Source organism: Carettochelys insculpta, chromosome 11, assembly GCF_033958435.1.
Source record: "Carettochelys insculpta isolate YL-2023 chromosome 11, ASM3395843v1, whole genome shotgun sequence".
NCBI classification, from domain to species: Eukaryota; Metazoa; Chordata; order Testudines; family Carettochelyidae; genus Carettochelys; species Carettochelys insculpta.
In genome coordinates, this window is record NC_134147.1 from 38,128,894 (window position 1) to 38,417,251 (window position 288,358).

The 288,358-nt window shown below is 41.3% G+C and overlaps 1 protein-coding gene across 1 annotated transcript; it reads left to right on the forward strand.

Annotated features, from left to right (window-relative positions):
* Window positions 1-50,654: 50,654 nt before the first annotated feature.
* CNTN3 (contactin 3) lies at window positions 50,655-211,880 on the forward strand. The gene is made up of 20 exons (XM_075004942.1): window positions 50,655-50,768; window positions 113,048-113,143; window positions 143,458-143,661; window positions 144,022-144,124; window positions 145,683-145,867; window positions 156,555-156,691; window positions 157,689-157,818; window positions 159,140-159,290; window positions 176,922-177,049; window positions 177,910-178,085; window positions 188,683-188,800; window positions 189,669-189,827; window positions 189,925-190,074; window positions 191,751-191,821; window positions 192,602-192,836; window positions 193,027-193,142; window positions 199,033-199,219; window positions 204,644-204,756; window positions 207,794-207,962; window positions 209,819-211,880. Exons 1-20 carry the CDS (start codon window positions 50,714-50,716, stop codon window positions 209,920-209,922), a joined length of 2,787 nt encoding a protein of 928 aa, XP_074861043.1. The 5' UTR covers window positions 50,655-50,713; the 3' UTR covers window positions 209,923-211,880.
* The last annotated feature ends 76,478 nt before the right edge of the window (window positions 211,881-288,358 follow it).

Sequence of the window (288,358 nt, forward strand, 5' to 3'; positions counted from 1 at the left end):
ACATTTCCTATCACCCATGCCTTTGAGACAAGATTGAAAAATGTTGGATTTGTTTAATCTTGAAAAGACTGAGGGGAGACATAACAACCATATTCAGATACAAAAAAGTTTGTTACAGGAGGAGGGTGGAAAAAATGTTCTCTTTAAACTCTGAGGATAGGAAAAGAAACATTGAGTTTAAATTGCTCCAAGGGAGGTTTAGATCAGACATCAGGAAAAAATTCCTAACTGTCAGAGTGGTTAAGCACTGGAACAAATTGCCTAAGGAGGTTGGGAATTGCCATCACTGGAGATTTTTAAAAGCAGTCTGCACAAATGCCTGTCAGGAATTCTTTCTCCTGCCTTGAGTTCAGGGGATTGGGTGAGGTGACCTCTTGAGTTCCCTTCTAGTCCTATGGCTCTGTGAGTAACACAGTGTTTTCAGAGGGACTTGACAGGTTAAAGACTGATGGGTTGCACAGAGACTTTGAAAGTCACTAAGTTGATCTAATTAATGACTGTGGACTGGAAACACCGGGACAACCTTTTTTAAATAACGGTTCAGAGGATTTATGTAGCTTTTCTGTTAATTACGGAACATGACTGATCCCAAATAAGAAGCTCATAGATAAAACTTAGAACAGATAGAAGAGTCAGCAATGTGGTTATTTTTTAACTTTCAGAAATAAAGGTGCAGATTATTATTATTATTATAATATTTTTTTAAGAAAAGTATGGCTGAAAAAATCTGTGCATGTTGAGCTTCTTTAGTCTGGCACTCAGTGTGGCAACACATGTAATCCAGTATGATTTTAGATAGCCGGACTTATTATGAGAATTTTCAAGTTTCCCAGAGTGCCATAAAGTTTGTTCAGCCACCAGTCCTGGCTGTTTAGTGTTCTGTGTTGTTGTTTAGCTTTAATTCACCCTTAAATGTCTTCTCAGAGCCCACTAAGCAGTGGACGTGTTGGTAATGTTGCTAGACAATATTAAACTCCTGTGGTCTGGCAAATTGCTTCGGCACTCATCTGGTTCCAAGGATGCCTGACTAGGGAGGTTCAACATGTAGTACCATTTAATGTTTTGAGCAATATACTGTATTGTTTAAAAAAAAAAAAAGATAGAGAGAAACAAAAATTACCATAGTCTAAAGAAACACAGCTCACATAAGAAACTTTTGTCCTATCCACAATGCGCAAGGGTAGTGCTCTTTAAATCTCACAGGTTTAAAAATAAATTACTGATGTAATTGATGTAGTGAGTTGTATCCACTCCACTAATTATGATTCTTATGTTATTAAGTTTAGACTAAGTCAGAAAGCATGCTGAACTACAATCTGAAAGAAGTCACCTTATGTACAGCTGGATAATGGTTCATGGAGATACGTACATTTAATTCAGTAGGAGTATAGAATGTGAATGGCCAGAAATGACTTTCAGCCTCCAGGCTATGTGTTTCCAGTGTCTGGTATCATCATACTTCACAGTCAGTGGGATAACTTGCTACATGAACGCAAGAAAACAGTCGACTGCAGGATGAGATGCAATAGATGCATGAATGAGTGATTCACATAAAAAAAGCGATGTGGCTGGAGCTGAACAGTGTGTGTGGGGGTGGGGGTCTTGACCTTTGCTTCTGGTGGAAGACTTCACTGTGGTGAAAGAAAAAAAAACCAGTTTGGAAATAATGCCTCATGCTCAGTCAGTCTAATTTTATGTCCATATTGAGAATGAGCTTTGTTGTGTGTACCAATGTGGAAGTGATGTGTGACACACAACTCGTTCTGCACATAGGCAACATGTGGTGGGTGTGGGTTGAGGGGTGAAGAGCATGGAAGGAGGCTTGTGGCTGGAGTTGAGGGTTTGGATGTGTGTGCCGGGGGGATGAAGACTCTGGCTGGGAGTGTGGGCTGTGGGGAGGGACCAGAGATGCAGTGTCTGGTGTGCAGGATGAGGCTCAGGACTAGAGAGATGTGGTGGGAGTTGAGTACTCCAGATGGGGGTGTGGGTTCTAGGGTGGGGCTGGGGATGAGGGGCTTGGAGGAGGGAGAAGGGACTATCCTGAGCCCCTTCTTGCTGCAGAAGCTCAGGTCCAGGTAAGACAGGCCTACTCATGGCTCCAGCAGCTCCAGCAAGGGCTGGCTGGGGTAGTGTGGCACTCCATGACCCTGGCATGCCCAGGCTAAGTTGAATGGGGGCTGGGAAAGGGGCACTTCTCCCCACACCATGGCAGGTCTGTACAGGTTGGGCTGGGACCAGGAGGAGGGGTGTCTTTCCTAGGGCCATGACCAGGCCTCCCGATGGTGGGGTGGGAAGGTGGGAAAGGAGGGAAGTTGCACAGGGGCCTGGTGTTTCAAAGGGGCCTAGAGCTCTGTCTGCTACTTTGGCTAGAGGGGCAGTGCTGCGGTCTGGGTGACGCTAAGGGCTAACTGCCTTAGGCCATGTCCCTTCCGGACTTGGCCCCTTCCCTTCCAGGAGTGCAGAGCTGAGCTCCCCTCCCACTTACCCTGGGACCTGAGCTGGCTGTTGGACCCACTCGTCATGACAAGTTTGGGGCAACACTGCAATGGGGCCAGAAGGCAGAGGCACCTCTTTCTTCCATAGTCCTGAGCCCACATGTGGGATATAATAAGCAGCTGCACAGCTTAGAGGGAATTTAGCTATGCTCCCATTCTTCTTCATGAGTTAGGCTCCTTGGCTGGACTCCCTTGGTGCATCACAATGGCCCAGCAATTGCAGAGAGCTTCTTCTGACTCTGCTGAGTGAATTAGGTGCTGACTATCTCCTGGCAGCACCTTTTGTGCTGGAGAGCAAACCTCCTGTCTGCGCACTCACCTCTTGCACATTGGTGCACTGGAGCCCCACACTTCCTACACCTCCCCTTCCTTCCCAGCACTGGAAGCACCACGAATCCACTTATTCACATGCTGGCCTTGCTTCTCCTCCTCCTCCTCCTCCATACCAGAGCTCGAACACCATGAACCAGCTGTCAGTTATGAGCAGCCAGATGCCCGGGCGATAAGAAGAACACATTGAGGTGCACTGCATCTCCAAGAGTTTCATGAGTGACCAGTCACTGACATGACAGTTATGTGTGTTATTCCTTATCAAACTTGGCCACTTTTTGCATGTCCTATCCTGTAGACCTACCCCTCGCAACCCCAGTGTGCACAGGGAATAAAGATCCTCTTGTTCTCAGTCCATGCATTGTTGTTATGCTAACAAACACAGAATAGAGATAGCAATTAATGGTAAACATAGCCCTGGTCTAAAGGCCTGATAATACTGTGGGGGGGAGGGACAAGGTCATCTAGATTATTACAGTCTCCTTGAATAGCAATCAAAGCTGTAGGAATGAGTGCAAGGGTTCCCTGAATTCCCTTCTTCCCCACTCCCACGCTAGGACATCTGGGACAGGAGGATATGGAACTTGATGAAGAAGGCAGGTAGTTCATCACGGGGTGCAGAAGGACCCTGTGGTGTAACTGCCTTCCCTGTAGCTCAACCAGAACCCTCAATGTGTCTGTTTGCTCCCCTCTCCCGTGTTATGTTCCCATTCCCTGCATACTCTGCTGTTGTTCTGTTCCCTGTATAAGCCCGCTGAGAATGTATGCCTCCATGCGGTGAGCTGTGCCCTATCAATCTGGGAGAATCACATTAGCATCTAAATCATATCTTCTCCTGTCCGGTATTTTGCCTTTTGACCTGTGATAGCCTTTGTGCTCGAGTGGAAGGAGGTCCCACAAGAAGGTTGCAGCTGTAAGTTAAAAAGCCCCACAAGGGTAGCCTTACAGAAGCCAGAGTGTTGAGACAGTTAACTTTCACAGCAAGTGAAGCACTTCACAGCAGAAAACACATATGTGACCTTATAGCTCATATTTTGTCTTCTAAGTGCATACCCGTAAGGTGAAACGCATAGTAGAACTCTGGGCAGCAGATTTCAGTTTGTGGGCAGGCATGGTAAGTGAAAGGGTGGGAGAGGTCTGGTGCTGCTGCTGCTTTAAAAAAAAACATGAAAAAGGAGCTGCAAACTCAAGCCACCATGCCAAACACCAGTCTTGATGTTGCTTGACTGTTACTGTGTTTGCCTTTGCAAAGCAGGGGCCTGGGGCTTGGGGTGCAGAGACACAGGATATTCACCCACCTCCGGAACACAAACGGTTCCTTCTAGCCAAGTGCAAGCAGGGCACACGCAGGGTTGCGTCTTGCTGGGATTCCTTCAGGGCTACTACTTGCAAAACGTCCCCCATTTCACATAGGTAGCCATGTGTGATGTCAGTCTCTTGAGGGTAAGACAGCAGGAATGGAAGCAGTTGCTGCAGGAATCTGGTAAGGAGCAGGACTTTTTGCTGCTATGCTGTGTGCTGCAATGATGCCAGATCACTTAATACTGGGATGATATGGGGAAGTGTCTTACTGTGGAGGATGGAATAAGGCAGCCCTCCCTAGAAACCTTCCGCAGAGGGTTGCAGAATATCTCCAGGAGAGTTTTACAGACACATCCCTGGAGGATTCCTGGTCCATTCTCATGCAGGTAACCAGGCTTTTCTGGGGAGCAACTTCTTCATAGTCGGATTGGCCACCACTGTCCCCCAATTGTCAGCTCAGACTGAACATTAAACACAATTACATTTAATCCCCATCATGTGATTACAAATGTTCAATCAGCAGAAGTGACTTCCCTGCACCAGGGGTCCAGAAACAATACGTCCTGGGAGGGATTGGCTCCAGAATTAGGAAAATGTCCTGGTCATTGGAGAGAATAGATCCTCCACTTGCTTGTTGCTCTCTCCACCTCCACATTGTTGCCTAACGCTGTCTGTCACTTGTGAGATGTCCCTGGGTTGTGTTGGGGTTACTGATGAGATGGCCCCTAGAATCCCATGCAGCTCCTCATTGAAATGGCGTATCTGTGGTTCTGACCCGAAGTAACTGTTGAGCTCTCTTGTCTGCCTTGTCTTCTGGTACACATGTGTGAGCTTGTTTGTTTTCACATGTACTGTTGTGTATTCCTGGTGTAGTCTTTCTTCCCCATGTCCTGTGTATTTCTGGTAAATATGTCAGCATTTCTTCTGCTGGTTGGGAGCTCTACCTGCACAGATGCTTTTCCCTCTACAGCAGTCGGTTCCAGTGTGTCCTGCATGCTGCGTGCATGTGGCTCTGAGTATGCATGGTCAGCTGTGCTGATGAGTTTGCTACATGGATCAAACCAAAAATGAAATTCAAAAGTTCCCAGGATTTTTCCAGTGTGCTTGGCTGGTACACAGTGGAGCTGAAAATGTTGTCCAGACTGGTCACATTGGAGAATTCTGGGACACCTTCTAGAGGCTAATGTTATTGAATTGCGCAGCGCTGCATCTCCACTGCCCCAAAGTAGACTTAGGAGAGTCTACTCTAGCGCTGCGCCTCTTGTTGAAGAGGTGTGCGGAAGTCAATTTTAAAAGCCATTTAGATCAACAGAAGGTTTTAGGTAGTATAGATACATGCATTAGTAACTCGTTCTAATGTGGCTCATTTTGACGTAATACCATAGTGTAGAGCAGGTCTTCATGGCTCTTCATTTGGTTCAAATGTTTCTGAACTTGTCATGATGTGTTGAAACCCGTACGTAACTTGTTTGTATGAACTCTTGTTTTCACACTTGGATGCTATGTTCTGCACTAACTTTTCAGAACGTTTCTGTAGAAAATATATAGAATTATTCTTGTTTTGTTGTTTAAGGGGTTAATGAAGCTAGACTGATACAACAGATAATTTTTTAGAGTTTAGTAGGGGGTTGATTCAAAATTCAGAAGAATTTACAAGATTATCTACTGAAGTAGTGCAGGCGTTTTTATGATGCCAGAAGCCCATGTTTCCAATCACGGGAACCACTTAAAGTTTCTGAATAAATAAAGCCAATCTGTAAGAATTAGTGGCATTCAAAAATATGCAATTATTCACAGTTCCTTTTCATGCTTAAAAGCTAATGCATATTCCTAAATGCATCAGTAGCTCTTGAGTGTTTAAAACAACTTAAATTCAGGATTTTTATTTTTCATTTGTTTGAGATGACAAACACAAGACATTAGCCATTACGTTAACCACAACCTTAAAAAAACCCAGCAACAGTCTGTTTACATGTGTTGGTTTGTAGCAGAACTTTAGAATCCTATGGTTAGTATAAAGGTGGATCTTTTTCTGCTCCAGTCAACTCATTTTCAGCCAGTTCCAAATCTGTAGAGTGGGATATTCCAATATGAGGCAATGTATTTATATATTAAAGCAGGGGTTATTAAACATCTTCTGCACAATTTACCTTGTATCTATGCTTGCTCCATTCACATAACAGTAGATTCTATTGGGTACAAGTGCTGTAACTTGCTTCAGTGAAAAGGATGAAGACCCTTTGCCATTAACTGTACATGCTCTTGCTTCGCTAGTCAATGGATAGGATTTTGTCTTTCTAAAAGCATTGAAGGAAAAGAGTGAGGTGTTTAGAGCCACAACAGGAAGCAAAGCCCCAAGAAGTTTGAAAGCTTAGCATAACGAATGATACTTACAGAGTAACTGGGCCTCTGTAGTCTTCCAAACACCCTCAAACCTTCTCTTTTTCCCTCTGGCAAGGTATTTTCCTAAGGATGCTTTGTACTGACCATTTGATGCCAAGGTGTGGTCATGAGTTGGTGCCAGACTGCTACAAGCAAATAACCCTAGAGAAAGAAAAAGTTAACTTTGCTTTCTGTAATCTGCTGTGTATTTTTAAATTATTATTTACAGCAAACTCACCTCAGCTTTCTTAATAAGGAGTGCTGATTCCACAGGATCCCATCCAAGATTGCATTATGAATAGTGCTGTACAGTAATTCAAACCACAAATCTCATTAGTCAGACCTAGGCTTGAAAGAATTAGATTTGTATCACTAACTGTCGGTAAATGATGAGTTTTACAGTACACTTACAAAATGACAGATATTGCCATGGAGAAATCAGATATACTGATAGGTGTGATAGGGTATCTTACCAGCAGGCATGGAGAGCTGGGGACTAAGCCAGCCTGAGTTGAATCAGGTGGCACCTGGGTAAAAAGTGTAGGAATTTGCAACACCATGGGGGAAGCCAAAGAAATTGCAACTGGGTCTGTAGATGCAGTGGGGAGTAAGCAGGGGAGAACTCTGCAGTCAGGAAGGCCTGCCCAAACTGGGAAGAGATTATGAATGCATCTACACTGCAATTAAACACTTGCAGTTGGGTTCTGTTGAATTACTCTGGCCAGGCTCCCAGGATGAAATGTCAACACTAGTAATGAAGAAGGGTCCCAGATTCCTGACTATAACCTCACCCCGAGCATCCACACTGCAGTTAAACAGACCCATAACCCAATCCCTTTGATCGTAAGGCAGTTGGCATGGGTTAACTGTGGGTGTTTCATTGCAGCAGAGACATAACTTATAAATGCCAACTGGGAGGAAAGTTCTGTGAGTTTGTGTTTTGTTATTTTGGATTAATCAGAAGAGAAACATTTCAGGGTTGAGGCCTGGAGGGTTCACATGTACTGGTGGATTCAATAAATTGGACTCCAAGAGCGGATTTGCTGGAATTATCTTTTGAATAGCAAGAGAGTTATTAAAAGGAGCCTCAATTAGGGAAAAGCAGAGCAGGGCAATGAAAAGGCACCCCTGGCCAGAAGGGGGCATTGGAAGTCAGCTACATGATATTAAAATAGGCAAAGGAAGAAAAGCACTTCTTGAGATCTCATTAGAATTGAATTTAAGGATGTTCACTTTGTATATTTTGACCTGTGATTTTGACAGTTTGTGTTATAACAGTGACAAAAGCTTTTGAGTCTGAGTCTGCTCTCAGTAAGACATTGACCCTTTCTTCCCCAATCTTTTCTTACATTAGTAGAAAATTCAAGATAATAGAATTGAAAAAAAGCATACATTAAATATGGATGTTATCCATCAAAATTACATACAAAAATTAAATTGTTCCAAGCCTAGTTATACCGCATTACTGAAAGTTATACTATGAGTGGCTCGGAATTGCATTAAGCCCATTGATATATCTCATAGCGTGCTAGCTAACCAAAATATATGAAGCATTTTAAATGCACTGTTTTTCATTCTTTTTAAAATAGCAATGTTCAAGCAGTATCTGTACAGGATAGGCTTCAGATCAGCACGTATTACTATGAAAAGAGTTCTTACTATGTGAGTTTAGCAATTGGTGAAATTGATATTCTTTCCAGATATTCTATAATCCTGTTTATTTCTTCTGGCAGTTGGTTTTGCTTTCCTTAATGTAATTCTTAAAGTGACTAATGTTGAAATGACTAATGTGGACTTACATAAATAAGCAGGTGAAGTAGGAGTGAAATAACATATGGGGTCTCACGTACTCTTTTTGGAAAGAAAGGTTCTCTGTGATGTGTATCTTTTGATTGTGCATCTTCTTCTTGAAGAATAGTCAATGCTGACTTTTTTTTTTTCCCCAACACCGTATATCCTTTACATTTCTCAACTGCTGTTTGAGGAGAGTGTTGCATTTTGTGGCTGCACATTTGTAGTCGGTAGATTTATAACAGCTTGTCACAGCTTGTAAAACCTTTTTGCAAATGAAGTCTGAATGCCAATGCAGTGCCAGTAATTTTCCCATTATCCCAGTGGGCCAGTATGCTTCGTGATACATTGTAATTTTAAGAAAGAAGTTGAGACTAGAGTACGGTTTTTATGCTACATCTGCATAGCAAGCCAAAAAATGTAATGGAATGCCATTTCTGCTTATTCTACTGTAGATCTATTTCAACATTGCCTGGTAGGCGAGGGAGCCAGTACATCTCCCTCCTTATCACAGCATAAATTGACTCAAATAGAGGCTTTTCCTCCATCTTTTTGAATGTTTTAAAAAAAAGTATCTCATTCAGTTTTTTTCATTTACAATAATATAGAAAATTAGGAATTCTGTGAAATCAAAATTCTATTTGATACAACTTGAGTAAAGCGTATGCAACTTTTCTTGGGTATTATACTGCAAAAGTGGTCTTAGATGTATGTATAGATCACCTGTTTAAGTCAGCGTGAATCTTTGTGAGAAACACACTTGAAATGCATTTTTAAGTTTTTAACTCAAACACACGGTATTCGTTTTCAAACTACATTACCGCGTTTGTGATTTTTTCGGGAGTGTATTTTCAGTCCAGTAGAGCCTGACACTTCTAAAGCAATGTTACGGCCACACCTATTTAGCTCTTTTGTGAAATTACAATATAATCAATCACAACTGCTTATAGTTGTAAATCTCTTTGCAGTAAGTCACTGAAAATCATCAAATAGCTTTTCACAGTCTGACTTCACATAAAGCATGGCCAGGGTACCTTTTTGTTATATGAGAGGTCAAAGCAGTTGTTTGCTGTGTTTTACACTACTTGACTGCTTAAGGACCAATCCAGTTTAATCCAATCTAAAGCAGGTCAGTAGATGATGAATTTTGTTTTGCTTTCAAGGATGCTGATTTCCACAGTTCATTGACAATAATCTATGCAGCCTAGGATTTGAACGGTTTCCATTTGTTGAATGTTATTTATTTTGGAATTCAAGAGTAAAATGAGATAGAAAATGTCATATAAATTCAGTATTTCATGGGGGAACTTTTTTCACATGGAAATCAAGAAGTCAATTTTTTATGAGTCCCACACGCACATAGTTTACTTCCCTGGTGTATCCCAGGCCAGAAACAGCTTTGTTATCCAAGTGTGGTAGGGTGAGGACAAGACACAACAGAATGCTAATATTTTTTCAGTGCTGTGTCTCTTTCCTTCCTTTTTCTCTTCACCCTCCTGAACTTGATGTTCCTTTTCCTCTTTACTGAGGAGTGGAGCAGAGCAGTGAATGAGATATTTCATCTTACAGGATATTTTTATGGCAAGTCATGGGGGTCTGAAATCGGGAATTTTAATGAATAATGTGAACCACAGTGGAACTGAACCTAGCATTCTGTTCTTCTTTGGAAAACAGTTTATTTTCATGTTTCTGCATACTTTGCAAATTTGGATCTTTTAAAAACTAATCATAGGGAGGAGGTAATGTTGCTTACTGTATAAATTAACACATTACTGCTGCAGGTTTTAGTTTGAGATTTTTCAGTATTCTTTATGGAGTCCTGAGCCGGTTACATTAGGAAAGATGCTCATTTCAGGTTATGCATCTGAGCTGCCATCTTTCTGGCATACGTAAATCACTTCAGATCCATGTTGGTTGGCTGCATAGAGGGATGTCTGAACATAAGTGATGCCTTTCTTCCAATTTCTCCAGGGCCCAAATGTGCTGACAGTGAACCATCATCAGCTGCCACTTAGCAAGGGATAGTTAAAAATGAATCTCATTACTTTTGTAACCCAGTCTTGCTCAGTGTGACTTTCTATTCCTGTCTAGTTACTGTGCCACATTTAGCTCAAAACGAGGAGCAAACTCATTAAAATCTGACAGAGCTTTAAATTTTAGCTCAGCAGAGGTTTGGGGTAATCTATCCAGTCATCTTAGGTTTGATCCTTGCTGCTGACAACCCATCCAAGATCATTATTTTAACATTTTGTTAATACTGTAGAATGTTATATTTCTACAACCCTTCCCGAAAACAAAAACAAAAACCACTCTAACAACTCAAGGCTAGGTCATGAAGTCCTTACTGATGGACTTGGATGGGATTACTTCCTTGAGTAAGTGATTGTCAGTGTCATGGGAAGAAAGCTGAATTCTTATGATCTCAGTTGCATTTTGGTGCTTTACTGTGGCTTTTTCTATTGGACTGTCTGTACTTGGACCATGTCATGGTATAGAATCTACCATTATTACAATAAAAATCCCAAAACCCACTTCCAAAAATTGTATCTAGCTGCAATAAAATGGGGCGTTTTAAAATTAAAAGTGACTTGGGGAGCTTTGTTAGAATATCATCTTGACAACTAATGTCTTTCTAAGTGTGAGTAGTGCTTCCTGAGTACTTTGGATATTACCTCCATTCATCTACTCTCTGTGCTCTCATCTATTGTAAAACTCTAAGGTACTTTTTAGAATAAGATTAGAAATTACAGATATGGGGAAACTAGAAGATGATATAATGAACAGCTGGTGCTTTTTATTTCCTGCTAATGTTGCGAACTGCAGCTCAGCAAAAGGACAAGATGAGGGCTCGCAAGCAGTCAGGGAGCTATTTTGAGAAGAGCTGAACTTTGCTGTGACTTCTTGACTTCACCTGGTCTTCCTTACTATTCAGGGAGCTAGATAACAAGCTGGAGGGATAGTAGAATGTTGACTTTTTGGGTTGAGTGCTCAATCTGCTGGGATGGATATGAGTACTTGGAGGCATTATATTTCTGGTGGAAGGGCTTCCTTTTCCTAGACCTGGTATTTTATAGTTGAATAACCTCTACTCATTTTATGGAATGTCATGGGAGCCGTCTGGCTTCATCTCAAAAGCACCCCTGTGTAAAGTAATTAAAAGTAACTAAAAACTACCAGCTGTATCTGGTAAAGTGGGCTCCAGCCCATGAAAGCTTATGTCCAAATAAATTTGTTAGTCTTTAAAGTGCCACACGACTCCTCCATAGTGTTTTCTCTGACAGCGTAATCCTGGAAGAGATTTAAAAAGGAGAGAGTACTAAGTTTGGAAACGATTCTGATTCAGTGTAAGTAAATGAGGGTATGGATGATTTCAGACAGTTCAGGACATGGCTTTCCTTTGATTTTTGCATTAAGAATATATTAATTTTTTGAAGCCTGGCTTACACTGAAGGATAGTATGTTTGTGTCAATATTATGGGGAATTTATTCAAGGAGTTTTAATTTAAAATAAGAACGACCTTTCCAGGCATAGATTACATACAATGTAAAGTGTGGGTCTGAGACACAAGTTGAGCCCTTGGACTTTATCCATCCGGCTCTTTAGAAAATGTTCTGTCCATGAAATACCATTCATCTTTTATTAGTGCTGGCACCAATATTTTTCTTTCCCATCTGTCCTCATTTGTGCTTCTGTTGACTAAATAGGAAAAGTGTGATTTTTTTTCTTTTTTTTTATTAATTTTAAGTGCAAATGAATGAATGTAAATGAATTTACTCCAAAAGGTGCTATGTGAAAAGAGCGCATTTTCTACTCAACTCCCTCCCCTTCAGAAGGTTGGATTGTTTGTAAGTTTTATATAATCTTAAGAAATTGTACATTGTATTTCTAGGGCTATTGCTTGGAAATGCATAATAGTTATGTTTTATGTGAGGTTTGAAAGTGCTTTGGTATTAGTTTACCAATCTGTGTGATAGGAGGCTACTGCTCAGATAATCTTGAATGGTTTCAAGGTCACAGAACAAGTCAATAATAGAGTGGGATAGAACTGATGTCCTCTTCTAACCATGCTTTTCCCCCAGAACTACATGGCCATATATTGACCTGTTTTTCAGACGTGCTACTCACCTGTAGTTTCCTTAATCCTGGTGGAAGCACAGGATGTAAAAGACCTTTGGAAATGAGGCCGGCACATGAGTAAAGTCAGTCACGCTTGGATTTTTATGAAAAGTGTTAATCTCAGGTTAACAAACTAAAAAGCATTGTGGCCTAGTGATTACAGCATAGGAGAGGGAATCAATACCAAACTCAGGTATAGAATCCTGGACTCCAATCTTGCCCTTGGTGTTCATTTTTCTCATCTATAAATGTCAATACTTGCCTATGTGCAGCTTCATCCTTAGTTTGTAGAATACTCCAGATCATCAGCTCCTCAAGTGCAAAATATTGGTATTCCCTTATACCCTCCATGTCTTTGCTGTTTACGTAATAAAAACAAATAGCACTAAAGCTAAAGTGACAAATAATATCATGTATCTTCATGGGAAAAATGTTTTAAAAGAGCATTCTAATCCATCACATTAGCCCGGATCATCTAATGAAAGAAAGCCGATGTAACTGAGCATTCTGATTGCATTTTGGGCTATGGTTAATGACCACAGATGACATTGATTTCATAAAGCAATTGGAAATGAAGTCTGGGATATGAATGTTTTTAAATTAAGAGAGCATAACTGACTGGGTGGGAGCACACGGGTCATAATGATTGCAAATGGGCCGAAGTCAGTTTGTGTATGAATGAATGAGTGCACAGAGGCTGCTGAGAGTTAGTAAATATGAATAACTTAAGGAGGTACCAAGTGCTTCTGTATGACAAAACATCCATATCCCAGGGAATGTGTGAACCATCTGATAAGCGATTTTCTCGATTTCTGTTAATACAACAAAACCTGCTGAAGACTGATGCTGAGACAAATATGTATCCTAGTCAGTAGGAAGATGTTAATATTCAGCTCTTAAACAGAAACCTTCATCCAGAGCTCGCAGAATTTACAAAGGAGGGCAAGTGGTGGTCCCTTTGTACAAATAAGGAAAGAGAGCTGGAAGTTAATGCAGATGGTCAGTGGCAGAGCCAGTAGCAAAACTTGCTACTGGCCAACACATAGCCCACTAGGCGAGTGTTTCCCAATTTTATTTGGTCAACGAACCCTTTTAAACTCGAAAGTATTTTGCAGAACCCCATTCCCAGGCTCTGCCCTCACATCTCTAGGCTTTAACTGCCTCAGCCCCCAAATCTGCCTCATATCCCCAAGCTTTGCCTCCTATCCCCAGGCTTAAGCCATCTCAGCCCTGAACCTGCCCCCTCCCATCCTCAGGATTAACTCAGTTCAGCCCCAGACTAGCCCCTGGGACTAACCCATCTGTGGTGCTGGCTGGGGAGCCTATGCTAGGTGGCCACATGTGCCCAGTGGAAGGAAGGCTGGCATGGAAGTGTTCCGTTGGCAGGGGTGAGCCAAGCCAACATTGGAGGGATGTGGCCACTCAAGTAGCTGGGTGAGTGAGGGGCTCTGTGCATCTTCCTGCTGCTGCAGAATAATGGAACTAAATTCAGTTGGTGTAAAGGACAGATCCCTCCTACCACCTTTAGTTCTACTGTTTCTGTGACGGCAGGGCAGGGAGCTGCAGAAGAGTCAGCTGTTGTAATGGAACTTTCTTGTAGAACCCTTGTTTTCACTTTGTGGAACCCCGGGGTTCCATGGACCAGCATTTGGGAAATACTGCAAAAGACTATGTGCTCTCCCTGCAGAAGTGTGAGCGTTCGCATGGAGAGAGAGCTTTCCAGCGAGCTTCTGGATGTTCCTGAGATTAAGAAACTGTTTCAAGATCACTTGTTCCATTTTGTTCCTCTGAGGCACTGATGATTATCCTTTGGTGCTTTATTGCACTGCACTGCAGCCTTCTGTCCCTTTGAAGAAGAATATAACCTTTCTCCCACTCTCCTCGCTTCGTGACCCCCAGCAGGAGCCACATGCTGAAACATGCTTGTGGGTGTGTATCAGTGCTTCTCGATAATGAATGTCAACCTTTTTTGAGAAATTTCCAGTCCTGGAGAGATGAAGCCTGACCATATTTTAAATGGAAAAATACTGATTTGATTTCTCACCTGGACAGAACCAATAGATTTCTATAACATTATTTCACCTGGCTTTTTTAATTTGATGTAAATAATCAAACAAGACTCTCCCTGCAGTAGTTATCAGCTCTGTGGTTAGATTTTCAACTTCCACCTCTCATATCTTGTGTTTGGGGTGCTTTTCTCCCTCTTTGAAACTCTGGATCCAGCAATAACTTTCTCGGGGAATGCAGGTAAGGTGGGTGGGTGTGTGTGTTGCCTACAGGACACTTGTTCCGTGAAGCAAACTATTTTACCCCATTGCCTTTTAAGTATGAGCCTGAAACTGCTTGTACACCTCTGCTGCGCTGCTTTCCTTTCCTGTTTGCTCTTCCTGTAGTCCCCAGTTAATATAGATCAGCACATCCTACAGAGCATTTTAATACCCAGTACCATGATGTTTGTTTCACCGACCAGGTCACTTACCTTATTTATACCATTGTTGCAAATCAGTGTACTTTGATTAATAATATGTAGCGGCTCTCATCCTTTATGGGTAGAATGGACAGCACTTGGAATTCTATACAGCACACAGCTGACTCTCTGGCTTCAAGTCTTAGGCATCTCTGGCAATATTTCTAGTACTATAGTTAAGAGCTCTCCTCTTGCCTGAAGGAGGATCACCATAGGGTTAACATATTTTTTTTTCCTGTCATTCTCTTGCCCACCCAGACACTCACTGTGCAGCACTGATTTTTCTTGGTTTTATAAAGCTCTAAGGACTGAGAATTTGGATGCGTCAAGTGTGAGTAAGTTCACCAGTGAAACTTGCAGAACATGGGATTTTCATGTTCCACAGTTAACAAAGTTGCCACAAGCTCCTTAGCAGGAGCTAAGCAGTTTGATGAGCTTACTGACTGCACCATTCTTTGCACCAAACTGTTAAGCTTCTTGACCTTACAATCACGGGCTCTTTCAGCAGCAGATACTCAATTTTCATATTGAGATGTTTGCATTGGTAATCAGAGAAACCTGCTGCACTCAGCCACGATACAAGAATTTAAAAATCAATAAATCAGTCTCACCATATATTTGATTAGATGCTGCATGGTCACATGGTTGGTCACTGGTACTCAAGCAACCTGTCCTATCATGCGGTCTTTCACAGGTCAGCTGTAAAGTAGGGTGGCCTGTGAGTGTGAAGCACTGTACTCTAGTTCCATAAGTTTTGAAGGTTGACAATGAGCACAACCGTATACCTCTAAGAGGTAACATTTGGTTAAGAAAATAAGCAATTGGATTATTTTTGCTTGGGTTGGAATCTCCATCCACCTTACTCTCTCTCTCTCTCGTAAGAGAATTGAATGATGGTTTGTGCTATGGGAGGCCCTGCCCGAAGGTGGAGGGCTCTAGAGGTAGGAAGTAGCTTAGGGGAAAAATTAAACTCATTGTAGAGAACACTGCTAGTGTCGCCTCCCACAGGGCCTTGGGCTAGGAGCTAGTGGAGAGGGAGGTTCTGTTAGATCCTCTTGAGGACTTATACCAAAATGTTGTCAGGCATTGTGGGAGGGAAGCTGAAGCTGAATATTGCTGGCTTCAGGTGAGGAACAGATGTGCCTGTGACTGAGGGGCAAGGGTCAGAAGTTAGAGGCACTAACCACCTGGCCAGCTGAACATCCTATCATAAGCCATCTAACCTTTTGCTCCCCAACATCTCCCACAGGCCATGTCTACAGTACCTCATAAGATGGACTCACTCAAGGTTAATCTTCTGGGGTTCAATTTTGCTCATCTGATAGGGACATGTAAAAATGACCTATCAAGTCAGTATTGACCCCCTGTACTCCTCCTGAGAGGCGAGGAGTTAAGGGAGGTCAGTGGGGGAGAGCCTTCTGTGAGGACAGCCAAATAAGTTAATTATAGGTACGGCGATACTAGCTATGCAATTGTTGTAGCTAAAATTGGGCATCTGCCGTCAATTTACTTCCTGTAGTGTAGGCATAGCCCCAGTCTCCCGATACATGTCTTAATAAATTAAAATTAATGACAATAAATCTGCCATTCACCTTGCCTCCTTAAACCTTAAATGTAATTTCCCAAATCTCCTCCAAACTCATTAGGTCCAAGATTTCCTTAGATACTAAGCCCTTCTCCAGCCCTGAACAATATTAAGTGACATGTCCTAGAAGATTAGGCAAGGTGGTAATTAACACATCAGCATGTGTTGATTTCAGTATAATCTTAGCTGTGGAGTAATATTACATTGGGGAACCAAACTGTGGAGTACTTAATTTTACTTGCACAAAAGGGATTCATTGCTAATTACAAGGAGGTGTTATACGACTATGTAACAACAAAATAAATAGGAATTATAAATGGATTTTACTTAGGAAACAGCATCTGAGTTAACCCCGCCCCCATGAATTATTGCTGTTTCTGTCCTGATCTTGACGAGATGCTTTTCTCCTTTCTCTTTCACTGGCAGCTGGAGTATTCAGGAATTATTTTAGCACTGTATCTGTCCTGTACAGATTGTCATCTTGAACATAGCACCTTTCCACCTTGTTCATCTCTGAAGCCTGTTGGAATTTCTACACTGGATCAAATCAGGATCCTTTCTCCTGTAGTAGCTAGTACCAACTGCTTGGGGAGTGGGGGAGTGAAAGAAATACCATAAGAGTCACTAATGACATAACCTGCCCTCAGGAGAGATTCTTCCTAACCTCTCAGAAAGTAGAGGTTGGCTTCTGGATGGAAGTATGAGTATTTATATTCTCCAGCCAGGAAACAGTCAGCAGCCCCACCCTACCCTTAACTTTCCAGTGCGCCCTGCTGGCTCCCTCTTCCTGTGTCCAGAGAGTATGAGAGTATATGCTCTGTGGCCAGCAGCTGCGTCTGTATGTGCTAGTGAGGGAAAAGGTCAGTAGTGTGTGTATGTGGGCAGGGACCGGAAGTGGCAGACGTGGGGCAATTAGCCCTTTTTTAAAAAATAAGTTGGGACACCTTTCTGGTGCCTGAAATATGGGGCTGTCCTGCCCAAAACAGGACGGATGTTTACCCTATGTATATCTTTATATATCCTCCTGTTTGCTTCCCTTCTAAAGCAAACTGTTCTGATCCTTCCAATTTTCCATGCCTTGGGTTCCTCTGACTCCAAGAAATACACACCCTTTTGATTAAATGCCCAAGAGGGGACCAACCATAGCAGTCTTGAAGTTTTGCAGATTTCTATAGCCTAAGTACATGCGCTCTTACAGTGATAACTGGCACCTGCGAGGCAGACTTTGGAAATCTCTATCAAGTCCTGCAAATTCATTCCAGGTGAGGATAGCTTTTTTTTTCCCCCCAAACCCTCATTAGATATGCAAGAGACTGACAAAGTTCTGAGAGCCTTGAAAGAATTAAGGCAATTTTCTGTGTGCCTGAGGCCTTCTAGAATACCATGTTTGTTGCTTGAGTCTGGCTGCCTGCCAGTTCACGTAACCAAACTGAATTGATTTATATTAGTTTTTCATTTTCGAATATTTATTTGTCTTTTATTATGACCACATACAATATGGGCCCCTCTTTTCCTTTATCTTTTGTACTGAGTGAGCAATGTTAATGGCATTCCAAGTACTAAAGCAATTTACATGCCTTTCAGCCCCAAATAGCAGGCGTCTGACTATTCCAATTGCTTAGACAATTTAAATCACTTCTCCTGACCAAGAAATATAAAGACAATCTAAAAATGTCTGAAGAAAGCGTCTTTCTTTTTTCTGTCATCTGAAGGAGAAATGCTTTCTGACAAAGAGCCTGATTCTTGTGACAATGACAGAAAGATGTAATGCAGAAGGTCTCAATTATTTTTGTAGGCACATTGAAAAACTGTTAAAATTTGCTTTTCCTAAGTCTTAAATTAGGGTACAGAATGATAAATCCCATCTTGTGTTCTATGTTCTACCATGCAACCTCTTATTTCAAACACTTGGTCTAACACCAGTGTTAAATACGCAGGTTTACTAGGGAAAATGTATTCAGAATATGGCTGATAAAGCTACCATATGGTAGGTTTGGTTGTACACACAAATGATGCCAAGTTATCTTCCCCATAGAGGGAATTATGTCTGTTTTGGTCCTTAAGTATAGTGGGGTATTTAATGGTGACTTAATATATCAGTGTGGCATAGAATTTAGAATTGTTGATTACTGAATTAAAGTTATGGTCTTCTTGCCCTTTGTTTGATGTGAAAGTCCTAACTGGCCGAAGTCTTCCCCCACCCTGACAGGGCAAAAAGCTTTTAACCCAATGATAAATGTTTTTCATCCTGAGTGCTTCAAAGAATGTAGCTGATCCTCCACTCCTTAGTTTAACATGTACAAATCATTTCTGCATGTAGTCAACTAAAGAAGCAATCGCTGTCCACAGAGAGGGTTATGTGTGTGTTTTGTTTTATTTGTGTTTTAGTGTTTTTTTTGTTTTTTTTTTTTTAAGAATTGTGGAATCCATTTTAGGATAATTTCTGGACAGATTATCTGGCATTTTCCACTTCCTTTTGGCCTACCACCAGCTGCTCAGTTTTTGATTAAAAATGAGTGTTAGTGGCACATAAGTACATTCAGAAAGCACAGACTGAGTGGTATTGCTGGGTGGGATGAGTAATCACAGAAGAAGAATCTGTCTCTTTCCAAATATTCCACAGTCTGGAATTTATAGTCAGCAAAGACCTTGCTACGTCTGCCCATCAGACACATACAGGAAAAGTGTTCTCTTCCCCTAAGATTAGAAGATAAAAGTAGCTTTGAGGGAAGAAAAATGAAACCTGCTTTGCATAGAAGTGCTTCATCCAGGTAGGTTAAAATATCTATCGATACTTCAAACTTACTTTAGCGACCCTGAGTAACTTCAGAAAAGGAATCTCATTGGAATGAAATAAAATTCTTCAACCTTGAAAGCTAGATTCAGATTTATATTTCTGCGTTGTTTCTTACATAGCCAAGTACAGTTACCATGTACCAAATACCAAGTACCAAAATACCATGCAGTGTGGTGGCTGAGTGGAACTTCTGGGACTCTCATTTGCTGCCATAACAAATGACCCTCATTTGCTGCCATAACAAATGGATGTGGACTTTAAAGTTATTATTCTGAGCACTTTACAAAGCAAATAATAATCCCAGCTTTTCCAGCCTTCTTGCCTTTGAGTACCTCTGCCAACAAGAGATTTTCTAATGCACATTAACAGATTTAATTTTTTGTTTCAGTGTCTTCGTCTTGGGCGTTCTTCACTAGAATAGCGGCATACCTCTCAAATGTTATCTCCATATTTTCAGTTTACTTCTCATCTTCTTGAAGTTATTAAAGCAAAGCCTTCAAAGCATCAAGTCTAGCCTATGTTTGCTTTGTCACACAAAACTTTGTACTGATATTTAAAACATTCTCGTGAAGTAATTTTCAACAGTGCTTGAACCATCGCTTTCTTTCCTCTCTGCACTATGAAACCAAAGCCTTTCTGACGTGGAAAATTAAGGTGTGCTTAGGAATTGGGTTAGTTGACTTGGGACTACCACTTAGCATTTAATGTAGTCAAAGATAGCAGTGTTTTTAAAATGTGTGTATTGGTTGTTGTTAACAATAGAGGGACATATATTTGAAAATTGTAACCCTTCATTTAGTTTAGACACTCCAGAGATGACCACCTAGCTCAGCAGTCAGCAACCCCCAGCATAGTTACCAAGACAGGCATGGGAGCCAATTTTCATTGGCAAGTGAGGCAGGAGTTCAGCCCCACCCCTCCTCCCCCATGCCGCTGGGAGCTTGCTCAAAGCCATGCTGCCTGTGGATTAACAAAGGAGCAACTAATGCTACCAACCACCACCTAAATGGTAAAGCTCTGCATCTTAATTTATTTATTAACGAAGCTGTTGTAAGTAAGACTATTAGTGACTTTAAAAAGTATCGCCCACCCTTGGAGTGTACATAGAGGTCAAAAGGTCAAATTTTGGCACTCCACCTCAGAAAGGTTGCTAACCCCTGACCTAGATTGTGGGGGAGAATTTAAGAAGAATATTAATAATAATAATCTATCCCAGGTTTGTGGCCTATGTCATCTTATTAAACTTCCTGTTGAAAAGCATCAGTAACAATAACACATTAGAACCAGTGGTGGTTCTGGGAAACTCCAAATGAGGCAATTTCTAAAGCCTTCCATGAAAAAAAAAATTCTCTATTTATCCACCATAAGGGTTTGGGTGAAGATCCACCGTGAACTGTGATATAAAGCTGCATCTCAAAGAATACTTTTCAACGATGAAGCATGGTTAAAAAGGCAGTAAGGAGAGATGGAGCATTGAGAATGAGAAATGGCAAATTGTGGTGTGGTGGGGAGGGGGAATGTAAACGCCAGCAAGGAATAGCAACATTATTCTGTTTCTGAAATCACATGACTATGTGATGAGCTGCCTCAACATTAACCATGAAACGGTCAATTTCTGTTATATGGTTCTCTGGAATGTTCAGCTAATTGACTGAACATCTGTAGCTGCTTTAGAATATTCTCAGATGGGTATTAGTCTGCCTGGTAGCTCAGTTTAAGTGTCTTTTCTTTTATGTATTCATTTTGAGGGTTTAAGTCCTCTGCCGTTTTAATCGTGTTTAACTGAAACTGAGAATTCAAGTTCTGGGCAATGTAATTTTCTTTCCTTTTTCACTCTTATTAAAACAAAAAAGGCCATGGTTATATGTCTATTTTATTTGAAGCAGAGGAGAGAAAACCTCAAGATTTTATAACTTAAAATTGAAATTTCCTCAGCAGTGATGAGCAATAAGCCCTCTTGGTGCTTTTCTAAAAACAAAAAAGAAACAAACAGTTGAAACTGGCTTGAGAGATCCAGATCTGTGGAGTCGTTTCAGCATTGCTTTCCATTCTCATCAGTATTCTCTATAACAGAAAATTATCTGCCTATGTATGAAACTTGATTGAGTGAGATGATCAGAGGCAGGGGTGGATTAAAGCTAACCACGTCTGCATTCACTAGTATTCAATTTAGCGCTAGACTGATGGATTTCTAAGACCAACAGATCCTGCCTCCTTCCTGGCTCTCTCCCCAGACTATAGGTGCATTAAAATGAAATGAATATGGTATGGCTGCTGACTTTCTGCAAAGGAGTATTGCTTCTGCTGTTTGGGCTTCACGTGCCTCAATCAGTGGAACCTGCATAGACTATAGGCCAGTTCTCTCAAGAATCTCATTATTGGTGGCCCAATCAATGCTGGGACCAATGAATGCTAAGATTTTTCTGAGACCTCAGGGGTGGAAAGTGTTCAATCCGTGCTTCTGCTTGGAGTACAAAACCCAACTTTCACAACCATAAAAGATTAAGGTCAGAAGTGCTGGTAAACAGACACTATTGTGTTCATGGTGAGCAAATTTTTCTTTCAGAAATGTGAGGTAAGCTTGATAAACTTAACCTGCATGGGAACTTGATATTAGAATAAGCAACATTTCTGTTAAGTGAACTAGTAAGAATTGAGTTGAGGTAGCAGAAATGATTCACACTCTCTAGAGCTTCATTAAGGACCTAGATTTTAAAGTGTAATGTTGGTTCCTTATGATGTGACAACTGTTTTCTTGATACTAGTTACCATGCCAAACTTGGTGTTTGCATCAGTAAACTTGTTCATTATAACTTACAGTTCGTGAGGTGACTTAGAGGCAAATGCTACATCATCAATGCGAAGGAGATCCTGAATAGTCATCTGTGTGATACGCCTTCTGCTCTGGGATTATTTGATGTTAAAAAAGCTGCTATCCAGCGTCAGCTCAGTTGGCATTCCAGGCATACTGATGAAGAATAGAGAAAAAGATGCCAAATTCACTGGGCACAGAGGCAACTTTTCTTCTTACCAGTGTCAATATTAAACTCAGATGAGGGTTCCTTTTCATACTGGATGGTTGCTTTCATCTTCTTGTGAAACTCCTTGAAGAGGGAGAACGCCTTTTGTGGACAGCCAATTTCCAGCGGTTTTTATAGGTACCATTCCTGCTTACCATGTTGAAGGCTTCTTGTAGGTCAACTAGGCTACGTCTACACGTGCCCCAAACTTTGAAATGGCCACGCAAATGGCCATTTCGAAGTTTACTAATGAAGCACGGAAATGCATATTCAGCGCTTCATTAGCATGCGGGCGGCAGCGGCGCTTCGAAATTGATGCTCCTTGCCACTGTGCGGCGTGTCCAGATGGGGCTTCTTTTCGAAAGGACGCCGCCTACTTCGAAGTCCCCTTATTCCCATCAGCGCATGTGTAGACACGGCCCAAATGTTACATGCTAAGGCACATGTTTGCCATTTTTTTTCCTGTTAACGAGCACAGTGTGAAGGAGATGTCAGTCATTCAATGTCCAGTTCTGGACCCCCACTGGCTCTCAGGATAGACTTTCTCAGCAAGGATTTGTTTTTTTGTTTTTTTTTTTTTCTTCAAACATCTTGCCAGCCACACTGAGGAAGCGGTCCCTCAGTAATTGTTGCAGTCTGCTCTGTCCCTTTTCTTTTTCAATACAATAATTATTTTTGCATTTTTCAGATATTTCTTAATCCCATTTTTATCTCTGTTCTCATGAAGCCTCAAGGACTGGTGACATGGATCTGCTCCTATGAAAAGGAGCTCTCTGAATGGCCTGGGTACTGAGGGGAAGTAACCAAGAAAGTCTAGGAGCAGGGGCTTAATTCTGATAGCATAAGAATTTAAAAAAAAATACATTCCCACTATGTCTTATGATGACCACCTCCACTCGGATCCTATTGAAAATAAAAAAGGCACTCCACTCACTACCAAAGGTGTAGAAGAGAGCTTTATAGTACACCTTGAGAATATGATAGTGCACTGAAAACTCACAAGTAGTAAATAACACAGTGACTGTTTGATGAGTTGTTGGTTTTATGCTTAAAAGGTCAACAAATACTTGCTCAGCTGCAGAACAAGTACAGCAAATTTGTACCCCTATAGCCCCTTTGTCAGTGTAGGCATCAAGACAAGATCCTGAGTGTGATGAAATGTGCACCCCATGCCAGCCAGGATAGGGTTAATGAGGGCCTGAGAAGCCATTAGGTTATCTGGTATGGCCTGTGACTAAGCTTAATGGAGAGTGAAATCCAGCTGGGGAAGAGCTGAGCCAACATGATAAAGACAAGGTTCTGAAGGACGACTGCAGCCAATCCCTCAGAGGAGGGTGACCATCAAGGACCAGGAAGAAGTCCAGGGTGTGAGTGAGCCCCAGGATTCTGCCCTAACTAAGGAGTGTAACAAGAACCTAAGAGGGGATGAGGTAGACACAGGGAATAGAGTAGGGTACAGTGTTCCCTGTGAGTTGAGTGCCTGGGCGGGTGCCCAGGAGAGATTCAGGTACCACCCAGCTGATTAGCAGAGGGCCCACAGATGGCAGCATGTGTTTGTGTTAGTGGTACACATCCCCATGTGCCTCGGTGCTCATAAAAATATTATTCTGCTCTGTATGGAAAAAAATAAAAGGGAACACTCTCCTAAGTAAAACCCTGAAGAAGGCAAGGGAAGAGATAGCAGCTAGATAGGAAGGAACCTGGGGTGACAAGGGCAGTGACTGAGCGGACCTAGATTGCTGGTCATAGGATCCCTGGAACCTAGAGTAGTAGTGGGTTGGGATTCCCCTACCAGCAAATCCAGCATCATCTGTGAAAAGCTGAATAGTCAGCTGAGTGATATGCCTTCTGCTTTGGCAGTATCTGATGTTTAAAATGTGCCATCCAGTCTTGTATCAATTAGTATGTCAGGGTCAATAATTTCAGAAGGTGACACTGGACCTGGACTTGGAAATAGTGGAGAGCTTGTCCCGTATGACATTACCACCTGTGGGTTGGGACAGGGAACTCTTTCATGATCTGTCTGGAGGGCCGAGTGGCACAGTGTGTGCACATGGGTGGGGAAAGTGGGGAGGTATCACAGTGTGAGTAACCAGTGACAGATAAGGCGAGAAGTAGTTCCCAGACTTAAGCACAAGGAGGTGCACTGGCAGTGAATAGACCCTTTCTCACTGAGCAGGGTCTTTCCCTGTTTCCTGCTTGTAACATATGTTATTTACTTGGGTTTCTGCATTAGGGCTATATATGGGGGGAAAAAGAGGGTATTTCCATGTGAGCCTGATGGAAAAAATGGTCACTCCTTCCTGCTTTATTTACACTGGTTGGGTAGCCCAGGATATGTTCAGATGCAGTCCGATGTATGTAGTTCATGGTGTTTGATATTGAAAGAGGGAGAGAGAGAGAGAGAGAGACACGAAATGGAGAGGCCCCCAAACCCGTCCTTAAAATGTATGCCATCTCAGCCTAAAAGATAGCAAGGGGTCTGTGGCTATAGTGTTCATTGATACTGCAGTTGCTTCCGTCTTGTCCTCGCCCTCTTTCTTCCTCTGTCTCCCACACCTCAGTTGGTCACACCCAGTAACTTCTGGGCAACCAGCATGCTGTCTGGCCTTGGCCAAAGAATTCAAGCTAAAGTTATGCTCTCCCTCTCACCCCTGGCACATACTGTGAGATATAAAACTAGCCTGCCTTTTCTCTGGCATCAGTGCAGCTATGTTGTGATTTTTTGACAGAAGACTCAAGCTTTCCTTGGGTTTGGGTAGCGTTTTGCAGTTTGGAAGCCTTGCCATAAGAAAGGGAATGGGCAAGAAAATCAATTGATGGGGGAATGGGCTAGACATTGGGAAGGGGGAGAAGTAGTAGAAAGAAGAGTCCCTGTTGGAAGCAACATCCTAGTAAAGGTAATTTGGCAGATCTCATTCTTACAGCCCACTTTCTAGGGCAAAGTCAGTAACCAAAATAGCAAGAAGAGCCATTTTTTTCAATTTGGTAAAAAACTCAATAATTCAGGAGCCTCAATGCATGTGAATATGAGATGGTCCTTGATAAATAACATGAAACCGTACCTTTTGTAACCCCTGTTTTAAAGAACAGCACACACGCCATTATTCATAATGTGATACGTTTACTGCAGGACATTCACAAACTTTTCCCATGTTCTATTATTCACGCTTTATGTGTGGGTTTTGTACCACTATCTTCCAGACTTTCACTCCCAAACCGTCTCTCTCTCTGGAGGACGCTAGGGGGACTTATCCAACATTTCAAGATCACGTACTGTTTGCTATTGAGATATTTGTTCATTTTTGGGCTTTTAGGCGTTCACTGTTCTTTGGAAATAATCAAGTTTTTTTTTTTTTGCCTTTTTTTCCCCACTTTGCAATGATGCATCAGGATCCACAAAGAAGTCCTTAAAAAGCTGCATGTGGTTCTGGAGCTGCAGGTTGCAGACCCGTGTCCTAGGTCTAAAAGGTAGCATCACCTCTTTCATACAGCGAGCCATATTGTATAATTGGGATTATTAAAGCTTTTTGGGGAGGGTTACAAAATACTTGTAATGAGTGCCTTTTTTGTTTTTATTTATAAAAAAGAAAAGAAAAAGGAGCCAATACTCAGCTGCTCCCCTCTCCCCCAACAGCCAATCCCATGGCTGGGGATGCTCGGGTGCCAGTACTCAATAAAGAGCACAAAAAGAACACTGCTTGTAATTATCACCCATCATAATGATTCCCGTGTTACTGGCGCAAAAGGAAGGAGATGACTTAATTCCCATTGCTTGTTTGTGTACTCTGAAGTATAACTCAGGAAAACTACCTATTTTTGTACAGTGGAAAGAAACATCTGCATTAAAATGTGTTAAATCTTTTAAAATGTATAGTCTGGAGACCTTTCTTATTTAAAAGCAGTCAAATTCAAATGGTCAAGGAGAGCCTGGAGGGCCCTTTCTGGCATTCTGGCTGGAGAAGTGTAATTGAAGAATTTCTGTGCTTTCACCCTCAAATCATTGCCATGGAATTGGGATTCTTTTTTTCCCTCATTGGAGGATGAGAAACAAGTGTGAAATGCTTGGTTTTATTAGGAAATTATGGTTTTTTGGGAAATGATTAATACAATATGAAGGTCACATTTTATGTTTGGTGAGCTGCTTCAGTTAACTAGAGAAGATGTATTCATGCATTGAGGGTTTCTTGTGCCTATTATTTGAATTATGACATCCTTGTCATGTGTAATTAAATGCTAGCAATGTGATCTTCTTCGATGATTAACTCAACATTAGTATTAGTGTGTTGGGGAGGATCTTTCTTCAAGTATAAGTGTGTGTTTAATATCAATTTCTTATTAAGATCAGGTTATTTAATTTAACCAGATTGAAATAATCAAATATTTTGATTCAACAAATGTGCTGGTTTTGTGCACCTGAACTGACAGATCATTAAATGCAAAACATCAATAACTATGCTATAGTATATGTTTGTCTTCTAGTTTTAAACTAGGGTTTGGTTTGTAGATTTTATGGTGAGCATACTAGGAAAATCCTTATGTAGTTGCTTAAAATATAGTACGTGTCACGTCTTTGTTTTTTCTTTAAAGAGGCACAAATACAAAAAATTGTCAGCAATTTTTTTCTAGTACATACAAAACTCAACCTGAAGATGGTATAAAATAGCGTGGCTCCATTGGCTTGAAAGAGCCATATGGGTTTACACCACCTGAAGGCCTAGCCGCCTGTGTGTATTTAATTTTTGATCATGATGTACACAAGTGTAAAGTTTCTTTGTTACGAGTTTGGAATGCCTCATGTGCCTTCCAAGAAGAGAAGTCATGACTGACAAATCTAGATGGTCCACACAGGTGTTGATGACATCTTTTTCCTCCACCCATCACCATCTTGCATGTTATGTGTCTTATCGAAACTATTTTAATAGAATTCTGTGAAAATAATTGAATTTTTATTGTTTGAGCCTATTTTTCATGGGCCTCCAGCTCTAATGCCATGTACTTTAGGTATCATGGGTAAATTTCTCAGCTGGTATAAGTCAATGTAATTTCCTTCTGTTAGGAGCAACACTGCCTTCACCAGCTGAGGCTCTGGTGCCATGCATCTATCTGTTGTATGGGTCTGGAGAGAGGGAAAAATATACCTAAAACATTTTACTGAATTCTGATTAAACAACTGTTGTATGAATGGTTGAGTGACTGCAAAATTTCATATCAGCAAATGAGGGTTTTTGGTTTTCCAATTATATAAATCTTCTTTGTTTTTAGGCTATATGGTTTTCCTGTTGTTGGAACTTAAAGCTCTCATAGATTCAAGACTGAATATTATGGATTTGTACCTTAGGTCAATGTATTTTAGGAAGAAATTCTGCTTCTTTGGAGGGAGTTGAGGAGACAGATTGAGATAATTTTGTTAAGAAATTTGAACTAGGTTGTGTTGTGGAGAGCTATGGAATTATTGAAAATATAGCTCCTTCCCAAATTAAGGTGAGGACTGAGTTACTGACAAATTGCTTTAGGTAGTCCTTGAGGCAGGTCAGTTTAAAAAAAAAAAAAAGAGAAAAACCTAATTAGCTTTCTAAGGGATTGTCCACCAGGAGAGGAATAGGATCTTAATTCAGGCTGGGGACAAGAAAAGATATACAAATTAACTTCATTCCAGACAAAGAATATCAAAGGGAGATTATGTATGCAATGGAAATTTTATGCATTTTGAATTGGCAACTATGCAAATAAAGCAACTTTTGAAATGCCAGATTACAGGAGATTGGAACCCAAACTGTCTGACCAAGGAAGCAAATAAAATACTAATAAAAGGAAAAATGCTACTCTCCAAATGTTAATCCAAGGGATGCTTGTATGGCTACATCAGGTGTACTGAAGAGTATAATTGACAGACATCCATTCTACTTTCAGAGATGAAAGCTCACTGACATCACAGGCTGACATTCCAAGTCTATAATGCTGAAGGTTAGCAAGGATTTTGGCAGCCTGAGAGAGAGTGAACACTAATGGGAGAAGCCTCATGTTTACTGATTTCATTTCTGTAACTTTAGGTAAGAGGACTGTCCGGGATGATGCTACATGTGATGTAGTTCAGCTGTGATTTGATTGTTGATTTTCTGCTTCTCTAATTTAGCATTTTTCTCTGGTCTTAGTCTGTTTCTAGGTTAAGCTGTTGTATTCTGCCCTCCAAAATGACAAAAAAAAGGCTTCTGGGGATAGTACCATGCTGTGGCACTCAGTCAAAAGCAGTACTTCATCAGTGTTATCAAAAGGCGGTGTGAAATTGGTAAATTGCATAGGGAATGCCTGAGGGGCAGGCGTTATGGGAATAGAGGACTGAAAGTAACTGAAGTTGTAGTTTGTGGTGGCTGTTATTTTGGAAAAAAAATAAGTCTCTTTGATGTTGTTCTGAGGTCTGGTATGTTGATAGTAAGCCCACAGGATAGGGTTTAGTGTGAAAGGGAAGGGTTATGTGGGTGTTACTGGATCAGAGAACCCTTGCTGGGAGGCTGCTAGGTGAAGGGCTTGCTGCCCATTGACAGGGTGGCTGATAGCTCTGTGCTGGAGAGGCCAGGGGCTTGTTCCCCTCTTTCTGGCTCTCTTGCCATGGCTGGAGCCAGCCACCAAGGGTCCAATGGCTGGGACTGTGGCCATATGGGGTTGGGGCTACCAGCATCAGCCCAGCAGGTAGGGGGGCTGCTAGGCCTGGAGATGGAGTCCAAGGCAGGGGACTTCCCTTCATCTGGCAAATTCCCTCCTTCCAGAAAGGCCAGGTCCCAGCGGTGCCAGATGAGGGAGGTGTAACTTGTAGTTGTGATTCTCTAGCACCACAATTCAGTTATACTGACACCCATCTCATTTAAAACTTTTCCACCAGCTGAGTTAGTCTTCCATATCTTCGTTTTTGGGCAGGGGAGGCAGTGTATGGCAGGAAGGTCTCTAATACTGTTGCAGAATCCTTAAGACTCCTAGTGAATCTACTCACCGGGGTCTATTACTGGAGTCCGTATTTGAGGTTTGATGGCCAGCAATGTGCAGAACATGAAACTGTGTGATCACGACGGTCCCTTCTGGCTTTAAAGTCTGAGTTTGATTGTTTGGACACTTCCTGAGAAATGGTCAGTGCCATCCTGTCTTACCTTGATTTCATGATGATGCTGTGAATCAAAAAGCCTCCTGCCTTCATTCCCTCAGGGGAGAAGGCAGAGGTGAAGGAGATACCCTATCACTTAAAGTGAACTCAGAGCAAATCACAGAGCTGTGTGTTCCAGTCAGCTCTTGCTGACTATTGTTTACATTTAGTAATCTTCAAAGCACTGACAATCCTGGATTCAGATTTCTACATTAGCAAGCGCTACAGTCATTTGATTCACCCATTTTGCAAGTAAAATAACTGAGAGCTTATGCAAGGTCACAGCAAGTGGAGCTGAAAATAGAATTCAGGTTTCCAACATGAGAGGTCTTTTCCTCTCTGGGGCATTGCTCTTCAGAAGAATCATGCTAATTTAGGTGCTTGTATGAGGACTGCGCTAACACTCTGTCTCTCTAGTGGTTAGGAAGCAGACAGAGATTTATGATTCCGCTATGACTGTTCTGCTGCCAGACACAGTTCTTTAGTTTATGTGGTACAGACTGATAGCTTTGCAGATGACTGTCCATGGCCAGATGTTGTGTATGCCTATGTTGTGTCTGCATTCTGCTCCCAGAGAGCCAGTTATCCTAATGTCCATTATTCCACTTCTGCCTCTTAAAGAGTCCTGTAACGTACAAGCAAAGTGTGTGTTGTATCTCTTTGTATGGGCTGGTGCACATAGGATAATGGAGCGAAGAACTGATTTTTCTGTTCACTGGTAATTCTGAAATATGGAAGACTTTTTTTTTTAACGTTAGGTTGAATTAAATGTTTTTCCCCAGAACAGTTTTCTTGTTCAGCTGAAACAAAATTGTGACAGTGACCTGTATTTATATGATGTTTTATGTCATCAAATCTGCATTTTTCTCTGAAATAAAGTTGGCTGAAAGTCTTTGCCGAACTCTCAACAGCATGCTTTCCCCCATTGGCTACTTTTAGGCTACGTCTATACTACAAGATAAATTCAAATTTATTAAAATTGATTTTATAATACCTTTTTTTAAATTCAGTTTTGAGTATCTTCACTTTCCACAGGCTCCCAACAAATTAGACACATAGCTTCCAGACTGAAATCACCAAACATTGACTGTTGCTGCGGTGCATTGTGGGAATCTATCCCACAGTTCCCTCCATCCTGCATTCTGACCCAGGAGCCAGGTGCAACAGCGCTGTCAGTTTTCCTGGTCCCCGCAGCTTGGGGGACCCAGGAAACTGACAGTGGAGCAACCCTGCTCAGTTTCTCAGCTCCCACTAGTAGCAGGGAGCTGGGAGTCAGGTGCAGTGGGATACAAACAGGACACTTGTGGAGGCTAATACATCCAAATGAAAGACATGGAGCTTCCACACTAGCCTTTATTCAACATTTTAAACTCAAGATTGATGCTATATCTGTCTGTTAATATCGACATTTTGTTATCAGTATTAGGGCAGACTAAATTGAGCTAATGACATTTATAGTGAACACAGTGATATTTTAATGTTGCGCTAACTCCTTTAAATTCGATTGTATCTCATAGTGTAGACATAGCCTTATAGTTATTGTGAATGGGGCCTCGGCTGCAGCTCTATAACCTGTAGGTACAGACTCTGCTGGAGACCCATGTGTGACTGGCATATACAAGGTAGTGTAAGCAACCAGGAAAAATTTTAATTTTTGGAAAGATTTGTGTATTTTGATCTTTGGTTTATAGATGTTGCTTCAAAAACAGGGTGGGGCACCTTAAAGTGTTTGAACAATAGCAATCAGTAAGATATTTTGCCTGTGTGCAAGGCGTGGAAGACCCTGCTTGTATAAATGCCAACAAGCTCTGAATCTGAAATAATAAGATGCTAACTTTAGAAAGAAAGATTCCTTTAAGAAGTGTTTACTTATTGGGCTGTAGCTGCCATAAGGAAATCATAACTTTTCACCGACAGGATACTTGTTAGAATCTACAAATCCCATATGGGTTAAATATTGTTCCCATGCAATAGATTAGTGGTGGTCTCATATAATATGAGTATGAAGGATTTGAGCTCCTTCCTCCCAATCACATCACAAAGCTTTACACATGATTGTAAACACTTCTGGGAAATAGACACTCTTATTTTATGTGTGTCGAGTATGTAGCACAGTGGAGTTCTGAGGTCTGTTGGGTCCTCTGATCAGAACTTTTGCATTAGGATCAGAATTGTCTTACCCCTGGATACAGTGGCATTGAATAGTTTAGATCAGTGTTTCTTAAACTGCTTTCTGTGGAACACTGCTGTTCCATGAACAGCTCACAGGTGTGCTGCAAGCATTTGGAAAATACACTGATGGTCTATATTTTCCGTTATTCCAACCAGATAAAATGTTACTTATTCATTGCTGTGATACCTGATTACATTACTGTGTGTTGGTTTTGCTGTATATGTTGCTGGTGTTTGGTGTTTTGAAGAAAATTTTCATAAGTATTCCTCATAAAAAATGTTATTGTTTTGGTCTTCTGTGGTCTCAAAAAGTTTAAGGAACACTGGTTTAGGTAGCAGGGGTGCTAAGAGCCACTGAACCAAACTTTATGTGGTATGATAGAAACCCCTTTTTATGAGGCAAGATGGTGCAGCAGTTCCCCTAATCGCAGCACCTCTTCATGGGTATTCTGCCAGAAGGTAACAAAATGTTGGAAGTGGGCAGGGAAGTTCAAAATCAGAAAACATTTTTTTAAAAAAACCTCATAATTTAATCTGTCTTTTAAAATAATTATTTTGGCCAATCTCATGGTATTTTTATTTGTTTGTTTTTTGTATCCAGCACGCGATTTTGAGGTTGGCAATCTTGCAGCGTAGGCCTGGGTGTTCTGTGGTACTGGTTTGGCTTATTCTGCTGTGACTGGTTGATTTCTGCTTTCTGTGATCAGTAAAAGAAGTAGTATGAGACTACCTGCTCAGTTATTCTGCAAAAAGCACAACACTTCATATCAGTTGTGAGACATTCCGAGCTTTCCTTTGTCTAGAGCAAGGGGCTTTTTCTTGCTAAGTCGACAAGTTTCTAATACTGCTACGTGCAACATGGCTTTCCTCCTAGGAAGGACACAAGGAAGGAAGACAGTATTTCAGATTTTCAGGTTAATGCTCTTTCCTTTTTTCCTGATGAAACTGCAGTGTAATTTTGGCAGCCAAGAAGTGAAAAGAACTTTTTTACTTTGAAAGAGGAAGTAAGATAGATTCTGATTGTGACACAGAACACCGTTATGTAGATCTACGGAAATAAACTCGTTAGTGGACCTGTGGCTTCCTAGGATTTGGCAGTAGACCCCAAGAGCAGGAAGAATAAAATGTGGCTTCCCCTTGTTTCAAAAGAGTGGGTTTTTCTACTTGAGCTTAAAAAGGAACATCTTAGCTACCATCTCTGCAGCAGCCTTTGTATGTGTGCATTTGATGTATGTGTGCATTTTTTTTCAAATTAACTCTTCGACAAGTTTGACTTTTTACCAATCTCCTCTTTTTTTATTCTAACTTGTTGGAACACTTTCAGGTGAACATGTGTGAAATACTTTTCATGATCTGTTTTCTGTGGCTCTTTGATTAATTACTCATTGTGTCTGGCATATACATATTTCCACTTTGACAGCGACCCATTGAAAACTACTCTTTGGCCACTTCCACACAGGCCACTTCCTTCGAAAGTGGCATGCTAATACATGGAGCGAAAGATGCTAATGAGGCACGGATGCAAATTTCCCATGCCTCATTAGCATAACGTTACGTGATTTGGAATCCAGAAGTAGGACTTCCTTCCAGAAGCACCCACCGGGGGCTACACTTCTACACAGCATTTTGGAGTCCGGAAGAATGGTCTTCCGGACTCCAAATCGTGTGACGTTAAGCTAATGAGGCACTAGGAATTTGCACCCACACCACATTAGCATCTTTTGCTCCATGTAGTAGCATGCCACTTCCTGTGTAGAAACAGCCTCTGAGATATTCTCATTAAGAAGGTCTGGTTGAGCAGAACGAGCCACTTCACACCCCTCTGTGCCTCAAAATCTGCAGATAAATGTAGTGTTCTTTCCCTCTATCCTTTCTTGGATCATCCTGTGCTGGGATTCTGGATATAGGAAAGGGAGTTGCTGCTGACTAGTTTCAGATAATACTTGCACATAATGTTATTGGCTATGTATGTCTACACTATAGTGATCCTTTGAAAGAAGTTCTTCCAGAAGATCTCTTCCGAAAAAACTATTTTTGAAAGCACGTCCACACAAAAAAGTGTATCAGAAAAATCAGTCCACTCTTTTGGTGGAGAGTGTCCACACAGCTCCCGCTCTTTCGAAAGAACAGGACAGGGACTGAAAAATCTGGCACCATCAGAAATGCTGTTTTAAAAAAAGGGCCCCTGGGGTATCTACAGACTTTTTTTTTCCTGAAAAAAATCTTTGGAAAAAGGTACTCTTCCTCATCTGGGAGAGGAAGAGGGCCACTGGAAAAAGTGCTGCTTTCTTCTCATTTAATACTGAAAGAATGCATTTTGGGTTTAGACACTTTGTGGGATTTTTCATAAAAGCCCTGGCTTTTTTGAAAAAACTCACTAGTGTGGACGTAGCCATAATGGCCTGATATTGCTGTTTAAATGGCAGCTTTTCAAAATACCCCAGATCTGCATGCTTATTCTTGACATTTGCCCTAAAATTTCATATGCTTCCTGGAAGTTTAGGGTGGAGAGTTAGTGATCCTAATATGGGATCATTTTGAGCAAGGAGCTGATGCGATTTTATCCTCTTCCCACCCCTCCAAATGGGGAAAAAAACCAAACAAACAGCATTTCTTAAAGTTCAAAGATTTTTATCTTCATTTTATTATTATTAGTGCTAGTATTTTTCACACACCGGGGGCTCAACCCTTGATTCTATCACCTGATGATAGCCATGTGTAACATTTTCTGAGGTACCACATGGCAACATTGCCCTTGAGGAAGTAATTTTGGAACTGTTATTAAAGGAAAGTTATGCTTTCAGAACTAACCCATGTAAAAGGGGCTTTGGGTCTTTTCAGTGAATAGTTAATACAACAGCAGACTTGTTGGGAAATGCAACCCGGAAAAAGGAGGGTATATCGTGACATCAGTCCTTTGCAGACACTAGAGAAAATGCAAGAGCCACTGATGCTCTGTCGTGACAACTGTAGGAACTCACCAAACTGGTATTACACAGCTGGTCCCGGTTCATAGGTTCAAAGAACTAATCTCTGTGGATGGATTAATGAGAGCCTCAAGGGCAGGGGAGGGATGGGCTATTTGGGACTGGATAGACCCAGAGCAGTTAGATACCTTGCAGAAGACAGCTGGACACACCTAGCTGGGTGTATTGATAATAGCTAGGTGCATTGACCTTTTATTTTTTGAAATTTTTTTCTTCATTTGTTTGAAGATGTTGCTACTGTTAAGATTAAACAATACTTTGAATTGTAAGCCAGTTTTTGTTCACTGTATTCACCACTTCCAGCTCACAGAGAGCCCCCCCAAAAAAGTATGGAAAATTAATCCAGTAGGAACTGTTGGGGGAAGCATGGTTTGTGCACAGAGTACTGAAGCCTAGCATTCAATCTAAGCAAGGCGCTGGGGGGGCGGGAAACAGCTGTGCCACCCCAGTATAGCAGAGATACAACACATAATACCTGTTGGTGTCAGAGAGCAGCTAGCCCAGTAATGACTACATTGTGAACAGAGAAATTCTTATATAAAGAGAGTGGAAATTAATGACTATTCTTTTGATTTTGGGGGGGTGTAAGGACCAAATAAGGATTGGGACTGCCATTTTACTAGGTACTCTACAAACTGATAACTTCCAGCATGACAGAGCTCACCCTCTAAGGTCTGGACTGCACACAACAGGTGAATAATAGAGAAGGCAGACATGAGCCGTGTTATCAGCAGTGACAGCAGAGTGCATATTAAACAGCCAATAACAAAACAATAGGGTGAGAGAAGTTCTAATATATTTTGTTTAATTTTTACCGTTTTTGTTTTTAAATAAATCCAATTTTGCTGGTACAAAGATCTTTTCTGATTTGCATTTTGATTGCCACTGCTAATGACACAGGAAGGATGATTTTACTCCTGTTTTGTCCTTGTCATTTTTGAAGACTCTTTTTAAAATTCCCTCCTCCCCTTGTTATGTTTACTGTTTGACTTCATCAAAATGATCTGTCTGCCAGCAGGGAGCCCTGCTGAGACAGGCTGGCTGAGTAAGCCACAGGCAACCCCACAACTGCTACCTGCTGAGGCTGCCTGCTAATGAGTGAGTCTGTGATGTGGCTGTGGAGTAGAAATCTAATGAGACCCCAAAGGAACCAGAGCAGCCAGTATTTCTTCCTCACACACCCCTTTTCTTTTTGAGTAAGCCAGTCTGTTACCTGGTATGCTATTAGTGGTAGACGCCCTCATACTGTTGAGATTATAATTAGGTTAATTGTTACTGAATTCTTGCATTTCAGCTGTACAACGTATTTCCATTTCTTTTTGTAGTAGGTATGGCTACATCTACATCAGAGGGGTCCTTTGAAAGAAGTTCTTTTGGAACCACACACAAAAAAGCAGGTTGAAAAATCAATCCGCTCGTTTGACAGAGGGGGCCACACCCCCACACTTTCAAAAGAACAGGCCAGGAAATGCTGCAGATGGAATTTTCTTTTTTCCAAAGACTCTTTTGGAAAAAGGCGGGCTTCCTCATCCGAGACCAGATGAGGGCTGCTGGAAAATGTGCTGCATTCTTCTGATTTAATATCAAAAGAATACATTTTGTTTGTAGACGCGTCACAGGAATTTTCAAAAGAGCCCTGGCTTTTTCGAAAAATTCACTAGTGTAGATGTAGCCTATGTGAGCTTTGCAATATTTGGCTATCAGTGATTCACAGTCATGCTGGAATGGCATAATGAGTGGGGTTCTGTAATATGTAGCTCTGTTTAATAGCTTCATTGTTGATGTAGATAATGGCAGAGAGAGCACGCTTTTATAAAGTATGTGAATTGTACCAAGCTGGGAGGGGTTGCATGTGCTGTGGAAGATAAGATTAAGGTTCAAAATGATCTGGACAAAGTGGAAAAATGGTCTTAGGTAAATATGATAAAATTCAGTGAGGACAAATGTGAAGTACTCTGTTCAGGAAGGAAAAATCCGTTTCAAACACAAAATGGAAAATGACTACAAAGGAAGGAATATTGTGGAAAACGTTGTGGCCATAGTGGACCAGAAGCTTAGATATGAGTCAACATTGTAACACACTTTTTTTTTTTTTTAAAGCAAACATCACTCTGGGATGTATTAGAAGAAGTGTCATAACCAAGACAGGGAAAGTAATTCTTCTGCTAAACTCACCGCTAATTATGCCTCAAATGGAGTAATGTGTCCAGTTCTGGGTGCCACACTTCAGGAAGGACATGGAGAAATTGGAGAAGGTCCAGAGAAGAACAATAAAAATGATTAAAGATCAAGAAAACATGACCTATGAGAGAAGACTAAAAGAGCTGTGTTTGTTTAGTTTGGAAAAGAGAAGACTGAGAAGGGGATATGATAAACGTTTTCAAGTATAGGCAAGGTTTTTACAAAGAGGAGAAAAATTGTTTTCCTTAACTTCTGAGGATAGGACAAAAAGCAACAGAGTTGCAACAAGGGAAATTTAGGCTGGACATTGGAAAAAGCTTCCTAACTTTCAGAGTAGTTAAGCCCTGGAGTAAATTGCCTAGGGTGCTTGTGGAATTTCTGTCTTGGATATTTTTAAGAGCAATTTAAGCAAACACCTGCCAGGTATGGTCTATATCATGAGTCAGCAAACTTTCCAAGGTGGAGTGCTGAAATTTGACCTTTTGACCTCTATGTATGGTCTGAGTCCCAGTGATCCTTTTTAAAGTCACTAATAATCCTACTTCCAGCAGCTTCATTAAGATGTAGAGCTTTACAGTTTAGGCAGTGCTAGGTGGCATTAGTTTGTCTTCTGTTAATCCACAGATGTCATGGCTTTGAGCAAGCTCCTGGCTGCATGGGGAAAGAGGGTGGGGCTGAGCTCCTACATTGCGTACCGATGAAAATAGGCTCATGTACCACTCTGGGGTGGCTGGGTACAGGTGGGCTTGGGTTTAGGTTCCCCTTATTGGGGTCTTATAGTAATTTTTGTTATCAGAAGGGGCTCACAATGCAGTGAAGTTAGAGACGCCGATGTCTTAGATAATACTCAGTTGTGCCAAGAGTGCAGGGGAACAGACTTAGACGAACTCTCAGATCCCTTCCAGTGCTATGATTCTTTGGAAAAATATCCCACTAATTTGTTTTCAAGCCTTTCCTATTATAAACACTGTAAATACCTTTATCTCCAGATTTGCCTACTTAGGGATGAATGTTGATGCATAGTGTTGAAAACATACATAAAATATTTTCCTTCAACCAACAGAACACCCTTTAGAGCATTCACTCTGCACCATTTTATGATCTAACATAGTCTGTCCATTGAAAATGTTAGTGCAGTCCACCCTCTCCCCCAATAAAAAAAAAGAAGCAGAGATTGCTGACATAGTTCTTTTAATGTGTACGCCTGAGCCAATCCCTCATCTTTTTGCTAATTTCCCCAAATTCCATCTTTATCTCCAATTAAAACTAAGTGCACTGATATCTCCAAGGTATGCCAGCTGAGAAGCCAGCCCAGTATAAATAACTTGGGTTAGAGATAACTGAATGTGGTTGAAAGATTAGTTTACAAATGATTGGGTAAACAGCAAGGTGGGAGAAGGAATTATTTAGGATGGTGCAAGAAGCCGTTAGAAATAGAAGTTTCTTGATAAAGTCATGAAATCAAAAGTCTGGACTGAATACAGGGAAAATACTATAACACAGATTAAATCTAATCTTGAACTCTCATCCAGCAACATGTGTAATCCAGCAAGATTTTAGTTAGCCAGACAATCACTTATTATGTATGTAGCAAGTTTTCTGTGGTCGCAGTGAAACAACTAAAGAACAGCAAGAGTCCTGGAAACAATAAGATCATGAGAGAAATGGTCAAATATGGCAGAGAAAGTATGATTCAGGAAATACACTGGCTATGTAATATAGTGTGGAAAGAAGGGAAGGCACCTAAGGAATGGACAAGATCCATGCTAGTGAGAATACACAAGAGAGGAAGCATGTTGGAGTGCAAGGACTACAGAACAACTGCACTAACAGGTCATTTATGCAAGGTGCTGCTACTGACAGAGAGGCTGATATCATAGCTAAAAGAACATCTATTGGAAGAGCAAGTGGGATTCAGGAAAGATAGACGTACCATACAACACACATCAGCACTAAGATTGATAGCGGAAAAAGCCTGATGAAAGAACATCTACAATTGCTTCATTGATTTTCAGAAAGCATTTGACAGTATAGATCAGAAAGTGACTTGGGCAGTGTTGAATAGCAGACTGATAACAGTGTTTGACGGTAACAACAATGCATAGCCAGTGGTGAGAACATAACAGAGAGTTGGGAAGTTGGTTTAGAATGAGCAGAGATATGAGAAAAGGAAATCTGATATTGCTGAGTATCTTCATCTCGCACCTAAAGAGAGAACGATGGACAAGATCAAAGAAGAGGTAGAAAGGATATCCGTGCACAGGATGAGAATTAGCAACTTGAGGTTCAGGGATGATACAGTTATTGAGGAAGGTGAACAGAAGCTTGCAAGAATGGTGCAGGTGCTAAAAGAGGAAGAAAAGTGGTATGGACTGATTAAGAATATTGATAGAATGAAAACAATGGTATTTGGAGGTAAAGGAATGGGAAGGAAGATCAGTGTAGATGGGATCAACTTAGAGAATGTAGAGAAGCTCACGTATGTGAGGAGCAGCAGGATGCATGATCTAGACCATAAGAAGGAAATAACGACTAAAATAGTGAAAAGAAGAGTGAGTTTGAAGGTGATGGATAAGATCTGGAAAAGCAAAACAATTAGCTGAGGAATGAAACTGAGCATCTTGAAAATGTGTGTGTTCAACAGCATGTTGCACAGATGTGAGACATTGGTGATAACAAAAGATTCGAAAAGAAGGATATTGACATTTGAGAGGAGTTGTTATAGAAAGATCATGAGCATAGGATAGAAGCAGAAGGTCACCAGCAAGGAATTACACAGGAAGGTACAGCCAAAAGAGAACCTATTGCAGAAGGTTATACAATGTAAGTTACAGCTATTTGAGCATATCTGCAGAATGAACAATGAGTAAAAAGTCAAGACCTAGGTATTTGACATAATGGACAGTTCGAATAGGAGAGGCAGACCCCACAGAGAATGGGTAGATGATAGAGTAGATTGGTGCAGAGCTAGTCTACAGAAATTAAGCCACTCCACATGGGACTGGAAAAGGTGGAAGGACATAGTGAGGGAGGCATCAGGCACCAACTGGCGCTGAACCCATGGTTGTTGATGATGATGATGGTAAAGTTTGTTTATAGCAACCAGTTTTGACTCTGTGTTTTGTGCTGTTATTTAGCTCTAATTTACTCCTAAATGTCTTCTAAGAGCCCAGTGAGCACTGAAAGTGTTGGTAATATGTTAGACAGTAATGATCTCCTGTGGTCCGGAAACTTCTCTCATCTGGCATGGGTCAGGTCCCAAGAGTGATAGACAAAAGAGATTCAACCTGCAGTGAGATGTTTCACTGGAATATCTCAGACTGCATCATCTGAGACACTTAAATCTAGAAAAGACAGAGAAGGGGAAAATATCTTGTGAATAATTGTTCACTGGTCGTGGTGTGGGCTAGGCCTGTACTTTCAGGTTGATATAGAGATGCTCTGTCTATTTAAAATGTGTTGTCTCCCCAAAACACAGGATTTGCTTCTCTTCCTTTTATCAGACTTTATGGAATGAAAGCTGAAATTAAGAGCAGAAATCTAGGTTCATATTTGTAAAGTAAATTCTTGCAGATTCAATTGCTTTTCATCTACAAGTCAGAGTACTTTTTCTCTTTGAATCTACCTTCTTGACAAAGTATTTTCCGAAGTGGTTGAGGTGGGGAAGGGGTGGTTCTTTTTTTTTTTTTTTTCCCAATAAACTTCGATGTATTTTAGCCAGAGAAAATTTCAGGACATCATACCTAAAAATAAATCACCTCCTACTTCAAATTTCTGACAGACACCTGGCATTCAGTCCTGGAATCTCATTCTCGTATTGCCCTATGTATATCATTTTATCATTAGCTTGTGAGTTCATCTCATAATTTATCAAGATGAGATTCTAATAATCTCTTCCCTTTGCAAAGACATGCTGACCTCTAGTGTCACTCTCTCAATTTATTTTCTGCTTTGTGATTTGTGATCAATGTAGAAAAAAATCAGTTCTTGTTCAGTGTATCCCTCTTGAGTTCCTGATTAATTTAGACAGGGACTCTACAAATTTCTTCAGCACAAGCTGAAAGTTTAAGTTGAATCTGTCAGCCAGATCTGATATATCAAATAAAAACCCAACTATAAGAAAGTGCTGAGTTTATATTTGGTCTTATTTTTTGGCATCCAAAGTCACACATTGAGACCCTGAACTAAATTGCTTGTTTCACCTTGAATCTCCCTTTGTTCTTTCTCTCAAACTTTTTATAAGCTTCAGCACACAAATAGTTTAGGTAAAATTCATGTACTTATAGCTACTTACCTACTTAACTACTTCCATGCAGTAAGGTCAGAGGCTGATGGTCTGTCTACTCTTTTCATCCTAGTGCAGTACCGGAGTTAAAGGGAGAGTGCTTAGAGATCAATTTATTGTGTCTAAATCAGGCATGATAAATCAACCACTGGTGGACTGATGGCTGTATTGATCAACAGGATATCTGTCTCTCTGAGGTGTACCCATGTTACTATAGTGTCACAAATAATAAACTGTCCTGTGGCACCTGAGGAGAGACTAACAAATTTATTAGGTCATGAGCTTTTGTGGGTTAAAACCACTTCCTTTTCCACCTCTTTTTTTCCTCTCAGGAAGTAGGTTTTCCCCATGAAAGCTGATGACCTAATAAATTTGTCAGTCCGTAAGGTGCTATGGGACTGCTTGTTGTGTCTGAACCAAGTGATTCAGTAGAACACAGTAGATCAGATAAATGAGTAGCAGAGTCATCAGTTTGTCAAGATATAGTTCAGCTTAGGTGAAGTGAGAGACAAATGATTCTATAGAGTGTCTGTCATTCAGATGCAATGCAAAATAAAGTGAGATTCTGAAAGAACTATTATAGAAATATTTTAATGTTGGTCAGAAATACAGAAAATGTTAAAATCACATTTAAACACATGGGAGTATTTCACCAGAAAGATCAGAACATCCAATGTCAAGACAAAGGTTATTCAGGCATAGAATTCTTTATTCTATGTAAAGGAATAAAAGCTGGGTTATCAAGTGTTCTGAGAAGCCAGCTGGATGTTGTCAAGGCAGAGTTCATTGATCAAATAGTTAAATAGAGGAGAGAAAAATGAGCCCAAGTACAAGAGATGACATTAAATTATCACTAGAAAAGAAGAGAACAGATGCAGAATAGATTTAAAAGTAAACAAATTAAATGTCATGAATGCTTCCGTAAACAGTGAACAACATACAGGACAAAATCAAATAGAAAGAAAAATAAAAATGAATGTTTGATGCTTGTGGTAGTTTTCAGCCAGTAAAACACTAAAGGTGATAGGTGACGTCTTGGCTCCATTGAAATCAATGCGTATTTTGTTACTGACTTCATTTTTGCACAGAATTTTGCACAACACATTGCTCTTGTTATATACTATTCTTCTGGGTGGCAGTAGGAAAACAGTCTGTGTGACTGGCCAAATAGGACACAGAAAACCTGACCCATTGATAGTGACATAAAAGATCCAACAAAATTACTAGACAAGAAAACAGAGGAAAAAGAGACTCACACAGTAAGTTGTGTGCTTAATTGAGTTTCGGTCTGAAGATCCTGTACTACATCAGGCAAGATGCAAAGAACAGACCAAAGATGTCAGGGGGAGTCTGGTCATTTAGCTTTATTCTTTAACACCTGCTGCCTGTCCAGCTGATGACTGGGGCATGAAGTTTGATTAATGTGGCTTGACAGGACATAGTTTTACATCAGTCTTGAACACACCAGCTCCAAAAGCATTTGGCATCTTACAGTAATTTCTCACAGAGGAAGCATTTCTGGAAATTGTTGCATTGCTGGCTCAAGTTTGTATGTCTCTTCAGTTGCACAAACAGCTCTGGGAGAACTTAGGTTAATTATCTGATTTAAAAAAAAAAAGGCTGAGTAAGAGAAGATGGCTTGAGGGGAGAAAAGTGTGTTAATCTTACAGTTCTGGTTATATACTAAACTTTAAAAGCCTGAGGAAAAAGTTCATGGAAGTGGAAGACGTACATGTAGAACTCTGGAAAAGACAGCATAGATGATCTTTCTCAAGTGCAATTTTGAAAAATCTTGGAATGCTGATCTTAGAGAGGGCTGGCCTGTAGAGGCTGAAGAGTTCATTTTGGTTGTAAGTTGTTGATTTTTAAAATTTTATATGCCTTCATAGCTCTGTCTGTGCATACACAGATGCAGCAGCAAATGCGGAGATATTTCTCAAAGTGTCAACATTATTCTGCATAACATGTAAACACAACTACAGCTGTGATAGCATGTGTCTTACTAAAACTAGGGAGGGAATATGGTGTGCTTGAATGACCTCCTAACTTCAAGCCACTAACCCCTTACGATCCTGATTCAGGAAAACAGCCCAATTTTGGACAACAGCTAGATGTGTGCTAAAATTCTATTGAAGTCAGTTGGACTTCAATATGTGCTTTACTTTCAGCCCCTGCTTCGGTGCTTTTCTGAATTGAGGCTTACATAAACAACCAGTTAACATGTGGTTTGAACCGGGATGCGAATTTTCTGGGTTATTATAGGGGCTCTTTTGCATGTTTGGCTTAATCTAATTCTTGACTCCTCCCTCTCCCCTGCCCCTCTACTCTCTGATTTGCTCACCTTGATAATTTTTTTCTGATTTGTCTACCTTGATTACTATTTTAGGTTCTCTGTGCCTTAAATATTGAGTCTGTTCTGGTGTGGCAATGGTCTGAAGAAATGGGTTTGTCCCACGAAAGCTCAAAAGCTCGCCTAATAAATTATTTTGTTAGTCTTTAAAGTGCTACTTTACTGCTGGTTTTTTTCGATATTTTGGAGCATAAGCTTTCATGGGCAAATACCTGCTTCATCAGATGCACTAGAATACTTTTCTTCCCTTCTTGCTATTCATCTGAGGGGGGAAGAAAAAAAGATAGCTTTTGATATGATGCTGGGTTGTGGTTGACCTCTATCCACATGGAGCCCATGTATGGCCAGCTACAGCAGTAATCCCTAAAGGAAGTACAAGGGTGTTTCCTTCTCCAAGGTTTAGAGATGAGTAGAGCTGTACAGGGAATGTTTGGGAGGTGTAATAATGTTTGAAGTATATCCTTTGATTGTGGGAGGTCTTGCATGCTATTTAGGGTTTCATATAAGATGTGACCGCTAGTTGACAAGGCTGGAGCTTGAGTGACGTGGAAGCCAGTTTGTTCTTGTATAGTAGCTGCTTTCTTCAGTTAATGCCTCCTGCTTAAGATGATTTTTTCTGACAGGAAATGGCTCCATCTCCCTCCACACTGACCTGTAGAGAGGATTATGTGACTGATTATAGCAGGCTGTGCTGCACACCTCTAATAGAGGCTAGAGGTACAAGCTTTCCTCGAACAATCCCTGCATGGGTCAGTGAACACTTCAATGCAGTGGGCCATTCTGTCAAATACCTGGGAATTTGTACCCAAGAACAAAAAGAATTTAAAAACAGATTACAACGAGAAATTTGTGAATTGGAATTCATATTCAAATTCGACATATTAGCACATGGTATAAACAGAGACATCAATTACCTCATGCATTACAAGGACTGCTTTCCTTCCTTTGTTGCTTGTAATTATCTCAGGCAGGACACTTAACATCCCCTCACCTTCCTCCTTCAGTCACATGTACTTGATTTGTCAGTTTTTATTCCTTTTTTCCCCACTGTACTTATAAATGTCAGTCTGTATTGGAAATGAAATTGATCTGATGAAGTGGGTCTGTCCCAGGAAAGCTCATCACCAAGTAAATCATTTTGTAAGTCTTTAAACTGCTACATTTCAGCTGTTTTGTTTTGTTGGAGTACAGACTAACACAGTTACCTCTCTGTTACTATTCAGTCCCTGCATGGGGTAGTTCTGCCACTGTCTCCAACTCAGAGCTATAACTTAAAAGTTCTAATATAGTCTACATTGTTATATTGTTCCTACAAATTAACATGTAGCTATGGGATTTGCATGCTTTAGTATGCAGAACAAGAGTGGACTGACTTGGTGAATTTAGTAGATTCTTGAACATCTTTGTTTCTGTCTGAAAACTGCTATTTTGGTGAAAGGGAGAAGGAGTTTCAAAAGATTTTTGCCGTGTTGCCTCATTTGACAAAAGATCTTACTGGACGATTATTGTGAAAGAGAAATGGGTGCACATCTGATACATCCATATAAAATTATTTTATTAGGAGACAGGGAATTATGTGGCAAGAAGTTGTACCGTGCTACAGTATTAAGTGCAACATTTTGAACAGGAGAAACAATAGAAAAGAGAATTTATAGGTAAAACAGAGATGACCAAACTTTAAAAAGAAATGCTTCTGGACAGACATACAGATGAAACAGAGCATAAACTTTCCTTTTAGGTCTGAAAGGTTAATTAGGTGACATGTTACCATGCTTCCTATGGGTTTAGGATGAGTCATCCTTTTAATTCTAAAACAACAAGAAGTCCTGTGGCACATTATAGACTAAAAGATATTTTGGTGTATAAGCTTTCATGGGCAATGACCTGCCTTTTAATTCTAATTTCAGATTCCTAATCTTCTCAAAAAACTGCCTTGGGGACCGAATGAATTTTTTCATACTTTGCGCTGTCTAGAAGCATTTTTAAAAAAGTTCTAAAATCCACGTGTAAGGCTGATGCACCTAGGTCGTCAGCAGGAGAGAATGAACCAGGAGAATACGAACCTGTGACCTTAGAGGCTAAAGCCCTGTGCTGTACCACATGAGCTAAAAGCTAAAAGCCATCTGCTTCTCAGCTAAGCAGACTCCCTTGTCAGTGGTCTAGTGCCTCTGGGGTTGCAAATGAAACCATTTCTGACACATGGCTTTAGCCCCTAAGGTCACAGGTTCGTACTCTCCTGCTAACAACCTCGGTCCATTGGCCTTATATATAAAATCAGTCCCAGGAGCCTTTTGCACAGTTTTCTAGCAATGTCTTGACCATGCAGTCCTGGGTGAACAACAGGCTTTTGATGTAACTCTCTGTTTCCCAAACATCACAAGTAATTCACAACATGGATTAACATTAGGTAATTTGTCCATTAAGCAGTTTACCACAAATGTTAGAGACATATAGACAATGATGTTGTGGTACCGATGATTTGTAACTAGCCATAGAGATAGATAAGAGCTGTCTGTTTACATGGCTTAACATTTAACAAAATATAAGTGAACATATAGAATTAGCATCACTGCTAATTTTCTAACACTGGTTTGCAATTCAAAATTTTAGCCTATCTAGCATGGAATGGCCTAATTACCATTCACAGGCTTTGTAGCGTATCTCCAAAGATTGATTCTGGGTCATTTTAGCCTGCAACCCACTTAAGCCTTTATATTGACATCTTACTTGGCAACCTTTGTAAAAGATTTGTTGTGGTTATACAACAGTAGTAGCAACAATGATTTGCATGGTCATGTTTTAATTGAATAATATTGCAAGGGGCTTCTTTTGCAACCTAGTATTTCCAACAGTATTTGTTTTTTAATGATGAGACCTTGGGATTTCTTCTTTAGACATGAAAACTAGTAAAAAGTGTGGCAAATTCTCTTGCCACACGAAATTGCTTCAGGGTTTTGGCTCGTACAAAAATATGCTTGTCATGCAGTTGTCACATCAGTAGAATTTAAGCAAACCTTAATCCCTTGGCTCATTTTTACTGGAGATTGCTCTAAGTCAAGTCAGTTCAAAACATTTGAGCTGTTTCCCATTCTGCACTTCAGATTCCTTTCATGTCATTGCAATTATGAATGTATTTCAAATTATTAAGTACTCCTTCACTGGCATAAATTCAGTATGTCATGGTATGTGTCAAGTATAGAAAAGTATAGCCACAACAGAACAGGAAGGGCTAAAGCAGTGTGACTGGGATTTTGTGATTTGGTCACCAGTTTTTCAGTTTGCTTGACATCTAGAAAGATGTGATTGTCAGCAGATACATTGAATTTAATGAATACTTTAAAGGCATCCATTGAAAGTATGATGTGACTACACTGTTGCACCAGAAGAACAAAATGTTTGTTTTTCTTTTAAAGAAATATTTATTTTCTTGTCTTTTTATCTGTAAATAGTAATGCTGGAATGGATCATATCTTTGTTAGTGAACATTTATATGGTACTTCAGTGGTAGAAAGAGGTGGGTTTTTTTAGGTCAAATACTTCTTGTTTCTCCATTGGATAAATTGCTTCCTCATACTTTAGCCCACCCTACGTATGCAATCTAGAATAGTTTAGATCAGTGGCTCTCAAACTGTGATCCATGGATGAGAGGTGGTCCACATTCTGGGAACATTCCCAACTTCCAGCATCTAAATTGCTTTAAGAACCATGAAAATGCATTAAATATTCTACTAAAATAGTGCAACATTCTGGTACTTTCACTGATTTTTCAACAGCACCTTGCGCTGTATGTAACATCACTGGGACAACTTGTGGAGTAAGTTGCTTTCAACGTAAGAGCATGAGAATTTAGCTTGAACTACGTAACAGTCAGTGAACTTCAATGGTGGGCAGCCAGTGGCTCGTTGGGATTTTGTGTGTGGACCGTGAGACATTTTCTTTACCCTTGCAGGGTTGTTGGATTCTGTTGCTTTCTATCCACGTAGGTTTTTCCCCACTGGTACTACTGAAGTGACATGTATGTGAGGCAAGGGCATGTGAAGTGAGGTGCATGCTGATTCCACACTATGTTGACTGTGAGAGCTGTGCTCTCCCTCTGCATCCAATCAAATCATCACTACAGTTCAGTGGGCATGCCCTACAAATTCTAGGTGTGCAAACACAGCAAAACTACCCTATCCCTGGAGCACATCTTGGTTACAACAATCTTGTCACCCAATGACACGAAGGAGGGTCTCTCGTGAAGCCTATGCACTAGCCTAGGTTGTCCATCACTGTTCTAGTTGGTACACAGATGTGAATGGGAGGACAAGGATCACATACAGGAGGATCATTGTTCTACAAGTCTGTTTGGGGCTTTGCACACCCTTGCTGGAGAATTATTTATTAGGCTCTAACTAAGCTTTTTCATTGGTGGTGCTGCTAGCCCTGCAGATTATTGAGGTTGTTCAACATTTCTTACTTGACATTTTCAGCTGCTTACGTAGCTTTGCCCAAATTCTAGCTATTTGGGTTGAAATTTCCCATGCCAGATGTCAGCCTTAGGCTGAATTGTTTTGGAACATTTCAGCCAAAATGCTTCGGCTGTTTTTGGGAACAGGGGTAGGAGAAAATAGTTTGTTTTGCCATTTACAAATCTGTTGGGATTTTTTCTTTGGTGCCCTGTAGTGCCATATGCTTTTGAGCAGGAACTTGAAATGTGGTGGGTGTATGTGGAGGGGAGTAGCCTTTGTATCAGAGATGCTCTTTTTGGTGTTTCTGTGACAATCCACCCATACAGGGCTAAGTTATGAGCTTTAGGAGAAAAAAACACCATTAGTACCTGCTCAGCACTCCTGCTCTTGGCTAGTTTGAGGCTGGGAGCTACAACTGAAAGAAAGGAGCTTTATCTGGTATACAGTCAATGCCATCTCCCCCTGCTTTAGTCCAGGTCCTGAAAACTGCCAGACTCAAATGCAGTGAGCACAAGAGCAGGTCAATGAGTGGGAGCTGAAGGGAGATGAGTAGACTGGAATAAGAATCCTGGTGAAACTGGGGATGGGAGGAAAAGTAGAGAGAAACTGGAACTGGGAGGGGTGGTGGTAAAGCTGACACAGAGAGGCAGGGGGACTGAAGCCAGTTAAGTAAACAGTGGGGAGGACTGGGGGTCAGTTGCAGGGAATTAAGGATGCGTGAAATTGGCAGAGGAGCTGTAGGAAGAGGAAGTGACTGTGACTGGCTGCAGCAAGGAGAGTCTGGGGACAAGAAGCCATCTGGATATGGGAGGGGACAGGCTTGGAACTGGTTAGATGAGGAGACTAGGACTGGGTTAAAAAGCCAGAGGAAGACAAGAGAAAAGCTAGGGACAGGTTAGAGGGGAGTAGAGTGCAGGGGTGAAGCTGGGGAAGAAGGAAGGCAGAAAGGTCTGTGAACACTAAGCTAGTGTGCTGCAGAATGTATATGAGAACTCAAGAGTCCTGAGTCTTGCCATTTGTCTTTTTTCAGCCATAGGCGAGGTGTCCTGTTCCCCTTTGGTGGTGGTCCACATAGAAGGTGTTACCATACTCCTCTGTCAATTATTCTGCTGGATTAAGTAGCAAATGTCTACAGACTGGATCTAAAATTCCAACCCTGGTAGTACTCCACATGGATATGGCGCCACAGGATGGAATTTCTTATTGTTCAGTTTGCTACTTTTTGGGAACCTAGGAAAATACTATGTTAAAACAACGTTAGGGTTGCAAAGCCAAGGACTCAAGATCGTTCTTTCTCTTCTGACCATTTGCTGCATCATTCAGTACACTTTCCCACTTCAGCATCAAATAAAACAGGCCTTACAGACAAGTCTCCATTACAAAACCCTGGCTCATACCTAAAGCATTTTCATCCTCTCCCCTGAACGAGTAATGAATCCTGTAGAAAAAGTCAATAAAGGGATTTCAAGACTGTGTCATAATATGTGCACATAAGTGGACTGAATCATGGTTGCACTGGCAACCTAATATTTTAGTGCTTGACTTGGTGACATTTTTTATTTAATGTCCATCTTGAACACAACAAAATGTTGCTTATTGCTGCAAACAATTTTTCCAAATGTGAGCAGAGTATAAACTGATGGGCTATTGTCTGCCAGAGTGTACAGGCATCCTAAAACTGTTTTTCTGAGACTTGTAAACTGCCCTGCTCATCTCAAATAGAGTGGAGGTACTGAAAACTGATGAAGATGCTGTTAAATGTGACTTGTAATCCCAAGCTACCTGGTGCCACAATCTTTCTCAATTGCTAAATCTCCAGTTCCCCTTCCACAACCTTTTCTGTGCAGTTATCTATACTCAGTGCAAATTTCTACAACATGAACACAAAGCATTTGTGTTAGTCCTTCTGTTACAATGGTTGCCAGTATAACAGTGACAAGTGGAATAAAAGCTATGCATGTAACTGCAGTTTAGACACTGATTCACTTTCATTGCTATTTGCCTCTCATGCGTGCATTTCATACTTTGAAAAAGTAGTGCTTCAGATCTCACTGCTAGTGAAATCAGCACCAGTCAGTGTAGGGTTCTTTTCTTTAACTCTCCTGGGCTCTTCTGAGTGACAGTGAATCAGGCAGAGCTGAGGATACCAAAGGTGATACCAACCTGCGGGCAAAGAGTTGTGCTGGCTAATTTTCCCATGTCTATCCTGACAAAAATAGCAGAAGGTGAGGAACAAAGTAGCACAAGGAAAGAAAGGGGTGGAAGCAAATTGGTAGTGGGTGGATGTGAGAGTCCTGAAACCACTTCTAAAGTGAGCACATTTCCATTCAGTTGTGCCTGGAGCTGGGCACTTCTGCTGTTTTTTTGTTTTGTTTTGTTTTTTCCCCCACCTGTGTAATCTATCTGTCCAGTTTTCATCCCCAATCCAGCAAAGCAACTGAAGCACATGGTGAACTCTGTGCAAGAGTAGTCTTACTGAATCGGACTGGGAGGGGAAACTATGCATGGGTTTAACTGCTTGTCTGGATTGGGGCCTTATTGCATCTGTATTACTTTTATATTAGCATGCTATTTATGTGAATGTGAGGGGGAACAAAATCACATGCTTACACGTGTGCCTTTCTTGATTTCCAATCAACTGTGCTGTATTACACTTCTAATTATAGGTTTGTGCGCATCTATGCCTCATGATTGAGCCCTAAATAGAAAAGAGAATAATTTCTAAGGATTTCACTGACTGTCAATCTGTCATTATTAAAACAGTGCTTTCATCATACTGCATATGTGTGTATTGTTTTAACAGATTAATGGTTTTGCGTGGGAAAACTGCAGCTGGATAAGATTTACTAACCTTTGGAAACTGAAGATGGTGCTGCTGTGGAAACAGTTGTTCCTGCTTTCGTTCATTGGCTGCTTTGCAGGTAAGGAAATATGATCATCTTTCACTTGTAAGTCAGAACTGTACTTTGGTCACTTGTTGAAGGAAAAGAACATGTTGAGAGTTCCGAGCTAAGCTATGCAGAAGTCAAACATGCCCTGCAGAATTTAATATATGTGCGGTATTCTAAAGCAACTGCTCTGTTCATTTTTACATTGATCCACATTATTCAAACAAGTTAAAAAAAGTTGCTGTAATTGCAGATGCTGCTGGTTATGTTTATATTATAGCTATGGTAATATTTGATTTAAAAAAACCTGTGAGTTTTAAATTTACATGAGAAGTGTTGCAATTCAGTATATTACCCAGACAGACTGCGTCAGCTTTTGTTACAATGCTTCAGAATTGGTTTGTTCACAGAGGATACTATGACATGCTCACCATGCCAGTTCACAACGTCCAAGCTGGCTTTTTTCCACTCTGGCAGCCACTAGTTCAACTAATGACTGAAACTTTTGAAGCCTTCCAGTTCTGCTCTCCTGACGTTCTGTCATTTTATTCTTTGTTTCATTGAGGTCAGTGGCTGCTGCAGCTCTTCGTTTTGCTTTGTGGTCTTGTGTTCTCTGTGTGGTCTTGTTTACATTCTCTCATATTCTCAGAAGGTGGAAAGGAAAAAAGAATACCCCCCTTCTTTTTGCTGGGGTGGGGAGTCCGCTGTAGCTACATCCTGGTAACCATGGTGACTTTGTTGCCCGTTTGACTTCACTGGGGCTGCAGAAACAAGAGTGAGCCCATGGTGCACAGATATGGCAAGCCACCCTCCCATCCAACACATGTTTTTCATCCAACTGTTGTTGTGTCGGTCTCTTTTTATTGCTCTAATATGAGTGGTTATCCCAAAGGAGTTGTGTTGTTGTGAGCCATCTCATTCGATAAGGCTGTTGGATGCACTCAAATCTGCAATGAGAGAAAAGACAAATTCCTTTTCAATACATCACTTGACGTGTCAAGGGAGAGCGCACAGGTAACAGACTGACTACAGAAGTAGAGAAGAGACCTGAATGGCAGGGGACTATTTTTCAGCAAGCATATTCCTGCCCTGTTGAAAACCTAAACTGATGGTCTCTCTCATAGGCTCTTGCATCTTGACACACAAATGTGGATTGAGAGACATTTGTCTTGCTAAGCCAGGCCTCTAAAGATGATCCCTCTGAAGAGCAAAATCTGGTGTTTTACTCTGTATTGATGTCTGTCAAAGTGAAGGAGGAAAAGCAATCTATTATTTCTGAAGTGGTTTACTAGTTGCAGAAATAATGTCTGCAGGCAAAATTCGTACATCAGGAACAAAAAGTTCCTGCAGGAGAAATGCAGTTGTTTTTTCTTTAAAACATGAAAGGCTGCTCAAACCACAAAATAGATAAACAGACTATGGGCCAAATTCTAGATTACAACCAAAGAGGGATATTTGTTCTCTACAAAAGCACTAGTGAAAGATTTGTGTTGTGGCTGGTGGTGATGTTAACTGCAGTTCAGAAGGGTGTGCTGGATCTGAGGCAATGGCACATATAGATAAACGGGAGGCTCTGCAGAGCAGAAGACTGAGACTCAGCAGATCCATGTTCTAACACCCGACCCTACTGCAGATGTGCAGGTTGCTCTCTCTGGGCTGCTACTATCAGGAAAACGGTGCATTTAAAGTATTGGAGAGGCAGCCATGTTAGTCTGTATCTTCGAGAACAACAAGAAGTCCTGCGGCACCTTATAGACTAACACCTATTGTGGAGCATAAGCTTTCATGGGCAAAGACTCGCTTCATCTATCTGTTAGTCTATAAGGTGCCACAGGACTTATTGGTGCATTTAAACATTCTCTATTCTCCTTGTGCTGTGTTTTGTCAAAAATGTTGAATTAAAAATTTGGGGTGTTAACTAATAAATTTTTTGTGGCAAGAGGGATTCTTTCTTTTTCTTTTTTTGGTGTGTGGAAAATTTTAACTTTTTAAATTAAAAACCACTTCATTTGTAGGTTTTCTCCCCCACAGGGATGGATGGGGAGGTAGGGCAAAAACCTTTCTGACTAGGTCTTTCCTAACTGTATTATCTGCTAGGAATTGTCTGAGCAATGTTTGTTTAATTATTTTAAGGCTGTAAATATAATTTAAAAGAAGATGAGTTTGTGTCACCAACATGTCCACTCATTCCGAGATTTTTACCTTTGCCACATTTGTGGAATTACTACAGCTTGGAACTCCTAAATCCAGCACTTTCTGGTCACTGGACCAGAGAGCTGGGCAGGAGGGTGCATCCCATGTCCTCTGTCAGCCTGGGGTGCAGGGGGCTGTAGCAGAGCCTGAGTCTCCCCCAGCAGCCCTGTGGAGGTGGAGAGGCAGGCATACAAGGCTTGATGTCCCCAGCAGCCCCACAAGGCAAGATCCAGATTCCTTGGCAACTCTGCAGGGGCGGTGTTGCCTGTACAAATTTCTTTGTCCCTTACACATTCCTGGGACAGATGGACAGACACACCTTTACCCAATCCTGAGGGCTCAAGGTGTGACCCTGCTAATTTAAATTCCCACGCTTACCCAATTCCTAGGGCTCAGGGTGTAATTCCCTGCAGGTATGCAGGATCTGTGCCACTGAAAAAGACTTACATAGTAATATTCTTGTTCTGTATTCATTTACCATTACTAAGAAAACAGAATACACGCAAAGCTCTCAGTGTCATGCTCACCAGGCCTCATCAAGGCAGTCAAGCTTCCCCTGTTAGGACAATATCAGTTTCTCTGGATGCTGGTTGCTGCAGTTCAGGGTCTGGCGGTTCTGGTGTTGGGTGTGACTCCACCCAGGTTTTTCCCTTCTTCATGCTGTTCTTTTTTCCTTCTTTCCTCCTTCCTTTTTCCTGGACTCCAGTTTAAGTAGTGAAGCTTGAGTCCTGCTTAGCTGTACCTTGACCAATTATCCTAGTATGATTTTACGAACCAGTCGTAGCCTACTGTAACGGAATTACCTAACCAATCAGACCTTGCCACCTTAATTTGATTTACACCTAGGAGAATTTATTGTACAGTAGACAGAAGCAATTACAAACCAGACAGAGATCATCCACAAAAGCTTATGCTCCAAAATATCTGTTAATCTATAAGGTGCCACAGGACTACTTCTTGTTTTTGAAGATACAGAGTAATGCGGCTACCTCACTCATACAGAAAACAGTAGAAGAGTGAAGAGAATCATCATAGAATGATGATTCCACAACCTCAGTTACTGATAAGTAGTTTCTTGGCAGGCAAAATGCTGTCAACTTAGTTTTGTCTCAACCCATCTTGAGATCTGTTTTCTTTATCTGGTGACAGTGGTTGGTATTAGGAAGTGGTATCCTTCTTAACAACCTGGTGTGCCACTGTTGTATGTGACTGCTAGGTTTACAGTTAATGGTGGCTTCTGCTCTTTTATTCTGGATGTAGAGGAAGTCTTCAGGCCTTTCACTATATTTACAGGAGGGGCAGCCATGCATGGCTTTAGCTGTGTCCCCAGCACTGGACTGGAGGTGGCTTCCTCCAGCAGCCTGCTGGAGCTAGATCTGCCTTGCCCTGTCAGCCCTGAAGCGGGCTGGAGCTGCATCTTCAACACAGGCCGGAGCCAGCTTCCCCTAGCACTCATGGGGCATGGGCTGTAGCCTGGCAGCAGCCTCAGTATGGGGTCCCAGGCAACAGCAGCAAGTAGGGGATCAGCCCAGTGGAGGGGGGTGGTGGTTAGAGGGCCCATGGAGGGACCCTTCCCCAATCCAGGAAGTGGAACCTGTAGTAGGGTCAAATGCAATAGCACATGCTGAATTTTTGTAAAAAAACCTACAATATGCATGGATAATCAATAACTTGTCCAATAGGGCTAACATCCAAAGATGTCTAATAGGGCTAACATTGAAAGATGTTAGAGATTCTCTGTCTAACAGAACGTTAATGTTCAACGGCGGAACACTATCTGTTAAGTCATATACAAAGTAAATGAAGATTACAGTTGCCTTGTTTACAAAATATTGACTAGATAAAGAAACAAGTCAGTACCAAAAGCTTCAAAATGATTAGCAGTTTCAGTATGTTTCTGAGGTGTCCTATTGTTGGGTTTGAGCCACGTGCTGTCAGTGGATACTGATCTTGTTTTTTCATTAGGAATAGTTTCTTATGCAAATACAAGCAGCGCGTAAATGTCTTTACTGCTGTAAATTACACTCCCTCTGTAACAGAAACATCTAGCGTTAATAGCATAATGAATGAATTCATGTTACTTACAACAGTGCTGTGACTACTGGTGCTTTCAGGTCAATTGAGTCAGAATTTTTTTTTCAGTAGTTCCCAGGCTGGAGTCAATTTTAGTTTTAAAATCCTTGTGCTGTACTGCTTCTACCTGTGCTTCCCCTCATGTGGTATTAGGGATGCTTACGCGGCTTGATTTGTAATGCTAATTAAATGATGATTAATTTTGATGATTATTTTTTTTTCTTTTTACATCCTACTTTTCAGGGCTGTAAATGGTCTTGGATTCAGGAGGGAACTGAGATGATTTAAGAGTTCCAGAGGGATCTGTTGCATTCTTTTTTTATTAATGTTGTGCGATAGAAAGTAGTATGTGGAAAAGCACTGTGCAGGTGCGAACAGCTGTCATGTTGAATATGATTAAAGTTCATCCATGTTTAAATATCATTTTTTATCTAAATGAATACTTTGTGCTCCATAGTAATACTGCCAGGTTGTGATTGGTACATATTATGTCACTGACTCTGTGAATTTATGAATAGGCAGTATTAAAGGTCATAGACTTGCCCTATGACACATGCTATATAGATAGTCCCTTTAAATAATTGGATATTACATTGAAAGATACTGTGTGCTATCATCCCAAACTTAGGGTAGAAACAAAGGGGAAAGATAATTAATATACTACAAGCTCTGCCAATTAATGGCCACTCAGATGCTCCCCTGTACTGGGAGAATGCTTGGAAAATTTCAGGGCGTTACATTATGATCCATATGTATATGTATATGTAATATAGAGGTTGATATATTAAACAGCACATCTAAAAGTTCAGAGAATTGTCTGTCCCTTCAGAGAATCAGTCCCTTGCTGATATACACAAGTGTGCCCAAATGTAGCTTTTGTAGATCAAGCATTTATTTAAATATGTTGTAAGGGAAAGGTTACTCATTAACAGATTAGATGAAAGTTAACATTTCAGAACAACGCCCAGAAGCATTATAAAGAGGGAAGCAGCAATTTCACAAAGAGAGTGTGTGTGTGTGTGTGTGTGTGCATGTTTTAAAGCGCCTGAGTGGAATCTTAAACCATATGGCCAAGATCAATGTCTTGACATTGTTTGACACAGAGAATGGGGTTCACTGCAAGTCTCTGAACTCGTATAACATTATGGGCCAAGTTTTGTCTGGTTCTTGTACAGATGTTTAGTTGAGAGGGCGTTGCACAAGAGGCTCACCCAGTGTCAATTACACCTTCCTGCCCCTTAGTGGAACATAGGGTGTGCTTCCTCCTAGCATCTCTTGGGGATGCTTCAGGGAAAAAGTGGGTCTATCACATCATGCTGAAAGAGGAGAGTATATTTCTCTATGTTAAGCAATATCGAGCATATACTTCTCTATCCTAAGGTATATACATCTCTATCCTCTATGTGTGCATTTTACTCTGTCTCCTGGAGAAGAAATGTTGCTGTGCTTCTTCTGGGTTAAAACAAGTCATTTTCATTCTAGTGCAGATGTTCAGGGCTGTAGTAATGATACAGAAAGAGCTTGAGTCAATAATATTCTCATTATTCTGAGGCTGATTGCAATGCTGTGGAAAGCACCAACATTGCCTTTAGGCCAAGATGTTTAAAAGTGAGTAATTTGTGTCTGCTTCAGGTTTTTGCCAACAGGCATGAGACAACTTCAGGGGCTCCCATTTTCAGGAAATTCTGGAAATTAAGTCCTTCTGAGGTGATTGGAGGTGGATGCCACAGAAACTGTGACACCCAAGTGAGCTTTATTCCTAAAATTTTTGTCTTTATCATCCAAAGCTGGTAATGGGAAATTCAGTTGGCCTGCAGCACTCTTTGTTAAGGAGTTTATTTGGCTTCACGCAGCTTCAAGATGCTGAGAAAACCTGGTAAGTAACTGGTGCAAGTGAGCACTCTGGTAAGCATGGACCTTGATGCCTAATCCTCTGGAACTGTTACTTTAGCTTCCTCACACTACACACTGAGCTTTTTAGCCCTAGAAATGACTTCATTTGGAGAAGTTCGTGACCTCCTGATGAACAAATAGAAGTATGTCTGCTAAAGAACTTTTTGCTCTTTATAACATATGTTATTTCATGTCATCTTAGCCCTTTGGGTTATCTTGCAAAGTGGCTTACATTTGAAAGCCAATCTTGGTTTTGCAGTTTATGGAGAACTGTAATTCTCAGAATTCAGCATAAGCTGCAAGGTAATTTGTTCTAACCCAAGTTACATAGCATTCTGAGTCCAAATGGTTGTATCTACTTGCATATTGAATATAGAAATCAATATTCTAGCTCTGTACAAGGTGAATTGCAATAAAAGACACTATGGGAGGAACAAGCCAAAACATGCTATTTATAAGCTGATTTCCCAAATAAAACAATAGCTGGCAGAGTTTATACCAACTACGATGGAACCTCCTGTGTTATTTCACACAACAGTATCCTAGCCACAGACTGCAACGTTTGGTTGTTAATCAAGTCAGTTTTTTGGTCTGAAATATTTAATTGACAATTTATGATGATTGATGTAATGCCAATGAATAAACACCATTAGTATTTTGAGGGTGCAAGTGATTTAATTTGGAGAATATTACCTCTTTTGTGGACTCTAATTGTAGCTAATGCTTTTTACAATTTATTCATCTTCAAAAACATTTTAGGGTATTAATTTACTGTCAACTTTAGCAGCATTAAACACTGATATAAAAACTATTGGATTTTTAAAGCCACTCAGTTCTTTTTGTTTATGCTAGTTCCTAGCTCAAAAGGCACATGAATAAAATTGATGACAGATAAAATGAACTCTTTAATTTTCTATTAGTAATTGTCTAGGGTGTGATAAAAAGACTTTGAATTTGAAAAGCAAGTGCTTATTTAACTTTAACCGTTTGGTAATGACAATTAAAAAAGCACCCAGTTCCCTTCAAATCCTGATCCTGCCCACACTTGTGGCAGACAGTGTTCCCTGTAAGCTGTGTGCTTGTGTGGTCACTCGGGAAGGATTCAAATGCCACCCTAGCAATTGGCAGAGCACCTGCAGCTAGGGTTTTTGTTTCTACTGGTGGTGCCCATTAACGCATGCCTCGGAGCACAGAATTTCGCACACGGGTGGGAAAGAGAGAAAACTGATGGCAGATGGTTGTGTTCCATTCAGATTAGTGGCACACAATGGAATTTGTGTTCTCCAGTTACATTTGCTGAGATTCATCCCTAATTTAATTCTGTGGCTGCAATTGTTAAATCAACAGAGTTGCTGCAAGAGTGGTCTTAGCCCCTCACATCTAAGTCACAGTGATGCAAAATTGACACAGCTTGCCTCAGTGGTGTTGGCAGCTGAGCTGCACAGGTGAGAGGAGTCACATCTGAACTATGGCACTGACTCAGGAGATCTATGTTTAGTTGTTAGTTCTACCTGGTAGAGTTTACTCAATCCCTGATTTAGTGCCCAGTCGGCAAGAGGATAACATTTTTTTTTCTTTCTCCCTCCCTTTGTCTGCGTTGTCTCTTTAGGTACAAGCTCTTCTGAGCAGAGACTGTGGCTTGGTCTACACTAGGCTGGTAAGTTGATTGCAGATGTGCAATTCTAGCTACATCAGTAGTGTAGCTAGAATTGACCTATCTGCAATCATCTTACCTGGACCTCTTCACAGAAGGGGATGGGAGGGTGAAACTCTTCTTTCCACTTCGCTTACTCTTTGCAGTGTCAAGACATTCAGGGTCAACTGCTTACCCCAGATAGTTTGATTCCATGCAGCTGGTATAGATGCATAAAATCAAACTTCAGAAGATCAACCCTGACCAGGTCGATCTTCTGTGTAGTCTAGACGTACCCCCCGCCTTTTTTTTTAAAACTGTCCTACGTGCAGTGGGGCCTGAAATCCTGGCTGAGGGCTCTGGGTGCTACCATAATGCAAACCTCAGTGCAGGAGATTGCTAAATAATGATTGAGGATATATTTGTACAGAACAATTAGTGACCATACCATTTCACAGACCTGTGAGAAAATGGGGCCCTGAAATAATGTCATAAACTAATGCAAATTGCTGTCTGGATAAAGATGGGGGGAAAGAGGGAACGGTATTCAATGTGATACGTAATCCTTTTCCTTCCTCTTCTTCCTCTAGAGCTATTGCCTACAGCAATTTGCTAATCCATCATGCAGCACAATGTGGGTGGTGAGGTCAGCCGTGGAGCATGTCCTGCATGAGTAGGTCAATTGGATGAGGCTGGGGCTGGGATGGTGGGGAGGCGGAATTGGTGGTGCATCTCTCTGGCTCATAGGTGTGCTGCTTGTACATTGCCACATCACCGAGTGTGTGAGGGTGAGGTCACAGGGTTCTGAACCCCCATCTACAGTCAGATGTGAGACTCAGCCAGCAGGCAGAACAGAAAGTTTATTAGGCCACAGGGACATAGCGTAGAAGATACTTGTAAGCACAGAAAGCAGAAGCAGTCAATACAATCCATTTTGAAGAGAGAGGCCAGAGCCAGGGCCCTGGCCCTCTACCTGCCTCCCAAGCCAGCTGAGACTGCCTCACTTCCATCAGTCCAATTCCAAACAAAACAGAACCCCCTCACTTCCAGCCTTTGTCGTGCTTTCTGAGCAAAAGGTATCACCTGGCTACACCCCTTTCCAGGCTCATATTATCAAGGGCATGGCCATTGTGCATGTGCAAGAAGTACTGCACTTGAAGCTATCATATCTTCTAGGTATTGGTATAGTGCCCAGGGAAACTGAGGTGCACACATAGGGTTACGTCTGGACAGCAGAAAACCTAAGAAGTATACCAAGGGGAATAAAATCCCCACATGATCACACATCTTATCCTAGGTGACCTGATGGAGTGGGTCTGCTGGAAGTTTGCCAATAGAATCACCAGACCTAAAGTTGTTAAACAGCTATTATCACTAGTACTGTATTTGTTTATCATCAGTATTTTTGAGACCTGAGGCAGAGCCAGGAATAATTTGGAAGAGGAGAATTCAGGATTCCTTGCAATAACAGAACTCAACTCCATACAGCAGCTTGAGTGGCTGTGTTATTTCCACCAACAGCCTTTTATTTGAATTGTTTGAGAAGATTTGGTAGCCTGTAAAGTGAACTTCTAACAGTCTTTGACATAGGCTGGGTCTACACTTGCCCCCAACTTCAAAGGGGGCATGGTAATCAGGGGCATGGGAGATTACTAATGAAGTGCTGCAGTGAATACACAGCACTTCATTAGGCTAATTTTTCCCTGCAGCAACTTCAAAGCGTCAGACTTCGAAGTACTGCCATGAGTGTACATCATGCTGGCACTTCAAAGTTTGATGCTTCGAAGTTGCTGCAGGTGAAAATTAGCCTAATGAAGTGCTGCATGTTCACCGCAGCACTTTATTAGTAATCCCCCATTGCCCTGATTACCATGCCCCCTTCCAGTTGGGGGCAAGTGTAGACAAGCCCACAATGTTGCAATTCACACCCAGATTTTAATAAGTATGTGTTTATAAGTATCAAGCAAATGATTAAGCACATTTAAAAATATTGCTTTAATTATCATGAAGAAAGAGCTGGGGGGAATCTGAACTTGTTAGCGGAAGAAACAGTTTTTTCATTTTTTCAAGATTTGTTTGCAGTTTAACTGTGTGGTAGAATCTGTTCTAAAGAAATGAAGATGGCCTTGATCTTGGTTTTGTAATCTTGATATTCTTTGTTTGTGGGGATAAATTTATTTCAGATTAACTCTGTTACTGCACTACCCTTAGTCTTGAATTGCATTTGGTTTATCCCGTTTAAATCTTGACAATTTATCCAAGTTGAGTAGTGAGAATGCCTGAGTGAGAGTAGAAGAGTCCTTGGCGCACATTTTTTTAAATAGATAGATATATCAATATCTCATTGGTTGAGTATTTATTTGCAGCTTATCTAAGGGAGGAGAGACATTTAGGGCAGCTATTTAGGGCATTAAAAAAAACAGGGCAAACATTTCCAATGATAAGTGAGTAAAACGTGAAGAGAAGGAGACAAGAAGGAGAGAATGCAGGAGTGGTGAGGCTTCTAGCCTGTGTGCAGGTCAATTCTGTACTCCACCACAACCTTCCTGTGTAACCTTGGGTAAGTCACTTTAGTCTCTCTGTAGAACAATTCTTTTTCTGTGACATGGGAATAACAGCACTGCCTCATAGAGGTGGTGTGAAGGTAAATATACGTGAAGGTCGTGAGGTGCTCAAATACTACAGTGATGAGGACCGTGAAAGTATCTAAGACTGAGAAATGAAATAGGACAGGTTTGAAGAAACACCCATGTTTGTGCAGAGAGTACCAGATTCACTGACATTTTTTACCTTGCCACCTAGCTATCTTGCGTCCCCGGTGAGGGACTATGGGGGAGGTTCACTTTCATTTGTTTTTAAATACGGGTACTTGACAACATAGGCATGGTAAGCAGGGGTTCTGCAGTACCCCCAAATTTCACATCCATCTTCCACCCAGGTGCTCACCATGCAGATGACTTACTGCTGGCTTCTCCAGCCCTGGGTCCTTGCTTCAAGGCAGCACTTTGAGGGTCCCGCTGGCTATACTGGATTTGGTGCCCCTCTCCTGGGGTTCCACCATCCAACATCCCCTTGGGCTCTGCAGCTTGCAGTCCCTAAAGTCCAGACCACTGGCCTTGCAGGCTCCAGGTTCCCATCACCAGCCCAGAGCGCTGCAGCTGCCTCCAGCCGTGGCTAGGATGCCAACTGTCCTGGACCAGATGCACTGGACACCATTTTGCAGCAATAGCATGTGGTCCATCTGGTGTGAGAGAAGTGGCAACTGTGGGTGTGACCCAGCTGGGGGCGGTGAATGATGTGAACAGGTGTGGGGGGGGGGGCCCTGCTCAGCCCTGTCACTCTAAAAAAAAAAAAAATAGCTCCAGTGCCTCTGTTTGACCCCTCACCACTGTTGTGTGTGACAGCTGACTTTCTCTTCTCCTCTTTCTGGCTCATGGCTTCACATCCCTATTCTGTCTCACTTCAGAACAAATGTGGAGGAGTGGGCACAAGGTGAAATAAAGGGGAGGGAAGAAAGCCATTCAACCTAGCTTTAGCTTGCACAGGAGGAAAAGATTGGAAGCCTGTTTGGAGGGATTAAAGGCTGGGAAGAAGGATGTGGGGGAGACAGGGAGGAAGTTCCAGAAAGAGAAGCTAGAAGACGGTGAAGGGAAGACTTTTTACAAACAAACCACTGTCCTGCCAGCATGCCTTATCTCGGAGAAAGAGGAGCAGTTTCAAGGAGTCCAATAGCTAGCTCTGTCTCCAGTTAGTTGCTGCCATAGGTAGCATGGTAATGTAGGCACATCAGGTGAAATCCTGACCCCACTGAAAAGGTCTTGTTGACTTCAGTAGGTTTGAGATTTCACCCATCTCTCCAGGAAACTGCGCTCAGAACATGGAACTATTCAATTGGACTTCTAGCCATTGCTAACCTGGACTAAATTTGACCCAAGGAGGTGTAATTGAAAGGATCTGTCCCCCATTTACAATCTCTTGAGTATTCAACTCATCTTTTTGAGGATACTTTGATTGCCAGAACTTCAAGCATTTATTTTTGCTTCAGTTAAAGACTCCTTTTTTAAGGTTATTAGAATTTTTGTAAAAGGCCTCTGTAGGAGACCTCGTTCAGTTTAATGGTTCTAGGACAACTATACAGTGAATCCCATGCAAAAGACCACCCATACTAAACAGTGTCTGTTTGAAGAGACCAACTCAAACATATTGAACACTGTTTTACTTCATGCATCTGTTTGCCTACCCCCAGCTTGACAAAGTGTTGTTCACCAGGCCCTACATTACTGAGGTATTTTCTGGTAACTAAGGTTGTCATTACCGGATACAATCAAGCATTTTGTGACTCTAGGCAGTTTTGTGATTCGTTATCTGTACACGCTCTATAAATGGTTAGCATTCCTTCTTCATACTTTTTTGATGTTCTAGTTATTTACCTATTAACCTTCCGTTCCACTCTCTGAAGTGCTGCACGCTGTTAGCTGAATTCTGGGTAGGATTCAATAGCCTGTCACTTAATTGGAAGGAACAACTGCAGCCAAAAGCACAGTTATTGCATTTAGAGAATGTAAAATAGCCTGAATACAGAGACCATATGCTGCTCTAATAAAACCTGAGTACCTAGTAGAACAACAGTGTTATGAGAAATCTTTTGTGCAGTATGAGTTAAACTACAGTAATGATGGCCTAACTTGTACAGGTTGAACCTTTCTCATCCAGCACCCTTAGACCCGATCATTGCTGCATGAGACAATTTGCCATACCATGGGAGGTCAATATTGTCTAGCACATTACCAATGTTTCTACTGCTTACTGGACTCTTCGATGACAGTTGGGGAGAATTAGAGCACAGAACATGGAGAGCCAGGATTTGTGGCTGAAAAAAAAAAAAAAAACTTTATCGGGCACTTGGCTGCACCCATAATAAGTGATTGTCTGGCTAGCTAAAAATTATGCCAGATTATGGATGTTGCTGGTCGAGAGAGTGCTGGATTAGAGACATTCAACCTGTACAATTACAAAGAGAAACATGCTTAAAAGAAGTTGACCTGCATCAGCTCTGGCCGAGATTGTGGGATGCAGCATAGCTTGCCATGGGCAGATCATCTCATTGCATAGGGATCTTCAGAGTGGGATAGAGCTGGCATTAAATTTCCTACAACGTTCTCTTTGCTTCACCCAGTGTAATGGTTTGGCCAGGACTTACCTATACCCACTGATTCCCCTCTGCTTTAATAGCTCATGGTCCTGTTGGCAGCTGACGTACTTTAGAACAGCTTTTTGACTGCACAGAATTGTCTTGGGGGATGACCCAGGATCAGAACAGTTCAAAAAGCACTTTTATGATTCCTTCTCTAAGCTGCACTATATATTTCTCTACCTTAGTCAGGGTACTGGGCCATAGCCTCTAAATATTGGTTAAATTAATGAGTTTGTACATTTTCTTTGCACTACATTTCTGTGTTTGGTAAGTTTCATGTGTACCTCTCTGACATGTGGGGTCTGGCATGATTAGGTTAGTTTCCCTTATTGTCCATCAAAGTCATGTTAGAAGGATCACCAGGCCCATATAACAGCATTCATGGAAGCAGAAAGATGAACCCTATTTGGTTTTTTTGCATGAATATTCAGAGAAGTAAAAAGAACCACACATCTTGAATTTTGCAGCAGAAGGCCATTGTGCTCTCCATAACTGCAGACATAAACAAGGGTATTCTCAGCTCTCATTTTAATTTTGTTAGACGTAGGAGAAATGAAATAAAACCTGGTTTTGAAATGAAAACTTTGAGTAGATGGACTTCACATTTCTGGGCTTTTCTCAGTTTGTGGCACAGGTATCTGTGCTTTACTAAACCTGTCAGAGAAACACTAAAAGTAGAATCATCTTGAGTGCCTGTCATGACTTTCACCCTTTGTAATGCACCTGACACTAATGAAAAAGATGCTTATCAATATGGAATTGGATTCCAAGAGCTCCGTTTTCCTGTCAGATAACAGCGTGCTTAATTAACTATGGGAAAGTTTTATCACCTGTTACAGGCTGTTTTCCTCATGGGTGACATATAAATCAAAGTTGGACTCTGTTTAGATGAGAGATGCTGCAGTTCAACTACAGCTACTGGACCTGAAGCAAGAATTAATTTATGGGGGTTCTACAGCTTGCATTATGCAGGAGCTCAGACCAGGTAATCACAAGGGTTTCCTTTTGGCCTTAGAATCTATGAACATCTGATCCGTCCATACAGATCAGTGACAAGTGGAACAGTTTGTTCAAACTGAGAACATCTTAAACATCGTCCTCTACCACTTTAAATGTCTTTGCCATTATGCAAGGACTTGTCTGTGGATAAACTAGGCTGTTGTGGTGATCCATTTGTGTGTTTGGCCGCAATCTGTCGATGGATGTTTTGTTGGAAGATGTCTTCTGACAGTAACTTCTTTTGACAGATCGCTGTAGAGCAGACATAGCTTAAATGTTCTTCTTGATTTGTAAATGAATTTCTAACCTTACAGTTAGAAATGTAAGTCCAAGATACATCAAAAGAGAAATGTTTTTTTTTGTTTTGATCTTTTAATGTATTTAACAGTGTCTGCTAAAATAAGTGGTGACCTTTTGCAAATTGCAGAAATCCACATAATGGACTCTTCAAAGAATTGTTGTACTGTAGTTCTGTAGTAGGCTTCAAAGGTGACAATATAAAAAGGTGGTAATATAAAAGGCAGTAATTAAGCAAAGAAATTCTGTGAAGAATCCCATAGGCATTCTGGGCTTCAGCGCCGACAATATGGTGTTAATTGTGATAATGCCAACATATCTGTTTTGTCAAGGGTCAGACCTCTTACATGAGTTCTATACTTGCCTTCCCACTGCTCCCATTGGCTCTGAACAGGAGTCCACAGCCAATGAAAGCTGTGATTGCCCAATACCTGCAGAGGTGCATGTGTGTATGGTGGTGATGGGATGCCGCTTATTGTCCACTCCATCAGTGAAAAGGACTGGACTAGGTAATTCCTCTAGGTCTCTTCCAGTTGTATGCTTCTAAAGAGATTGTAATCACACTTGTTGCAAATAGCCGCAGAAAGACGAGTAAAGACTGAGGGCAACAACTATATAATGGCATAACTTCCAATCATGAAATGTTTGTGGTGGTGTTCCATATACAGGGAGTGAAGTTATCTTTGTATTCTAGATAAGAATGTGAAGGGAGGGAAACAGATGTCTAAAGAGACATTAGCAAAATGTGCCAAGTAACAGGCTTTGCACAACAGATCTGATGTTATTGTTGACATCATTAGTGACATGATGCACCTAGACTTGAGGAAATTCATCATTTTTGAAAGTACAGTAAAGCAGCAAAAGTCGCAGTAGTGCCAAGAGTACCCTGATGGGATGCTTGATTCTGAAGAGGAAGCAATCTTCTTAATTGCCGCCCACTTGCTGAAATGGCCCCAAGGTTCCAGTGGGTGGATAGACTTTGACACCACTTCAGGCAGTGTTTATGGACAGATGCTGCTGTGTACAGATGGAGCGCTGAAGACTTGCTAGAGGAGCTGGAGAGTGCATTTTTAACTCTTCCTTCTGCAGTCCTGCTGTGTGTTTAACAAACTGATTTGAAAAGGAGCTGACAGCTGTGTCAGTACAATACATATGATGCAAACAACATCATCTAGCTGTTTCGTTCATGTTTCCCTTTACAGTTTTTGCCATGTGGCTTATTTAAGACTTACTGGTTTTTACCCAAGTACAAGTATCTGTGCTTTGGCAGTTTGCTACCTTGGTACAGCCTACATCCTTGATTCTGAATGAAGTTGGTGCAAGAAATTTGTGCATGTGTTGCTTGTACAATATCCATTATAGTAGGACTCCAGTTTTTGTTTGGTGAACTTAGGTGTCATTAGGTGCTACCATGAAAATACCTAAATGTTGACATGGCTTCCAAGGTGTGAGGATGGGGGTTAGTAGAGTCCACTGATGACAAATCTAGACTAGGACAAAAGGTTCAGGGGGAGTTGTGTTACTTAACGCATTTTAAGAGACTGGTTGTATATTCCTACCCTAGAAAAGGCAAATTAAGTTTTTAATGTTTATCTGTTAGCAGTTAGTATCCAGTTGCCTTACAGTAACTCACAAGAGTGAGTACCATCCTCCAGGCAAACTGTCAAGAAACAGGGCCCAAAAACCCAAATGGTTCTGTGTCCCAGGTTTAGATTTCACCAACCAATTCTCATGTGTAAACTCCTTAGGCATTACAATAGCCTTAACATTAGGCAGGCATCAGTCTGTCTTTTTAATTTATTTTCTATCCTGCCCTAAAAAAAAAAAGCCTCTCCCATCCCCCGGAAAAGAAAACAGTTAGCTCTAATCCAGTTACTTCCAGATCTGAAAGCCTGAGTCTCCATCATTAGAGCTAATGAACCACAGTGGTTTGAATTCTAGATCATTTAACAATGGCCACTGCTTTCTCTGTAGCTAGGGATTAAATGGGAGAACCTCTAGACTTAAAAACAGTATTTCTTCTGCCTGAGTACAGGGGGAGATGCTGTAGCTAGTGGCAGGAACAAGCAGATCTTTATGGATCAGGCACAGAGGACAAACTCTGACCAATGGATTTTAGTGGGTCCTTGAATAAGTACTGACTCAGGCTGTATCTACACTATGAGATAAATTCAAATTTAATTCAGTTAGCTCAATTTTACCATGTGACTGTCTTCACTGTAAAGCCCACTAGACCATTTTTGGGTGCACTAATCTCAAGATTACAAAATTGCAGTTAACTGACAGGTAGAGTGTCAAGCTCGAATTCAGAAGTTTGATTAAATGGCGGTATGGAAGTGCATGTCTTACAATCAAATTTATTAGCCTCCAGAGGTGTCCTGTATGTAACCCATAATGCCCCTCTCACTGCTACACTCTGGCCACTGCTCTCCAGTACCAGGAAGAGCCTGACTTTTTCCAAGTGGGAGCAGCGAGCCTTTAGCTGTGGGCTTATGTTAGTTTATGACAGTCTGAGAAATAGCTTCTTTCCTTATATGCTGTTAGCAGGGTGAGTGCATCTACCCATTGAAACAGCCCCTGCAAGGAGTTCGCAACTGTCACTATACTTGCTATTTTTTGTGCGCTGCCTGGCACTAGCCCCTGCCCCACTGTACTATGTGTCAACAAGGCTGTGCGGGGGTCGTGTTTGCAGAACATGCTAAGAAACTTCTTCTCAGTGACTTACTCAGTGATTTGTGTGAGAACCCCCTTCCCTCCACCACAGGTGCCGCACAGTCTGGGTCTTTCCCACACTCAGGCACATCATGTTGGCAGCCCCCAACCCAACCCAATAAAAGGATGTGCCTACTGTTTGGTGCTGGCAATGCTGCCAGTTGTGCATGAAAGAGAGGGCTCTGCTGCTGCCTTGGGAAAAGAACAGCTCAAACTGGTCATCCAGCAACACCCCTCTCCCCTTGACCCGTACCTGGGGTTGCTGGTGCCACAGGAGAAAAGTCTCCCCTGGTGGCCAAGGGGCTCACTGCTGATGGAGGAGAATACATCAACTGATCATCCAGCCTGCCCCACATCCCTGGCCCATACCTGTGCTTGCTGCCGCTGGGGGAAAACCAACAACTCTTTTTTCTGTGATGATTGGAAGGTGGGATAGATGGCCAGTTGAGAATGCAGTTGCTGAACCCGTCTTGGCAATGGAATGTTTGGGTAAACCAAAAATTCTTTCTTGTAATTTTGAGTGTCTTCTGCATTCTTTCCAATGAATTGACATATTTTCAAGGATCGGGAGGGGAATGATGAAAATGCAACAGGGGAACAAGACATCAAGACAAGCGAGCATACCCAGAATGCTACGGGATGAGGGAACTTGGGGATAGCTTCCCATAATGCACTGCTGCAACAGTTGATGTTAGCCAATATATGTGTGGCAGCAAAGACTCAAGTTTGTGGGGAGCAAGGTGTGAAGTGAGGATGGTCAAAATGAAACTTATAGATTTGAAAATTAGAAAAGTCTATATAAATAAATTTGAATGTATCTCGTCGTGTAGAGGCAGCCTCAGAGGGAAAACCAGAACCAGAGTGCTGAAATAACTGTCATTTCAGTTAGGGAAATAAAACATGCTAACCAGTTGGTAGGATAAATTTGCAAGTTTTATTTTCTCTAGTAGCAAGTGAGATTAATTTGTTCTGCTTGCTTGGTTTCTTGTCATTTATTAATATTTATATGGCACTTTAAAATGTGTTTGGCTGTTTGATAGAACAAATACAAACTCAGACCCTGCCCAAAGGAACTTAGTCTAATTTTAGGTCTTGAGTCAATAAGTAATGATTTAAAAAAAGAAAAAACACTGTGGGAGAGAAGGAGAAGAAGGAGGTACACTTACTAAGTAAATACTGCAGGGGTGTTTAGTACCTGAACATGAAAACTGTGAAGATAAAACTGGAGGCACACTGCATGCATAGTAAAAGCTAAAATGCGAACAGATTTCATAATTACCTTGAGAATAGTATTAACACTGAACTATACAGGTTGAACTTCTCTAATCCGGAACTCTGTAGTCTGGCAACATCTGTAGCATGGCATGATTTTAGTTAGCTGGATGACCACTTATCATGGGCATAGCCAAGTTTCCCATGATCCCATAAAGTTAGTTTACAGCCATCAGTCCTGGCTCTCCATATTCTTTGTTGGTATTTAGCTGTAATTTACCCCAAATGCCTTCTAAGAGCCCAGCAAACAGTGGAAGTGTTGGTAATTGTTACACAATATTGACCTCCTTTATTCTGGCAAATTCTCTCGTCCGGCACCAGTCAGGTCCCAAGGATGTTGGACAAGAAAGGTTCAACCTGTCTTACCTACTTCATGTAGTTAACAAGCATTTCTTCTTCGTCACTGATTGGTTGCTGGTGGTGACCTGTGGCTTTCCCTCTCAAGTTTGTAACTTAATAGGAAGTCTGAGTGAGGGAGAGTGAGCGCGTCTGTTGTGCTGGGAGGTTTTTGTTGGTCTGTACAGTTGATGAATGAGGCGCATGTAGGGCAATGTGGTGGGTGGGGAGGAGCTGTGTGGGTTTGGAGGTATTTCATGAGGTGGTGGATTTCATGTTGATTTGTTTGGGATGTGGGGGTTTTGTGTTGATTTGTGGAAGAGGAAAAAACAAAACAAAATACTTTTTTCCCCTGTCTCATACCTCTCTGAGTGAAAGGGCTTATTTCACTCTTTAAACCAGTGGTTTCCAAACTTTTCGGCGTCCTGCCTCCCACCTTTTGATTTTTGAGAAACCCTCACACCCTCCGCCTCTTCTTTACCATCATCCAACCCCGCTTTTAACAAAACATTCAATTTATAATTTAAAATAAACATAAAAGCTTGATATAAAAATGTTATTTAAAATTAAAAATAAGCACAAATAATTATCCTTGGCCTCTTGTGGGTGCCTGGTGCAGCCCCAGCTGGCCAGGTGCCTAAGTCCCATGCCAGCCTTCTGAGTTGCCTGCATCAGCCGCTTGCCCGCCTGAGACCTGCACTACCAGAACTTCCTGCTCGAGCCCCACACTGCCAGAGCTGGCTACCCACTTGCCCACCAGCCACTGGGGCCAGATGTCCACCAGCCCGCTGGCCGCTTGAGACCTGCGCTGCTGGGATCAGCCTCCCACCCACCAGCCACCGACCCCACCCATGGGCCAGCCACCCAAGCTGCCTGCCCCAGCCCCAGGCTGCCAGAGCCAGCCACCCACCTGCCATCCTGAGCTGCCTGAGCCTCATGCTGCTGGGGCAGCCACCCACCCACCAGCCCAAGCTGTCCACGTCCCATGCTGCTGGGGCCAGCCATCCAACGGCTCTGCCAGGGCGGCCACCTGAGCCCCACAAGCTGGCCGGCCACCCTGCAAGCCCTGCGAGCTGCCCACCCGAGCCCCTCCCTGCCCTCCTACAAAGCCAGGCACCCCCAACCCCCAGTCTAACCCCATCCTCCTCCCCTCAACCCACACTCATTCTCATTTGCAGAAAGCAGCTAGCTCAACTTGGGTCTTTGCTGTCTGCCCGCTTTTAATAGCAGCTGCATCAGGTCACCATGTAAAATGTCAGGGGCTGAGAGCCGAAAGCAAAGGCTGTATCTTTCTTCAAGTGGGTGGATGATGGGGGTCTGGGTCTCTTCGTGCCCCCACCCTGGAATTTCTTCACACACACCCAGTTTGGGAAGCCATGCTTTAAACAAATGTTACCTTTTAGTGAGTTGCCGAACACAGAAAATATCCACCCAAATGACAGGTTTGAGAAAGTAATGGCTATTGTGAAAGAAGAGGATTATAATAGAAGCTGATTCTTGTAACCTTTGCTAGGGAGCTCGGTACTGACACCCATTTTGAACACATTGCAGGAAACAACCTAAGTAGAATCCCACTATAAGCCATAAAATAAAAAAATCCTGTTATAGCACTTGAAAGATATGGATGAATAGAGAGGTTTATAATGACGATTAATGCAATTTTCTCAGTAAGCTTCACAGTACCTTTATTGGTTTCCAACTTCTGAACACACAGGCATCTTATAATAATAGGAAGGCAGGTGAAAGATTTTTCTCTTTATGAGTAAATAGGCGTATTGATTGTTTTTTATTTATTTATTTCCCCCACACTGTGTGTACTGTGAAATTCTTTCTGGGAAGGATGGAATGGAGAAACAAAGTCCCATAACTTCTTCCTTCCTGCTGATGTCACTATTAATTCAGTTGACAAGGACAGCATAAATAGTTTTCTTCAAAAGATAAGTGTGCCGAAGAAGGAGCTGAGCTGAGGGACTCTAGGATAAACATTTAAGGAGAGACAATATAGTGGAGATAATTGCACTTCTCCTACCACATCACATTATAGTATGAAGCTGAGGAACAAATACCTCATGTTTTGTAATGAAATAATCATTGATTTCCCAAGCTAAAAACTACAACCCCCTGTATAAGGGCATGTTCAGTTCGCTGGAAGGTTACAAACTCAAATTGAAACTTAGAGTTCGTGTCAAGTAGTTTGAAAACCTTGAAATATATGGTGCTATGACATGTGCTGCTGTTGCTGGAATTTTCTAACATCATGTTAAGTAAGAAAGTTTAGGAATTGGCAGCAGAGAGGAATACAGTTCTTGAGCTGACCATGATAAAGACAATTATGTTGTTTAGAAAATTACAAGGCAGAAGAGCAGCCTGCTTTTATGTACCTTCACCCTGATGTCATAGTACAGTATACAGGTAGCTAAAACGAAGGATGTATATTTCACAGGAAGCTTGAATATTTAAAAATTTGTATTTGAGCAGATGGGGGGGCTTAATAGCATGATTTCAACATGAACTTTCAATCATATCAATGAACCTTTTTTGAGTAATTTAGTCACTCTATTGCTACATCTACACTAGAGTTTTTTTCAAAAAAGCTGGGGCTCTTTCAAAAAGTCCCACAGAGTCTACGCACAAAATGTGTTCTTTCGATATTAAATTGTAAGAACATAGTGCTTTTTTCTGGCAGCCCTCTTCCAGATGAGGAAGAGCACTTTTTTTTGACAGATTCTTTTGGGAGAAAAGCCCTGCATAAAAGCCCTGGGGGTCCTTTTTTTCTTTGAAAGAGCACTCCTCATGGCACTGGATTTATTTGACCCCTGTCCTGCTCTTTCAAAAGTGTGGATGCTCTCCATCGAAAGAGCAGATTGATTTTTTTCGATCCACTTTTTTGTTTGTGAGGGCACTCTTTCGAAAGAAGTTTTTTCAGAAGAGACCTTCTGGAAGAACTTCTTTTGAAGGATTGCTGTTGTGTAGACGCCTATCTGGTCTTCTTGTGCTTGCTTGTAACATTAATTGTTGAAAGCAATTATGCTATTTTCCATCAACATTAGTTGATATATAGGCTTTTTTATTCTCTTGAAAACTTTGAAATGCTTTTTTACAATTAAGTGTCTAAATAGAGTAAATTTGTAGTCTTAATTATCGCAGGAATATCTTTTCAAGATCTTGCTGTGGAGGTTCCTGGGTAGTTAACACTTTTGTCTGTAACTATTCTTATGTAGTTTTATACAAAATTCATCAGTCTGTAGCTTAAACCATCTTTTCTAGCCTTTGGAGTAGAGGAAAAGTACCCCGATTAGGCAGAGATTTGATTTGCAATTTATCTCTTATTTCCTTTGTTCCCACGAATCTAGAATTCATTTGCAGACTAAATTTTGCTTAGGATTGTTCTCATTGCGCTAAAGCAGTGGTTATGTATTGATGTGTTTGCTAATTGGAGTTTACCGCTCCACAAAGCTATGCTATTATGGCATTGGATACCCATGAAATACTGTTTTCGTGTGAGTCAAAGAATGCATGTGAAATTATTTGTTTCTCCTGCATGCACTGCAAATTCTCAATGGAAACCTTTTCCTCTCCGCAGAATATTATTTCTGTTTAGCAAAATAATGCAAGAGCTGAGGTTCCCATCTCTATATTTCATTGGCAGCTGTTATAAAAATTGTGTAGTGATGCCATTATAATTTATCTGCCACAGTTTGGTCTTTGATTTGATTTTATCATAGGATCTTGTAAAGCTTGTGCTTGCATACTATATCTTGTCACCTTTGGGTATTCAAAATTATTTTAGGAGTAGATTTCTAGATTTGTTCTAAAATGTTTTACACCTTTTATTTAAAATGACATTCTGAAACCAGGCTAACATATTTTTAAAGGTTGGGTGTTCATAATTGTGTCAGCTGAAATCTACCATACAGCGACAGTTTTATTTGTTAATGTCATGATCTGCTGGTGGTTCAAGAGCTTGAAACTCATGATGGATTGTTTCATTTGCAGTAAGTATAGAATGGTGGATTGAAAAGCAGAAAACAGTAGCTATAGAATGGTGGATTGAAAAGCAAGTACAAGAGTGTAATTTTACAAGTGATTGTAAGACCCAGATGAATTAGCAAAGCCAGCAGCACATTTTAAGATCATATGCTTGAGATATCACTCTGTGCTGAAGAATATTCTTGAGCTGGTACCTGACAAGCTGAAACTTTAGTCTGGGTCTACACTAGATATTAAAGGCAATTGTAGATACACAATTCTTCCTATGGCAATTGCGTAGCTGGAATCGATTTATCTTCAATCATCTTACCTGGTCGTCCACACAGAGTGAGGTTGATGGGAGAAATTTTCCCGTCAACCTCCCTTACTACTCATGATATTGAGGAGTATGGGGTCAACTGCCTGCCATAGCTAGTTCAGTTTTGTGCATCCCTACCAGGCACGTGAATTCAAATCCCAGAAGATTGACCCAGACCTGGTCGATCTTCCATGTAGTATGCACATTCTCTCAGTGAAATGCAAGTTGTTCTCCTTGTACACAGAGATTCAGCTGTGCATTGTTCGGTCTCAGTCATGTTTGAATGTACTTCTTAGCCACAGAAAATGGTGCCATATAAGACAGTGCAGTACAAACGGCCATAGCTAGCTAGATAAGATGGCCAGCAGTGGCTTCTAGTCTTTTTTAGAATACTGTTTTCCCACCTCATGCACATTTATGTTAACAGGCTGGTGAGTTTCACTATTGCTATTTACTGTGGGCAGCAGCAAAACAAATCGGTATCTGTTGCTACCCTGGAAGTTATTTGGCCAAGGCAGCAACAGACACTGGATGTATCCACAGATGAAGATGTTGCAGGGTGCGTGTGGAAAGTGCAGGTCCTTAAAGCTCAAGATGATGTGCTATGAAGGAGCAGGGGAAGAGAGTGAAAGGAATTCTCTGTGCTGGCAGCCAGAGGTGAAGGGTGATGGTGATGAAGGACTTAAGTTTAATGAGGCACCTACTAGCCAGAGGCTGGTATGGAAAACAGTCGACTGAGCACAGTCCAGGGACAGCACAGTATTGTATCTAACACTGATGGAACAAGACAAGTATCCATCTGGGGTGTCACTGTAGTATCTTTTCTCCATAATGAATGCAATCCGTATTCATTAGTTTCCTTATGGCCTTGGTCACAAAGCCACACAATGTCCTTGATTGCATCTGGTTATGTGTGAGGTAGTCGATACAGCCTGTGTAGCAAGACAGCTTCCTCTTTGTTACACATCTTAGGGGGCACAATAGTTTTCTTTGTTCTAGCATTTCTCTGAAATAAATTATGCATCAGAAGTCGCTATTGATTCAATACGCGTGAGATTAACTGATGAGGTAAATACTGCCCTATTTGGGGGATACCTGAAACGATAAATGTAAATGTAAGAAACATTCAGATTTGTGCTTCCTGCAGTATAATAGAGAATGCTGGTGGCAGCTCCCACTGAGTGTAATTTAGTTCCTTTTTATAACCAACAGAACCCTTTTTCCTTTCTCCCCCATGAACAGGTTGTTTCTTCATGGTAAGAACCTGTTAATAAAAAAAAAACAAAAAAAACAAAGAACTGTGGGTGGTTGGTGCTATCGCTTACCTAAAATTATATGCAAATTGTTATGCTAAAACTAAGTTTCCATTAAGAATTAAGCTGTGCAGAGAGAGCTTTTCTTTATCGTGGAGCATGGCAGTCCATCAGGTGAATAATATACTTTTCTGTGTATTATAAATACAGAAACACCCTTTACATAAATATGATGATAGTGAGTTTGGCAGCATATTATTGGCTCAGGTGATGTTCTATGTAGTGAAAGAAGTTATAAATCTGAAATAAATGTGGCTTGTTGGAGCTACACAAGGAGCATCCTGTCTCAGAAAATCCATTAGGAATGAAGAACGGTGATGTTCTCATTACATTACAGGAGTCCAGCTGGTAGCATGGTCATTGGGTAGAAATTCCAGGCTGCTGTAGCAAAATTGAAAATACATTTGTTCCAGATGCTCCCCTTTCTCATTCCACTAAAATGCCCACACCACCACCGACCAAAATCACAATACACATTCCACAACGGATGCCAACTTTTCTTATTCTAAGTGTAGGGGAATCGTGTGGAATCTGATACCATTGTGCGGTAACTCTTGGAAAATGCTGACTTTTTAACCACTGATCTTTGTCAGAAAGCCCTCTCTGTTTCCTTGTGGTTCTCTGTTCAAAGGGAAACCTGAAAAGTCCTGAAAAGTCTCTATTTCTGCTTCTTGTTGGCAGTCTAATTTTAAAACAAAATACCTCTGAAGTTGCTTAATACTTTCACTTTAGCATGATGAATTCTCCACTTTCCCTTTCATGAGTGACACCTCTGTCTGATTTCATGAAGTTTTAAATAGAATAATTTTGGCTAGTGGCAAGTTTTATGTTACCTGGGACTGCTGCACTACAAGAACATGTAGATAGTTTATTCCTCCAATAAGTTTTGTGCTTGAAATGGCATTGGGAAACAAAGTTGTGGACAGGTGTTTAAACCATGCTTTTCTTCACTGCAGTTTAAAGCACCTCTAAATGTAGACAGTGCATAAACCCAACATATTACTGCAACGCATCATAGAAGTTGGGGTACACCCATTTCATAATAGCCACTAAAGGCAGAGCCTTACACAAGATATGTGTATGCTTTGGCTTTGAATAGGCATGGTGGCGATCATCTGCAGCACTGGGGTTTGATGGATAAGACAGTAGGTTGGGAAGAAGGACTTCAGTTTTATTTCTGGGATTGATTCAATATGTGATTTCAGAGGTGTCTTATGTACATTATATTCATTTTGTCTCTATTTTTAAGGCCTCGTGGTTCGAGGGAAATCCAGCTATGGGTTGGGGGCAGGGAGGGGTTAAGGCCAAATGTTCACCAAAATAGATAGTTCCATGATTATCTTCTGGGAGGTTTCCTCTGAAGTTCTTTGTACTGTCCATGGTTTCAGGGTGGATACTGAACTAGATAATCTGATCTAGTGTGACCATTTTTATGATCTCCTGAGATATATTTAGTCACCATTTCCCTGCTTTTCCACTGAGGTGATTTATATGTCCCTCTGTGTGAAGCATTTCTTGGGATGAGTGGGTGGAAAGCACTATCTAAGTGAAAATATAGATTTGACAAAGCACCATTGTTCATAATATTAATTATGGTAAACACAAAGTTAGTGTCCATTTCCTGGGGAAATGATGAAGTTCAAGAGCCTGAAAAGAGAAACTATATCTTTGTGGTTGGTGAGTATTTCAGAGAGGGCCAGGTGTAGTGAAGATGAAGATGGAACACTAAATCACCTGGCAAATATGCAGGAAAACCAAGCCCAAAACAAATACAGCTTGTCCTATATTGTAAGCTCTTATTTTTATTTCGATAGCACTTAGGAGCCTAAGGTATGAATTTGTGTTGGTGGCTATAAGACTACCCAGAGCTAACCTAGAGGGAGAAGAAGATTGGTCCAAGGGATGGAGCCTTATGGAACCCAGACAGAAAGCTGGATGGGGGCATGAAGGGGATCCTTCAAAGGAGACACTGAAGAAGCAAATGGAGAGGTAGCAAGAAAACCATGAGAAGACAGAGTCACAGAAGGCAGAGTGTGTACATGTTCAGCAGAATCAAAGACAGATGACAGGCCCAGAAAAATAAGGATGGAGTAATAGTTCAGACTATTGGTTAGGAATAAGTCATTAGAGACTTGAACAAGAAACCCATGAACCTGGCTCTGACTCTTGATAGTCTATAATTAATGTGATTAGAAGACGTACCTGCTTTTCCATTTTCTGAGCAATTTAATTAGATAGCTCTGTTCTTTAATTCAAGCTGCTTTGTGTTGTAACTCACTATTTTCATTCTGGTTTGATTATGTATGGGATAATATTGTTCTTTAACTGTGAACAAAACAACATCATTTTCCTTGATGGCTCTGATGATTTTTAAAAAAAAAAAAATTGTGTAGCAAAGGGCAATCCTTCATCTCATTACAGGTATGGTACCCATATGAATATTCAAGCAAATAAAGACCTGTTCATATTTTCCCAAATGATTAGCACAACCAGAACTCCTTATTGATACAATGAATCAAGCTTCTATATTATTAAACAGAATACAGCAAACTCTCAAGTTTCTGCAGCTTCCGTGTAACTCAAATTTTTGTGCAGAGTCAAGGGGAGGTGGGACCTAGCTGTAGCTTGTAGGAGCCAGGAAATTGACCAGCCCACCAGCTAGCTGGTAGCTAGCTGGTCAGTTTCCTGGGACCTGCAAGTAGTGGGGAGCTGGGAACCAGGCAGCAGCCTTGTTCCTGGCTCCCCTCCACTTGCAGAGAGGGGACACTGATCAGGGCAGCAATCTTGGAGCCAGGCAACTAACCAGCTGCTGTCTGGTTGCCAGCTCCCCACCATTCCAGGGACCAGGAAAACGCTCCTGTTAGGAATGGCACCCAGACTCACGACTGCTGCTCCAGACAGGAGTAGTTTCCCACTCCTGTCGGGGCAGAACTTACATTAACCTGAGGCAGGCACAACTTGGTTTCTGCATTCAAATAATTTTGTGGCTCCTGATGTTGTTTCCTCTCCAGATCCAAAAAAAAAAAAAATCATGTTAACTGAGAGGAGAAGATAACTTGGTGTTTTGAGTGTTGACCTTGTAAACTCAGGGTTCTGAGTTCAATCCCTGAGGAGGCCATTTAGGTGTTTGGGGAAAATAAATTTAAAAAAAAACCAAATCTGTCTGGGATGGTTCTTGTTCCTGCCAAGAGGGCAGGAGACTGGACTCAATTACTTTTCAAGGTCTCTTCTTGTTCTATGAGATATGTATGGGTAACTTTTAAGAACTTTTTAATAATCTTCTAACAAGCAAAATGGCCTTTCAAACATCTGCACCTTGGCAGGAAAAAAAGACCTTTTTCTGAGTAAGTGCTAATTGCTGTCATGGAAAAGAAAACAAAATACGATTTTAACATGACAGATTAAGAACGAAATATTCAGTTCCTATCCCTTAGTTTTTTGCAAAACTTTAAAAAGGTCAAAAGTTGCAGCAGCAGTGATGTCCGTGAAAAAGAGATGTGGATGGAGTATGGGTGTGATCCAAGTGAGTCACTCTAGTTATTTGGACTGTTTTAATCTAATAGAGGTGAGGAGATTTACTGACAAATATGATGAAGTGGTGCTAAGAGGATGAGGCAGAAGCAAGGAAGTTTGGTGGTTTAGGGTAGCCTCCAAAAGCACAGTCCAAAGAAACTATTGTACCAGCCTCTCTAATACAGCACTCTCATGAGGCAGCAACTGTGCTCTGTCATGATTTTCATTAGCCAGATGATCACTTATCATGGACATGGCCAAGTTTCCTGTGGTCCCATAAACTTTGTTTACAGCCACTAGTCCTGGCTCTTAGTCTTCTGTGGTGTTATTTAGCCCTAATTTACCCCAAAATGCTTTCTAAGAGCCCAGTACACAGTGAACTGTTGGTAACATGCTACGTAATATTGACCTACAGCGGTCTGGCAGATTCTCTGGTTCAGCACCAGTCAGGTCCCATGGGTGCTCGATGAGAGGTTAAACCTGTATTGCAGAAGGAATGAGACTAGGGGTTGAGACACCTGGGTTTCCATTCTGACTATGTTCAAGTCATTTGCCATCATTGCACATGTTATGGAAACAGAGTTGCATGCCTTTGTGCAGCACCTGGGATCTACCTGAAAATGGCTATACAAGTAACAAGAACTATTATAGTATGATAAGATGAGATGCTACCTTAGGATTGCCCTACATACACATGCAGGGCTATTCATGTCTGTTATCTGAAGTGTTCTGCTAGATGTGCAAAGCATGAAGCACTGGCCTAGTTCAAAGAACAATTTTTGTTTAGTGGGGTCAATAAAGCAGAAGTCTAAAAGGTCTTGAAAATTTCAAAAGCCCTCAACCTCAAGATGGGGAATGCAGCAATGTCATACTATCCCTTGTGTGCCAAAACTGGTGCCTTATACTTAAGGGGTACAGTTGCAAATACAGTAAACTCATTCATGTCCTGTGTTCTATCATCCAGAACACTCAAATAACCGGTATTTTAACCATAAGTAAATTTTAGTTACATTTTCCATAAGGGCAGTATACTGACAGTAAATAGAAATAAATACAATATAAGTTTACAGTGTACAATACTGCTGTTGTTGGTAAATAAAATACTCTCCATTCATTTTTATTTGTTTCTTAAGATCTAATCTTGTCTTTCTTTAGTGTTATGAATTGCTAGGTATACCTCTCTGTTATCCAGAATATTTGGATATCTGGCAAACTCCCAGTTCCAGGGCTTCTGGATATGAGTTTACTGTAATTCATTTCACCTGCCTTGTGCTCTGCAGCAAAGGGAAAATGACAGCACAGAAGAAAAATGCAGCGTCAGACACAGTCCATTTGTCTTTGACAGTTGCTGTGCCATGAAGGCATCCAAAATATAAATGATGGCCTTTTCCCCATTAAATCCAATATAAAAGTATTTTATAAAGGCAAAAACATCTTATTACAAATATTTTATTCCACTTTCTTATAATTGCAGTTAGAATTCTGGAATCAACGGCAATTTACGGAGGAGTTTGATGTAAGATTATGATTAAGATTGCCTTGGTGCGTCAGAGATGGCTGCTAAATGGATTATTCTGGCAAATTAGCATTTTAATACCATAAAATCTGCACTAATTGGTCAAGATGCAAAGCTGGAATTATTCATAATAATAGACAATTAGGGCCTGTTTCTTCAAGATACCTTTTACTCCAATCTGGCAATTAAAAGGTGTCTTGAAGTAGAAAAACAGGTTACACTCTCAAGGTGCGTCTGCACTAGCCAGCTACTTCAAAGTAGCTGGCACAACGTCGAAATAGTATGCTTCACGTCTACACGTGCTGTGAGCTATTTCGATGTTGAAATCGACGTTAGGCGGCAAGACGTCGAAATCGCTATTCCTATCCGAAGGTGGGAATGGCACCCTACTTTGTCTTTCAACGTCGAAGTAGGACGTGTGTAGACGATCTGCATCCCGTTGCGTTGAAGTATTGGGGTCCTCCATGGCGGCCATCAGTGGAGGGGTTGAGAGATGCTTTGTCCAGCCCCTTCCGGGGTCTGTGGTCGCCGCATGCAGCAGCCCTTAGCCCAGGGCTTCTGGCTGCTGCTGCTGCTGCTGCTGCTGCAGCTGGGGGTCCATGCTGCGTGCACAGGGTCTGCAACCGGTTGTCGGCTCTGTGACTCTCGTGCTGTGCAGGGCGTGTGTGTCTGGGAGGGGCTCTTTAAGGGAGCGGCTTGGGGCTTAGCTGGCCCCTTATTTCAATGGGGAGCGCTTGTGTGTGTGGACATTCCACATTTCCTTCCAGGGCGGCTCCTTTCGATGTTCTCCACTGCTACTTCAATGTTGAACGTCGATGGCACCAGCCCTGGAGGATGTGTAGATGATACGCATCAAAGTAGCCTATTTTGATGTTCTGACGTCGAAATAGGCTACTTTGACGTAGTGTGCTAGTGTAGACGTAGCCTCAGTATGGTACCTTTACCTCACTGAGATGATGTGAAGGTGCTAAAGTGTAAATGACAACAGACATTTCAAATGGCATCAGCTCTTTTTGTAATCAGCTGTCCATGTCAGTCTCCTCTCTTTTTTAATACAGAACTATTTCTAGAGATTGTTCCATAAGAAGAGGAATTCTGTCACTTGGATCTTTACAGTGGTTTCAGTTACTTTTTCAATCACTCTTTCTAAGTTTACTTTGGAAGAAGTCATATGGCTGGGTGTATAGCGAGTCAAGCCCACCCTGGATGTGTAACAAGAACAAAAAAGCTTTCCTTGAGTTTTCCTGATCAAGAAGGAAAGTCCAACATTCATCCTTTGATGTTAGAAGCATACCACTGTTATCTTTGTACTGGCTGATTAAAAACAAGAAAGATACAGCTTTTAGCATTCCCCTCTGCACCATCTACTGAGGAAATTCCAGCAAGTTCTGATAAGAATACCATGTTGTTTTAGATGAACTAGAAGCATTAATAGTGGCTTGAATTTATTTTTCATCCACTGTCTATGGGTAGCTCATTTTATGTGTTAGATTTAAAACTAATCAGAATGACAATTGCTGATTGTAGCTGTGGGATAACGAATTCATATTCAGCTGCTTATTAGATTGTGGCAAATATGTCAGATAGAAAACTTGAGCTTAAATACTACACAATTAAAAAAATGCAGTAATCACAGCCGTTTATCTCAAAGCTCCATCAGAACAGCCTAACCCCATTCAAGTCCATGCCAGTCTTCTCATTGATTTCTGTGGAACCAGGATTATACAAGTGAGAATTACTGTAGCATTGGAAAATATTACCACCTGATCTTGTTCTTCCTCCAATTATGGAATCATGTTTTGTAAGTGCAATGCCATTTTGCATTTTTTGATAAATTAAATCTAAATAGAAAATAAAATATACTGAAAGAGAGAAAAAGAACATTGGGGGAAAAAGCAGTTGTTCCTAATCATAACCTTATCTGCTGAAGTGACAGTTTCAATTCCATTTGAGTCCTCTCCAGTTGTCAGGTTTATTTTTAATGTTGGATTAAGTCGCATTTTTTGTCATTCCCATAGCAACCCAATCTTTCTGATGTAAATCTGCTTGTCTCTTCTTTTATTATCTTCCCAAGCCTATGCATGGATAGCATACACAAGTGATGAAGAGCGTGGTCTGGTGAGAAGAGGACAGAGATTTTTCTGTAAGAGGAAATAGTGTGTTTATAACCACAAGAAAGGCTGTTCTCCATGGGTGTTTGTTTATTCCATTGTTCTCTCAGCAGAGTTGCTCTCAAAAGTTAGAACATTCTACCTGTTTTAGTATGGAGCAACATTTAAAGCTGTTCCAAAGAGTTTGGGAGGCCAAGAACCCCTACAGAGAACACAATACAAACTTAATAGCCTGTAAAAATGGCTTTTATAAGTTATTTCTTTGTCAGCTTGAATGAAAAGATGTCTTAATTGGCCATAGAAGTGCTGCTGATGAAATGCAGAGGCACTCAGGTGAAACTTACCTTTTGTGAGTTTTAATCGATTAGCCTTCTTGCCAGACACTCTTATGTGGACATGACTGTTTTGTATTCCTTCCTCCCCAACTCATGCCCAGAAGGCTGTATTCAGTGGTGAATTAGGGCATAGTCTCGGCAGAACTCCAGAGGATGCTAAAGGAAGGCATCTTGCATAGAACACTGCATGAAGCTGAAAAGCATTTCTGTGTGTTTGGAAAAGTTGTACGAGTCTCCAGGCTGGTCAACTTTCGGTTTCTCTCGTGTGCTTTGAAATAGAGGGGGGCTGAGGTGCAAACTATGGATCCAGTTCCAACTCCTTCCGGTACTCTGGTCTGATACTTTCACTTTGAAGTAGTCTGGAGAGAGAACCAACTGCAAGGTATTTGGACCCTGCTTCTGAGCTGCTTCTCTCAGAAAGCACAGACCAGGATGGAGGCATCAGGTAGCTTCTAATAACGTCTAATAACTTCTGAACTAAGACCACAAGTATGACCACAGAATTAGTCTGCACTAGAAAGGCTTAGCCAATAGTTATACCAGTATAGCTATACTGACAAGGCCCCCTAATGGAGCAGCAGATTGTACTGGCATAGGAAGATATTTTGCTGGTATAGCTAAATCATTATCTCAAATGACATAAACTCTGACAGAAAATAATTTGTGGCCTACCTGCTCTCCACAGGCTGTTTTACTGGCATACCTGTTCGTCATAAGTGTTTTTTTTTCCTTCATATCCCTGATGGGTATTGTGGTGGTGACAATATTTTAGTGTTGTCTTGGCCCTCAGGTAGCAGTTCTGGCATTGTGCTTTGGCCATATCTCTTCCCAACCCTGCCATTTCACTCCAGTGGGGCTGTGCAGGTGTGAGCACTGCTAGAGCTGCTGTCTAGTCCCAGGGCCACCTGAAGAACTCCCCTGCACTGGAGGAATTCCTGTCCAAGATGCACCCAGCTGCTTTCTGATCTCAGTATACCACTAGAGTGCCATAAAGAGATTGGAACGTCACCCAAGATCAGGACTTCGGAGTGCAAAAACTGCCTCCAAAATTAGGTGGGGTTCATATTTTTGGCTGGTTGTCTTCCTGTTTTTAAGGAATTAAGATCAAGTTCTGACAAGCAGATACTGTGTGTGATTTCTAGGAATCTTGTTTTGTTTCTCAAATTAAATTTTGTTTCATTGGCTTTAGAGATGTGTGATGTGGGAATTAGCACATTTGGAAGTTGTGTATCTGTAAACATGTTGGCTATGTCTATACTTGCATTCTTCTTTCAAAAGAGGAATGCAAATGAAGGAAATCAGAAATGCAAATGAAGCACTGATTTACATAGATTGTGCTTCATTTGCATAATCTTTTTTGAAATATTTTTTTCGAAGAAAAAGGCGGTGTAGGTGTGGCTCTTTAAAAAATAAACCTCGTTTTCGAAAGAATCCTTATTCCTAATTTTTTTAGGAATAAGGCTTCTTTTGAAAAGAGGGTTTATTTTCAAAAAAGCCACGTCTACACTGCTTTTTTTTCTTTCAAAAGAATCTCATTAAAAAAAGATTATGCAAATGAGCACGATATGTAAATAAGTGATTCATTTGCATTTCTGATTTCCTTCATTTGCATTCCTCTTTTGAAAGAGGAATGCAAATGTAGAAGTCACCACCGTTCTGGAGACATAATGGAATTTGAACTTCTATCCTAACTTCTGTTGGTCACTGCTTGCAATAAACCAGAGTTGTAGTCGGGTTACTGTGGTATCCATGTTTGAATTAAAGAACAATTGTCTCCGCTAAATGAAGTTTTATTTACACATTTTCCAGGTACATGATTTTGTTTGCTGTCTGGTATCGCCAAAGAATCAAATTAGACAACCTTTGTGTTATGTGCATAATAGCTGCTCTATCTCTGAGAGGAGAATGTAATATTTATAAAAAGCACAGAGTACACAATATTGTTTTAGTTGTTGAATGTGCTCTATGTAAGTATGATCATGATGAAGCAGGTTTCTGAAGCATAACTTTCCCTTTCTCTCGATATAAATGTTGTGTGTATACCTAAATTTACCACTCAGTTCCTGAGAAGTTTAAAGACACCAGAAGCTGTGGTTGTGTGTGCAGTTGGTTTTTGTGGGACTTGTCATCCCTTGTTAATATGAGCTGTAGCCTTCTCAGTGGATTGATGTATTGATTAATCTCTTATACTACAATGGTCAATAAAGGTTTGGTCCCCTGAGGTCTACAGCATCAGGCATATTGGTATCAGTATCATTAGAAGGAGAGTACTACTAAAAATACACAAAAAAATTGCCTTGTATTGACCGATCCAGAAAGCCAATAAGCAATTGCAAACACTGAAATAAACGTTGACGTATACACTGAAATATAGTAGCAGATGTATTGAAGTGTTTACAAATGTGTTTGGCAACACTCTCTGCTTGTGATGGGGGGACCCCAAAAGTGTTAGTCATTGTTGTCCTCATCAATATCGTCTTCGTCATCTTCTGGCTGTCTTCCTGTGTGTTTCCAACCCTTCCCAGTATACAAGCTGAACAGAAGCACAGCAGACAGACAGGGCTGCCCATTGTCCTGTCTGTCGAGAGAAGGTCCCCCACAGCATCCACACAGCTTTTTTTTGTTGACAACCTGTTGACAAAAGGCACTCTTCCTCAGATGGGAGGGGCAGAAGGTTGTTGGCGGAAGTGCCAACTTTTGTCAATATACTGTAGACAAAACTCATTTTGTGTCTGGATGCTCCACTGGTTTTGTCAGCAAAACTTGCTAGTGTAACTGAAGTCTTACTCTAATTTTGATGTCCTAAAGATAGGTTAAGAAACCATGTTCTCTCTGCTTTCTGTGGACTCAAGAGTCCACACTACTTGTATGAGTCAGTATGGTGTCCCTGGCCAGAATTTCTCTCTTATCAGTCTGGTGTTGCTGCACCGTGTTTCTTATACCAAATGTGCTAGGATTTGAGTGGTCAAACAGGAAATATCTGCGATTTTTCAGGATCAAAGTAATTGCATACGTGTGTGATGTACTGCCAATGAGTTAATAAGAGGATTGCTCAGTACATTCTGCCTTGAGCTGGACACAAAATGATAATTTCTCCTTAAAAAATTGAAAGAAGAAAACAATTTTCTAGCATTTTTGAAAGTTTTCAAAAATGAAAATAATCAGTTTTTCATGGGAAATCTGGAAAACTTTCAAAGCAATACAAATTTTTCATTTAGAAAAACAGGCCGGTTTGCTTTCAGTTTGTTCGGTCCACTTCATGCCATTCCAGTTCTTTCTGCAGTGATCTGTATGTAACAAAGTGAGTGTATGCAGCGACAGAGCCATAAGGCTCTGGGGAAAGCAATGATAATGCAGGAGGGAGACATTCATTCAGTGTGTTAAGCTGTTTGTGAGAATTAACCATTCACTGCCCCCCAAAAAATGGGACTGAAGTGTCATTTACACTAAGGCCACTTTACACTGCCAGAGCAGTATAGAGGGGCTGAAAGTGAGAGTTAGTCACTCACTTTGACCTTGCATTAATGAAGGCAGTGAACATATCGTAATTAATGAGGTGAAAGCCTAGGGGGCAGAAGGCAGTTGGTAGTTTTAACTCAGGTTAGCAGCTCAGGCTAAACCTGTCACCTTAACTTCACCTGGTACCTTTTGTTAAAAATACACTTCCTTGTCTTTGCTCAGATTTTACTGTATCAGCTACCGTACATGAAGAACACCTTTTCCCCCAGTGAAGACATGACCATTAAAGCCACTGCAGAGTGCTAGAGCAGTAGAAAGGGGCCACAATTTAAAGAGAGTCAGGCCAATGACAATACAGCCTGGTTTAATTTGTAGTGGGGTTGTAGTGAGGAAAGCATGCTGTGGAAGAATGTGACGCACTCCAGTCCATTTTAAAGTATTTTGTTCCTCAGAAGAGCCAATGAAGCCTGTAGTAGCAGTGGTAGTAGTAAGCCTCTTCCAGTCCTACATCTTGGAGCATAGGCCATTGAAAATTATTCTCCAACATCCCCTGCCCTGGGTGATCCTTTCCAGTTCTGACTAAGCGTATTCTGTCTTTTTAGTGTCTGCCTTCAGGTCTCTATGCTAGGTGTTTCTTGGGTACCCTCTTTTTCTTTTTCCATGTGGCTTCCAACTTAAGGCTTACCTTCTGATGTAGGTGGCTGGTTTTCTAAGGGTATGTCCAATCCATCACCATCTTCTTTTCCTGATTTCTTCTTCAGCAGGAAGTTGGTGAGTCAGTTGCCACAGGTCTTGATTGTTGATGGTGTATGGCCAGTGGATCCGGAGGATTTTACAGAGGCAGTTATTGGTAAATGTCTAGATTTTTTTGACATTGAAACCTAGGAATGGATTAATACCCAAAGATACTGTAGCTAACCCAGGGAAACAAATTCAACTTCCATTTTATTGCCAGAATGTCATGATTAGATGCTTTTGTGCCCATCTGACACACTACAGATAAATTTAAGACTGTCATTCAGTGTGCACTATAGCTATATTAATATATTTAGGGTCTGCTCCAAAAATACATTGAAGTTAGCGGGAGTCTTTACTTTGAATTCAGTAGTCTTTGGAGCACAGTTACCAATCCCAAAGCCAACTATTTTTAAATGTTAAAATTTTAGCGACAGGGCACAAACTCATCACCATTGCATATTCCTCCGTGTTAGGCACTCTCTTGCAATTTAAAAGTGGCTGTTAGGGATTTGCTTATAACTTCTACAATATTTGCTTTAAATCTTTTTTCCCCAACATGAAAAATTTTGCAGAAAGCATGAATCTTACCAAACGTTGTGTCTGCATAAACAGTTGTGTCTTTAACTGTTGCTGTGGTTAATTATTTATTGAATTATAATAGGAGCTAATATATAATAGGCAGTGTTCCCTGTGTGAAATCAATCCATCCATGTGTGGGTTAAATTTTGTTTTGTGCACCAAGGCTTGTGAAAATGTGAACTACCAACAGAAACATGTGCTGCCGGTTGAGAGAGGCTGCAAGAGCTCTGCTAATCAGCTGGACAAGATCTGAATAGCTCCTGGGTGGCTGCCCAAACACTCAGCTTACAGGGAACGCTGATGATAGGTTATTCCAAACCAAAATAAGTTCTAATGTAGGAAGAGCTCAGACTGACTTTTATTGATAGGTCTACTCTTGTCTTTTGCTTTCCTTATACGTGGCAGGTTTAGGTTCCTGATTTAAAGCATGTCATGCTTTGCTTTATTGCCTGGGTGTTTGTTACCTTTCAGACTACTCTGTACCCACACAGACATTTTAATACCCAAGGCAGAACTTGCAAAACTGTTTGGTTAAATTGGATTGGTCACGTTTTATTTTTATGAACAATGCATAACATAAATGTTAATAGGATTTCCAGCACTGTGAAAGGAAAAGGAGAGCTACTCATACAGACTCTGAATTGCCCGGGGTGTCATTCCCTAAACAAGTGAGCTCTCAGTGCCTATGACAGAAGATGCAATACCTCGTGTTTATTTTCCTCTGTGTTATTACCTGGTTCAGTGTCGTGTACTAAGACGTTTTCGTTCTATTTTATGAACCAGTATTTTTTCAGTTAAATTGTAGATGATAATGTACTTCTGAGGCTTAGGCCACCCTACATGGAGCAATTTGGCATACACTGGAGATCAGTCATTACAGACTGCATCTGTCATTTAAGATTTCTATTTAGGTGCCAACAGAAAGCTCTGAAATCCAATAGGGTTTTAGTGTGTTAATATTCTTATATATATGTCTCAGTCTATTCACTCCTCCTCAATAATGTTGTCTTTAAACTTGTTTTTTGAGCAGAATACAAAGTGAGCAAATGTGTATTTCTGAGTATTTCCCCCTCCCCAAGCTTCTGCTTTGGCATGATTAGATGCTGAAATTTTCTAGCCTGTGCAGTTGTTGGGTCATGTGTAACCCCCTAGTGCATCGCCATTTATTCACCCACTGGAGAGTGTGCACATTGGGTCCACCATGGTACATTAAAGGTTTACCAAAGCCTGCCATGGCTGTAATCTCTTTGACCTGTCAGTAAACTAAAAGTCATCATAGGAGTTTGCTTTCATTCAAGTGTAATGCTATTACCACTGAAGTGGGCAGAATACAATTCTTTAAAGCTCTTGTCTCATTCCCTTCTGATCTAAAGAGGTTAATGTGCTCAAATCATCCCTCATTTTGTTTTTTCCATTCTCTGCAAGAGGCGTAAAGAGAGAAAAAGAAATGCGTTGAATAAGCTGTTGCCATCAGCCTGGGGAGAGAAAGGGGAATGGAGAAAATGACTGCTGCTGGGGTGTAAGGCCTGTTTCTTACCTTCCCCATACCTCTATAGGTAATCATGACTCCTCGATTCAGTACCAGAGGAGTGATCTGAATCAGTGTTCCTTAAGCTTTTTAGCTGTGTCTTTATTATTTCAGATAAGCTATTCTGGAAGAGATCTTGAATAGTTTATTTTGAAATAGCACATCTAAGCCGTGTCTATACTAGCCAAAAACTTCGAAATGGCCATGCAAATGGCCATTTTGAAGTTTACTAATGAAGCGCTGAAATACATATTCAGCGCTTCATTAGCATGCGTGTGGCCGCGGCACTTTGAAATTGACGCGACTCACCGCTGCGCAGCTCGTCCAGACGGGGCTCCTTTTTTGAAAGCACCCCACCTACTTCGAAGTCTCCTTATTCCTATGAGCAGATGGGAATAAGGGGACTTCGAAGTAGGTGGGATCCTTTCGAAAAGGAGCCCTGTCTGGACAAGCCGCGTCAATTTTGAAGTGCGGCGGCCACCTGCATGCTAATGAGGCACTGAATATGTATTTCAGCACTTCATTAGTAGACTTCGAAATGGCCATTTACAAGGCCATTTCGAAGTTTTTGGCTAGTGTAGACATAGCCCTATACACAAAATGCATATCAAAATAGTGCTCGGCTATTTTGAAATGGAGCGTTCACACACAATACAGTCTATTTCAGTTTACAGCCCCTGGAAGAACTGTAACTTATTTTGAAATAGCCCCTATTGCCAGTCTACACAGCCCCTACTTCAAACTATTTATTACAGAGTAGGTGGTATGCCTCACAGAATGAGGTTTACAGAATTCAAAATAAGCCGTCCGCTATTTTGAAATTATTTACTGTGTAGGCACTCAAAGTTATTTCAGACTAGTGGCCTTTATTCTGAAATAAGTTGACTGTGTAGACATACCCTTTGAGACCACGAAACACCAAACAATAGTATTTTTTTATGTGGAACACCTATGAAAATGTTCTTCAAAAAATTGCCATCAGAACAATACAATAAAATAAACAGCGACATATACCGCAAGAATAAAATTAAGTAATTTAATCAGATATCGTAGCAATGAAGAAGTAACAAAGTAACATCGTATTGGGTTTTAAGAAATAACAGAAAATATTTACCGTCAGTGTGTATTTCCAAACGCTCATGGCACACCTGTGAGTAGTTCACGGAACATCAGTGTTCCATGTAACATAGTTTACAAAATGCTAATCTAGGTCTTCCCTCTCCTTTCCATTATGAACTATCAAAGCAAAGCTTGGCTTAAAGTATTGTGCATATTAGTGTTCATTAAGCCATGTTTATGCAGAGGAGTTCCTAATCACATCTGTGTGTGTATATAAAATATTCTACTTATTACTTTAAAGATGTGAGAGCTCTGCCTTGCATGCACAGCTATCTGACTTGCAACTGTAGTTAGCAGAAAGATCTCTGATCCTGTAAGCACGCTAATCTTTAATCCTGTAAGCGATGCTTAGAAAGGCCTGGTGCAATTGGCAGTCTAAGGCACATGACTTTTATATGCTTCTCCTTTGTACACATTCATTACTCACCCTTCCAGGAGCAGCTTTTACCAGAAACAGAACTTCTTGCATTGCTTCTTGCTAAAATTACTGCTGTCTTGGGACCTGGGAAATCTGATGAGAAATTGAGAGACTGGCGAGAATAAGAAAGTTTATAGCCAATGGGCGAGAATTGGCCTCTCGGGCCATCTACCAAACTCCTTGCATGAAAGCAGCTAGCCTCTTGGTCTAGTGCGTTTGCTCTTTATGAACTGGTGTTCCTTATTTTACACTGTTGTTCTTTTCCACATGCTTATTTATTGCTTCATCATATTATATGGTTTACTCAGTAACGAAGTTAATCTAAGGAGTCCGTAATTCCTTGGACTTTTCTTTATAAGATTGTCTCTGGGGTGCAGTCGCTTTTCCACCTACCTCTTTCCTCTTTGAATTCTCACACGTAATTGCTAGCAACCTTGCAGATTTCCGCACTCATTTCTAGGCGTTAGATCTGTTTCTGCTCCTTTTAGATTTATGAATATCTAATTTTACCAGGTGTTTTTTCTTCATTCCTTATCAATCATTTGCCTCACTTTGAACAAATAATCAATTCCATTCCTTTTCAAAACAACATCTTTCTCATTATCTCTTTTTATTAGCAAGTGGAACAAAATAGTTGTGCAGCTATTCCTGAAGTACTCACTCCTTAATTAACACACACACACTCTCCACATATTTTATTTTACTGCATGTACTTATGAAGATGTTTCTCATTATTCCTTTACCCTTGTAGTTAACTCAATTTATTTTCTTCCTTAGTTTTAATACTACAGAGTGTGCTTTATTTATAGCATGTGCTCTTAGCTTCATTTTAACTCTTCTTTTCTCTTTCATTGTGTAGCTACGATAACCCTTCTTGAAATTACGTTATCCTGTTCTTGATTTTCCTGGTTTTTTTTTTTTGTAGGTTTTTTTTTTTGGGGCGGGGGGAGTGGGGGAGGAGAGGATACAGTGGAATTAATATTCTTTGGAATTGTCTATCTCATGATACTGTCTTGTCTCTACTTATTTCTGCCCATAAGATACTTCCAATTCACATGACCTGATTTTGTTTAAGTGTATGACTGATTGAAGTAGAGAATCCTCTGTGTGACAGTTTATCACAAGCTTGTTTCTTGATATTGTAAAGTGAATTGAGAGTAACCTGTCTCCTGGCTATTATTTCCTCCTAAATCCCTTGGGGGCAATACTAAGTCAATTTGTCTTCTGTTTGTTAGGCTCCCATCATTGTCAAGCTATAAAATTCAAACTAAAAATACTTTCCATAAGTCTTCCCTAACAGAAATCTCTCTGATATAAAATTTCTTATGAGTCTAAACTCTGAAGACTCTGATGCCTTGTGAGCTATTTCATTAATACGTCATCTTTTCCATCTATTTAGGGTGCCTCAGAAGGGTAGCCATGTTTGTCTGTTGTGTCGCAAAAACAAGCAATCTTGTAACACCTTAAGGACTAACAGTTGTATTTATTAGTACTTTTTGAGATCTTAATTCACAGAAGCAATTCAAAAACAAAACTAATTACTGTTTCATGCTTTTGACTTAGGTATTTTGGAAGGTGGGAAGTTGACTAGTTAGACACAGTAATTGTCTTTTTTTTTTCCCCTCCCTGTCTCTTCATGGGCAAAGTCAGTTCCCAGACTACTGCACTAGGTAATGCAGTATAGGAAGGAGGTGTGGAAAGAGCAGGTTAAGAGCTGATTAGAAAAGCTAGACATACACAAATCCATGGGTCTGGATTTAATGAGTGCAAGGGTACTGAGGGAATTGACAAATGTCATCGCAGAGCCTTTGGCCATTATCTTTGAAAACTCATGGAGATTGAGAGAGGTCCCAGATGACTGCAAAAAGACAAATATAGTTCCCATCTTTAAAACAGGAAAGGAGGACAATCCAGGGACCTATATACCAGTCATACTTACCTCAGGCCCCAGAAAAATCATGGAGGAGGTCCTCAAGGAATCCATTTTGAAGCATTTGGAAGAGGGGAAAGTGATCAAGAGTAGTCAACATGGATTCATCACGGGCAAGTCATGCCTGACCAATGTGATTAGCTTCTGGGATGAGGTAGCTGGCTCTGTGAACAGGGGGAAGTCAATAGGTATGATATACCTTGACTTTACAGAACTTTTGATACAATCTCCCACAGTACACTTGTCCATAATTTGAGGAAGTATGGATTGGATAAATGGACAGAAAGATGGTCTGAGTCAATGGGTAGTGATAATGACTCAATGTCTGGTTCACGGTCAGTTTCAAGTGGAGTGCCCCAAGGATCAGTTCTAGGGCCAGTATTGTTCAGCACCTTTATTAATGACCTGGATGAGGGGATAGATTTGCTCAGCAAATTTGTGGATGACACTGAGCTAGGGGGACAGGTAGAAACATTGGAGGGTAGGGATAAGGTGCAGAGTGAACTAGATAAATTGAAGGATTGGGTCACAAACCTGATGAGGTTCAACAAAGACAAATGCAGAGTCCTGTACTTGAGACACTAGAATCCCAAGCACTGTTACAGGTTGGGAACTGACTGGCTAAGTAGCAGTGCCAGAGAAAAGGACCTGGGGATTACAGTGGATGAGAGGCTGGAATATGAGTCAACAGTGTAATCCTGTAGCCAAGAAGGCAGATCTAGAGAAGTTGTTATTCCCCTCTATTCGGCACTTGTGAGGCCACATCTGGAGCATTGTATCCATTTCTGCCTCTCCCCCGACCCTCAGGATAGAAAGGATGTGGATGTATTGGAGAGACCATTGAAGAGCAATGAAAATGATTAGGGGGCATAGGTCATGCGTGATCTGTGTGGGGAGGCTGAGGGATTTGGGTTTATTTATTTTGCAGAAGAGAAGAGTGAATGGGGATTTGATAGCAGCCTTCAACTTCCTGAAGGTGGGCTCTAAAGAGGATAGGGAGAGGCTGTTCTTAGTAGTGACTGGTGGCAGAACACAAAGCAGTGGTCTCAAGACACAGAGGAAAAGGTGTAGGTTGGATATTAAGAAAAAAAACTGTTTCACCAGAAGGGTGGTGAAGGACTGGAATGAGTTACCTACAGAGGTGATGGAATCTCCATTCCTAGAGGTTTTTAAGTTCCGTCTTGACCAAGTCTTGACTGGGGTGAGTTAGATGGGGTTGATCTTGCTTTAGGCTGGGGCTGGACTCGATGACATCCTGAGGTCCTTTCCAGCCCTAAGATTCTATGATTCTGTTATTCTATAATTGTATTTGCACCGTCAGGAAAAGAGGCTGAACATCTTCCATTTGCGCTGCCTCAGGCGCATCCTTGGAATATCATGGAAGGACAGAGTGACCAACACAGCTGTCCTCGAGCAAGCTGGAATCCCACCCATGCACACCCTCCTCAGGCAGCTTCGACTCCACTGGCTTGGCCACGTCCACAGGATGAATGATGGAAGGATTCCAAAAGACATCCTGTATGGTGAGCTAGCCTCTGGCAAAAGACCTCCCGGACGCCCCCAGTTGCACTACAAAGATGTCTGCAAGAGAGACCTCAGAGAGGTAGACATCGAGCTGGACAACTGGGAAGAACTAGCAGACGACCGCAGCAGATGGAGGCAGGGGTTACACAAGGGCCTTCAGAAGGGCGAGATGAAGATCAGACAGCTAGCAGAGGAGAAGCGAGCGCTCAGAAAGCACAATAAGGACTTGCCAGACACCCACTACATCTGCAAGAGATGCAGCAAGGACTGTCACTCTCGTGTGGGTCTTCATAGTCACAATAGATGCTGTAAATGAAGTCCTCAATTGAAACTTTAAAGGGCGTGATCCATAGTCATAGTCAGTGACAAAACTCCTCTTGACTTCAGCATCTCAGGATTTCACCCATCATGGCCAACTGAACAATGTTTCATTTGTCATAGCACTTCACAATGGATTTCTTCTTTGAAAATGGTATCTCTTGGAAAGAACTGTGCATAGTTAGGCTCATACCTAGCAAAGGATATAGCTATGTACTTAGCTGTATTCAAGTGAGTAGTCCACTCACAATAACATCTGCTTTTTGAACATCTGTGATATGGAACCTTTTGGCTGAATTTCAGGGAGTATTTAAATGTTTTGTTGGACTGCAGTCTTAGAGGGCAGAAATTCAAAGAACTCAGTTATAGGGGACTTATTGTTTGAAGATCATGTGCTAAAGCATCTTTGTAGCCCAAAGCTGTAACCTCAATCTTTGCTTTGAGTAAATGGATGATTTATTTGTAAAAGATTAGCTCTGGGGTGGCTTTCTATGAAACCATGCTCTTCTTGTTCTCCAGATTGCTCAGGGCAATTTTTAAAAAATATTTCTCTTTCAAGATGTGCCCCTGCCCCCGCCCCTCCCCCTCAGGTATTTGCTTCTTCCCTGAATCCTGCAGTGTACACTTTCCAGCCTATATGGTCATATAAATCCTTTTGCCTGGACCTTGTGATCTCTCTCTCCATTCTATCTGGTTATTCCTTATCACTCATTAACCATTCTCCTTCCCTTCCTCTTCTCCTTGTTACTGAAATGTTTTCATTCACTTTCCTTGTGTGATGACATCCATCTCTCTGCCTCACCGATGATTTTATGCCTATTTGTTTCATTTTACTGTTGATTGTGTTTCTTTATACTTTGTTTTATGATATTTTAATTATTATCAGTTAATTATAATGATCAGATTTTGTTGTTTTGGTCCCAACCCATAATGGAGTTGGAGGGTGAAAAGTCTTCATAAATACCAGTTTACCACTGTTATTATATGTTATTGTTTGCAGCTCCCGGTTCACACGATCTGTTAATGTGTATGTGAGTCATTTGTGAAATAGAAATTGGTCCACATGCAGCAGAAATAATTCATAGGATCTGTGTTGTTTCTTTTGTCTATGGCAACATTTCTTCATTCTGTTGCTAGTAGTTTTCAAAGCCCCATAGATATGAGGTTCTGCCTGTTTAAATAGACTTTATAGGTTAAAAGTAATGTGACCCAGTGTGGTAATGAATAGAACAATGTGCTATATCATGAACAAAATTGTAAACTAAAACCAGTCCCATTAGCTGTACTGGGCTTGGATTTGAAGCAACAAAAAAAAATCTACCTTTCTGCTCCCGCTGGGTGCAATGCTCTGTAAAGCTTCTCTACTGTCAGGTAAAACCTCTCCTTTTGCGGGGAGAGGGTCTACTAAGAGAGTTAAGAGGGACTCCACCGTACAAGCGTTACCACCCTCCTTGGTCCGAGGCAAGTTCCGCAGCCTCAAACACAATGTAAAATCTTAGTCAAGGCTTTGGATTTGGCCAAAGCAACTGAAAATAGGAGCACACTCATATTTAACCCTCAGCATTAAAGTTACTAACACTTTCTACAACAGCAGCTGGGCGACAGCTATGCATAAAAATAGGAGCCTCTTAACTTTGCATTTGTTGTGTAAAAACCATTAAAGTTTTATGTCTGCTGAAACTGTATGAGCCTGAAGATATCACAATGAAGTATGTTAGTTATGTCATAACTTTGCCAACAGTATGTAAAAATGCAGGACTGGTCTCTTAGAATTTCCCTCCAGCCCTCTTCCTGCCATTACATTATTAGTAAAAATAATAAGCAGCACTCATCTACATTCACCAGGAGGTATTTCTTGCTGGGTTTTTTTTTCAGCACTCAGCAACTCCTTCTCTTGCTATACAGAGACAGGGAAAAGAAAATAAGTAGACCTGCCTTGTAATAAGGAATTATTGGAAAACCTACTTTGATGGCCCTTTAATGTCAATATTTGCTAATATGAGACTGATATATTGCAAATGCTCATAGGCAATGTAGTGGTTGCAGTGTTGTATCAAGGCCATCTCGCAGTCTACTTCGGTATGTTACTGGATAGAGCTGTACTTCAGTAAGGTGTATATTTAAAGTCCCTCCAGAGCAGATGTTCACAAAGCAGACACAAATGCAAATGGAAGGTGGCAGTCTGAAAAAATATGTATTTAATCTGTTAATTATGTCTATGTCACTGATAGTAAATACTGCAAATAATGCTGATTATAACTCAGGATGCAAAAAGGCAACGTTCACAACTGCATAATAACTCAAGGTTGTCAGGATAATACAGGTTGAACCTCTAGTCCGAAACTCACTGGTCTGGCAACGTCCATGGTTTGGTGTGATTTTTAGCTTGCTCAACGACAACTTATCATGGATGTGGCCAAGTTTCCTGTGGCCCCATAACATTTGTTTACAGCCACAAGTCTGGGCTCTCAGTGTTCCATACTTTTATTTAGCTCTAATTTATTCCTCAATATCTTCTAAGAGCCCAGTAAGCAGGGGAAGTGTTGGTAATGTGGAAGGCAATATTGACCTCCTGTGGTCCAGCAAATTCTCTTGTTCAGCACCAGTCATGTCCAGAGGTGCCAGACTAGAGAGGTTCAACCTGCAGTCCTTTAAGCTCTTCCTGCTTCTTATAAACACAGACTGAATCCTGTAGTTGCTGTCTTCTTTTTTAACTTAATTTTCAGTCCACCATTTGAACATTGTGCTAATTTACTGAAAAATTATTCTGCATAGAGTGGACAATCTAATGAGGACTATGCAGGTGTAATGGTTGTGTATCTGAACAGCTGCTCCCTCTTCCTTCCATGCCCTGCCAATTGAAGGCTCTGAGTATCTAGTTTATTCCAAGCAAAAAGACTGGCTGCATAGTGACTACCTGTATGTTGTGGTTTGAAGGGTCATTGTAGTTATCCAAGCATTACATCTGAAATTCATACTTTAAAATTTATCAAGGTCTACTGTGTTATACCTGTTGCTTCGATTGTAAACTCATGTCCTCTGGCTACACTGGGATTTGCTTGTGGAGCCTGTTGCAACCATGTGCAGATCCTAAAGCATCATCATGACTTTAGATTGTAAACTTTCCTAAGAATGTGAGCCCTGGTGAGGAAGGACTGCACTCATTTTTGTGTATAGACAGAGTCTGGCATGTTGGGGCCATCACTAGAATAGAAATAAAATGAGCTTATTAGCTGTGATGTTTCAGAAATGTGAGTCCCACACTTACAGAAAATTTGTTCAAAAAGCTTAGGTGATTGAAGACGGCATTTTATACTGCAAGGGCCATCGCACTGGCCTTGTAAACCCAGAGTTGTGAGTTCAGTCCTTGAGGGGGACTTTCAAAGTTCTAGGGCAGGTTACATTAAAAAAAAAAAATCTGTTTGGGATGGTGACAGGTCCTGTTGTGAGTGCAGTGGACTGGACGCAATGACCTCTTGTGGTTCCTTCCAGTTCTATGAGATCTATATATCATTGCAACCTTCTCTCCGGCATGTACAGTGCAGTGCTATGCTATACGTTTTTGGTTTCTGTTTAGGGCTTATTCCTGAAAGTGCAAGGCTATTATGTACCATACAAAAATTGCAATGTCTATAATAAATTTACCATTCTACACTACCTCTTCTCAGTGTATATGCAATGTGTTTTATCATGGTGCCACAGGTCCAGAGGAATTTGAACAGTTTGTGCAGTGGGAGTGCTAAGAACTATTGAACCAAACTGTAAACCACGTTTATAAACGAAACAACTTAAACTCAGGGGGTTCAGAAGCACCCCCAGTTCTAACACTTATGTACACGACCAAGGTTAATTACTGAATTCAGTCCTCTGGCTGGATCATTAGATTCCTGACATTGACTATGACCTGAACACTAATCCATGCCCCTACCCATAACCATAACACCATAATAGTTGCTTACCAGAATAACACAATTCATAATGTTTCACGTTCATCTACGAGGGCCATTGTATGTGACTTAGTTATGCACATATGTACCCTGCTAATTTCCATCCCCAAATATGCCCATGAAACCTCCCTCAAGGTGAATGGGATTTTCATGTATGTATCAGTGTACAGAATGTGACATCTGTGTAACAGAAAAGAGAGGGCAGTGAAATATGTCCCCTTTCATAATTCATGAAGTAAACAATCATAGTGGAATCACAATAAAATTCTGGCCTTTCATTTTCAACATCTTGCATTTTTATTTCACTGTGTTTTATGAACCCCTGAGTGACTCACCTTGATGTTTGCGTGGAGGAGAAAGGGTGAAATTATTTGTTTTATGAGCTAACCAAATTTAGGAAATAATACTTTCATTGGCTTTTTTTTGTAAGAATAGAGAGGATTAATTTTGTATAAATTGGTTAAAAAGGTGCAAGTACAAATATGTCTGTATGGCTATGTCTACACTAGCCAAAAACTTCTAAATGGCCATGCAAATGGCCATTTTGAAGTTTACTAATGAAGTGCTGAAATACATATTCAGCGCTTCATTAGCATGCGGGCGGCCGCGGCGCTTCGAAATTAACGTGGCTCGCCGCCGCACGGCTCGTCCTGATGGGGCTCCTTTTTTGAAAGGACCCCGCCTACTTCGAAGTCCCCTTATTCCCATCTGCTCATAGGAATAAGGGGACTTCGAAGTAGGTGGGGTCCTTTCAAAAAGGAGCCCCGTTGGGGCGAGCTGTGTCAATTTTGAAGCGCCGTGGCCGCCTGCATGCTAATGAAGTGCTGAATATGTATTTCAGTGCTTCATTAGTAAACTTCAAAATGGCCATTTGCATGGCCATTTCGAAGTTTTTGGCTAGTGTAGACACAGCCCATGTCTTATATAAGCATAAGTAACATCTTATTAAACATTTTGGAGTCCATATTCGGTAATAGGCTTGTCAATAGTTAGCACAATCATAGAATGGTATCAGAAATGCAACCTTTTTTTGTCTTATATGTAGAATCAGAAATAATTGTGGCTCCTACTTGGAGATGGTGACTTTCCAATGGTCACCCTAGAAGTCACATGGTCAAAATTTCAGCTAATGGTCTAATTCACAGTAGCACAGAAGGTCTCTTCTTTCCATATCTGTAGAGTGACAAGATCACTGTCCCATGGTGACCAGCATGTTCATGGGTGATGGGTGCAGCCCCATCTGTCTAAAACTTAGCTGGCTTCACAAAGTGGAGAGAAAATGAGCTAAGTCACAAGACAGCCAGGTCAGGTGGTAGAAGTAAGATAGAAACCTGTGGAAAGCTGGAAGGAGATTCCAGGTAGAGAAAACAGAGTTTGGTGCTCAGTTAGAAAACAGGAAGAGACTCTTGGAAGCTTAGGTGGGTTGGGACAAGAAAACTGTAAACTGAGCCCAGAAGGCAGGCTGAACAGTGTCTGGAATTTAAAGTGAAGATAGATTCTTCTGAGTTCGTTTTCCACCTGGGTACACCTGAAGGGATGGACTTATTCTTGTATGAGTTAGCTAGAAAGCCAAGTCACGAGAGCAGCTCAAACAGGACCCAAACCACAGTGGAAGGCTGCGAGGTCCAAACTGAGAGAAGAGTAGTAAAGGCAGTGGTGAACATGAAGCCAAGTTGGGCAGATGGCACTGTTGTCAACAGAGACTCATGAATGTGCTGCTTCATCCGAGCTAGTAGACTTTGTTCTTTAAAACACAAGCCTCTGCTGCTTGAGCTTGAGTCAGAAGTCCCATTTTTATTCCCTGCAGAAAATTCCCTTTTGGTGGTTCTTACTCTGGCATAAATTACTCTACTGACCACAGTGGCATTATGCCCAGAGAGAATGTCGTTCATCACCCTGAAGACCACGCTAGAACAAAATAAGATATAATGTTACCCATTCATTGATCAAAGATATAACAGTGAAGATTGCTACTGCTGCCCTTCTGATTCATCCTCAGAATGAAAATAATGCACATGCTTATTTTTGTTGTTTGGAAATGAACCCATGTTGGTTTTGAGCATTTCTGCTCAAACTTACATCAGGAAGTCTATCCAGTGACAACTCAAAGATGTGCAGTAAATATGCTGAAATGTCTTGTCTGACATTGCTCTTCTGCTGAGTGTAGCTCATGGACCCATAGTTGATGCTTGTGAGAATGGTATGCAAGTCTGTGTGGGTCATAGGCAATTGAATCATTTTCATATATTGCCCTCAGATATGGATGATTGCACTGGGTGAAATTATGTTTCAGTACATAAGCCATTTTCATTTAGGAAGAACTGACTGGGATTTAAGAAGAAACCATCCCTCAGTGCAGTCTTGTCTCTAACTGCCTTTTACAGGGTTCCCTGCATTTTCCTCTGAAACACAGCAGAATTCCATTTTTCTGATTATAATTGGGATTGTAGCCAGATGCTATCATCAAAAATCTGGATACACTGGAGATAGGGACAAGCAATGTTGCAGCTCTGTCTAGTGGTCACCAGAGAGATTGCCCACATCTGGACCTGCATGTGATGGATTTCCCAATGATAGGAAGAGCCAGATAATGGAGCGTCAGATAAATGGGGTTCTGTTGTATCTAGGAAAAAAAGAGAAATGGATACTGGCCTTTGATGGTCTCTAATGTTCACTCTTGCAAACCATATAGTTGCTTATGCCTTATGTGCTGGATAGACCTCGTGTTAGTCATCCGCAAGTGGATGAACTGCACTCTCAGGAAAAGAAAAAAAAAAGTATTAACTTGCACATGTGTGAGCAGCATATGATGATGGACCAAAGTTTGCTACCTCTACTCATATTGAGTAGTCCATTACTCCCTGACTAGTCCTCTTGCAGTCAATAAGATTACCCGTGGAGCAAGCTACTAAATGTCAGTAAGACAGTTAACCTTGGTTAAAGCTGGATCATGCAGTTTGCTTGTAGGAACTCTGTCAAGAGGATTTTACCACTATTAATGAATACTTGTAAATACAATAAGCCTGTGGTTGGGCTGCTGCTTGATTTTATTCTATGGTATAGAGGTTCTTATACTATGCCTACACATTCCAGGTAGCAATCCAGAGGAGTGAGGGGTTGTGTTCTTGTCTGCCTTGGTTACCTCACAGTGCCTTGCTGTTGTAACTCCCCACCTGGGACACGCGCAAATAGCCACACAACATGCCAGAAATGCCCTGACTGTCTGTGTATAGCTGCAGTTCTGGTCCAGTGACTCTGCAGCCTGTCAGCAGTGCATCAGGCATACTTTGGCTTCCACAACACTTCTAGTCCCCAGTTTTCCCTGCAGCTTGTGTTCTGCGCTGTTCAGGCCTTTGTTCAACAGTTTAGATGTTGTAGGTCCCTTGCCCTGTCAGGGTAAATGTCTAACAGCCTGCTATTCTAAGTGGAGTGACAAACAGCTCACTTTAAACACAAACACTGTATTAGTTTTGATTTAAAATAAAACAAGTTTACTTGACCACAAAGAGATTTTAAATGGGTACAAGTGTAAGATATTAAAGTCAGAAGTTGTCCCAAAAGACAAAGATAAAAGACTCTCAGCTAGCTAAAAATTAACAAATTAGACTCAGAGGAGTAGCCATGTGAGTCTGTACCTTTAAAAACAACAAGCAGTCCTGTGGCACCTTAATGACTAACCAGTTTAGTAGGTTGTGACCCCTTTTGTGTGTTTTACCCATGAAAGCTCATCAGCTAATAAATTTGTTTGTATGTAAGGTGCCATAGCCCTTCCTGAAATTAGACTTAGTTCAGGTAAAATGGCTACTGGGAACCGGCTGAAAGTCAAAAGTTTGTTCCTTTGTCTTCCTGAAGGAAAGAGAGAGAGAGATGGGTAGTTTTGCTCTTCCTTTGTGTAACTCAGGTTTTTTGTAATGTATTTTCCTGAGGCTTAGCCCTACATAAAGTTCCTTCCTGCTGTGATGGAACAGATGGAGTCTCCCAGTGAGAGATGAGTACTGTAGTATAGAGGAGATGACAACAGGGATACAGTCAAGCACATACTACAGTAGAAACTAAGGCCCTTCCTGCAGTGCATTTAGCTCTGTGGCAAACACCAGTTAGGAGCTGTTCTCATCTGGAGAAGTGTGTGAAGTAAAATGGTTTTGTTTTTGAGTGTGCGCATGTGTGTGTGTACAAATGCACTTGCTGCTATATGTTTGTTAGAGAAGGCCAGTCAAAGACCTGCATTTTGCACTTACATTGGAAGTTGGTGAGATTTGTAATGTTTTGTTAAGCTCCTGCGGATGAGGGCCAAGGTCAGGGGAAGCACTGGTTTCTGTTACCTGATGGACTGTGCCTACAGGGTTTTTTCTTTTGCCAGGTAAACCACTGGACTGAAGAGGATGCAAGATGGACCCCATCGTGGGGTGTGCTTAACTCATACTCTTATGAGCTATGATAGACTTTTGGACTCAGATTTCCCTTATGGGTGATGCCCCCGAGGACATTTATGAACTAAGAAGTGAATAGTCATTGCCCCCCTCCCCCTACACACACACACACACACACACACACACACACCCCCGGGGCAAGGCAGATTATGCCAACGGGATTTTTAACTTTTCTGCTTACCCTTTTGCCCCTTAACCTGTCCTCAACCCCCAGATCCCTCATCCTTTATGTTGTTAAATCTGCCTTTTGATTTGTTTTAAACATTAGCTGCAGTAATTCCTTATAATAGTAGTAGTCTAGCATGCAATATGCTTCAGTGATTCAGTGATGGTAGTATATTAATATGAGAAACTATCCTCATATTTTACAAGATGCTTATAAATTATGTCAGATATATTGCAGGCAGAGAGTAACTCTGCAATGTATAATGAAACTTCAGGGAAATAACTTCCCTGTAGCCAGGCTCTGTTTGAGGAAAGTGTTGGAAAGACTGTACTTTATAAACATATGTAACTGAATAGCATCTGAAACATAAGAGATTTACTTGACAGCATTACCAACACTCCCACTGCTTACTGGGCTCTTAGAAGACATTTAGAGGTAAATTACAGCTAAATAACAGCACAGAACACTGAGAACCAGCACTGGTGGCTGTAACAAACTTTGTGGGACAATAGGAAACTTGGCCACACCTATGATAAGTAGTCAGCTGGCTAACTAAAATCATGCCAGGTGATGGATGGTGCCAGATGAGAGAGTGCCATACAAGCGTTTCAACCTGTATGCAGTGTTACTTACATATGAATTAACTGTTGACACGTTTTTCTGCCAAGATAGCACTGTTATATCACTTAGGATTCTCTGCCAGTCTGAAAGCTAAACTGAATGAAACTGTTGAAGCCACTTCGTAGTCGAAGAGCAAAAGTCTCAGGATTTCTCATGGATAGTATCATCAGTTTCTCTGAACAAAGACAAGCTATTAGGTCTGATGTTATATCATCTATTTGTTCTCTCTTGTAAGCTGGAACTTGTGAAATCCAGAATATGTCAGTAGGTATCTTAAGAGAACTAGCAGATGTGTTTCAGATTTATAACAATAAAGTACTTAGGACTTAAACTACTACTTTACTAAATTGAAAGAAGGAGGGCAGTGGAATATGTGGTCTCATATGCTTGCCACTTATACTTTATTTTGCAAGGACACATTTGATTGATTTATGTTTTTCCTTTCATGCAGGGTAAAAAATCTTCAAAAAAGCTGAATTTGATTTTCTTATACCATTTTATTGCAATGGCATGTGTATTTGAATTGATATGAGTGTGTATTTTGGGTGCTAAAGCAAATGAAAAGGATATGTAGAAAGAAGTAAAAGTGCTGTTTTGGAAGCCAGAAAAAATGTGTGTTTCTTTCCTTACCTTGGTGGTGGCTGTTAGTTTTAGACTTTCTTCGATTTTGCAGGCAATAACACAGTTCTTTACGTTTGCAAATTATCCAGTTCAAGTACTGTTTTTCAACTAAGCATTTTACTCACCTCCTACTCAAAATTACCTGAACCTCTTTTTGCAGAAATAAAATAAAATAGCCAAAAATATGATATTCAGATAGAGAATGAGCCTGGAAAATTTCTGTCTGTGATAGTAAAGTCATGAAGCAACCGAAGAAATGGGATGTGTGTGCTTTTTGCAATATTAAGGTAGTCTCTGCTGCTCCACTATGCTATATAAACAAGGTCAAAGACCACTATATTCCTTCAAACATAAGTTTAATTTGTAACTATATCATCCATTCTGCTCCATCAGGAGATGATGATTCATGGTGTGTTCAAGTATACATTGGTGTCTGTTCAGTTGTACCATCCAAGATGAAACCTTGTTTTGGACCTGACCTCATTCTTTTAAGAAAAAATCAGGGCTTAGATGTCTGTGAATGACAAACATTTTTTTCTCCCTTACCCTGATCTAATCTGTGTGACTGTGAACATTGGAAGCTGTAGGAGATAGGAAGTAGCCCGTTAACTCATTTGCACTGAGTGCACTTGAGTCTAGTACAGGTTGAACTTCTTTCATCTGGCAACATCCATGGTCCAGCATGATTATAGTTAGCCTGATGACCACTTATCAGGGGTTTTGCCAAGTTTCCTATGGTACCACAAAGTTTGTTTACAGCTACCAGTCCTGTGCTGTTAGCTAGCTCTAATGTATCCCTAAATGTCTTCTAAGAGCCCAGTAAGCAGTGGAAGTGTTGGTAAGGCTGATAGACAGTAATGACCTCCAGTGGTCCAGGAAATTCTCATTTGGCACCAGTCAGGTCCCCAAGGTGCCAGACTAGAGAGGTTCAACCTGTACCTGTAGCTGATGGGGAGTAGTGCACATGCAAGGTTTTTGTTTCCATTATATTACATTACCCATTTATGCCCAAGGAATTATTCCTGAGAAATTTGTCTCTTAATGATGTGTAACAGCTGGAGTCAAACTATGTCAAGCATTATAGGCAGAGCTTGTATTTAACAGAGTCTGTGATCCCAAAGCATACTGAGAAGGAACTGGATTATTAGGTGCTGTGACAGATGACTTTCTACCCACTAATCATCAAGGACATTTCTTGCTCCAACAATTTTGAAATCAAGGGGTCTGGGGGGGGGCAGGACAGCACAGTGGTTAGAGCATTGGCCTTGTAAACCCAGGGTTGTGAATTAAGTCCTGGAGGGAGCCATTTAGGGGTCTGGGGCAAATAGATTTAAAAAAAATTGTCAGGGATGGTGATAGGTCCTGCTGTGAGTTCAGGGGACTGGACTTAATGGCCCCTCAAGGTCCCTTCCAGTTCTGTGAGATAGGTATAGCTCCATATTCCCCGTAGCCACAGGCTTTTCACCTTCTTCTGCCCAGCCCTGCTGGGAGCAGCAATGTGAAAATAGTGATTCCTGGTCAGAAAGTAATGTAATAGTTGGACTCAGTAATAACTGTTTAACAGCTGATTTGGGACTGGAGCATGTGTGGACTATTTTACTTTTGGATTCCCTTACAACCACATCACCACCGATTCTCACTAATGGGCAGCAAGGAGCAAGTATGGAGCAATGACATATAGGGTATGAAGAGGACATGGTTCTACTGGGTAGCTGATTTGGTCAGTGGAAATGTCAAGAAGACGGTTAGCCTCTGACAACAGCCCCTTTTTGTATTTCTATATAGGTCCGGTCCTCTATAATTCAGTTAATTCTAAACCAAATATCTACAGGGCTTTCCCTCAATATATGTAAATATATCCTTGAAAATTACTTTTTTTGTATTCCAAGAATTCTTCTTTTCTAAGCCTTTAGATTCCCAACTCAGTGTCAAAGCCTCTGTTAATAGTGATCCCCCCCCTTTACATGGTAACATGTTTCTGAACATGCAATTCACAGTTTAATATACAAATTATATAATCCTTACCTGACCTCAGATTTACAAACAATGTCTGCACCATAAGGGCATTCTTAACAGATGTGGATATGCACTTATTCATTTGTTCACAATAGATATGCTATTTCTCTTCTTGCATTAATATCCCTTTTCCAGATATAAATTAGGGTTCCAGAAAGGTTGCAGTTACAAGGCAGCAAAAATAAAGGAGGTTATTTTCCCCCCACCACCTTATCTTTTCTGGGTGTGAAAAAGTGTGATTTTGGGTGGGGGGAAGTAGATATAATATATTCAGTGTTGGGTAGAGACCACAACTAATGGTTTGCATCTTTTATTTTACATTTTAAAAAATCATATAATAGCTTACTTGGGTTATGAATTGTGTTAACCACACCATTGAACTCATCAGCGGCAATGCCTTTACAGAAACTTAACCTACTATTCCACAGAGCCATTCAAGGTTTTGATCTTAGTTGCACTCAAGAGTCATCTCTGTTCCACCAGAATCAGCTCAGTCTCCTAATCTAGGGAAATACTTCCCAAGGTCAGAGAACTGGGCTTTAGGATGTTCCTTACAGTAATGGAGAGACAAGGGGTAGAGGAGGAGGTAACATCTCTTACTAGACCAATTTCTCTTGCTCAGAGAGTAAGACAAGTTTTAGAGAGAGCTCTCTTTTACATCTGTATATCTTGAAAGTGCTTCTCTCACCAACAGAGCTTGGTCTAATAAAACGTATTTCCTCACCCTGTCTAGCTAACATCCTGGAACTTCCGTACCTACATTAACACTGAATACATTATAGTAATGTTCATTTTAAAATGTATTTCATGTGGTAGCTTTTAATTATTACCTGACTGCAAACTGACATCAGACAAAAAATTCAAAAGGAGAATCTAAAGTCTGACAAAGGAATTAACTGATGCCATTTCTCCAACTGGGTGATTAACTAGTACTTGATCTGTAAATATAAGATTGAGCATTTCCTGAAGTAGAGTTAAAATAGTTTTTCCATTAGAATGCATGGCTCATAGTCTTTATTTATTTTTTTTACTTTATTTAAGATCCATTCCATTGTCTCCCTGAGGTTCTTTTGCAATGAGTGATAAATACCTTCCACCACACAAAATTGCAAGAGACCAGGCTGGAAAACTGTGATGAGCCACAGGCTGATTCCCACTGGATAACAAAAACTTGTCTGCCTTGATCTGTTTATCTTGATGGTTGTGTGCTGTATTCTTGGTTATGGTGGGTCATATTCTGTTCTGAGTTTTGTCCCACACAGATTAACCTTTGATTACAATGAGTTGCACAGTATAACATTGCATAGAATGTGATCATTTTAGAGCTAGGATAAGTGCATTTGTGTGTGTGCATATATAGTTTGAGAGTTTTTTGTGTGTCTCTCTGGGAGTTTGTCCATTCATTTGTGAGTCCATTCGTTCAAGAATTCTTGCTAAATAGAAAGAGCTAGGACCACCAAATTAGGTATACTGCTCCCTCTTTCTCTAACCTAAAGTAAGGTCAGTGCTTGGCTGTGCCAGGAAAATGGGAATGGGATTGTTTTCCATAGCATTGAAAGAGAGGGGGCTTCACGGAGGGATAATAATACTGCAGAGTGACCACAGAGAGGCTGCCTCACTCTAAGAGAGTGGCCAGTTGGGAAAGGGGCTCAGAATGTTGCCAGCTATTGGTGAGGTTCCTGTATTGATGTTGACCATGGTTGCACCCCTCCAGCTGACCTCATGCTGCAATCCACTGCCCCCCGACCCACCACAAGGTGAGCCCAGGCCATTGCCCCCCAACCCACCACAGGAAGAGCCCAACCATTGCCTCCCTGACCCACCAGAGCGGGAGCCCAAGCCACTGCCCCCCATGCCCTTGGCCCCACTGCTGGACATGGGGGGGCAGTGCAGCCCCCATCTCTGCCAGGGTTCTGGGTAACCACCAAACCAGCATGATCCTCACTGCCACAGGATCCTCACTGCCGTGTGAGCCCCCACACTTTTCCCAGCCCCCTGTCCTGAGCCTTATACACATCCAACCTCCTGCTGTGAGCCTCCTGCACCCTCAGCCCCCTACACCTCTCAACCCCCTTCCCTGACTCCTGCATTCTGCACCATCTGCCCTTGCCATGCACCTCCCACACAGCTCCCAATTGCTGAAAAGTGAATTAAGGACCCAATCAACACCTGGTACATCTGCTAGTGTGTGTATACATGTGTGTATCCATATGTCTATAGATATATAGATACATACACACACTAGCAGATACACACACTAGCAGATGTACCAGGTTTTGATTGGGTCCTTAATAATATATATGCAGTTAAAACCAATAATATATAAATAAAACTGAATTGTGTGTGTGTAAAAGTAAAATAACATGTATTCTTTAAGGGTACATCTATACTTGGGAATAAAGCCAAATTTGTTAAATTCCACTTTTTAACACTAGATTTTATAAAGTCGAAGTTGCGTCCACACTTGCTCACAAAGTCGACTTAGTGTGTCCTCACTAAATTGCCTGAGTTTAACTGTTGCAGCTGTGTATTGTGAGCACCTATCCCACAGTTGCTGCAGCCCTGCTTCATTTTGGGGTTTTTCGCCAGTGTGTTTTGTGGGAAAAAATGCGCCACAAGTGGTTGTGGGTCTATGATGTCATTATCCCAGAGTGCATTTCTCTCACTCTCCCTGTTGCTGAAAACAAAAGGCCTCCCCCTGAATCAGGACACTTTGAAGATGGCCGCTATCAGAGCTGGCTATTTATGTGTCATGCTGCCTGGAGCACAGTAGACAGGCAAAGTTGAGGAACTAGTAAAGTTGAGGAAAATGCAACCCGTGAGAATGTTGTCTTCACAGTTCATTATACGGACACCTCCAACATGAGGCCTGGAGCCCATCAGAAGTAGGTGTCTGGGAAACTTGAGGAAGTAGTAGAAGATAGTACAGTTGAGGAATCATAGTGGAGCGTTTGAGGCATTCGGCACCTGTTGGCCCCACTCAGGAATTATTTTGCCTGTGAATAGCCGGGATTCCCTTGCCTCTTCTGGTAAAGAAGTTCTATCTCCACTGCCTATGTGGGAGAGGGGAGGCAGAGAGAGGCCCACAGGTTCCATTCCTTCATAAGAAATTGATGCCCAAGCCACACGCTCTAGGAAGGAAGTGTGGCCCTGCAGAGAGAGCGTAGGAATCTTTCTTTAACCAAAGAACCTGTTGGGGTTACTTTTTAAAAAGGGACAGCAGACAACTCTCTTTAGAAAATATCCACAGCAGAACCGGGCAGAGGCAAATGTCCCAGGCAATGGTTATGAACATCTGGATACAAGGGCAACCTGCAAAGCACAAGCAGTGCAGATCAGGGATGCTTTGAAAAATAGCTTTATGAATGATCTGACAGCCACACGAATCTGCTGCATTCGTGACACCCCGCCCCAATGATGTGTGATTAGCCTTTATGAAAGCGCCTCCATCTGCACCCCAACCCCATGGCGGCGAATAAAGGACACTGTGGTTTTCAAAAAAGCATTTTTTTCTTATAGGGAATGAGGCTGTCCCTGCCTCCCTCCCCCCGCCACCACATTCTGGCCCTCCAACAAGGGGAGACTGGGGTGCAGGGTGAGGAGGCCATATGATTGTGAGTTATGTGGAGGGGGCAATCTGCAGTTCCAGCAGGGACTGCTTTAAAATGTATCAGCCGCATGGTGGCTTGCGGGAGGGGGCAGCCCTGTAATATGTACAGAGCACAGAATAATAATCTCGGCCTCTCCTGCTAATTCCTGTGCAGGGAAAAAGTCTGCTTGAGAAATGAAATACCATGCAGGAAGGGCAGATCATGTCTCTGTCAGGAAGCAGGGTCCGCACAGCCCAGCAGCCACATGGTGGCGGGAGGGGCTAACCACGTGGTAGATGTGGAGGTTGATTTTCACCCATCGCTGCTGAGCATCCCTCGTTTAACCTTTCTCCATCAGGCCCTGGGAAATCTTCCCATAAATGTCCACCTTTCTTTTGCTGGTTCACAGTTTACTCAGCACAGACTACCCCCTCCCCTCCAGCCTCCCCCTTATGAGATCCTGGATCTCCTGATGTCTCTATGCTGGGGCTTTTTTGCAACCCAGTGAAATCATGGTTAGTAGACATGCTGCTGAGCTGTGCTCGCCACACTGGCCAAAAAGTAAAGGAAATGGATTCAAAATTCCCAGGCTGATGACCCCTGCTTCCTGTCACCTATTTCCTGCTCAGCTGGAAAGCAGCGGGCACTGTTGGATACTTTCAGAGGCTGCCATCTGCACTACCATGAATTCGACCCTGGAAAAAATCGATTTTGGCATTATTCCCAGAGAAATCAGGTTTACAAAAGTCGACATTAGAGCCTCTTAAAATCAACCTACTGAGTCCTTAAAATCAACCTAAGACACTTAAATTTGATTTTTATCCCCTTGTGTAGACCAGGCTTCAGTGATGTTGCACTGGCATAATAGAATAGAACAGTCACATAAATGCAAGTCATATATATTTCTTTTAGCACTATAGAGTCAGATCTCTATGTTATCTTAAAATGTATCTATATTTAAATTGTGTAATTATTTTAACAGATAGTTTAGATCCTTTCCTAGTATATAACATGGGTGCAAATGACAGTAAAACCACACAAAAAATGTGCACTGAAGAGTGGAAGCAACAAGGGATGTTGCACACATATCTGTGGAAGGTTCTCCATGGCCTATTGCCTTAGATGTGACTTTGCAGTGTTCTGGCTCTGAGAGCCAGTAGAGATCTTGCAAGAAAACAAGAGATGGAGATGTTAACAGCGTTGTTGCCCCTTTTTGGCCCAAGCAACTCATCAAAGTTTGGGGTTCTGGGGATGTTCCAGTTGAGAATAGAAATTACTGGTAGATATTCCTTTGCCACAGTTTTGTTTCTTTACAAAGAATGTACAGAGTTCTGTCTCTGAAAACAGAGGGAATCCAATAGCTTTTTTGGCGCATGGTACCAAGAACACTCACTTCAGCCTTCACACTGGCCAGAAAACCTCTCTTCAGCTATCTTCCAGGGTCAAACAGTAGGTTTTCTGCTGCTGCTTCTGTTGCATGTCTCTTTGCCTGTCAGTTTGTCTGAATTTTCGGTTTTAAATTGCTCTGCTCACGTGTGGACAAAACAATATTGGTTTTAACGTTCTGTCCACATGGTGCTGGTCTCTGGACAAGAGTGGCTGAGGCCTTGGAGTGAGGCCCCTCGAGCGTTTCTTAGGACTGTCTTACGCAAAGGGTACATTCACACATCAGTTTGAATGAGGCTATATCTCAGCCCATTGCAAGGTTTCACCAATTTATAACAATATAATTAACTCTCACTCCATCTTGCACCTCTCTGAAATTGAAGGGTTTGGGAGTTTCATTTTTAGTTCCCACTGGAATACTTCCAAGTTACAGGTACCTCTGAAAATCAGGTCCTGTCTGAATACATCCAGAGTAACCAAAATTGCTTGACTTTTTTGACAATTTGAGCCTCAGTGACTCAGCCACATTCTCACACACATGCCCTGGCAAAGCTGGGAGTACAGCCCAGCCCCTGAGCCCCTTTCATGCATCTTAACTTCTTCAGACATCTGTAAAATGTGTCCGTGTGTGGTGTGTTCCCAAAATATCTGCATGTTAGTGCCTGGGTAGTAGGGGTAAAATCAGTCTGCCTGTGAAGTGACTGACTCTGCCCCAATAAAAGTACAGTGTCACATTGATATGACAGGAGAGGGGCAATCAGGTTCATACGTTAATAGGCTGTTAAGAGCTCACAGATGTAGCCTCCTTTTCAGTTTGATTTTAGTGGTTTAAATTGTTGTTTCAAGAAAAATTATATGAATAACAAGAAGTACATTATTATTATTGTATTAAGCAGCAGGTTTTTTTAATAAGGCTTTGAACAGCATAATTCCTGTAGTTAAGTGATATTTTTGAATGAACATGTGTTGTTGCTTTTTAATGTTACATATAAATTACACTGGAAAACAGCTATTGTTGGTAAATGCACTATATTTGTTATGCTTAGCTTTAAAGATTTTAAGTAGTCCTTTGGGTGCCTCATTGAACCTCTGTACATGGTAACTTTGTGCCTGTCTCCTTTCCAAAACTGTAAATATTTGTTTTCCCTGTTAGCTGATTCCGCCTATGGTTTTCTGAATTTACATCTCTTTGGCCTGTTAATTCGTAGTGGTGCACTTCAGTTCTTGATTACTATAAATAACACTCAAATGAGTATCCTGAGAGCAAATCTCAGATTGTACTGGAAGAAAATTATCATCAACTCTGATCTCTGTTTTATAAATCCAGAGTTTATAAATATCTCTGCAAGTTTGTGCTTGGAAGATTTACCTTAAGGATTATTGAAATTTACTGAGTAGAACTTTTCAGGAAACAGAATCCCAGGTTGTCATCTTCTATATGCAGTTGTTTCTGGCATCCCAGGGTGGCTGACTCTCCACTGGACCTTGTGTCATCATTTGCACCATTGCAAAGTGGATAAAAAATATTACTGATCTGAAATTCTACATTTACTCAATGTTAGCAGCCTTTTACATGCACCTTGTCCAGACGTTTAAATGATTGTACAAGGTGCAAGCCAATGGAGAATCCAGCCCAGTATACGGAGGCTTGGTTCTGGTTTCCTTACTTAAAGGAGTTACAATGAACTTTGAACTAATTTTGCCCAAATAAGGTCAGCAATATCCAAAAGACCTACTCCACTTTCTGAACAAGCATTGACTCCTAATTATGAATTTTCTGGTAATCAGAAGACGTTCAAATCAGTTCCTTAATGTTAGTCCTAAATATCAAGTGCTTCTTTTTTTAGATGAAACTCTAATTTTCAAATAGTGAAAATCAGAGTCCTGCTCCAAACCTAAGTTGCAGTAACTCCTTGAAGTTGGAGTTTTGCTGATTTAAGGCTATGATCATTGAGATCACATGCAGGCTCTGCATATATCTACTACTGTATCTATTTATCTATCTATCTATCTACTATCTATCCTCTCAGCAGGAACAGCTTCTGATTTGAGCCTCATTCTGTCACCTTTGCACATGTGAAGAAGTTGCTTATCCTTAACAGTCTTCTGAAATCAATTAAACTAATTTGTATAACGAGTTGCTGCTCGTTCATTTCCAGAATGACAGGCTTGGGCCATCTGTGAATGTATTCTTCTGTCACTGTCTGTGTTCTGATACCCACTTCTCCTTTCTTTCAAAAACAGACCTTGAAAACTTGAAAACTAAAATGAGAAGTACAGTATCTGTTCGAGAAGGTCAAGGAGTTGTGCTACTTTGCAGACCACCACCTCATTCTGGAGGTAAGAAGTGTTTGCAGATCAGTTGTTTGATGACAGTTTGTAGCTCCTTCACTAGTGATGGGCCACGTAGGCTGAGTGGCTCTCTTCATTTAAGCACTCCTCATGACTGCCATAACCAAGGTGGTGTCCAAAGATACAATATATGCTTTCATATATAGAATTTGCAGGGAGTGCCGATTGAATTGCAGCAGTGCTTTGATTGGATGCAGAGGGAGTGCATCTTACTTGCCCTTGCTTTACATGTGCATCACTCTAATAACATCTGCAGGAAAAAAAAAAAAACCTATGTGGGTGGAAACCAGCCGAATTTGGCAATTCTGTGCATGGGCAATGGTAAACCAAATGCCTCATGGGCCACACGTCGAGTCCTGATGGACTGCGGGTACCTGACCATTGCTCTACACACACTGGCTATGGCTACAATACAGCAATCTTTCAAAAGAAGTCCTTCCAGAAGATCTCTTCCAAAAGACCTTCTTTCAAAAGAGTGCCTCCACACAGAAAGAAGCAGATCGAAAGTATAATCTACTCTTTCAAAAGAGAGTGTCCATGGAGCCCCTGCTCTTTCAAAAGAATATGCCAGGGATTTAAAAACCAGGTGCCATGAGGAATACTTCTTCAGGAAAAAAGACCCTGCAGAGCATCTCCATAGCTTTCAGAAGAAGGTGCTCTTCCTGAAACCAGGAGTGGAAAGGCACTTTTGAAAGGAGCACTGCATTCTTTCAATTTAATTTTGAAAGAATGCTTTTTGTGTGAGGATGCTCCACTGGTTATTTTGAAAGAGTCCCTTCTCTCGAAAAATATTTCAAATGAACCTACTAGTGTAGATGCGGCCAAGGTTGCCCATACTGTGTAATCTTAGAGTGACCCGCCAAAATTACCTCCAGTAGAACTTGCATATGTAAATTTAAGTACAGCTCCATCCATTTCTGGGTTCTACATGCTGGCAAATGTTTCCCCTCAACCGTGTTTATCATATTAGGGCCAGGTAAAGAAGCATTTGGATGCCTTAAAGGACCTGAATGCACTTCTGAGAACACGTACCATGGGACAGGGTTGGACAAGATCCAGCCTGTGAGCTGGTTTTGGCCCACCAAGTCTGTTAATCCAGCCCCTACAGCTGTGGAGGTGGGAGACTTTCAGGTATTCTCCCCCCACCCCCCCCCAGCAAAATCTCTCAGCTGTTATTGGCTGATTTTCAGAATTTGCAGGGGGCGGGGGGCCAGTGGTACTATGCAAAACTGGCCATCGGGAGCAGAGAGATTTTGCTGGGGGTGAGAGCAGTGTGTGAAGCCAGCACAGAGAATCACATGGAACAGCCAGTAGACTGGGGCTCTGACAGGCAGGAAAGCTGCTTACGTTAGCACCTCCTGGCAAGAACCTGGCCTGAGCTCTGCAGCTTAACTCCCTCCCAGACCCTGCACCCCCTCCTACATCCTTTCCTGCACCCATATCAGGAACCTGTACCCCAATCTCCTGCACCAGGTCACCACCCAAACCCTCTGCACCTTCCTTCTGCTGCCCCAGGTCACATCTTCTCAGACGCTGCACACACTCCTTCATCCCTCCCCAGGCCAGAATCCATTCCAGCACTCATACCTTCTCCAGGATCCTACATCCCAGTAACCTACCCAAGTCACAACTCTTCTTCCACCCAAACCCCATCTGACTCTACACACTACTCTGCACCTCCATCTCCTACCCTCAGCTCCTTTCTACATCGTCTCCATCCCAGACCCTACACGCCGTGTTAGGAAAGCACTTGAGCATTTAGCAAAATCTTGGAGTGGCCCATGATCAAAAATTATTGCCCACCCCTGCCCTAGGAAATACTGGGAGTCCTTTTAAAGTACCACTCCACAATACTTTTTTTTATTTTTATACATTCTTCTAGACACCTGTCATTTTAAGAATCTTTCCCGTAAGAGTGAGAGCTGCTTAGTTAATCATGATTGTTATATTTTTACTTGATATGTAAGTATATGTCAGAGGAGATTAACCAAGTTAGGGCCTCTACTTCCTAAGCACTCCATAGACATGAAGGAAATGACAGTCCCTTCCCAGAAAACTTATAAGCCAAATTGTGAACATCGTTCGGAACTGTTGGGAAAGTGATAGGTAATGAGATAAAACACCCTAATACCATTATATGCATCCACAGGGTGCCCATACTTGAATAACATGTGCAGGTCTGATTGGCCCATATCAAAAACACAACTGGAGAAGATGCTGAGAAAGTAACAAAAATGATAAATGGTTTGGGACAGCATCCACACGATGAGAGGTTAAAAAGACTGGGAATGTTCATCTTAGAAAAAGAAGAGCAGGGTGCAATATAATAGAGGTCTATAAAATCATGAAAATATGAAGAAAGGGAATAGGGACATGTTACTTCATCACATAACACAAGAACCATGGATTAGCAAATGAAAATAATAGGCAACAAGTTTAAAAAAAACCGAAGGAAGGGCTTCTTCACATAACTCAGTGAACTTGTTGTCTGAAGCCAAAACTATAATAAGGTTAAAAAAAAATTCGCTAAGTCTATGGAGGACAGGTCCATTATTGGCTATTAGCCAAGGTGCTCAAGGCTGCACCAGAAGCTCCAGATGCTGCAACTAGATCACAGAGGATGGATCACTTGAAATTTTTCTGGTTTCTTCATTCCCTCTGAAGCATCTGGTACTGTCCCCTGTCAGGAGTCATGATATGGGTTAAGTGGAGCACTGCTCAGACTCGGTGTGTCTGTTGTTACAGGAACCCATTCCAAGAAGATATTTATTGACTTTACCAATTATGTCAGTAGTGTCTTCTTTCCTCTGCAAATTCTTGATTGCCAAGTATGGAGCACTTCCATTCTTCCTCCGCTTCAGTGCTGGAAAGGAGATTGTGCTTCCTCTTTGCTCCCACACTCCCCTCTGCCAAACATGCACACCCTCAGTCCCTGCCATCAACTGGACAGAAGGTCCACTAGCCTTTTAACTAATGCAGAGGTCTCCTCTTCTGTCTCCCTTTGTTTCTGCTGGCTACAGGATGCTTAGGGGTCTGTGTGTATCAGCTCCTGTTCTCTCTCTCCTGACCTGGTGGTGTGAAGGGGAGAGAGAACCCCACATGATGAGCATGGGAACGCTTGTTAGGTGGGTTCCACTAGTTTACCTTTGCCACTCACATGCTTGTCATGTAGCTCCTTCTCACCTTTGAGGCCTACAGTTGTTCCTATTCTTTCAGTACTCAAATGGCTCTGACTGACTGAGTTGATTCTCTGCCAAGACACTGAGTATGTAACATTTACTGCAGATGTAACACATCTCACTGAGTGTAACACATGCTCACTGCAAAAACAACACACGAATCAGATTTTCTTGGGGGCATTACATAACTGCCTGAGCTTACAAAATCTTTCTGTCTTTGAGAGTGATGTATACTCTGAACTCCTGTTTGTTCCTCCCAGCCAGTTTCTCTTTTCCTATTGTTGAAGAAATGGAGCATTATCCCAGCTGTGTATAGGAATAAACTAATGAAAACCAATTTGTGCAGTTAGACAAATGATTTTTATTACCAGTCAGTCACTCACTCCACCAGGTCATAAGCACATGTACGTTGGCTTCCAACATTTTACAGCTCTTCAAAACGTTGTGTGAAAGGCTGAGATGCAAACAGAAGGAGATAAAAAGCCAAGTGATTCTGCTAAGAATAGCTGTCCAAAATTGCACGTGGAAAAAGTGAGAATTCCTGTCATCATCCTCCACAGATGGGATGTGACTTGCATTCAAATGATCAGTCGTACTCACCAAAATGAAAGGGGAAAAAGCAGAGTTGCTAGTGAGGTACCACAACAGAATTGGGAGCTGGTCCTAAAATCCATTTAGGTTTCCTAACCTTGTGAAGAACTGACTGCTAACCATAAACATAAGATCCAGATCTCCTCCTAAAGGGCTGAATCTATGCCCCAGACCATGCAGAAACCTGAAGCGTGTGATGGTCAGGATCTGGACCTGAGTTTTACATTCAGCAGACCTGCAGTGTTACGTGCCTCTTTGAAGCCATGTTCATGAGCAGCCATTATTTTTGTGTGGTATAGTTCTGCCAAGATAAATGCATTAAAAATATTAAATTCACAGCCAAAGTTGTTAATGTTTATAAGTTGCCAAGTGGTTTCACACACACACGCACACACACACACACTCCCCAAAAGGCTTTAGAGTAGAAGGAACTACACAAGCATGTAGTTTCATTTTCCATCTTTGAATTGGATCCTGACCTTGCAAACACTTGTGTACATCTTTAAATATGATTAGTTCCATTGGCTTTAAGAGCACTGCTCACCAGAAAGGGCAAGGAGCTGTTTGCAGCATTAAGTTCTTGAATTGTCCCTCACTCCGCAGTTGTTTAGCATCAATTGATATTAAATGAGTGGTGGATATAACATAAGGGCGGTAATAAAGTCAGGTGAACAGTGAAACCATTACACATGGTTATTTTATTCACACAATCTCGTGTTCACTATTTGTGCCTATCCATCAGGTGAGCCAACAGACTCTTTGAACTGCTGGGCAAGGGGGAGGTGGTTCCCACTCCTGGAAGGGGTGTACAGCCTCAGGGGGAAGGAGTGGGGCTGGACAGCCAGCCCTCCCTACCACCTGGACTATGCAACCCATGCCTCCTCAGCACCACACCAGGATCCAGTGGTGGTTGAAAGGGCCTGGGGTTCCAGCAGCCATCGTTGCTGCTTTGAATCACTGGGCCCCAGGGCAGTTGCTACGGATATCCATGAACTGTTGGACATCCCCACCCCACCCCCCAAAGCCAAATATTTAAACTCAGTCAGAATGTTGCGTGAGCAGTTGTCTCCCTTTGATCTGCCAAAGAAACTAATTCTGTCCAACACAGGACTTAGACATCTTCATCAAACATTTCATGCTACAGTTATTTAGGGTTGTTCCCCATGTCCCTGCAGAAACTATTCCTTTATTCTTAGCAATTAACTAAAGTGCAGAGAGATGTTAAGAAGAGATTGAGGGAAGAGTTACTAAACCCTGCAGGAGGTGAAGAGCATTGTCTTCATTCATCAGAGTGGTATCCGAGTTAGTCTGTATCTTCAAAAACTAGAAGTCCTGTGGCACCTTATAGACTAACAGGTATTTTGGTGCATAAGCTTTCATGGGCAAAGACCCGCTTCATCAGATGCATGTGGATCTTTTCCCACAAAAGCTTATGCTTTCTTGTTGTTGTCTTCCTTGGCTGAATGTGGCATCCCTCACCTTTGGTTAGAGTTAGGAGAGAACTTAATACCTCTATCTCCAGGCAACTCTTCTTAATTTTTAAAAGGCCCTAGTCATCTGGCTAACTTTATGCATCTAGTTAATTGTATTCATGCATGTAGTCTCCTCAAAGTGAATGAGATTGTTCGTGTGATCAAAGTTACTAAAGGGCTTTACTGTTTCCGAGAGGAATTCCACAGGGACTGATCCTGCTGCTGGTGATGCAAGTGCCAAGACTTCATTTGACTTTGGCAAGAGCGGGGTTGAACTCATGGTCTTGTTTCGTTTGAATTATTTGTATTGGAATGCAGTGGGTGGATGGGAGCAATTTACAACAAATGCTCACAATTGACTCTGTGGAATGCTTGTTCCTGGGCTTAGTTTGATAGCTGAGCTATGCCATGAACTGCTAGTAAATTATATACTCACTCCCATTTGTGGATGATACTTCATGCCTCTTAAAGTGAACTAGAAAGAAAGGAGAAGAATATGCATACTGGAGTTATGGTAATTTTGGTGTTTGCCATTTGGCATTTGGCATTACATTAAAAAGTGGACCTTCATTTTTGATATGTATTGGGGTTTTATTTTTGAGTTCTTTTTTATCATAGGCTCAACTGAATATTTATTTTTTATAATTATTGTAACCCTCGTGGGTTTATTTTAAATGAATATTTTGCTGATGTAACTGTACATTTCACATCAAATCTCTTGTAATTTACAGCTGACTGTTGTTTTTTGGATAATTAGGATGCCCCGTGTCAGGTGTAATAATTGATTTGCAGATATGGGAAAATGTTTTTAGTTGTAATTTTAACTGCATCACCAAGCTGTTGTATTGCAATATCTTATTTAAAAAAAAATCATTAGGAAATTATTTCCAGTATACACAGGAGGTGAAATGACATCTAAAATTTAGATTAGTTTTATGAGTTAAGGTTCTCTGAAGCCCTCTGAGCATTTTTGACCTTTTACTATATCCTCTGCTTTTATCTGTTTAGACTGAGAAATGGTATATCAGACATCGGGTGTGAATGAAACAGGTTAATATTTGGCATGTGTTTTATATGCCCACTTAAAACTGTTCACAGGATGCTCATTTTCTCATGAAAAGGAAGGAAGAATGATTTTTTCTTTTCTGTCATTGTTCTGAAATGGTAATACAGAGACATTGCCCTATTAGGCAACTCAAGTTTCCAAATTCATGTGGAGCATTCTCAGCCATTACATTTACCTATGTATGTTGGATTTTCATATAATTTACATACAAGATTTCTAATCTGTATGAGTTATGTACAGAGATTTCACCTTAATCTATCAATAATTTTGTCCTTGAAAGGAATGTTGTCCCTCTTTAAGGTCTTTTCTTTTAGGCAGAGTTACGTTCTCTAGAAGGCACGGAAATAGTCAAACTGACCAACTTTCTGTCTCATCCATTCGGTAATGTTGGCAATAGATAAACTGTGGGTTTTTTTTAATTATTTTAAAGATGATTTGTGCATATGGCCATGGCCAAGAGAAGGAATTCTCTTCTTACAGATAATATTCAAAATTCACATCTTCTCTTGAAATCTTATGTGATCAGTACTGCAGCTGTGATGGTTTTGGAAGAGCTGGGGAGAGAGTGTGACTTCATAATCTCAGCTTTTTCTCAAAAACATGTAAATTTTAGGATTTTTGCACCAAAATGTCCAAAAACCAAAAAATTGTGTTGGTCAAAACCTAAGGTTTAGAATGGAAAAAACTTGACATGTTAGAGGAACATTGACCTTCTTCACTAAAATAAAACCCCCAAACCCTGGGTTATTTTTTTTTCCGTATTAAAAAAATTAAATGGAAAATTATCAACCAGCCTCATATAGTGCATCTCAAATATCATGTGAAGGAATGTCATTATTTTTAGTGACAGTTTCCAATGTTTTCACAAAATTTGGTGCTGGTACTTGAGGCAGTTATAAAGATAATTGAGAATATACAAAACATTTTTAATAGTCAAGAAGTGAATCCAACAACATTCTAAGGGTCCTTCCTGAATAATTATTTTTCTCTCTCATTGTGAGTGTTTACCTTACACTATGTCTCCAGTTTGATGACTGGAAGATTAAGTTTGAAGATTACAAGTGTACGAGCAAGTCTTTCTGGCAGTATGTGTCTCGTGTGTATTGTATTTCAGTTATGCCATTGCAGTTTCTTCTCCTGTGTACATGTTACATATTTAAGAAGCAAATGTTTGGGGAATGCAGGACGGTTGTTTTGACATGTTAGATTTCTTCTTTGTTTGGGCAAATCTGACCAAACTGTCCCAGACAAAAGTATCTGCAGAATAAGACAAAGTTGGTCACTCCACCCATTACATTCTAATGCAGTTGTTAGTGCTTTACATAGGGCAAGTCTTCATTCATGCTGTTCTCCTGAGCACGTGTTTTTTCTTTACTGCACATCTCAGGGGAGGTTAAGCAAAAAGTTAGTTTAATAAATAGGCCCTCTCTTCAATTTCTTTGCCTCTAAGGAGCTGAACAGCCAGCTGATGATGTCAAAACAAATTTGGGCTTTTATTATATAACATGCTGCTGCACAACACCACAGATGAGGACCATAAATAATTCCAAAAATAAAACACCAGACTTTTGGTATGAGAAAATGCAGGATGCATGTAACAGATTGATATTAGTTTGCCTATAATACCTACTTGAAGCAGATCAGGCTAACGATAAAAAGGAATTGTAAAATATAAGCCCCTCTCTCTTTTTGCAGGAAGACTAAACACTATTCAACTTGTACCTCCAGTTATAATTCATCAACAACAACCATGGGCTCAGTGCTCGTTGGTGTCCGATACTCCCTTACTGTTTTCTTCCATCTTTCCCTGTCCATTGCAGAGTGGCTTAGTTTCTGTAGACTAACTCCGCACCAATCTGCTATATCATCTACTTATTCTCTGTGAGTGAGATTTGTAGTTGATATTTCTGCCATTAGTGACTTCTTTGAGAGAGAGACTCCTCTTTATTCTTGTTCTCTAAACACCTACTTGCACTAAATCTGTAGTCTTTTTTATGGCGAGGAGAATCACTGGAAGCAAAAATTAAAACGTACTTATTGCAGTGGCACAACCTCACCTTCTCAGGTATGCACAAGTGCAGTAATTGTCATAGCTTGGGAGTTTGGTTACCAAATCTAATCTCACTGGAGTTACTCATCAGTCTAGGGATTTAAAGTGAGAAGTAAAATATCCCCTCTAGGTCAGAAGATGTGACATTAGGGCTATGTCTACGCTAGCACTCCCCACCCTTCGAAAGGGGGATGCTAATGAGACACATCGGGGTATGCTAACAAGGCGCTTGAGTGAATATGCAGTGCCTCCTTAGCATAATGGCATCCGCGGCACTTCAAAAGTGCTGCTTTTGATCGCACGCGCTCATCTACATGGGAACCTTTTTGAAAGGACCCCGCAGATGTCGAAATCCCCTTATTCCTATTTTCCTATTTGGTTATAGAAATAGGGGGATTTCAACATATGCGGGGCCCTTTCAAAAAGGACCCCATGTAGATGAGCCATGCATGATAGAAAGGGCACTTTTGAAGTGCTGTGACTGCTATTATGCTAATGAAACACTGCATATTCATTGCAGCACCTCATTAGCATACCCGATGTGTCTCATTAGCATACCCCTTTTGAAAGGGGGGTGCTAGTGTAGACACGGTCTAGAGGTTTTTTTTCCTTTCTGCTTTTAACAGTCACACAGCCCCCTCCATGTACACCTGTCCCCCATCTCCCTGCACACATCATCTTTAGGCACCTGAGGTTCCATTTTGCCTTTCCATGCGATAGTGGTAGCACTGCTACAGTTGCTTCAGCAGAATCCTTCTGTGTTGTACTGGTCAGAATGGCAGATCTTCTGCCACCCAGAGTCACAGAAACAAAGCAAAACATACGCAGCTCTTTGCGACAGTAACTTCATTTTTAAGGACAAAGAGAACTGCACACAGGGAGTGCCATCCACCCACTATGTGCATGATCCCCACCGCTTGTTGGGAGTAGTGCATGGTGTTGGCAGCAGCTCTGGTGAGTCACCGGCACTGAATTATAATTGGGGTGGGGCGGGGGGAATGGCTGGGGGTGCCTGGCTCTTGGGGGAGGAGGAGGGCATTTATTTCGTGGGGAGGGGAAGCTGGGCGAGCCTGCTTCTGGGGAAGGTAGTGTCTGGCTTTATGAAGTTTTGTATACTGTGGCAAATATGGAAAGGTGACAACCACAAGTGTGGTGATCTTTGAATTCCTATTGGACACTTCTGCTTTAAGATCTTATGCTGGAGGAGAGGAGGAGTCTCAACTCTGTATAACCTCTATATGGCTATAACTACACAAATGATCTTTAACAAACAGAGCTTGTATGTAACTCGAGACAACTTAAATAAATGACAATTGTAAATAAACCAACTAATGAATACAAGAGGGTGTTGACAGTTTTATTAATTAGCCTGTGGGCAGATAAGTTTCTGCCTTGCAAACAATGGCATGAGTGAGAGACACCTGCTGATATTTCTGGGATCATGAGTCGTTTGGTTGCATGTGAAATTGTGGGTGGGCGACCTGTTGATCATGCCCTGAAATTAGCATTTCCATAGCTGTTTCTGTTCCTTAAAGCACGATTAGTCTTTATCTAATTCTTTTGTGCATTTAGGGCAAAATTCTGGTTGCATTACTAGCATGATTAACCCTACTGAGGGCTCTGGTCTTAATTCATGCTCTGCCAATGAGACTTCCTGTGGAATGAGATAAATATGAGTTTACCATGTGTCTCACTTCCAGCACTGATAGAGGCAGTTTTTATTGATAAATGAATGTATATTGAGTGATATTGATCATTCTCGCCCATGGCTCATTGTTTTAAAGACTTGGCATGTCAGTTCAAATCACATGCAATTGCTTAAAATAGGTAATAATTTATTGCCCATTAGTGTGATATGTTGCTCAATGAATAATGTCAAGTCTGCTACAAATTAGTATTTTCATATGCAAATTGATGTTTGTGTCTCCATATTGTTTGGAAACCTGTAAGTTCCAACAAATTTGTCCTTCATGAATAAAATAGTGTGAAAACTCTTCTGAGAAGATTTAAGTATGTGTCAGGAATATTTTCATCTTTATTTTACCTACCTTTTGAATGCTCAAATACCATTTTGCAACATAATATAATCCATTTTTTTAAATTTGCTAAATACCTCAGATGTGTTTGTGTGTGTCTCTATGCATGTGCAATGGAACTGTAGCAATCAGTCAAATTCTATTACCGTTTTTTGGGTCATAAGGTGTCAAACGTTCAGCTAGCTGCAAATTGACTTGACTTTGCACATACCAAATTACATCTTTGGTAGCCATTTTTTCACATCCAACCCTATGTTCTTCCAGAATAAATTGCAGGCAAATCATGATGTAGGCACACATTGTTCAGGTTTTATACACAAGAAGAATGCACACATATTTATTTGGTACAATAAATTGAATAATCACAGACCAACAGCTTAAAAAGGTGTTCTGTAGCACTTCTTTAGCAGGTCTGAGTCTCCATGTAAAAATAGTATTCTGTTGAAAAATATAAATTGTAAATTGCAATGGCCCTTTATAATATCATTACCATTTGCAAGAATTCAGAATACAGCCTGAAATCAAGTGGGACCTAGGTGACATATATAATGGCCTGTACATGGGACAATAATACACATTCACTGCTGGAATTTACATTGATTTTATGTATCGCTGCTTTGTTCTCCTCATCAACATCAAATCAGTGTTGATGAAGAGAAATACCTCCTCAGATGTGCCCTAGCTATGTTCTTCCTTTGCACCAGTGCGATCCTTCCTCACTTTTTTCTTTTAACAAAACTAAAAACTGTGGTGGTATTGAAGTAAATATGACCAAAAATCCATCTTTTTTTTTTTCGGCCCACTGGAGTCAGGGTGGGTGAGGTAATACTTTTTATTGGACCATTTTCTGTTTGCGAGAGAGAACTTTTGAACCGCACAGAGCTCTTCAAGTCTGGGAAGGGATCTCACAGCTTCACAGCAAAATGCAAGGTGGAACATACTGTTTAGCATAAGTGGTTAGCACATGCTGTAAGGCAGAGCAGCCCTTTAATGTCTCTGAAGTCATAGAACCAAAAGAGAGGGATGGTATAATATTGCAGGCTTTTCAGAGGGTCAAATCAGGGCAAATTGCTTGAAAGAAAGCTACTAACAGCCCAACACTGGGAGTCCTCTGCGATAAGGCACACCAAACCAGTTTCACAGAGCACTTCTATTGCCATGCTGGCCAGCAAGAAGTCACACAATCAATTCCCTTTCACACTCCAGCTTTTCTTGTGCCACAACCAGTACCCTCCTTACTCAGACGAGAGGTTATGAAAACCAGTCTCACCAAATCCAAACAGGTTCTTCCGATCTGAAAAGACCCGCCACATTCTTAGGACAATGTTTACCTCAGATCTTACTTGAAAGAGCACACTTTAGAATCTAAAATCTAAGGGGTTATTAATTGAAAGAAAAGGTTGAGAGTAAAACTGTTAAAGCGATTAAATTACATACACCAACCACAAAGTTTTTGGTGCAGGCTTGCAGCAGAGGTGGGGTGGGCTGCTGTCTTAAAAGTCTCTGGTTTACATCTTCGTTAGGCTGCTCCGTCAGTCCTTCTGGTCTCAGTTCATAGCAAAGATGCTTCTGAAATGATGAGTTGAAATGACCAATGGAGGATCTCTCGGAGGCCCCTTTATAACTCTTGCCCATGTGGAGGGAATTTGAATGTTCCCCCTGTGTGGAAGCAGGTTTGGAGATGGAGGCTGTCATGTGGCCAGGCCACCTGTCCAAAGGCAATCTGACATTGCCTTGCTGATGGGTTACACATTCACAGCTAAATTCCTCAGAGGCTGATTTGAATCTGGTAATGCCCTTTCTTTGTCCAGTACTGCTTCACTTGACTAGGAACTCTTTAAGGATAAGTTGTCATGCCTCCCACTGAGGTCTCCCACAAACTGAAATTTCAAATACAAGTACAGAGCCAGTACTTTTAACTCTAAATATAAAAATGATACATACATAGGAGCAGTATGAACAGAATCAGTGGGTTCTAAGCTTTCAATAGACACCTCGTGGCCTACTTTGCATGCGATTTGGTGCAAACACAGAACACTGCTTTCATTAATGTTTTGCATGTTCATCTTAAAATCCAGTACTGTCACATGGGCAGGTCAGCCTGTTGTAATAAGCCATAAATCCAGGCTGTCTGTCCAGTCTATGATTTTTAGTGTTATCAGATTTCTGAATTTAAGCTCTCAGGCTTATGTTGTTCAGGTTTCCTTTCAGGCTGAGAGCTGAGAAGTCATTAATGGTGGTCCCCTAGAGGTGATAGTGATTTTGTCCTTTATCATTTTCCTTTATCATTTCAAGAGCAGAGTGATCCTCTGGTTGCACTCACGTCATTTCTGCTAATTAGCTCACTGGATGAGGTACGGCACATGTTGTTCTAAGCGAGCATAGGAGACGGGGGTCTTGAAAGGTGGGTGAGGAGGGCATTGTTCAGCATAGCAGTGGAAATATGTCTGCAGGTTTTACATCTGTTGCTCTGCCAGAGTCTGGTGCTGCTTTGAGTTCATGTTTCCTGCTCTCTGGGGAGCTTGCTTCTGAGGCGGGGCTTGAAGAAGTTGGGGGAGGGTAGTAGGTGATAAGAGGTATTCAGTCAGGGGGTGGGGCTTCATTTCTGTATTGTCAATACAGATATTTAGGATATTTGGTCTTCTGTTCCATGATGCAATATACTTCTCTGGTACAGTGTCCTTGTTTGATGAAGGTAGTTTTCAGGCTGATGAGGTTTGTATCCCAGCCTTTCTTCTCAGAGTATATTCTGTGGGACAGGCTGAACCTCTCTCATCCAGCACCTTGGGGACCTGACTCGTGCCAGATGAGAAGATTTGCTGGACATCAGGAGGCCAGTATTTTCTAGTACATTACCAACACTTCCACCGCTTACTGGACTCTTAATAGCACGGAACACTGAGAGCCAGGACTGGTGGCTGTAAACAAACTTTATGGGTCCGCAGGAAACCTGACCACACCTACGGTAAGTGTTCATCTGGCTAATTAAAATCATGCTGAATTATGGAGTTTGTCAGCTGAGAGAGTTGCAGATTACAGAGGTTCAGTCTGTATCTGATTAACTGGCTGAGTCAGGTCCAGGACTGAACTCTGCATACTATTCCATATTTTCATTCATGTCTTGTGGAATGTAGTAGTGATGAGTGAGAGTTAGAGGGGAGAAGAGCTGTGGGTGAGCTTTCTGGGCTTGGGATGTTTTACTGTTGGGGGGGCACGGTTGGGAGAAAGGATGAACTAGCAAATGTAGAGTGAGAGCTGGATGGGAGGTTAGGAATTGAGGAGAACAGTGAAGGGATCAGACAAAAGACAAGCTAAATAAAAGTTTTCCCCTGCTTTGCTCTTTGCTGTAAAGTGTCCATTTTTTTCTGTGCGCAAGGGAGAGAAAACATGGCAGAAGACACCTATTTTTCTTCCCACTTTTCCACCTGCAGATAGCTTTGATTTTCTCCACTTGCTTTTAAACAGGTAGATACTATACCGCATCTCTCATTTGATATGGAAAAAATAGGACAGAATAGTTTACTGCCTGCAGCCCTCCCACTTATTTCGAGGTATCAGCTACCTCTAGTGAGAAAACAAGGGTTACAGTTTGTGTCTTTGTTAAGATTATGCCAAGCAAGTCATTTTACACTAAACTCTCTTCTATCTGGTATTCGTTCAACCTGAACTCTCAAATAACTGGCACAAACATGCCGCTTTCAATTCTGAGGGCAAAATTGAGCATGGAAGTAACTCCCAGCCCCAGGGCTGCCAGCATTCCCCTGGCCCCATCATGGCTGGTATTCCCCCAGCCCCAGAGTTGCTGGCCTTCCCTTGCTGGAGGTCTTGCAGGTTTGTATCTCTCCTGCTGCCTGTGTATCTCATGAGCCCCACCAGTTGCTCTGTGTTAACCAGTATATTTGACTATCCAGCAACCTCACGATCCTGAGGTTGCTGGATATGAGAGAGTTTACTCTAAATCAAAGCAGGATAATTAAGTGAAGTTTCCCATGTGAATGCTATTAAATGCTACTGCAGTATTTGAAAATGTACCCTTAGGTCATTGTTATTAGTATATACATCTAGTGTAGCATTAATAAGGAATCAGCGGAATAATCCAAAGTATTGTCTTCTTTATCTTCAAAATTATTATAGTCAGGAAGTAATTTGAAGCACTTTCAACCATTGAGAAAGCACAACTGAGTTGTTAAAATATGCTTGGAGCAATTATTTCCAAAGTTGTAGAGAAATGATTAAAAGAACAATTTGTTATCTGAAATAGATATGGCTAATGGGTATGTGTTTAAATATTGCTTTCCAAAGCACTTTCTTACCCTAGAAGTATGCAGAAAAGTAACAATTATATGATCAGCATCAGTACATTTTGAATAGCAGTGGTACTCCAAAACCATTAGTTCAGAGAAGTGATAAAGAGAAGCTAATATGTCACCCATTCAGAGCTACAGGATAAATGAAATTGGGTAGTTTTTCAATTGTGAAACCCAAATATAGTAAAAATTCTGTTGCCTGGCATGTTGAGTGAATGGGGGGGGTGCTTGTTAGTCAAATATTCCCATTAACAAAGAGTTCACTGGAATAAGTTGGAGGTGGGGGTTATGTCTCTGGTTGGGGATGTGGGCTCTGGAGTAGGGCTGGGGATTAGGGGCTTGAGTGCAGGAGGAGGCATCAGCCTTGGATCTGGGTTGTAAGAGAGGTTTTGCGGTGTCGGATCCAGAGGGCATTCACCTGAGGCAGCTGATTGGCACTGTGCACTGTCTCTGCCTACTGGAGTCACCTTCACAGCTTCCATTGGCCATGGTTTCTGACCAATGGGAACCAGCATATAAGGCAGGGCAGAGTCGGGGTAGCACAACACACCTGTGGCTGTTCCTCTGCCTAAGAGCAGGAGAGACAGTTGCAGCTTCCAAGGAGCCAGGAGACCTAAGCCAAGCTGGCTCGTCCCACACCAACTGGGCTATAAACCCAGACTTTACAAGAGTATCAGAAATTCTGTTTGGCTGATGAAATGTGGGATAAAACAGCTTTTATTGCATGTAAATAGTAGACAATTTCATTAGCATCTTAGTTTCTTTCAAAATGGCAAGGAACGTTTAACCTGTCAAGTAAGGAGATGTTTATGTCACAAGGTCACAAGTTTCATCCATCCTTGGGATTTTTCACTCCTGGCATACATCGAAATGACTGCACTAGAAGCACTGACAACTCACAGATCAGTTTCTTCTGTCCAAATACAACAGGAAAACATTGTTATGGGCATTCAAGTTTAAAGTAATGCTAGCTAATTATCAAATCCCTCATGAGTCTGACACGGACAAAGAACAAGAGGTGCCAAATTACCAGCCTGTTTGCCAAGTCTTTATCTTGTTTGGGTTTTTACTTAGCTCGTGCTATATGCACAGGGCATTAATAAATATTCTCCATGAATGAAAAGATGATTCTTGAAGATATACGTATAATGGAGGTGAGATTAGAGGTGTATTATTTTTAACTGAGCCATGTTGCTCTTTGAATCTTTAAAAAAAAACTTTGAGGGGAAAAAACTGATATGCTGTGATTAGGGAGTGCCTCTCTCTCTATTTTCGTGCTGTTTTTGCTAAGCAAATCAATTCTGCCAGATCAGCAGACACAGAACTGATCTTAGATGGTTTTGCTACATGGAGTGAAGGACACTCCTGATGTCTTCAGGCTGCCAAAGTTTTCACTGCGAATGTTCGTCTCTCCTGCGCTAGTTGGTTATCAGCTCCAAACTCCTGCCATCCAGTCTTTTCGCCTTAACCCCACTCCATGTGTCCTTCATACTCTTCCCTTGAGATCCATTGTTCATGTAAGCTGTGAGCTTAGTTGGCCACCCAGGAGAGATTTACAAACTGCCCAGCTGATTAGCAGAGTGCCCTCAGCCTGCATCATATGCATCTACTGGTGAGGCACATCTGCATATACCTCAGTGCACATAATGAAATGTATTCTGCACATGGATGGAAAAAAATTAGAGAACGCTGCTTGAGACCTATCCTCCCAAATTCCTTCTGTGTCTTTGTTTAGCCAATCCACTACCAACAAAAACCAACCTAGAACATTAAAAAATAAAACAAAATAGAACATCCAAAGCATTAACTCAGAATTTGTTTCCAAATTTTTTTAAAGTCTCTTTCCTCTGTCCTCTTTCCAATATGTCTATGTAGACTGTGAACTTATCAAAGTAGAAGTGGATCTGAAGAAGTGGGTCTGTCCCATCAAAACTCATCACCTAATAAATTATACTGTTAGTCTTTAAAGTGCTACGAGACTGCTTTTTTGTTTTGTAAAAATATAGACTAACACTGCTACCTCTCTGAGACTAATCAAAGTGGAAACAATCTAATACCCTGTGATTGTACAGCACCGATCTGTTTTTGCTCTCGTACGCGTCCTTAACATGCAGCCCTGCCAATGTCTGTGTTTTGTGAAAGGCTAGCATGGGTACTTCATTGAATTATATCACAGCCTCCGCATAGCCCATGTACAAGCAGATCTCAGTCTCTGAAAATTGCCCATCACTTCACTGCAGTTTGAGCTGAACCTCTCACAAGGGTTTTTCTAACTAAAGTTCATTTGGTTTTGCTGTGAGCTGAAAGCTATTTTCTGTGCCCTGATCTCCCTTCCCACAATGCTTTGGCTGTGACCATGCTTTGGCTTTCTTTTTAGTATTCCATTTGGCTTCCCTCTTGTTGGATGTCTTGTTATTGATCATACAGGTTATATGGGTAATTGCTCGCACAACTTCCACTGTTTTGTTTCCTTTTTGTGGGAGTTGCATGCCAAATTACCTGCATGGCATGCTGAAAATTCATCTTTTACATTTTATCTGCAAAACAATTCCCTTTTTATGCCAAAAAGATTAATGATTTACATTAGTTTCAAATTAAAACGTTTCCTTTGTACTCTGGGGGAGTTTCAGTGTGTAGTTCCTTCATTCTGTGTAGCTGGGAACACAGAATGATCAGATATGCATTTCCCACTGTGCAGTTTGAGAAAGGGTTACTTAGAAGATCAGAGTAATGGAAAATCTACTTTGAGATAAGATGTAAGGTGCTTGGCTTGTTTAGCCCAACAGAATGGAAACAGACACAGGAGTCCTCATTTACAGGCGCAGATGTAGTAACCCCCTACTGGCAAAGGAATAAATAAGGTCTTGTAAAAGATCTGATGGCATTTGGTCCTTGAAATATACAGGAAATAATTCATCACAATTTTCCATCTATGTTGCAATGATGATCCAGCATCTGATTTATCTACATGTGAAGACATCCACATCCTCTTTCCACTAGCTCTTCAAAACTGTCCTCATGCAGTAGGAGTTTGACCAGTGACTTCAGTGGATAGACTGTGGTGCAAGCAGTTCAGATTTCTGTTGGTCTCTTTTTCTTTTTCACTCTGTTCTTACCACCCTGCTACCAACTTCCTTGCTGCAGAAACTCCAGCTTGTCTGACATTTTCCAGTTTGGCAAGATCTCTGAAGCAATAAGATTCCTTGTTTTGACAACATTAAATACAGGGGTTTTTTTCCTTGATACCAAATAGGGAAGACAGAGCATCAGATCCTTGTAATGCACATACAGCAGGAAGTAAGTTTCAGAAGTCAGGAGTACCTGCATCACAAATTGCAGGGATAGGTCTGAAAAGATGTTTGTCAGTTGTGCTGGTAATGTTGCCTGTTTCAATCCATATGTTATTTGTGTGTTTCATTTGTAAAGTGAACAGAAAGGACTAAAACATCTGTCTCAGTTGACTTAGTTACTGTGGATTCTTTAACACCAAGAGACCCAAAAGTCATATTGGTCTATACAACATGCAGAAGCATGTTCGTGACTGTTTCGTATTGATTATTATCAGTCTTCCTCCGCACACCTGCTGGTGAAGAATTTTGCAACTTTCCATCAGAAAAGCCTCCAGGAAGAAGTTTGTATTGATTGTATTCCAACACACTGATGCATGTTAAGCCATATATTCACAGAGGAATTCTACTAGTGCAGGGATCAGTAACCTTTTTGAGGCAGAGTGATGAAATTTGACCTTTTGGCCTCTATGAACAGTCCGAGTGCCAGTGATAGTTTTTAAAGACGCTAATAATACTACTTAAAGCAGCTGCATTAATAAATAAATTAAGAGGAAGAGCTTTACTGTAGTGGTGTTGTTAGCATTAGCTATTCTTTTTTGTTCATCCACAGGCAGTGTAGCTTTGAGCAAGCTCCTGGCTGCATGGGGAGGGGACTGAGCTCCTGCCTTGTGTGCCTATGAAAATCAGCTTGTGTGCCACTCTTGGCACCCATGACAGGGTTGCTGAGCCCTCTACTAGTGGCTGCTTGTTGGATGCCATGGTTAGAAACTTTCTCCATGGAGGCATTGCACAGCTGCCAATCACCTGCTATTGTTATACCCGGTTTTACATCCTGCATGATGCTGTTTTTCCCACTGCTTTTTTTAGGTCATGGTTGTCAAACATTTTAAAGATTTTTGGTTACACGATTAGCTTTGTCAGATCTCTTCAGGACCTGCCTCCAACACACCTCAGGAGCCTGTTCATAGAGTTGGTGGAATTCATCCCAATCTGTGCTATAGCAATGGACTCTCTTGTGCAATTCATCCCCCTCTGTATGATAGCTATGGACTCTCTCGTGCACGCTGTAGTTTCTTGCCTTGTGGATTCTTTTTGGTGCTGTGATAGCTATGGAACTACTCAATGTAATGCACTCCTCAGCAGACAGGCATATTTTCCAAAGGCCTTCTGAAGGAGGATATTTATTGCTAGCTGAATTATATTCATTGCTATCAACCACCTTAATCAACTCCTGCACTATCTGGAGCACATAAGTAGCTGACGTCTGCAAATTACAATCACCAGGCTTTGGATAATATTCTGTGACGTTACTTTTGGCTTTTTCAGATGGAAGTGGAGCAAAAGGACATCCACAAAACATTTCAGTGACATAAACTCTTGCTTCCTTTAGCTGTAGCTTGGATAGTATCAGCTAATGTTATTGCACTGTATGGAATAATGGTAGACTTTGTAGCAGCTTGGATGGGAGAAAGAGCCACGTTTCACATGAGATCATTGTCTATCCAATCAGTTGGTAAAATACATTACCATGAGGTGGCTCTATTGTCAGTAATAACTAAATAATTTCATTTTAAGATCCAAGTTAAAGAAAAGGCATGTTGAGTGATAAACTTCATCATTAGCAATCAAATCTTCCACAGATACTTTTTCATAATGTGTCACCATTTCCTCTTTTCTGCCTCCCTTAACTTGGTTGTTCTCTCATCCAATTCTACTTTAGGAAGTTTGTCTCTTTTGTATGGTGTTTTCTCAAGCAAGCAATACAGCAAGGCCACTCAAGGGAGGACATGATTGCTCTGGCGGTGGGTGAACATCATGCTCTCTGGTCAGATTCAGAGTATTTTTCTTCCTGAGTGCAGTACAGCTCTGACATATGTCATGTTAAACCCCCCTGTGATAGGTGCACATGATGTAAACCAGAACATTCATTCACTAGCTGCCTGTACAGCTCATCTGTCCTACCTACAGCTGACAACTTTATTGATGTTGTCCAGCACTAGTGGCTTTTGATAGTTTCATTATTTTGATTTTTTTTAACAAATAACACATTTTTCAAAGTTTGTGGTGAGCCTTTTGCTCTTTGATGTAAACTTTAAGTGGCTTGTAGCCTCTGTGTTTTCCTATTCTATAACTTCTCTGTAGAGCTAATATTCCTAAAGTATATTATTCACATTAGCATTATATCCATTCTTCATTCTGTACAAGAATGCAGACTTGTGCTAAATTACATACAAATTAGATCTATATGTTAGTATCAAAATTGCTTTCATTTTTAATGAGCACTTTTCTGAAATCTGGTATGAAGCTGTGTATTGCTATCCTGAATATTAATACTGACCTGTGCATAAATGTTACACAACTAAATGGCTAGTTTATAGATTATTTCAAAGGCTAATACTTCATGTATAGGCAATTACAAATTGAAGCATTCTTCCAGGAAGACTTCTGTATATGCAAAGGCTTACAATGGAGAGGCGTTACATTAGGAATTTATAGACTCATAGAATACTGGAACTGGAAGAGACCTCGAGGTCATCCAGTCTAGTTCCCTGCCCTCATGGCAGGACCAAGCACCATCTCTGTCATTCCTGTTAGATAATTATTTAACCTGCTCTTAAATATCTCCAATGGTTGAGATTCTACAATCACCCTAGTCCTTTTATTCTGGTAATTAACTACCCTGACAGGAAATAACAAGCAGTGCTTTAGCACCTGAAAGACTAACAATTATTTTTGAAGTCATGAGCTTTTGTGAGTAAGACTCACTTCTTCAGATGATTGGAGTACACAATTAGAATCCAGAACATATATAGTGGGAGGGTGAGGTGGGAGAGTATGAAGGAAGGAGAAGAAAAAGTGTGTGTTGGGGTGGGAAGACCAGTAGATGAACTCCTTTTTTTTCTCCTTCCTCCCCACCCCCTTGTTATATAAATCCTGGATTCTAACTGTCTACTCCTATCATCTAAAGAAGTAGGTCTTACCCACAAAAGCCCATGATCTAATAAACTTGTTAGTCTTTAAGGTGCTACAGGACTGCTTGTTATATGTGAAGCTACAGACTAACATTGCTCCCCTCCTGCCCCCCGAGACTATTTGGAATTCAGGTACACTTATGTCTATCCGCTATGCAGTACAAACTATGGCCACTCAGTATATAACTACTACTGCACAATCTTCAGTGAAAGACAACTCTGGCAGCAAATTTCAAATGAAAATATAGACAGTTATTATAATTAATATGTGAAGTGAACATATTCATGTTAGTATATTGTATTGTTTTGTAACTTTGATCAATAAATGCTGCACGAAGGGGTTGAAATTAAAGGAAATAAAAGCTGTAGTCATAGTCATTTTGCATATTCAAAATGACCCTTTCTCATGTTGGGCACCATTGTTTCAGCTTACCTACAGACTTATGGCACCATTTGATAGTTCTGCCCCATACCTTAGCCAAACATACATAAAATACACTTTCAATGAGACATGATGTAAGTGTGGAGTGGGTATTTTAAACTCTCCAGATATGGCCCTTTGGGGAGAATTACCACAATACCTATTTGTCACATGGTGCTTTCAAGGTGATACGAAGACAAACTGATTGTTACCCTTCTGGGCCTTTGGGCAATTTTCACACATCCTTAGAAAGGTTACATGAGTGAGTTGGACAACGTGTCAGTGGAACCAGCTGGAGTTACAACTGTATTAAAATTGTTTTGAAGGTACATATGAATTTGCTTTACATCTCCAGTCTGTGGTGGTAAGTCTAATATGAGTTGATTAACACTTTTTTCCGCCAGCAACTAATGGGATGATATATGTGGGTCTAAAGCTGTAGTGGCTGCAAGAAGTGTTCAACTCTTCCCTAAAAATGTTTTCGTCAATAATATTCCTGATAGTTTTTCTTCAGTCCATTAATTAAAAATGTATAGGTGAAGCCTAGAAACATAGGACTTGAAATGGTCTTAATGGATCTTATTGTCCGGAGCCTTTCAGTGAGGCAGGACTAAGTATAATCTAGACAAGGAGTCAGCAACCCCCAGCACAAGTGCCAAGAGTGGCTTGTGAGCCAGTTTGCATCGGCACGCAAGGCAGGAGCTCAGCCCTGCCCCTCCTCCACAATGAAGCTGGGAGCTTCTCAAAGCCATGCCGCCTGTGGATAAATAAGAGACCATGTAATGCTACCAACCACCACCTAAACGGTAAAGCTCTGCATCTTAATTTATTAATAAAGCTGTTGTAAGTAGGACTATCAGTGACTTTAAAAAGTATCACCAGCACTCGGACTATACATAAAGGTCAAAGGGTCAAATTTTGGCTCTCTGCCTCTGAAAGTTTGCTGACCTCAATCTAGACCATCCCTGACAGGTGTTTGTGTAACCTGTTTTTAGAAACCTCCAATGAATAAGATCCACAGTCTGTTTGGGTAATTTGTTTCTTCCGAGCTCTCCATTGCAATTGCCAGTTTATATGAAAAATCTGATTCCTACAGTTTCTCTGCTTAACATTGTGATTATGTTACAGTTAGCATTTGAAGAAAACATCTGCCAGAATGTAAAAGACAGATGGGTACATCTGTAGACAGAAAGAAGTGTCACGTCTGACCTGATTTTTCTGTGTTTTTTAGCTTGCTTTCTAATAAATAGTGAAACCTACTATTCCCTAAGGTTTGACAGTTTCTTTACCAGGCATTGTGTCTTCCGAATGCCTCTGTTACAGCCCATCTGCTGCTGCATCAGGGGTATTTGGGGTTGCACCTTGCACATCCTTAATCTATCTTGAGTCTCTTTTCATATGTTGTTAAAAGCACGGTGTTTTGATATGAAAATAGTGGAGGCATTTGGAATAAAAACACAGATGTTGGAAGGGAGATAAAACCTTGTGCTTGTCTCTAGCAATTAGCAATTAAAATGTGACCTGCAAAGTGGGTGGGCGGGGGAGGAGGAGAATGGAGTGTGCTGGAAAATATCCTATATCTGCCTACTCTAGGCTTTCTTGTACCTTCCTCTGAAGTGTTTCTTACTGGGCACATGATGAATCTGATCCATGGTAGTTCTTACGTTGTTGTTAGATAAAGAAACCAACCAGAGACAACTTCTGTAAATGATTTATTCATTAATGCGTGCACACATGCATTCATTCATCCTTTTGTCTGGGTGCATTCTCATATCGGAAAGCTGTCTACCAGGTGGAACGCTCAGGGTTAGATTAGTCATTTAGAAGTGCTTTGAAGGGAGAAGAGAAATATTAGGTGAGTTGTGCTAAATTCAGGTGCCTCATTTTGTCTTTGTGAATTAAATACACATGTAGGTAAGGCCTTTGTGATCGTCTCTATCCCTATGTGTACCCTTTTTAGAAAACTGTACTGGATTTTTTACATAGTACGCATTGTGAGGGATCATTTGAAAACTTGTAACCAATTCTTATGTTTGAGCCTTTTTACTAGTAATCACTTACCACTACTGTGGTTAATAAGTGTTTCGTTGTTTTATCTAAATCAGTATTCATTTTGATTGAAGTATTTGGGAAACATCTTCTGAAATAACAAGGTCAGTGGTCACATATCTGTTAATGAAATGCCAGCTTTTATATGGTTTTTGCTGTCCAGGAGAGCGCTGGGCAGCATAAGATGTCCTTTTGGGGGGAAAGGTGCTGAGACCTGTACTACCCTGTAGTATTACTCATGAGTGGCTGACTGTAGCACTCAGAGAATATATCTGGGAGTGATTTAGCTGCTGGAGGCTGTCTGAGAGCAGACCAGGAGCGGGTGTTCTCACTGTGAGTCCGTGTGTGAGGCACCCGAGGTTGATAAATTAAGGGAAGCAGCTGCCCCTGGCCTGTATTGTGCCCTGGGGAATGTCACAACATTAAAAACACTTGGAATTTCAGTCACTTCTTCAGCTTGATTTCCTAATAATCTGAGCCCAATTTAGTGTAGGTTTGGCATTTGGAACTGAGAACCTGGATGTACAAAATAGATCAAAGCTAGCTCCAGTAGGCAGACATGACCTGTTGCAGTCCCATTCCATGACTGCTGTGTAGACATGCCTATTACTTAGCTGTTTGTACTCTTAAATTCTTAAGTGACACAAAATTATAGGCCTGGACTAGAAATATTATGCTGAGTCAGGCAATTTTATCTTTAAATTCTCTAGACGGTGCAAATTTAAACTCGAACATAGAAGCTTTATAATTTAACTATCATCTGTATGCAGTGCCCAGCACAAAGGGGACCTGATCCCAGATGGGTCCTCTAGTTGCTAGTGTAGTATGAATAATAATAAAAAAAAAGGATAAATAATGCTGGAAAATGGATGGAAGTAAACATATTTGGGAAAAATCTGGGGAAATAAGCCAAACTCTAAACAAATAAAATTAAGAAATGAGTAGTAGCTGTAATTCTTAATGCCTTGCACCTCTTATCATTTCAAGAAATTAAAAAAAAAAAAAAACCCTGTGTGCTTGAAAACAGAGGATTGAATCTGAGGAAATCTAAAAAAGATGCACTGCTTTCATTTATGATAGAAAATCAGCTGAAGAAATGTAAGGGACAGAAAAGAGATTTTATGTCACTAGAGGTACTGTAAGAGCAACAAAAGGCAAGCAAAGGAAATGCAATAAGTCACTGATCAAGTTGTTAGTGAATGTACTGGGGAAAATAGAGATGTGTTAGGCAGTGCAAATATAAACAAGCTATGGGATATGGGGTACTGGGAAAAGGAATATTGTACTTTATTTTTAAAGCACATGTTAAAAGAGCAGCTAGAGCTTTTAAGAAACATTTATTTCAGGATGTATTCATAGGAAGTGTGTATATTTGATCAAACTGGAATAATACTGAGCCTGAGTCTCATCCTGTCAGTTATTGACTTCAGTGAAGTTACTTCTACTTTATTCCAGGGTAACAAGAGCAGAATCAAACCAAGCCTATGATTTTTACACCAAAAATTCCAAGTTCTTGGCTTTTTATTTTTATTTTTTCTTTGGTGTCATTTTCTGGAGGAGAAATAGAACACATTAATTAAAGCACAGTGCACAAAACACAATTTTACAAAAGAATCTGCTTTACAATTTAAACAACCTTTCTTTTATGGCTAGAATGAAGGTGGCCGTGTTAGGTATCTAACTGCTGAAGAGAAACAATCTCTTTTGAAGAGACTGTTCAGACTGAGTTTACGGTGTCATACTAATTACCTAACTTCTGCAGCTTTCAGTATAAAACCAGTCATTCTGTGATAATCAAGTAAACTAATTGCTTTAACCAAATTAATACTTAAGCTGCTGTCCGTTTATTAAATAGAAATTTCCCCAGATTATAAATGATTCCCTTCTTATTTTGAAAAATGTTAGTATTTATCAGGACTGAAATCAGTATGGTTGCATGGGAAAGAAAGATTCTGTAGGAATTACTCTGTACAAAGTGTGTATTTCTTGGGTCTTATCAGTTTTATGAATCATACTCAGGGCCCTGCCAAATTCACAGTCTGTTTTGGTCAATTTCACAGTGAAAACAGTGAATTTTGTGATTTCACATATTTAAATCTGACATTTCAGGGTGTTGCATCTGTGAGGATCTTGGCCAAAAAGGGGTCTTGGTCAAATCTCAAGATGTTTGCAGGAGGAATGCAGTATTACCACACTTATTTCTGCGCCGCTGCGAGCAGTGACTGCGAAGTAAGGGATTCATGGTAGGATATGGCCACCCTCACTTCAGTGCTGCTGCTGGCAGGGCTTTGCCTTCAGAGCTTGATGCCTGGCCAGCAGCCACTGCTCTCTGGCCATCCAGCTCTGAAGGCAGATACAGCAACCACCCTGACAGTAACTTTGTGCCCCCTAGTGGGACCATCTTTTGAGTCAGGACCCCCAGTTTAAAAAACACTGGTCTCCAGCATGAAATCTATGTAGTAGGTCAAAAGGACACAAAAGACTGGATTTCACAGGAAAGCCCAGACTTCACAGTACATGACGCATTTTTCACTGCTGTTAATATGATAGGGCCCTAATCACCCTATAGAATTCCATAGCAATTATATAATTCTTTATCAAATTCTGTAGGTTGCCTTTGAAAAGCAATTTCAGAAAAGTCACTGTTTTGTCTCATTCTGTGGGACTTTAGCCTGTACTCCTGGACACTGCATAAATTGAGGGATCTGATCTGAAGTCAGTACTTCCTGCCCATCCCCAGCATTAAACTAGATAAGCAAAGGAATCTCAGGAGTTTCTCTAGTGTACTAAATGATGGCTGGAAGGGAATATGCCCAATGCCCTCCCTAAGAAAGGGATGGTGTAGGAAATTGGGCAAGAGAGGTAAAGAAAAGGGAAGAAAGTAATCCAAACCAGAGACCCAAGGAAGGAAAAGAGTTTAAAAATTATATGAGGATAAAAAGGCACAGCAAAAAGGGCAGAGGGAAAGGTGCCCATGCCCTTGGCTCAGCATAGTTTTGGTGCCCCTGGTTAAGCCTTTCAGGGGTAATTTCGAAGTAGCTGAGGGAGTTCACCTTAGGAGCACTGCATTTCACTTCCAAAGGGCACAGCATACCTAGTGTGAACCCAATAGGAAGAAAGCCAATGTGAACATAAGTAAATGTTGGAGCAATTGTTAGGGATCCATGTGCCATCAAAATTCAGTCACTCACGGACAGGGAATGTCTGTCTTTGATAGACAGCAGCAGTCTGGGCTCAGTGTTGCCGTGCTTGCTTATCCTGGTGAGCTGAGCAGACACTGAGTGACACCCTTCACCACAGTGGGTTTTATCCCTTTTCTGTATGATGGTGTGGGGATGTCTCAGGGCTGATTTATGATTGCACCCCCTGTGTAGTTACATTCCCAGCGATAGCTCGTTCACTCTCCTCTGCTCTCATGGCCTAGAGTGAAAGGTGCATTCATTTTCTCTGCCTAATGGGTGCAGATTACCCTTCTTCCTCACTTCTCATGAGCTTTGATAGATGATTATGTGAAGCAATTGCTGAAGATTTAGAGACAGAAACTTTCCAAGGCACTCAATGTTGACCTAATACTGGTCTCTTTGAGGTCAATGATGATGTTTCCATTGGCTTAATCTGAGACTAGAGCTATGGTCTTTTGGGTAGGTTTGTGGGCATATATAACTTGTAATGTCAGAAGGGACCGTAGTGACTAACTAGTCTGACCTCCTGCTTGGCACAGATCATAGAATTTTTCCTAGTGTATCCTTGTATCTATCTTAATTAGCTGTTCGCCTCACTTCAGCAAAATTCCCTTTTAAATCAGTGGGACTGTTTGGCCCACCATGCTTTTCTGAATCAGGCTATCAGTATTTGTCTACAAAGAAAAGTTGTAATAGTTGTGCTGAGGTACACATACGGTAGCCCATTTTATAGGTAATGAATTAGTTATACAGATCACTTAAGAATTCACAGGAATTACACTGAGGTTTGGTAGGTTCTTGTCCAAAAACCAGGTCCCGTGTTGTTAAAACTTCTGTTCAGTTGAGAACCTCAGCATGCAGTGTTGCAACACTCACACTTTAGAAACATTTCTCCATTTCCAAGTGTCACACACTTTAGTCCAGTGAGGTATTAGAGATAGTACAGCAGACCCATCTGAACATCTGTATATGCACTCCATCCCTGGAAGAACAATCTGAAATGTTAGCTTTTATCTATCTCAGCACCATCATGTTCCTCTTCATCCTCAGCAGCCAGCATTCTGGACAAGGGCTACATCTCTCTGTCCTGTCCACGGCTGGGATTCAAATTTTATTACGTATTACACTGATGCATCTATGCCTTATGCGTGTTCAGTAGGGGGTTTCTCCCTCCTTCCTTATTTGTATTTCTCACCCTACTAATGCTGGGTGCCAGGTCTTCTAGAGCTGCTATAGGCAAGCTTATGGCCCTCCAAGCCCTATACAACAGTGCTCAGCATTTCAGGAGCTGGGACACATGTACAAGGAATCAGGCCTTCAGCCCCATTCCTTCTAAAGCCCCAAGCCCCAGCAGGTGTGCCCCATTGGGCAGAAGCCCCAAGACCCTACTGCCCAGTAGGCAGAAGCCGTTAGTATATTTTCCTGCTGCAAGGGAGGGGTTACAAGATTCCTCCCCTCCTCCCCCCACACACATTCAGGTAGTTGGGAAATAGAGATTGGGAGGAGGTCTCCACAAGCTGCAGGGAATGATAATACAGCTGCGGGTGGCTTGCAAACCACAATTTGCAATCTATAATTTATTAAATTAATGACTTAAGTCTATCATACATATCGCTTAGTCACCTATAGTGCTCTTTTGGTCAGATATCTGTGGGTGTTCTATCGAAAGGCTGGAGGAAGGTGAAAATTTTTTGCTACCTGCAAAACCATTAAAGTAATTCATAATTTTAGTATTTTTGTGGGTAGTAAAAATAATTAATTGTTATTAAGCTATTAAAGTAATGAATAAGTGTGTAAGTATATATTGTTAACATCATTAATATATTCTGAGGAAGATGAATAAAAGGCAAGCACAGCAGCTGGCAGAGAAAATGGCTTTTGCAGAGTAAAATTTAACACACGGAGCAGAAATATTGATCCGTAACCTGAATTACACTATAATTGTAATTTTTGTCAAATCTAATCCTCCACTTTTGTTTAATGTTTAAAGCACAATTCTGCATTAAAGTGACTGTGAAAATGGTATTGTGAGATGCCAGATCAAATTTGCTCACTTTACTATAAAGCATATCCATTGATTTTATAACTGCCAGCCTTGCAAACTTTTTGTCTGGCTCTTGGATAGATGTGTATTATCCTTCCGACAGGGTAGGGGCATATAGCTCCCTTTTCTTCTAGAAGAATGTGCCAGTGAAGGATCTGAGCCATATGCAGAATGAGTGGTATTTGTCAGCTCACACTTGAGTGCTTCTTGCTCTTGTGCCTCCTTCCATTCCACCCAATCCATTAGAAAACAAAGAGTAAGAGGACAGAAACTTATACTTAAATAATTTAATTTCCTCTGATCTTTTCCCTCATCCTTTTTTAAATGTGTGGATATTTGTTTCTTTCTGAAATCTGAAAGTTCAATGAGAGATTAGAGATGGCACATTAAAAGTTATGCATATTCCCATGTTTGCTATCTGCTCCTCATTCATATCGTAGAGAGTAAAAGTAATGAGCCCATGCTGCACGATTAAGTGTAATAAAACTGCTATCCAGAAAGAGACCATTTGAAAAGTTAGTATTTTAAACATCATTGATGTGAAACTTTAAATAATTTGGGGATGGTGTGCTACTAAAATTTTGGTGCTCTGGAAGAATCTAAAGAATAAACATCTATTAATAATTGCCAAACATTTAAAATATGTAAACCCACAGAATTCATGGTAATTGCCTTATGAAGCTTATCCACCTCTGAAATGCAGATCTAGAATACTGTTCTTCATAAATCCATGAGCAGCTAGGCCTTCACAGATATTACTATACTGCACACCCAGGAAATTCTTCAGTGGTAGCAAGGCTAGAGATTACACCCTTTTGCTACAAAGCACAAACACCAACCACTTGAGAATGTGTTAGCTTGTCATAAGGGCCTCTGACACACTGTCGAGCAATTCTGATTCTATTTCATGCACTTATATGCAAAAATACATGTATATTAATAGGTTTATCTGTTCTCTTACTCTCTGCAATAGTGAGTATCCCAGAATTCATCATTTGTCAGCTAACACTTGAGTCCTTCTTGCTCTTGTGCCTCCTTCCATTCCACCTAATCCGTTAGAAAACAAAGAATTCATCAAAAGCTAAGGAAGAAAAATGTTGACCCCTATCATAGTCACCATATTATAAAATAGAACACCACACCACATCTTTGAAGGAGCAAATATAAGGTTTCTTTCCTGTGATTCTTTGGGAGCTGTGGAAAATGGTGGGATGGGAAACTGTTGTTAATTGGAGATACACACACATCTCCTAGAACTGGAAGGGACCTTAGGAGGTCATCTAGTCCAGTCCCCTGCCCTCTTGACAGGACCAAGCACCATCCCTGACATCTATTTGCTCCAGTCCCTAAATGGCCTCCTCAAGGATTAAACTCACAACTGTGACTTTAAGCAGGCCAAGACTCAAACCACTGAGCTATCCCTCCCTTATATATAGATTGCCTCAGGTAACCTGATGAATTCCCCTAGTTGAGGCATAGTTAACTTTGTAAGGGTGCTTTCCTACAACCAAATATCAGTATTTTCAGGAATATTGCATCTGCCAGTGTGAATCTGACTTCTTGTGCTCTCACACAGACTGTGTGTATCTTTATAAAGTACAGAAATATATTACATTCCTGTTTCTTTTGTTCACACAACTTAGAGCTGTCATTTGCTTGGATCTTCAATAAATATCCCTCGTTTGTACAAGAGGACAGTCGGCGATTTGTGTCTCAAGAGACCGGACATCTGTACATAGCTAAAGTGGAGCCATCGGATGTAGGAAATTACACCTGTGTTGTGACCAGCACTGTAACAAACACCAGAGTTCTTGGTTCACCAACCCCTCTGGTGCTCCGAACTGATGGTAGGACTTCAGTCTGATACTGTATATTGATTAAAATTGGTGTCTACATATATAAGGCATGCATGTTTGTTATAGGTAGCATAATCTTTCATGCATATCAAGAATAGTAGTTTGTAATCAAAAGATTTTTTTTTCTGATTATGAACTATACATTGTCTACTTAGATTATTTTTCCTGTGGTAGCTCTGAAGATTTCATTGGAAGAATGCCCAGGCCCACAATGCTTTGTTTAGTTTATAATAGTCTGACCAATAGGTAAAAAGAGATGGATATTTTCAGCGAAACTTGCTGTGATGCTAAACAAAAAGGGCAGACCTATGCAAATAAATATTACTAACATTTTGTCCTCATAATTAACAGGTGTTATGGGTGAATATGAACCCAAAATAGAAGTCCAGTTTCCCGATACACTTCCTGCAGCTAAAGGTTCAACAGTGAAACTGGAATGTTTTGCCCTAGGAAAGTAAGTTCTTATACACATTATTAAATGAAAACTATGCATACAGGCAATATAACAATTTTAATTATGACTTTGTTACTTTAATAAAAACAATAAGATGTCATATTGAATTTATTCAAACCAGCCATGGCATGTCAACACAAACAGAATTCTCATTTTTCTATTAACTATTATATGCTGTTATAATACTTCTTTTCTTTTATATCATACATTTCCAGAAAAACACAGTTTCTTAGCACATCATCATAGTTCTTTCCTCTTATCCGAACTTAGCCCCTTCTGCTCTTCACAAATTATTTGAGAACTAGGCTTAATTTCTGAAGATGTATTTGAATTTAGTGGTTTAGTAGATGAGAGCTCTTCCATCTTTTCATAAGGCTGGATGTAAGTCAATCGTGTGCCCTTGTAGGTAGGAAGGCTAATGGCATATGGGGGTGCATTAGGAAAAGCATTTCCAGCAGATCTAGAGAAGTTATTTTTTCCCTCTATTTGGCACTGGTGAGGCCATAGCTGGAGTACTGTGTCCCGTTCTGGGCCCCCTAGTATAGAAAGGATGTGGACTCATTGGAGCAGGTTCAGTGGAGGGCAATGAAAATGATTAAGGGGCTGGAGCACATGACCAGTGAGGACAGCCTGAGAGATTTGAGCTTATTTAGTTTGCAGGAGAGAAAGCTGAGAGGCGATTTGATGGCAGCCTTCAACTTACCGAAAGGGGCTCTAAAGAGGATGGAGAGAGACTGTTCTCAGTGGCAACAGATGGCAGAATGAGGAACAATGGTCTGAAGTTAGAGGGAGAGGTGTAGGTTGGATATTAGGAAAAACTCTTTCACCAGGACAGTGGTGAAGCACTGGAATGTGTTTTGGAGACAGGTGGTGGAATCTCCATCCCTAGAGGGTTTTAAGTCCCGGCTTGACACAGTAATGACTGGGATGATTTAGTTGGGGTTGATCCTGCTTTAGGCAGGGGGCTGACTAGATGACCTCCTGAGGTCTCTTCCAACCCTAGAAGTCTATGATTCTATGATTTATTGTGTGAGGTTGGCAACCAAAATCACATAATATTGGTGGTACTTGTTGACTGAGTGACTAAAACTTTTAAAGTGAGAAAATTAATGAACAGCAATTGACAAATGCAAGTTTCAGAAGTGCTTAGCCTTGTCCCATCACTGTTCCCGTGGAAGTCAGTCATAAAAATTCCTTTTACTTCAGTGGGAAACCGTCACTAAGGTCTTTCAAAAATCCTATCCTAAATGATTTCTGGAGTGCAACTACTGGGATTTGTAGACAGTTTTACAAACTATAATCTAAAACCCAAGCCATTGTGAGTACTAAATAGCCTGCCACTGCAAATTATAGTGAACCAAACACAGTACCTATATGTGCATATAAGTTTCTTCAGTGTTCCTTCATCTCTAATATGTGGTTACATTAAGCAAAAATAACTACAAAGTTTTTTTTCTTTAGTCATTTTTGAGGGTTTTGATTGTAAATTTCATATTATCTCTACGAGTCTTTTAAGCAAACTTTTAAAAAATAACTAACCCAGTAACTTTCTTTTTAGCCCAGTGCCCCAGATAAATTGGAGAAGAACTGATGGGCTGCCATTTCCAAGTAAAGTAAAGCTGAGAAAATCCAATGGCATGATTGAAATTCCAAATTTCCAGCAGGAGGATGCAGGCCTCTATGAGTGCATTACTGAAAACTCTAGAGGGAAAAACATTGCAAGAGGACGTCTCACCTATTATGGTAGGAAGCTTTTAAGAGTGCAGTTTAACTAAGAAGGACTATGGATGCTTAGTTTAATACATTGTCAGCGCATTCCTGCAGTTAAAAATTAAGTGTTATCTAATTGCTAGGAGAAGTATCTCCATATCCAGTTTTGAAGTTTTGTACTTTAAACAGGTGGTGTTCCAAGTGAAACAGTCTTTAAAGCTTCAAAAATAGGAAATGAGGAATCTTTCCCTGTAAGATCAGTCCATGATCAAGAGGACTGCTGGAAGTGGTACATTTAATGAATTGTCTATTGCAACTGAACAGTTACATAAAGTTATCATTATTTTAGATGTTCTCACTGATACATAAATCAAAGCTTTCCAATGGCCATAATTGTTTTGTATACTACATGTGGAAGCCATACTTCCATTTAATTAAATAGGATGATTTTGAGGATCCTTTGGGGATTATCAAATTATATTTACATGAAAATTAAATTCCATCTTGGTTGAGAAGAATTATTCCCCAACACTATCAAATCCCTTGTGCTCAAATGGACCAATGAGGCTTTAAGAGGAATAAATAAATTAGGGAATGTAATCTAACTTTGGAAATGAAGGAACATGGAATTTAATAGCTGGAGAACAACCAAAGTCTCTTGTGCATTTAAAAGTATGCAGTCAATTGAATATCAACAATGCATTTTGGTGTTTTCTTAATGGTAAAGTGATTTACAAGCAAACTGGTAATTGACAATTTTTGTAAAAGTCAATTCTCAGCAATGTAATTTTCCTTAGGAGTAGCAATTAGCCAAATGTATTGCGTTATGCTCTAAAATGCTTATTTCATGTTAGATTATTTTAACAAAGATGCAAAAGTTGTATATACCAGGATGTGATGTAGACTCAAAAGATCACAGCAATATTCTTTTCAGATGTTTATTCTTTGATACAGTACACAAAGCACTACAGAATAGATTTCCTGAACTTTCATTTAATTTATATATAGGTGGTTTGTCAAGTTAATTGAAAGGCAAGTTTTTCCTCTGTTTGCAGTTAAATGAAAAAGGATAGACTGAATTTCCATGTGCAAATTGCATTTCGGAATCCTACAATAGACATTACATATATAATACAAGAAAAAATTATGCACCATTTTTGTTTTGTTTTTTATACAATGACTTTCATTAGCAACTTGAAGACTCTTAAGTGACAGTACATCCATCAAGTTAGTCATTTGGTTGCACTTTTACAACCAACAGTGTAACTCTATTGATTTGCAAGTCATATTACCATAAATATGCTGTAATGCACAAGTGTTCTAGACAACTGATTTATTGGTTACTTTGCATAATTTAACATTTAGGACAATGTTTGCTGTGTGGCACTGGGGCCTCTAGAGGGCACTGTGCCTGAATCAAAGAGAGTTTCTGCACAATGGAAGGTAAGACTGAGTTGGAATTACTGTGAACAGTGTGTCCTGGCCTGCCTCTGACCTTAGCCATAAAAGGATGAAAATGCTCACTGCAAACTCTGTATCCACATGGGGATTTGAACACTCTGAGTGCACGAGCATTCAGCTAGAATGTTGGGGATTGCTATGGTTAAGACAAAAATAACAGCTTTACCTGTTAAAATGTTACTATACGAAGGTCATACAAGTTGATTCATTTGTTTTGCTTAGTGAAATCCATATCACAGAATTATACAGTCTTACTTGGTTTTTCCTACTTTGATACTTGCTCTTTTGAAAATATTTAGCAAACCAACCAGTCTACATTTAAGAGAGTGTATTTATATAACTTTATTTTCTTTTGGCATCTGGAGGATTGTCTATTTATAGATTACTACTATTCTATAACTGAAGATGCTATCTTCATGTGACTCTAATATTTACTTGTCACTGACTGTGATATCACAGTTCAGAAATCTTTTGGATAAGGAAAAATGAGCTTAAAGTATGTGCAAATTAATGTTCCAGTAAACTCTAGTGTCAGTTATTCTGGAGTTCCTGGCGAAGTTATGCTGAGAAGCACAGGATGAGAAATTTAGGAGAAACTAATGCAATGCATTAAGGATTTAGAAAAAGATCAGCCATCTGCTAGAAAGCATCAGCTCTGGTAAAATGCAGTGAGAATACATGATGGTGATCATAGCACGGGTTGACTGATGTTTAAAGGTTTTCGGAGCCTGAGATTTTTTTCTGTTATTGGTATATTTTACCACATACATACAACTAATGAAAAAAATCTAATATGCTTTACAAAAGGAGGTATTCTCCCTCTCACACAGTCAGCACACTCTCCTGCCCCCTTTCCTTTTCCAAAAGTGTGATGTTTTTACTAATTATGGCTCTGATTCAGCAAAGCACTTAGTCTTGGTCATGACTTTAAGCATGAGCTTAACTCTCATTGACAATTTGAATCTGGGGGTGTATTTGAAGTTAGTCACATGCTTACATACTTTCCTGATAAGATTGAACTGGCATTTAAAGTTAAGTATATTCTAAGGCTATGGTTACACTAGTGGGTTTTGCTGACAAAACCTATGGAGCGTTTATACACAAAATGGGATTTGTTGACAGTGTCTGGACAAAACACAGCACTTTCTTTGGCAGCCTTCTGACTCAAAGCTTTGAGGCATAATGCTGCTGTTGACAGATTCTGTTGACAAAAATGCTGTATGGCCACTCTGGAGGTCCTTCTCTCAACTGACAGGCCATCCACAACAATGGGCAGTCTGCTGTGCTTCCAGGTGCCTGTTTTGTCAAGAGAGCAGCCAAGCAGTCTGGCTGCTTTGTTGGCAGAGCTGAACACTCTCCCGACTGGCTTTTGTGTGGCCTCACTCTGTGAAAGAAGTTTTGTTGGGAAATCTCTTTTGACAGTGACTTCTGTTGACAGAGCGTTGTAGTGTAACCATAGCCTAAGTGTTTTTCTGAGTCTGGGCCTTTTGAGGGGTGACCATATTTCCTTGCACTAGTTAAAAATGCCATGAACAGCAAGACTCTGAATAAATATGGAGCAGGTGTTATCATTCTCATTCAGCACTGGGTTCTTAAACACTACTTTCAACACTTTTCTGAAGCTGTTAATTAAAATTGATATCCAAAACAAATAGTCTTGATTCTTTCATAATGTCACTTAGATCCTGTTAATCCTCTTAATTATTTCACTCCAGGTGGAATTTATGAAGGGATGATCCAACATCAAGTTAACAACTTATTTTTCCCCCAAAGTTCTAACATTTTTAATACCATGCTGCACTCCTTGTCTTCTAAAAATTAAACAGTTAGGATGGACATTTCTCTAATTTGTTATGACATTATGACAGAGGTAAATTCCCCTCACCTTCAGTACTTCGTTCCTTTACACTGACACCATTCCAAAAAAAGGTACAGGAAACTCAGTGATGGTATTCCGAATCATTGAAACGCACCCAAACGAGGACGTGAAAACGTTTACATTTGTAGAGATTAAAATAGATATAAATAAGAGATAATGTAAAAGTACACAAAGTAAGTATAGATCTCTGGGAGCTCCTGTTTACCTTGTTGTGCAAAAATGTTGCAAAATAAAATTGGTGACCAACAAATTAAAATGTGAGCAAAGGCAATGTACTTTTGAACTCAGACTGAACCTGCAGAACTCAATTTAATGATTGTTGAGGCAAAGAGCTTAATGGAGAGGCACGATTCCCTCCCCATTTTCTATTCTTCCCTCATGGGTGAGTCATTTTGCAGCTGGCCCATAATAGTGCTATAGTAAAGCCAAGGCCCTCTCCATTCCCTTCCTGTCATTCCTATGACCATTTCGTTAGGAGAGTAGTGGTTAAACAGCAACCCCCTATTACTGCTTCCCTGGACCCAAGGTCTGATGAGTGTGAGGTAAAAGGTAGTGCAGCCATTGCATAGCCCAAGAAACAGCCAATCTCTGTAAAAATTGTTGGTGTATAAATTGTTGATGATCTGGGTCTGCATAACATAATGCTAAAACTGCATAGAGATTGCAATACCTTTTGAAATAGAGCATCGCTAGACCGATTGAATTATATACATGCTTAAATATTAGCGCTTGTCAGATAACCTGAATGTCTTGTTCATAGAGGTGTCTGTACAACATTAATTAAAAATAAATAAATAAACAAATTAACATTGACGAGTTGCTGAGCTTGATCAACTTGCAACTTAATGAACATTATCTAATGATTTAATTGCTTTGCTACTAAGACAGATAGTTGCTCTTTTAATGTACGAACAATTTTCCTAGTTATTTAACAAAATTACAAAAATAAGTCTCTAGGTCTATATCTACACTGTCCCCAGAACTTCGAAAGGGGTATGATAATGAACCTAACTGAAAGATGCTAATGAGACACTTCCATGAATATGCACCATCTCATTAGCATAATGGCAGCCACAGCACTTCACACGTGCTGCTTTCGATCGCACATGGCTCGTCTAAACTGGGTCCTTTTCGAAAGGACCCCGCACGCTTCGAAATCCCCTTATTCCTATTCTTGGATTTCAAAGTGTGTAGGGGCCTTTCAAAAAGGACACCATGTAGACGAGGCACATGTGTTCGAAATCAGTGCTTTTGAAGTGCTGCGGCCGGCAGCATGCTAATGAGGCACTGCCAGGAATATGCAGCGCCTCATTAGCATCTTTCAATTAGGTTCATTATTATGCCTCTTTCGAAGTTCTGGGGATAGTGCAGAAATAGCTTAGGAGATATTGAAGACAGCTTGTGGTTTTGCTTTTGGTTGTAGAGGTTGGGGCACCTCCAGGTAAAATCCCCAAGCTCAGTGATTTTGCCAAAAAGGCAAATCAATGCTAAATAAATTAGTTTTATATACATATTAATGAGCTGCTTATTTCCGTAGTTACGATGGTAATTTAGGTTGAGAGTCCTAGCCTGAGACTGGGAAAAATATTGCTCTGTTATCTAGAAAACCTAAGATGAAATTTTCCATTTTTTTGCCAAATAGCAAAAATAACAAGGGAAACGCATCTGGTATAAGTCAACTCATCATAGGACTCAAAGCTAATGTTTCTTGGAAAGACAAGTCAGGTAGTCTCTCATTAATGTCACATAGCAGATTCTTAAAGACCACCACTCTGGCCATATGCAGATGGCTATCATGATCTGGATCTCTATATCACAAGTCCTAATAAAACCACCTTTCTTGCTTCACTGTGATCGGTCTCTTCTTTGTGTTCGTTGAAAAGCTGTTGTCTACTCCTGCTTCATTGGGCATAGGGGTTTCAAAGCTTGGTTTGCCTTCAGTGAAAGCCCAGTTTCACGTTCTGTCTAACATGGTAGTTTTTTAACCAGGCCTCCATCCTCCAGGTTACTGTAATCTTTGTACACTAATAGGAGATGGCATTTGTTATCCTTCTGGATGAATCCCAACATCCTGAAAAAACCTAAAAAACATGAGTTAAAACAAACAGAGCCTAGAGGGGAACGAAGATGTTTGTAACAGAAATCTTCTGGTACAATTCCTTACCAGGCACTATTTTAAAAAGAAACTGGTGATTTTGGGTGGGTTTAGAGATTGTATTCATTTTATGGAGAAGTATGTAAAACTACTACTGTCATAATCTTTTTATCCTTACCACTTTTTCATCCTTATAGAGTGAGCATCCTCACACCTGCTAATGCACCATTTTTGGAAGGCTGTTATGCACACAAGTGCGTCAGTAATCCTTACATTCCTACATGGAAAGATTGAATCTTCCTCCCTCTCTAGCAATGATCTGCTGCTTTCTGCATCCCACTGTGCAAAATGTCTGTCATGGAGAAGAATCAAAGAAAATTCTCTTACCTGCAGTTTTTTATTCTAGAAACTGCTACATCAGTCAGTTTAACAGCCCCTTGAAGATGTGCATTTTGTCCTTTTTTTAATCCCCTTGATAAGTGTTTTGCAAGAGAATAGGGTGTTCCTTGAATTTCGTGTTAAGGCTCTGCTGCAAATAATATAAGTTGAATCGTGCTTTTGAACTTTCATATAGATTAAGTATTTTTCAGCTTTGGAAGCTTTTGTTCTAGAAAGTTCTTCCTGAGGAGTCATACTGAGCCCAAGCTCAGAATGAAGGTCTGGCTTCCTCCAATAGCTGTGGAGACAGACAGCATGCCACTGTGAAAACTGTTGTGGAGTATCCTGTAATGAAAAATTACAGATAATGCAGAACTTTCCCTTTCTCAGGAATACAGAAAATGATTAACTTTATAGCTATAAATATCAAGAATTTGGCTACTTCTAACCTGCTTTGTACTTTCAAATAAGGGTACACAGCAGATGAGAGATATTGCACATCTATGGATCCTTCAGTAATGCAAGTAACGTTGCCTGATTTGTATAAATATTTAGATATGCATAGTGCAAGCATCATGCAGATGTCTACACTAAACCTGATGCAGTGGGGCAAACACTCCAAAAGGATAGTCTGAGAAGCTTTAGCATAAGTAGCTCTTTCTATAACTTCAGTTTATTAATTTAGCTTTTGTGTTGTAGATAAATTTGATGATACAGTTTGAACTTCTCTAGTCTGGCATACTCTGGTCTGACAAAAATCCATAATCTGGCATGATTTTTGTTAGCTAGATGTCCATTTATCACGGGTGTGGCCAAGTTTCATGCCATCCCATAAAATTTGTTTACAATCACAGGTCGTGTCTCTCAGTGTTCTGTGCTGGTATTTAGCACTAATGTACCCCTAAATGTGTTCTAAGAGCCCAGAGAGGTAGCTGTGTTGGTTTGTACTCCAACAAAACAAAGCAGCAGATGATTTATTCAGTGATGAGCTTTTGTGGGACAGACCCACTTCATCAGATCAGTTTCATTCTTGGATACTTGTGATATGTTAGTTCATGGATCTGATGAAGTGGGTCTGTCCCATGAAAGCTCATCGCTGAATAAATAATTTTGTTAGTCTTTAAATTGCTACACTTCTGCTGCTTTTTTTTTTCCAAGAGCCCAGTAAGCTGTAGAAATGTTGGTAATGCTGCTAGATAATATTAACCTTCCATGATTTGACTGATTCTCTAGTTCAGCACTAGTCAGGTCCCGAGGGTGCCAGACTAAAGAGGTTCAACCTGTAGTAAGATACTATGTTTGCATGAAACAGAGAGGAATTTGTGTTATGTTTGAGGAATGCCTTGATAAAGAGGACATTTGAAAGTGTGTTCCTCACAGAAGGCTTGTCAATAGAAAGGTGCTGAGACAAAGAAACTGCATATCTTGTTTCAGTAGTTCTCCCTTGAATTTCCCTGGAATCTCATTGCTTAAAAGCACCACTTACTGTTCTTGTCTCAGCTTTGGGACTTTTCACCCCTCACTTCAGGGTTGCTCACCTAGCATCACATGGTCCTAAAAGAAGGCCTGGTCTTGAACTCTTGTTTTCACAGCTAGTATATGAAACAAAGGAAGCTCAGAACATTTTGCAAAGGATGGGACAAAATTAACTGTCAGATGTATACTGTGTGGCTAATTTTAACTCTTCATACAGAGTTTCACCCTTTATACTTATACATTAGTGACCTATAACAGTCTTGACATTAGCACCTGTTTTCATTTCTTATTGTAACGAGTCTTATGTATTACCCTGTGATGAAACTTTTGAGGAATATTAACCTGATGGTAATTACGTTACCAGAATGGGAGAACTGGCTTATATAAAGGGAATACCAACTGAAATCTTCACCCAGACTAATGGTCGCATGGTTAAGGGACTAGCCTGAAAATCCAGAGGTGTGGGTTCAGTTCTGAGCTGCCCCATACAGCATTAATTTCTCAGAGTGGTGTAACTGTATGGGAGTCAGCATCTCAACAGGAATTAATGAGACCCTTTCCAGCTCTGTACTAGAGTTGATTTTTTTTTTCATTAGAACGCATTGGGGGCTTGGGTCAGTTTTCATGTCTACAAATGAAACGCAAAATTGTTCCCAGAAGGCTACTGAGACAGAGTGCCCTAACTCTGGGTGCAAAGAAGCTGAAGGCAGCCAGGAGCCCAAATCATCCCGTTTCGTTTCTGCAAAAAGGAGATTTGTTTTTGAATACACCTCCTGTGAAACATTTTGTAGTTGCTGATATTTCATCTCAGTTTAAGATTTGTTTCCCCAAATCTTGATATATTTCATAGAAAATTATTTTTGTTTCTAGCCAGCTGCACTCAGCGGGTCACTTATAAAATAAGTAGAGCTCTGTAAATCTGCAGATACTCACTTTATATTTTCATGTATCTCTTTCCGCAAATACTCATGCAGATATCTGTGGCTCATTTTTGCAAATACAAATTTTGTATCCTCACAGGGCTCTAAAGATAGGAACATTCCCCTGCCTTTCCAAGGAGTTGTGAAGATAGATGTTAAATGCTTGTGAGGTACTCATTGATATGGGTCATAGAAATAACTATATATATCTATATAGTCTAAGGGTAAAGTCTTCAGAGGATCTAGGTAACTTAGGAGCCCATTGGCTCCTAAATCCTTTTTAAAAATGGATTGATGACTTTTCTGCCATTCAGCACTTTCAGAAATGTTATCCCAAATCTTTTTTTTTTTTAATTTTCCCACAGTGTGGTATTGTCTGTATGTGGAAAGAGGTAATTAACTTGAGCAGTGCACTTTTCATACCACTCCTTGTCCGGATGTTGATCTGAACCTTTTTATATGGACTTATAATTATTTTATGCTGAGGGATGCAGTAATGATGGGCTCTTGAGCTGTCTGGGTTAAGAAGTTAATAGTGACCCTATTCGTATTTTCTATGTGTGATACTCAGAAAAAGGTGTGAGGTAATTCACTTCTTAAAAATACAGCTGTCACCCAATAAGATGGAGTACATTAATAAGTTAAAAATAAAAGTACTTTTGATTTATCACTGACACCCATCTTCCAATGCCAAATTACTTGTCCCGTTCTTGTTAGCAGTCAATCAAAGCTAGACTGGACAAGTACATTGTGTACCAATTTTTTAAACTCAGGTCTTAGCAGAATATCAGAAGAGGGAGAATCAGCTTCCAAAAAGCCTTCTTTTTCCAGAAAAAGTAACAATTACAGAAAATCCAATAAATCGAGCAAGTTATGGTTTTGAGTCCTGGCAGTCCTATTTTAGTTATTTTTCAGCTGATTTCTGCAAATGGGAAGTCCAGGGTTTGTCTGTTGTGAGAGAAATAGCATGTATGAGAATAGAGATGTACATAAACTTTAATTATTTCTGTTTCAAGTGGAATTCAGATTAATAACTTGTCAAGTAACTTTTCTGCTTTTCAGTGGACGGGTACTAACAGACCAGGTTATGCCTTTTACCCAATTTCCTGGTAACAGCCTATTCACAGTTTCCTTTGTTTGCAAAGGAAGGGTATGACAGCTGTCATATAATATCTACATTTATTTCAAGAAATGCCAGAGGACACAGTGAGTGTGAATATTTCCTTTCTTTTGTTAGATAATTGGTTGTTTTTATTGTCCTTCTTAAGGCCGCCTTATGGCATGCCATAAGTTACCCAGAACCATTTATACTAGTTTCCTCACAACTTGCCTTGTGGTTTTTTTCCAGTTCCTGATATTTGGAGTGGTTCATGATACATGTTTGCAGCAAATGATATTTTAGGAAGACTACTTTGTCCAAGCAAGACTTTCCAGACTGATAATCAGTATAAAGCTGGCCCATTTCAGTGCAGTTGGGTCATGTTGTCTGGGTGCCAGGTGACAGTATGCACCTGAGAGCTGTAAGGTCCAATAAGCTAGAAAGATCAACCATAAAGATGAAGATAAAGGTGGAGGGAGGGCCTAGACTTTTGTGTCAGCTAAACATTCGCATACTGCAAGACTGATCAACTCTGATGAAGAAAGTCATGATGTTGACAGGCTACATAACCATAACTCATCTCCCAGTATCCAAAAAACACATAACATTATGATCTGGACGACGTCTGGTACTTGACTGCAGTTTCACTTCCCATTCCATGTGGAAGGACTATGAGAACTGGAGAGATCAGAGCCTTTTTATCTTATGTACCTTGTTTTGCCATTTTCTATGTTTGTCTTTTGTTTTTTATTATATGTCACAACTTTCTATTATTTTAAGATGTGAATATGCATAAATGTGTGTGCAATCACACATAGAAATCACAATAGGAGGTGTGAAAGAATAATCTTCTGCTTTTAAGTAGCCCTAAAATTTTGCCTCATATGTAACAGGGAAACCTTAGAAGAAAGTTTCAATTGGCTTTTTATGTTGTGATGTACATATAAGCAATAATTTGGTTTCTGTACTAAAATATTGAACCAGCTATATTTTGATTACACCAACATAGCCTTCATTTGGAGTTTAGAAATAAACAGCCAGCCATCTCTTTGGATTACCTGTTTTAAGTTTGTATTAATTTCATGATCTTACTAAACTGAATTTCCAATATTGGTGCTAATTTGAACTGAATTTGACTTCAGTTTGATACTATGTGAGTTAACCCTTAATTAGTTCAGTAATATTTTCATACCTAGTGATTATATTTTATTGATTTTATTTTCTCAGCTTTAATTGAATTTATTAAAAATACATTGAATCATATTTCTTTCAGTAACAAAGGTCAGAACCATGGAGAATCTATGGGCACCAGTTGATCAACATAGAAGCATAAGTCACTCTCTCTAAATTAACCCTTTTGTTCTGATACTGAACAGTATTTTTCAGTTTCTTTGGGCTTTCTTGTTATGTAGCAAAACCTCACTGGGTCCAGATTATTAAAGACATTGAAGCTGCAGTGGAGGACAGTTTATACTGGGAATGTAAGGCAAGCGGGAAGCCCAAACCATCCTACAGGTGGACAAAGAATGGAAATCCTCTCACACTAGAGGTAAAGTGATTTTTTTTTTGTTTGTCTTTTCTTTTTTGAAAAAATTAAGTCGTGAAATCAGGATTCGTACATATTAACTGCTTTGAATTAATTGAGGTCCGTGAAATTGACCAGTCCAGCAAAGCCCAAAAGATGACTTATGATAGAATTATACCTTACCTGCCCATGTTTCTGTCCAGAAAATAACACAGTATTTGTATCACCAGTACTGGAATGTGTTGTACTGCAAGCATGTTCAGTAGGAAGGGTGAACCCTCATAGTGATTTAGCAACACTTTACTGCATTTGGCAAATTAGTCTCCAGGTCTATGTCTGCACTACCAAGTTTTTTCAACAAAACTTATGTTGATGCCCAGAAGTCAACAAAACACAAATTGCCCCAGGGTGTTAAGATCACGTCTGCACTGGGGATGCCATCATGGACAGTGGGAACAATGCATTGTGGGTATGTTTTATCATAAGTCCTGTGAGGCTTGGTGTCCAGTTCTTGGACCCAGGTGATTGGGTAAGAATCTCAGCTGTATAGTAAGTTTCTAGTCTTTGTGGTTCTCGAATTCTAATCCTTAAGGGCTCAGACTAATGAAAGGAGCTTAATGTTTTTTTTGTTTTTAAAAAAAAAAAGTGTGGTTTCATGGGCCAAACTCATAATATTTGACTCATTGCCATTGGCAGTAGTGCATGTCACTAGGCATAATCACAAGTGACAAAGTTCAGCTCTGTGTCTGGATTTCCTTAGAGTGCAGGGAGGATTTGGACTCTGACTCAGGCCTTTCTCTCTCCAGCTGGCACCAATTTGTTTCATTAACACCATTACAGCATCATTCCCAAAGTATGGAGTTCAGCCCTGTGTAGAGGGCCTGTGCTCTGTACAAATCCCACTTAGGACCTCATGATTGGATTTATGCAAACTCTCTGCACATCAATGAAATCCACCCTTTGTATTTACTTCCTGTAAAACTTCATGTACTTTGAAGGTGTTTTTTTTCTTAATGTCCAGGGAAGGATCCAAACTGAAGGTGGTACACTTATAATTTCAAACCTAAATATGACTGATTCTGGAATATACCAGTGCATAGCTGAAAACAAACATGGAGTGATATACTCCAGTGCAGAGCTCAAGGTTATAGGTAAGATTAATTTTCCATTCTATGAGTGGGGGGATAATAACTTTTTGCCATTACTGTTGCAGCTAGTAACATACCCATAATCTCAAATTCTTAACTCACCTAGATGCTTTAAAAAATAAACATGTTTATCACAGCAGATATTTTATCCAGAGTGCCGAAGAGTTTACTCACCTGCTTCTAAAGGATTTGCTGGAAATAGCCACTGCATTTACAGGCTAATCATTCACTGCTTTAAAATGAGGACACACAGATACATTATTAATTGGGGGACAGCAGAGACAAAGGCTTGGATGCAAGCCCACAGATTAAAACTAATCACAGGTCTGGAAGCCCCATTGGCTTAGCACGTTAGTCAGTACTGTTGACCTTCTGCATCATGACTCTTGTATTCCCAGGAGAGAAATGTCATTTAAAAACAATAAGCTGATCGCATGTGCAACTGACCATCAGGATAAGGGTCTGTCCTTTTATGGTTCATGTGAGGTTTGCTCATGTGATGAACAAATGACAATCTGTGATTAGAATTAAATGCTGGACTTGCAAAGTGTCATGTGAATTCAAATATTTTCGTGATTTTTGCATGTTAGGCTGGGTAGGAGGATTTGGAAAATTAATTGGAATGAGGCTGATATAAAAAGGAACGTTTTCTGAAAACAGACTAGTTCCCTTCCAGTGATAAGGTTCAGAGTCAATCACTGAACCATTAACCTAGCCTAGGCCTCCTAAAAATTAGTTTTCAATTTAAAATTCCCTGATTAGCATTGTTCTATGTTATACTGCCGATATGTCATATGTCTATACTGAACTGTTATGCACTGCGTGCTTGCACAGTCCAAGTGGTTTCATAATCCTGAGGCCCAAGCTAGTGATTGGAATCAAGACAAGTCAGGAAATCCTCTGAGTTCTAATACAGGTCCTGGCACTGAATCCAAGTGGTCCTGAATTCTGAATCCCTTCAGCAAAGTCACCAAAGCTCTTGGAGAATATACTTAAAGTTATGCCCAGGCCTCAACATGACCAACTTCAGTGGGACTTAACCATTTGTTTATGTTCCAGTCACCTCAGTTAGACTGTATAACCAGCTTAAACCTCAGCATGTGCTTCAGTGCTTTGCAAAATTAAAGCCTTCACATTTGTGCCACAGTTTAAAAAAAAACAAAAAACCAAAAACCCCAAACCTCTGTCACAGGAGGACTGTTGGTTAATTAATGTTTGTAAATATACTTGGAACCTGAGGCATGCCATATACATTTTTAGTAATAGTATCATGACTATAATGTCAACCAGTTTTATGTCACTTTTCACATTTCATCTGTTTTAGCTTCTGCTCCAGATTTCTCCAAGAACCCAATGAAGAAATTGATTCAGGTTCAAATAGGCAGCACAGTAAATTTTGAGTGCAAGCCAAAAGCTTCTCCAAAGGCAGTTTGCTCCTGGAAGAAGGGAAGTGAGCTGCTGCAGGAAAATGAAAGGTATTATACCAATAATAGTGTATTTGTTTTAATCTTTTATTACAAGAATATTTGTTTATAAGCTGCAAATTCCTTTTTAAAGACAGCTATACCAGGGTGTCGCATTGAAATCCAAAGAGTACCAGAGCAAAACCTTATATTTGTTTTAAAAATTGATAATGGCACCTAACTTCTATATAGACTTTGTGCCAAGTGTACTGCTATTCCATCTGAAGATATTCTACTCTGACATGCAAGCATACAGCTTTCATTGAAGTCACTGGGCCAACTTCTGCTCTGTTTCACAGGAGTAATGGAACATAGACATTGGCCCAGGGTAGTAGCACCTTGGCAGGCCTGTGAGAGACTTGGAACTGTTCTGTGATTACAAAACCTGTAATGTAATGGGCAACTTCCAAATCCTTTAGACAAATCCCTCACAAGTAGAGGTTAAGAAAAAGAGGTTGGGAGTGAGTCACAGTGAGAATTTGGCTCAGAAATGAAAAAGAGAATAGAATAAATTGTCAATTTTCATTAAAGCAAATGGTTAGGTGTAAGGTGGCCTGGGGGTACCACATTAAGACCACAATTATTTAATGGATTTATTAATGATCTGGAAAAGAGACTGACCAAATCTGCAGCTGATACAAAATCAGGTTAGTCTATTATATCCAGATGGAGCTAATAAAGCCAGGCCATTTTGTTGAACTGTGGCAGATGAAAATCGCTGTTAAAAATGTAAGCTAGTACGTACTGGAACAGAAAACGTGAACTGGTCATAGACAATATTGTGTGGCAAATTTTAAGTGTAGTCACTTGGGGAAAATGTGGGAACCTCACTGTTCACAGCTCAGTGAAACAAATCTGCTCCATGTGCACTATCAAACAGAAAAACCCACCGTTTTATGGTGTGTACAGAACAGACTAGAAAACACTATACTTCTGTTACATAAGGTAATGTTGTTCGCTTACCTTGAATACTGTGTTCAGGTCTAATCACCTTTTTCATAAAAATTACACAACAGAAGGAAAAGTGGATGAGAGAGGGATGATGAAAATGATTAGAAGCACAGAAAAACGTCCATCTGAGCAGAGGCTGAAAAGATTAGGATGGCTTGATTTAGAGAAAAGCTAAATAAAATGGGTCAGAGTAGAGGTATGGTATAATGAATAGTGAGCAGAGGATTTCCAGGCACTTTTGTTTACCCAGTCTCATAATATAATGAAATTGAAAAGCAACAAATAGAAAACCAATAAAAGGAAATGCTCTATTAACACAGCACATGCTGAGCCTGTGGAGCTCCCTGCAATGCAATATCATTGAGATATTGCAGAATTTGATTAAAATTAGGGGTAGGATTTTTCAGAAGCATTTACCATTGACCTAACTCATCTCTCCTTGAAATCTCTGGTAAATCCCCACTGTGTCAAATACATGTCTAATGTTAACCTTCACAGTTTTTTTTTTTTTTTTTAAATTCTAGCTAATGTATAAAGAATGTGAACTCTCATGCTTTTGGGCAGAAACCAGTTAATGAGTTATGTCAAACCTTTGTCTGAGGGCAGCTAGTTCCATAATATCCTCCTGGCATCCTTTTTACAAGCAAATGGCACTTGTCTTGGTTGAGGGTAGGATGCTGGACTGGATGGAGCAATCATCTCATGCAGTGTGGCAGTAAACTTACGCAAACTTCCCTCTTTTCTGCAGGCAGAATTTAGCCTTAATTGGGAGTTGTATTTGTCTCTGTTATAGTGGGTCAGTCTGTCTGTCACAGTATGGGGGAGATAGCGTCTTCACCCATATTTGCCATTCCTGTTCATTGGTGGTATGGAGAGAATGGAAATATATTTATGGAATTTTAAGTTTCCAAGGTCTCTCATCACTTCAACGTCCTCCCTGCAGAATGTGTAAGTAAGGAGGCATTATTTTCTCATCATGTGACAAGTGGCCTTGCTCTCTGCATTCAGACTCAACAGAGTCGGGAATCATCAGCCTGGGAGCAACAGACCTAATATCTTACTGGTTTAGCAGGATGGACTGAACTAGTCCAGACACCAGATAAAGCTCATGAGTAAACAGAGTTCCTGATCTACATTTTTCAACCTATTCTGTTAAATCCTAACTCTGCATGCTTCAGTTGGGATCCCACTGTTGACCCACTCATAACTGTCTATGCAAGGGCTGACTTCTTTGTGTACGTTATCTGGATTTAAAAAAAAAACTGAAAGAATTAGCAGGGTTATTTAATGTATGTACATTCATATAGATTGAACTACTCTCATCCAGCACCTGACTGATGCGACACGAGAGAATTTGCCGGACCAGAGAAGGTCGATATTTTCAAACTGCATTACCAATACTTCCATTGGTTACTGGGCTCACAGAAGATATTTAGGGGTAAATTACAGCTAAATAACAGGTGATGGGTGCCTGCTGCACTCTACATAACATCACAGAGAGCAAGGGAGAAGCCTTCATTCGGGGGTGGGTGGTCGAGGCCGGCATGGGCTACCCACAGCTAGCCGCTGCCCCTAGCTGCCAGGCCCAGGAAAGGATCCATATCTGGAAGGCCCTGCACCAGTACTTTGACCAGGGGCCCCAGTGAGCACCACCCCGGCGGGCCTCCCGCACGCTTCTCTCGCTGAGCACTCGGCACACACGGGTTTGGGAAAAATAAAACAGTGTATTACAAACTACTAAAACTGTGGCTAGAACATATTTGTCAACAGAATAGTGGGGATAACTATATGCAGGATGGGGGGAATAACTAGTTACAGAGGTAGGGGGACCTAGGTGGCCCAGGCATTGGGCCATGACTCCAGGACAGGGGTGGAGTGCCGAAATCCCTGCCAGTTCTGGGTCCCATGCCTCCACTCATCCAGGGTCCCCAGAGGGGCTGGGTGGGTGTTCCTTTCCCAGGGGGCTCACAGGTGGGGCCACAGTGGGAGGGGCAGCGGAGTGGCAATGGGAGGGGGCAGCCAGGCCAGGAGCTCCCAGTACGAGCCTGCAATGTCTTTGAAGGTTCCCACAAAGTCCCCCCAGGCTGCCCAGTGCCAGGCAGCCTCCCCCTTCTTCAAACAGAGGCTCCACTTTGCCAGTTCCACTTGACACGGATGGAGGCAGCAGCGTAGGGGTCCTTGACCAACCGCCTCTGGTTCTTCCAAGAGTGGGTCCATCCCAGTGCTGGTGGTGCCTCCGCGAGGCTCTCCAGGACCACAAACATGGCGAGACTCTCCTGGCCCTCAGATGGTGTGGTTGTGGAAATGGGGTGAAGGGAGAAAAAAGCCATGAGTAATGACCCTGCCCTGTGGCCCATGCCCCCATACCCTGTCATTAAAAAAAAAAAAAAAAAAAAAAAAAAAAGAAGGAAGGGTTCTTTCAAAAAGCCTCATCTACACTGTAAATCTACATCTCATTTGCATTTTGAGTTCCCTCATCTGCATGCCTCTTTTGAAAGAGGAATGCAAGTGTAGACACAGCTGCAAATTTTAAATAGTTAACTGCTATTATGTGTTATTTCAAAATAAGCCATTCTGGAAAATCTCTTCTGAAATAGCTTATTTTCAATAAGGCTATTGTGTAGACATACCTTTAGTCTGTAGCCTCACAAATAACAAACAGTCCTGTGGCACCTTGAGCCCCTTGTGGAAGATTGTACAGACAGCAAATGGTTAACAATAATCACAGTAGGTAAGTAATTAAATTAGGGCGCGTTGATTTTTACACATTGTTGATGTTGCGGGGGGCGGTTATAATTAATTCATACTTTACTATGAAAACAGGCTGCTTTCTGCAATAGTTTAAAAAAAAAAGACCTCACTTAAGAACAGATATTCAGAAATTGTCAATGCAGTTTGCCTTTGCCAGGTCTTTTGTGTGTTCAGGTACAAAACTTGACACGCTGCAAGGTTCAGTACCGCTGGCTCTCTCTGTCCTGGACCAGCAGACACAGAGGTTCATTTGCTTTGTATTTCTTAAGCCTGGGGGAAGCACTGCTGTCCTCAGCATTCTGCCTTACATCTCACCATTTGCATGGGGCAGGTGCTCCAAGACATGATCACTGGCAGGAAGAAAAACCTTTGTGGGAGACTGAGTGAAAAGTAGGAAGAGTTTTAGGGCTCGCTGAGAGCCATGAAAAAAGGATGGGCTGTATAATCTGCTTGCGGATAACATTCTGGCATCAAACGTCCTCCACCGAGAGGGAATGTGGAGATGCACTTTTGAGGCCTGAGATGAGCACAGGAAGGCTGCCTTGATTTTTATGGGGTGGCTCAGAAGGCTGATTCCCATTTCTTGTATAGAACCTTGTTTACTGCTTGCTGCTGGCAAGCTATTGTGGTTTGGGAGAAAGCCCATGTAGTCCGATTCCTGTATACTGATGCTGTCACATTTTTATTGTGAAATTGATTAAATATTTTTACATGCAGAGAATTGGAACATAAATATTTTGTTGATGTGGCTCAGGATGTTAACTTTATTGTTTGTTACATATGCCAGAGTAGAAATGGATGAGAACCAAAAGCCCAGCTCCTAGGAGCATTGAAGAGTCAGCAGCTTTTTGATCTGTGCAATTCCGACTCCTCTCTTTACACTGGTCGTCTTTATGCTCAAGTCTAAAGGCTGGCAACTTAGGGTATCCAGGCACCTCCTTACGTAGATTCACACAGTCCCATGAATGTTCTTTGCTGGCTGAGGACCCACCTGGGATCATGATCTCCTTTCAAATCAATCTCTTCTCTTTTGCTTATGCTTTCCACATGCAATTTCCCATCATCATGAAACATCACAGCATCCTTTTGTCTTGTAAGTTTGTAACACAGTGCCACAGTATCCACCAAAATTTGTGAGACCCCTTCCTCATCTGGCATATTTCAACCATTTTATGTTTTCTATGCCTCCTTGCTCGTTTTTGTACAGCTCAGCTTTGCATGCATGAAGACTCAGAGACAGACCGCATTCTTATTAGAAAAAGACCCATTGATTTTTTTTTGGGGGGGCAGCCCTATATCGAGCACACAAAATGTCCTATCACCAAAAATCTATATTGTCTGCAAAGAGATGCCTGCCTAGATGAATGTACCTATTTGAAAACACAAATCATGGCTCTCAGATGTGAAAATTGAGTTCAGCTATTTCTAAAATGTAACCCAGAGTATCTACAGTTTTAGTTTTGGCAGCTTGCTATAAATGTCTACAGAATAAACATAATAAGCCAATAATGCTGGATTAATCTAATGAACTTGCCTTTAGAGTAGAATTGTGACTTCATTACTGTCTCCTGTGAATAATTGTAATTCAGGAATCTATTGCCGTTCATGAAAGGATTACCACTATGCACAAATGTAATTCAGGAAAGGTTTGCAATTAGTGGCACTTTTTCATTCACGCTCTTCAAATGAAGATGCCTTTACTAGAAAAAACAATAAAAAAAGATGACAATATCAGGGCTAGATTCTGCTTTTTGCCAAACTAGTGAGCTCAGGCGAGGCAAGCAGGGCAGACAAGCCAACCTAGATTCTGAGCCCAAGTCTAGTACTGTCCTTGTTCTTCAAATGCATGCCACTAGGTGCCTGTTGGGACTGGGAGCAGAAAGAGAAGGTGTGAAATAGACAAAACTTTAGCTGTGTCTCCACACTAGTTGGCAAGAAATTAGAAAGTGAGCTGGATCTTTCCCAAGGTTGCAGTAAGCTGTCTTCCCTTCCTGAGGCTGCTTAAGGTGGAGGACCAATTATGCACTTCTCCCCTGCCTGCTGCTGAGGACAAAGTCTTGTTATAACCCCTTATGGTAAAAAAAGAATCGAACAACTTTCCTTCAACCCGCCTCAGTTTGAATAGAACCTTGCCTGTGTTAATTTCACTGGGTCTTTTGTGTGGAAAAGAGGCAGCTTAATTTGAGTACAGAACTTGCCTGATGTCAAACTTACAATGGACCACATTCTATTGTTACAATGAGTAAATCTGGAGTGACATGATTAGTGTGAATAGTAATGCTGTTTTAAAGTTTTCAAAATGTTATAGTTGAATAATGTATTTTACTTTGGATGCTTTTGCCATATTCCCATTTTGAACATGGGAGATTTTTCACTTTGACATCATCGTTGCTTATATTTTTAAAGAGTTGTTGCTGCATTTTCAGCTCCTTGGAGATATAGAGAACACCTTGGAGGTTTAATTAAAAGAGCTAAAAACATCACAAAATTTAAAAGTTAATGCATGTCTTCTGTACTGAAGAAAACACTTGAAATGAGGGGAAACAAATAAATTCTTGTGAACCTCTAAAAAGGTGTGGATTTTTAGAGTGACTTGAATAAGGAATGCAAGGGGCTTGGAGTATTAGGTTGGGAAAAGTGTTCATGGGATATTTTTGAGGGAGGTCCTATCCTCTCATTAACCTCCTTCTTGCAAAGAAGATTCACAGATGAGCATCACTAACAGAGATATGCACTTCATTTCCTGAGAGAGGCTAGGCCAACCAATCACCCGTCCCACTAGCATCTCCCATTGGCTGGGTTAGGTGATTCCCAACTTAGAATTTTGGGTTTTGTCAGTTACCATCCAGGGAGTCTCTCTTTCTCTCCTAATGCATTGTACAGGGAGTCCAAGTGCTGAATTGAGACTTTGTGAATCATATTAAGTCCCTGTGATTTTTCTGGGTGCCTAAAACTTTGGCCATGTGACACTCAGTATCACAAAGCCTAAGCATCTCTTTTTCGTTCTAGGTGTAAGAGAATAGTGGAAAATTGCTTTCACCCACCTGTCTTGCAGAGTAAAATAGACACAGCATAATGCTGGTGAACATGCCATGGAATAAGAAACCATCTTCATATATTATTGGTTCATCCCCAGATGAACTGCTTCTTCTCAGATGTCAGAAAACACGCAAGTTACTACAGGCTTACATCCTCGCTTTCCACCCATCCCACACTTCACTGCACCTCCCAGATATGCCATTATCATGAAAAGTATCATGAATTGTTGGAGTTGAAAAATGAGAGGGAGCTATTTGGAATGCTAGTGACAGTGGTCAATAAGTGTCTACAAAAATTCTGCCCTCTAAAGAAATGTAGTCAATCAAAATGAAAGGAGAGAAATCAATTGATTTACTATCTCTCTCTTAAATTAACAACTGAACTGTCTGGGAAGCTGAGATTCTAGAAGAGACTCATGGTCAAGGTAAATAATCAGCTGAACTTAAACTCGCAGTGCAAATTTAAAAGTAAAAGGCCTAATGCTTGGTATATATCCTTGTTATATAAATAGGAATAGTGAGCAAAAACTGGGAGATTCCTCAGTTTTTCCTCTTAGACTTGCTTCCCATGGGACCTTACCTATGAACTCCTTGAATTTGCTAAAGTCTGCCTTTGTCTTCATTTTGCTGTTCTTCCTTCTATCATTCTTCAGAATCATGAACTCTATCATTTCCACCTAAGCTACCTTCCACTTTCAAATTCTCAACCAGTTTCTTCATGTTTGTTAAAATGAAATCTCAAATAGCCTCCCTACCAATAGCTTTCTTTACCTTCTGAAATAAAAAAATATCTCCAACACATTTTGAAATAAAAAATTATCTCCAACACATTCCAGGAAATTGTTGGATAATCTGTGCTCCAGTCTTATTGGCTACGTCTACACTAGCACACTACATCGAAGCAGCCTATTTCGAAGTTAGGACATCGAAATAGGCTACTTCGATGCGTATCATCTGCACATCCTCCAGGGCTGGTGCCATCAACGTTCAACGTCGAAGTAGCGATGGGGAACATCAAAAGGAGCCGCCCTGGAAGGAAATGCGGAGCGTCCACACACACAAGCGCTCCCCGTTGAAATAAGGGGCCAGCAAAGGCCCAAGCCACTCCCTTAAAGGGCCCCTCCCAGACACACTTGCCCTGCACAGCACAAGATCCACAGAGCCAACAACTGGTTGCAGACCCTGTGTATGTAGCACGGACCCCCAGCTGCAGCAGCAGCATCCAGAAGCCCTGGGCTAAGGGCTGCTGCATGCAGTGACCATGGAGCCCCGCAGGGGCTGGACAGAGCATCTCTCAACCCCTCAGCTGATGGCCGCCATGGAGGACCCCGCAATTTCGAAGTAGCAAGACGCGGATCGTCTACACACGCCCTACTTCGACGTTGAACGTCAAAGTAGGGCGCTATTCCCATGTCTCACCACCTAATGTCGATTTCAGCATCGAAATAGCACACAGCACGTGTTGACATGATGCGTGCTATTTCGACATTGTGCCGGCTACTTCGAAGTAGCCAGCTAGTGTAGACGTACCCATTATGTCCCAACAGATGTCTAAATACTTGATGTCCTCTATCACTAGCAAGCCCTTTGCTTTGAATAAAAAAGTAGTCCAGCAGCACTTTAAAGACTAACAAAATAATTTATTAGGTGAAGAGCTTTTGTGGGACAGACTGACTTCTTCTTTGAATGGTTATGTTAGTCCTTTTAAAAAAAACCTCATCCACCTCTTCTTGGTTAGGTGCTCTGTAATAGACCTGTACTGTGACATCACCCTTGTTTTTTTCCTCTTTTCACCTAATCCAGAGACTCTCAACAAATCTGTTTGCTAAGTCCATCTCAAACTCAGTCCAAATATGTACATTTTAATATATAAGGCAACACCTCCTCCCTTTTTTCCCCTTCCTGTACTTTCTGAGCAAGCTGTATCCTTCTACACCAATATTCCTATTATGTGTATTATCCCACCAAATCTCTGTGATGTGAATTATGTCATAGTTGTGTGTGTTTTACTCTCATTTCAAGTTCTTCCTGCTTATTTCCCATATCTTTTTTTCATTTGTATTCAGACAACTGCTTTAACAGGAGTGTTGTGAGCAAGACACCAGAAGTAATTTGTCCACTTTACTCAACTCTGATTAGGCCTCTACTGGATTATTGTGTCCAGTTCTGGGCACTACATTTCAAGCACGGTGTGGGGAAATTGGAGAAGGTCCAGAGAAGAGCAGCAAGAATGATTAATGTTCTGGAGAACATGAGCTATGAAGGAAGACTGAAAGAACTGGGCTTGTTTAGTATAGATGAGAGAAGACTTAGAAGGGACATGATAGAGATTTTCAAATGCCTAAAAGAAAGAGTACAAGAAGGAAGAAGAAAAATTGTTCTCCTTGGCCTTGGAGGATAGGTCAAGGAGCAATGGGCTTAAACTGCAGCAAGGGAGGTTTAAGTTGGACATTAGGAAAAAACTTCCTAACTGTCAGGGCGGTTAAACACTGGAATAAATTGCCTAGGGAGGTTGTGGAATCTCCATTGCTGGAGATATTTAAGAGCAGGTTAGGTAGACATCTGTCAGGGATGGTCTGGATGGTGCTTGGTCCTGCCCCTAAAGGGAGGCGATTGGACATGATGACCTCTCAAGGTCCCTTCCAGTTCTAGTGTTCTATTATTCTATGATTTTATGAGTCTAACTAATACACTGATTTGATTTTTTCCTTCACTTCTCTCTTGTTTCTCTCTTATCCCTGGTGGTATCGCCCAGCAGAGTTATTATAGTAAACTACCTTCTCTCCAGATATTTCGAGGCTCCTCCATACGAGAAGGAGTTAAAAAAAATCCCACCACAACAAGCAAGGCTATATGTTGTATATTGATGCTTTTATGAGAACTGACTGATTACATTTAACTTTCCCTGCTATACTTACTCTCATAAAATAAGCTAAAAAAATGTGTCATGCAATTGTGGGAAAGTGGTTTCAAATTAAGGTAAGTAAAATAATAGTTGAATTAATTTGATGAAGATCAGTAACTGGATTCATATTGGCTAGAATTTGAATGAAGTAGCTTTTATTTAAGTTTGGTCTATGGTTTAAAACTGTGATCTGAAAATTAATGTAATTGCATTTACTTACCAGTACATCAATATGTATGTAATTATGCTAGCTTTCTTTTTGAGTAATCTGCTTCAATTTAGCTAAAGTTTTAGCAAAAAAAAAATCTGTGCTGCCCTAGTTTCCTTCTGATCCTTTATGTTGAAGTGTTGTGTACAGGGAAAGTGATGCTTTTGTGTTTATTGTCATATCAATAGGGCCTAATTGGGTTGCTTTTATGCTAAATAAACTGATAAATACAAAACAAAAAAAGCCATTGTGATTTAGCTTTGTTGTTATGTTAGTGATAAAACATTGTGAAGACTAGCAAGATTGTGTTCACATACTGTCTCATTACTGGGTCCTGATTTCATGCTACTCTCCTGCCTGGGACTCTGAACAGGCAGAGGGTCCCCAGTACCAAATACTGAGCTTTAATCTTGTGTGGATTTGAATGAGGTAGTGGCATTCTAGTGGATAATGAGATGAAATTTAACTTAAAATGGCTAAAATACGCAGTTAGTGCTGGGCATGGTATATTTTTGAGCAGCTGCCTCAAGAGAGAGTTTCTGCAGCTAGAAATGTCCCAGTCCTTGAAATGTTGCATAACCACAGCTAACCCTATGCAGCTGCACTATCATAGTGCTGCTGTGAAGGTGCTCCTGCACTGATAAGAGAGCTTTTCCCGTTGGTGTAGTTAATCCACCTTTCTGGGGCTATGTCTAAACTACAGGCTTCTGTAAGGAGCCCAGAGGTCTCCAGACGGAAGTCTGCCATGGTGGGAGCGTCATGCCAATATCTCTGTCTTCCTCGTTCCATGAAGAAGAAGGGATGCCTCAGCAGAGGGGGTTATCCTGACATTTGGCCCTGTGTGGACTGGCCACACGTCAGGAAAGCGTCTCCCGACAGAACTTTCAGCAGGAGATACACAAATGCCTTGCGCAATTTGCGTATCTTTTGCTAACAGTTCTCAGCAATCTAGACATAGCATGAGCAGTGGTAGCAAAGTTGGGGCAAGAGGCTCTCCCATCAACATAGCATTGTGTACATAGTGGGAGGGGGCTAGGTGAGTATAACTATGTTGTACATGACTGTGGAATTTTGACTACTCCCAAGTGACGTTGTCAAACTGGTAAAGGTCTTGTGGGTAGGCCTGGCCTCACTGACCAAACTCCTTAGTTTAGAATCTCTCCCCCAGACTCCAGCTTCTGCTTCCTTTTCAGATGCAGAGAATGGAATGAGCACAGAGAGAAAGGGGGTCTTGCAGTGTTGGCCCCTTCTTTTATAGTCTTTCCCCTCCCCTTTGGGAAGGATTTCCAAGAGGGAGCAAGACAAGAGGAAATCTGTGGGAAAAGATGCTGTTTAGTTATGAAGATGGAGATTTTTGCCTGCACTCTTTCCTGTCAAATCCTAGCCACTTAGCAGTTAATGGTCCATCAGCCTTATTTACACCTTGCTGAGGCTCAGCTTGCCATTAGTCTTTGAGAAACTAGTTTAACCACTCCCCAGACTTACCTGGAAAACATAATTTTAGACTATGTCTGCATTATGGACTTTACAGTGGCACAGCTGCACCTTTGCACCTGCACTTGTGTCAGGTCGCCTCTGTAGCTACAATGTGCTTGAGTTCAAGCACTTAGGAAGAATTATAAATAGACTGCACATTTATATGAACATTAACTTTTATCAGTATGAGTTTTGGAAGGGTCATTTTATCTTGTGCTTCAGGACTTAAGCAAGTCTCTAGCTATTAGAGATCAAGATGACAACTACCGATAGAGGTAAATCACTAGTGATTTCTTATAGCTTTGTCTGGAGTGTCTGGAGACACAAAACCGGACTACATGGACTAATACAGTATGGTAATTCCTGTGTTGCCACCCTACCGTCCCATCTCCTGAATCATTACCATATTTTCCAGTAAAAAGCTGTGTCTCAGATTGTCTAATGAAGGGCATGGGCTAGCAGCCATCATTAAGCATATTCTCCTTCCTTCCCTGATATTTGGAGGATAAATCAATATTAAAGAGCCGTTTCTCGATCTATGGAGGCAGGAAGAGCTGTCATTTTTGCTTTTGTAAACAACAAACTCACCAATATTTAACACCAGGGGTTTGTTTATCAGTGAGACATAAAATTAGCCTCCATTTATGACTAGGCAAACTTGCACGTCTATAAACAAATGTACATATTTTTACTGTGCTCTGTCTTGTGCACTTGCAAAAGCAGAATATTATGGCACCAAGCGTGCATGAGCAGGTTTTTGAAAGTGGAAAGTGGAGTCTAAAAATTAGGACTGAGGCTTTCTCTATTGTGCTGTATTGAAATACACTCAAAATATGCAGAACACTAGAAAGCAGCCTCATATTTCATATATTATAAGCTAATAAGTAGAAATGTAGGTCACTTCTGGAAATCTACCCTGCTGGAAGGATATTTGTTTTGTTACAAAGTGTAGATTTCTGACACTTATATATAAGTGTAGATGGTCTAGAATTACAAGGAGGTGATGGTGGAAGTTAGCAGATACTTCATGGTCTGTTCTCCTCAAGTGAGCTGTATTTGCTGCCTTAGTAACTGGGAAAGTAAAGAACTGTTTTTAATTTACCAATAAAGATTTTATTTTGACAGTGCAGTTTTTCAGAAATTGATTTGTTTTGTTTAATTCTGAAAAATTATGTGATTCTTAAATATATCCAGTTTTAATAAGCGTGTCTCTTCATTATTTCAGACAAGCTCCACTGCAAATAGCTCAAACCACTGTAAATGTCATTTGTTTTCATTAAACAATATACTTTTTTTTTTATACTCTGATCTAATTTTCTCTTTTGTTTGATCTAAAGGCCTTGTCAACACTGGATTGTTCACCCCCTGGGATTACTACATCAGTGGAGCTACACTAATGCAAACTCTTAGTATAGGAGACATGGATTGTTAGAGTCCAACATTCAATAGAATGCTTCCAACCATGATTGTTAACATTCTAACAACACTTTCTCTTCAAGTGCTTATAACAATCTATCAAACAAGTGAATCATGTCTGTAACATGTTTAAAATTTGTTAATAGTTTATGGACCCTTAAGAACTGTATATGTGCCATCTAATATGCAGTGTAGCTAGCATGGCTGACAGCCTCTTTGGGCCCCAGGAAAAAGAAGAGTTGGGGTAGAAGGGTGGTGCTGAGAACAGGAAGTCCTCAGCATCGCCCAGACAATAACATTCCCGCTCTCTTCCCTGCACCGGTCTCGGGCAGTGATTTAAAGGGCCTGGAGCTCTGGCTGCTGCTGCTGCAGTAGCAGCAGTGATGACTGGGAGCCCTGGGTCCCTTTATATCACCATGTCCTGGGGAAGTTGCCCCCTTGCCCTACCTCCTCATTGACAGACCTGAGTGTGACCAGAAGGTACTTGCAATGGTGCAGCTTACTCCAGTTTCACAGCAAGTTCAAACACACTAATGCAAATAACTTTTTACCTGGGAGCAGTACATGCCATTGAAGGTTTACAGTTATATTCAGGTATCTGTCCCAAACATAGGTGCTGGTTCCATTGGTGCTCCAGGGCTGGTGCACCCACAAAAAAAATAGAGTGGGAGCTCAGCACCCACCTCCGATAGCTGTTTGATGGTTCTTCCAGTTAGCTGATCAGGGGCTTAAGGAGGGGATTTGAGGAGATCAGAGACAAGTGGGGACAGGAAGGGTACTCAGGGCAGGGGTAGCTTGAGGGTTGGAAGAGGAGCAGCAAACGCAAGGCCTTCGGAAAAGGGCAGAGTGGCAGTGGAGCACCCCTGGCCAAAAGTACAAGTTGGTGCGTATGGTCCCAGTCCACGTCCCCCATGCACAAATACATAGTCAAGCTCTCAGCAGTTTCAAGACTCTAGATTTATTTGTTATATTCTTTCTCCTAAATAAAATGGTGTAAATTTAAGCGAGCATACTGAAAACCTGACTCTCCATGTATTTGTTTAATATATGCTTTCTCCTTCTCCTTAACATCCTCTCATTACAGTCTTTTCTTTATATCTTTCTGCAAATTCATAAGTTATTTTCTCTTCCCATTTTTGTTGACGCTTTTCTGATCCTAAGTTTATTTTTAGACTACATCTGTCTTCCTGCTAGTATTTTGGACTTTGTTTGTTGGATCCATAAAGGGTTCCATAATAATTTAAATGCAGGAGATTTGTAAATAATATGGAAATGTCATTTACATATGGGGGCAGTTCATTATGTTTATTACTGTGTTCTAAACCCCTATGTCAGCGATGGATAACCTGTGACCTGTGGGCCAGATATGGCCCATTGAGATTCTATGTGTGACCCATGAGACATTTTGTTTACCATTGCCAGTTTCCACTGGTTTCCATCTGTGTAGGTTTTTTTCCTATCAGTATTATTAAAGTGACAGTCATGTAAAGCAAGAACATGTAAGTGAGGTGCAGGCTGATTGCACAGAACATTGACTGTAAGAGCCAGGTGCTCCCTCTTCAACCAAAGTGCTGCTACTGTTCAGAACACACATCCTGCAAATTCAAGGTACACGAGTGCAATTAGGAAAACTACCCTATCCTGACAAGTATCAGCGAGATAACCATGTTATTCTGTATCTTTGAGAACAATAAGAAGTCTTGTGGCACTTTACAGACTAACAGATATTTTGGAATATAAGCTTTCGTGGGCAAAGACCCATGCATCTGATGAAGCGGGTCTTTACCCACAAAAGCTTATGCTCCAAAATATCTGTTAGTCTATAAGATGCCTATCCTGGGAGACCATCTTAGTTATGACAATCTTGTGACCCACTGTGACAAATGAGGACCACTCATGCAGCCCACTCTCTAGCCTAGATTGCCCATTGCTGCCCTAATTGGAATAGTGATGAGGAGGGTTTGCAGACAAGAGGAGTTGTGGCTTGTGTAAATTGGGATAGCACTAATGTAAGGGAAACGAACCCGAGATAGCTGAATTAAAACACCTCCGCCACCTATTTTCACCATGGTATGTGAATATTTTTGTAGTGATGCAATATCTACACCAAATCAGATATGCCGAGTTTAACTAGAATACTATTCTTGCAGCAGCAATATGCAAACCAATCAGAAATAGGGTGATAATGTTTTCTCACTACAAGGTAAAAACTTAAGCTGATTATGAAATGATTGTTGTCTCAAACGGAACAAAATGAATGAAATGTACATTGTTTACTTTTTATGACAAATTTTCTTTATATTTTGATTTTTGGAGGGCTGGGGATAGGTGCTGTTGAAACACCGAAAAACCAAATTTAGAAATTGGCTTCAACCCATTTTATTCAGTTGCCATGAAATACTAGTTTTTTATTTCAAGTTTTTCAATGAACATTTGAAATTTTTCAACAAAAACTGACATTTTTGCATAAAAAATTCAATTTTCTCTTTTAAAAAAATCTCCTTTTTCTCTGGAAATGGGGACAAAGGGAAATTAACAATATTTTTAATCAGTTCTAGCCACAACATGTTCAGCCCTAGAAAACAGAGCCACAAGTGATCCTTCAGTTCCTTCCTCTTCCCCAACCCTCCAACGATGCCATGTGTCTTCTGTGATTGACCAGTATCATAATAATATAATCCTCTGGCTGCATAAGTGCTTATACAGTAAAACCTCAATTTTACAGGCCTCAGTTTAGTGGACTTTGGGACCAATGGATGTTCACCAGCCACCCATTGTTCCTGAAGTCCACTTAACCAGGTCCCATAAAATCCTAAATTCTTCCCCCCCCGCCCATGTCCCCCAAAAAGTATATTAGGAGACTTACCACTGCCACAGCCTGGAGGATCTGCCACCTCCTCCACCAGAGCCACCATGCATTCCTCCCACTGGGGGGCGGTGCATATATGGGCAGATGGCATTCGCGTACGTGCCTCATCCCTGGTGGGACGAGCAGTGGTGGCAGCTCCCTCCAAGCTACCGCAGTGGAGCCAGCAGCTCCAGCCACACGTGGCAGGACCCTCTGCTACAGCAAGGCTCTTCCTGCCATGCATAACGGGGCCCCCAGCCATGGCTGGGCCCCCGGTTGTTGCAGCAGGCTCCGGTGGCTCCTCTAGCAGAGGCAGTTCCAGTACAGGTGAGGTGCAGGTGTTTTTCGGGGGAGAGGAACTAGGGCTGAGGGAATCTGGCGAGAGTGGATGAGCAGTGAAGCCTCCAATTTAATGGACTTTGGGCTTGAACGGCCATCCCTCCCCCTCCATTAGTCCATTAAATCAAGGGTTTACTGTATGCCTCTTTCTGGAGCTGTCAGTGATACTGTTTTTGTGTAGGTGCATGAGATTTGCTGCAGCGGGAGGGTTGCCTTGACTATGCTTTCAGTGTGTGGGTTCTTAACCAAATCAGCCAGCAGCACAGCATCTGGTACATTCTACTGCCCAGTGAACAACACATAGTATATGGCTGACCACATATGGGAGGGGGGGTGAGAGTGTCTGCCACAGCAATAAATAAGCTTCTATCTGAATAGGTTAGTATTAATTATGACAGAGAGTAGACCTTGAGTGAAGGCAAATGGGAAAGCTTGTACTGGGGATGCATGTCAGCTCGCTGGAGTTAGAAACGAATTTTAAATTTTTGTCTTCTCAGCTTCATTGTGACGTTTTTGTTAATACACGAGAATGTTAAAATGATAAATTTAAACTCTAATTTTTCCAGGCATGTGTTTCCTTATGCATTGTGATCATCACACTTGGCTTTTAAACTGCCATGCATTAATCATAAGCACCTTTCTTATTTTTTACCCTGAACATCTGTCTTTGGGTTCTGTGTGTATACTCAAGCTAACAAAGCGGTGTCTCTTCTAATCCAAGGCTGCCTTGTTATTTATTCTACTAGTGGATAAACCTATTTATTTAATTGTTAACCTCATAGTATGTTGAAATATTCTCTCCTTTCCTGTGGTCTGAAAGAAGAGCATTCCTGAAACACATACCGCCACTGTAAATGGTTTTAATAGTTAGGTGGACAGTTGTTCCACTGAAGGTAAAGAGTTGTGTGACAACAGCAAGGAGTCTGGCTACGGTACTGTAGTCATGATCTGTGATCCCTGATAATTGTTCTTTTACAATCACAGCAGAGCTGAAAATAATAGAGTCCATCAAACCACAAGAAAAAGTTATATTTATTCACTCTATGGCAAATACTGCCTGAAACATGAGCGTCTGCGTTGCCTAGAAAACAATGGTTTATTACATGTATTTACAGGCTAACTAAACTCCTCATACGCTATAAATGTTGGTGCAACCCACTGAAAGAAGCACCTTTTAAGGGACCAATTCTGTTTCTAGTACGCAGCTGAAGCAGCCAGGTGGAGCTTTGAGAAGATCTTTCCTTTACATCTGCCATGCAGACCTTCTCTGTTCAAGCCAAGGAGTAGCAGCAGACCTCTGTGATTCAGTTTCAGGGCTACACTACCCCTCACAGCCATCTTGCTTCCTTTTCCAGGGTCCCCAGATAAACAACCAAACACACACCTCAGTAGAGAGCCCACACCCACCCCCCCATGGTGGTGGAGGGCTAAATAACTACCTTACATACGGACAACAGGAAATCAACTTCTCTCAGGCTCTGGAACCAGCTCTGGGGAATGGGCGAGAGTCTGGATTTTTCCCAAGGAAAACAAAGTGTTTTCTATTGCATGCAAGTGCAGAGGGCCAGATTCTTGCACTGCATATCATTACTGTATAGTCATTATATTTTAAAACACTGGTTTGGAGGTTGAGCTTTTTTGCAATGATGTTTGATTCATTTATTTCTTCTGCAAACCTATGATGCATTATTCATCTCTCCATCATTTGTAGAATAACATTATTAAAAGATGGAAGCCTGAGACTAGCTAATGTGACTAAATTAGATGCTGGAAGTTACACTTGCCTGGCAGAGAATCAGTTTGGAACAGCTAGTGGCACAACAAGCTTAATAGTTACAGGTATGTTTACGGTTTCTTTTTAAAGATTATTTGTAATGGCTCTGAAATGCAATAAACCCTGCAAGTAGAACCTACAAGAAACATGGGAGCTCAAAGTCTGGGCTTTAGTGGATTTATTATGTGTGATTGGAGGTAAAGAGGTTTATGTTTAAAAGTAGTTTAATAAAGATCAGCTCTGAATCTTTTTTTCTTCAAATTTAGAGAGGAAATATAGTAAAATATTCCCTAGACCACAGCACTCGGAGTAACATCATCTAGACACTACTTCTGGCTTACACACTGGCTCACTATCATCTAGGACAAAAAATTAAACCGTACTTCCTCAGTTTGTCTATCTGTATAAAGGATTTATTCTTGCTTGCCGTTCCAATCTGTCCTGAGAGTTAACTGATGTTTATAAGCACTCTGAAGCTGATTAATTTCTAAAAATATCACATTTTCTGTACTTCCTCAGTATATAGATCTTCCAACAATAATGCACAAACTTGCAGAATATTCAGCAGAAATCCCCAGTGTTGATCAGAGAGGAAGATTTTTTACTTTAATAATTAGCATTACATTTTCTATAGAACTGTACTTTTTTGCAGGCATTGCAATTTGTTGAGCACTCACTACAAAATACACGGCAAGTCACATTCAACTCTGAGCCACACAGAACTCCTATTAACATTAACAAGCTCTTGCAAAACTTCAGGAAAGAATTTGATCAATAATATTTACAATATATATTTTACTAATCTAAAGTGACTGCCACTGGTCAAGTGCATCAGATAGCATGTAAATATTTAAAACAACTTGGTAACCCAGAAAGGTTGGATAATTGCTGAGATGACTAAAATTACTATTTCTGCTCTTGATAGAGCCAACCAGGATAACTTTGGCACCTTCAAACATGGATGTTACTGTTGGAGAGAGTGTAATCTTGCCATGCCAAGTTCAACACGACCCACTGCTAGACATTAGCTTCACGTGGTATTTCAATGGAACGCTCACTGATTTTAAACGAGAAGCTTCTCATTTCGAGAAAGTAGGTGGGGTAAGTTGTGACCTTTTATTTCTCTGATTATAGGTGCATGTAGCTTAAAGACAAAGTTTACTTAGAGCAAAAACATCACACGGTTGTGACTTCAAGTTTGTTTTGTTTTATTTTTTTATTTAACATCATAACTAAAATACAACCAGTTCTTCTCCTCTTATGGCACATCTGCGCTGCAGCTGCGAGTATGGCTCTCACCTTGGATAGACAGATGCATGCTAGCTCTGCTTCAGCCAGCACACTAACAATAACAATGTATCTCAGCAGAACACATACCAGCTCAGGCCAGCCAGCTAGAACAAACCTGTTTGTATACCTTAAACACTTGCATACTTGGTTGACTAGCCTAGGCACCTGCCTGTGCAACCTCCAACGACACACCTATTTTTAAGATACTTTCCTGAGTGAAAGTGTTTCTGTCTCCCGTTGCCATTGCCAAAGGAGATCATTTGTTAGAAATTACATGCACATTGCTGCTATGCATATTCCGTAACACAAATCCTAGATACCTGAATCACAGGAATACAAATGAATTACAAATTTAAGAAAGTTATTTCCAGCCCACAACCACAACATCTCTTTAACTGCAGCAGAGGATCCAGTTAAATTGAAAAGAGGTAGTTTGGTACCAAGCGAAAATCTGTTTAAATGGATACTTCATGAGATGTATCCACTTTCTTTGCAGTGTTTTGGTGGATTGGTTTCCTCCAATGGTGCACAACTTTTATGTTTTAGTCTTTGCCACAGTCAATTACAAATCAACTGAACCATCAAATATATTTTTTTCTAAACACTGTTACTTTGATTCATAGCCATACATAGTGAAGTCTCCATTAATAACCATCAGAAGCCTCCTTGTATTCCATCCTTTTGTCTGAGAGGGTAGGTCTGCACAGCACAGCTATTTTGCAATAAGGTCTACACAATGCAACTGCTATTTCAAAATAAATGCAGGGTCATGTCAGCTGTTCTGAAGGATGTAGTGCAGTTAAATTGTCTGAAATTTCCCGCTTTCCAGTGCTCCTACTGAGATAGACTTCTGCAGCACTTCCTGCTCAGGGCTGTGGCACTAGAGGCAGTCTGGGCTGCTAATTGAGATAGTTGGCTCTTGTAAAATACTCTTCTGTCTTTTCAGACACTCGCTGAATGGTGTCAGTCTCTGATAGTTCAGCTTCCTGTCTAGTGTGCAAAGCAGTTGGTTCACTACCTGAACTGGCAGCCTGACACATCCCTGCTAAGCATCCCAAGCTCCTCTTTTTCTCCTGTGCACCTGGCTTCTTACATAATGCCAAGAGAAGCTTTCCAGCTGCAAGTTCCAGGCATAGGAAACACCCCTCACCTTGGCCTCTCCCTTTGGCTTGTTTTGGTGGGGAGCTGCCTAGCACTCTGCCACTTGTGAATCCTATTTGGAGGCACTGTTCTCTCGCCCATCAGTATACAGAGTTCAGCTGCCTCACTCCAGTTTGTGAATCCCATTAATAGCTTAGATGCCCAAGGTATCAGAACAGAATTTAAACACCTGCAGGTGTCCCATGTCAGCTGAGTTGGGTGCAGGGTTGTAAAACTGCAATCAAGGAGCTTGGGCTGGTGCTCTCCAAGAACTCTCCCATATTACAGGGTCCCAGAGCCCAGTCTCCAGCCTGAGCCCAAATGTCTAGACTGATTTTACAGCACTGTAGCCTGAGCCCTGCAAGCTCAAATCAGCTGTCATGGGCCAGATGCAGGTGGTTAATTACAGAGTGAACATACCCAAGGTAACCTGCCTGAGGTCACGCCCACAGTCTGTGGCAGTGCCAGGAACTGAACGCAGAACCCCTGAGCCTGTCCATTGCCAAGCTCCCTTATTTTTTCTGTCTGTCTAATGCATTCTTGGTATAGCCATCAGCATATTATCTAGGCCTTCGTGTAGGAAGGAGAGGGGTTATGTGCCTAAGTAAATATATTTATAATAAATGCTATTTAAGACAAACCCAATGCATTTAAAGCAACATTTCTGAGGAAAAAATCAGAATTTTAATCCAAACATAAAAGGTAAAGTTTTCCATAACTGACAAAGTCAGGTGATTGTACACACACCGCTTATCCTCAGCAGCTACCACTGGCCTCTCAGTAGGCGTATTAAAGTTCTGTTTGCTACAGCTCTGCCTGCTTCTGATTAAACCAATTGACCAGTTAGGTGTCCAACTCTCATTGAAAGTTACTGGAATTTAGGTACCTAACTGCTCTTTTGTTTCTGTGAAAATCTCCTCACAAGGCATTGCATTTCATCAGTGGACAAGAAATTGGGCCCATACACCCGCTGGCACGTGATTAAATGCAAGTGCATACAAGATAAATTAGCTTTCTTTTGGACAGCAGGAGACCTTTGTAAATCTGCACACTTTTTGTAAAAAGGTTTCTGGAATTTTGAGCTGGCCATTTTCATGTTGCGATGTGAATCCTCTAATTTTACAGCCCATTTGCTTGCCCTGCTGCAGCATATTATTTATTTACTGACTCAGTTTCAAATAAAGTGCCTCATTTATTAAAATTACAAAAGAAAGGTTAAATATCATTGATAAAACAAGCTCCTTCCAATGTACATTACTGCAGTGGTAGATGTGAACTGGTTGTAAAAGTGATTTTTTTTTTCAGTGAAAATTTCCAGCTTTCATTAGAAAGATAAATCAATAACCTAAAGTTTTGTTCAAAAACCAGCTGAAGAAGTGTTTGGTTTTTCAGGAAAAATTTTCAGTGGAAGGTGGCATTTTCACTGCATCAAACATCCCATTTTCCATTAAAGAGCAATTTTGATAGAAAATGTTCAGTCAGCCCTACTCCTTAAGGACTCATCCCAGTGATTTTTCATTGGCTAACCCATAATCTGCTATATATTCTAGAGAGCTGTCTGTCTGTCTGTTCAATAACTCCTTCAAAATGGCAAGAACTAGCACATGCAAATGTGGTGTACGGCACCCTCTTAAGCAAACAAGGGTTTGGTTGTGCCAGGAAAATGGGATTGCTTCTTGTAAAACCATATGGAAAAGATACAGAATGATCAGGCAGGGCCCCCACCTTTCCAGAACAGCCCCAGCCCTAAGCCTCCCACCCCAAGGTGCCCTGATGCTCCCCTCCCAAATTCATATGAGAACATTGCTTACTGTTCCTTTTTTCAGGACACAAAGGGAAAGTGCACAGTTTGCTGCATTCCTCTGTCTGGGGAGCATAGGGGGCCATGAATCTGGATGTTCCCCAACTGGGGGCCATGCACCTTCCCTTGACTGTGCCTGCTAGAGTTTCAGCAGCCATTGAGAGATGTGTCTCGCCTGACGCCAAGCTGCTGAGGTTACAGAGGACTGGGGTAGTTCTCTGTCCACAGGGCAGCCTATATACTAAACTCCTCAACTCAGCCCTGCCCCAGAGCAATGGTTTAAATGAAGAAAAATTAAAATGAATTTATATAAGGACTCAAGCAATGCTGGGTAAATCTTCTGGTAAAATATATAACTCTTTATTGGACTATTTGCCATAAGGAAACAGAGCCAGGAGAATGTATAGGAAACAGGAGTCTCTTTATTAATATTTGGACAAGGTGGGGCAATGGGGCTTTACTAATTGGAGATTAAAAAAGTTAACCCCAAGAGAAATTGTAGGTTAAACCCTTCAGTGAGCTACATGGAGACTTCTTAAAAATACCATAACACAAGCAAAAATGCCACCATTGCTTAATGGATTAAAAGAGGCAGTTACAGGCAAAAAAGATATTTTTAAAAAGTCAGGTCCTACTGGAGAAGAGACAGGAACATAAAATGGTAAGTCAAGAATTAATGGGGAAAATAGGCAGACCAAAAAAGAAAAAGGCCACCTGAAGCACAAAGCACAACTAGCAGAAGACACAGTTTTTTAGGTACATAAGAAGCATGCAGGTTGCCAAACAATGAATAGGGCTGCTGGATGGTCAGCAAGCCAAAGGTGCACTCAGTGAAGGCAAGGCCTTTATGGGGAACCTAAATGGATTCCCACACCTGAGCTGGTTTTAGGTGACACATCTGAGGAGCTTTCCCAGACTGAGATGTCAATAGAGGAGGTTTTAGAACAATTTGATAAATTAAACAATTTGTCACCGGGAGCAGATGATATTCACCTAAAAGTTTTCCAACAGCTCAAATATGAAATTGCAGAACTACTGAGTATGGTATAAAAGTCAAGCAGTCATGTAGCACTTTAAGGACTAACAAAATAACGTATTAGGTGATGAGCTTTCGTGGGGCAGACCTACTTCTTCAGATGTGGAATAAGCCATTTCCAGTGCAGCACTGGCGGTTTTATAACACAGAGATAAAAATAATTGAAATAAAAACTGACAACTCAGGTACATAGGGCTGAAAGGTGGGGCGAAGAGGGGAGCAAAATACTAAGTAATCTTAGGCTGGACACTTAGTATTTCACTCCCCTCCTCCTCACCCTTTCTCCCCACTTCAGTCCTATGTATCTGAGTTGTCAATTTTTATGTCAATTTATTTTTATCTCTGTGTTCTAAAACCATCAGTGTTGTACTGGAAATGGCCAATCTCCACATCTGAAGAAGTGGGTCTGCCCCACGAAAACTCATCACCTAATATGTTATTTTGTTTGTCTTTAAAGTGCTGTATGGCTGCTTGTTTGTTTTTTTAGAATACAGACTAACATGGTGACCTCTCTGCTACTAAGTGTGGTATGTCACTGTCACTGAAATCAGCCTCTGTAGCAGATGACCAAAAAATATCTAATATAATACCAAGATTTAAAGAAGTTTCCAGAGGCAACGATGGCTATTAAGGCCAGTAAGCTTAATATCAGTACCAGGCAAGTTGATAGAAAATATAGTAAAGAATAGAATTGTTGGGCACATGAACACGTACTGGGGAAGTCAGTTAGAATCCTTCGGGTGGAGGGCAGGATGTGGGGGGGCAACAAGGATATGGACTTGGTTGATCCAGTTGACGTGGTGTACTTAGACTTTCAGAAAGCTTTTGACAATGTCCCTCACCTTAAAGGCTTGTTAGCAAACTAGACAGTCATGGTGTAGGAGGGAAGGTCCTCTCATAGATCACTGACTGGTTACAAGACAGGAAACAAAGAGTAGAAACAAATGTTCAGTTTACGCAATGCAGAGAGGTAAATAGTAGTGTCCCCTGAGGTATCTGTACTGGGCCCAATGCTGATCAATATGTTCGTAAATGTCCTGGAAAAAGAGGGTGTCAGTGAAATGGCCAAGTTTCCAGATGGTATGCAATTATTCAATATTGTTATGTTGAAGTCCAAAACTGAGTGTGAAGTGTTGCAAAGTTATTTCTCAGAATTGGGTCACAAGGTAATAAAAAGGCAGATACGTATCAGAGGGGTAGCCCTGTTAGTCTGTATATGAAAAAACAAGAAGTCGTCCTGTGGCATCTTATAGACTAACAGATGTTTGGAACGTAAGGCAAAGACCCACTTTGTCAGATGCAACTGATGAAGTGGGTCTTTGTCCATGACAGCTTATGCTCCAAAAAATCTGTCAGTCTATAAGATGCCACAGGACTTCTCATTAAAATGGCAGATGCAATTTGTTGTTGATAAATGCAAAATAATGCACACTGAAAAACATAATTCCAGCTATGCATACAGAATGATGAGGTCTAAATTAGCTGTTGACATTCCAGATAAAGATCTTGTGTTATGAATACTTCTGCTGCATGTTGAACAGATGTTTTCATTGAAGTCAAAAAATCAAACAATGTCAGGCAGTATTGGGAAAGCTTTAAATAATAAGACAGCAAATGTCATAATGCCACCATCTAATCCATGGTACTCCCACACCTTGAATATTGTGTGCAGTTCTGATCACTCATCTCCAAAAAGATATATGAGTACTAGAAAGAGTACAGGGAAATGCAACAGAAGGATTAAGGTCCTCTGTCAGATCCCAACTGAGCTTAAACAGCCACTCCTGAAGCCCATCCCTTTCTTCATTGCTATTGATTCCCAAGCAGACTAGGTTCAAGCAACTGTGGATATGTCTACGCATATTGGAGTCATACATCCCAATTTGCCGTATAGACATGCCCTCAATATATTCTGAAGTATTGCAGTCAGTGTTAGCATTGTCTTGTAAATTCTTTTCCTGAAATGATTAACATCTGCATTCTGTTAGTGAACATAAAAATCACATTTATTTATTCCTACGCAGTAAGGGGAGCTATTAAAAATTTGCTATTATGTTGTGTTACACAAAGAGGTAGTGGGTGGTATTGCTGAGACCAGAATTTTGTAAAGCAAAGCTCTCATTCAAATCACCAGTGAAATTTCTTTTGACTTGAATAAAGCAGAAATAATTCCTGAGACACAAACTGGTAACAGTATTGCAAATTTATGTAAAACTTATTTTAGAGCCTTTTGTTTTAATAATGGACAGTCTCCCTAGAAACAAATGATCCTTGAAATATTGGGATCATAGTACAAATGCTAATGGTTGTGAACATAAAACAAACAACTCATGGAGTTTCATGTTCATTCATTCAGATTATAGTCTCAAAACAAGCTGATAGCAATGAGTGCCCACGTACATTTCCAAGTGACTTCGCCGTAAGTTCAATAAGGAGTTATAAACAACAGTCATCCAAAGCAGAGGTACTTCTCTCTTCTCCCACACATCATTAAATCACCAGCTGTGTGACCAATGTAACTGAAAGGACCCACCAGACAGGAATTACACTCTCAGAGGCATCACTCCTTTGCCTGACAAATGAATTTTAAAGCATGCCTGGAAGTTCAACAGATTTTAGGAAACAAAAGGAAACTTCTCAAGTCATTTGGTCTGTAGCTGTGAAAGGTGGTGTGCCTTCATTCTGTCGAAGGGCAATTTATTCAGAATAAAAGTCAGCTGGTCACCGCATGGGAGGAAGAGCTGGTGTATTAAACGGCACAGCTGTTGGGAAGTAGAGAATATGTACAGAAGAGTTTTGCAGTATAAAACACTCGGTTCTCACCAGCATACTCCCTCGTTAGTCATGCTTAATGTAGTCTGCACATGAGTACTTTCCTATAAAAATGCAGGTAGAGCAGAGTGGAGTGTTGTAGCAGTCTACCTAAGTATGACCTCAGTACTGCAGCATACTGAACAACTTTCCACAAGATTCTACGCTCTTATCTCCCATGGAAGTCAGTGGGAGGTGCGGGCACTGAACACCTTTCAGGATCCACTTTAAATGTGTGTAGTTCTTAAAAATATAGGACTGGAAGGGACCATAATCTAGTCCACCCCCAATCTGAGGCAGATTAAGTATACGTGGACTATTCTGTTCCTAAATTCTATTGATGTGGATTCCACAACATCCCTAAGTAATCTGTTCCATGCTTTAGCTATCCTTATAGTTAGAATTTTTTTTCTTAATACCTAACCTAAATCTCCTTTGCTGTAAACTAGTGACCTTCTGTGTATTCAGTGACTGTTATTGTGGTCCTACCTAGTCTTCTCTTCTGTTAGTCTGTAAGGTGCCACAGGACATCTCATGTGTCTACTTTCCACCTTTCCTCGCAGATCATTGTTTTTATAGTGTTGATGTTTACAATGACCTCATTGGCATATGTGTTTTTATTAAATGATCTCGCCATTCAGAACTACTCTGACTGGTTTGTTTCTGCCTGAGGCCTGGTTTCTGTCAATAATCATGGTAAACAAATGTATTATATTTTATTGGTGTTAGAGTTTTCAATCATGATTAATGAAAACACACAGGCAGTCTCTTTTTAAAGAACTCACAATCTAAATTAACAAGTCAAATGTGAGAGGAGAATCCAGAAACAAGGTCAAGTGAATGACATGGCCCGCAGTCACTTGGAAGATCAGTAGCAGCACCACAATTTAGACACTCGGTTCAGTGTCCTCATCAGTAGACCACATTACCTCTGTGAACATTTTTGACACTCCTGTAATAGTCACTGAATAGAAGGCCTTAAATTGTGAATTTTTCTAACAGCCAAATGATCCAAGGACGGCCTCTTGAAAAAATGTTCTGCAAGTGGTAGGAATTCTAAGCTATAACCAGACTGAGACGGTGGGGGCAGGTTCTTGTTTTGGCTCCATCAGTTTAAATCCAGCATAGTTCCCTTGAAAGTCATTGTGATCCTAGATTGACCTCAGTATTACTGAAGCTAAATTCTAACTCAGGACACTCCCCTCTTGGGATGGTGGGATATGAAATGTTGTACAAGGAGTTACTCAGCAGTTGGAAAATATGGGTGTCTTCCAAAGAATCCAAAGAGAAAGAGTTCATCCAAATACCAGCAGCTACTCTTGCTGCAGGATCGAACCCTAAAGCATCACTGTAGAAATGCATATGAAGTTGGAAACCTAAGACTTTCCAGTGCATTTTGAAATTGCAACCATCAATCAAGACTCAGATCTGCCCTGTCCACAACATAGGAGAAAATCAATGTAAAGCAAATGCATACAGTGCTGCCTGAGGAAAGAAGATGGCACTGTGGATAAAATGCTTAGTTAAATCTGAAAATAACACCAAACAAATCTTAAAATCATGGAAATTCAGCCAAAGCGATACACATGCACAACTCCTTTTAAAAAATGTATTGATATGATATAAAATATGGGACGCCTACTATAGAAAATCTGTAGAAGGGGAAAAATAGCTTTGTGATTCTCACCTACAATCTTATGTGTAAGGACATGATGGTTTTTGATGAAGGTGGCAGAAAAGTTAACTCTAAAACCAGTTCAGTCTTGCATTATCATATGCTGTTTTATTTACATACGTACAGACGAAGCTGCATTTCTTCATACCAATTTCACTTCTGTACCTTTCTGTCCTATTAGAATTTCTGCTGCACAAGCCACAAATAAGAGGTTCTTTTACTCAGGCAACTACATTAATGTAGTGAGATTAGTGAATCACATGTAGAATTGTGGGAATGTCTGAGCAGGTCTTGACAGCAGAACTACAGAGGACTTCCTGTGCTGCTGCAGATTTGCTGACACCCAAACCCTGCAGGAGCAGAGGGGACTCTGGGCTTCACGAAGGCAGAGCAGAAACCCATTGCCCAAGAAAGCAAAGCGGAAGAGGAGACCATGGTCACAGAGAACTGCCAAGAGGCTCCTGCCTCATCCAAACGGTCCTAATAAAATCAGGATTCCCTATTCTATTTGTATGGTTGGAAGTATAGTGTATACCAGGACAATCCCCTGCATTGTACATGCTCTCAACCTTATGGAGATCACCAGATGTATCTGAGGGGAAGAAGGAAGTAAAAGTAAGTTGAGAAGCACTGTAAGTGGATGACATGCAACTTTCCACAATCCTGTCATACTGATGTCCCAACCAGGAGCACACACCTCTTTTCTACACCTTAACTTTATAACCCCCACACATCCAATACCATATTTGACTTAAGTCTTGGCTCCTTTTGCATATTCATCATTCCAAGGAACCATAATTATCATTCTGATGGTTAAAATAAGTTATTACATTCATTAATATTTCCAACATGTTAATGTGGTTAAATTGATGGGTACATATTCAAGAAATCCCCTAGAACTGTTATTTCATGCTTAAATAGACCTTTTGTGGATCACTTGTTTGTCACAAGCAGTGTCATCTCTAAGATGTGCATAATGCAGCTGTTCAGGGGAGACTCATGTGCCCATCACTGGATTAGCAAACCACCCACAGCAAGTTTTTTTGTTTCTACTGATGGTGCACATTCATACATGCCTCAGTGCATGTAAAACCTTTATTCCACACATGAATGAAAAATATCCATACATGGATGGAAAAGATTAGAGGGAACATTAATCACAAGATGCATATTGCTAAGTCATCTAACCCTAGGACAAGCAGTATAGGCTGCCTGAGTAGGCCTTATAGTCTTGCAAAGCCTGTAACTAATATTTTTGACAATTTTCTGTTTTCCCCAATCTACGTTACAGGTATAGCTGCTTTCCTTATTGACATTTTTAGGATTTCTTAACATAAATTAGATATGCTTTTCAGACACAATTTCTAACAATCAGTTCAAGGCTATGTCTACACTAGCCAAAAACTTCGAAATGGTCATGCAAATGGCCATTTCGAAGTTTACTAATGAAGTGCTGAAATACATATTCAGCGCCTGATTAGCATGCGGGCTGCTGCGGCACTTTGAAATCGACATGGCTCGCTGCCGCGCACTCGTCCAGACGGGGCTCCTTTTCAAAAGGCCCCCGGATACTTTGAAGTCCCCTTATTCCCATCTGCTCATAGGAATAAGGAGACTTCGAAGTAGCTGGGGTCCTTTTGAAAAGGAGCCCCGTCTGGACAAGCCGCGCGGCTGCGAGCCACATCAATTTCGAAGTGCCGTGGCCGCCCGCATGCTAATCAAGCGCTGAATATGTATTGTTTTTGGCTAGTGTACACACAGCCCAAGAGATCCAAAGTCAAAAGAAGACAAGCTAGTTATAATTCTATGAGCACTTTTTTCTCCTCCTTACAAAGCAGTTGTACATTGGAAATACCAGGCATTTTGAACAGCATGTTTATTAGTTTATAGATCATGATCCTTGCCTTAGATTAACAACTAAATAAAAACTTGATATATTCAACAGAGTGCATCAGGAGACTTAATGATTAGGAACATCCAGCTGAAACACAGTGGAAAATATGTTTGCATGGTGAAGACAGAAGTAGACAGCGTATCATCGGCAGCAGATCTGATCGTTCGAGGTAGGCTTTGGCTTTTATTTTATTGATCTTATTTTCTGATGACTTCCCTAGCTAACACCATGAAATACAGATTTGCAGTGTACACATGTGTAAACGAGGAATGGGAGAGTGAACATATAAATTCTCATTACTGATTAGGCAGCTGAACTTCATGCAAAAAAACAAGTACAATACAGTGAAAAACTCAAAAATCTGTGTCCATTCAGTGTATTTTGAAATGTGCTGGATATTTTATAGTCGTAGCTGAACTGTTGAGCATTTTGTCGCCAACCCCATGGGGCAGGGCCAGTCTTTTTCTTCTGCTTGGGCAGCACCCAGCACAATGAGTGCATGACTAGGGCTCTAAAGTGCTACCTCTATAATAACAGTTTCCTCCACTGTTGTGTGTGAAGTAGAAGCAGCATCTTTCTCAGGGTTCCACTGAAATCAGGATTTTCCAGCCTGCAACAGGAAGCTTTCCTGACTGAGTAGCTGTCCAGGGTGCTGATCTGATGAGCTACCATGTGTAGTACAATACACGGTTTCAGTAACAAATTGGAGGACTACAGAGCCACATTAGTAAAATAAAGTCAAACATCAAAAATGAAAGAAAAAGGCATTGTTGCATTTGGAAAGGTGGAAAAATCCCACTGAACAAAGATCTCTGGGGGGGGAAAAAAAACTATGATCTGTGTCATAGTGTTACTATTACTATTTCAGAACTTGGTTTTCACAGCTGTAAACCACCAGATTGACATTCAGGAAATATGAAAACTGGTATTTTTATTGAAAGCTCAATTGTTTTATTCCCCCACAGTGCTTGTAAAATATGAATCAGTTGGGGACGTTTGTGCTACCAGTGTCTCAATCTGATTTCCAATTGTATTAGGCTCCCCTGGACCTCCTGAACATGTAAGAGTGGATGAAATAACAGATACCACAGCTCAGCTCTCTTGGCAAGAAGGTGCAGATAATCACAGCCCAGTCACTACTTATACCATTCAGGCAAGAACACCATTTTCAGTGGGTTGGCAGAGAGTTACAACAGGTAAAAGGAGCAATCTTATTCTAGTGCCTGTATCCATTTGAAATGGTCATTTAAAGGAAGGTAGAAGTTCCTAATGCCCCACAATTTTGTTGTGTAGTTCCTGATGTCATCAGTGGAAACACTTACACGGCCACAGTAGTGGATTTAAATCCTTGGGTTGAATATGAATTTCGTGTCGTTGCCAATAACAAAATTGGAGGTGGAGAACCTAGTTTACCCTCAGAAAAAGTAAGAACTGAAGAGGCAGGTTAGTGGGTTTTTGTTTGTTTTTTATTTGTTTTATAATTAAAATGCCTTGGCTACAAAACAGCATTCCAGCTTATAATCCTAGTCAAACAAATTTTGAACTACTGTCCAATATAAAGGCATGTAACTAATTTGTTTGTGATTTTTTTCCGTGCTGCTGGAGAGGTGGTGTTGCTCCACTGTTGTTATCAACAAAACATCACAATACAGGCTACAGCATGCTGAGATTTCATGTTCAGTCAGCTATGCAGAGGCTACAGATTTCAATAGCTATAGAGGAGATTTCTTTATTTTATTAAATAAAAGAGTAGAACAGAGCAAGTTTCCACATGCATTGTTTCACATCTGCAGGTCAATCAGAAGAAAACATAATTTATACTAGACAGTAACAAGTTGCTGTCACATTGCAGCCTGGAAGCCATGCCTTCCTCATGCATTTAATGCTCTGCCATTAGTGCTATTGAACACTCATAGGTGATGGATAACAAAGCACACTCTCTAGTACTCCCATGCCGATTTTAATCACTACTGGATGGAATTGCTAGAGAAGGTCACTAAATAGTTGCATTTTCTCCAAAGCACTGAAGCATTAAATAAGTCTTTACAGAAAACAAAAGAGAGAATACAAAGTACCAGTCTATAAAATTGCTCGATCCAACAAGCCCTGTTTTTAGTGCTCGAGAAACACAAGGGGACTTGAGTATAAGTGAAATGTGGGTTTTCCTTTGCATACAGCATCATAAATATTTAGAGTATACAAAGAGTTGGAGTATAAAGCATGTGTGCATGACTATCAGAAGTATTTTTTTGCTCAGGACGTGGGACAGGGGCTATTCAATAATCAGCATTCTCATGAATCTAAGTCTGTTATGCCAGAAAGGTTACTGCTGATTTGTTTGTCATGGGCTTATGTATACGTTATACAGGTTGAACCTCTCTAATATGGAACTCTCTTGTCTGGCAACATCTGTAATACAGCACGACATATTTTAGTTTGCCTGACAACCACCTATCATGGGTATGGCTAAATTTTCAACAGTCCCATAAAGTTTGCTCACAGCCACAAGTCCTGGCTCTCAGTGTTCTGTGCTATTATTTAGATGTAATTTACCCTTAAATGTCTGCTAAGAGGCCAGTAAAGAGTGGAATTGTTGGTAATGCTGCTATACAATACTGACCTCTCATTGTCCAACAGATTCTCTCATCTGGCACCATTCAGGTCCTGAAGGTGCTGGACTAGAGAGAGCTTCAACCTGTACTTTTCTCATTCATAGACCAAGTGAGTTCAGTTAGTTTTGCCACTTTTGCTTTTTCTTCTTTTCTGATCTTGATGTACCTGGTAAGGATAAGACATGTCTCAGTAGAATATATTAATTCATTCCAATAAGGTGGTAGTTGCCTAAGGAAGAGCATTATGCAAGTGATCTGTGTGGCATACTTAGCATGAGAGCTTGGAGTAGGTCTCAGGTTGTTTGGGGACAAGCAACATGAGCGGAAGAACAGTTCATTGCTTCTGAGGGTTGCACCCACACAACTGTGTAGAAACAACTGCCCTGTTTCAAGCAGTGAAGTTGAGTAAAATGCCAAGTTCCCTTCAAATCATAGATTAGTGTCATACAATGCCATCTATTTAGTATTTGCCTGTATATTTATCTAAACCATGCTTCTTCCTCACAGTTCCTGAAATACCCCCATCTGAAGTAAGCGGAGGAGGAGGCAGCAGGTCTGAACTGGTGATAACATGGGATGTAAGTTTTGGCAAGAGATTTTCTTGAAAGAATTATTGTTTTCATTCAGATTTCTGCCCAGAGAACTCCTTGCAGTCAGCAACAACTCACCTAGGACAGATGAGTGTGTATCCATTCTATAAAATGAGCTGGGCTTGTTTCTTTCCCAGCTTCACTTCTACTAGTTACTGTCCTGGAAGAGAATCAACAGAAAATACGAGACCGTTCCTGGCTTGGCACATGTGGTAAGAGAAGTGTAAAAACATACTGTTGAAGAGTCAGGCAGAAGAATTATGCCTTTAATTTGTCCACTTCCAGTGGCACTCTGGATCTTCTCTTTAATTCTGCTAGGTTTGGAGTTCCCATGCTGGCATGTAGGAGTTAAGAACACAGCCTGGTAATACTTTGTATTAAGGGTTCCAGTTATAAATCATTCATAGAAGGTTTAATAAATCTTATAAACTTGTGACATTCAGAAGTACTATGTGTTGTGGCTACTCATCACTTCAGTAGGTGTTAAATAGTTCTAACCCCCAGTAGTAATCAATGTGCTGTCTTAATGAACTTAACATATATCAGTTATTTACCTCTTCATGAATAGTTTATAAATGGAATCTTAATATAAAAATTGACCATTCTTTTTTAGTTTTTGCTCAGTGTCTGACAATCCAATTTACTTAGCAAAAAGGCAGTGTACTTGTTAAAGGCAAGCTTACAGTACAAATTGTGAGATAGCCTCAGGGGAACAGTCTTTGATATACAATTCATAAACCATGTACTTCTGTGTTTCTTTTTGCTCAGCCTGTTCCTGAGGAATTACAAAATGGTGAAGGATTTGGCTATGTTGTCGCTTTCCGACCTCTTGGCATTACGACGTGGATACAGACTGTGGTCACATCTCCTGATACGCCACGATATGTCTTTAGAAATGAAAGCATCCTGCCATTTTCACCATATGAAGTCAAAGTTGGTGTATATAATAATAAAGGAGAAGGGCCATTTAGCCCAGTAACCACAGTATATTCTGCTGAAGAGGGTATGTGTTTGACTCGTCTCTTGCATGCCTATCTTAATGCATGTTTGATGTATTAATATTACAACAGCTGAATGAATATTTGCTTAGCAGATATCAGCAAGGCTACTTTCAATTAAAAGGCTTGTTGGCATTTATATTTTCCTTGTTTCCCAGTGGTACTGTTCTCTTACATTTTCCTTTCCAAATACAGAGCCAACCATAGCACCTTCTGGTGTCTCTGCAAAAAGCCTGTCATCTTCAGTAATTGAAGTTTCCTGGAATGCCATTCCTTGGAAAATAAGTAGTGGACGATTACTGGGTTATGAGGTAAGTCTCTTTAAATCTGCGCCTTCCACTAAGGTAGAGTGGCCATACGTATGTTTAATTTCCTAGTTATTTACTGGAGGGTCAGCAGTCATGTAATATGCTCAAATAATAATCTGAATATAACAGTAGGGATATATTACTGGCCATCTGACCAGGATGATGATGATGTCTGTGAAATACTCAGGGAGATTGGAGATGGTATAAAAATAGAAAACTGAAGAATAATGGAGGGAGTCCAGCTATACTCATATTGACTGGGTATATGTAATTTCAGGGTGGGAGGCAGACATAACATTTCTAAAAGGCTAACAATTTCATTATGGCATACGCTTTTATGTGTTGCTGTAATAAAAACGTTAGTCTTTAAGTTGTCTTTGGACTCCATGTTGTTTTGCTAAAATAGACTAACATGACTACCTCTGAAACCTGTCATAAAGTTTCCAGACACCATTAATGACTACCACCTGAAGCAGCTAGTCCTGCAACCCACATGGAGAAAGGCATTTCTTGACTTGGCACAGGATCTGGTCCAAGGTGTATCTGGGGCAACTCATATTGAGTAATTTGGTTATAGCGATCATAATCTTAATAAAAATGTATAATCCTTGTGGTGGGAACCCACAACAGTAGCAGTTAATTTCAGAAAGGGAAACTATACAAAAATAAGGAAACTAGTTTGTGATGAGGTTCCAGCACCACAGTGGACTCTGAAAAGTTAATGCATTCTTAGGGAGGCTGCATAGGAAACAGCCGGTCACAGAAGGGCTTATAGGAGCAGCCACTCAGAACACGGCTGGCCCACATAAGAAAGGCTGCAGAGCAGCTTCAGTCAGTCCCTGGAGCTGGAGGAGGACTGGCTGCCCCGCAACCAGAGGACATCAAGCCACCCAGGACAGAGTAGTGCTACAGGTAGAGGCTCAGGAGCTAAAGGCAGCTTCTGGTAGCTGCAGGAATCTGCAGGCTAATGCCCTAAGGCGAGGGTAAAGAGGGTACTGGGGCTGTGGGGAAGTGGTCCAGGGAGATCAACAGAGAAGTCATAGGGGACGCAGCAAGCAGCAGCCATTTTAAGGGTTCCTGGGCCAGGACCAGAGCAGTAGCGTGGCTTGGGTCCTCCCCTCATCCCTTTGCCGGCGGGGAGCACAGAATGCAGCACAGCCAGAGGGGTCTGTGTCAGGAAGAGGAAGTTGTGGTTCTGGGAATGACATGGGTCCCTGAAGCAGATGTGATGGCAGTGAAACATCACTAGAAGAGTGTACACTGGCATACTGAGCTAATCTCAGGAGAAGGCGCCAGGGTGAAGTCTTGCCCCATAAATTAAACTTGTGCATCAGTCATCACAAATGTGAAGGAAAGTGCATGAGATTATCCTTTTCAGGTGCCAAATCTAAAGAACTGGCCCATATTCAGCTGCTGATAGAGGAGGTTTCTAAAAGTAATAAATCACCATGATCAGGTGATATTCAGCCAAGAGTTCTGACGGAAATCAAATATGAAATTGCAGGTCCACCAAGTGTGGTATGTAAACTGTCACTTAAAGCAGCTTCTGCACCACATGACTAGAGGATAGCTAATGTAATGTCAATTGATTCTTTTAATACGAAGACTGTAGAGGTTTCCTGGCAATTACAGGCCCATAAGTTTAATTTCAATATGAGCCAAAAGGTTTGAAATTGTATTAAAGAACAGAACTATCAGACACATAAATGGACAAAAGTTGCTGGAAAAGAGTCAGCATGGCTTTCTTAAAGAGAAATCATGTCACACACATCTATTAGAATTATTTGGGAAGGGGCCAACAGACGAGTAGACAAAAGTGGTCCAGTGGATATAGTGTACTTGGACTTTCAGAAAGCTCTTAGCATGGTGTCTAAACAAAGGCTTTTAAATGAAGCAAGTAGTCATGGGATAAGAGGAGATCTCTCATGGTTAAGTAGCTGATTAAAAGATGAGGTAGGAATAAATGGTCAGAATGGCAAGAAGTAAATAGCACTGTCCCTCAGGGATCTGCATTGGGACCAGTGCTATTCAACATATTCACAAATGATCTGGAAAAATGGGTAGACAGTGAGTTGGCAAAATTATAAGACAATACAAAATTACGCAAGATGGTTAAGTCCAAAACAGACATGGAAAGAGTTTTCAGAAAACTAGGTGAAAAGGCAACAAATTAGCAGAGGAAATTCAGTGTTGTTAACCGCAAAGTAATGCACATTGGAAAACATAATCCCAACTGCATATGGAATGATTGAGTCTAAGTTAGCTTTTATCATTGAAGAAAGAGTTCTTGATGTCTCTGAAAACTTACCTTGAATATGCAGCAGCAATCAAAAAAGATAACAGAATGTTGGGAACCATTGGGAAGGGTTTGCATACGACACTAAATATCATAATGCCACTATATAAATCCATGGTACTTCATCTAGTTCTGGTCGCCCTTTCTGAAAAATTGAAATGGAAAAAGTGCAGAAAGTGGTAACAAAAATGACTCGGGTATAGAACATCTTCCATATGAGGAGAGGTTAATAACACTTGACCTATTCATCTTAGAAAAGAGACAACCAATGGGGGGTGTAGGATAGAGGTCTATAAAATCTTGAATGGGGTGAAGAAGGAAATGTTACATACCCTTCACATAACACAAGATGTAGGAGTCACCAAAGAAAATTAGTAGGCAATAGATTTAAACCTAATGTAAGGATGTATTTCTTCACCAAATCCAGTTAACCTGCGGAACTCATTTCCAGGGGAAGTTTTGAGGCCCTAAACTATAACTGAGCTCAAAAAAGAATTATGTAAATTTGTGGAGGATAGGCTGTCAGCCAAGATGACCGGAAATGTAAGCCTAGATGCTAGATGTCCCAGAGCTTCAGACTGTCAGAAGCTGGGCATGAATGACAAGGAATGAATCACACATTAATTAGTCTGTTTTGTTTATGCCTCAGAAGCCTCTGCTATTAGCTGGTGTCAGAAGACTGAATACTAAGCTGGATGGACCATTGGTCTGGCTCAATAGAGCCATTCTTATGGCTGAAACCAGCTTCTTCATTAAGAGCCCTTTATCTGAAAATAAGGAACACAGGTATCCCAAGGTTTCTTCTTTCCACATAGATTTTATTCTAAATCAGATTACGTTAGGATTTACTTTATGCTTCTGGGTCTAAATGAGCATAATGCTGTTATCACAGACAATCTTAGTATTGGGAAAGAAAGAACAAAATAGTCAGATTTTTGCACAGACTTTGTGTGTTGCCTTGTTTGCTGCACTGCAAAAGACCAGTTACCACAAGCTCACTAAAACTGCAGCCAGAATGGGAACTTCTGGCAGTCCATGCTTGCTGCTGTTGTGTATGTCCATTCCTGATACCTGATGTGTTTCCTGCTCATCACAGAATGCTTGTCTGACCAATACAAATGTCTAGTCAGGACTGTCCCTATTGAAATGAGGGGCTGCTACAACTCCTCTCCCTCTTCTCCAAGCTCCTTCTCCATTCCACTCCTTCCTGCAAGCTGCTGCCCCCTTCTCTTCCAAGCAAAACTGGGAGCCAGCAAGGCAGAGAGAAGCCAGTAGCACTGTCATTTCTCCCTGAAGTGCAGGGCTGGGGCAACCACCCTGAACCATCCTCTGGATGGGACAGCTCTGTTTCTAGTTACCTTGCAATACTAAAGCTCTACAAATATTTGACTGATTTCATCTGTATATATCAGATTATACATACTGCCTTGGAGAAGAATGTATACATTGCAGGTACTGATATTTTCAGCTGACATTGAAATTCAAGGGCAGGATAAACCAGCCTCCCCACCACGCCATTTCTGATAGCAAAATATATCCCCCATAATATTTCTGAGTCTGCAAGGTAGAGAGAAGCTGAGTAACGGCTGGGCCCACGTTCCACAGCAGGGCTGTCCTTCCTGTTATTTAGATGCCCAATATAGTAGTCCAGCCGCTCTGAGATGACCATCCTAAGGAAGTAGAAATAGCAGAGGCTGGTATCCCAGACTCAGACTTGACAAAACATTTGTACCATCCTGTCCTGGGTGTGAGTCCATATTAAAACAGATATATCTGTGGTGTCTGTATATGTACATATGTAAGGAGATCAAAGTCCAGTGACGCTGTAGGCCAGAGCCTGATCACTCTTCTAATTGCTAATGCAATTGTTAGGAGAGCCAATCAGCTGAAAAGCTGGCTTAGCTATCTCCCTGAGAATTCCTCAGCAAGAGAAAGAAGTTGTGAATAGCTAATCCACATACCAGGTGTTTCATTTGTGAGAATGGGGCTTTGGTTCCTCAGCCTGCCAGATGTTAATTAGAGCAACATTCAGGGATGCCAAGAGTTGGGCTGGTTCCCAGCTGGCCTCAGTATCTATGAGGTACAAAAGGTTGCATACAGACACTGTGGTGCCTTCTCCCCTGATGTTTTACTAGTCACAGCTCAGACGCAGATGAGCTGATAGAAGACCACTAAATTTTTTCTCATCTTTTGAAAAACAAATTTTCTTGAAAATCTGGATCAGTTCTAGCTGACACTATAGAACATAAGAACAGCCATGTTGGGTCTGATGAAAGGTCCATCTACCCAGTATCCTGTCTTCTGATACTGACCAATCCCAAGTGCTCCAGAAGAAATTAACAGAGAAGGAAATCCTCAAGTAATCATTCTCTATTGCTCTTTCCCAGCTTCTGGCGAACTGAAGCTAGGGATGCTGATGTCCAATGTATAGTCTCCGCGTCGTAGAGAATTTTCTTTTCTCTCTTTGACTAAGCTTGATGTCTCTTAGAGAACCCATCAGAACCAGTATTTATAGTTTCCCTGTAATGGTCATCATGGCTTTCTCTCTGTCTCAATCTTATATTTTTCAGAATGACAGCTTTTAATTCCCAAAGGAAATTTGTGAGATACAGTATTCTAATGAATTTAATGTGTGTTACATTATTGTTTCTTTATTCATGTTAATTGTGCTTGTTATGATGGTGTTGAAGGGCCAAGAATGGGGCTCCACTATGACAGGTGCTGTGGAAACACCAAATAGAAGACAGCCCCTGTCCTGAAGTGTTTTCAATAGATGAGGCAAACACAGGGTGGAAGGAAGAGTAACGCACACAAGCAGAGAAACAAGATGTTGACAGCAAACTCCATATTAGTTGAATAGTAACAGAGAGGAAGCCATGGTAGTCTATACACTGTCAAAACAAAAAGCAGTCAAGTAGCACTTTAAAGACTAGCAAAATAGTTTATTAGGTGGGCTTTCATGGGACAGACCCACTTCTTTTGAGTCTGTTCTGGTCTGGCTATGGTCTGAAGAAGTGGGTCTGTCCCACGAAAGCTCACCTAATAAACTATTTTGCTAGTCTTTAAAGTGCTACTTGACTTTTTGTTTCCATATTAGTTGTGTGATTTTGGAGGTTGCAGGGCCTAGTTAGGATGGAAAGAAAAGTGGGAAGAGAAGAGATTGAAGAGAAAGGGAGGTGAGGGAGACAGGGCAAGGGAGGTAAGGTAAAGGGGGCATGTATGGAGGAAATTTGAGCTGAAGAGACTATTAGTGAGAGAGAAGGTTGGAGCAAACAAGCAAAGATGAACTAGTGCTTTTCCTCTAATAGTCATCATTTCCATTCAAATAATGAATGATGAATTCAAATATTTTAGCTTAGCTTCCTCTTTTCTATAACCACCCTAAGAGAGAAATATTAGTATAAAATGTAAAGCCAGATAGGCAATCAGGGTGCTGTTTTCATAGGACACGTGTTATTTCTGAAACTTTAAAATAATTCCACCATTTTCAAGACGGGGGGGGAGGGGTGGGGGAAGCACTTACAGGACTCAAACATCATACCGTGTGTGAACATTTGCTTATGAAAGAGTTTTAAATTGTTATGTTTTATATCATAGGTCAGGTACTGGAATAATGGTGGAAAAGAAGAATCTTCAAATAGAGTAAAAGCTACTGAGAACGAGACATCAGTAAGAATAACAGGCTTGAAGAGCAACTTAGTGTATTACACAGCTGTCCGTGCATACAACAGTGCTGGGTCAGGACCCTTTAGTGCCACAGTAAATGCCACCACAAAAAAGACACGTGGGTATCATCAGTCTAAGTAAATGAGGGGAGGGCCATAATGGATGTGCATCACTTGCAGGCAAATGGGAGAACATGTGTATTAAGGGAATGACGAGAGGAATAAATGAATCAGGTGTTCGTTTGAAATAGAACAGCAGTTTTTCAAATTCAAGCTCAGAAATAACACCCACTTTTGTGAGTGTTGTGCATGATCATGGTTATGCAAGAATCAGACATGCTCATGGACCTGATTAGCTGAAAACCATCACTACAGGTTTCCAAACTTGTAGAGCTGGACTGTTAAATCCTCACGGGAAGGAATTTCAGAAGGCAGGTTTGATTTTTGTATGTTGAAAAACAAGCTTTTGCTGTGTGGAACCAAGTAACTCACTGAATAGTTCAAGGCTCTATAGTATAAGTTCTGTAGAGCCTAATTTGAGGTGCACTGCATGTCACCCAAAACAATCACTCATGTTCACTTATGTGTTCTCTTGCCCAAATTACTCACAAGTGATCACTTTACTGCCAAAAAAATAAAAGGTATAACTCTGGAGAACTCAGAAAGGCTGTGATAATTTCCACAGACTAGGAAGTGTTTTGCATGCATTCTGATGTTTAAACACAGTTTGGAATCAGAGCCACACATTTCAAACCATTTCTTTTAATTATTATTAGTCCATAAGTAAATCTGAATAAAGGGCCAAATACATAGATTCAAAGCCATACTGTAATATATTCACTAATGCGGTTCTACCTTAAGTAGTCTGATGTGAGCCATTACGTGAGCCAGGGTTGGACCTCTGTTAGATGGAACAGACTGATTAAAACTGTCTAGCTATTCACAGTTATTTTACTGTTGAGCAATAAAGATAAATAAATGATGGTACAATAGAAGTGTATGGCAATTAAAAAAAATGGGATGCCTCAGATTAAGTGAAAGTAGGCAATCTTCTGTACAGAATGAGTACTCATGCAAAGAACTTTAATGTTTAAAGTCTTATCATCTTTTCCAAAGAAAACTTTAATCAAACATGGCTTTTTTCAGAATTGCTCCAGACTTTTCCACTAGTGAAACATTCATAGTCAGTCTAGAATGACTATCTCATCCATTTCTTTTCATTCTCTACCCCTTTTTTTTAATACAACTGTTCGAAGGATTTGAAAATTCAAAAATTTCAATGAAAAATCAACACATCTTTCATTAAAATTTGTTGAAAGTAAGTCTCTTTTTTTTCCATCATCTCATGCTTTTTAATGTCCACTGATACCCCTTATGATCTTTTTGATTAATCCACTTCTCATTCAGGTTATGATTTATGTCTGCTACAATTGTACTTTCCACACTTTTGAATGCAGCCTGTAAGATACCGTTTCATATTAACCTCTAACATGAAACATACAAGTCATGTACAATAGTAATGGATCATGACATCTCTATTTCACAGTCTGTATATATAATGGTTAACATTCTCTTCATATTCACGTGCATTATGGCTAGAGCAATTTTCTTGAAAAAGGTGGTGTGTCTGCGTGTTGAGAGGTTGACAGAAAACCTGTCATAAAGATTTTCCAGGATGAGGAAAGCAAGATTTTCTTTTCATTAGATTCTCATAAAACTGACTCATAACCCCAGTGATTGCTTCTCACTACATCCACCACAATGCTGGGGGACTGTTGACAAGCATCAGTTGACAAACTCTGTTTTAGGTCAAACAGGTTGAACCTCTCTAGTCTGAAACACACTCATCCAGCAACATCCATAATCTTGCATGATTTTAGTTAGCTGGGTGACCACTTATCATGTGTGTGGCCAAGTTTCCTGTGTCCCATAAAGTTAGTTTACAGCCACTGGTCCTGGCTCTTATGCTGTTGTTTAGCTGTAATTTATCCCTAAATATCTCATAAGAGCCAAGTAAGCAGTGAAAGTGTTGGTAATATGTCAGACAATATTGACCTCCCATCGTCTGGCAAATTCTCTCTTTCTGCACCGGTCAAGTCCAAAGAGTGCCAGAGGAGAGTGGTTCAACCTGTACTAAATTATTTCTGTTGTAGGTTCTGTATCAACCATCTTTGAAACAGTGTTTTCCCCTGTTGTATATTATACTCACTTTCATACCTTTAAGACAGCATTGCCCCTTTTATTAACCTTGCTAAAGTATCACTGAAGGTGACCTTGCAAAGGCTGTTAAACTTGCCCTAATAGCTTCCTTGTTTTCAATCCCATCAGGCAGAACTAAAAGCAGAGGTACAATATATTGATCCATCAGAGCAGCTCCCCTATTTTAATTCTCACAAATCTAATGTTAAAATTCGTTTTGTGTCACCATTCTAGGAATAAACCTAATTAGAACTCTCTGTGGGAAAGTCAACTAGTCACATTTCATTTTTAATAGGCTTCAGTTCAGCATGGGACTCATAATTCCCATCATGGTCAATTATCTCACAGTTGGTCTATAATGATTAGATGTTCTCTCTTAATTGAAACTTCTTGATCTGGTGTAGGGAGATGCAAACATGAGCTTCTGTATAGGGTTGGCAACTGGAAAAAATGATCCTGAAATGAAGCAAGAAGGAGCAGGTTATAGTAATAGCTCCTCCAGAAGAGTACTCCTATTTAGGTTATCATGTTACTGCCATAGTCAATGTAGAGGCGAAGATCATTTTCAGACTTAATATAAAGCTAGTAAACTGTGAATTCAGCTTATAAAGGTTGGGTTAAGTCAAGGCCATTGTGCAAGAGAGCTTTTGAATTGTTTGCAGAGGAGGGAAGTCAGTGAAATTCTGAATTAAAACTGTTATATTCCAAATGCTGGCTCTTGCATGTGAAGTATGTTGGGGAGAATTAACATATCTTCAGAATTAAGTGCTATTGCTTTTTTCAGTACTTATGTTCTGTATATCTCAAATATTTGACAGAATATTTTTGCAGCATATATATGTTGAAATGTTGTTTTGCCTTTATTGTTATGGCAATTAATATTTTAAACCAAAAATCAACAATTATTCTTCTGCCTTAAAATTCTTAAATTGTGCAAAAGTTCTGATAAACAACTATGGAAGTGTTCGCTCACAAAACCATGTGATAAAACAATTTAACATTGATGAGTACTTGCAATATATACTATATGCATTAGGACATATATTCTGCACTGGTGACCTAAATCAGCAAGGCTGTGGCCACACTTGGCCAAAATTTCAAAATGGCCACGCTAATGGCCAAATCAGAGGATACTAATGGGGCGCTGAAATGAATATTCAGCACCTCATTAGCATGCTGCTGGCCATGGCACTTCGAAAGTTCTGCATTAAGCTTGTGTGCAGCTCGGCTTCATGGGGGTCCTTTTCAAAAGGACCCTGCACATTTCAAATTCCTATCAGCTGATAGGAATAAGGGGATTTTGAAGTCTGCTGAGTCCTTTTGAAAAGGACCCTTGTGTAGCAAAGCTGCGTGCTAGCGAAACATGACACTTTCGAAGTACCGCAGCTGGCAGCATGCTAATGAGGCACTGAATATTCATTTCACTGCCTCATTAGTATCCTCCAATTTGGCCATTAGCGTGGCCATTTCAACATTTTGACCAAGTGTGGCCACAGCCCAAGGTACTTAAGCATGTGTCTCACTATTTCAGGAGTCCCAGTGAAGTCAGTGGAAATACTCATATGCTTAGAGCTGGGCAAAATTTGTAATGCTGTTTTTTGTGCCCAAAATGCAGAATCCAGTTGTTCCAGGTTCTGAAATGATTCATAAATTTCGTTCAGGTTTGGAAAATTGTTTTCGTCAAATAAAACATTCAGAAATGTCAAGACATTTCATTCCAACATTTATAAAACAGAATATTTTGATTTTGTTTGTTTGTTTGCTTCTGAAACCTCTTTTGTTGTGGAATGTGAGTTATTTTTTTTTAAAATTAAGATGTTTGAAACCCTCGAAATGAAATGGAATGATCTGTTTTGAGTCAGCACAGCATTTTATTTTTACATGAAAATATACTTTAACTCTTCTGATGTTTGTGGATATTTTAAATGTTTCTGTTGATCCAGTGCAGTCAATATTTTGTGCTTCAACCACTGAACCAAAAATTGATTGGTACGTCTATTGCTTGAATTACTTCTGCAAGTCAAGTGGTAGAGGACTATGATGTATGCATAATTATTGTTTATTTTCCCACTTGTTTGCAGGTGGCATGTTAGTATTTTGCTATGGGTTTAAAGGAATGGTTTATTTCTTCTTAACATCAGAGTGTGGATTACTAAAATATGCCATAACAGTCAGCTATCAAGTATAAAAACTTCATTTGACAAATGCCTCCTTATATATGCAGAAATTGGTTATTAGTGAATAAGGGTTGCATTTAATAATCAGACCTAGGAAAATAGTGAAAAAAGAGAATATTTGTTTGACTTTTAAAAATACATTCCCAAGCCAAACATATGCACCTGTTGTGTCTGCTTTGTACGAACATATGTGAGATCAAGTTTTACTCACATGAATGTTCATGGAAAAATTACAAAATTTCCTATGTGAACCAATTTTAGATTTGTTTCAGTGAGTGCACTTGAAATGCAGATATTACAAATTGCAGCAAAGGTCATTATTGGACTTAGATGTTAACCATTCTGTGCCAAAGCTTAGACTTGTGCTCCTTGAGCAATAGCTAGTGAATTCTATTTATGATCAAGATTAGGAGACTGTTGTACTTTTGAAGTGTGTTGTGCACTTAGGATAGGAATTCAGAAATGGGAGTAGATGCCTCATTCTGTAGGAGCACAACTTGAGACACTTTAAGGGATTCTGATTTTCAGAGGTTTGGCATTTTTTTGAAAATCTGATCCCCTTGAGTTATCTCAGTAATTTGGGTATCCAACATTTACTAGCTCTTTTTGAAAATCTTGGCCTTACTCTTTTGGGGAACCACAGCTCTAATGGGAATTACTCAAAAAAAAAACTTACAAATAACTCTTCCTAGTCATGCCACAGAGTTTTGAAAGCAGCAAAACAACTGTCATTTTTATTACCTCTACAAATGAAGAAAGACTAAATTTGTGAAACAAATTATTCACTGCAAAATATTTCCAATCCTAACAGTTCGTTAAAGGTATAAAAGGGCTGTATCATTATTCCTCTTTCTTATTGTAATTTGTTCTAATTCATCAAGTTTGTATCTTGATACAAAAGCTTTTATCTGGCGATGTTCACTGAAGGACCAGAGACTGATAAGTCAGCCTCAGAAGTAACATTTTTGTGTCTCTCTATTTATCTCTTCTTCTGTTTTTCCAATTTAGTCTCTCATCCATACAGTATACAAATGATGATGCTCTGTTTGAGTTGCTTTTACATCTAACACATAATGACAGTCAATTACCTGAACTATTATTTGCTGCTGTATAATAAATCACTAATGCCAAGTAAATTAAAATCATGCTTTCATTGTGTATTTCAAGCACCCAGTCAGCCTCCAGGAAACATAATATGGAATGTTACAGACTCCAAGGTGGTACTGAACTGGGAGCAAGTGACAGCAATGGAAAACGAATCTGAAGTAATTGGATATAAGGTAGGTCAGGGGTCTGCAAACTGTAGCTCCAGAGCTGCATACAGCTCTTTAAGGACCTCTTTGTGACTTCTGATGTTATAATTGCAAATTTAAAAAAAAAAACCCTCCTTATTATTTTCGATGAACAGTGAACATGGAAAAGCCCAACAGTGAGCCCATTTACATAACAAATATGGCATCTCGAAATGTTGGATAACTCCTCCTTTAATGTGTGCAGTGCATTGTGGGATATGATACTATATCTGTGTTTTGATTGTGTTGCTAATAAAGTCTTGATTTTGAAAAGGAAGCCTGAGGCATTCCTCTAGTGAAGGGCAACATGCATTTTAAGAAGGAAAACTGAAATTAAACGTGAGGTAAAATTGGCATAAATATAGTGGGCTCGGGAGTAAAAGTTAGGAAGACAGTGGTACAAATACCCCCATGTAAAATGTAAGGAAATAAAATATGTAAGGTGTTGAGTGTCCTGCAGTAAATATATATTGCATTACAAGTCATTGTGTGTGTGCTGTTTTTAAAATAGGGGTTACAAAAAGTATTGTTTGATGTTACTTATTAAGGATTGTCTCATATTCACATGTATTGCAGCTCTGAATTACTGAGTTTTTTAGTGAATTCAAAAATAAATGGCTCTTGCTATTTTGGTTGTCAACCCTTGAGATAGGTAAAAATGGAATAGCTACAATGCTTTATGGCAACACTTTCATTTTAAGCTTTTCTTCCTGGTTCTTTTTGAGGCAGCAGATCTAGAGTTTAAAATGCTTGCAGATGCAGCTATTTTCCATAGCTCCAGATCGTGGAGTGTACAATACCACTCCCAAAACATCTTCACTACACTTCCTTTTTAAAGTCATTGTTTGTTTTGTTTCAAATGAAATAATATAAAGTGAGCCAGATCTTCAGCTGATGGAGAGCTACACAACTGCAGCATCAGCCCAGTAGATTTAGAATTGCCATGTGTCAAACTGATAATTTCGTGACTTTTACCACTGCCATTGGAAAACGTCCATTGCCTTGATAAAACTTCAGTGGCTAGTAGTATTCTGGTGTCAAACGTGTTTAGAGAATTCTACATATTGATATATATATTCAATATATAATTGCTATCTCTTAATTCCTTACAGAGGAGGCTGCTGCAGAGCTGCAGTTATTTGCACCCTTGGATGTTATTACTGTATACAATTTCAGAGGGGGCTGTGCTAGTCAGTAGCTTCACAAATAACAAGCAGTCCAGTCCCGGAGCACCTTAGAGACTAACAAATGTATCAGCTCAAGAGCTTTCGTATGGGTGAAACCCACTTCAATCAGATTAAAAATACTGCGCACAGTATTTCCATTACGAGTCTGAGTACTGACAACATTTTTGAGCCTACTGGTTGTATTAACAAGAGACTGGTGGTGGGTTAAGCCTATACAAGGCATCTGGAAAGTTAGCTCTTTGTACTCTGAGGGCATAGCTCAAATGCAAATATACATAGTCACAGATTCAGCTCTACCTGTTCTGCAGTATTTGGCACAGCATTAGGTTGCCTGGGTCATGGTCTGGATAAGCACAATATAAATGCCAACTGCTGAAATCTTGTTATATTGGGTAAAGTTTTCAACAGCACCTAAAACCCATTTTCAAAAGTGATGTAGGCTCTTAGAGGAGAGATCATTACCCCTGCATCAGACAGCTTATGCCAAAAAGAGCCATGGAGCAGATAAAGAGGCCTTAAAAGCCCCAAATTTGCCAGGGAATGATTTCCCCAATACAGCCATTTTAAAGAAAAAAAGCCAGAAAATATTTCTGAGGTCACCCTCACAAGCCATGGTTTCAGGGGCATGTCTTGGCTTAGAGTTGGCGTTGAGGGTGCACAGGCCATGTCAAAAGCAAGGCTGGAGCATACAGTGCTGTAAGGGTTCCGAGCAGTACCCCAGCCAAGGAGGATGATAAGGTAGAAAGCATTGTTGCAGCTGGGTTGCTGCCAGGAAATCAGAGTGTGAGTGAGGTAATATAATTTATTGGACTAATATCTTTTGGTGAAAAGCATTCCACCTACATAGAGCTATTTTTCCCAGACCTGAAGGAGAGTACTGTGGAGTGCTAAAGCTTGTCTCTTTCACCAGCAGAAGTTCACTCAGTGACATATTTCCTTATCCACCTTGTCTCTGTAAGGTAAATAGGTGTTAACAACTTATGGTGGGATGTCACGCCGACTTCTGCTATTTTTCACTCCATTCCTATGGATACCATTGGGAAATTCTGTTGTTCTTGTGTAGTTACTGTTGCCGAGAATCATTCTGCTGGATGGGGGATGCACCAGATCAGCATATTCTCTTGGCTTTCAGCCCATACTCCCAGTTATGCCTCCCATTTCTATTGTGCTGGACAAATCCAGACCTAGGGAAGAAAGGGGGTTGTGGATGTCTTGACCTATTGTGACACCAACAACAATATCCTTTCTCCTCCATGGACAACTTTTTAGCACTGTGGGCTGCAACTATGGGTTATCTCAATGGAAACTAGTGTAACTTGGGGCTGGCTAAGAGCTCCAAGTGTTTTAAAATGCGGCAGAACACATGCAGCTAAGTTCCATGACAGAATAATCATTCAATACTTGCAGAATTTTTTCCAACAGAGCCCATAATTTCCACATTTTTATTAGCTCCCTTCTCTGTGCCCCTTATGATTTATTGCTTTAAGTGTTTGATCTAGATAATGACAAGTTCCAAGTGGAGGGATAATTCATGGAACAATACATTAATAAGAAACTCAAGAGAATATATTATTCATTTGGACTATGCCATTTTAGATTAAAGTTGGGATAAAAGAGCTTGATTAATATAATCTGCTTTTATTGCCTTTCTAGATATTGAGTATAATTCTACTACATAAAGTTAACTAAAAGTGAGATCCCACCCCACCCCGGGATTATTTATTTATTTGTTTACTGTAATTCAACCACTTTTTCAAAAAATAGAATTCAGTTCAGAACATAGTAGAAGAAAAAATGCATGCAGCATCACCCAAATCTCTGTTCCTTTTGTGTTGCAGGTTTTGTATAGGACTAGCAATCAAAACCATGTAAATGTATTGAACACAAATACAACATCAGCGGCACTTTTACTCCCATTCAATGAAGACTACATTATAGAAGTAAGAGCGACAACGGATGGTGGAGATGGCACTAGCAGTGATCAGATCCGGATTCCCAAACTGACTAGTATGTAATCACTTATAGGAGGTGTCCTTATTGTGTCTTACACTAATGCCTAGAAGCCTACTGATGGCACAGTCCCCCTGTACTAGTCACTGTACATACATCTTAGTAAGGCTATGACTTCAGTTCCAAGAAGATCGATGTTGCCACGGTCAATCTTCCTGAGTTCATTTTAGCGTGCCTGATAGGGACTTACTAAATCTAATTCACAGGGCACCTGCATTGGCACTGGTACTCCCACCATTCATTAGGCATAAGGGAAGTTCACAGGAACAAATGTTCCCGTTGACCTCCCACAATGAAGATGGCACAGAAGCTCAACTCCAGCTACACAAGTCAACTCCAGCTACACAATTAACATAGCTAGAGTTGTGTACCTTAATTCAACCTTTCCCTTGAGTGTAGACCTGCCCTAAGAGATGATGTGAAGCCTGAAGAGCTAACAGTCCACATAGGTGAAGCATGAGGCGGAAGTGGATATATAGAGAGGTGGAGTGGCTTGCACAAGACCACACAGCTTGTCAGTGGAAGAACTGGGAAGATAACCCAAGTCATTGGACTCCTAAATCAGTGCCCAGTCAGCACTGTGGTTCCTCTGGTGCCCTATTGTCTGACGTTTCATTACAAAATTTTGGGGCAGAGCAGATGCACAAGATTGTTCATCCAAATTACAAGAATCCAAGTACCTCGTGCTGGTGCTTTGCTCAGAGTGATGTCACCTTGATGGATCAATGGACTGGAAAGAGCTACTCATTTGTACTCCTCATTAAATAATGTTAAATTTAATGTCTGGAGCATCTGCAAAGAAGGCAGGTAGTGACAATGTTGGGGAAAGGAAGTCTCTTAACAAATGTTATTGGAGTATTCTGAGAATCCTAGCCTTTAGAGTTCCTCGACATAAAGTCAAGGGAGCTTTATTGATTTACTCCAGCTGAGGATTTGACCAAGTGTATGCCTCCTAAAAAAAAAATCTCTGAAACATTTTGCCAATATTTTATGAAAGTTCTGTACCTCAATGATAGGATACAAGACAGTCATAATAGCAAAAGGATCATGAACTTGACGTGAGCTTAGTTTAACTAAGTTTCACAATACAAAGTAATACTAAGTAGCAGCTGAAATTAACAGAGAAATTGTTTATATATCTGAGATTAAAGTATTTCAGCAAGAAGCAATAAACCATTGGTTTTATATATGTATTCCCAATATTTTATCAAACCATCTGTTTTGATTTAGTTGACTGAATCATGACTAGACTTTGAACTGACCACAGTCAACAGTTGTGGAAGCTAGTGTTTATAAGAATGGATTCCATATTAATTAAAAAGGAAAACCTTATGCTTGGGTGCTGTATGGTAATAAGTTAATAAAAGGGAAACCAGTTAGCATTCACATATTCTTACTCATGATAAACTTCATTTTTTGTCTAATTTACCAATCCAATGTGTGAGAGAGATTTTGTATATATACACCTCTGTGTGTGTGTGTGTGTGTGTATGTATTTATCTATCTAAAGATCATATTTTCACTTTTCATATGTTTCTTTTTTAAATAACCTTAAAGATGAAGGCAGTTCCATGAATCATCCCAAATGCAAATGTATTTCAGTTCTTTATAAATCAGTAGAATTACCTGGTAAACCTTGCATTGATTAGCTGAAATGAAGAGCTGTAATAAATCTTATCTGGAAGATGACAGAGAGCAAGTGCCTCAAAGGTATCTGGGTTTCTGGCTCCCACTGCTTTTAACTGGAGTTGGAACTTTGAGGATCTGTGCCAGAATTCTTATTGTTAACTTGTTTTGAGACCTCAGATATATTTGCACTAATTTAATCCCAAACTTTTTTTCATTTGTTGCAGGCATGGATGCAAGAGGTTCTGGTGCATCAGTCTTGAATATCTACGGTCTATCCACCTTCATACCAATAGTATCTGTTATGACTTTTAATGCGGTGTTGTGGTGATACATTCTCATTCATTTGGACACATTAAATCAGTTACTAACAGAAGTGCTTTTTGAAAAAATGCAGTAGTTATGCATGGTTTATTTTTTCACTCCAATGTGTTTTTAAATTTTTCATATTCCATCCTAGGTGAAAGTAAACAAAAACCCCATGATATAAAAATTCTGCAAATCCTTTTAAAGGAATCTGAAATGCCTTAATACTTAAACCAAAGGGTTTATACAATGTGTTGGTCAAATCTGATATAAATGAGAATAAGAGTATTAGACTAAGATTTCAGAGCTCCACAAAGTCTCAGATACCCCTTAGCTCTGCAACAAACTCCATTTTTTCGAGCGGCACTAGATTATTCTAAGTATATCCTGTGTCATTGTGATACAATAATTATAATTCACACAAACAGATAGAAATGAATGCATATTTAACTGCAGTCTAATGACTAATCTTGGACCAGTGAGATTTTTTTGAAAGCAGTGTGTTGAGCAAGTGCATTCAGATAAACTTGCATACTGTCCTTTTATGTAGTCTACTATAAATCCACCAGATAATCATAGGTATTAGAAATGGGAAAGACCTAGTCCATCGCCTGTCAGTTTTGTCTGTTACCTTTGAAAATCCAGGGGAATGGGTTTCCAGTACTTCTCCTGTGATCCAGCCACCTTTCAGAGGTCTTCTCTTTCTCCCATAGTCGGCATACATTTTTATACCTCCCTTCAAGAACACCAAGTTCTTCCTGTCCACTTCTACCATTGGAATTAATGGTATGTATTTTTCTCATACCACTACTTCATTTATCTCTTTGCCAGCATAGCACATACCTATTTAGCCCGATAATCTGTCTCCATAACCAGACCCCTCCCAGATCATTTTTAGTGCCCTTCTCTGATTTCCCCTCAGTTTCACAAGCTATTTTGAAAAATTATGAGACCTGTAATTTAAGTGCAATTGCCTTATAGAAAAGGACTGTTGCCTCTCTGCTCTGTGATATATGGTTCTTCTGAATATGCAGCCTAAAATTACATTGTCCCCTTGTTGACCGCACCATGTTGCAAACCTATGTCTGATACAACATTTGCTATGATTCCTACTCTCCCTTGTAACATTACTGCTAGCCAGATATCTCCTTTTGGTTGCCAAAAGGGACCTCTGTGTCTAAGAAGCTCCATCTAACTCCACTGGTCTGGCATTCTGTAATAAATCCCACGAACATCATATAATTCTTGGTATGACTATGGCAATATACTATAACTTTTATTAGATATATAGAAATATATATATAAGCAAAGACTTTTTGTCCTTGTTATTACAGAGATTGTTCTAAATCTGTTTTCCATAGCAATATATAAAAGAGATGCCAAATCTGGTATGTTTGATTTTCTACATTTACAGAGCTTAGACAAATCGTACTTTTTTTTATCTATCCTTTCATATAGCTTTCAAATTACACCATATCAAAAGTTCACATGGCATAAAAACGTTATTCTGTTTCTTAAGTTTAATCTCAAAATATTGGTATGCCACAAAAAATCAAAAATGTCAACTTCAAGAGTGAACCAAGATCAGTAACATCCTAATGCCACTGTAGAAATATTTTAAAATGCATTCAGATATCAAATTATCATTAGTATAACACAAACTATCTTGCTAGTTATCTGTGCAAGATTTGTATATACTGTACATACATAGAAAAAAACCAGAAATGGCTAGTTGCTTTTCTATATGGCCGACCATTGATGTTTCCACACATTCACAAATGGGGGGAAACAGACATTCCTAGTAAATATATAGTCCAGTTTCATGCAATGAAAGGTTCAATCTTTCTGCTCTTGTTTAAAATTGTTCTACACCCTGTAGCATCATTTTCATGATTATTCTATTGCATTATTTAACTTTGTTATATATCTCCATGAGATATGTACTGAGTATCTTGTTTCATATTGAAAAGTATGAAATTTATCCTTTATCTTCCAGTTGTGTGTGTATCCTATGGTTATCTGTATGTATTTTTTCTATTATTCTAATAAAATATTTATAACATTGAGGAATATTGGAATATTTCAAAATATGTTGCTCTCTTAATATCACATATTTGTACTCAGAAGAGCACATTGTAAAGATATCCAACCACAACACTTGTCTATATTCTTAGCAGCATTTAGCATTCCTGCTAACTGCCAATTTTCTAGTTTTCCCCATCTGCGTGCTCATGGGGTCTGAGCCAAAAGCAGTATAAGCCAACAGAAAGATTCTCATTGACTTTAGTAGGTTTGGATCAGGCACATACTCTTTTTGAATCTTTCTTATACCATAATAAAGAACTGCCTGTGCTATTTCAAAATGCTTTTTTGTGTGTACCAGCATTATTTTGAAATTAGCTATTCCAAAATAGCTTATTTTGGAATAAGGCTGCTGTGTAGACATACCCTTACTGTCTCACTAAGTTCATAAATGTTTTCATTTTTGTTCTATTCCCTATTTCAGTTTTTCAGCTTGCCTACCTTAAGTGCATTTGCTCATATTTTGATCCTTCACCCTATCTCAGAAATATCAAGACCCTTTTGTGTGGCTATTGACCAAAAATTCTAGCTATCCTCAAGCTAAAATAAGGAAAGTACAACTTGGGCCTTTCTGCCATTTAAGCTTCATGTTATAATGGCATTTGGCACAGTTTAGGCAATATTACTCGGAAGAAAGTATGGCTCCATGTCCTTCCAGTTGCTTCTAAATCCAACATATTCTCAGTCTACTAAAAAACCCAAATACCAACCAAATAAAGACTACGTGACCTCTACTCATGTCATAAATAGCTGTTCCAAATTTTGCATTGAAGACTAGTAATCTCAATGGCTATGTCTACACTAGTGAGTCTTTTTTGAAAAAGCCAGGGCTCGTTCAATAAATCCCATGGAACATCTACACACAAAATATGATCTTTTGCTATGAAATTGGAAGAATGCAACACATTTTCCAGAGGCCCTCTTCCTGTCCCAGATGAGGAAGCATGCCTTTTTCCAAAAGATTGTCAGAAAAAAAAATGTCGATGCACCGGGGGACCTTTCTTTTGAAAGTACAGGCCTTATGGCACCCAATTTTTTGATCCCTGGCGCCTGCTCTTTTAAAAGAGCAGGGGCTACGTGGATGCTCTGCATCAGAAGACCAGATTGATTTTTTTCTATCCACTTTGTGTGTGGATGAGCTCTTTCAAAAAGTTTTTTTTTTTTTCCAGAAAAGATCTTCTGGAAGAACTTATTTCGAAGGATTACTGTAATGTAGACGTAACCAATATGTTTTACAGGCTTGCATGACGGGAAATCAAAGGCAATATATAGGCCATTTTCTTGGCTGAGCAAGTTTTTGAATTCTGTTCCTAGGATTATGAATTGGCAAGTGCATTGTGCGATGAAACAAGAAATCCAAAAGAGCATTGTGCTGTGTTTTCCGAAAGGCTGTGATGAGTCTGTTTAAGCTGAACTCAATTTGTGAAACTGTACCTTTAGCTTATGTACGGCAAGACTAATATTTATTCATCATCGCAGGAGTCACTTTGATATGCAGCATGAGGTGGGAAAATAGCACTTGTTAGGCTCTTCAGGAAAGAAGAAGAATAAATGGTCAGTGAGCATAAAGGTAACAATATCTGGAAAAAAAAACATATCTCAGTCTAGTTTGAAATATTTCCTATTGTCAGTCCAAGGTGCATGTGGTAACCATTGCTTAAAAATCTGTCCCGTAGGAATTACACTGAAGAACAACTGAGAATTATTTGTATGATTTATGTAAAAAGGTTGATATCACTGTAAGACTACAAAATGTGAATATTAAAACATTTTTTTTATTCTTAAGAGGGAAAAAAGAATTGGCAAACAAATAACCCATTCTTTTTTCATTAATAATTTCAATATGGTGCAAATAGTGTCATTTGAATCCCCATTAGTTTGAGTGGTAGCTACAAAAATATCTGTAACACAAAGTAGCACTCTTTACGCATTCATTTCTATTCATTTAATGACCAATCAACTCTGGCATCACAAAGCCAAGCTCTTGGAGTTGTTTCAGCTTTGCCAAAGAAATAAGTCCGCCTTTAGGTAATACTACACAGGCACGTGCTTTGAAATGCAGGTATTATGTTCATGAAAGGAGCATAGCTATTCAGTCACAGACCTAGCAATCACTGTGCTGTTCTTGAAGTGTTTAGATGGCATGGCTTGCAAGACAGCACTAACCTTAACGATATAAATACAGCATCTATGCTAGGTGCCTGAATGGTGTTCTTTAAAAACCAGCAATGAAGTGCAGTTCTAAGGGGTTCTTCTGGAAGGTCTTAATTCATTAGGTTTTAAGCTTGAGACTTTTGATGGAATGTGATTTGTTATTCTATAAAAGGTGCTTGTAGCTCTGTGTAGTGACACTTGAAAACTGCAGAAGAAAAACCTCTGGATTCCCAGTTCAAATTTAATTGAAAAAGTCAAATGGATCACATCTCCCAGTTCAGAGCTGTGTAAATCTTGCACAATTCCCTTGAAATCAATTACTGTAGTCACTATGTATTTACAGAGTGCAGCACAGGAGGTTTTGATCCAAAATTTCTAAGACCTTCACCAATATCTTACCAAGGTTTTCCAAGTAAATCCTATTGCTGATCAGTCAAAGTGCCTTGTTCATGGGTTCTGTCCAAGCTCTGATTTACATCTGGGTGATGATCTACATGAAGCCGAAGTGTGAATTTGTGATATGTGTCTGATATAGGACTTAAATCCAATTTTTCATTCTCAGACAGTTTCCTCTGACAGATGTACTTCTGGAACATTGGGATCTTTCAGAATACAAAGTAATTTGAAAACTAGTGTAATGTCAGCCTTAAGAAATATTGGAGAACTACATCTTTTAACTTAATTTGCCTTTAACTGGGGAAATGCAGAAGTGGACAGTGTCTGACAGTTTTACAAGCCACCCTGCATAAGGGTGTATGTTGATCTGACAATTTTTTTGCCTGAAATTAAAAAAAGAAAAGAAAGAAAAGGAAAACTGGGAAAGTAAAAAGGAGTTTGTAAACAGACATTCTCTCAGGGGAAAAAAATCCTCTGTTGTGTTATGCAAATATTCTGCAGTGCTGAGAACAATATAAAAGCTACATTTAGCACAGCTATAACAATGTGCATTATGGCTGTACATTATGGAGACAATTATTATCTTTTAATCTGGTAACATATGCTACTAAATAGGCAAAAAGACTGAATGAGAGCTAAATTTATTGCTACTGTTTTTAAAACCCATTTGTATGATTTTGTTTTTCTTAATCGAAGGCTCACCTGGGAGAGATTTATACATTTCACCCACCCCACACCACTTTGGTCCCACTTGGAAAACGGGGGCACAGCATATAAATAAGTCTTAAGACACTGGCATTTCTGAGCTTATTCTGATTTCAACATCTTTGGCTACGTCTACACGTGAAGCCTACATCGAAATAGCTTATTTTGATGTAGCAACATCGAAATAGGCTATTTCGATGAATAACGTCTACACGTCCTCCAGGGCTCACAACGTCGATGTTCAACTTCGACGTTGCGCGGCACCACATCAAAATAGGCGCTGCGAGGGAACGTCTACATGCCAAAGTAGCACACATCGAAATAAGGGTGCCAGGCACAGCTGCAGACAGGGCACAGGGCGGACTCAACAGCAAGCCGCTCCCTTAAAGGGCCCCTCCCAGACACAGTTGCACTAAACAACACAAAATACACAGAGCCGACAACTGGTTGCAGAGCCTGTGCCTGCAGCATGGATCCCCAGCTGCCGCAGCAGCAGCCAGAAGCCCTGGGCTAAGGGCTGCTGCCCACGGTGACCATAGAGCCCCGCAGGGGCTGGAGAGAGAGCGTCTCTCAACCCCTCAGCTGATGGTCGCCATGGTGAACCCCGCTATTTCGAAGTTGCGGGACGCACAACGACTACATGGTCCCTACTTCGACGTTGAACGTTGAAGTAAGGCGCTATTCCTATCCCCTCATGGGGTTAGCGACTTCGACGTCTCGCCGCCTAACGTCGAAGTTAACTTCGAAATAGCGCCCGGCGTGTGTAGCCGTGACGGGCGCTATTTTGAAGTTAGTGCCACTACTTCGAAGTAGCGTGCACGTGTAGACACGGCTTTTATCAGGTGCACCATAACCCATCCTACACCCAGGCTGACTTCAGCTTTTAACACATTTCAGTGATGGGAGCTGATTTGCTATTGACATGGAGGATGAAATTTTCAAAGCCACCTTTCATAGATTATTGGTTGCCCAGTTCTCATTAACTTTATGCAGAAGGTGCATCAGGACACCTTAGTGCAGTGTTTCTTAAACTTTTTGAGACTATGGAACACCAAACAACAACATGTTTGATGTGGAGCACCCATGCAAATTTTCTTCAAAAAAAAATTGTTCTCGGACTAAAAAAAACCCAACACCTCCACCCCCCAAAGAAAACAAACAGCAGCATGTACAGCAAAATCAAAATGAAGTAATTTAATGAGGGTTCAGAGCAATGAAGAAGTAACATTGTATCTGATTTTAATAACAGAAAATATCCACCATCAGTGTACAATATCAAAAAAGTTTCAGATGCTTGTGGCACACAAGCAGGTTGTTCATGGATAGAACATAATTAAAGAAACACTGCCTTAGTGTGCATTCTTTTGTTTATACCAGCTGAGACTTTCAAAATTTCTGTGGCCTGTCCTAGAAGTGGAATGAACCTCCCGGAACAAATGAACATCAGTCTCTAGGCTATAACCGTGGTCTCATAGATAACCGCCACTGGATTACTGGGCCAATGTAGGATTGTTTTGTAGCAGTAGTTTTCATTTTACATGGTCCACCAAGTTTGTCACTGCAACAGATTCACGCAGACTGACATTTATTATCTCTGCTTTGCCAAAGGAACAAGTACAGGCATAGCCACATGGTGTGTCCTCTCCAGTCAAAAGGAAAACCTTTAGTGTGTTTGTGAGATTCCCTGATAAACAGAAATGATGGATGCAGCCTGAAAGACCCCAAATCTTTTCTCCGTCCTGTCTTTTAGGACCCGAGCCCAGCCTAACAGAAAGACTCACACTGATCTCTGAGCGCTTTGGATCAGCCCTCATGGAATAATGGCAGTGTGTGGTTTTTACAAGCATGAACCAATTTGTCTTTTTATACACCTGCTGAATGGAAAAGGGCATCTTTCTGCCAGGTCCAGGTTGGCAAGTTGTATTTATGAAACCTGCAGTCGAAGCAATTACCTTTTTCAAAAAGCTAAGCCATGATCCCATAGTAATTTCAGTGGAGCCTCACATAGGATTATGGCCTTTGTGTTTGATTTTCCATTTCATTTCTCTTTTTTTATTAGTGTTTGTCTGCCCTCTGACTGACACTCCATACTGCATATTTACCTCGACCAGCTGACATTTCCTGTCCACACTATCTCTTGGGCTATGTCTAGATTAGAGTGATCTATTGACAGATGTTTTTGTTGGAAGATATCTTCTGAGAAAACTACTGTTGACAGATCGCAGCCAGACAGCAAAAGCAGATTGCTCTGTCAAGCCACTCTGTCTCCAGAAAACATCCAGACTGCCCAGCTGCTGTCTCAACAAAATGGCCACCCAGAACACTGTCAGACAGGGTAGCATGGCTGGCAAGCCTGTGCAGGAGCCCCCGCAAGATGCGCCCTTAAAGGGCCACCCCCAGATGCCCATCCCTAGTCCATGCTGAGGCATGCCTACCTCCATGAGGGACAGCACAGCTGCGAGATCAGGACTTCGATGCTTTCTGGGAGACACAGCTCTTTCCAGCGAGCCATGGTGCCAGAGCAGCTCCCACTCCGTGAGGTTGGTCTTCCTCCAGAGGGTAGCATTGTGGTCCCTCTGGCAGTCCTCCAAGATGCAGTGATGGCTTCTACATCTGTAGGCCTGCTCTGGTGATGGTGTGCAGCTGGCCCATTCTGGTGCTGGGGTGGGGTTGGACCTCCCTTATAGTGAGGTGGTGTCATGGGGCTGCCCTGGCCCTCAGGTGGTGTGGGTCCAGCTGCAAGGAAGACAAGGAGTGGGGATGGTGAGTCATTCACACAACACAGCCCCTAAGGCCCTGTGCCCCACCAACACCCCCCAGGGCAAGGAATGGGAATATCCTGGGAGCAAAGCTATCTGTGGCCTGCACAATGGGCTTTGCTGCATGAAGACTCTGTGGTGCCCCCCATACCATGCTGACTACTGCAGCCTACCCTTCTTGGCCAGAGAATGGGTTTGCGGCCAAGGGGGGTGTCAGGCCACTGAGGGCTCCCCTCATGGGTGGTGTGTGAGCCAGAAGCAGCCTGGACCCCTCTGGGGCTCCTCCACCCCTGAGGCTCACAGTGCTGTCCACAGGAGTGGATGCTGCTCACCAGCAGGCATGCAGAGAGCTGCACTCCTTAATGTGTCAGAGGTCAGGCCGGCACCCTTGTGATCAGCCCACTTCCAGCCAGGGCAGGTGGTGGTAGAGCCTCCCATTCCTGCTGGGGACTGAGGGTCATCCAGCCTCCCATGAGACTGGCAGCAGGCTGGCACCCATGCTCAGGGACTGTCTGGTGGAACCAGGTAGTGCATACCACTTTGTACATGGTGCCATATGCTGGGACCACAGCGCAATGTCGTGCCTGAGCCAGCCAGGTGATACTCACAGCACACCCTGTATGCACCCACCCCCCCATGCCCTAGAGTATGACGTGGGATTCTCACCAAAGGGACCCTAGCCCAGCTCCGAAGATGCCCTGGAGGTGGCCTGGGGGTTCCAGTTGCAATGGGGGGAGCACCTCCAGGGCCACATCAATGAGGTGGGTTAGTGGTAATGTCCCCCCACCCTGGATGTCGTACAGCTCCTTGTAATAGGGGCATATGGTGGGTCCTGCCTTGCAGCATTGGCCAGCATCTGGAGCCCAGAATGAGCCCTGCCAGAGCTCCTTCATCTTCGGCCAGTCCTGCTCCATGCTGTGGGTGGGGTGGCCCCCTTCCTCCACGGCAGTGGCCATCCAGGTATAGGCAGGGCTATTAGGGTGTTTTTCCATGGGGTCTTGGAGTAGCTCCTCCTTGCCCCACAGGTTCAGGAGGGCCTGCTCCTCGGGCCCTATCCAGGAGGAGGCACACCTGTTTGTGTCCTGGGGTGGCTCCTGAGAACCCTCCAGTTGGTCCCTCAAAAGCACAAGGGGGGCTTGGGATCCCAGCTGGTGCGTTATTGATAATGCTGGCTGGAAAGGCTAGGCTGTGAGGGCATTCGCACAGCAGATCATAGCTTTACTGTTCACATGCTCTCAGCTTCCTGCCACAGAGTTTCCTGGACTCCTTGCGGATTTAAGAAAGGCCGGAGACAGGCACCATAGAGTACTGATTGCTGTGGAAAGGGGGTCCCCTGGGGGACCTGCACAGTTCCCTGGAGGCCTTTTCTGTCAACAGAAGCAGCCCCTGCCCCCCGCCCGCCCCGGGAATGTCCAGAGCAGCTTTCTGTCAACAGAGGCATTGTTACTCATGGGGCGCAAGATACAGCTGTGGACAGAATACCTTGATAATCTGGATGCTCTCTGGGTTTAGTCAATATAGTGTAGAAATAGCCTTGTTGGGTTTTTTTCTCCCTTTTTTCCTCGCAATTTCTCAGTCAAATCTTCTGCCTCCAAAAAAAATCACAGTTTCTTTCTTTAATATTTGCTCTTCAAGTGATTTGTCTGGTCTATAATATATTCCCTCTCCTACCTCCACCCACTTACCCTACTTCTCTCACTGTAGAGATCACTATTGTTCCTAACTGAGGATCCTCCCTGGTTTGTGTGGCGGTGGTGGTTGTTGCTTTCACTGAACCTACTTGCATTGTAAGACCAGGCTAGCAAAGGTGAAGGATGTCTTTTTCCTTTTCACATCAGAGACAGGAAAACTTGGCCATACACACTGAATTAAATTCCATTTCTCTCACGCACTTCACAGTCTCCTAACTGTGATTTTGTAGACGTAATTGGAACTGTCTGGACAGCCAGGAAATCATTTCACTGGCAAGCAATCTATTCATGCTCCACCAATACATTCAGTGCTGCCCAGGCCAGAGAGCAGCTGTGATCGCCACCCCAAGGGGCTCATTACGATTTTAATGATTCTATCCTATAAGGTGCACAAGGCTCTGGCCACTGCCACAGCAGTAATGGTAGTGGCAGCTAGAGCTCTGTGCCCCTCTGAATCTCTAGGCCATGGTGCAAATGCTTCCCTTACCCTTCCCTTCCCTGTCCCCGCAAGTGGCTGGCCAGGTAGCAAGGTACGCCTCTGGCAACATGGTGTTCTTTCTCAGTGTCAGTCCACAGATACTGCCCTCAAAGTAATTTTCAATTTTACAAGAGTAATGTGATACCTAGTTTAAAGACTTAAAAATGCCACTCTTTCTGCAGGGATGGTCTTTTTTTACTTAACGTTGTTTTTCCAGTGGATTCTTGCTGCAGAGAAAGACAGCACCTGCAGCACAGAAGAGCTAGTTTATAGCACCTGCAGTAAAATGAGGGTGAGATAATGAACCTGGATGTAGGATCTAAAATTACATCATGTGCATTGACTGGCAACGTATGCCTCCCAATCGTAACACCAGTCCAGGGCCCTGCTATATAACCAGCTCCTTCATCATGTCCAAACCACATTTTTACATGTGTGCTTGACCGCAGACTGCATTCTTTCCTTTCAGTAGTGTTTATTGACAATGTGAGCCATGCTCTTGTCACCCTGCTTTTGGACTACTGCAGCACAGTCTGTATCGGGAAAATGCTATTCAGGAACATCTCTCAAGTTACTAAGAAGCTCTTATGGGCAGTAGAAACACAATTTCTGAGTGACCTTGCCTGTCTGAATGTGAGAGAAGTTTACTATTTAATTGGTGAGTCATGCCAGAATACTGAGTACACATCTGTTTGGAATGATGGTGAAATTCTTTGGCAAGATCATGGGAAGTCAATATATTTACTCAGGGAACGAGTACAATTTGGGTTGCACTAAGGTAGGCTTCTTCATATCGTTCTACCAAGCCTGACTTTGAGAGAACATCAGTAGGGTAAAGAAGGAAGTTGGTTGCCTCTATTCTGACAGTCAGGAAAGCGATTAATTAAGGTCAATTAATCTTTTTTATTGAATTTCATCTTTTTATTTCATCTTAGAACATGAGTGAGGACCTAGTCTATCAGAAAATGTCATAAAAATTAAACCAAACTGAGGGCAAGAAAGGAAAACCTCTTTCCTTTTTTTCCTTTTATTATACACATATTACAATTTCCCAGTTCAAGTCCTTTAAAATATGAAACTCTGTCAAAGGGGGCTTTATGATTTTAACAAAAACTGTACCATTTGCAATCCAAAGGAAACCAGAGGTAAGAACCGACAAATGGAGTTACATTTTTGTCATTAACACTTCCTAACATTGCCACTAAAATGAGGCATTTAAAGTTGCACTTGTCATAACACTAATTATCTACTTGATCACTAGAGTTCTCAGCTGAGTCAATTAGTTCTTCTGGAATGAGACTAGGTTATTATTTCAGCAGTCTTGAATCTGTTACCTGGTGTAAATAAAGCATAACTATAGAAAAGAGTGAAGACAAGAATCCAACCCCTTCTGTATGGAATAGAAACAGGTTCATGTCTTCTTAACTTTGTCTTTAGGACTGACTATTCACTTCCTCTTTCAGTGTAACAGGACACTTGCTAAAACTCTCACAATAAAATTGTCCCTGTTGAAAAAAAAAATCGGGGGGGGGGGAACTAACTTGATATATGCCTCTGAATTCTTTTGAGAACACATGCTAATTTATGGACGACATAATTTGTTTCTTGTCTGTTAAGCTTTCTGATGGCTGCTTACAATATACAATAATCTTTATTTGCCATCCTAAGCATAATTTTAATGGATATTCCATTCATGAATATTCAGAAAATTGTTCACCATAACTGTAAAACTACTTAATTAGCATGAAATTCCAGCTACAATTTGAATCCCATCTTCACATTGAATAGTTTTGTGTTCCACAAAAGGAGCACTGAATTCTACAGGTTATTTGTGGATTAAGAGGTCATTCAGCATCAACTTGGACAGGGTGTGCACAAGTGAGGGGCATGACCAAAGACCTTTTGGAGGCGCAATTTGGGAGGAGCACTTGTGACGTCTTGCCACAGCTATGTACTTTGGATACATTCATTCAGGTGGCTCTACGGCTCATGGATTTTCATTGAAGTAGGGAGTATACAGCTGTTGATTTCAATGTATCTGTTGTATGTGCATGTGGTGATATAGTTTAAAGCGTACAACCTGTGTGTTGAATGTCCCTCTCCAAAACTGGTGAATAGTAACAAAGAGGTAGGTGTGTTAGTCCATATCCTAACAAAACAAAAAAGCAATCATGCAGCACTTTAAAGACTAACAAAATCATTTATTAGGTGACGAGCTTTTCTGGGGCAGACCCACTTCTTCAGATCTGGAGATGGACCATTTCCGGTACAGCACTATCTCCATGCTGTGGCTCCACTCCACCCCTTTCAGTAAGTTGTGCCAAGCTGGCACAATTTAGCCCACTGCAATACAGCTACTTTAACTCTTACTCCAAAAACCTGACTTCTCCCATTCCAGTGCCAGTAGCAAAGCATATCCAGAGCTACGTCTACACTCCGGGGTTTTGTTGACAAAACCTGGGGAGCATCAGTAAATCGACAACACAGAACTTTTGTTGACAGTCTTATCCTGCTCCCCACGAGGCAGAACCCCTCTGTGGACTGAGATCTGTAACAGAAAGCTGGTCTGGACATTCCAGGGGGGCCTCTGCCAACACACAGGGCTTCCAGGACACTGGGCAGCCCTGTCTGCTGTGCTTCTTCTCGGTTGTTTTGTTGAGAGAGTGGCTGAGCAGCTTGGTAATTTGGCCATGATCTGTTGTCAGAAGTTTTGGTGGAAGATAGCTTCCGACAAAAACTTCTGTTGACAAATTGCTGTAATCTACACAAAGCCATGTTACGTATGGTCTCTTATAATGGACTCTTGCTGCTGAACTTTGGCTTTCTCATATATGAATTTCAAGTGCTCTTATTGAGGTTTTAGACTATATGCATCATGCAGTACTTTAAATGCCTTTACAGAAAAAGGTTAATGGAAGTAAAAGCATTGGACACTTACTTCTGTCTAATTTCTCCCCTCCCCATGCTCACCACCTGAGCTGCTTTTGCAATTGGCATAATTCTGCAGCAGAGTAATTAACATTTTAAGACGAGTAGTTCACTGGCAATATTATTTCATTAGAAGAGTCACTGATAACCAGACTAATTCAAAAGATTCCTTTTCTGTGTTGAAACTGTCATGAGACTATTTGAAAAGGATCATATTCAATAGTGAAGAGAAAAAGAGAGACTAGTGGCATTATTACTATGTTAAACAAAAGGCCTTTGCTCACTGGACATGCTGTTTGAAGAAGTTGAGGGAAACAGTCAGCAATGATTCTTCAGCCACCTCCTGCAATTGGAGAACGTATAGTAATACCCTTACCTGTCAATCCAATGAATCCTGAAATGAGTGAATATGTTTGGACACCTATCCAGTGTGCTGCGTCACCCATCTATGATTGTTGGGCATAATCAACCACTGGAACAATTTTAATGAAGGGACTTTTTTTTCTGAAGTACCTCCATTCTATACTATCAGATGAACTTATAGTCCAATTTCACATCTTGTTGTATACACTCTCAATCATTTCAAAGAGACAAAGCTTTTGGTTATATGAAGCATATCCAGAGTCAGCCCAGGTTACACCAAAAGATGTAAGCTCACCTTTCTCTTTCTAATATCCTGGGACCGACGTACCTCCAATGGTGCTGTATCCAGTTTCCACGCATCAGTTATCTTACCCCAGATGCACACCACATAAATGGGAACAGAACTAGGGCTAGCATCATCTATGCAAATATCTTGTCATCATATGAACTACTACCTACCCTTCTTTTAATGTCAAAACATTGCATACCTGAGTCTAAAAGCACTTTGGAGATGCCTGTATATTTCTGAAAGAAAGGGAGGAGAAGAAGGGTTAGAAAACCAAGTCCATCAACAACAGCACACTTTCTGTAGCTGGAACACTGAGGAGTAGAGCATTTATGTGGATATTTTGTGTAAGGATGATCCAGATTCCAAATATACATGTACATCCTCTAACCTGACTTAAATGTGCAAAGGTATCATAAAATATACGAGGGCTGATGCTGTGCCACTATAGAATCTGGTCGTGCTATTAATACCATATGAGTGAACAGCTGTGCCTGTTGAGAGTCCCTTTGACTTTGGCTTAGCCTCACAATGACATGCCAATATTCCTCTTTTCAAGCACTGTGGAGGTTATCAACTGAACTATTTAGTGCATGTTTTTTCTGAAAGATTGCACAAACTTTTGAGTTACCTCCCCTCAGGCTCAGCACCTCAAAAAGTAACAGTTTGAAATTTGAATTATTTTAACTTTATGGCTATTGAGACATCACAGTTACTGAGGAAAACTTAGCACTTTTTAAATTAGAAAATAGATAAAAGTCACTGGAGTGATTCTATTCTGAAATGCTTATCTTGAACCACTTAAAGAGGATCTGAGTTTCAGAGTGTAAATACTCCACAAACCGAAAGTCAGGGTCCTTCAAGGTATCTCAAGTTGAGTATCCAAAATTATTGATTGCTTTTAAAACAAATTGCTGATATGTAAAATCTTACCAGAAACTCTTTTATGTCCATAGCCCAGCAACTACAAGTGACTATGCAATTCTTTCCACCTATACATTTCCATACTACTTATGCAAAATTGAATTGCTTATGCCAGAAATTTGGATTCTCTTTTCTTCCTCCAAATTTCCTTTAGAAAAATTGTTATGGTTGTTTTTAGTAAATATATTCTTATTCTTTTTGAAGGATAAACCAATTGCTTTTTGGAAGAAATGTGATCAAACAACAATCTTTTATCCTAGAAACACAGAGAAACTTTACAATGAAACAAGATAAACTAGAGGTTCTCATTTCTATCACATGGATGTGCTCATAAAGGAGCTGTAAAATGATAGGATAGTTTTAATTTGATTTTGGGGTTTTCTAACAGCTAGTAGAAGAGAAAGGAGACAAGATTGACAACCAAGTTAACTTGTAATATATTTAATTGACAGTTCCAAAGTTTAAGATGTTCTGTCTGCAGGGGAAGCTTCTGTTAAAACCATTTTCAAACACGAGAGAAAAAAAGCATAAAGTATCCCCAGATAGCTGAGCAATAACACTTCCATGAAAACAGCAAAATGGGTAAGATTCCAAGCAGCTGCTCTTTAACGAAACTAAGGATTCAAATCAAATCTGAAAGCAAAGGTAAATCTGAGCATTGATGGTACATTACCACATTATATTAATGTTGAACTAGAGTTGAGTCCAAGCTGCAGAGTGAGGAGCCAGTCTTAGAACTATCCCAGCTTAGTCGTTCCTGTCAAGTCCTCTCAGGGCTCTTGAGCAAGAATCAAAAAAAATTAAGGCACCAGCATGCTCTGAAAATGAGGAGACTGGGGTAAGAACCTCCTGCAAGCCCCCTGTGAGAGTCATTCTGTGTATTTCTCAGCTGTAACAAAGATCTAGCATAACATTCAAATAAGATTAATAAAAACATTCATTGGCCTAAATGGTGAATAATGGTATTGAAGCTGGATGTAAATTTCAGCTGGTGAAAGAAAGGAAACAATTTTCAAACATTTAACAAAAAAGTTCCCCATTTTGTTTAACCAGGTCTAGTAAGTATTGATTATCTCAAAGTTCAGGTCTACAAGCATATTTGTACATAACTACATTCACATCACCTGTTGCTGAGGCACCTGAATACATACAACTTATGTTTCAACATCAGACCACCATTTCTAATTGTCCTCAACAAGGAGGGATTCCCGTCTGTCCCAGGATTAAGTAGTTGACCAACCAGAAAGTGAAGGGATAGCTGCATTATAACTATTAATATAGAGAAAATGTTGACTATTTTTGCTGCAGACTATGGATTGATACTGCAAACTTTAAAACTACGGATGTTTTTTCCCCACCCCAACAGGATCTTTTTCATAGATATTAGGCACATGTGTCACCAGGAGTGGGTGGGGCACAGTAAAACAGAAGAGCTGGGAGAGCCATGATGTTTTGTAGAAAGTGTGTGTGTTTGCATTTTAAGCCATATCTATTCCCTCAGCCCTTGCATATGAAAGAGCCTCCGATTTTTCGGCTACCTACATACCTTCCAGTTGCAGCTGCCATTTGAAGTTCATGTTTTTGTGCTTTGGAGTTTCAACCAGGCAGTTTAACACAGTGGTGTCACTAATTTTGGACCTTGACTTTAGGCAGGTGGACAATGGCAGGGAGTGGGGTGGGGCAGGAAGGATTGAGCACCCCCCTCTGCCTTCTCCTGCCAGCCCCACTGGTTAGGAGGTGACAGGGGCTCTGGTCAGGGGTTCCACACACACACACCCAGCTCTGTGAGGAGAGGCCTCTCTCCAATATGCATGGCTCCTGGCAGTTTCCATCACTGCCATACTGACCCATGCTGGGTCCAACTTCTGGAAGTAGCAGGCTTGTTTTCGATGATTGCTGCTGCAGCGTGTGTGCATTGCATGCTTGTCAGGTGCTCTTATAATCTCCTCCTGCTGTCCTCACACCTCAGGTAGGACTGGAGAGGTATGCACTTCACCTGTGGAGTCCTTCAGGTCTAGATGGGACTAGCTCTGGGGCAGGAACACAGCCGGGCTGGGAGGATGTGCTGGCTGAGCACTCTACTCAGCCCGAGCATAAATCTGCAAGCTTGCCCTCCCCCCACCCACCGCGGGGTGTGTGTGTGTGTGTGTGTGTGTGTGTGTGTGTGAGAGAGAGAGAGAGAGAGAGAGAGAGAGAGAGAACAGCCTGTCCCCTTTACATGGGAGAGGGGGTAAAAACTGTGTGTCCCCCTCCTGGTGGGAGGCAGAGCATGCCCAACAGGGCCTCCCCAGTGGGTGGGGCACCAGGCAGCACACAGACAGCAAGACATGGGTGGTGGATGCTGAAATCAATTGGACTACAGAGCCCTGAGGGCCCAGAACCTAAGGTAACAACTCAGTTTGCTTTGACCCAAGGCCAGTCCTGGCAGAGGAGGGATGAAAGTTGCACATATGCTCTGCTGGCTCCTGCTTCCTAGGGATGACAGTATCTTGCTGGAGGTGCTGACATGCAGTCCAGATGTACCTACCTTTAAGATACAATATGGGCATGGTACAGTGTTTGGCTGGTTGGTTTTGTCTTTTCCCTTCTGCTGCCTGATTGGTTACGACCAGTTTCACATCGTGTCTGGTTGACTGATAGGTCCATAGCTCTAGTGTTTGTATCACTGAAGTTCTCCCGCAGTACTCAAATACCATCTTCTAAAGAACCTCAAAGGAAATATTCAGTGCCATATATTTATTATTCATTTACCATGGAAGGATCAATATTGTGACATTGTACAACAGAAAAACATAAACATTCAACTTGCTCACAATCTGCTATAAATATAAAACAAATTATGGTTTATGTTGAATCATGTTCACAGCACAAGATAGAAAGAAATTCATTTAAAAACATGTTTGCATGTCTTCAGTAAATTCCAAGGGGGTTTTCTCTCATCAGCTGAAAACATTGCATATTTTGCCAATATATTGGATCAAGCCTTCTGAAATGAAGTACAGTAACAGGAAAACACCATGATCTAACATCTCTTATCAAGTCACTTCTTTAGATGCAAGGGCTCTCAGAATCTGTGCTAAAAATCTCCAGCCTATACAAATATATCTACCACATGTGACTCTTTTCTGCAAAAAGGTTAAGTATTGAAATCACATAAGGGAATTATGGTACACTCGCTCAAGTAAATTCTCCCCTCATTTACAGCCTTACACATAAATTAGGAGTAGTTATAAATTAAGGCTGTGTCTACACTAGCATTGCACTTTTGAATGAAACATGCAAATGAGGTGCAGATTTATATATCTGGCACCTCATTTACATATTCTTCTTTCAAAAGAGCTTCTTTTAAAAGAAAAAAAAACCAGCATAGACATGGCTCTTTCCAAAGTAAACCCCATCTTCAAAAAAACCCTTATTCCTAAATTTTTGCATCTATTTGCATTTTTGAGTTCCTCATTTGCATGCCTCATTCAAAAGTGCAATGCTAGTATAGACAGAGCCAAAGAGTAACTCCACAACTGGCAAAGGAGAGAGAAATGAGAGTAACATTGGGGTGTAGGTGAGAAGAGAATCAAGCTTTTGATAGCTAGATACAAATTTGAGTCCAAAAGTTCAGGTTGTACATGGTGGTGTCTGGTCATTGTAAAATATGACAAGAATTTGGGATTTTGTTTTATAATAATAATCCAAGCATGCAAAACAGACACTGTTAATATCTTTGATTATTGTTTATAAACAAAGCATTAAAAATCAAATTTTCGCTTCTTAATGCAAGTTTTAAACAATACGCACAAATAAAATGGTCCATCAGAGAATTCTGAGAAAACCACTTTTAAAATTACTATATATTACCATCAACTTTTTTTGGCTAAATGCCCTAAATTCATTATTCAGGCTTATGATGTAATTATTTAAATAATTAAGAAAAATAACCAGACCCAAGTAAAATGAATGGGAGCTATACCTATGCTGGAAGAATAGGAGAATTCAAAAGATAACAAATATATAAAAGATTATATTATTTCTGGATGGGCAATTTTTAATGGTTCCCAAACACTAGGGGAATCCCATAAATCAGCAATAAGCATATGTTGCTATATTAGAAAATGCTAGTGTAATACATATGCAAGAGAATTATTTACAAGAGCGTTTCCCTCCATGATTGTGATGCTTTTGTCTGATCACAAAGAAATCTGATATGTGAAGGAACACAAACACATGCATTTTTGGGGGGCTGGGTGCCTTCAAATCTCAGACAGTGGGGAAGAACTACTAAATAGCTAGCTAAATCTATCTCAGTTCATTCATGTACTAGTGAAAATATCCTGGTTTTGAACATGTGCGAAAGCTTGAGAGTTAAGAACAAAAGTACACACTGACCTGTACTGGATTTTATAAATTATTTAATAGTAATACTGTCTTCTAATCATGCATGCATTGTTAAATGAAGTAACACGTGGGATTGAAAGGTACCAGGCAGGTGTTTAAAAGATATCTGTAAGCAGTTCTGCTGTAGACTAATTAGTGTTTTAATACATTGTACAGTGCACAGTCATCATTATTGTCTCTTCATTAGCTGTTGATATATAATGCATTTTTACAAAAAAATTGAACATCCTTCTTTTAAAAAAATCGCTTCTTCCATGAACACAGCAAAAGAATGAGGAATATGATTAATGTACGCCACCTAAACTATGTGCATTAAACATTAAAAACCATTGTGCCATCTCAGCTTAATGTTCATTTGCAAATTATAAAATATAGTTATCAATGTTCTTTTGAAAAAGAAATTAGCAGAATGATAAACCTGCTCTTGTAGAAGTTGTTATACTAGGCACGGGCATGCTTAGTCCAGCCAAATGCAACTATTGTATAGTTATACCAGATGCAGACTGATTTGTGGCAAAAAAGACTGTGACAGTCCTTAATGACTTGCACTGGAAGCTGGTCATCTAACTCCCTGTGCTCCTTTGCTAATTCCCAGCTCCATGTGCTATGCCTCCCACCAAAGAACTAAGTGGGTCAGATAGTGTACAAGGGTATAGCTACACGAGGGAAAGTAAATCGACTACAGAGACAGAATTCTAGCCTCAGCAACTGCATAGCTAAAATTGACTTTTTTTTTTTAAATCTGCTAACTTGGCTCACTATAGAGGAGAAGGTGGATGGGAGAAACTCTCCTGTCAGCCTCCCTTACTCCTCGCAGCGGTCAACTACTATTCCTGAAAGGTCAGTTTTGTGCTTCCATGCTATCGAGGATGCGAGTGACGTATGAATAAATTTGAATATTTGATTAGGTCAAGTCAATCACACCAGAGCAATGGACTGGACTAAAACTGAGTCCTTACCAATGCTCCCAGGATTTTACCCCGCGACCCTGCTCGCCGTCTACGGTGGGTCTAATCACAACGGGGTTTCAGGGTGTGTGAACTGCGCTGCTGCGGTGTGTTTACCCAAGGAAGAAAATACAAACAAGATGTCAGGTTTAAACAGGGAGACAGGGTTTATTTTATAACTCAAAAGTATGAATTTTGGTAAGCTAAGTTGCACAAAATATGTAAGCCCTTGTTTTTGTGGAATAGGCACAGGATTTGAATACTATGGCTTGTAGCCTTAAACAATAGGTAACTGCTGTAACAGCACTACTATCTAATCCCTTAGCTACTTACTGTGCTTCCGGGACGGACCGTGCAGCCTTTGATGCGTGCTGTAAAATGGAACGATTAACTTTAGAGCTGAGTTATATTTATTTATTTATTCCTGGATCTTTCTGAGGTTCACCAGGTTGCTTAACCCTTGGCCGACTACCGCGGGGAGCAGATCTTATAAGAATAAGAATTTGCCTGCACTAAGCTAGGTCAATTCTCTAGTTAAGTGGGTTGCCCTGCTGGCCAAGCAGGGGAGAGCCCAGTATTTGCGGGGTTTCCTTCTGAGAGGTTTTCCCCTTAGTTAAGTGGAGGGGTTTTCCTAGTTAAAGGTTATCCCCTCAAAAAATGGTACTGCCTATTTCGACCACCTTGTTATGGTAGCCCTTTATTGCAGACCTTCATTACCCTTAAAGGGTTACTAAGAATACCAGGGTTTTCCCTTTATTGGGTTATCCCTGACCGCTCTACCCTCCTAAATAGGGGGGAGCTTATAGCTCTGGATTATAGTAACAACGCAGTTTACCTAACTACCCTCCTGTGTGCATGCAATAGTTTTAAGCTAAACCAATAGCATTGGCCTCCTGTGCCTTTACAGAAGGACAAGGAATACAAAATATAAGGCGCTGATCATGGACTTGGGGAAGTCCTAATCCACCCTCTATTACAAAGCTATATGAAAACATTAACTGCTTACCCAATTATTTAACCTTAAACCCAGACCATGAATACCTCCTTATTCCTGCTCTGTGATCCAGGCGCTGGGCCTGTACTTCTCTTTGAGCTAGGAAGTTATGACCCTCACGGCGCGCTTGTACGGCAGCCGCGTCAGGTCAGATAGTAAAGGAGGGAGAAAAAGAGAGCCAGGAGGAAAAACCAGCTTGGTTAACAAAAACCTCCTGTGTTTTTAGGAACGACCGTGATATTTCAGACACCGGCCTGAGCTAAGGTCGGTGACTGGAAGGGCAGGGTCCCTGCTGCGGTTTCCCCGTGCAGGGCACCGTTGTTTGGGCGGTGCGGTCTGCCAGGCAAACCCTCCGGATAAAAGAACCGGAGCCTTACTAGTGATTTAGCTCTATGGAGACTGGAGCTCTTCTGGTCTTCAGGCTGGAGCTCTTCTGTTCTTCGACGGCCCACGGCGGCTAGAGAGCGATGACTGACACGCAGGTCAGCTTCGGCTCTTCTGCCAGCGATGTTCAGCTACAGGCTCAGTCCAGCTCTTAGCTCAGTCCTTCTGTAGTCTTCTTTCTTCTTCTTTGTCAACTCTCCTCCAAGGTCTGGTCCGGAATGCCCCAAGCAGGGCTGCTCTCCTGAATATATGCAGCCTGGGTGGACCTGTTTGACAACCTCTGCCTGCTAGGTCCTCCTCAGTGCCACAATGTATTAAAAGGGCATTTGACTATTACATATGTATGAGGATCCTAAAGTAACCAATCAGTTTGAAACTTTTCAAACCATAACTTCATACATATTCATAGCTCGCCGAATATTAATTACAACTGTCATTTTCTAACTGTCATTCTCCGGTGGCCATTTTGGATTTCTAAAACTCCATTTTAACAGTGAATATGGTTTTTTAATTTATCTAATTTTGATGTGGTTTGTGAGGGAAATATGTCACCACTGCTGGTAAAGCAGGTTATAAGTTTAAAATGCTTAGCTTAAGAGCTGTTTGGTCAGGATGCAGGGCAACCATACAGACACCACAGCTCATGGACAGGGACATATAAATCACCTCAGAAGAGGATTTTTCTACATGCCCCCGTGGCCATGGCCAGGAGCTGCATGATGACTGCATCCACTTAGGTACGACCCATGGTGCCCCAGGTATGATCACGCTGACTAGTGGACCCCACTCATCCTGTACTTCCCTTACAAGAACTCAGGAACGGCCGCCAACAGCAGATGGCGCCACCCGTCCTGGAACCCGTAGTGGGAGACAGGTACAGTGACCCCAGCAAGCCAGTGCCACCCATCCTGGGCCACCTACGGTCCATCCTAAGCCCAAATGATGGTTTGATGTTAGAGGATATGGACACAACCGGGACCACATAACAGGACACGCGGACACAACACTCACCCCACGTTAGGGATATTGCGCCATGCCCCCGTGACCCTGACAGAGGCGGAGCGGTTCACTCCTTACCCAATCATCCAGCCTATAAGCTAAGACTTAATAGTTAAACAACTATGCGCCAAATTAGACAACTATAGTTCCCGCACAAAGCACATTTACATTTATTCTTTAGGCTTGTTTCATTACCCTGATTTGATGTAGGCTACACATGCTAACACAAGTCTTACTACAAGGTATATGATCAAGACTGCTATTATAATCATAAAAAATAAAGCAATTCCCTTAAATATTTGGGTACCCACATATCCCAGTTTGTCGGTGACCCATGACCACAGATCCCACACAGGTGGTGCCGGCGGAACATAGGCCACACGCATTATATGGTCTGCTCTGTTAAAAACCTTATTTGCATTATCTGGAATATATACACAGCACTGTTTTCCAAAAATCGCACAGACACCTCCCTTGTCCGCGAGGATCATATCTAATGCTATTCGATTTTGGATCACAGCCTGACGGATCTGATGTTGTTCATTAGCTAACTCCTTGAGGGATTGCCCTGTTTCATTGGCCACAATCTTTAAGACTGACTGTAGTCTGAGGACTGCTCCACCAACTCTTGCAATACCAACTGGTGGTAATAGGGCCCAGCCTATCGTTTCCTGCATAGTTAGAGGCTTTCTGTTTTTTATATCTTGTTGTGCTTGCTCCAAATCTCTCTTTCGCCTAGCCAAGGGGCCCCGACCCCAAAATGTCTTTCGGTTAGGTTTAGGCTTGGGGATGATATCCTGAGAAAAGGATTCGTCAGGCACTACTTCGTCGTCTTCCTGGTCACTTGTACCAGGGACTCCATTGGTTTCAACCTCAAAATTAAAATTTATCCCTAAAGCGTAGGGAAAAGCGTTACCTATACCCCCCTGCGGTAAGGTTTTACGGATGTGCAGGGAAGGCAACAGGTAGGCTAAATAGCAGGAGCCATGCCAATATGCTGGGAGTACCTTATATGCTTTGTCACCGCACACCCAGTAATGGCCGGTAATAGCATAGAGCGGCTGGTTGCAGCTTCCCTTACCCTGTCGAAGGTTGGATTGTAATGAAGCCGCAGCTTCTTGATAGTAGCCAGAGAAAGGCCATAGGGCTCCCCCTGAAGGTGTACACTTTCAGAGCATAGAAGCATTTGTTCGTGCACAATTTTCTCCCTGGTCGTTGTTCTCAGACCAGTATGACTTAACACGTGGGAAATACATGGTTCCCCAAGATTGTGGGAGTGCCATACCCTTACTTATAATATAGGTTCCGCATTTGCTTTTGCCAACAAAAACATCTTTGTGTTCTTTAAACCGCCATTCTGCACGTGATTCAGATGTGCCGGGTACCTTAACTACCTTTTGCTCATACAAATTAGAACCATTACATACAAAACACCAAAGTCCCTGTTTTCTTTCCACTATTAAATAGTCAGGACATTTGGCTTGTGCTCCTTCCCAAGTGTTTTTCCTCTGACCAATACATTTTGTCATGTTTTGAGTGGTCAGAGGAATAGGAATCATGGGAATTCCAACTCTGCTGGTGGCAGGGAAGACACTGCATATCCAGCAGTCGGTTTTGTTTAGAGCTTTTGCCACCAAGGTTGCAGTTCTAATAAATGCATTGTTTTCCCAATTTTGTAGTTTACCATTTACTACACAGGTCATGGCCAGTAGTAACAACAGCATAATGCAAACCTAAAACGAGAAAAATTAACATTATTATTTCATAAAATTATGCAAGTGTGAGTTGTAGCCTATTCCCTTTTATTTAGCCAGTTGTGGTGTACCAGCATGTTTTTCGGGGGACCCAAATAATAGGTATTAGGGTGTTCACCGACCCTTTGAATAGTGTCAGCGAAAGGTTTTTTCGCTCCTTCGCCGGGAAGCGTTACCCATACTTTTTGGCCTTTGGCATAGACCGGCCGCCAAGGTTCTTTTTGTTTGGGCTGTATGTCCGGCCATCTAGACACCGCCCGATTTATGTTTAACAAGGCTGTGTCTAAATATGCATGCCAGACCTTATAGTCTTCATTGGGGTTTAAAATTTTTAGTTGAGTTTTTAATACCCCAATTTTTCTTTCCACTACCCCATTACTTTGTGGATGGTAAGGAGTGTGGAAATGCCACCGAGTATTCCATGTTTTCATTTGCTGTTCAACTTCTTTTGAATTGAAGGGAGGTCCATTGTCTGACTGGATCTCGGTAGGCACAGACCAATTGGCTGCACACTTAGACAAAAGCCGAATTACATTTTTGGCTGTAGACTTTTTTGTGGGAGCCGCCCAGACTTGACGAGATCCCAAATCAACAACCACTAAAGCTTTTGGGAATAGCTTTGCCCCCGGCAGCGGGCCCATTAGGTCCACCTGCCAGGTAGAACCTGGTTTGAAATAAGCCGGATCTAACGCGCTAACCTGTGACCTTGGTTGATTCATTCTTTTGTTAACATTACAGGTTAAGCAGCCTCTGGCAATCTGTTGCCAAGTTTTATGAGACACATATGGGCTTCCCATCTCTCTTTTCCAGATTTCCTCGCATGTTTTTGGGCCCCAGTGACCCCATTCTTGGTGGAACCACTGCGCCACATTTAGGGAATTACCAGAGTTGTCTGCTAGACCAACTTCTGGAGTCAAACCATTCTCTTTTTGAAGATGGTGATCTAAGAATTCATGCAAAGGATTGGAGTCTGGTTTATGGGAAGGACAATGGACCAAATACCAGGGTCTTGGTTTTTGTTCGATTCTTTGAAAGATTTGGTCCCAGTGGTGAGAATAAGCAGTGGGTTTTGCCTCTTTGGACAAGACTTTAATCACATACTCCGAGTCTATTCCTAAGACTGGAGCCTCCAGCTTATGCTTGTCGTTAGCATGCTGGATTGCATAGAGTACTCCCTTTACTTCTGCCTCTTGAGCAGATATTTTTGATGGCTCCGTCACTATCTTCAAATAGTGACACTTGGAGCAATAAATTTCTGCTTTAGGGTAATGCTTGGTAGACCCATCACAGAACAACCAAGGCTCTTGGCTATCTGTTTGTATAACCAATGACTTTGGCTTGTTCTCAGCAGGTATAGGAGTGTTAACCAGGGTCCAAGACATCCACGAGGAATGTGCCTTGTAAAGCAACTGTGCCCAAGTGGTGCTTTCTCCCCCAAACTCCAAGGGATACTCTGATTTTAACCACTGCAATGACTTAACTGCTGGTCCCTTTACCGTCCCATGGTAATGGTTCCAAATCCTGGCTTCTTTTAGTGCGAGAAGTACCTTCCCATATGGCCCATAATTTAGCTGACTAGGCTGCAATTTTTTAACTACACGGCCAACAGGCTGATTTTGTTGGGCAGCTTCTATTGTTATCTGGTTAGGTGTATAATTTATGGTAATAATCATAGGTTTTTGCGGATCTATCCGCGCCAAAGGCTGGGGATTTTTTAGAGCCTCCAGGAGCATTTCATATGCTATTTTTTGACCTGGAGTCCATTTTATTTTGTCCCCTTTCTTTAATTTTCTTTGTAGAACGGCTAAGTTTGGAGCCATTTTTATGGGTATTAAAAACCGGTGGTAATTTAAATACCCTAGCACCTCCTGTAACTGTTTTTTGGTTTCTGGAGGACGTGCAATCCATTCATTTAATTTTTCTTTTTCAATTTCTGTACACCAGTTGGTAGGATTTGTTTTAATCCCTAGGAAACTAAACTCAGTTTTGGGGGCTAACTGAGACTTTTCCTCATTTATTTTCCAGCCGTCTGTTTTTAGCTGGGTAATTACCTCTTGGGTAAGCTTTTTGACAGCGTGTTCCTCTTTCCCCACTATGGCAACGTCATCCACATAATACATCACCTCACAATTTTGAGGGACAACCACCTTTTCTAGCGTTTTAGCTAGGTGTTGTGTAGCGACTGCTGGTGAGTTTTTATATCCTTGGGGAAGAACCTTCCACCGGAACATTTGCCCATTGAATTGAAAATTCAGGACACCCTGCGGGTCATGCATGGGTACCTGATAAAACATATCTTTGAGGTCCAATGTGCACCCCCAAAGATAGTTTTTATTGCTGATAACTTCCTCTATATGTGGTCTGTTCCACTTTACAATGTAGGGTGTTTCAGCAATATGGTCATTGGCCTTACGGTAATCTATGACCATTCTATATTTCTTGTTACTAGGGTCTGAACCGGGTTTTAGAATCCCCGAGGCGCTACTGATGTATTTGGTTTCATAAATTCTAGCTATTTTATCCTCCTTTGTTAGGTCTTTTAGGAGGGTATTTATAGCTTCTATGCCATCTTTCCCTTTGGTTGGGATTACATTAGATTTCCAATTTTGGGGATTTGTTAATTGAGGTGTGTGTACATTTAATAATTTTGGAGCAGTAATCTGCACCGGGAGTGTTGACAAAATGTGCTGCAACTGAAATTCCCGGATGGAGTCTACTCCAATCAGGTTTCGGGCGCCCAATATAGCCCTTGTTCTTTTTCTTTCCCCGTCTGGTAGCTTTAAAGTGACTTTTACTACCGGGGCTTCTTTTAGTTCATTTACCCCTTGTACCCACAACTTTGTGTTTGTTGTTTTATGGGCGACGTCAGGGGAGATGACATTTATTTGGGCTCCCGTGTCTATTAGAAATTGGTGGGACTGATCTGTTTCATCTAACAGAATAATATAAGGTCTGGTATCTGTCTCTTGAATATTGTTTTGCTCGACCAGGGCGTTGGTTGCGTCTTGCCGCTTTTTCTTACGCCCCCGGGAGCGGCACCACCCGAGGACAGTTAGGCGTTTTTTGGCGAGGGGGGGGCTGGTCGCCTAGGTCCATTGGAGCTATACGACCACCATTCCGGACGCCACCCTAACTCTATTGCCTGCTTTTCAAGTTGGGCATCAGATTTGCCCTGCATGTCGGTAAGATCCGTCCCCTTATTAAACAGGTATTTAGTAATAGCCTGCCTGTATTTTGTTACAACTGATGCCTCTTCATCATCCCCAGACCTTTTCTCCTTCTCCCTTTTCTGTTGGGGAAATTTGGGCTTAAACCTAAACCAAGGCTTTTGTTGTCTATTTTTCTCTTGTTTTTGGTACCTGGGCTTAGTGTCCACCGGGTATGCCTGTTTTTTGGCACTTTTATGGTTGGGGTTCTTACTGGGTTTGTCGTGGTTAAACCCGTCATATTGGTCCCCTTGCTGGAAGGTCGCTGGCAGTTCTCCCTCTACATCGTAGAGGGCTCCTACCGGCCTCCCTTCTACTGACCGTAGCCAGATTTTTATGGTTGGGGATTTATAAGGAAGCCCCGACGCTCCTGCCTCTATGGCTAGGTTGGAAACTGGGATGGAAGAGTAATCATATATATAACAGAAAAAGTTAGGTCGCCTTGCCTGGTCTGTAGTGAGCCCTACCGGTCCTCCCTGCTCTGGCCTCCAGCTGGCCACTGCTACACCAGCTATGGCTCTAATTAGATCCTTGGTAGTAGTAATCGCTCCCTGAGGGAGCGAATATGCCTGCCAAGTGGATCTAACTATCAATAAGGCAAGGCTTGGAACCAGGATGGGCCAATGCGTGTTGCGATCCAACTCCGTGGTGGATCCCGCGCCACCACGCCAGCTAGCGTTTCTGGCCAGATAATAGGCTTCTCTCTGATCCACCCATTCCTGACCATATTCTAGTATTAGCCTCCCTAACCATACCATAATTGGCTCTTTGTCTTTTTTGCGGGTGTCGTCCATTAAGGACTTCATCTCCGCTTGTGTTTTACTCCTGTCTGTTACAGTGCTGTGAACATTGCCTGCCACGTCTGTGACACGTTTTGTCACAGTGACAGGGCAAGCTTCAGCAGGGCAAACTTCAGCTTGTTCACTAACATCCTGGATATCTTGGGCTGGTTTCACTGTGCTGAGGGAGGATGTTTCACTCCCAGCCATACACAGAGTCTTGTCTAGTGTGGACTCCAACCTAGTAAACTTGTTGAGAGTCTCCACTAGACAATTAAGGAGGGTCCCGGCCATGACTTTTGTGTCATAATTAATCCGGCCAAACAGACCCCTTGTTCCTGCACCTGCTAAGGTCCCCTTCCATTCATTTAAAATCGTGGTCCCCCTAGCTCCAGGCCTAAGTAAAGTTGGAGTTTTTAGGATAGAATAATCTATCCCACTTTTCTTTATCATTTCTTTGATTTGTTGCAGGGTCTCTTCAGGAGTCCCTGCTTGGGGCTTTTTATCATATTCCATTTTTTGTGGGTCTTTATCTACTGGGTAGAACGTTAGGTTCTGGTGGCAGCTAATTAGGCAAGCCAACCCAGACCACGTGACCTTCTCTATGGTGTTCCTTATGGTCTCACTACCCTCGAAAGCAAAAAGTATATTCATTTTTTTTCTCCCTTTTCTTGGGCATGAAATACTAAGTGGCTCAGCTCTCTGCCCTGAACCTGACCGTTCTTCCAGGGGCAACATGCAGCGTCTAACGTCACACATCCTGTCCGTGACGCCATATCGAGGATGCGAGTGACGTATGAATAAATTTGAATATTTGATTAGGTCAAGTCAATCACACCAGAGCAATGGACTGGACTAAAACTGAGTCCTTACCAATGCTCCCAGGATTTTACCCCGCGACCCTGCTCGCCGTCTACGGTGGGTCTAATCACAACGGGGTTTCAGGGTGTGTGAACTGCGCTGCTGCGGTGTGTTTACCCAAGGAAGAAAATACAAACAAGATGTCAGGTTTAAACAGGGAGACAGGGTTTATTTTATAACTCAAAAGTATGAATTTTGGTAAGCTAAGTTGCACAAAATATGTAAGCCCTTGTTTTTGTGGAATAGGCACAGGATTTGAATACTATGGCTTGTAGCCTTAAACAATAGGTAACTGCTGTAACAGCACTACTATCTAATCCCTTAGCTACTTACTGTGCTTCCGGGACGGACCGTGCAGCCTTTGATGCGTGCTGTAAAATGGAAAGATTAACTTTAGAGCTGAGTTATATTTATTTATTTATTCCTGGATCTTCCTGAGGTTCACCAGGTTGCTCAACCCTTGGCCGACTACCGCGGGGAGCAGATCTTATAAGAATAAGAATTTGCCTGCACTAAGCTAGGTCAATTCTCTAGTTAAGTGGGTTGCCCTGCTGGCCAAGCAGGGGAGAGCCCAGTATTTGCGGGGTTTCCTTCTGAGAGGTTTTCCCCTTAGTTAAGTGGAGGGGTTTTCCTAGTTAAAGGTTATCCCCTCAAAAAATGGTACTGCCTATTTCGACCACCTTGTTATGGTAGCCCTTTATTGCAGACCTTCATTACCCTTAAAGGGTTACTAAGAATACCAGGGTTTTCCCTTTATTGGGTTATCCCTGACCGCTCTACCCTCCTAAATAGGGGGGAGCTTATAGCTCTGGATTATAGTAACAACGCAGTTTACCTAACTACCCTCCTGTGTGCATGCAATAGTTTTAAGCTAAACCAATAGCATTGGCCTCCTGTGCCTTTACAGAAGGACAAGGAATACAAAATATAAGGTGCTGATCATGGACTTGGGGAAGTCCTAATCCACCCTCTATTACAAAGCTATATGAAAACATTAACTGCTTACCCAATTATTTAACCTTAAACCCAGACCATGAATACCTCCTTATTCCTGCTCTGTGATCCAGGCGCTGGGCCTGTACTTCTCTTTGAGCTAGGAAGTTATGACCCTCACGGCGCGCTTGTACGGCAGCCGCGTCAGGTCAGATAGTAAAGGAGGGAGAAAAAGAGAGCCAGGAGGAAAAACCAGCTTGGTTAACAAAAACCTCCTGTGTTTTTAGGAACGACCGTGATATTTCAGACACCGGCCTGAGCTAAGGTCGGTGACTGGAAGGGCAGGGTCCCTGCTGCGGTTTCCCCGTGCAGGGCACCGTTGTTTGGGCGGTGCGGTCTGCCAGGCAAACCCTCCGGATAAAAGAACCGGAGCCTTACTAGTGATTTAGCTCTATGGAGACTGGAGCTCTTCTGGTCTTCAGGCTGGAGCTCTTCTGTTCTTCGACGGCCCACGGCGGCTAGAGAGCGATGACTGACACGCAGGTCAGCTTCGGCTCTTCTGCCAGCGATGTTCAGCTACAGGCTCAGTCCAGCTCTTAGCTCAGTCCTTCTGTAGTCTTCTTTCTTCTTCTTTGTCAACTCTCCTCCAAGGTCTGGTCCGGAATGCCCCAAGCAGGGCTGCTCTCCTGAATATATGCAGCCTGGGTGGACCTGTTTGACAACCTCTGCCTGCTAGGTCCTCCTCAGTGCCACAATGTATTAAAAGGGCATTTGACTATTACATATGTATGAGGATCCTAAAGTAACCAATCAGTTTGAAACTTTTCAAACCATAACTTCATACATATTCATAGCTCGCCGAATATTAATTACAACTGTCATTTTCTAACTGTCATTCTCCGGTGGCCATTTTGGATTTCTAAAACTCCATTTTAACAGTGAATATGGTTTTTTAATTTATCTAATTTTGATGTGGTTTGTGAGGGAAATATGTCACCACTGCTGGTAAAGCAGGTTATAAGTTTAAAATGCTTAGCTTAAGAGCTGTTTGGTCAGGATGCAGGGCAACCATACAGACACCACAGCTCATGGACAGGGACATATAAATCACCTCAGAAGAGGATTTTTCTACACATGCTAGATGCATAAAGTCAAACCCTGGAAGATCGCCCCTGCATAGCTCTTCCTGGAGGCCACGTCTACATACAGCCTTTCTTCAGCACTGCTGCCAACAGTGCTATGCTAAGCAGGGTTCTTGAAAATGCAAATAGCTTCCTATTTGCATAATCATGCAGCTAATTTGCATAGCCACGTGAGGTGTCCCTGCTGGCAAAGGCTGCTGCTGGCAGTAAACAGGCTGTGGATGGATGAATGGAGGGGATGCTGACTTATTGGGGCAGCAGGAAAGAGAAAAAGCAGATATGCCTTGGAACTGTCACACTCTATATCCATGCCCATCCAAGCCAGGTTCAGAATCCCTTCAGCAATAGTAAGCAAACAGCAGCATTTGGGACCAAAGCTTGAACTTCTGCAGTCTGGCACTCTCTCGTCTGGCACAATACATAATCTAAGCATGATTTTAGTTAGCCAGATGACCACATATCATGGGTGTGGCAAAGTTTCCTGCACTCCCATGAAGTTTGTTAACAGCCACCAGTCCTGGCTCTCAGTGTTCTCATCTGTTATTAATTTACCCTAAATGTCTAAGGGCTCAAACACCCTAAGGGCCCAGTAAGCAGTAAACGTGTTGGTAATGTACAAGACAATCTTGACCTCCTTTGGTTTGCAAATTCTCTCATTTACCCCACCAGTCAGGCCTCAAAGGTGCCAGACAAAAGAGCTTCAACCTGTAGCATATAAGTGACATACTTGCAGCATATAATACAGAACTAGAGCTTTGCCCGATCAAATATATCCTTTCAAATAAAAATTAATAAAATAAATTAAGCATAAAGGCCATCCAGATGGGTCTGCTACTAACATAGATACAGTTTTAGTCTGACTCACTGTCCCTTTAATGACAGCACACTATGTCACAGTTTGCCAATTCCCCTTTTTCCCCAAAAACTCAACTTGAGCTTTTGGGGAAAATAATGACACCCAATAATGACATTTGTTTCATAAACTGATGTCTGGTGTAACAGAAGATAAGAGCTGTCCTGAGGAATCTTCCAGCAACTGTCCTCCTTAGTAAATTATAGAATCTGGACCATTTTTAGAATGACAGGAATTACACACCGATCATGAAAAAGTGGTTGAGCAGAAACTTAAACTTGAGCTTCTGGATTAGATCCGATATTGCTGAGTATTTTCATCACACACCTAGAGAGAGTAATGGACAAGATCAAGGGAGAGGTGGAAGTGATATCAGTGCACAGGATGAGAATTAACCAACTGAGGTTCACAGATGATATAGTTATCATCAAGGAACATGAAGAGAAGCTAGTGAGAATAGTGCAGGTGCTAAAGGAGGAACAGAGGAGGTTCAGACTGATTATGAACATAGATAAAACATAAACAATGGTATTTGGAGATAAGGAAATAGGAAGTAAGATCAGTGGAGATGAGATCAAACTAGAGAAAGTAGAGAAGTTCACATACCTGGGGAGCAACAGGCCATATGATCTAGATTGTAAGAAGAACATGAGAACTAGAATAGCAAGAGCAAGTTTGAAGGCAATCAATAAGATATGGAAAAGCAAAGAAATTAGCTTAGGAATGAAGCCTAACATCTTGAAAACGTGTGTATTCAGCAGCACATTGTACAGATGTGAGACATGGGTGATAATGAAAGAGTCGAAGAGAAGGATATCAGCATTCAAGAGGAGCTGTTATAGAAAGATCCTGAGAATAGGATGGATGCAGAAGGTCACCAGTGGGTAATTATATAGGAAGATACAGCCAAAAGGGAACCTACTGCAGAGGGTTATACATTGGAAATTACAGCTATTCAGACATATCTGCAGAACAAACAACAAACAAAAAGTCAAGACTCTGGTATTCGGCATAATGGATGGTTCAAATAGGAGAGGCAGACTCCACAGAGAATGGGTAGATGATACAGTAGATGGGTGCAGCGCTAGTCTACAAAAAATAAGCCACTCTGCACTGGACAGGGAAAGATGGAAGGAAATAGTGAGGGAGTCATCAAACACCAACAAGCAATGAGCCCATGGTTGTTGATGATAATGATGATGATTCTGGATTAGAGAAAGTTGACAAATTTTGGCTCCAATCCTATAACTGATCCAGGCAGGCAGATCCTTTTGGTCTACGTGGATCCCAGGACTACATTGATCTGAGGGGAGCTTGGTTCTCTAAGTGTATTTGGAATTTTAATTGAAAATAATGAGTGAAATCCTACTCCACTGATGTCAATAGGGGTTTGCCACTGACTCTAGTGGGACCACAATTCCACTCATTGTATCACCTAATTTTGAAAAACTGCCAAGCACTAATCCCAAAATTTCTGGTGCATGTAGTTATATAAATGAAAAGCAACACTATTATTCTGTTGTCTGAGGCTTTAACTATAGAGCAGTTTATTTCCCTCATGCAATGATAGATGCAGACCAGCAGATAGTCTGTGTAATAGCTCACATACAGGATAGTCTGTTGCTTCATCTGCATGGTTAAAAAAATCTGAGATAGCAAATTCCAGACACTGGGCTCATGCGGCTCAGGCTATAGGGTTAAAACCAGCTGGTGCACATTACCACTTGTGTAAGCACATCAGCTCTGAGACTCTCCTTCCTTCACCAAGTTTCAGAGCCCATCTTCTAGCCCATATCACAAGAGCTACCCCAGGGGTCTGCAACCATTCGCTCCGGAGCTACATACAGATCTTTAAGGGCTTCTTTGTGGCTCCCAATGCTATAATAGCAAAGTTAAAAAAAAATCCTTCTGATTGTTTTCAATCAACAGTGAATGTGAAAAAATTCCAGAATGAGCAACTCATATCTAAACAGGAAAAGAAAATGTGAGCTCGAAATATTGGATAAATCCCCCTTTAATATGTGCAGTGCATTGTGGGACATGATACTCTGTGTTTTGATTGTGTTGCTAGTAAGTCTTGATTTTGAAAAGGAAAAGGAAAGTTGCAGCATTCTTATGAAAGGCAACAGGCATTTTAAGGAAGAAAACAAATGAAATGTGAAATAAATTGGCATACTGAAAGTGGGGTTGGAATAGCTTCAAAAAGGAGGACAATTGAAGAAGAAAACAGAATTTTAAACTGAATGGACTCAATCCTTCGCATTTATATCGAGTTCAGCTGGGCTCCCTTTATGGCAATGAGAAATTTGCCAACAACAAAAAAATGAAACGGAGAGAATATGTAAAAGGTCTGTGCACCTCCTGCAGTAAAAATGTATCACATTGCAAATCATTGTGTGTGCTGTTCTTAAAATAGAGGTTACAAAGAGTATGGTTAGACAGTATTTATTAAGCACCATCTCATATTCACACGCACTGCAACTCTTGAATTATTGAGTTTTTTTTACTGAATTAAAAAAAACACAAAAAAACCAAAAAATGACTCCTTTTGCCATTTTAATTGCTGACCCCTGAGCTACACTGTTACAGGTTGCAGCTCTTGTCCAGTACCCTCAGACTGTGACCGGTGCCAGACGAGAGAATTTGCTTGACCACGGGAGGTCAGTATGGTCTAGCACATGACCAACACTCTCACTGCTTACTGGGCTCTTAGAAGACATTTAGGGGTAACTTAAGCTAAATAAGAGCACAGAATACTGAGAGCCAAGATTGATGGATTTAAACAAAATTTATGTGATCATGGGAAACTTGGCCACACCCATGACACATGGTCATCCAGCTAACTAAAATCATGCCAGATTATGGATGCTGCCAGATGAGGGAGTTCTATATTAGAGAGGTTCAACATGTATTTTTAATCTTGTAATATTGTCCCCACCTCTCGGTTCGGAGACTCACTGGCACCTTTTTTTTTTTTTGGCAATGTCTTTATTGTAAATTTTCTTTATTTTGTATGTTTTATTAGTGCTATTTTCATTACCGTGAAATAAGTTATCCTACAATGAAGAATATTGACAGCCATGCAGATACATACAATATAATGATTTTTCTTGCTAAATTATCACATTAAGTTGAACAGAAACATGGTCACATTTTTATCACACGGGTGCTGTCATTACAGGGCCATTACAGAGCAATTACACTACGGCTATGCTTTCAGGTACCAAGAATTACTACTAAAGCATACACTGGAGAAATCATTTCATGACTGGAACCAAGTGTACTATAAATAAAATGCAGTTAATATAGCTGGAGTCAAATAGCACAGGTTTTCAGAAAGAAGGCCCACAAGCTAACAGGAAGGGAAATCTTTGGCTTATATGTCATCATCATTTGAAAAAAGAAAAGTATTACATGGTAACTATGGGTCAGGTTCACAAAGGGACTTAGGTGCCTAACTGCCACTTCAGACACCTAAATCCCAGAATCAGGCCCTGTTGAGATGCAGTGTCTGGATGGTTCATGTGTCTACACTCATTTGATGCCTTAGATTCTGCAGTGAAAGTTCCCTCAGTGCCCATGTTTCCGTCTCTGGGGACATGCACACTGCTCTCGCCACCAAGATATAGGGACACTTAAGCCCCAGTGTGACACAAGAACTAGGGGGAGATGAGAGTTTTTCCACCTAACTCACGGGCAGGGCCTCATCTGGTAAGTGTACACCTCTTCTCCCTCCTTTCCTTTGTCAAGATACCTAATTCCAGCCAAGGGCTCACCATTCAGAGTTCCAGGCAAAGACAGATGCTTTTCTGCAGCCTGGATTTGACCTTCCTGATAGGAGCAGGTTGTAGCACACACCAGGGCATCTTCTAGCAACTAGTTCAGGTGGGGGGACACACCTAGTGTAGGATCTTTATGAATCCCAGTCTTAGGTGCTTATCTCTCCCCATTCCTTGGGTAACAAACTATCCTGTAGCACCTTAGAGACTAACGAATGTATTATGTCATGAGCTTTAGTGGGCAAGACACAATTCCTCTGATGCACTTATTCATTGGATAGGAAGCCTAAGTACCTCAGACATTGTAACCCAGTGATTTCTAGGTGCTCATAAGTGAGATGCTGGGATGATAAGAATCCCAACTACTCAGTGCCCTGTATGGTAACACCACTCATCACACACCTGACCTTATGCCTTCTCACATTTTTTTCTTCCACACCCATGCCTACCACTCGTTTTCGGTTGTAATCTGTACTGGCATGAACTCTTTTCTTTGAGTGTATTTGTACTGCTTCTAATATAATGGAGCTCTTTATAAGCCACAGTAATATGCGTACCATGTAATAATAGTGATGGTAATTATTAAATCTGTACCCTTTTCTGACATTCAGTCGGTGTACAGGTCTACAATTAAAATGCCGTTCTGTGCTCCCAGTTCATCTGAATTCTGTTTAGTTCAGCTAGTATGAGCTGGTGACATATGAATCCAAAGAACGAATAATAATGAGTAATGTTAATATGAACCACTAATATCTTAGGATCACCTGGGTTCTGAGCTACTATAGTGAGGTGTGGTATAAAAACCCACATAGAACAGAACCTATAGAGCAGCATTGCCTCTAACTTTTTTTCATTCATGGGTGGAATAAATTGTGTTGAGTGCACCAAGGCATGAACAGACATGCACCACCAGTAGAAACACATGCTGCCCACTGCGGGTGGCTCCGGGCTCTCTACTAATAAGCTGGGTGCCACTTGAGTCTCCTAAGAACAGCCATACTGCATCAGACCATAGGTCCATCAAACGCAGTAGCCTGTCTTCTGACAGTGGCCAAACCCAGGTGCCCCAGAGGGAATGCACGGAACCGGCAATCAAGTGCTCATCTTCCTGTTGCCCATTTCTAGCTTCTGGCAAACAGAAGCTAGGAACTCCCTCCATGCCCATCTTGGTTAATAGCCATTAATGGACCAATCCTCCATGAATTTATCTGGTTCTTGTTAAAACTCTGCTACGGTCTTGGCCTTCACAACATCCTCCAGCAAGGAGTTCCACAGATTAACTTTGTGTGTTGTGTGAAAAAAATATTTCCTATTGTTTTAAACCCACTGCCTATTAATTTCATTTGGTAACCCCTAGTTCTTGTGTTGTGAGAAGGAGTAAATAACATTTCTTTATTTACTCTCTCTGCTCCAGTCATGATTTTATATACTTCTATCATATCCCCCTTCAATTATCTTCTTTCCAAGCTAAAAAGTCCCAGTCTTATCAATCTCTCCTCATAAGGCAGACATTCCAGACCCTTAATCTTTTTTGTTGCCCTCTTCTGAATCTTTTCCAATTCTAATATATCTTTTTTGAGATGGGGCAACCACATTTGCACACAGTATTCCAAATGTAGATGTCCTGTGAATTTATACAGAGGTAATATGACATTTTCTGTCTTATCTCTTCCTTTCTAAATCATTTCCAACATTTTGTTAGCTTTTTTGACTGCTGCTGCACATTGAGTGGATGCTTTCAGAGAACTATCCACAATGACTCCAAGATCTTTCTTGAGTGGTAAACAGCTAAGTCAGACCCCTTATTTTATATGTATAGTTGGGATTATATCTTCCAATGTGTATTACTTTGCATTTATCAACATTGAATTTCATCTGCCATTTTGTTTCCCAGCACCCAATTTATTAAGATCCTTTTGTAGCTCTTCACCTTCTGCTGGGGACTTAACTATTTTAAGTAGTTTTGTGTCATTTGCAAATTTTGCCACCTCACTGTTTATCCCTTTTTCCAGGTCATTTATAAATATGCTGAATAGGACTGGTCCCACTACAGACCCCTGTGGGGATACCACTATTTACCTCTCTCCATTCTGAAAATGAACATTTATTCCTACTCTTTGGTTCCAATCTTTTAACCAGTTACCAATCGAAGAGAGGACCTTCCCTCTTATCCCAGGACAGTTAACTTTGCTTAAGAGCCTTTGGTAAGGGACCTTGTCAAAGGCTTTCTGAAAATCTAAGTACACTGTATCCACAGGATCCCCCTTGTCCACATGCTTGTTGACCCTTTCAAAAAATTCTAATAGATTGGTGAGGCACGACTTCCCTTTACAAAAGCCATGTTGACTCTTCCCCAACAAATTATGCTCATCAGTGTGTCTGACAATTCTTTACTAGAGTTTCAGCCAGTTTGCCTGATACTCAGGCAGGCTCCCAAATGCTCAGATTACAGGGAACACTGTTATATAGAAATTTTCCTTTTGCCGGGTATTAAAGTGATTAGAGCATGTAAGGGGGATACAACTAGTCTTGATACCAATCGAAGATCCAGAGGAACAAGCAATGGCTATCACTTACTGATACTCTAATTTTACTGGGACATTTGATCATCCTTGCACTGTCTTCCTCTGGGTAAGCGACTCCAGGTTTTAATGGTGTTGACATGACTTTCTGTGTTGAACTTGCTGAACAAATATTAACTAATGAACCTTCAGAACAACTCTTTGGGGAAAGTAAGGGAATTTTCTCATCTCCGTTTCAGAGATGGGAAAATGGTGGCTGGGCCTGCCAACCCATCAGTGAGAGTTCAAAGATTGTGAGCATCAGGACACATTGACTCAACTCAGCTGGAGGCATCTTAATCATTTTTCTTTGGTGTTGCATGAACCAACTCAGAAAGTAAATGGTATGAACTCATGTGTTGTGTTTAAGGAAAGCTTAATAGGGCTTTATGTCCTTTGCTCTGAGTAGCCACTCTAAGAGCCAAACTGGCTAGTATTAGACTGCGGGCCACTTTTCTTTCTTTGTCAGCTAAGAATAGTCTACAGTTTCAAATGGAAGGGTCATGGTATCAACAATATTTTACATGTGTGCTAGACAAATTCTATACAGCTGTATTAGCTATAGGTATGCTTTCTTTGTAAAGGCATCTTTATTTCCACAGCTTGACAAAACTATTGAACCACATTTAGCTGAAGTGGCATGCTACACTTTCAAACAGCCAGAAAGCAGAATAGTATGATAATATTTTAATGTACCATGGATGCTGCATTTGATTTCACAGTATCGATCATTCTCCACACAATTCATTGAGTAAGTGCACGTTTACGATTTGTGCTGCTCCTGCTCTTGTTTGCTATAGTGAATGAAGCTGATTGAACTATAAGCATAGGAAAGCAATTGTGCTTTATGACCTTAGAATTTATGCCATCCACAGTAATGAAGCATGAAGGTTTGTAAGTCCCATAAAACAGCAATTTGTTGAATATCTAAGTTATGCTGACTGGCATACCGTATACATTAAGGGCTTTTAAAGTGACACTTACAGTAGCCTGATCTTGGATGATAAAAGACTTCTAAATTAACGTTTTACACAGGTATGTTGAAATCGGAGAAGATAATTGTTTTAATTGTATCTGCCTTCAATTCCAGGGACTGAAATATTTTAAAAACTAAAATCACAAGGTACATAAAATTTACAATGTTGACTTTTCTCTTCTGTTAAAATAAATTTTAGTGACTAAATTATCAGGAGGACATACCATTTATTTCACACTAGTCATTTACATTATGTGCCAACTGTTGCCCATTCAGCCACTGCGCTAAACGCTGTGGAATGGGGAGTTATTCAAGGAACCCCCAATCTTGCTGTTTAAGTGCAGACAGCTCCCATTGAATCCACAAGAATTTCACTACTATGGCTATGCTTTACATGATGATTCCTGTAGTCTAACCTCTAATTGTCAACTTATCCTGTAGAAATTATTTTTCAGTACATCAGGGAGGACAATCTTGAATGTATTTTAAAGGAAACAAATATCCCTTAGGGTCAGCTACACTGCAGTGTAAGCCCAGGGCTCAAACTCAGGCTCAAGCCTAATCCCTCTTCTGTCTACATATAAATCATGCTAACCTGGGCTCAGATCCAGGACCACACATGGGTGGAGGATCTGAGCCTGAGTCAAGATGGGACTTGAGCCCTGCTGCTTTAAAGAGTAGATACAGCCCCACTGGACTTGTGCTCTGGGAGTCCACCAAAAGTATCTCATAGTCCCATGGTCTGACTTTCTTTATCACTGGACAGTCAGATTTTTTTCACACTGCACCCAAATGAAGACTTAGAGGGGCTGTATTTTGGAATGGTGGTAGAAAGTCTGGGATGTGAGTGGTTGCACTCGGGTTCACATACTGCACTGGAACCCCAGGCTCAGGTCCAGGGTTCAACAACTCCTAATCTGGTAACATAGATGAGTATATATGCTCAATCCCTTGATTAAAAAAAACCTAGGGTCTGCTAATTCAAGTTCTCCTCACCCTGGGCTTACATTGCATTGTAGACCTAGCTTATGAGAATGCGTAATTGCACACCAAGCCCAGGCTCTGACTCAATTTTGAGCCAAGCCCCATTTTCATTCACATACAATCTGTCTGACTTTAGTCAGCAAGCACTCAGAACCGAGGTCCTTCTGCAGCTCCAGTCCAAGGCCTGTCGTTCTGCAGCACAAGCCACACCCCATGGTCAATCTGCATTGTGCAGTGGGGCCAAATCAGCACAGCTGTGAGACCCAGGTCCAGTGATTGGAAAGCCAGACTCATAATGGAGCGTGAGTACTTTGGTATTGACTTGGAAACACTGAGTTCATAAGCTCAGGACCCACAGACCCAGGTTTACACTGCACTGTAGAAATACCCAGCTGGAGATCAGTGTGCATGGGTAGAGGTGGCAGAATCTGTTTCACTCCATGGAACAATCCCTTCTCCCCAGTCTGCATGATCCTTACATAGTGGAACATCGTTGCTTCTACTGCTTTGGAAGAGGATGTCCCTAGGCGCAATATTGAACTGCAGCCCTAACAACAATTTCCAATGTTTGATCTTTCTGGTAGCCTCAGGAATAAAATTATTCTCTCTAAGCAATGCATGTGTCCATGCCATGTCAAACACTCTGTTCAAACCCTATTAATGGCATAATGGTGGGCTACATGCAAAAAGTGCTCAGTCCTAAAGCTGCTACCATTGTGACTCTTACATTCAGAAAACCCCAGCATTCCACATGTTGAACTATTTAGAAAAACCTAGCTCCAGTGGGGTATGAGAGGACCATGTGAAGAGTCAAGCCACAATGACCATCTTAAGTAAAACTATAAAATCTACCCTTTTTATTATGAACAGATACAGGCTGCAGGAGTTTATGATGCTCTTTTTTTAGTTTCGCCAATGTAAAACAAGTACCATCCATATAATCCTTAGAATCTAATAAAGATTCCATCAATGTAAAATCATTATCCTTAGGCAAGAAGGAAACCAATTCAATTATGAAGCTGGATGAAGAATTGAGGGTGAAAAGTTGTAGTACGTATTAAACTTGAGGGTGGAAAAGTTGTAGTACATATTAAAATGGTTACTACAAAATTTGTGCATCCAGGCTAACAAATGTTAATAGGTTCTTTTGTTACCCTCTAATTTTAATGATTCATGTTTGCCTGCAGCCAGAGAAACGTGTACTAAATTTCCTCTACATTAAAAAATAGCAATGCAATGAATTGCAAAGTTATTAACATTCATGTCTAGTTGCATTATTAAGCTGTACACATCAAGTCGGGTAGCACAAGTAGAGAAATGTCATAATGAAGTAGAACAGCATTTAATCAGAAGGATTTCTAAAGGTCATCGGGGTATCGTATAAATCCAACCATGCATGACAACTGTATGAAATAAATAACAGAAAGGACACAATAAGAATAAACGTAATAAATGCTTTGAGTATTGTTTGCAGATGTAAAAGAATCAGTCAAACTCAACTGTTAACGGATCAGCTAACAAAATCCTGGGTTCTGCAGCCTTAGCTAATCAAAGACTAACAAGAAGCAGATAAGGAATATTTCACATGAAAGGTGCATATGGGCTGTGTATGCCAATATCTAACAACTGTGTAGAACTGAAAGAGAAATTCTGAGTTTGGCTGAGTTTGGTCAGAAGAGCCATAAACTATACAATTTCGATAATCAGTTGATTTATTGATATTTTCTTATTTGAAATAGCTGCCTGGATGCTACAGAACATGCAATATGGGTCTGATGCTTCGCAAATCCAAATATTTGACCTTTTTTTGACATATTACAGATTAATGTTGTGAAGTTTTAGATTTGCTTCCTCAGCACTTTTCACTGCTATGTAATTAAAACAGATATACTGGTTACAGAGTTAAAATCTGATCCTCGTACCTTCTTCTGTGAGTCATCTAACTGATTTCACTGGGACTCTAAGAATAAAACACTATTCAAAGTGACTCAGCGTATCAAAATCTGGCTTATAGTGTGTGTTCATTCTGGCCTATGAATGTAATGTGGTGTAGTGTTGGGCATTCAGTTAGACAAGTTAGATAATTAATGCACCAAAGTCATTTTATGATGCAGTGTGCAAACCAACACAGGGAGCCTCTTCTCCAGCTAGCTATTTAACTTCAACAGAAACAGGATTGGGCAATGTGTTTAGCCTTTAACAAACTGGGGATAGTTTACATTGCATTGTTTTCCAGTTTTAGTTTAAATGCTATACCCACTACACTTAGTGAAACAGAAATTATAACTACAGCTAGGATTCTTAGGAATTTATCATAGCAAGGAATGTTCACTAAATCAGCAGTGGATGGAAGATGGAAATAGGTACAGAATAAAATCACAAGACAATTTCTACAGGAAGGATAGAGTAGATGAGAAGGATTACATGATTATGATCTCAAACCTACGATGAGACGTAAATATAATCTACATCTAATAAAGAGAAATATATTATAATAATTAAGAATCAAACAGAAATCAAGCATCTTTGAAATCCTGATGCTGTGCATTCATGATCAAGGAATGAAGCTTTCCATTCAAATGCGCAGAAAAGGTAAGACGCAAAGTCTGAGAGCTATCCTCTTGGCAGCTGAAGCCAGTTTCTTCACTACAGCCAATAGCTGTAGTACTGTAGCACTTGTGATGTATGTATAACCTCAGGCAGCTTTGCTTATACGTACCTGTAAAGTCACAAACTTCTGCATGTGGGGACTTAGGTGCCACAGGGCTTCAATTGCCTGCAGGGTTTTAAGGATCTAAATTTTGGACTTAGGTCCTGAAAGTAGCTGCCTTTGTGACTCTAACCCTGCTAGTTCAAAGGCAAATAATTGGATTATGTCTTTCCTATGTAGAATGTATTTTGTAGGTCATAGATTGTTGCGTACGTCTGCATTGATGTCCTACAAAAATTCTACTGCTCTCTGCACTTATCCCAGCTTCTGACCTTCATTATTTTCCCATGCTCCCTTGGTAGTACAAAAACAACATTCTTCTCACAGTCCAGTGGTAGAAGAAGACCATTGGCTAAGAAGCTATTATTAAAGTAAACCCACTTCAACCCTCCACTTTAGATTAACCCAAGTTTGTGAATTAGTAATAGATGTTTTAATTAGCCAAATTAGGAAGCAAGAAGCATAGTTCAGATAGGACATTTATCTCCAAATGATAATTTGTGGGCACTATTACAGTTGCAGGGGATCTATAACCTTCCTGATTAGCACAAGGGAAGCATGAGAAACTGAAATAATGTTTCTCAAATAGCAGTGGCATACCTTTATAGAGTTCTCTGTTGACTTCATCTCTCTAAAATTGCCCTTGCCTAATACACAGTAGCACAATTTCTCAGTGGATGTTTCCGATGTCTGGATAAAATTAGATTTAAATCACACTAGCAATGTTTTACTTGCGAACGTACTCCTTATTCATCTGAATAGTTTCATTTAAGTCAATGAGCCCACTCAATCGCCTCAGAATAAAGACTCCTTGCATAAGAAAATGTTTGCAGTATATGATTCTTCATTTCAATACATGGAGTACCCATGGAGGCAGAGGGACTGATCTTCATTAATGCTCATTCAATGGGTCGTTACACCTTTGACAGTGCTCAGCACCTTTCAGGCCAGCATGAGGATATGTGTACTGTGTCTGTAAAATTCAAGTAAAAGGCCCACTTTGTCAAGATACGGGAGAATAGGAGAGAAACCAGAATGTATTTGGATTCTGAAGGGAAGGTTTCAGACAGCTTAACCCCCTCCCACCTCCCCTCCTACACACACTCCCCCCCTGCACCCAGGAGAAATCATGAGTGATTCAAAAAGCATCAGAATTTTCTGTTATTTGCATTTTGGGCTTTGAGCCTTTGGGGTGCACTTAGTGTGCACTTCTCCCATGACTGTGAGGTCTACAATTGTACTTTCTTAGAAAACCTGTGAAAGTGGAGATTCTAGTTGAATCCCACAGAGCTGATGCTGCAAGAAAACCCAGTAAATATCACAAGAGTCAGTGGAAAACACAGAGATCATTAGCTGAATGAGTTAAAGACAGAACTAGTCACAGAAAAACAAAATGACTGGTGTTAGAGATGAGGAAAAGAGAAGAGGAGACACAAGGACAGAAAAGGGTGCTCCCAGCAGGAAAGTTATTGTGCACTTTCAATAATCAAACGGTGGGGATATGACAGAGGTCTTTACTCACTCCCATAACAAAAGAACTAGGGGGTCACCAAATGAAATCAACAGGTAGGAGGTTTAAAATGAACAAAAGGAAGTAACAGAGAGGCAGCTGTCTTAGTCTGCGCTCTAACAAAACCAAACAGCAGAAATGTAGCACTTTTAAGACTAACAAAATGATTTATTTGGTGATGAGCTTTTGTGGGACAGACCCACTTCCTCAGAAGACTGGAACCTTCACAGGGTTCAAAAAAAAGAAAACACTAGATAAATGCATTAAGGAGAGGCCCATCGATGGTTATTAGCCAGGATGGGAAGGAACTTTGTCCCCAGCTTCTGTTTGTCAGAAGCTGGGAATGGGCAATGGAATGGATCACTTGATGATTTCCTGTTCTGTTCATTCCTTTGGGGACATCTGTCATTGAACACTGCCAACAGCCAGGATACTGGACTAGATAAAACTTTAGTCTGACCGAGTATGGCTGCTCTTATGTTATGTTACATTAATTTATTAGATATTTGCAATAGATGTGTCAAGTATCATGGTCAATAAAATGGCACATTTCCTTATTCAGTATGGCCCTTACTCTATTGCTCATTTCTGTTCAGTAAGCATTTAAGAGCTTGCTTAACTTTAGACATGTGATTAAGTCCCATGGATTTTAAATTTGAGCTCCTACTTAAGTGCATTATTGTAGGAGATAGTCTTAAGCATATGCTCAAAACCTTTGCTGAAATGAGGTCTAGGAAATAAAGGTTTTGTTTGGTTTCACTGTGCTGGATTATAAATGGTTATTGAAGTTTATTAAATTAAAGTTGGAAACATTTTTTGAAGTGTTGTATACATAATTTTAAAGCATGCTTTATCCAACTGTCCTTTCCCTCTTAATTTTACACTTTTCCTTTGTCATGGAAGTGTTCTACAAATATTATAGCTGGTAAGAAAGAATTAAAGAATGGAGAGAATGGTTGACATGAGTTTGTCCAATTCTCATTCTTATTTGCGCTCATTGTAAAGAAAATGCATTCAAGTGTTCAATTTGGCCTTTCGATGTTACAGTTTTATCATGAGAATATAATCTCTCCCACACTGAGTTATGCGAAAAAGAGCAAAATACTGTATGAATGTAAATTTTTTCATCCTTGACATTTTTTTATTGCTGGTAGGTAAATGCAATTATACATTCTGCACAATAGCAGATGTCCAAAATATCCAAATAATTGCAGTGTATTTAACATAGTCTTTGTTAATTGCAGTCTTTTGTATGAGATTGTATAATGCATCCATAACAGAAAGAAGAGAGAACCACTGCAGTATTAAGTTTTATCTGACTGTTTTGTGGCAAGAAAAAGCTTATGAAGGAATACAGCTATTTTCAAATTGCAATGGGCCAGTTCTATTTTGCGTCAATGCCAAATGCATCAGTTGGACATATACCCTGCCCTCTTGCCCTACGGTCTGCAATTGCGTTGGTAATATTAGGTCACAGAAGTTGGTCACAGACCAATTTCCTGACCCCTGCTGGTAACTGGATTACATTTTAAAGCCTAAGCCTTGATGAGTGCTTATAATATTAAGCTCTTTTGTATTAACAGGAGTGTTGTGAGCAAGACACGAGAAGTCATTCTTCCTCCCTGCTCTGCACTGATTAGGCCTCTACTGGAGTATTGTGTCCAGTTCGGGGCACCACATTTCAAGAAAGATGTGGAGAAATTAGAGAAAGTCCAGAGAAAAGCAACTAGAATAATTGAAGGTCTGGAGAACATGAGCTTTAAGGGAAGACTGAAAGACAGGGCTTGTTTAATTTAGAAAAGAGAAGACTGAGAGGGGACGTGATAAGGGTTTACAAGTACCTAAAACAGTTGTTACAAGGAGGAAGGAGAAAAATTGTTCTCCTTGGTCTCTGAGAATAGGACAAGAAGGAATGGGCTTAAACTGGAGCAAGGAAGGTTTAGGCTGGACATTAGGGAAGTGCTTCGGTCTTCACTGAGAAATCTGAAGGAATGCCTGACATAGAGAATGCTAGTGAAAAAGGGGTAGGCTTAGAAGTTGAAATAAGAAAAGAACAAATTAAAATTTACTTAGAAAAATTAGATGTCTGCAAAACACCAGGGCCTGATGAATTGCATCCTAGAATCCTCAAGGAGCTGATAGAAGAGGTATCTGAGCCTTTAGCAATCATTTTTGGTAAATCGTGGGAGATGGGAGAGAATCCAGAAGACTGGTAAAGGGCAAATATAGTACCCATTTATAAAAAGGGGAACAAGAATAACCCGGGAAACTACAGGCCAGTCAGCTTAACTTCTGTGCCAGGAAAGATAATGGAGCACGTAGTTAAAGAAATCATCTGCAAGCATTTGGAAGGTGGTAACGTGCTAGGGAACAGCCAGCATGGCTTTGTTAAAAACAGATCATGTCAAACCAATCTAATAGCTTTCTTTGATAGAATAACGAGTCTTGTGGATAAGGGAGAAGCGGTAGATGTGGTATACCTAGACTTCAGTAAAGCATTTGACACGGTCTCACATAATATCCTTATCAATAAACTATGAAAATACAACTTAGATGGGGCTACTATAAGGTGGGTGAACAACTGGCTGGATAACCGTACCCAGAGAGTAGTTATTAATTGTTTTCAATCCGTCTGGAAAAGTGTAACTAGTGGGGTTCCGCAGGGGTCTGTTTTAGGACCGGTTCTGTTCAATATCTTCATTAACGATTTAGATATTGACATAGAAAGTACACTTATTAAGTTTGCAGATGATACCAAGCTGGGAGGGGTTGCAACTTCTTTGGAGGATAGGGTCATAATTCGAAAGGATCTGGATAAACTGGAGAAATGGGCTGAGGTAAACAGGATGAAGTTTAATAAGGACAAATGCAAAGTGCTCCACTTAGGAAGAAATAATCAGTGTCACACATACAGAATGGGAACGGACTGCCTAGGAATGAGTACAGCAGAAAGGGATCTGGGGGTTATAGTGGACCACAAGCTAAATATGAGTCAACAGTGTGATGCTGTTGCGAAAAAGGCAAACATGATTCTAGGATGCATTAACAGGTGTGTCGTGAACAAGACACGAGAAGTCATTCTCCCGCTCTACTCTGCGCTGGTTAGGCCTCAGCTGGAGTATTGTGTCCAGTTCTGGGCACCGCAGTTCGGGAAGGATGTAGAGAAATTGGAGAGGGTCCAGAGGAGAGCAACGAGAATGATCAAAGGTCTAGAGAACATGACCTATGAAGAAAGGCTGAAAGAATTGGGCTTGTTTAGTTTGGAAAAGAGAAGATTGAGGGGGGACATGATAGCAGTTTTCAGGTATTTAAAAGGGTGTCATAAGGCAGAGGGAGGGAACTTGTTCTTCCTTGCCTCTGAGGATAGAACAAGAGGCAATGGACTGAAATTGCAGCAGGGGAGGTTCAGGTTGGCATTAGGAAAAAGTTCCTAACTGTCAGGGTGATCAAACACTGGAACGAATTGCCAAGGGAGGTGGTAGAATCTCCATCACTGGAGCTATTTAAGAAGAGGTTAGATAGATGGCTTTCAAGGATGGTCTAGAAAATGCTTGGTCCTGACATGAGGGCAGGGGGCTGGACTCGATGGCCTCTCGAGGTCCCTTCCAGTCCTACTCTTCTATGATTCTATAAATAAAGACAATGAGCTGTCTATATTTTAACAATCTTAATTCCAAAAGCTTCAGAAGAACAATCCCTTCTTCATAAGTATTTTATTTGTAATCCAATTTAAAGTACCAGACTTTCAGAATTTTAGCCCAAATGACTTTGACACCATTGAAAAACAAGTATCGGGGGTAGCCAAGTTAGTTTATATCTTCAAAACAACAAGGAATCCTGTGCCACCTTATAGACTAACATTTTGGAGCATAAGCTTTCGTGGGCAAAGACCCACTTCGTCAGATGCATGAGTGGGGGTGTTCCAGAGGAGGGCTTAAATATATGGATTTATGAAAAGAAGGGAGTCCTACTCAAGAGAAGGACCAAAGTTGACAAGGTCTGTTCAGTCATGGAGGATGTGGCACATTATCAGCAGTTAATATGCAGTTGTGAACACCAAGAGAGGAGAAACTGCTTTTGTAATTGGCCAGCCCCTACCAGTGCCTGTTCAATCCCTGGTTGATGGTGTCAAATATGCAAATGAATTGCAGCTTTGCAGTTTCTCTCTGGAGTCTGTTTTTGAAGTTTTTTTTGTTGTAGGATGGCTACTTTTAACTCTGTTACTGAATGTCCAGGGAGACTGAAGTGTTGTCCTCCAGGTCTGTAAAAACAGACTGGTGGAAGATCCTGATGCTTCTGCTGTTGTGCAGGGCCACTATTCTTTGCTTGCAAGGTAAAAACATGTATTAAAGGTTTGGGGCCAGCTTCTCATCTGATCTAAAGTGGGGATTTAGAACTTGGCCTTGCTCTTCTGACTTCAGAAGAGCTATACTGATTTACATAGGATGAGACACTCACAGGAGATTTTACTACTGACTTTTGTCTGTCTTCCTTTCTCTTCCACTGTTACAGGCAATGCCCTTTAAAAAGGGATAAAATACATTTTAAAATGCTAGAACTGAGACTTGGCACCTCCCATCTTGTCTAGACTCAATGCTGCTGGTATACATAAGCAAAACAGCTGGAAAAAACCCTGTGTTCCCACATGCATTTCCAATACCTTATATATTTAAGATCATGTCCTAGGCTCTGTATACACACACACAAAACTCCCACTGAAGTCAGTGAGAGCTCTGCTAATGTGTCTGAAGCCAGACTAGTGCCCTTAGCTATTTCTAACATGCAGTTAACTGTCTGATACCTAAGCAAGTGAGCTGCTTGTCATTCTCTTCTCCCAGATCTCTGGGATTGAGCCACCTAACAAATGGAATTTTGTGGGGTTTCAAATTTTCCCCGTGTGGCGGTTCCCTCATTACCTGTGGTTACTAAAGGAACTGTGGTAGTTGCCCAAAACAAAGCTGTCCTTGCCTGTCTATTGGACATCACACTCCACTAGCTCCCCTTGCAGTCAGAGCAGTAGCTCACACTGACTGTGGTTTGCTTTGAACTTTCTCCTGTAGTGCTAATATTTTTCTCTTTGATCAGTCCTGATGGGACCCCCTTCCCAAGGCCTACCTCTTTGATACTATCTATATCATGTAGGCCTTAGAATCTTTTCCTAAAGATTTAGTCCGCTTCCCAGATCACACACACACAGAGTTCTTCATCTCAGAGCCTCTGGCTGTACCTCGAAAGTACTTTATCTTTCACCTGCACAAAGCCTGGATTTTTCTTGTTTGAATTTTAGTCTGGTTCTTTGCACCTTTGAATAGATCTGACAGTCTTTTATAGTTCCCAGGCATTGTTATGCATTTAAACAGGTGTCCCTCAAAGTGTGACCTTATCTGTAGTTATTACAGCTCTACATTTTTCATCCTCTTTGACTGTACTACTTGTGGCTGGGAGAGTAGAGCCCTTAACAGAAAATAACAGAGACCCTGTACAGCTTTACCTATGTTGTAATTTTAGGCAATTTAATATTTATACCTTGCCAAAATATTCAGGACAAAAGAACTTTTCTGCATCTCTTATGATTATTTTAGGGGCATGAAGTTTAGCTCTAAAAATCTTCTATTCTTGTGAATTTCAAAACATAGGAATAACCAGAGTGGAAGAAAACACTGGCCTGCCTGTTTCAATGGCCTTCCTCTGACAATGGCCAATACAAATGTTTCACCTGAAAAATACAAAAAGCAATAAGTGGACACAAAAGGAGTTTTCCACCCCCACCCAGTTAGAGAGACAACAGCCCAGAAGGATGAAGGTTTCCATATCTTTCAAACTTTGGGGTCTTCTGAAAATTTTATGAATTTAACTATCTGTTCTTATTATCCATTCTCCCTTTTAATCTTAAATTTGACTTTCTGCTATCTTATGCCAATGGGTCTAACAGGCTGTGTGCACCTGTGCCACAAAATATTCCATGTGTTTGTATTCAAGTTTAGTAAAATCACCATTAGCAAATCCTGGTGAGGTGTACCAGACACTGAACAGTGCTAGAGAAAAGGGACTTTTGCCTTACTAAAGGCACAGGAGAAGTTGTTTTTACTGATCATGAAAGCATACTAATCCTATAACTGCATTGTTGTATATACTTCATGGCAACTGACCTGTGCTTCTGATACTATTACTAGAAACCACCAATATGCTCATGCCAATTCCCACAAATTAGACAAGCATCTTGCTTCCCATTTTGCTCCCTTAGAAGCTACAAATTCCTGGTTGTGTGGGGTAGCTCAGTGGTTTGAGCACTGGCCTTGTAAACTCAGGGGTTTTAGCTCAATCCTTAAGATGGCTTTTCAAGGTTCTGGGGAAGGTTAATAGGTCCTGGTGTAAGGTACTGAACTGGATGAACGTCCAGCTCTGAGATATATGTAAGTTTCCTCCAAATAGACAAACACCAGAATACCACAGAACTAGCCATTTTATTTTCTTAATAACGAAACACTTTTCTGCTATGTGTTGGAGCATGATGCTGTACAAAATTTCATGTTGATATTGTCTGGGTTGACTGGAGGCGAAGGTCTTACTTCAGAATCAGTAACAATCCAGGGTTCCAGCATAAAGACACTACCACAAAACCGCCATCTTTGAGATGAAACTTTAAAACTAAGGCCTTAAGTACCAGCGATCATTCATGGCGTTTTTTTCCCCCCAGAAAGTTAAAGGCTGAGGCTCATTTTGTGTTTGAATATGTGTAACTGAAGGACTGTTTGCAGATGCAAATGAGGCATTAGTATGTGCAAATGGAGCCACTAACCCATCTCGTTATAAGGTATTACTAGCCAGGATTAATGTCACTCACCTTTACAGACACTTTGGAACAGGATGCAAATATATGCAGGATTAGAGCTTCTGAGCCAAAAGCATTACATTGTTTAATCAATGAAAACCTTTTATTTCAAACTGGTATTAGTTTGTGTTCCTATGGAAATGGGAAGAAGTTTTCCTCTGTTTTGTTTACATATTTGAATAGTTCATTTCATGCAGGAAGACTGCCAGCTGAATTCTCTCAAGACACTTTACTGACTGGATTATTGCTCTGGGATCTCTTTCATATAGTTCAAGACTCGCATGGGCCACTAAGCTTTTGTTTTTGTGGTCACCTGTTGTTTCACTTCATTTCATTGAAGTGCAGAGGAGAGGTGTAATATTGGTCTTGTTATAAGACATAGTATTCTTTGGGCCCCTCAGAGTTCACAATTCCTCTGCGTCTCACGTACCAATGAACTTAAAGAGAAGGGGTTACCAAGATACTAACAGGTGGTGGTAGGAATAGTGTAACTTAGTACACCCATTTCAAAGCTGAAATGTGATTTGTTAGTAAGGGACTGCTAGCCCAGTAGATTTGTACCACACAACAGCTGGGATATTGTTCATATTAGGATCCAGGCCTTCATCACTGTGGAGTCCTGCTGTGAAATTCAGATCTGGATGTAGGTTTGGATTCCAAACTGTGGAAACCTTGTAGCCCTCCAGAATAAAGCACTTGCCACTGTTATCTGTTGGTGAATGGGAGAGATGGGCAGGGATGCAGTTGGAGTGAAATCTCTGCTGGCTTCTCTTGAGGAATGTAGCCAGGTTGGCTTTCTAGAAGGGTTCCTCCCCCTCCAGGTCAGTGGGCAGCTACTCCACTGCACTGCCATGGGTATCACAACAACCCCCAAGGCCCTAGTTCTTAGTCCACCTTGCCTCAGGTGGGTTAGAGGCAACAGTTCAGAAGCCCAGCCTTGCTTCAGGCAAGTGCTGTGGAAATTAGCTCAAATCAGGGCCTAGCCCTAGTTTGGGGTTGCACCTACATATCCTCAACATGCCCAAGCCCTGGTCCATGACAAACAGTCTCAGGTGGGGAAATTAGCTCACATCTCACAGAAGGCTCAGGCCCTAGCTCAGGGCAGGGCACTAAACAAACAAGAGAGCCCAGTGGCAGGGCTAGGGCAACAAACCAACACTTAGAAGGCTGAGGCCCTAACTCAGGGCTGGGCAAAAAATTAACAAGAAAGCCCAGGCCCTGGTGCAGGGTGGGACAACAAAACAAATACAGCTCTCAAGGGAGCCCAGGCCCTAACTCAAGATAGGGCAACAAACAGTTTACAAGCAAGCCCAGGCCCTGGTTCAGGACAGGGCACCAAGACAAAGAGTCTTAGGTTGTATCCTTGCTCAGGAGAGTACTAGCCCTAGCTCAGGGCAAGGCAACCAATCTAGTTCACAAAGGGCACAGATGCTTTGCCTGTGCTGACTAGAGGGGAATGAGACTGCCACCCAGTAGATAGGTAGAAGGCAGGGTGGGGGCATACTCTCTCCACTGCATCCCAGCCCAGAAGCCCTGGTTGCAGTAGGATGGTCAGCAGGGAATCCACACCACAATATGCTAACCAATGGACCTTTAACAGTCTTCTTACCACCAGAGCTTCCTGGTCTTCACCCACCCCAGGCACATACCTTGGGTGTTCCAGCAGTCTCTCAGGGCTCATGGGGTTCTAGGTCTGGCTGGGGTCTAGATAGCCCAATCCAGGCCTGCAGGGCCTGGAAGTTCTGATGGCTCAGGTAGTACTCTGGTCAATCCTCAGAGTCTGGCTGGTCTCCTATGTCAAGCCAGCTCTATGGCAAGACCAGCAGTAGCCTAATCAGGCCTCAGGCTAGGAGCCCAGAGGTGTTCTCTGGAGGCTTGGCTTTTATTAGTCTGGCCACCCCTCCTGACTTCCAGTCAGGTGAGTGGGAGGGGCCAGGCTCAGTCCAAAAGGGCTCCTGGAGAGGCTTTTCCTCTTCTGAGTTAGTGGATAACCACTCTGCTCTACTACAGAGGGCACCAGGCACTGAATGGCTGGACCACACCTCAGCTGCATATCAGTTGTATGTTTAGGGGGTATTTTGCCTGAGATGCAGAGCCGGTCTACACTAGAAGGAAAAAGTTGACCCACGTTATGCAACTTCTTCTGTGAGAATAGTGTAGCTGGAGTTGATGTAGCTGATTTTTTTTCTGTCATCACTAAGGTGGGACTTTGACAGGAGAGACTCTTCCACTGACTTCCCTTATGACTCACCATGCAAAGAGTGGAGGCACCCTCAGTGTTTGATTTAGTGAGTCTGACTAAACCCACTAAACTGAACCCTAAAAGATGGCCCTGTAGCATCTTGACCTGGTGCTCAGTGCAGACAAGTCTACAGTCATACTGCATTTGGAGACAATATACTACAACGGCCTTGTTAGGAATTACAAGGACAAGACATTAACTCTGACTATGCCAGGGATCCCCTGATCTAGATTCCTGTAAGAGTTGGGTAAGGGAGCCTAGACAAAATAACTAAAAGAGGTAGCATAGGGTGCCACACATGGTGGGTAAGCTATGCTGGTGATAAAAATAGGGTTGGGAGTGCTGGGCACTTCTACTGTTTTCTCTACAGAGCTGATCACAGATTGTTGTAGAACAGTAGAAGGGACAGAGAAGTGGAAGCTTTCAAACCGTGGCTGGTGCAGAGCATGAGTGGCTGGAGTAGAGTTTGGGCTGAAGCACAAAGAATGCAGTAGCCTACCAATGTGACTGTGGCATGAGTTTCCCTATCCAATAGTCAAAGCTGAAATCAACCCAGCTGGGTCAGGAAGTAGAATCCCTAAAAGCAACTCAGGTAGCCCTGTTCTGCCAGCCTGGAGGCAAACGGCTGGAACTTACCACCCACTTACCCATGCCCACAAAACTGAGGTTGGCACTATAGCATGGGAATCTTACTTCACAGAATGTGTTGATTTATTAATTGCTGGTTTCCCCAAATTAATTCTGTTGTTCTCCCTTTCACTTCTCTGTTGCCCCTCCCCATCGGCCCAGTAAAGTGCTGCTTGTTCCATTGCACTCAGTGCTTGTGGGAAAGCATTGCTCCCCCAGGAGGCCCAGAGTGGTGCATATTGTTTCCCAGGTTTCAGAGTGGGGGCTTCAGCTGGCATTAGTCAAAGCTGTATGAGAACTCATAGAAAGCTGAACCCAGCTGATGCCATCTAGCAGAAGGGTTATGACTGCACCACCTGAGATTGTTTTATTGCAGTGCTTTGCTTGTAGCTCCTCTCTGTACACAGTGTTCCAATTTTACTCCTCTCCCTCTAAGCCACCTGGCTTCCAAGTTATCCTGAGCCCTCAAAGCAAAAATAGCATCTGATGTGGAGGGTTTGTAAAGTCTCCTCCCCCACATCCCCTGATTTCTGTTCCTAGCTATTCCAAAGGCTCAGAAAAAAACCCTCGGAGTTAGGTTGTAAAACTCACATTCTGTGGCTTTTGCACTTGGACACCTCGGTCTGGTACCTGTGCTGAAACACTGCTGTGCTATACCATGTTAAAACAGGTATTAAAACATCTTTTGACACAATATCAGGAAATTAGTTTAGGAGCCACTTGATACCGTTGGAAAACATTAGCATCATACTGGGACTTAATTTCCCTGAGCATTTGCTTTTAGATATCTTACTTAAATCTCTGTTAGGTAAAATAGCTGTCACTCAGAAGGCACACTGGTTGTGACATTTCAGGAAGCAAATAAACAAGGTAAATCTGAGAGTGGAAGAAATAAATGGAAATGTTAGAGAGTTGTTGTTCAGATGCTGTGCTAATACCCAGAGGCAAGCAATGCTACAATCTTTGTCACAAACGCATCAATTACTGTGCTTATGTCAAAGCTTTTCATAAATTACATGACTGATATGAAAATGACAGCATCAGTGCAAAATATATAGCTGTGCCATTGACTCTAACCTTACTAGAAAAACATCACATAGAACCTGGTTCTGCAAAACTAGTCCTTAATCAGCCAAACTGTCTATTGAATTTAGGGGGTACTCTTTTGGATTAGGACAGCTAAATGGGTTCAGTTCTATAGCTTATATGCACTGTACCATGAGCATGATGTTCTCAATTTGTATCCAAGCAATTCAGAAAATGATAGTATAAGTTGAACATCCCTAGTCCTGTACTCTCTGGTCTGGCAACATCTATGGTTTAGCTTGATTTTAATTAGCCAGATGCCCACTTAGCATGGGTGTGGTCAAGTTTCCTATGCTCCCATAAAGTTTATTGACAGCCGCCAGTCCTGGCTCTCAGTGTACTGTGCTGTTATTTAACTGTAGTTTACCTCTAATATATTCTAAGAGACCAGTAAGCAGTGGAAATATTTATAATACTGCTAGACAATACTGACCTTCCATGGTTTGTCAAATTCTCTGGTTCAGGACCAGTCAGGTCCTGAGGGTGCCAGACTAGAGAGGTTCAACCTTTATTGAATCATTCAGTTATAAGTTTGAGCAACTTATGGTTTTTCATAGTGGTTGATATAATATTTACAGCAGCTGAGTCCTTGTAGAGCACAGGCTGTCCAGGTGTAACCCAATTTTCAAAACAACACAGCTCCCATGAAGATACCTATTGAAAGGTCAACTGGAAGACTTTTCACATGACTGATGGTTAGCAGCTTCAAGCCCATAGGAATTGCAGCAGTCCTTGCCTGTTGTAAGCAAACACTTGAAATTGTTAATGCTGCCTTTCGATTTGACTAGCACTGAATTTACTGCAGGTTAGGCTTACCAATTTACATAACTCTATGGAAGACTCGCATATTTGGGGAAAACCCCAACTATTTTTAGCTGCATTCCCTGCATATAAATAAGGCACTTTCTGCTGAGCTTTATAGTTTAACTGGCATCTCATGATATCGTTAACTACAGTAGAGGGTGGAGCTCTTAGCAAGCACGAAAGGGTTTCTAGGAATAGGAAGAGTCAGAGAAACAGGAACTAGAGTGTGATTCAATTCTGATGCTGATATGAATCAGACGTAACTACACTGAAGTCAATGACATCAGATTGATGTAAGTGAAGGTACAATGAGGCTGGTAATAAAGAGTTTGAGGCTCAATAATTAATTATCATTAATCTCATAGAAAGCAACAGAAAAGTAGATTACAAACTTAACTCTTTGGAGCAGAGATAATCTTTTTTTTTTTTGTTACGTGTGTGAACTGCGGACCAAGGCGCCAGACTCTGGGACTGCAGTCTTATGGTGCTACCAATACACAAACAATAAAAAATCATTCCACTGCATGTACATGTAGGGTAACCCATAGTCCAAGAATGATATTCCAACCATAGTTTCTTTGAGTCCATTACACAGGATAGCTAATTGGAATTGGAATTCATTATGTGGGTAGAGGCAGTGCTATTGAAAAGGGGGAACTCTTGCTCTGTGTTGTATGCTAAGCCATACGGTGACAATAAACAGAAAAAAGGACCTCCATTATGTGTGGATGTATTTAAAAAAACAGGGATATCTATAATATACATGGAAATATATTTTCTATTAAAGTACACCAATGGGCTAGCAAAAATATTGCCCTGTCTGACACCCTGTCTGACACCCAGAAGTACCTGACTGTGTAAGTAGGCTCACTAAAATGAATGGGACAACTCTGAGTCAGATACTAGGCTCTCTCACTGACAGTTATGGGTGGCAAGATATGGTCCATAATTTGTGTCATTTCTTTGGGCAATTAAATAGATAATACAGATGTAAAGCCTAAGGTGGGGAGAGAGGTCCCCACATCTGGTCCCTAGAAATGAAGTTGAGCTAACTGGGAGAGAGGGGGACAGAAATTGGAACATATACAGTAATTTGCTTATTTTTATACATCACTTCTGAATTAAATACCATAAACAGGGACAGAAATGCTGAATAATTCATCCTTATTTTACTTCTAAGCCAGATTTCTCTGCAGTATGTTTGCTAAAGTCATTTATTATTCCTTTTTTAGAAATTGACATTATAAATGCAATTATAAATATCCACTGGAGTATCTCCATTTACTTCCATGGGCGTGATGACACTCTCAACAAGCCAACTAGGAGACTGTGAAAAGTTTAGAGACCAAAGGTTCCTGCCTGAAATATCGTTTCAGAAAAGGTTCATAACAGGCCAGCTGATACTTACAAGGCTGTCCATCAAAGGCTCTGGAAAGACTTAAAAAATAACACAAAGATTTACATTTACATATTCACTTGAACAACCCCTGTTGGTGGAAGGTCACATTTGACAGAGCAAAGCAAAAAAGGCAAAATAATTGTTTGCTATTTTTATTATGAAGGTGATATATTTAAAGGAGAAAAAAAAAACAGAAATCCAGAGCTCATTCTCCAGATGCTAGACTGTAAGGTTCATAGTTGATAACACTCTATCTCCCCCAGATTACAACCCAGTTCAGAGAGGCAGATCAAATTCACTACCTAAGCCACTTGGCAGTGTCCTTTTTTTAATGACTCTGTGTGAAGCTAGATGAAGCTGCTGCTTATCTGGAGAACTGATCTATTTCATTTTGTGGCATCTCTTTTCTCTGGCTTGCAGTTGGCTTCTTTTGGTTGGTTAGTTTTGCTGTCATTGCTCCTGTAGGTCCAGACAGCGTACAGCACTGAGGCACAAACAGCCTTCCTTGCTGATGCTGACCCCTTTTCTCTTCATTAGGGGCCAGACACCTGCTAGCTCTCCTGACAGCAGCAATGCTCCTCTGCAATACTGGGCACCCTATGGAATGGACAGATGGGTCATGCCCCCCGCCCCATGTGATGGTGAGTGAACTGTAGTCAGAGCACCACCTTCCTTGGAAGGACTGTTATTTCAGGGATACCAGGAAAACTGGGAATGTTTAGCATTCAGCTGGAAGAAATGCAGCCATGTGGTTTTAATACAGTTCCTCTTGTTTGATTGCACCAGCATTCAGAATCATGCCTTGCTAAAGCAACACCTGCTGCAGGCCAGCTGCACACTTGGAAAGGAATTTTCAGAGACACTGCAGTGGGCATGCTGTTGTATGCATGGCAGCTGCTGAAGTATTTGGCCTCCTTGAATAAGCCTGGAGCTTGCACCTTCATGAAAGGGGCAATGCAACAGGCAGGACCTCCCTTGCCAATCTGGGAACTGTTTTATGGCATCACTCAGGCCCACAGATGGGGGGTGAGGGTGCAATTGCACCAAGGCCCAGAGATTCAAAGGGGCCCAGGGCTCCAGTCACTGACGTTGCTAATGCAGCAGCAGCAGTGGCCAGAGCACTGGGCCTCTTTGAAATTGCCACTGGTGCATTGCTCTGCAAAGCTCTGAGGGCTGGTGAGGGTGGGGTGTGCCGCAGTTGTGGGGGTGCTATGGGCTGACCACCCAAGACCCTTCCCCTCTGACGGCATGGAGCTTGCCCCCCACCGCCACACATACACACACACACCATGACACAGGCCCATGTCAGCCATGCTGCGCTCACTTGGTCCCTCTGGTAGGCTGGTGTGATCAAGGTAACAGAGCTATTAATTTCTTTCTCCTTTGAAGCCCTTAAGTAAAACCTGGCTTTAGAGTGATGCACCTCTCCTGTTGTTAAGCAGAATAAAATGTCACCACAAAGGGCCTAAACTGATAGAAATGGGTTTGAGTTACTACTGGGAGAAACAGTTCCCATACACAGTCTACTTTCCGGTTCACTTTTATCTTGCATTGATTGCTGCACTCTTTGCTGAAAGGCAAAACAGTAGAGGCCTCCTTGCACCACTGTGCCAGTTACTTGGAATGTCATGGGATAGTAGAACATAAATATACTTACAGGTACCAATTTGTTTCCTGTGGGTAAGTATATTGCTTGTCACTGTTAGGTCAATGTAAGAATGGCAGGTCTTTTGATGGGGGTCTAACAGGTGCTTGTTCATGGCATCCAACAGACTTGGGCAGGAGTAACTCTTGCTACGCCTCATCCATGGCCATGATTGAATAAGCATTTGTGTCACATGTTGGGATTAGGTTTGTGAGTCTTATTTTTCAAACACATAGGGAATAGTTAATTCTGTTGGGGTAACTCTGTTTTACTGTTTTGGCCTTTAGTCCTTGCTTCCAGTTTCCTGTCTACATTCCCATTTTCAGTCACACAGCTATTAATGAAGCCCAGGTCTGCATTCATTATTGACAAATGAGCAATGGAAAATTGAAATAACCTGCCTGATTTTGCAAATCCTTCCTTGTGTGAGTCAGAATGCTATGAAGTCCAGTGGCCTGTTTCTTGTTGGTCTTGGATGGGAGAAGGGACAGGTTATTTGACCTGATGATCTTGCCCCGTGGATTTGCATGGCTAGGCTCTAAATCTGCCCTAAAGTGGTAACACTCCAAGGGCTCACTCATTCCCTGTGGGAAATGTGTAGGGAGGTGGCTGGGGGTAGGAGGAATTTCTATGAGATTTGACAAGTGGAATTTCTGCCCCATTCAGAGTTTCTCCCTCCTGCGAAATGAGCAAGAGATTAGTGATGACCAAGATAAGCCACGTGGAGTTATTTTGCCTCTGCACCAGTACTGGTGGCCTCAGGCCCACACAGACCTCCCCAGCAGCACATGGCCAGTAAAGACATCTTGGGAGGGACTCCTTCTCTTTCTCTGCCCCTTGCAACTGCTGCCTCAGGTGTGACTGTACAACATGGAGGAGATGCTTAGTCTGCCTTAGCTTTCCAGCAGATTTCCTGCCCAGTTGTGGAGGCAGCATTGAATGTTCTCTCCCCTCTGGTGTCCACCTACACTGTACGCAAGTGCAAATCCATAATCCCACTCGTGATTTCACATAGGGCTGGTGTCGTAAAAGGCGGAAGTGTGAGTTGCAGCCAACTCTTCCTATTACACAAACGCAGAGGAAGATGAGTCTATGGAGAACATATGTGTGCTGGTTAGGGACTGTGGGAACATGAAAGGGGACACAACTAAAGCCAGGGTAAAGGGAGACTATTTCAAATGCTGTAGTGCATTGTACACAGAGCTCTTTGAGCTGTATATCATTCAGTAAGTGATTTCAGGCAATTAGTTGTTCAGCTATAAATATGATCTAATTCTCTCAGTTCTTGATACTCCGATTACTTGGGCTGCTTTCTGTTTATACGATATTTACATAAATGTATGAGGCTATTAAATTCCTGACCCATTAAAACCTGCATGGTTCATTGGATAATTCAGATACTGCCCAAGCTGCTCTGCTCATGAATTGGCAAACTCCTCGGCCTGAAATGACGACACTTGCCACAACAATTATGTTTTCATTACAGTTGGGGAAGGAAATGATAGTGCCTTTCCCAACTGGAACTAGCTGTGTACAGCCTTGAATTTTCAAATGTAAGATAGTGTTCTCCCTTTTCAGTGCTGCTCATTGTTAAATTGATTTACACCCCATAAATTAGACAGTATGCCAAAATAAAGCAATGCCAGCTGTCTATCACTTAGAATGAGAGATGCTGAGTTTCAGCTGGTAAAGTCACTAACTGTTCCTTTCCATGAAAAAAGAAATTGTGTTGTCCAAGTGGCATCCATGTAAAATTGTATTCAGTCCAGATAAGGCCAAATTTGGATATGATGCAAATGATAGCAATGGTGTCACACCAGTTCACACAAGCTCTGATACAGGCTGTAAAATCAGGGAGTGGGGTGGTGAAAATGGCCAACCCAGATAGATTCTTCCAAACTTTTCCTAAATAAATTAACATGTGGCCAGCATATGGAAGCTTAATAGCCCGCACTGTCTACATAACCTAGCAGTAGCAAGATGAATAACTGGGCAGATGAGCTCTTCTGAGCTGGTTTTCTTTTGATGCATGTTTGTTTGTCATTGTTCTTGGATTCACAGATTAAACCATCTTTTCTTGCTGGTCCCATTTCCTTCCATTCACCGTATTATTTGCCCTGAGCATATTTAATGCTTCTTTTCCAAGGAAGGAATGGAATGTGTAAAATCCACTGTTTGGGAAGGTTTCTTCTGTGAATCTCATGTGAATCTGTAGCAGCATGTATGAATGTACAGAACATTGAGGGTAGCTTTAACCTTACACAGTGGTGTTTGGTGTGGGGGCAAGCAGTTCCCCATACCTGAGTCCCACTCCAGGATGGAAGTGCTCAAAACAGTACAGGTTTACTAGCATACACAGAAGAATGGGAGATCATCCCCAAATCCTGTGGATTCCACAGGTCTTAAGAGGTCAACTAGATTCACAGGGCCAGCCATGGAGCGGCCAACTACCCTTGAATTGGGTCTGAACAAGGCTCCACTCCTGGCCCTCTTTGACTCTGACTGATCTCCATGAGGGCATGACTCCAGTGTGCTATGGTGGTTAGGAGCTCCTCGGCCGGGATGGAAATCTTGCTTCAGCTCTTCCTGAACCCAGTGAAAATGCTGATGTATGTCTCAGACTTGCCATTCTCACACCTCTCCCTCTATGGTCCTCTAGGCCTACAGAATGTCCTGAACAGAGATTAATGGACTGGAAGGCCAGGAGGGACCAGCATGATTATCCAGTTTGACTTCTGCACATGGCAGACACAGAACCTCACCCACCCACTCCTGCAATAGATGCATAACCTCTGACTGAGTTACTGAAGTCTTCAATTCTTGATTTAAAGACTTCACATTCCAAAATTAAATAATAATAATAATAATAATAATAATAATAATTGTCATTTATGCTTGTTGAAACAGACAAGTGACCTGTACTGCAGGGGAAAGCAAAAACAAAGAGAATTTCTTCCCAACCCTGAGCATGTGGGTACTAGCCAAACACTTGGGGGAAAAAATCTCTGGGGACTTCCCAGCTAAAGTCCCATCTTCCACTACTAGATATATTTGCTAATGGCAGTCAAGGATGGGCCATATATCATTGCAGGCAACTTTATTGTACTATCCCCTCACAAATTTATGAAGCTCAGTCTTGAAACAAATTAAAGCTATGGTTAGGTTCAGAGCCACATAACACTGGGAGCTCATGGTCATACTGTGATTGGCCAGGAGTTTCTCCAGCTCGGTTGCTTCCAACTGTTAAGTCTCCAGCTTATGAGAAAAGTACTTGTTGTTAGTCCCTAACAACAGAGCTCCTGGAGCTCAGATGCCAGGGGTGCTGCAGCACCTTCTGCTTCAAAGTGGTTTCCATATATCCGGGAATTACAGTTTGGTTCAATGGCTCTCAGCACCCTCACTATACACATTGCTCCAGCTCCCCGTCAATACATGTCCTCGCACTTTGCTCTGCTAAACTTGTTGTCATTTCTACTTTATGCCAGTTTTCAAGGTCATCCAAACCTTCTTTTATAATATTCCAGATTCTTTCCTTTATTTTCAATACCTCCCAAACTTGTGTCTCCTGTGCCAAAGTCATTCATGAAAATTGTTAAATACAGTTCATTCCAAGACTGATCCCTGAGAAATGTCACTAATAATGTCCCTCCAAACTGAAGTTTGCCTTTCCATATGATCTGTTGTAATCTCCCCTTGAACTAGTCCTGTACTCACTTTTCAATACTTGCATTTATCCCCATCTTCTCCAATTTACGAATGATTTCCCATGCGGAACTACATTAAATGCTTTACTGTATTCCAGGTAGATCAGATCTACTTCATTTCCTTTGTCTGAAAAATCACATCTCCTCAAAGAAAGAAAGAAATTAGGTTGGTCTAGTACAATCTACTGTTTGCAAAACAACGTCATATTGTATCAAATTATTCACTTACCTCTACTGCCTTTAATTGCTCACTCTTTCTTGGATGGAGATGGGTTCAGATGGCAGAGTGAGGAAGGGAATAATTCTGTGGGAGTATCTGATGTTCCAATATGCACCGATCTAGTGGGGTGTGCTCCCTCTGCCACACTAGCTGTCATCTGACTAGCTGGTTTCTCTATTATCATCCTTCTCTGAGGTAGTCATTTTATTTGGTTTTGCTCTGATGAACCTTGCCTTGTGATTCATTTTTATACCTTTTCTGACTAACCAGGGTGCCAATTTATTTCCATAAGTTCATTGAACTGTAAATTACTTTACAGTAAAATGTTTCTTTTGCAGACTAATGTCTCCTGTGCACTTGGGTATTTAAAAGCACTTTCAAGCATGCTTCACTGTCTCTATCATGCACAGAGTAGAGTACCCTGCACCACGTTCCTGGCTGGGAGAAGAGCAGAGCTTAAAATGCTAAATACACAAATAAAGCCACAAAAAACATTAACAAGGGAGACCTGCCATCCCTGCTGCTGTGCATTGCATCTTTGGGCTAGGCTCAGCAACCCCATTATGGGAAGGCCACTGCTGAAGTTGTGGGTGGCAGTCTGATGCAGAGTTTATTTTAAAATAATTAACTGTAATAAAAGGCTCACATGTTTTTCTGTAATTTGTTGCAATTCATATAGATGACAACTATAAGCATGCATTAAACTAATGCACAAAGTAAGCAGCTTCCAGGCCTTGAACAGTTTACAGACAAAACATTAAAAAAAATAATTTATTATTCCTAAAATGTCATTTGCCATCCCTTGGGGTAAATCCTCTCCTTGGCAGCAGACCCAAGGAAAAGTGTTCCTAAGAGAAGATGCCGGGGTAGCAACTTCCAATTAGCGTCTCACAGCACTACTGCTTCTCAGCTCCCGTAGCACTTCCTGGGCTTCAATAGTGATCCTGAGCCCAGCTCTGTCCCTGGAGCTTTCTACCAATTTTTATAGCTCCACTTTCTCCATGGTATATGTGGGGGTATGATCTACAGCATGAGGTGAGCTGGAAGCAAGTAAGCTACAATTCAGTGGGGGTCTACTCCAAATATAACCCCATGCAGTGTGGAATAATAAAAAGGTGTGTGTATTGTAGAGGAAGGAAGTGATTCTATCTCAAATAACAATCAGTGTGTGTCCATTCTGGAAACAAGTCAAAAGTGCCAATGGGCGGAATAAGCCAAACCCAGTCTGTGCTGGCATTTGTAGCTGTTTGCATGCCAGTTGCTCTGGGTACTTAATTTAATATAAAACAATTCACCTCAGAGCAAAGAACAGAAAATCAGCTAGTAAACAAGACAGCTCTAATTATATGACAGTGGAATCCAGAATAATTAAGCCAGGGTAGCCAGATTCCAGAGCAGCAAAAAGCTAATTGTTTGTCTTGTATCCAAAACTATATGAACCACCTTATGAAAACGTACATATTAACAGCAATTTAATGTTATGAGAGTCATTAGCACCACTGTTGACTAGGCTCTATTGCCACGTCTTTGATGTTACCTTCACCTGTCTGGAATTCTGCAGCCTTAAAAGTAGATGAATGACTCAGTATTGCCCAAAGGAGCAGCTGATCTCCTTTTAGGTTGCCTGCTGGCAAACTCCCAGTTACGACTCCCACATTCCTGTCCTCAATTTCATCCCAGGACTCTGTCCAGATCCATCCGATAGTGCTTGAAAGATTGGCAGCTTTCCCAAGGGCTTGTGCTTCAATTCACGCTCCTGGAGTTGGATGCCAGAGCTCTGAAGACACAGAGTTTGGACTGTGTGGGATGTGACAGACCTGATGGACATTTAGTCTTTTGAGAGCAGGGGCGGGTGTTGCCAGATAATCGGTTCCTGTCACTGGGAGGAGCAATGCAGGTTTTTGACAGGCAGTATGGTCCATGATACGGGGAGAGTTGGGTTAGGAAATGAAGCAGGGTGAAGGGAAGAGAAAAAGGGAAGAGTTTTCTATCTGTGCTCAACAAGGGGCAAAAGGGACATCATTTTTTTCAATCTCCATGTATAAGCCACCAAATACCACACAAGAGCTCAAACATGCCAGAATCAACAGCTCTTTGATACTGAATGGAGCTGTAGGGAGGCCAGTCAGAACTTATTGTACCGTCACTGGTTTCCTGACCACTACGGAGTAGGCCAGCACCCAGTGCCTCAGTGCCGCATTGTAAAATACTCTGGCATTCCGATTTCAATTCTCCAGTCATCAGTGCTGAAAGCCCATTGTTCAGCCTATGATGCCTGTTTCATTTCAGCATTGTTTCTTGATGGACAGAGTCAATCTCAGAACCGTCAGCCTTCCAGAACATCAGGGGAAGGCAGTTGGGTACCATGAAGCTCCTTGAAATTCAATAACTCGTAGGCAGACTGGTTGCTTATGAACACATTGATTCAAGAGCTGCCAACCCCTCCGGTGACACACTGAACAACTGTGATCACTGCAGGCCTGTGAGTGTTTTTAGAAACTTTGGCATAATGTCAAAGCTACTTATTTGCCTTTGAACAGCAGACAGCTATGCAGCCACACTCAGAGCACTCACTGAGTTGGTTAGGCTCAGAAGTGATGCTTCAGGATCTGTCTCCCTTCAGACTTTGTTAATACAAGGTCATCACGCAGGATTGAAAGACCCAATATTCAGCCAACCCCTCCTTATTAATAGCAAATATTTTCAACATCTTTCCTCAATGCTTTGATCATTTCACTGAATGTTAATTAACCTGAGTACTGCATATAAAATGCATCTCACCCAAACAGCATTCAGGTACATGGAAGCTAAGATTCATAACTATGGCTAAAGTCAATGGACATTTAAAGGTTATTCACACTCTTAAAAGTATATGGGTGAAATCCAACTTCTGCTATCAGTAGTCTGAAAATTAAGGACTTAATTATGGGCACAGAATCACCAGCTCCCACCCTCTTCTCGAATCTCAACTCTCCCTTGTTTTCTGTAGGTCTGGTTCATCCTCTGTCACACCAATCACACTTCAACACCTTCTCTTCCTCTTCTGTCAGGAGGGCTCCCTCTTACTCCATTATTTTTCCCTCTATACTCAACTGACAATCACCTCCCCAGTTTTGGCCACCTCTTAAATTAGTTATCTTTCCCAAACCCTTCTGTTTTGTCCTTTCTCCAAAAGTGCCCCAAGAATATCCCAACACTTTCTTCTACACATAGTAAATCTAAATGTCCATCATTGCTCCTCCTCTCCTCTGCTTCTCAGCATTGTCAGTATGAAACATTCAGAAAATCACAAGTTAAGCACTCTACAGCTCCGAATTTTGGAACTGGATTAAAAGATTGGGTTTGAGATGGGGATTGAAATAATTTTTTTGTTGTTGTTGTTGTTGTTTTTACGTGATTTCTAGTTTTGGAGTCTTTAGGGTTCAGATTTTTCAAGCTTTTGTCTGCAAGTGTGAGGACTAAGAATTCAATTTTTCTTCACAGGAAAGCTGGATTCTCACATGATCATGTGATTTGAAGAGCTGGCATTTGGGGAAAACCACACAATAGAGAATGGGACAGTAGAAGCTGCTTTGCTGTGAGGGCGAAGTTTTATTTGTGGGGATTGAGTAGAAATTGCTTTTTATTTTGGAGGTGGGATTGGGTTTTTTTAAGATGAGCTGTCCATCTCGCTGTTGTCCAAGGGCACACCACATGTTCAGGGTAGACCTGGAATTGAATTATAGTCTCCTGAGTCTTAGCTCAATGATCTTGTCAGCCTGTGCTTTAACTGTTCATGTGGTATAAGTTAGGTGCAGCTGAAACTAAATGAATCTTGAGATGAATATCTTGGTATAATTTTACTGATAACATCTACCAGATTTGGTCCATTACTGTCGCCTAGAACATCAACATTATTTCGAGGACCTAAAATAACTCAGCACCACAGCAGCAACTGAAATATACAAGAAAGCTTTGACACAGTTTCACTGTTCTTTTTTAAATAAATTAAAATAAAAAGAAATAAAATAGACAGGGCAAATTCAGAAACAGGCAACTAGCTCCAAATTATAAGGCACTAGAAAACCCAGGGGTAGGTTGAGAATTTTTGTTTCCCAGCCCTCAGCAACTCTGAACTGGTGGTTCTGCCATCTCCAGTTGGATTGTCTGTGAAGGTAGCCTGCAAATGGATCTTGGTCTCATTCTGTAACCATCGGCTCACCATTATGCCAGATAAGGCATTGTCTGGGAGTACTTCAGGCAGGTGAGTGGCTAGGCAGCTTTAATGTGCTAAATGTTAGTGATGCCCTTTTTAGTTTTTTATTTATTATCCCAGTGAAACACAGCCTAACACTCAATCTGTTGGCATTTATCAATTTGTCTGTAGCATGAGAACTTCAGAATGCTGCATCTGATCAATTTAAAAATGTCAGGGAACGGTCTAAGCATCAGTAGACAGAATCCTATTGATTCTGGTGGGAAAAAATGGAAAAACCCAATAGGAGAAAACAGAATACACACAACCTCTGGCAGCTGGTTCGCAGAGCAAGCTGTGTAACTCCCTCTGTCTCTTTCTATAGCACTGATTTGGACAGTCCCTGGATATGTGGGCCAATGAAAGGGAGAAGTTGGATGATATCTCCCCCTGCTGGTTATGGACCTCAGAAATGACAAAGAATGAGGCAGACACTGGTCAGAAAGGTTGGAGTTCCTTTTTGGCACCATTACATTTATGACAATATCAAACTGTCCAAAAGACAGAGGGAAATAGGCCAAAATGTGATAGGAGATGGATTCAGTTTAATCTGACTTTAGGTTTTCAATTTTGGTGGGTTATTTTTTGATGTGACGTTGCATGGCTGGCTGACTTTCTACCCTCACTGTAATAGCCCTGCATTAACGGAATCATCTTTTCACATCTCCCAATTTTATGCCACATGTGATACATCCCACCCTCTCTGTGAATGCTGATCCTCTAATAAGCCATTATTAACTGTTAATAGTTAATTTTGAATAACAGTAGATTTTGTAACACTATAAATTGAATTGCTCCAATTGCTACAACAATTGTACTTTAAACATACCCAGAGAGCTTTGAACAAAAATCACCGTACTCAGCTATACATATAGGCACCAGTTATTCCTGTGGTCTGAAGTTTGTGGCTTAAAAACAACACTAGCAAAAATTTGATTTGTGCAACCAAAACTGTTTTTGCCCTTTTAGCAACTTTCATGATAGGTCCAACTCTCTTTTGGACTCCAAGAAGAAATAGGTTTTTGTTCAGCAACAAACACACAGCCATAGCACAGCAAAAGCCAGGGCATGATCTCCACCTGCTGAGATATTGTTCTCAAGGTGATTAGCTTCTTGATTTGTAGTGCTCCCATTCATGACAGGAAGTGGTCAGAGAGTAGGAAGCAAGGGTTGGAGGAGCAATAAGAAATGCTCAATAACGGTAAAATTAGCAGCATCAGATTCAATTTCTGGTCTCATTTGGGGGGAAAAAAGTGTTTGCTACAGTCATTGTTTCCACCTGTGTTTAGTGTTTGTTCCACAGGGGATGATGGATTGTGGTGTAGAGAAATTATATGTGTATGGACTTATCTTAGTGGCAGAGCAGCACCAGGACAGTTCAAACTGTGTCCTAATACCAGTTAAAGATTGCCCAGTCTAAGCTTTCTAAACTTGCTAAGACCTTTACAATTGTCACATGTGGTTGGATTGATTTGGAATTGGGTATGGCTTTGTGGCACTTCAGTGTCGAGTTAGTAAGCTACATTTGGACTCACCTGTGACAGACAGTCCCAAACTACAGCTCCACTCACCAACCAAACCCTGCCCTCTTTGGGGTTTTCCTCTGCAGCCTTGTAATTCTAAATTGAACAGTACTAATGATTGGATGAAACATGGTCTGCTTGATGGTTGGAATTCACCCTTCAATAAACATAACTAAAGACAAGTTACTCACAACCCTCCACCGCTCCCTGCAATAAAGGGAGGTTTGGACTAAGTGGCAGGGTTGTTACAATCTGTGCATCACAGGAGACAATTTCATTTGGGGTGGAATGTAATCGGTCCTTGTGATGTTTCTGGAGACAGGAGAGGTCTGCAGGGGGTGGAAGAGTGGGAGAACAAAGGGAAAGGGGTCAAGGGCTGCACTAAGGGAAGGAACATTATGGGTCGGTGTTGCATGATGTGGGGTGAGACAGGTTGTGGTCTCAGCTGAGGGAAGTAGGGTACCGCCCAACTCCGATAGTAAACTCCAACCTCCCACTCTGCCAGTATGCACACAGCACCCTATTCCCCCAGAGCCAGCCGTAGCCAATGAGAATGATTTGCACACACTCCAGGTATAGTCAGTGCATTAGGAGTTAGGTCTACACATACTGTGTGGTGGAAGCTGTTTGGGCCTCTTTTGTAATACTGCACTACAAGGCCATTTGTGCATTACTGTGAGGGGTAAGAAGGGTAGGAGGAGAGTTATAGTTTGCATCCTTAGGTGCGAATGAGCAAAGAGAAGTGAGCTGCTTGTGTACCTTCAGGACCCATTGTGCATCATTCAATGCAGAATTGTGTGGGTTATATAATTAGCAAGGCACTGGGTTTTATTACCAAGCAGTGATTGTCAAATGAAAGCTGGCCTGTGCAAGCAGGCTAAGCACTTCTCTGCATGAGATCAAGCTAAAATGACCATGGCCATTGTCAGCTGCAGCTGTACAGAACCTTGGCAGCTGTCCTTCGCTCTGCTTGGGAGAGGTGCTTTTGTGAGCCACACAGATTATTGTGAAGTCTGTGGTTATTCCAGGAGGAGATTGTTGTTTTCAGCCCTCTCATGTGAGGAAAGGGAAGAAGTGCACTCGTACTGTCAGGCTGCAGTATGCCACATTTCTGTGCTGAATTGCCAGGTTTTGTTGATAGCACAGCATAGGCTTTTATTAGAGAGGGTATTGTCAGCAGAGAGCTGGAACATGAGAGGCTGGTCATGCTTTAATGGTGACTTACAGACAGTGAGCTGGTCTCCTTGTCATGTACAAGGCTGCGAAACGGTTCTTTAATGGTGCCTGTTTCTGTGGTGTGGGCTAAGCATGGTGCATATGCCAGGATCTGGAACTTCCTGAAGCTTTTCGCCAAGAGCTTGTGTGGTGTATGTGCAAGGAGTGCTGGGATGGGGAGAAGGGGTCAGGGGCCCTGCTACCTGCAACTCCTCTTCCTATGGGGCCCTACACTCTCCTCTTGCCCCACTGCCAGGTCAGAAGTTGGGGCTTGGTAAGAGTGGCCTGAGAGTCTGGACAATTGCAGGAAGCCTGAATCTTCCACCTGCCCAGGGTGAGAGAGAACCCAGTGAGGACGGATGCTACTTAAGAACCCGGGAAGTGTATAATTCAAATTAAAAGCTTTTTAATATGGGAGCGATTTCAGCTTCAAAAAGCAATGGAAAATGGTTATGTCCTGGCTACCAATGGCAGATTGTATCACAGCATCTAGCCATCTCCTCACCCATCCACCATGTGTCATGTGAAATGGCTCGCTTAAGACTGTGTGAGCAGCTTACTGCTTAAGGCCTCTTTACAAAAACGCACGTCATGCTTTCAAGAATGTTTACTGCTATCAGTTGGTTGCTATCATAGAGTCATGATTTCAAACAATGAAACAAAAACAGGTTAAGTAATAATTACACATTACAAACAGTATTCCTCTGTTTACCTGGGTACAGCAATTCATTTTTCAATATGTTGCATCTGTAAAGGCATAGTGTTCCTTCCCTTCTCCCCACCCAAACAAATTCATTTTTCTTCATAGCATTCTGGCTTACATTGTATGGCAAGCAAGATGGCCCTGCTCTCAAGCACTACTCTCCCTGCCCCCCACCCAAAAAAAATCTAAGCACACTCAGACAGGTGCTGTTCTACTCCTTCCTTTGGACCATACAAGTCCATAAAGTCAGCACACATAGCATCCCTTAAATCTGCTGCCACAATGCAACCAGGTCCTGCAGTACTGGTTGTACTTTCTGGCTGAAAGTACTGAGACAGCCTCCCTACACTGTCCATTCTTGGAGAAATGGATCCTCGTTGGCTCACAAAGGTTGTGAAGAGCACAGCAAGCCATGGTAAGCATGAACAACGTCAATTACACTGCTCCAAACAGGCTTGTATTAACTCCAATGCAAATTTCATCTGTCACATTCAACAACTGATCTAAACCTGCTGAGAGCCTAATTAAACCTTTCTCTTGCCAGGGTCTCTGTAATCAGGGTACAGTTCCTTAAGCCAAGGTAAAAAAAAGTTATGCACCCCACCTCCTGAATAAAATTAGTACAGTAACACCATTTTTATCAACGTAATTTGGTGGGAACAGTGTCCTACTCGGTCAATGTGTGTAAACTCTGGAGTCGTAAAAACCTCCAGCATTGTGAACATTTCAAGTACAACCCATAATGACATTTATAAATCTGCTTTTGTGGTCTCCTAGCTGCAGCATAACAAAGACATAGTATGACTGTGGTTTATGTACTCAGTCACTCCTTGTGGAGGACATCCTATGGGCCCACGAGACCCATCCATAGCACTCCCACTGTTAGGATACTCCCTCCTGTCAAAAACAGCAATTACCTTTGGAACAGATTTAGTATCTGCTGCCATGGGGTAAACCACGTGCTTGCTCCTCTCAATTACTACAGCCAACACTTTATCCACTGTGAACTTTCAGATTGGCAATGGACCTATAGGAGCCTGAGAAAACCAGTTTCCAGATAGTTCAGATAACTTGCTTCCAAACCAGCTAGGGTGATCTCATGTGTCTACCTTTACCCTGGGAGCAAGCAAAGCTATGGTTTAATCACAGGTATTTTAAAATTCAAGGACAGGTCATAGACATGAAACAAAAAGCCGAAGACTGTGGCCTGCCCATGACTTTTCTAAAATTATCCCTAACTAAGTCTTAGGTGCTGGGGAGGCACCTGCTTCCACTCCTGAGGAGGGGCACGCTGGGGCCCAGCTGATTCTGCAGCTGTGGGGAACTGGGGCAGCCAGGGCCCCATTGAAGATGCTGCTCTGGGCAAGAGGCCAGAGCCCTGGAAAAGAACTGTTGCTGCTCTGGGTTAGGGTATAGCCTGAGGCTCCAACATCATTGCAGTGCTAGGTGGAAGCAGTCTGGAGCCACACTGCTGCCAATGATAGGGGCAGCCTAGGATGCTTCTGCTGCTCTCAGACACCACACTGCTGCTGATAGGGGCAGGCTGGGGCGCTACTGCCACTCCCAGACCACTATTATGTGGCAGCATTGGACCAGATGCCTGGGGTCACTCAAGCAGCAGCTGGCCTCAGGGCCACCCAAACAGAAGCTGTTGCTCAGCTGCTTGGGAGGCTCCGAGGCCAACCACACTGGCCTCTGCACAATTCACAGAGGTAATGGGAAGTCACAGAATCTGTGAATTCCATGAAAGATTCCACGGCCTAGCTCACAAAGCAGAAATATTGCTTTCTTGGAACAAAAGCCATAGTCCCACAATGGGTCAACTCAAGTATTTGTGATGATTCCATTCCACTAGTCCATGCTGGTGGCCATGCACCAGAAGTGCCATTCTGCACTGGGGGAGGCATCAGCCAATTATAATGAGCCACCTCTGCCAGTGAGAATCTGGGATGCCAGAGAACTCCTCCTCTTGCAGATCCATCAGCAAATCTGTCAGGGACCTTTGGGTGGTGTTTTCTGTCTCTGCCTGTGTTAGCCGGTGGCTGGTCAATGTGCAGTGAGGTACCAACTATGCCCTTGTTACCATCCGAGTCTTTAACTACTAGAGCACAGGGCTCCTTCACAGCGGGCAGCCTGGGCCAGGCTGACAGATGCCCCAGGGCCCTAAACACCTGAGTCTTTTACTGCCAGAGCAGGGAGCTCCTAGCACTCTCACCTATGGCCAGGCTGTGGTAACCAAACGGTTAAAGTTCTTTTTATTGTGCCGGCTGTGTTGGAGTGACAGAGGGTAACAGCAGTCAGGCTTAGATCTTAACTAGTTACAAGTTTATTAAGCTACTGTTATAAGCATGCGGTTACAAAAGGCTATTGTTTGCTTCTTATACGCTAGCAGAGTACAGGTGTTAACAGGTTACATTACAATTCAATACCACAAGGTCTTAATGCAACAGCATCTATCTATAGAGCTCTAATTCTTTAACTGTATACACCAAAAGGAGACCTTAATATGGGTACATCTTACCCTCCTTAATATGGGTATATCTTACCCTCCTTGCGTCTCTCAATACCAGCGTAGCCAAGCCAGGATCGGTCACTCAATTCCGCGGAAAGACGAATACGAGGTTGGGCAACCCCAGTTGCGGACCTCGGGAGGCAATCACCTGACCCGACAAGCAGGTAGCTGGTGAACATGCACTCAGAGTCAGAGTGCTGCTGGGCCCATCTTTATACCCCCTGGGTCACGTATTCTCTTTCTTATCTATGGTGCCAGATCGTACTGGTCTGTCTTTTGTGACGCCAGTTTTCACAAGGGCAATTCTTACTTAATTTGCACAAAAAAGCCAAGAACAGAACACCACTGGTCATCACCTACAGCCCCCAACTCAGACCACGGCAATGAATTATTAAAGACCCACAACCTATCCTTAATCATGATGTTACACTCCAGAAGGCCCTGGGTGACATGCCTGTTCTCTCCTACAGACAACCTCCCAACCTCATGAGGATCCTCACTAACAGCCACAGTCTATACCCCAGGAACACCAGTCCTCGAACCTTTCCCTGCAACAAAGCCCGCTGCCAGCTTTGTCCACATATCTTCTTTGGAAATACCATCACTGGACCTAACCAGGTTACTCACAGAATCACAGGCACTTTCTCATGCTCCTCTACTAATATCATATATGCCATCATGTGCCAACAATGCCCAGATGCTTTGTATATTGGACAGACTTCTAACTCCCTTAGACAAAGGGTCAGTGGGCACAAAACAGACATCAAAACACTCCAGATCCACAAACCAGTTAGTCAACATTTTAATGGAATGGGGCATTCTGTCAATGACCTAAAGGTATGTGTGTTACTGAAGAAGAATTATAGCACCGTTCTGGAAAGGGAAGCAGCCGAGCTGGCTTTTATATTCAAATTTGGCACATTAACACATGGTTTAAATTGTGATGGGAACTTTCTGAGTCACTATAGGGGCTCGTCTGCATACTTGGCTCAATCTAATTCTTGACCTTCCCCCCCCCCGACCCCTCCACTCTCTGTTTTGCTCACCTTGATTATCTTTTTCTGATTTGTCCTCCTTGCTTACTGTTTTTGGTTCTCTGTGCCTTAAATGTTGAGTCTGTTCTGGTCTGGCTATGGTCTGAAGAAGTGGGTCTGTCCCATGAAAGCTCACCTAATAAACTATTTTGCTAGTCTTTAAAGTGCTACTTGACTGCTTTTTGTTTTAAAATTTGCACTTGTAAGATGGGACATAAGCAATTTGGGAGTACAGGACATTCTTTTGCAAGGGCGGAGATTTCTCTTCTGGGATGGCTGTGTGGGTGCATCACTTCATTAATGCCAGCCAAGGGCAGTTCTCTGAGGCCCTTCATTAACAGTTAGCCTGCTAGCCCTCTATCTGTGTTTTCAGTTCCTCAGGGTCACGATGAGCCAGCACATCTGGGCCCCTTTACGAAGGCATCAAAGACTGTGCTGGTTAACTGCTGTCAGTGCCCTGTGTGCTCTGAGGCACCTTAGAAGGGAGGCAAAAGCTGGTCTGTAGTGGGGAGATTTTGTCTGGCTACAGCCTGCCAGCATGCAGACATGCTGAAACACAGCTGGAACTCACCGTGTGTAATTTAATAAGCAGTCACCTAGGGAGGGTGGTCTCAGACATTGTCAACTGCAGCATAGGAAGGAACCCATCACAATGCAACAAATGCCACCTGTGAAATATTCAGTCCCTCTACACAGCAGAGAGCTTGTCAAGGGTCTGTGCCTCCCTAGGCACCTTGGGCTTGAGTTTCCTCTCATCCACATTGGTATAAATCTGTGGCTCCCCTGAAGTCAATGGCCTTACGCCAAGGTAAAGCTGGGGACTAAAGTTTAAATCAGCTGCACTCTTTCCCTCAGCTCCTCCTGTGCTAGTGAAGCACAAGGGTAAGTCCTAATTATGATAACCTACAGTGCAGCCCAGACACACTATCACTGAGAAATAAGTATGCTTTACAATTAGCAATCTGGTGACTAAGCTTTCTGTCAACTATGTTTACACAGTAAACAGTCTTGCAATGATTACAGAAGCCTTGTTACACTAGTGTTTCCCACATGCATTATAACCCAGTTTCTATAAAGCAGTTCTTATTGTCTTGCAGCTTTTATTTAAGCCCTTTTGAAAAGAACTTTGATTGCTTAATGGTTACTTTGCAGCAATGGATTTGCCTTTGACTAGCCAATCCTAATCCTGGCGTACCTGCCCTACTCTGCTGTATTGTATTTTGCCACACAACAATCTGAAATGTAACGTCACTAGTTGGAAAATAATGTTGCATAAAAATCCTCTTAAATCAGCCTATGATTATGTATAAAAGCTAAGTCCCAGCAGCCCATCCCAAGAGCATTATTATATGTAATTTGTATTATGTGTATTACAGTAGTGCATATGGACACCAACTGAGAATGGGGCTTTATTGTGCTAACCAAACATAGTAAGGGAGAGACAGTCCCTGCTCTAAAGATCTTATTATGCAAGACTGACAACAGATCAGGGCACAAGGGACCCAATGAATATGCCAGATGTCTGGGAATTGAGGCACCGAGAGATTACATGACTTGTCCGAAGTCACAGGCTGGTCTCCTATGTCCCAGGCCGTCTCTTTAACCACCCGATCATTATCTCCTTTCTCATATTAAATTTAAATATATTAGTCCTGGGCTCTGCAAAACACTGTCCAATCCATTAATGAATTAATACTGTATTTAATAAACTGATATATGTTTTAATCATTACATAATTATGCTTTCAGCACGCCACCATCCATGTCCAAACCCTGAGGCTGATGTTGTAAGGTGCTGACCACCCTATGGCTACGTCTACACGTGAAAGCTACATCGAAATAGGTTATTTCAATGTAGCGACATCGAAATAAGCTATTTCGATGAATAACGTCTACACGTCCTCCAGGGCTGGTGCCGTTGACGTTGAATGTTGACGTTGGGCAGCACCACATCGAAGTAGGTGCTGCAGGGGAATGTCTACATGCCAAAGTAGCACACATCGAAATAAGGGTGCCAGGAACAGCTGCAGACAGGGTCACAGGGCAGACTAGCACTTCCAGGGCAACAGCTAGGCGCTCCCTTAAAGAGCCCCTCCCAGACACACGCAGCCTGCACAGCACGCGGTCTGCAGAGCCATAGGCACGCACACCTTGGGTGACGCAGTCATGGACCCCCAGCAGCAGCAGCAGCCAGAGGTCCACCCAGCCACCCCTGCAGGAGCAGTGCTCGCCCTGCTCGATGCCATGCAGGAGGCAGCTGATCACATCCTAGCCACAGAGGAGGAGCTGCCCGCAGGGGAGGAGGAAGCAACCCCAAACCCTGCACCCCCCCCGCCCCTCCCCACCGCTGCACACACCACCGGCTGTGGAGCTACCCCACAAGCACCGACTGGTGGGAGCGGCTGGTGCTCAGAGAGTGGGACGACAACCGCTGGCTCCAGAACTTTCGCATGAGCCGGCAGACATTTCTGGAGCTATGCCAGTAGTTCACCCCCACGCTGAGGCACCAGGACACCTTCATGCGGCGTGCCCTCAGTGTCAAGAAATGGGTCGGCATCGCTGTCTGGAAGCTGGCCACTCCAGACAGCTACCGATCCTTGGGACAGCAGTTTGGCATTGGCAAGGCCACCGTCGGGGCTGTCCTCATGGAGGTAAGAGGACCCACGGGGGGAGGGGGAGGCAGCCCTGGCAGGGGAGGGGAGCCCTGGCAGCGGAGGGGAGGGGAGGGGAGCCCTGGCAGGGGAGGGCCACACATACCCTGCACACCCCTCATTGGTGGTCTCCCATGTGCTTCCCCTGAAGGTCATCCACACCATCAATGCCCTGCTCCTCCACAGGCTCGTGTGGCTTGGGGACCCGGATGCCGCCATCGTGGGGTTTGCCACCCTGGGCTTCCCCAATTGCTTCGGGGCTCTGGATGGGACCCATATCCCCATCTGTGTCCCGGAGCACCGTGGAGGATGCAACTTAAACAGGAAGGGCTACCACTCAGTGGTCCTCCAGGCCTTGGTGGACAGCCGGGGCCGCTTCCTGGACATTTATGTTGGCTGGCCTGGCAGCACCCACGACGCCCTGGTATTCCGGAATTTGGGCCTGTGCTGCCGGCTGGAGGCAAGGCCCTTCATCCCCCAGCGGGAGATCCCTGTGGGGGACACCACCATGCCCCTCTGCGTCATCACAGACGCGGCATACCCCCTCTGGCCCTGGCTCATGCACCCTTACATGGGCCACCTGTCAGCCAGCCAGGAGCGCTTCAACCAGCGCCTGAACCACGCGCACCAGGTGGTGGAGCGCACATTTGGCCACCTCAAAGGGCGCTGGAGGTGTCTCCTCACCTGCCTTGGTGCGTGCCCCACCAACATCCCCCAGATTGTGGGCGCGTGCAGCGCCCTCCACAACCTTGTCGAGAGCAAGGGGGAGGCATTCTTTCAGGGCTGGGCTGTGGAGGCCGGCAGGGCCGATGTGCAGCCACCCGCTGCCCCCAGTCGCCAGGTGGACCCCGAAGGGACCCGGGTCCGGGAGGCCCTGCGGGCTCAGTTTGACGAGGCCGCAGGGTGAACGCTGGCAGGCCCCCCACTGCACCCTCCCCATCCTCCACAACACTCCCTGGCCCTACGCCCACACCACAGAGCACCCAAGAGCACACACACACCACTTTTTGCAAATAAAAACAGACATTTGTTCGTCAAACCAGAGCATATGTTAAACTCTTATTATTATCATCATAACTAACTATTTACAGGCAAAATAAATATTGTATATATATGTATTATAAATAAGATAAGAAGAAAGAAAAAAGGGGAAGACAAGGAAGGGGAGAACTATTTACATGGGGGGGGGCAGGTATCAGCATAACAACATAACAACAGGGGTCTAATACAAACTATTTACAAAAGATGATAACTGAAGGGGATATATCCAGGGGGGGGCACGTCCTGGGCCCCACACCCCCTAATGGCCAGCGCTGGGGGTGGGCGGCCGTGACCCGCCCCTCAGCCTCAGCCCTGGCTGGGGCTGGCTGGGGGCCAGGCGGACCGGTAGATATGGCTGGCGGGTGTCAGCTGGCCCCAGGTCCCCCTCGGCGGAATGGCCCTCGGTGGCGGATGGCGGTGCGACGGCGGATGGAGCAGCGGGTGGAGCAGCGGGTGGAGCAGC

Excerpts from the sequence above, each read along its gene's own strand:
- CNTN3 (XM_075004942.1), top strand. The coding sequence starts at position 50,714 with ATGGTGCTGCTGTGGAAACAGTTGTTCCTGCTTTCGTTCATTGGCTGC. Across the intron at positions 177,050-177,909 it reads AACAAGCTTAATAGTTACAG|AGCCAACCAGGATAACTTTG; the intron begins GTATGTTTACGG and ends TGCTCTTGATAG. Across the intron at positions 188,801-189,668 it reads AGCAGATCTGATCGTTCGAG|GCTCCCCTGGACCTCCTGAA; the intron begins GTAGGCTTTGGC and ends CAATTGTATTAG.